Source organism: Trichosurus vulpecula, chromosome 3 (genome assembly GCF_011100635.1).
Source record: "Trichosurus vulpecula isolate mTriVul1 chromosome 3, mTriVul1.pri, whole genome shotgun sequence".
Classification (NCBI taxonomy): Eukaryota; Metazoa; Chordata; class Mammalia; order Diprotodontia; family Phalangeridae; genus Trichosurus; species Trichosurus vulpecula.
In genome coordinates, this window is record NC_050575.1 from 263,042,112 (window position 1) to 263,330,469 (window position 288,358).

The 288,358-nt window shown below is 38.0% G+C and overlaps 2 protein-coding genes across 2 annotated transcripts; both read right to left on the reverse strand.

Moving 5' to 3' along the window:
• Positions 1–369: 369 nt before the first annotated feature.
• HAO1 (hydroxyacid oxidase 1) lies at positions 370–72,657 on the reverse strand. The gene is made up of 8 exons (XM_036752933.1): positions 72,449–72,657; positions 57,912–58,063; positions 33,493–33,748; positions 24,493–24,668; positions 15,028–15,119; positions 9,424–9,582; positions 9,271–9,340; positions 370–3,774 (listed from the first exon to the last, which is right to left on the reverse strand). Exons 1-8 carry the CDS (start codon positions 72,583–72,585, stop codon positions 3,704–3,706), a joined length of 1,113 nt encoding a protein of 370 aa, XP_036608828.1. The 5' UTR covers positions 72,586–72,657; the 3' UTR covers positions 370–3,703.
• Positions 72,658–94,682: 22,025 nt separating this feature from the next.
• On the reverse strand, positions 94,683–217,994 carry TMX4 (thioredoxin related transmembrane protein 4). Its single transcript, XM_036750830.1, has 8 exons — positions 217,501–217,994; positions 187,302–187,417; positions 154,132–154,177; positions 152,729–152,857; positions 149,484–149,529; positions 138,008–138,109; positions 106,021–106,084; positions 94,683–99,075 (listed from the first exon to the last, which is right to left on the reverse strand). Exons 1-8 carry the CDS (start codon positions 217,992–217,994, stop codon positions 98,765–98,767), a joined length of 1,308 nt encoding a protein of 435 aa, XP_036606725.1. The 3' UTR covers positions 94,683–98,764.
• Positions 217,995–288,358: the final 70,364 nt, after the last annotated feature.

The following is a 288,358-nucleotide window of genomic DNA, read 5'->3' on the forward strand; positions in this document are numbered from 1 at the left end:
GTATGTATACATTAATGAATAAATTCATTATTTTATTAGAAAAGAATAACAGTTAATTAAGCAACAATAATCTTTCTTTTTCCCTAACCATGGACCATCAGAGCACAGAGGAAGGAAGGTGCCTATTGCTCAAGTAGGATTGGGATAAGGACAGGAAATCACATCTTTTAAACCATAGAAATAGTCCCCAACATGTAAACATGCGATATCATCCTTCTCTATCTTTTGAGTAACATTTATATTATCTAAAATAAACTATCATTCTGTTGTTGTTCCATAATTGACATGTGACACAGTCCACATTGTAGCAAATATAAGTTGAGTAAACAGAAAGCATTTGCTGTCTTTATGCTATGAGAAACATTAAGGTTTCCTTAAACAGACAAACTTTATTTTGTTGCTATGCAACTGTCATGCAACACAGTCCACCAGGCAGTAAATAAAGAAGGAATTTTACAATGAAGAGGAAAGTCTTTTTCTCTCTGCTTGAGATCAAGCCACAACTTCCTTTCATGTTATACTATCCCATCACTGAGCTCAAGGCTATTTCACAAACTTCAATGTTTTGGCAAGATAAACAAATGAATGAATAACACAGTGCTGACATGGATACAGTTTGAAAATTGCACGCGAGGAAACTTCAATACCATTTAGTTCAATTCTTCCATACAGTCCAGGGAATTCATGTTCTCCAAGCATAGAAGGGCAGGAAGGATTCCACTTCATAGACCCCTTCCCATATTCTCCCTGGGAGCTATGTTTATGTAAGACTCCAAGGAAGGATCAATCTCTCTCCCCTGCTAGTCTAGACAGCCATTCCCTAAAGTCTAGACAGTCAAGACTTTTAATGCATGGCTTTCACAGGCACTAAAAGGTGTCAAACAAAAACAACAGAACTGGGCCACAGAACTGGGAGGACAAAGTGCCCAGGGACCCTTACATACCAGTAATAATATGGGAAGAGAGAAGATGTACCTAGTGTTACTGAATTTTATACAGTGTAATGTCAGTAGAATGTAAGCCCCCGTGGGCAAGGATGGTTTTTATTTCTGTCTTTGTATCCCGAACACCTTTCACATAATAAGTGTTTAAGAAATGCTTGTTGGTTTGGATTGGTTGGGAAATAAAATGACAGAAAGAACGCTAGGCTAGGAAATGGGAAACAGAACATACGTTCTAGCCCAAATGCCAACATTACCTAGAAGTATGAGATTAGGGAAACCACTTTGACATAGAACAATGTTAGTCACATCATATGTAAAATGAGAGGTGTGATCCAGACAATCTTTTAAGGTCCCTTCTAGCTCCAAAAAGCTATGAATCTAGGTGCTACCTTGAGTTTGACTTAAGTTATTTTGCTCATTAACTTATTTTTAGACTGTGACATTGATTTTAAGGATCTTAAAATACTTCATTAGATTATAAAGACAGAAAATATAAATTTAGAGATTAAGTGGTTTGTCCAAGAAAGAACTATTTTTAGCAAGGGAAAGAGAGAGATAGAGAAATCATTGTGTTTTATTTTGCTTGTCCATATTCTTTATACCTGCTCAGGTCACTATATGATTTTTCATGAAAATGTTGCTTTAATAAATATAGAGGTGTGTTAGAACCAACTCAAATCGGCTTGAGAGAGCCAATTGTTAAATTTTCAGTGTGATCATTTATACCTTGAAAATTGGAAGATACTACAAATCAGACCTTGATTTATTGTTTAATTATCTACGCACAAGAAAGTGTTGTAGAAAATATTAATCACAAAAGATGGAACTGGAAAGTTTGCTGCGCACCCTTTTTTTTTCTTCCTTCTGAAGATTCAATTGTTAAACATTTACCAGCACAACCTGTGCCTAGATTCTCACGTTGAAAATTTCTGTGAAGATCCACACTGAAACAGAAGCATGAACCCTCATGGAAATGGAAGCATGGTTCTTTGGGCTAAACAAAACAAGAAAAACTCACATTTCCTGAGCTCTGCTCTTGTGTTGTCCGTTTACATAATTTTGAGGAGGTTCTCTGATCTTTCTGGACAAGTTCCCAATAAATAACTTACTCTTTGGTTAGATCTAGTCTACAGAAGGGAGGTAGTGGAGTAAAGCTCTAGTCTGGTAGTCAATTCATCTTGTTTCTAGTCATGGCTTTGCCACCAATAAGCTAGGAAACCTTGAACCGGTCACTTCGTCTCTATTTTCTCATTTACATAAAGAGTGCATTGAACTAGATAATCCCTAAGTTTTTAGGCATTAAAATTGTATGTATTATTTAGTAAAAAATTAAAACTTTGTCATATAGTAGGCACCACATTGCACAATTTTATATCCAGCATAGCTCTTAGTATATAGCAGGGACCTAACAAATACCTTTGGATGATTGATTTATTGATATTGATTGACTCCATAAGTCATTTTTTAAAAACGAATTGGGACAATACGAGCTCTGTCAATTCCTGTGTAGCCTTGGTAAGTTATATAACCTTCCCAGGCCTCAGTTTTCTCATATGTAAAATAAGGGGGTTGCTCTGTAAGGTCCCTCCCAGTTTAAAAAAAAGGAAAAATCTTGACTCAATTCTAACTCAAATAACTATAGTATTTGCTCTACACACTTGAAAACAAAATTCTCTAGTTGTAGTCACTTTAAAAAAATCAGGTAAAGTTAATTTTTATGCTAGGGAATTTTATAAGGCTAGATTAAGAAATGGGATCATCCCAGTTTGAAAAGTAGAGGAAAGATCTACAAAATGTGTAGTATTTTCAGATAGCGATTAATCCTCCCACATTTTCATCTTGCAAAGGATTTTATAACCGCTAGGGGACTACAGCTAAGGGATACCCTTTTCTCAGGAGAAAGAAATCCAGCTTCATAATTTTGAGAGGCAGTGAGTCTTTCTTTAGTACACTTTTCCAAACTGAACCTGGATGACCACTTGTCAAAAATATTGTAGAAGATATTCCTATCCTTGGACAACATGGACTGGATAGCTTCTAACATCCCTTCTAGCCTGGAGATTTTGGGGGCATCCCTAGGATTGTAATAGTAATAGATGAGTTGGAAAATAAGAAAATAACAGAGGTGGAGAAGTCATCAGAAAAGATCAAAAGAATTAGGGTAATACGGATCTTTATTACCCAGGAGGGACAAAAGAGAAGTAAGCCACGGACAAGAGAAGGCTTCAGTTGTGAAACAAGCAAACTCCTTATCATATGTCATTAAGTGACACAATCCCAAATAATGCAAAGTCTGCTTTTTATTCATCAAATCAGTTTCACAGCCCTGCCTCCAATCTATCCTTAAGCCCATGACCTCAGTCTTAAGAGACACAATTTTTAGGTTATCTCCACCAATTTGCTTGAGCAAACATCTCTGTTTGGTCATTTATTTGTCAGTAGTGGGTACCCCAAGTTTTGCCAAAATACATCTTTTACCTTTTAAAGAGAATTGAGTTGTTTAAATTCATTTTCAATGTTTTCTTTTTTAACGGTTAATATATTCCTAGGATGCAAGTGCATTTTTTAAATGATCCTGGGACACCCATTGAAAAGTCAATAGCAATGAACTAAAAGGGGTTTCTATTTTGTTGGGGAAGAACGACGCTCTTTGTATGGTGGCTCAAAATTACAGAGTACGGTCACCCTCTGCACAGTGTCTCTTTGTCAAGAAACACATGCTGAAAGAAAGAATACAGATGAGAAAATAGTGTGCACTGTCAGATCTTGGAAACAACCAATGGATTTGTCCTCACCAATGTCTTGTCAATGTCTTTTACATTCCGGCACCCTAAAAAAATAAAACATACATTTAATATAAAATAAATGCAATAATAATCAGTCGGGTAATGGTTTTCCCAAGGAATGTAAAACTTGACTAATGTAAAGTTTATGGTTCAAGGTAGGCCTGCCAACTCTTATGTGGCATGAGACCATTTTTATTACCTAAACAGTCCTTAACACGAAATGACTGGCACATATTTTTATTAACACAAAGAGTATATTCTTTCTGCCACATTTAATAGATCTTTGGGGACTGAAAGCTTTCCTTTAGGATCTGTCTCTGTAGCAAAGGAAAACTCAGGGTGATGATTCACAGGGTGTCATTCTTCCCTCAGAGACTGTCTACACAGGCAAAATGCAATGAAGAATCAAACAATCATGTCAAAAATTCAATCAATGTAGACAATCTGAGTCATAAAGACAAAATTTTTTTAAAATAACAATAAACCTTCCTTCTTCCTTAGTTACATGGTTTTGGAAATGGAATTATCAGGACAATTGCCTCAATAATTCATTTCATCTTCCTTGTACAGATGCACACTGAACCTGTTCTGAATCAGTAACTTCAGATGATTCCAGAATGAAAGAAGAAAAGTAATGGATGGCCTAATAGGGGACCACAGAAGAAGCCATATCCTGTTCCTACTCTAGCTTCTGATTATGGAAAAACTGATAATTCTTTCAGTATATTCAACAAGCATTTCATAAATTGTAATTGAATGTTTCATTATTTCCTTCACTTGGGGATCTATAGGAAACAGCCAACATACCACACCTTTGGATAACCCACATGTGAACATCAACTGCAAAGTGGAAACCATTTATTCTACGCCAGACATACTTTATTCAGGGATCTCATCAGCTCTCATGTATTTAAATACTTATTCCTATGTTGATGAGTCTCAAATCTACATGTCCTGCCCTAAACTCTCTGCTGACCTCCCATCTCACATCTCCAACTGCCTTTCAGATATCTCAAACTAGATGTCCAGTAGACATCTTACTCAATACATTCAAAACAGAACTCATTATCTTTCCCCCCTAATCCCTCCCTTCCTCTTACCTTCCCTATTACTGTAGAGGGCAGCACCATGCTTTCAGTCCCTCAGGCTCTCAACCTAGTAATCACTCGATCACTCACTATCTCTTATTCCGCCACCCCAACCCCATATCCAAAATGTTGCCAAAGTCTGACAATACCACGTTTGCAACATCACTTGAATGTGCCCCTCCTCTGACACTGTCACCGTTCTGGTACAGGCCCTTATCACCTCATGCCCTGGACTATTGCAATAACCTGCTGGTGAATCTGATGGCCTCAAGTCTCTCTCCATTCCGTTCCATCTTCCATTCAGCCACTAACATGATTTTGCTAAAGCACAAATCTGACCATGTCACCCACCCCCACTCAATACACTCCATTGGCTCCCTACTACCTCCAGGAACTTTAGTTTGGTGTTCAAAGTCATTCATAACCTAACCCCCTCCTAACTTTCCAGCCTTATATTATTTTACTCCCCAATACAAACTCTTCAGTCCAGTGACAGTGGCCTTCTGCTTGTTCAATGAACAAGACACTCCATGTCTCAGCTCCAGACATTTTCTCTGGTTGTCTTTCATGCCTGGAATGCTCTCTATCCTAGTTTTCATCTGCTGGCTTCCTTTAAATCCCAACTAAAATCCCATCTTCTACAGGAAGGCTTCCCTAACCCCTCTTAATTACTGTGCTTTCCCTTTCTTATTTATTTCCATTTATCTTGTAGACAGCTTATTCATATACATTTGTTTGCATGTTGTCTCCTCCACTAGACTGTAAGCTCCTTAAGGGTAATGACTGTCTTTTGCCTCTTTTTGTATCCCCAGCACTTAGCACAGTGCCTGGCACATAGTAGATGCTTCAAAAACATTTTTTTTGACTGACTGACCAAATAATGTACTTTGAATCTGTCTTTTTTCTTTTCATTCCTGCTTCTACCACTTTACTTCAGGTCTTTATCACCCTCTGCCACAGTAAACTTCATTTTAAAAAATCATCATCTCAACCATGTTCAGACACCTGAGTCAATTCCAACTTTCCAAATACTTTAGCTTCCAATTCTAGTCAACTCCCCCAATTAAATACCAACCAACCATTCCATTCTTAACAACTATACGTCAAACTAGATTGATCCGCATAATGACTGTGACACATGCTTTTTTTCTTCCTCATCTTTACACAAACATTTCTTTCACATAATATGATCCTCCTTTCTTCCTTCTCCTCTTCCTCTACTCCTCATCTTTGAAGACCAAACTCAAGAGCCATTTCCATTACAGAACTACCAAAAAGGTTCTGCCATCTCCTTTTTTATTGAATTATTAAAGCACATTTATTTTCTGCCCCATTCAATTGATATGTTTTACATTATCTTGCATTTTTTTAGTTATTGCTTTATTTTTATGTGTCATCTCCCCAACAGCAGCAAAAATTGATACATTTAGATCTAACTTTAGTGTTCATAAAGCATTTTACATATACGGGGTCTCCAAAAGGAAGACCATGTATTATTTCATTAAAGCCCTATAACAACTCTGAAGTAGGTAACATAGTTATCATTATCCTCATTTTCCAGAAAAGGAAACTGATCATAGGCAGTTATGTGGCATAATGGATGGAGCACCAAACTTAGATTAAGGAAGACTTGAGTTCAAAATTGGCCTCAGGAAATTACTAGCTATGTGATATTTAGCAATTCACTTAACTGCTATCTGCCTCAGTTTCCTCAACTGAAAAATGGGGATAATAATAGCATTGCCCTCACAGGGTTCTTGTGAGCATCAAATGACTTATCAAAGTTTACACAGCCAGTAAGTATTAAAGGCAAGATTTGAAACCATTTCTTCCTGACTTCAAAGTACAGTACATCCTGAAGCCTCTCCGAAAAGGCACATCCAGCCTCCCTCTTCCCCCTCCAAAAAAAGGGAAAAACTAGGTAGCTAAAATGAAATTAATGATAACTTCCCAAAAAGATTTTTAAAGAGAAAACAAAGCCCCGTTAAAAAAACTTTTACCCAAAGGGGAAGTATTCCTAGGAACCTATTATTCTTAAAGATTCTAGAAAAACCCCTACAGTCTGCTGGTTGGTCTCCTCACCTCAAGTGTCTCCCTATTCTAGTCCATGATCTACCCATCTGTCAAACTGATCCTCCTTAAGTGCAATTCTGAGGGCCAACTCCTTGGTGCAGTAGATGGAGTGCTAGGCTTGGAGTTAGGAAGACTCATCTTCCTGAGTTCAAATATAGCCTCAGACACTTCCTAGTTCTGTGACTTTGGCTAAGTCACTTAACCCTGTTTACTTCAGTTTCTTCCTCTGTCAAATGATCTGGAGAAGGAAATGGCTAACCACTCCAGTGTCTTTGCCAAGAAAATCCCAAACAGGGTCACACAGAGTTGGACATGACTGAAAACAACTGAAACAACAAAAGTGCAATTCTGACCACTTCTGCCCCCTATTTAATCAAATCCAGTAGGTCTTTATTAGCTCCATGATCCAATATAAAATCTCCTGTTTGACTTTTAAAGACTTTTTTATCCTGAATCCTTTCTATCTTTCAGGTCTTCTTATACCTTACTTGGACATGACACTCCATCTCTTAGCATTTTCATTGTCTGTTCTCCATGCCTGAGACTCTCCCTCCTCATCTCTGCCTCTTGGCTTCTCTGGCTTCTAATAAGTCTCAGCTTAAAGTCCCATCATCTGCATCTCTGTAATATTAGTGTCATCCCTCTGACCCAACCCTCAATTTTTCCTGTATATATCTTGTTTGTATATAATCATTTTCCTTTTGTTTCCCCCATTAGTCTGAAAGTTCCATGAGGGCAGAGACTGTTTGTCATCTTTCTTTGTATTCCTAGTGCTTCATACAGTGCCTGGCACTGTCTGTCTATTGATAAACTGATTGACTGAATACAGATGTAATCTATAGCCCAGAAACTCAAGCTATGGGTTCTCAAGAACTGGTTTCGATCTAGGAAGAATTCTTATAAATATCAAATTAGTTCATGCACCCTCTGACCTGAGGTTTCCCTGTGGAGATGCAGAATTTGGCTTGTTTTGTCCTCACCCAAGGTCTATTATAAACACATCAGAAGATCTATTTAAAAGGAATAGAAAGTTGCACATAACAGATTTGCAGTTTCATGTGAAACCATCTTTTTTAAATTATATTGTGTTATGGAAATGCTTGTGTTATTCCATAAACTTTAAAAAAAAACGTATATAGCTTGCATATGTGGGTCTAAAAATGTGGGTCAAAAGAGCCCTGAGTTCCAATACAAATGCAATATATTTATACAAATATATACACATATATATGTGTGTGTATATATATATATGTGTGTGTGTGTGTATGTATACACACACATGTAGATACACACGTGTATGGTGTGTATCTGGAGGGGGTGTAGATTAAGGACAACCTGTACGTGAAAGGCAGTGGGTTATAGTGGATAGAGCACACGACTTGGATTCATATCCCACGTAAGATACCTATTGGCTCTGTGACCCCAAGCAATTGATGTAATTTTTCTGGTGCTCATCTTTCTTTTCTATAAAACAAAGGAGTTGGACTAGATGACCTCTACAATCCTTTCCAGTTCTAAGTCTATGATCCTATAATCTTTATTTCAGCCCCAAGAAAGAATGTAAAACACACACACATACAGAGTGGAATCTCAGGAGCCTATAAACAGCCAAACCTTCCCTTGCCACCCACCTTTCCCCAAAAGCAAAATCATTATAGTGCTGCTCTGTGTTTGAGACTTCCCTTAAAGAGAAATGCACTGGGGGATGCTAGAGAGTCAGCTGTCTTCCCAATGGACCTGAATGGCCCAAATAACTCACAGTGGTTGTGAAGAAGAAAAAAAAACTTCCAGGTTGCTCCATTATTTTGTCATTCTCTCCTTCTCTCCAACTAAAATGCAAGCTCTTTATAAACAGAGAATATATCTTACACTTATATATCATTTTGGCACGTGTCTATCACAATACCTATATAGAGCAATCACTCAATTAATAAGTGGTCAATCCTTTTTAGTCATAAGAATATGTTTTATATTAAAAATACATTACAAGCCCCTAAGGGACAGAGACCATGTTCTTCCAAGATGCCTACTATAGGGAAAGGAAATGAGCATTGATGAAGTACATACGCGCCAGGCATAGTATGAAGTACATTACAAATATCACCTCGTTTGATCATCATATCAACTTGTAGAGGTAAGCATTATTGTTACTCCCGATTTATGGTTGCAGAAACAGAGGTAGACAGGGATTAAGTGACTTGCCCACAGTCACACAGCTAGTAAGTGTCTGTGGCTGGATTGAACTCAAGTCTTCCTGACTCCAGGCCCAATGCTCTATTCATTGTACCATAAAAGCAGCCTCACTGTAGCGTTCGAAATTCAGCAGAGGGCACACAATAAATGCTACTGATTGGTCTGATGAAAGACTTAAGAGCTCACCAGTAAGAGCCATGGCCAACCGGAATTCTTCTTTCAGCATTTCCAGAACCTCCTTCACTCCTTTCTCCCCCTAAATAAATGAAAGAGTGAGAAGTATTTGGCTTAGTCTGACTCATTCATACCAGACATTTGTTTATCTAATTATTCAATTACCTGATAAGCCAATCCCCAGATGATGGGTCTCCCCACAAATACAGCCTTGGCCCCAAGAGCAAGGGCTTTCAGCACATCCGTTCCTTTACGTACACCCCCATCCAAGAACACCTCCACCTTTCCCTCCACGGCCTCTACAATTTCAGGCAGGACATCAATCTGTGGAGGCAAGACAGAAAATGTTATGTCATCGGTCCATTTAAAGGGAATACCTATCAAGGCCACCCAAAGGCTGGTAATCTCATCAGACCAAGACTTTAGGTGATAGCAGCAGGCCACAGGAATGCAGGTTTAGGGTCAAGAGTAAAACAATTTCCTTTAAAAAAAAACAGAAGAGGAAGGGACTAGGAACTAAAAGAATCAACATTCCCTTCACATTCATATTTAGGGTTGGTGGGATAACCTCTGGGAGAGTTTCCTGTAAGGAGCTGAGGGCTGAATTTGGCCACAGATTTCCACCATGGAGTGAATACGGGTAGACTTTGGCCCATAGCCCTGAATGGTTTGGCATGTAATGTGAGTTTTTCTCCCTTCCCATTTGGTTTTTGCTGCCTTGCCAAACATACTTTGGATCAATTTACATATACACTGCTTTCTTCTTATATTCAGGCAAATTACATCAACATATAAGTGCTACAATTTCCAAACTATGATGCAAGCTGTAATTAAGCACATTTCCCCAATTTGTAAGGAAAAACAAGAAAAATATTAACCAGCTTGGGTTCAATGCACATTTTCAAAGCCTATCAAATAGTCTGTTTAGGTTTTTTCAAATACTGAATATGGCCTAAAAATGACCTAGGAAAGACATTTATGACATGAACCTTGTGCTACAAAATTGAGTCCAGATTGGTGTCATGTATCTATGGGATAGAGGGTTTCATCTGTGGCCTAGCATTTTCAACTGTAGAGATGGAGCTGGATGTTACTTTGCTGTGCTGTATAATTTTCAGTGAGACAGATTATAAATAAATTTAATGTCAGCCCCCTATTTTACACACCTATTCTATTTCTTACCTTGCAACACCCCATATATGTCAGGTATTGAGAAGCGATGGCAATGGTCTGTGGTTTCCTCAGGTTTTACTTCCCAAAGGTATGAGAGAAAACTTTTTTGAGTTTAGGTTTTACACTTGGCTATCTAAGAAAATGCTATAGGGAGAGATGTGGTACAGCAGATAAAGTGCTGGACCTGGAATCGGGAAATTTGAACCTGAGTTCAAATCCAGTCTCAGACACTTACTAGTTGCGTGACCCTGGGCAAGTTGCTTAAATTCTGTCTTCCTCAGTTTCCTCTTCTAAAAACTGGGGATGATTCTAACTCTCTCTTTGGGTTGTTGTGAGGATCAAACAAGATAATGTATATATAGCACCTTAAGACATTAAATAAATGCTCGCAATTATTACTGTAGAATTAAGAGACACTTGAACAGTATTCATATACCCAGGGACAGCTCAAGTCCTCCTTAATGAAATCTTTTCCCCTTCCTGACCTCCACAAAACTCATTGTCTATACGCTATGTATTGGTACTTCTCGATCCAAGTCAAGAAGCATTCATTCTTCACTTCCACTGAGGCTTCAAAAAAGAAACAGCCTCCATCCTAATTTTATCCTCTTTCTTAAATTTTAATGATGTCTTTCTCCCAACAAGATTGTAACCTTCAGAGCAGAGACTAAACTCACAAGAAGTATAGACAAATCTGAGAGTTCCAAGAGATGTCATTTCAGTCAACCTTGACTTAAACAAGATTCCTCTCTGTAATATCCCTGACAAGTGGCACAGTGGAGAAAGTGCTGGGCCTGCAGTCAATACAACCTGAGTTTAGATCCGGCCTTGCACACTTACTGGCTATGTTACCCTGGGCAAGTCACTTAACTTCTGTTTGCCTCAGTTTCCTCATCTGTATGATGCCTCCCAGAGTGGTTGTAAGGATCAAACAAGATAGTGATTGCAAAGCCATAACACAGTACCTGGCACGTAGTAAACATTATGTAGACAGTAGCTATCATCATCATTATTAATATTATTAGGGGGCCAACTCCAGCTGTCCTGATCTATATCTTGCTACTGGATCCAGGTGGCTCCAGAGGAGAAAGTGAGGCTGGTGACCTTGCATAGCCCTTCCTCACTTAAATCCAATTCATTTGCAAGTCGCGACATCATCTTCCTGATGTCATGGTCCTCTTCAAGAACGAAGGACGAACACAACAACATTCATTTTTATTATTCCTTGAAGAATTCCATTGAGGGAGAATGTATTACCTCCCATGGCAACTAGTTCCACCTATAACAAGCTATCATTGGTATGTTCCCTCCTCCCTTTATATCATGACTAAATTTGTCTCTTTGCAACTTTCACCCATCATTCCTAGTTCTGTGCTCTGAAGCCAAAAAAAATAAGTCTAAACATTCTTCTAGGTGTCAGCCATTCCAATCCTTGAAGACAGCTATCACACAGTAATAACTAGCACCTGTTTAGTACTTTACAAATATTTCATTTGATCGTCACAACAACCTTGAGAGGCAGGTGCTGTTACAATTCCCATTTTACAGTTGAGGAAACTGAAGCAGACTTGCCCAGGGTCAGACAGCTGGTAAGTATCTGAGGTCAAATTTGAACTCAGCTCTTCCTGACTCCAGAGAATCCACAGCTCCATCTGGTGACCACAACACCCTAAATCTTTTCCAAGTTAAATACTGCCAGGGGTTTCTTCTATCCTTCCTCGTATGACATAATTTTTGGTTGCCCTCTTCTTGCCACCCTCTAGGATATCAAGGTCCTTCCTAAAATGTATCTCCTGGAACTGATGCAGTTCTTCAGGATGTCACTGGGCCAGAACAGAGAGGACCAGCACCTCCCTGGTCCTAGATAGTTTATTTCTCTTAGCACAGCCTCACATGACATTAGCTTTTGTGGGCACCATACCACACTCGATAGCTATCAATAACTATTTATTAGAGTTGATATATGATGTGACATGATATGATAACTATTGATAGCTATTTGCAATCCATTAAAACACGGAGATCTTTTTGAGGTAGATTATTATTCTATCTTGCCATGCACTTACAAAGTTAATTTGTGGAACCCACACTTATTCCTATTCTATTTCATTTTATTAGGTTTTTCAATATATTTAACCTATAAAGATATATAGCTTATAACACAAGGGTTCCGCCAACTTGATTTTAAAAAATATTTTGATACTTATATTTCTATATGATTAGACTCATTTGTAATCCTCTGGATTTTATGTATTTAAAAGCATTACTCTGAAAAGGACTCCATATGTTTCACCAGACAGCCAAAGGAGTTCAGGACACAATGAAGGTTAAGACTTCCTGATTTGCTTATAAGATCTTTTGGGTTTCTATAGCAATCATTCTACATGCTCTGTTCCATATATGTCTTCATAATTTCCTACAGTACATAGCATTTGGCTGGACATAAAGTAGGCAGCAATCAATCAATCAACAGGCTTTTATTAAATATTTACAATGCCCCAGGCACTGTGCTAAGCTCTGGGCACTTTGCTAAATTCGAAGTACTCAAGAAGGCAGCTAGATGGCCTTGCTAGGTGGCTAGATAGCTAGAAGGAGCTCCAGACCTGGAGTCAAGAAGACTCCTCTTCCTGAGTTCAAATCTGTCCTCAGACACCTACTAACTGTATGACCTTGGACAAGTCAATTAACCCTGTTTGCCTCAGTTTCCTCCTCTGTAAAATGAGCTGAAGAAAAAAAATGGCAAACCACTCCACTTTCTGCCAAGAAAACCCCAATGAGGTCACAAAGAGTCAGATGCGACTGAAACAACTAAACAACAACAAAAGATTTCCTGGCACTGAGCCTCCATTTATAGATGATTCAGAGAGCTCACAGCCCAACCATTTCCTACCAGCTAAACTCCTGGATTCAGCTCCACCGTTTTCATGCTCCTCCACCTGGTACCTTCTCTTCCCTTCGTCCCTCCTTAAGCTCCCTTTTATGTCCTCTCCACCTCCATTAAAATCCAAGCTCTTTGAGGGCAGGGACTGTCTTTCTTTTTCTTATCTGTATCTCCAGCACTTAGCACAATGACTGGCACATAGTAGGTGTTTAATAAATGTTTACTGAATTAAATTGAATTCTGCTAGGTGGTAAAGGGAGAGAAAAAACAAAAAGAAAACAATTGGTGCCTTCAAAGAGTTTTTAATTCCAACTGGGGATCTTATATCCTATGATCTATACCAGAAGTGCCAAACCAGTTCAGTTCAGGCATTTTTCATCCTGACTTTTCATGACCCCATTTGGGGTTTTCTTGGCAAAGATACTGGAGTGGTTTGCCATTTCCCTCTCCAGATCATTTTACTTATGAGGAAACTGAGGCAAACTTGCCCATGGTCACACAGCTAGTAAGTGTCTGAGGCCAGGTTTGAATTCATGTAGATGAGTCTTCCTAATTCCAGGCCTGACACTCTATCCACTGCTCCACCTGACTGCCCCCAAGGGTCAAGCTTACAGTCTGTAAAGGATACCAACCAAACCAAATTAAAATATAATTGGGAAATAGTTAACAAAATGAATAACAATAAAACAAAACATAGGTAATGTTAATTTGTGGTTTTCTAAATCAATATGTGGCCTGAAGGGATCATTTCCTATTTGAGTTTGACACCACTGAATTCTACGGTATGTATCAGAGACCCAGTAGGTCTCTTCTTAGTGCTTAGGAGCTTATTACAAGGTCCTGGAGCAAACAAGAGCCTCAGTATCTACATCTCACTTATCTGGGCATGAAAAAATACTTGGGACCATGACTCTGACCACACAAACCACTGGGTGGACATTCCAACCAAATCAATGAGTCAATTTACTTGTAAGGAAGAGTGGGTGGTAGAAGAAGGTAGAATCCGATGCAAGTCACTTGATTACTTGTTAAAGTTAATTCACTAGCCAAAAGTCAAAACCATCAAATTACTAATCACAGGCAAAGAACAGTTTATATGTACTTAAAAAAGGATGAGAAGTGGATCATTATCTAGACCCAGAGACCTATTCAGATTACTTGAGTAAAAATAATTCAATTTAAGGTAAATTTGGCAAATATTTTCTATTTCACTTTGGCTATAGATCACAGAATTATAGAACTGAAAGGCACCTAAGAGATTAAGTAACTTTACCTCCCTCATTTTTATGGATGAGAATATTAAAGTAGAGAGAATTGGGCAATTTACCCAAGATCACATAATTAGTTAATGGTAGAATATAGGTCTCCTACCTCCCAGTTCAGTACTTGATTCACAAAGTACTTAGTTAATCATGGAGGACCTCAGAGTGAGAATGAACCTTAGAGATCAGCTAGCATGATTAAATGGTTCATTAAGAGTTGAGAATAGCCTAATGACATAATATTCTCACCATTAAGTGCTTGTTAAGTTTAAAACCCTTTGGCACATATGTTTACATATGAATCATTATTTGATGGCTGCATGTACACACAAATACAAAAAAGACAGACTAAGATCAAACCAGACAGATAGAAAAATGGCTAAAATTGAAAGCGCAGTGGAAATTTTTCAAGGAATACTTGCCATACATATTCCGCCTTTTATCAGTACTCACAGTGGCAGGCACTCCATCCAGTTGGCGAGCACCATGATTGGACACCAATATCCCATTGACACCGTATTCCACAGCTTCTCTGGCATCATCAGCTGGAAAAACATGATTCAGCAGTTCGGTAATTAAAGCTAAACTGAGGATACTGTTGCAAATTGCCTGTTTTCTATTTTAAAAAATCTAAATAGTATTTCTGAAGGGTAGATTTTATAATTCTTACCTCAAAATATAGATTTGAGGAATGTTTTAATGGATCGTATATCATTCCCCCCAGCAGAATAAAAGTTTTCTTGAAAGTAGGAACAGGCTTATTTTGTCTTTGTACCCCTAGTTCTGATCACAGTAGCTATTTCATAGTATTTTATAACTTATATTATTATATTAATATTAATTAATATTATATATTCTGTAAAGTATTTCATAGCCCATATCCATGGGATCTGATGTGTTGGATCTCATCAGTGTGACTGTTTCATCCAATAGTGAAGATTGTACACAAAACTCCTGTATAGAGGTAGCAGAACCACAGTAGGGACAATGTTCTTAACCAAGATAAAGTCAGAATTTGCATCATCTTAAATAAGGAATAACTGATGCTCCTTGTGGAATTTGCATGGACTTCAATTTTGCTGATAGTCAATATAGGATAATAAAATGTTCCAAATGAACAAATTCCAATATGTGAATTATAAGGGATTAAACAAAAGAACTTGGTTATATTCATGTCTATACCTACACATACATATCTAAATACATATGTGTGTGTATACTTGCAAAAATGATCCCCATGCTTGATGTAATTATTCAGTTATGTGGAAATAAATTGACAAGATTAAAAGTGTTAATAAAAATGAATGGAATTTAGGAGAACATAAAAGTTACCTTCAAGTACTTCAAAGGCAGTCAAATAGGAAGTGGGATTATACTTGTTTTGTTTGGCATTGGAGAATAGAACTGGTAGCAATGAGTGAAATTTAGAGAGAGGGAAATTTAGGCTTGATCTAAGGGTAAGATACAGCCCCCATTGTTATATGGAGATTTTGGTCGCTAATAAGGGCAGAAAAAAAAAATATTTGTGTAAAGAACACTGATGAAAACACCTTGAGAAGAAACATAGCTCCATTCCCCACACCCCACCATACAAATGCTTGAGGAGAGATATAGACTGTTCTGAAAACCAGAGAAAAAACCGTTTTGCAAATAAATGTATTGACTGAGAGGACCTGTTTGAAAGTTAGAGCACAGAATTATGTAATAATGGATGCAATACATTATCATATATTTTATTCATTGACTGTTTTCAGAGTTTTGAAAGTTATAACTGCAAAACTACAAATCCACTGTTTGGGAACTGTGGGAGGATGATATAAAATCTGCTTTGAGGCATTAAAAGACACAGGGGAAGAAGCTGAGAGAGGAATCAGATTAAATTAGAGATTAGAAGCCTGAGAAACTAGAAGACTCCTAAAAGCTGACAGACAGGTTCTTCAGATGTTTAAGAGTTTTGCTGATTGGCAGAGAGACATTGCTTTACTGAGAGTTGATTGTCCGGAGAAAAGAGGGCTTACTAAATGCGCTCTTGAGCTACTGAAAGCTCACTGTAGGAGAGCTGTATTCTGACACACTGAGAAGAGCTGTCTGGGCTAATTTTCCCCTCCTACCATACACAATTTGAGATCGGGGAAAACTCTCACTCTTTATTTCCCCCGTAGTTTAAGAGAGGGGGAAGGGATAGAAAGACAAGCTTTGTAGCTGCTTTTCTTGGAGCTACGCTGCTATATTTTGCTAAAAGATTATAACCCATTCTCAATACCCTGCCACAGAGAAGCAGTTTTGGCCAGGAAGTGATGCATGGTACAAATGGTTTTGTGTTATTTTTTTAAAGAGACCAAGGACTTCAAAGTTTACCATTCAGTGCCATGGTCATCTCAGGAACCTGATTTTCCCTAGTCATATGTCTCCTTGCTAGGTTTCAGTAAGTGTGGGCTCACTCTCCCCCACAGATACTGAATACACAGATGATTTACTGTGATCCAAGTTTTTTAGTGGATTGTTATATTTTTAAATTATCCCTGCTTTTGCCTTTTACTGAGTAAATGTTATAATTATTATTGTTTGTGCCTTACTATTTATTAAACATTTCATGTTTAAGATTCAATAGTGTCACTGTGACTGTAGAGAAATAGGGAGCACATGAGTGAGAACTAAAGAACTACAATGACAAACAGCAGAAGTGCATTCCCCTCACACCAAGGTTACACATAGTACCCTGTGTGTTTGAGTAGTAGCCACATGATCACTCCTGTGACCATCACCCTCCTCCCGGAAATCCTCCAGAACTACCGTTGTGAGTGCTGATTGGGAATGACTGAGTCAGCCTATAGAATACAGATGGTGTGGGTGCCATGTTACATGCCATACCAGAGCTACACAAGGAACAACTTCCTAACAATTAAAGCTATTCAAAAGTAAAAATAAGTGCCCTCAAGAGACAATGGCTTTTCCCTTGTTGAAGCTTTTTCAAGAAAAGGTTATGTTCACATCAAGAATGTAGTAATGGGGGTTCCTGGTCAAGTACAGGTTGGACTAGATGGCCTCTGAGATTGCTTTCAAATCAGACATTCTGTGACCATATGAATACTCCCCATGTTAAAACCTCTTTATATTACTCCCACCCTTTCTGCCTTTGCTTCAAGTTTTAATGAAGAGGTTTTCTTCTCCTTGCCTAGACTAATCCTTCTAGCTGTTCTCTTTTTCTTATCCCATCCTCTTTCCTTCAGGAACTTGCCCCATCCTTCATTCCTTTTCATTCCTTTTTCTTCAGTTTCTCCTTATCTACTCATTTCTTCCCTCCAGACTAAAAACATATACAAGTCTATCCTTTAAAACACTTACTATTCCCTCAGGATATCATTCAAAGTTTCTCTTTGCTTTCTCTATCAAGCCCTTAGAGAGGAATACTTAAAACTGTCTCTACTTCTTCACAATCACCTTACTTCTCAACCTGTCATAGAGGATTATAGGTGTAGAACAAGAAGGGTCATCAGAGGCCGTCTAGTTGAAGGCCTTCATTTTAAAGATAGAGAAACTAAGATCCAGAATTACATAGGTAGTAAGCACCAGAAGGAGGATTCAAATACAAGTATGTGTTCATAATAATAGTAATAACTAGCATTTATATAGTGCTTTAAGGTTTTTGCCGAGTACTTTCTAAAAGTTAACTCAATCAGTCCTCATAAGCCTGTGGGGCAGATGCTATCTATCTATTTGTCTGTCTGTCTGTATGTCTATCTATCTATCTTTCTATCTCTCTCTCTATCTATCTAGCTATGTTGTAGTCCCTAGTAGAATATAAGCTAGTTGAGGCAACAATTGTTTTGTTTTTATCATTTGAATACCCTGGCCCTAGGTCAGTGCATAGAACATAATACCTAATTTAAATGTGTGTTGAATCGAAAAGAATTGAAATTTTGTTTTCTTTCAGAATACCAGGAGCAACATTGCATGGACCTAGAGAGAATGATATATGGGGAAAAACAGTTCACAGAAAGAGATGTTTAGGGTAGAGAAGAGAAAATTTGAGGCTGTCACAGAGAAGATGGCCTAGACCTTTCCTGCTTGGTCCCTAAGGGCAAAAACAGGACAATGGGTAGAAATTGTTGTTGTTACGTTTGTCCTTCATTTTTGGAAGAGGACCATGGCATCAGGGAAAGAGGTAGATATCCATCTATTGCAAGGAAAATTTTCAAAGCAATTAGCACTTTGTAAATATAATGGTCTGATCAGGAGATAGTGGAGTCCCCTTCACTAGAGGTCTTAAAGCAAGGGTTAGATCAGGGGTGGGGAACCTGCCACCTGGAGGCTACATGTGGGCTTCTAGGTCTTTGAGTGCAGCCTTTTGATTGAATTCAAGTTTTGCGGAATAAATCCTTTTATTAAGGGGATGTGTTCTGTGAAGTTTGGATTCAGTAAAAGGGCCACACTTGAGGACCTAGAGGGCCACATGTGACCTTGAGATGGCAGGTACTTTGTTCCTGTGTGGGTCAGAGTAGTTGTGCTCAAAGATATCCTTTCCAACTCAAAAATTCTGTGATTCTGTCTATATGTATGTGTATACACACATATGCACACACCCATAAATTTAAAAATACATACACATTAGAATGCAGAGAAGATTAATGCTTTCAAGAAGTGAATTCAAGAACTAACCAAAAAGTGGAAAGCAGTTTGGCAAAAGCTAGGCATACACTAATATCTCACCACTATATAGCAAAATAATGATAAAAGGACTAATGATTGAGATATAAAGGGAGATTTCATAAGTAAACTTGGAAAGCATGGAAAAATGTTATCTGCCAGATCTACAGATATGGGAAGAGTTTATGACAAAAGAAGAAATAAAGAGGATCACAAGATGAAAAATGGATAATTTTGATTAAACAAAATTTAAAATTTTTTTGTCCAAACAAAACCAATGTAGCCAAATTTAGAACAAAAGCAGGAAACTGAGGGGCTGGGGTGGGGGGCAGGTACATCAAGTTTCACTAATAAAGACTTCATTTCTCAAATACATAGGGAACTGACTCACATTTGTAAAAAATAAAAGCCATTCTCTAATTGATAGATTGTCAAAGAATATAAATGGCAGTTTTCAGAAGAAGAAATCAAAGCTGTCAATAGTCATATGAAAAATGCTCTAAATCACTATTGATTAGAGAAACGTAAATTAAAACAACTCTTTCACATCAACATCACATCTATTAGATTAGCTAATGTGACAGAAAGGAAAAATTATAAATGCTGGAGGGAATGTAGCAAAATAGGGGCACAAATATACTATTGGTAGAGTTGTGAACTGATCCAACTATTCTGGAGAACAATTTGGAATTATGCCCAAAGAACTATAAAACTGTGCATACCCTTTGACCTGGTAATGCCACTATTAGATCTGATTCCAAAGAGATCAAAGAAAAGAGGAAAAGACCTATATGTGGTGGCAGCTAGGTGGCTCAATATATGGAGTACTGGGCTTAAAGTCAGGAGGACCCATTTTCATGAGTTCAAATCTAGCCTCAGACACTTACTAGCTATGTGACCTGAGGCAAATCCCTTAATCCTGTTTGCCTCAGTTCCTCATCTATAAAACGAACTGGAGAAGGAAAAGGCAAGCCACTCCAGTATCTTTGCCAGGAAAACGAAGAGTCGGACATAACTAAAACAATTAAACAACATCAGCCCTTTTGTGGTAGCAAAGAATTAGAAATTGAGGGGGTGCCTATCAATTGGAGATGGTTGAGGTATATGATTATAATGGAATCCTACTGTACTATAAGAAATAATGAGCAGAATGATTTCAGAAAAACCTGGGAAGACTTATAGGAACTGATACAAATTAAGGTGAGCAGAACCAGAACATTATACATCGTAAGAGCAATATTCTAATGATGATCAACTGTGAAAGACTTAACTACTCTGGTCAAGACAATGATCCAAGACAATTCCAAATGATCCAAGATGAAAAATGCTATCTACCTTCAGAGAGAGAACTCTTTTATATTTCTTGCTTTTTCTTGCTTTTGTTTTGTTTTTCACCATGGCTAATATGGAAATGTGTTTTTTTAAAAAAAGAATTGAATTCAAGACAAGTTCTTCAGAAAAGGAACTCCAGTGAAAGTTGTGGCTTATCGTTTGTTCTCAAAGAAGACTGTGGCATTAGGGAGCTGATAACATGACTTGCAGTTGACTTTGATTTGAGTTAGGGAGGGTTGTGCAAGGTCACCAGCCTCACTTTCTTCTCTGGAGCCATCTGGGTCCAGTGGTCAGGTATCAATCAGGATGACTGGAGATGGCCCAGGATGCAATGGGATACCTTGGCCCTTTCAAACTATGGTCTTTTCAGGTTCTCAATTTGAGTGAGACAACGTCCATTCAGTGAATAGACCTCTTTAAGAAGTGAGTCAAGGGATGTCCCCTTTAATAAAAAAAAATCAAGTTGGGGGGGAAGACCCTCAGGGTTGCTGACCAAAAGAGAAACAGTTACTACTTACATTCACTCTGAACCAGGAGGACCCAAAAAATAACCATTAAGTGGTGCTTTGGCAGGTCCAATCCATGAGCTCCAGAGTGAATTGGGTTTAAGGCTTGGTCTTAAGCTATGTAGCTTTCAGCCATCAAAATTTACTTCCTTGAGGCAGAACAACCTCAAGTAAGGGTAGAGGAAAGGAGGGAAGGTGAGAGCAGGGTAAGGGGGGGGGAAGGAAGATGAGCTGAGTTAACCAACGGCACCTGGCCAGCTGGGTCACCATTCAGGCAGCTTGTACTACTCACTGGTTGTGGTCTGGAAGGAAGGAAGGAAGGAAAGAAAGAAGAAAGGAAAGAAGGAAGGAAGGAAGGAAGGAAGGAAGGAAGGAAGGAAGGAAGGAAGGAAGGAAGGAAGGAAGGAAGGAAGGAAGGAAGGACGGAAGCAAGGAAGGAAAGAAGGAAGGAAGGAAAGAAGGAAGGACGGAAGGAAGGAATTTTTGCATTGACTACTGTTATGACTTTGCCCAAAGTATGGAATGTTTGTTAGCGTGTGAACTAATGAAGGCCAAATCCTGTCCTCAAGTGTATGTTTGGAGTTTGTTGAAGTTTTCAAAGAGCAGAATTTGACCATAGCAAGAGAGATTGTATCTTGCATTCCATGGTAATATAATGGTGGTAAAGAAAAGATGTGTTTCATCCAGAATTTCCCAGCTGTCATCCCATATTTCTACAAACATAACCCTCACCTTTATAGTTAAAAGTAAATTCAGAAAAGGATGAGCAACTTCTGGTCAATGTAAGTGAAAATATGGATGAGAAGGATTTAATGAGGCAAGAATAAATCCATGAAATGTGGATTATTGAATTTCCAAGAAAAGATTTCCTAAAGTCCAAAATTAGCATATGTGTTGTTTGATGCACTTGTTACTATAGAAATGCTTTTTGTTTATTAAATAAAGAAACTAATAGTTATACAAAGATGCTTCAGGGTAAATGGTATGTGTACAAATTGCATTTCCCTGGATTTCCTTAACATCACCCACTGTCTTTGAAATGTACTTCATAGCACCCAAACCAAAATTCCAAATGCTCTCTCTCTCTCTCTCTCTCTCTCTCTCTCTCTCTCTCTCTCTCTCTCTATCTCTCTCTCTCTCTCTCCTTCTCCTTCTCCCTCTCCCTCCCCCCCTCAACATACATGCAAATATATATGTGAGGCAATATGGCAGCCTGATATATACTGTCTGTGTAAATCTGGAAAGGTTACTTAACCTTTCAATGCCACAGGCAATTATCAAAGATCATAAATTGCATAGTGGCTATACATCTGCATTAATTTATTTGCATTATCTGCTGTTGTCAGCTATTTATCTGCATTAATAGAGGAAGTTTTGCTACCAGAAGAATTTGCCTGAACTAAAGAAATAATAGATCTAGTAGAGATCCATGTATCTGTATATCTATTCTGCTATCCAGGTATTTAGATAACTTTCTATATAATTTTATTTATTTAGAAGAGTTTTATCTTTGTTTTATTTTCACTAAAGAAAAGAGGATGAAAAGAAAAAAAGGGAGGAGATTAGGGAGAGGAAGGGGAAGTAGAAGGAAAAGCGGAGTAAGAGTGATGTGGTAGGGGAAAGGAGAACATAGAGTTGTATTGATGATGGTGGTGGCACAAAGGCCATCTAAAGAATGCAAAGGTCGAGAATACTAGGCTCTTCTTCAACCTCACATGATAGGAACATCTATTTCACTCTTTTTGACTCATAGCCCATGTCACGCAATGGGAAACTTTCTACAGCACAACATAAGATGGGAATCCTAAACATGGTCAGTACAAATGGAGATGACATTCTTCCCATGGAACTTCCTTCTTCTAATGAAGGCAAATATTAGGTTGCAACAAAGGCACTCTTTTCATTGTGATGATTAAGGGAAAGGTTCTACTCTGATGTAAACAACTTCCTGGGAGTAAATCAGGCCTTCTAGAATTTCACTGACTTTATCATTTGTTGATTTAGTTTGCAGATCAAATCAGACGAGGGATGAGATGAGTGAAGAGAATTTTGTAAAGTAAAGTTAGAATCCAAAAAGACCTTGGAGAAGGTATTAATAATCATACAGTACGACCACAAATATTTGTGGGTGTGGAGGATAACAATAATAATGTCAGTAATAGATAGTTGATAAATGTGGGGGTTAATATATTGATTGTGGGGGATAAATGTGGAGGATGAGTAACAAGAAAATTGATTTTTCTTAATGGAAATAAAAAGAAAAAATGATATTTTTAAAGAAAAGTTCTGCGAATGATCTTCTTTAAAGACATTGCAGTAAGTTAATGGGTTTTTCCTCATAGTGATGGATTCAAAATGTTTGCTAAAAATGTTTTGGGGAGTATGCACCTTTCATAGTGCCATCAACTTTGAACTCTTTTGAACTCACACACAAAATAGAAGTTAAGAAACCAGTACTGAGACACATTGCTATTGTAAAATTAATCAGTATTTCAATCCTTCAGCTCCAAAAAAGTTGTGAGACCTATGGGGGCAGCCAGGGCTACTTGAAGCTAATGATTGAATGCTTAAGCTACTTAAAGATCAAGTATTTTCTTTATATAGGCCACCAATCCTCATTCAAGAGAGAAAGAAAGAAAGAAAGAAAGAAAGAACGGAAGGAAGGAAGAAAAAGGAAAAAAAAGGTGTCATTGTGTTTTCCACACTTGCCAGTTGGTTCTAGCTATTAGCTGACAGAACAAGTTAGGGAGATTCTGGGCCAAAGGAGGAATGAAGTCTTGCATATGATGCGGTAGGGGAAGGAGGGAGAGAGCATCAGGGATGGCTTGCAGGAGGAAGACTGATAATCTGTCTCAACAGGAATAAATCTTCTGTTTTTAAAGAAACATAGATGTCTTTAACAATAATTTAGCGACTTTACCATTTGGAGGCAATTTTCCCCACCCCATACCCCATCCCCCACATACACACTTATTAAAAACTTCTTCCCAGTCATATAGACACCACCAATGTGAAGGGTTTTTTTTTGGTGGGGGGGGAGTCTAAAACTCCCTCTTTGTCTGAGCTGTCTTAACATTTAGTTCTAATATGCAGACTATCCTGATGAATGGATGCTATAGTCTTTTCTATGGTCTCTTGACTACCCCTATGATTTTATGACTTGGGGTTATGAAATAGTAATTTGCTAAATGAAATCATGTCCCAGTCGCTTGAAAATGTTCATGCCGTTTACAGGAGTACTCAACTAATTCTTATGATGCTGCTTCCCCACTGTGGGGGATCAGGATCATTATATATGCAAAGAACCTTTCATTAAATAGCAGAAAAGTCTCTTCCTGCTTTTCATCTTTATTTTTCTATGCACTAATCACCTCCTCAAAACTGCATAAAGTTATAAAGGATTGTATATTTTTAAGTGAAGAAATAAATGAACCTCGGAGGATGCCTTTGGCAACAATTGGGAGGGTTGTCAATTTCTTCAGCCAGGTAATATCCTTCCAGCTAATCGATGAATCAATTGCGTTAGCTGTGTATTCTGCAAGGCCACTGTTGTCTCCATAACCCTCCTCAGAAGAAAAGGCCAAATCATTGGTCTGAAAATTTTTCATCCTGAAATACAGACATAAATCAGTTGAAAGAATGGGTTTAAATTATTACAGAAATGAATCTCTCTGTATATAATGATTCTTTGAATGAAATAAAAATTAATCTTCCTATGGCATGGAGTTATTCATTTTTGTCTCCTGTGGTATGCTCTGCAAAAACCTGGGTCAGATCTAACCATTTGGACCTCTTTTTTTGGGTTCTGCCAAGCTCATACAGCCATCATATCTTAATCTATACACAATAACAGGAGCTGTTTTTGGAAAGGGAGAAGTGGGGACAAATACGTGGCATAGATGAATCAATCAAATTATCTTTAAAGTAATTGATTAACTTTATCCATGTTTTCTTTTTAAAGCTTGTTTGTCTATGTAGATACAACTTCTGCATCATTTTAAGGTGAAGCATATCTTCATTAATGAAAAACATACTGTAATGGCAGAGGAGCAACAAATCTAATCTCTCTCCCACCAACCTTCTCAACAACTTTAGAGGTTCTGTTAAAGCTAGAACTGTAGTAATGTGGTCCAGCACTACATAGCAATCTCCATTTACCAACCTACTTTGCACAACCTAGATATACTTCCCAGTAGTTATTATGGAAAGGTCTGACAGTAGCAGGTACATATTCTTCCCTCTCCTGGCCCCCTCCTCAAGATTTCCCATATCTCGGTTTCTGGTACTGAAATACCTAAGCTTCACATATTTTCTCTTTGTTGATGAACTTTCAAATACCATTATGTCCAGTTAAATTGTGCCTTATCAAGAAGATTCTTTATGTTATGAAAATTCAGTTCAGTTAACATAAAGTACTGCCTTTGTACCAAACAATATGCTAAGCACTGTAGGAGATACAAAGGCAAATGTATGGACTCTGAAGGACATGAAATTACTGTATTCCTAGAACAAATAACTCTAGCTAACTTTTGAGACAGTGTTAACAAAGTTTCCTTAGTAGAAACTTCCCATTCAGCATTGTAATTTTATGCGCTTATAAGGTCACTGAAAATCACAAAAGAATCCCACATCCATTTGTGCCAATGCAAAAAGTTATCACTTGATTCATCAGCTTCCAATAAAGCTTTTTAGCTGACATGCTTAAAATATTTGTTTTTACTAGAGCATTTATTGGTAGTATATATTATCATACAGCCACAAAACTCTGTGACCACATTACAATTCAATATGAGCCAGGAGTGCAACATGGCAGCCAAAAATTATAATGTGATAAAGCCACCTCAAGAGAGGTGTCCAGGACCAGTGGAGTATAGTCCTGCTGTAATCTGCCCTGGTCAGCCCACATCTGAAGTATTGTGTTCACTTCTGGGCATCACATTTTAGGAAGGACATTGATAAACTGGGAATCTTCCAGCGGAGGGCCACCAGGATCATCACATATGAGAACTGGTTGAAGGAGCTGAACATTTTGTTTAGAAAAGAGAAGCTGGGGGGAGACACAAGGGAAGGACATAATAGATCTCTTTAATCTCTTAAATCATTTGAAGGGTTGTTATATGAAATATTGATTATTTTCATTCTTCCTGGCCTTAGTAGGTAGAATGAAGTACAGTAGGTCAAACTTTCAGAGAGGCATTTTAGGGTTGATATAGGGAAAGCTTACTAATAAATGGAGCTATCTAAAAACAAGCTGAGATATCTCTGGAGGCAGTGAGTCCCCCACCTCTGATCTCTACTGGAAGTCTTCAAGCAAAATCTGGATGACTACTCATTAAGAATGTTGTAGAAAGAATTCTTGGTCAGGTACTGATAGACTGGGTAACCTTAGGGATATCTTTCAATTCTTAGATCTAATTAGCTGTGAATAAATGGATCTTTATTATTGCATCATACACTTGATTATTCCAAAATTATAATGGGGATGTGAAACATGTAAATAGCTCCTCATTCACAAGAGAAGAAGAAGAAGAAGAAGAAGAAGAAGAAGAAGAAGAAGAAGAAGAAGAAGAAAAAGAAGAAGAAGAAGAAGAAGAAGAAGAAGAAGCTCTTATCAATCTAGTTTCTGTCATGACCAAAAGAAAGCAAAAACATCTCTTTGTGTATTTCCCTCCCTTTACAAGTTCCAGGTTTTCAGCTGTAGCTTTGTGGGAGGGTTTGATGGGGAGGGGGTATTCAGGGAGAGGGGATGGATAGGAAAAACAGAAACATGGATAAAATTATATAAATAACTGTTGTTTTTCTTGGACTGTGAAATACAGATCAACACTTGAATGAATGTTGCCTTACAGAAATTTCTGTGCACAATGGGACCTTGTTGTTACTCTCAAACTTTGTTCAAAGTCTTAAGCCAAGAACAAGTTTTCAGATATCTTTTATAGAGACCCACGATGGAGCATTTTGCTGATGGTTCTGCAGAAAGTCTCCATGGATGCCATTTTATTTGAATTACGGTATACATGCAGAACAGAAAAATTGCTATTTTCAAATATTTCATTTCATTAAGAAGGAAAGGACAAATATTAAAATAAATGACATAGTTAGGAGAGATCAGATTGCTCAAGAAAAGTTAGAAGCCTCAGATCACACAGGTCCTGTTCAAAGACACATAATAAGGTCCTTTGGCAATATAATCCTCAGCTTTGCTAGGGCTACTCTGAAAAATTATTTCCTCCAAATCCAATGCTCACCCAATCCTTCCAAAGACATTGCCTTAATCCTAAATAAGCTAGTTAAAGAATATTTGCATGACAGCAGTAATCGTGATAACGGTAATTCTGGGTGTTTTGGTTTTTTTGCGTGGATTGGAGACATCAGGGTAAGATTCTCCTCATGGAGAAACTCCCTCCACCAATGTATATATGCACCTATTCTGCAATTTATAGCCTTGGAGAGTTGTTATGGGGCACTAAGAGTTAAATGTCTTGCCCAGAGACACATAGCCAATAAGCACCAAAGGCAGAATTTGAACCCACATCTCCCCAGCTCCAAGACCAGTTCTCTATCAGCTACGTTATGCTGCCTTTCAATAATTCATACTTATGATGAATGAATGAATGAATGAACAAATGAATGAAAAACATGCATGAAATACTTACTACTATGTGCCCAGCACTGTGCTAAGGACTAGGGATAAACATGCAAATGCAAACCATCCTAGCTCTCAAGGAGTTTACAGCCCAGTAAGGGAAGTCAACATCTAACAGGAAGTGGTAGCCAGGGCAGGATGTTTTGATTTTAGGAGTTTACAGGAACGGTAAGTGGGGTAAATTGACATGCCCTTTCCAGAAGTTGTAGTATAGATTCAATTACTATCTCCACAGCAAGAGGTGGGGAAACAGTTAGAGAAGGGTTGCATGTGACATAGGGAAGATGTCAAGGAGATGGCTGGGGTGAGTATTTGGGTGGGATAATTGATCATCTATCAAGTATTGACAAGCAGCATGGCATAATAGACATTTGGCCTTGAAACAATGAAAACCTTGGTTCAAGTCTTACCTCATATATACATACATACATACATACATACATACATACATACATACATAGTATATATATTAAATACACTGCCATGGGAAATTCACTTAACCTCTTGTTGCTCAAGGCAATTCTCTAAGACTAAATTAGAGATGTGTCCCGATCTTCATCGATGAAATGAATTTCAAATTGGGAAGCTGATGAAATCACAGATACAGACACCCCCACACCACCAAAAAAAAAAGAAAGAAAGGAAACGAGCTCTGATATCAATCCAAAGTACTTCTAAAAAAGATGACTATACAGAAAGAGATCAAGCAAGAATCATATAGGAGAGGTACATGTAGATACTAACCCCTAAATCTGTTGGTCAAAATACCTGTCACAATTTCACTTGTGGCAACTAGCCCTGGTTTGTCTCCACTTAATCTTTTCCAGGCTGGGTCACCATCAGAGTAAACTTAGAATCACTCTCCCAGAAAACATACATTTATGAAATAGTTGGCAAAATGTAAAGATATAATTTCAAGCCATATCATTTAGTATATCATTATTTGGTTGTTCAGTCACATCCAACTCTTTGTGACCCGGTTTGAGGTTTTCCTAGTAAAGATAGTGGTTTGCCACTTCCTTCTCCAGTTCATTTTTACAGATAAGGAACTGAGGCACAGTTAAGTGACTTGCCCAGGGTCAAACAGCTAGTAAGTGTCAGAGGCGGGATTTGAACTCAGGAAAGATGGAGTCTTCCTGACTCTAGGCCCAGCACTTTATCTTTTGCACCACCTGGTTACCACATATATCATTATAGGCTAATGTTAAAACTTAGATGTGTCATTTTTCTCTTTACCTTAGCCAACAGGAAAATGCGTCTGACTTTTCATCTTCTTTAACCTTTCTGATGTTGACCTAACAGCACAATCTCAACCCTAGATCTCTTAGATCTTGGACAATCTCCACAGGATGTAGAGAAAGAAAAGGGCCCGTGCCTAGGAGCCTGAGGAATCAATTGGTTGAGCTGACTTCATTCTCCTTTCTTCCAGAAGCAGTTAAAACCCCTACTCTTCATCCTCTTTGCCTCAGGAACACATTCCAATTCCAATTTCCACATGCGTATTGCATATGTATTCTACAGATCAGCATTAAAAAGAATTTCAAATGCTGTGAACCCTGCCACCCCACCCAGGTGCCAAGATGGGGCTTCTCTTCCTCTAACATGTGAGGTGGGGAGATGGGGAGGTGGGGAGGTGGGGAGAGGGGGAGGTGGGGAGGTGGGGAGGTGGGGAGAGGGGGAGGTGGGGAGGTGGGGAGGTGGGGAGAGGGGGAGGTGGGGAGGTGGGGAGAGGGGGAGGTGGGGAGGTGGGGTAGAATGTAAGCAGTAAAGCCTGGAAGAAACCAGCTTTTTACAGACTCTTTCGTTCTCTTCTGGATTTCCTGTCTCCCTTGCCTGCCAAACCTCACATTTGAAAAGCCAGGCTTCACCCCCTGTGAATAAGGTCAGTAGCAGAAATAAGACAGATTTCATATCAGGTTGTAACGAATGTGCTCTTTGGGTGTATGTAACTTCAACGGAAGCCTGTGCCTCCCATTAGCATAGTGAACTCTGCTGTGAGTGCTGGATGTGGTATGATGAGTAGCTAACCAGAAGGAGCTGGCCCTCCACGTCAGCCTGTAACAAACAGAGCTAGTGTTCCCTTCACGGGCCAGGGCGAAGGCGTCTACGGGGTGTTTCCTGTATTCCCTGTAACCTGGATGTGTTACTAATTATTCGGTCATCTTCAGATGGGAGATATGACAAGCTGTGGTGCCTTAGGTACTCCGGTAAAAACCTGAAAATAAAAGGGGGCTTTGTCTCTTAGCTCTTCACGTCATCTGGGCATGAGCCCAAGAACAAAGTGAGAGGACAGAGAACTAACCCTTCCAACTGCTCAGAGAGTGACCCTACGTAGATAAAAGGGAGAGTTACAGCCCAAACATTTGATAAATACATTGTACTCTCCATCTCTCCCTCTCTCTTTCTCTCTCTCTCTCTCTCTGTCTCTACCTCTCTCTGTCTCTCCCTGTCTGTCTCTCTGTCTCTCTCTGTGTCTGTCTCTGTCTCTCTGTATCTCTCTCCCCCTTCTTTCTCTCCCTCTTTCCCTCTCTTTCTCTCCCTCCCTCCTTCCCCCTCCCTTCCTTTATGTCTCTGTCTCTCTCTCTCTCCTTTTATCCCTACCTCTTTCCCTCTCTCTGTTTCTCTCCTTCCCTCTCTCTGTATCTGTTTTTATGCATGTTTCTATGTACACAAACATGTATCATGCATTTCTGTATGTACATATATAAAATTGTGCATACGTGTATACATTACAGGCAGCATGGCATAGATAGTGCACCAGCCTCAGCCAAGAAGACTCAGCTTGAAATCGATGATGATGATGACGATGATGACAATGATGACAGTGGTGGTGGTAATGATTATAGCTAACATTTATATAGTACTTACTGTGTGCTATATACTGTGCTAAGCATTTTTCAATTATTATCTCATTTGAACTTCACAACAACCCTGGGAGGTAGGGGCTGTTATTATCCCTATTATAAACAGGAGGAAACCGGCAAACAGAGATTCAGTGACTTACCCAGGGCCGCACAGCTAACTAATAAGTGTCTGAGGCTGGATGTGAACTCAGGTCCTCCTGACTCCAGGCCCAGTGCTCTATTAACTCTATTAAACTCAGGGCTTCTAACACATACTGTCTATGATGACCCTGGACAAGTCACTTGACTTCTCAATACTCTAGGCCAGGAATGGGGAACCTGCAGCCGCAAGGCCACATGTGGCCCTCTAGGTCCTCAAGTGGATTCAGTCAAAGGGCCCAACTTGAGAACCTAGAGGGCCACATGTGGCCTTGAGGCTTCAGGTTCCCCACTCTTGAAGTCCAGCAATCTCTAAAACTTGAAGTTGCAGAGAAGGTGCGGACCTACGTTGGTAGAAGTTTTCTCATCACTTTTCTTCATAAACCAATGAAATCACAGGTCCAGCCCCTATCCATGTATAAGATAGATAGATAGATAGATAGATAGATAGATAGATAGATAGATATAAAGGTATAGATACATATATGGCAGTGTGTATACACATATGGTATAGATCTGTGCTTCCATTGGTGTGGTGATGTCCTGATGAGGAAAGGCCTTTTAAGAATGCATATCTCCCACTTTTCTACAATTTCCTATCACAGATAGTTTGCTCAGGTACTGAGCAATTAAGATACTGAGTCCCAGACCCAATTCATGCCAGAGGCAGGACTCAAACTCAGGACTTCCTGCCAACAAGGCTATACTTTTATCCTCTATATTGTGCTGCCTCTCTGATCGTACATGTGTGTGAGTGTGAATGTGTATGTGTATACATATATGTATATGTGTCCAATTCTTCCTGACCCCATTTAGGGTTTTCTTGCCAAAGATACTGGAGTGGCTTGCCATTTCCTTCTCCAGCTCATTTGATAGACAAGGATTAAGTGACTTGCCCAGGGTCACACAGCAAGTGTCTGATGCCAGATTTAAACTTAGGTCTTCCTGACTGCAGGTCTAGCACTCGATCCATGGTGCCACCTAGCACTCCCTTGTACATATATGTAGATATATGCAAATATATACATACATACATACATATAACTATATGTATATGTAGAAGGCGTATTTTATATTAGATGGCATATTATGTTTGTGTAGTGGATAGAGTTCCAGGTTCATATTCAAGAAGACCTAGATTCCTAACCTATCTCTTATATTTAATTAGATGGGCAAGTGCCTTAACCTCTGTTTATCTTGGGCAGCTCCCTAGGTCTTACCTCTTATAGCAGGTCATAGAGGAGAGGAGAGAGCTCCCACACATGAAGTTCCAAGTTGAATCACAGATCCTTTGACTACACATCCTTCTAAAGTATGCATCTATCCACATACCCTTATGTTTATGCTAATGTGATATACATAGCAACAAAAAAAACTCTAAGCTGTAAAGCAATAAACATATATAAGGTATTATTACCACCAAGAGTAAAACACCTTTGTTCTAGTGTTATTGATTAAATCTATTGCCTAAGAGAGTGGATGAAGATGGAAATTCATGAGACAAAAAAAAATACCAACACGGAAAGTTATACATATTTACATAGTGCTTTATGGGTTTGCAAAGCACTATACATGTTACTATGTAGCATGATTTTAAATGTAACATAGACTTGAGTATCAAAAAGAAATGAAAAGAAATGAAAAAGAAATCTCCCACCATCTAGTGTACTCAAGGCCTAAGAATATCCTTACTCATTCCTTGTCCTGGTATAAAGATGGTAAGCCTTCATTGGTTTCCCTGCCTTAAGTCTCTCCCTTTACCAATCCCACCTCCACTGAGCTACCAAATCAATTTTGTCACAAACTTCCTCAATAAACTCTCGCAGTTCCTTATTGCCTCCTGGATCAAATATAAACTCCTCTGACATTTAAAGCTCTTCACAACATACCTGAACCTACCTTTCCATTTTTATTGACTGATGCCATCTTCCATGCAAAATGAGGTCCAGCCAAACTGACTTTCTTGCTGTTCCTCACCCATAGCATTCCAAGTGTTGCTCCCATGCATTTCTAGTGGCAATCCGTCATACCTTGAATGTACTCTCTTCTCACCTCCCTCTCTCAAAACTATTACTTTCCTTCCTGGTTGAGTTCAAATGCCACCTTCTGTGCAAAATGTTTTCAAATTTTTCTAGCTCCTAGTGCTGGATCCCCCAAATTACTTTGAATATATTTTGTCTATACCTAGAACAGGGATGTGCTACTAAATATTTAACAACTGGCTCTCCAAAAACTGCCCAATACACTTTTAGGGTTAATCTGAATTATTAGCATTTTCTCCATTATTTTCTAAAGTCTAAATAACCAACAAAAGAATAAATCAAGCCCCAGTTTGTAGCCTTAACAAATATCCAAGATGTAAATGCTCATAGAGAAATTTTAACAATAGGTTTTTATGAACCAGAAGGAGCTAGCTGGCTCCAGCACACTCAATATGAAAGGCTTTCACGGTTATAGAGGATAAAAAGCTATATCAGGAAGCCTATGGTTCAAGTCATGTCTCTGACACATAATGACTATGTAACCCTGTCCCTCTTTTGAAGGGAATTTGGAATTATTCTAGAAAGTGACTGTCTTCATACCTTTTGATCCAGACATACCGTTAGTAGACATTTATCCCAAGGAAGCCAAAAAGAAAAGAGGAAAAGTCCCTTATAAGCCATAATATTCATAGTAGTATTTTATTTTTGTCATACCAAAGAACTGGAAACAAAGTTAATGTCCTTTGACTACAGAATAATTAAACAAACTCTGAGACTTGAATATAATGAAGGGAAGGAGGTACCTGAGATGTGGTGGTAATTGGAACCTGTTGCGCACATCATCAAAGCGATGGCCCAGGTAAGGAGTGTCTACAGTCAGAAATATGCCCTTGTAGCCATTCCTCTCAGCCCTCTTCACAAGCTGTTTGGTGACTTCCCGGTCTTTGTAGATGTACAGCTGCATCCAGCGAGTGCCCTCAGGGGCAGCCTGGGCTACTTCTTCAATGGAGGAGGTCGCCCAGGTGCTTAGCATCATACCTGTTCCCACAGAATGGCATGCTGAGGAAGAAGATGAAAGGTCAAAGTGGCAATGATCTTAGGACCCATGTCTTGATGTTCCAGGTCAAAAGGTAAAAAAAAAATGTCATTCAGATTATAGACTAAGTGCTCTAATTTGAGAGTGAGGAAAGTTCCATTTTACTGATAGTGGCAGAGAACATTAAATACATCAGTTCATAAGCTTTCAACATTTCATCAAATGAAAGGTAAATAAAAATTAGGGTGAGATTGAATAGAGAATAAGTCAGAAGAGCTAGAAGATACATCAGAGGTCATCAAACCCAATCCCTTTATTTTGTGGATGAAGAAACTGAAGACCAGGGAAGTTAAATGGCACCAAGATCACACAAGGGTCAGGATATGAATCTTATTCTTTTGATTCTGACCCTACACCATGCAGCTTCTCAGTGCTTTGTTGGTATATGCTATACACAAAGCTCAGCTTTAGGTAATGCTCAAGTGCGTAGGGAGGTGTGATCTTGGGAAAATAATGACTTCATGGAGACTGATTTTCCATATTTATTGATCACTGCTTCCCCAAGTTTATGAAAGGAATCAAATGAAAGAATGAATGCATTTATACCTCTCTAATGCCCTTATCCAGGCAGCTAGGTGGTGCAGTGGATAGAGTGCTGGCCCTGGAGTCAAAAGGACCTGAGTTCAAATCCAGCCTCAGAAATATACTGGCTATATGACTCTGGGCAATTCACTTGCCTCAATTTCCTCATCTATAAATTGAGCTGGGAAAGGAAATGGCAAACCACTCCAGTATTTCTGCCAAGAAAAACCCAAACGGGGTCACTAAGAGTCAGACATGACTAAAGAAGAACAATGCTCTTATCATGTTCCATATATATGCTATTTGACAGTAAAATAAAAGTATATACCATTAGTAAAGTTCCATGAAGGAATTGTTTCTTACCTAAGCCATGTATATCTCCTAACAGACCAGTGCTCTGCACGCATTATGATTTTAATCATATTAATGAACTAAATTGACTTATAAGTGCTTTGAAATGCCCTATATAAATGCTAAGCAAGAAAAGCTATGTTGTGCACTGAAAAATGTGTTGACCTGCTATGTTGACCTTAGGATCATAAGGCCTGAGTTTGAATCCACCCAGATACTTCTTAGCTGTGTGACCCTCAGCACAGCAGATAATTCCTTTTTGGTCTTAGTGTCAACGATTTCTTAAACACTGCTGGCATTTCCCAATAACTTCGTCCAATAAAACTCTTCCTTTTAAGGAAAAGTACAGTTAATCCAAATATTAACACATGGACTATTGACCATATCTGACAGTAGAATTCCTCAATACCATGAGGAATGCTTCCCTCCTTTGTCTGCAACTGAACCTCCCCTCTTATTAAGAAAAAAGAGTTAGGCAAGACCATGTAATACAAGAACTATTTCTGTCTTTACTGGCTATTCTCCTCCCCCATAGTAACCCCACCTCATCACCAAGAGAAGAAAAGAGTGTTTGATGATCTGTCCTCTAGAATGAATATTGTTCATTTCATGTAACCCAAGTTCAGTTGCCTTTTTGTATTATTTTTACTTACTTTGCTGTATACTTGTATATGTTTTTTCCCATTTCCTCTTACCACACTCTGCCAGTTCATTTAAGTCTTTCCATATTCTTCTGAATTCCTTATATCAATTGTTTCTAATGGTACAACAATATTAAATTATGTTAATATGTCATGATTTATTTAGCCATTTCCCCTGATTAAATAGCACGCACTTCATTTGTAGTTTATTGGTACCACAAAGGGCTGCTATTAATATTTTGACAAATATGAGATTTTTTTTGAAATTTTGACTTTCCTAGAGTATGTGTTCAGTAGTAGGATTGTTGGATCAAAGGGTATGAACAATTTGATAAGTTTTTTCACATAATTTCAAACTATTTTCTAGAACGCCTGGACCAGTATTCCTGGTTGCTCCAACAGTGTCTTAGTGTGCCTGTTTTCTCACAGCCCCTCCAATGTTATTTCACTAATATCATCCTTGCCAATTTGACAGAAATAAAAGAAAACCTCAGAGTTATTTCAATGTTTATTCCCCTTATTGTTAGCGATTTGGAGAACTTCTCCATATGGCTGATGAGCTTTTATTTCTCTTTTTGAAAACTGCCCATATCATTTGAGTCACTTATCTACTGGGGATGTTGATTTCTATGTCTGTACCAGTTCCCTAGATAGCCTGGAAATTGGATTATGTTTGTTGCAAAGATTCTACTCCCCCCCCCCAGCCCCACTCTATCATTTTTCATTCTAGCTATATAATTTCATTCACCAAAGGCTTTTAAATGATATGTAATCAAAATTGTTTATATTGGTTTTTATGATTTCTTCTATATCTAGTTTATCCAAGAATTCTCTTCTAGCCATAGCTTTAAAGGTATCTCCTTTCATTCCCATTTTCAAATCACTTAATTGTTCTGTGTCTCAGCTTCCCCATCTATGAAGTAGAAATAATAACACCTTCAACTGCTATCTCCCAGGGTTGCTGTAAAGAAAACATTTTTGGAAACCTTAAATGTGAATTCTTAGCATTATCAAAATTATGTTTATTATTAACTAAAGCTTAAATAGTAATAAAAATGACTTTTTCTGTTCCAAAATATGTTATTCTCTTTTTCCTCTTAAATGCACTAATTTTTACTTATAAACCAAATGCTGGGTTCTTTAAAATATGCAAATCATAATTTTTCAAATGAAAAGGAATTTTGTAGATCATATGTTCCAGTCTTTCCATTCATATTCAGAAACTAAGACTGGGGAAAAAAACATTATTGCTCTTCTTTTCTCTGGCATGCTGCCCACCCCTTGGAATATCCATTCCTGGGTTCTGAGAGGGAACACATATACCTTTTCTTCATTATAATAATATCCAGCATTTAGCAGCTCAGAAGGATCATACTGTTAAACCATGTTTTAATTCCTTCTCATAATATAAGTATGGTCTCCTTTCAATAGTTACTAATACCATTTTAGAAGTTTTCTCATTCCTTTGCTCCTTAAATCTCTAAGAAAGTTTTACCAACAGGATGTAATATAAATCATTTTCCAAATCTGACCATCAGGTGGCACTCTCGAGCAAAGCATTCTAAACTGGCATTTTCCACCACCACTATTCTCCATGCCCCCCTCCCCTTGCCCCCCAACATCTCTCTCTCATACACACACCCCTGTCTTCATTTCAAGAACTCAACCCTCCCAGCTTTCCCCTTCCGGGACATAGCTTTCATTTCAAACACTTTGGGAATTTCTTTCCAGATTAAAGAAAATGACTGCCCACTCACCCAATGCGCATTAGCCTTATCTTGCCCAGAACTAGGACTCCATGTTACTTCCTGGCCATTTTCAAACCATGATAGATGGTTTGGATGCATACCCTCCCCTATTTTCAGCTCTCTTTTGCTTTTATTTGTATCTCCAGTACCTAGCCCAGTGTCTGGAACCTAGCAAATACTCTTTAAAAAATATTTTATCCATCTATCTATAGACAATGGGCAGCTACTGAAAACAATTTCCCAAAGCTTATAAAAATTAACCTAGCAATAGTGCAAAAGATAGAAAATAATTTTTAGAAATCCTGTATAGTATATAAAGGAATGTATCCTGTATGTAAAGGAATTATTATTATTCTTTATGACATTAGATGAGATCTCAATTCCCTTTCAAAAGAGAGAGAAGCAAACCCTCATAAAACTTTGGATTTATGTGAGTATAGATAGATACAAGAAAGAGAACGTCCTTCTCCTTCCTTTGGTAGAAGCCATTCTATAGCTCAGCCAACCACCGGTCTGTGTAACTCTATTCCATTTCAGCATAAGGAAGTGGAAGAGTTTGAGCAAGAAACTCTTTTACAAAAGTTCTATTAAACCATTGTGTTAATATTATGTACTGTATGTCTTCAGCTTCTCACTTGACTTTTTAAAAAATTATCAAAACTATATGTACATAGCTACAACAGTTCAAATGGAGGGGGGTAAGGGAGGAAGGGAGAGGGGAGAGAGAGAGAGAGAGGGAGGGAGAGAGAAAGAGAGGGAGAGAGAGAAAGAAGGAGGGAGGGAGGGAGGGAGGGAGAAAGAAATTGTGAGATTGTCATGGAAGAAGAGTCGAAAAAATACAACCACATTCCTTACAGAAGTTGATGACTATGGTATTGACCATTGTGTATACTATCAGACTCAATTGATTAGTCTTGAACTTTTTTTCTTTTTTCCTTCTATTTCTTTTATTTTTTGTAACAAAGGATGGCTCACTGCGTAGGGACTTAGGGGAATTATTTATTTAGTGATGAAATTGATGTGAAAGCAAAAGATATAAATAAAATTTTTAAAAAGTAATAAAAAATTTTTAAATATATACATGTAAAGAAAAATATCACTTAACAATAAGTATGAAAATAACAAAATGAGATCAACATTACTGACTACTTACTTCAGTACTGGAAGGACCTGTGATTTAATTTGTTGTACAGATCACAACCATATGCACACCTTAGTTAGTAAGTGGAATTTCTGACATGCTGCGGCTGAAAAAAAAAAGTATCACCTGCTGTCTAACCTTCTAAGAATGAGTCTATACCAACTTTGCTAAGCAGGTTCTTGGACCAGAGACATGGGATCCATCACCAGACCTTTACTCAAAGGTTTTCCATAACCATAGTGCCAAATCAAGTTTGTGCTCCAGTGGCATGGCCATTGTCACCACCATCTCCTGATTCCTGTCACACGACACATTAACAGAGGCAGAAAAATGTGGGCTATCTGCAAATATGCATGCAGTTTATCCTAGAATGATTTTTAGGGAGCAAAAATAAGGAAAAATGTGGTTCCTTCTAAGATATTCCCTCCCTAATGTGGATTTATACATAATGCCTGTCAAAATATATATTGTAAAAAACTTGATATAACATGGTTAGCTTGGAAGGTGAGTGTGAGCTCTGTCTCCCATCACTAATATCACAAAGGGGTTTTGCTTAATTATGAAAACCCTAAGAGAACACCAGGTTTTACATGTAAATTATGTTAGGCATTAATGCCTACCTCTATAGTGAAAAATCAAACACATAAGTTTCAGTGCATCGTGACTTAAAAAATCAAATGCACGCACATTTCTTTCCAAAATAAGCTGAGCTGGTAAATCCTCACAAATGGCTTAGACACATAATTGTGTTTCTGGAGTTTGGCAACAGTTTTCTTTACATCAAGCCTTGAGAAGAATGTTTATTTTCAATCCAGAGATATTGGATTAAGGAAAGTAGGAGGAAACCTAATGGGAGTTCAATTTTTAAGGGCCTCATCACCGAGTTTGCAAATCCGGATACAACTTCATTTATTTGTACTCATTTCTACTAGCATTTATCCCACTCCTACTCAGTACAAGGTGCCGTGCTAGGTGCTGGGGGATACAGAAACAACAACAAAAAAATCAGTTCCTGCTTTTAAGGAGCTTACATTCTATGGGGAAGAGGGGACTGAGAGAGGGGTGTGTATGTACACTAAATAAATACAGGCACATCCCCAAGAAAAATGCATTCTGGTTAGAAGTCAGTCAACAAGCAATTACATGTTTAGTACAAGCCAGATATTAAGGCCCGATGATACATAGAACGGCAAAGTCTCTGCTTTCAATGAGCTTACATTCTAATGGGAGAGACAACAAACAACTATGATTGTATGAGATATGTATAGTGTAAATGGAAGGTAATCTCAGAAAGTCACGTGGTATGTGTGCTGGGGTTGGGGAGTGGGGGAAAGATGTGCCAAGAAAGGCCTCTTGCAGAAGGTGGGATTGGAAAGTGGAGTTACATGGGCTCAAACCCTCAAAAACGGTAGGTAAGAGTTCCAAAGGATAATCTTACCAGCAAAGGAATGGTTCCCACAACCCATAACCTGCCTGAAGCAGGCAGCATAAGCCTGGAAAACATTGTCCTGGAATCCTCTGGGGCAAAAGTGCTGTAAATAGCACTTCTTAGTGCAATGCCTAAGGACTTCTGGGTGTCACCTCCCTGGGGGCTAGTCTGGGGCTGCCAGCAGGTGATGGGAGTCTAGACAAGATAAACCTCCCCCACCCAAAAAAATAAAAGAAAAAAAAGATGGAGGTAGAAAACAGTTTGTGGAAGGGGAAGAAGCCCCCTTGAGCTGTTTTATTACCATAGAAGTAACTGTGTCACTTTTAATGGAATTTGATATTGTTTTTAGCATGCTGTTGTTCAGTCATTTTCCAGTCATGTCTAACTCTTCATGAGTCCATTTGGGGTTTTCTTGGCAAAGAAACTAGAGCATTTGTCATTTCTTTCCCCATTTGTTAGCATGAATAAGTATTAATTTGGGGTTTGGGAACATATACGTATTTAACTATTGAAGTTATTCATAATAATTTTATATCATATTACACGTGTCATCTCTTTTGATCCCCACAACAACCCCATGAGGGAAGTACCATTATTAAACTCATTTTACCAGTGAGGGAACTGAGGCTGAGAGGGGATGAGTAACTTCCCTGAAGTCACTGGGCTGTATCTTAGGAAGGATCTGAACCCTTCACCTTGCAGCCTAGCTGCCTTTCATTCACATCTCTAATTTTTCCATCACACCACTATCAGCTGTATCTAAGTCTTAATGCACTGGTCTAATTCTATCACATTGTCCCCACCCACCATGGATTATGAAATACGTACACACACATACACACACACAACATGCATATGTATATATGTGGTTTTCTCATTGTCTCCCACATTAGAATGTAAGTTCCTTGAGAGCAGGGACTGTATTTTTGCATGCATACCTACATACTGATAAACATATATATAGAGATAGCTATAAAGATATTTATATACATATATTTTACATATACATACACATGTGTCCATATATGTACTCCTATATGTATACATATGTATGTATAAAATCTGTGGTAGATTATTAAAAAACTCAATATATATGTATGAATATCATCCCCTATGAGTGGAATAAATTCTCCCATATTTCCTACTGAAATCCTTTCCTTCTTTCAAGGATCAAATTAGGTTACCACAGGAAACTTTCCCAGATCTCCCTAAGCAGAAGTGAACCCTCTGCCCTTAAATTTCTCATGCCTTACTCTTTGACCTCTCCTATGCACTTATCATATTCAATTTATTTCATACTCTGGGAGTGGAAGGAGAAGGACACAGGAGAAAATGAGATAATATGAAAATAAAAGACATCAATAACCTAGTGGTTCTATTTTTTTTTAATTTTATCACAGTTATTTGTGTATGTGCCTCATCCCTCTACTAGATTTTATACTTCTTGAAGGCAGGAACTATGTTTCAGGCTCCTCTTTGTATACTCAGTGTTTAGCACAGCGCACTGCACCTAATATTGAAGGCATATTAAGTTGAACTTGGCTGTGGTTAACACTGCTTCCTTCCTGGGATCTGAATTATGCCTTTGTGTGGGTGGGTCACAAATGACTTCCAGGCTAGTGCTCAGTTAACCCAGCTTCATGTGGTGATACAACACTGCTCTGATTATTACAGAAGGGGAAAAGAGACTATGTTGATATTCTGTATACCCAATTGGCCTAAGTATTTTTTGTTCATCTATTAAGCTAGTGTCTAAACCAACATCTCCTGTCAGACTCCATTCACATACACCAAGGAAAACGGGCTCTGAGGAAAACTTAGGAGTCCAAAACACATGGAACAAGAATGAGGGCCAAAGAAAGATGTCTATTTTTGATTTGGACCAGGGTATTTTCATTATTGCAGTCCTGCCAATGATCTGGGCATAATGTGGTTCAGAAACAGGAATCTAGTGAAAGGGATACCACAAGGCACAAGTTAAGAACAGGAAGAATGGTTTAATCTGGGAAGGGACCTTGTTCTGGGTAGAAGAATGGGTGAACCAAAGTACGTAAAGAAACTCCTTATGATCCACAGAAAGATTGCATAGTCACCCAAAGGAAAGGAGCCTACATCCCACTCTAGAACCACTGGGCAGGAAAAGAAGCTTCAATTTGGGGGGCTCCCTATGGCAAGTAATTAGAAAACTGCCTTATACTAATGGAGCTATATTACATGGTAATAATTAGCTAGACATAGCTACCAGAAAGTTGGAAGGTCAAGAATTTCAAAGGAAACAAAGGGGAGAGGGAGAAAGGTAGTTTTGTCAATAAGCACATACAGCCTGAAAGCCAACTCATGCCAGCAAAAGAAGGAACTTTCTTATCCGAGAAGCAGAGTGGTACTGATTAGGTCTGATGAGTAGAAAAGCATTTATTTGGGGGGCATGGAAAATAGAAAGGGAGGATCTGTGCCAAGGCCTTGGGTTTCCCCTTTAGCTTTTCCTGTGCTTTACTGGGTAATTAAATAGAAGCCCTAAGTTGGGAGAGAGGAGTTGATCAAAGCCGACATGTGAAGGATTGACTATGAAGGAGGAAGCAACAGAAAGCCTACTGTAAAAATGCCAGGGGCTATTTGGTGAAGGGAACAAACAGTCCTCCACACTTCTGTATGACCCCAAGTTTACAAAGACAGGCCAAATTATGTGTGATAGGAAAAGTAGGGGGACTAGCCATTCAACAATCGGTCAGTCACCAAATATTTATTAAGTATACACTTATGTGCCAGACAATGTGCTTTGTATTTGGGATACAAATACAAAGAATGAAATAATGCCCATGCTCAAGGTGCTTAGAAGGGGAGCCAAAACATGAGTTGTACAGATGATGCATTGGTACCCACAGAAAGTCAAAAGACCTTGAGGAAAGGCTCCAGGGTATTAGATGGATCCTCTATGTAGGATTTTTGAGAAGTAGATAAGCTATAATTTGCCCACATTGACAAGATCATAGAGCTATTTAAATATTGAGGAATACTTTAAATAGACAAGGTAGGATATCTCAAAAGACTTAGTATAGTTTTAAGCTTTAGTAGCTTAATACTGCACTAATACTTTTGGGACATCCTGTATTTAAAAAAGGTTCCCTTCGAAAATAAATTACAATTTTTTGAGTCTTAGTGCTTAGAAGCATGAGTTTCTATGATGTGGAAAATTCACTTCTGTGAAACAACACCTCATGGTGATGCCAGGTAAATGAGGCAATACTGTATTTTGAGTTCACATGGTTTCTCTGGAAGGAGCCAACATTTATGGGAAAAGGGAGCCTCATTTCCAAAGTTGTGTTTTCTAGAGGGGGAGAAAAACAAACATGTTTGAAGTGCCTAAAGTTATTTTCTTGATGAAATGCATTTGATCAAAAAACTCCTGCAATGACTTACTCACCAAAACAGCTGTGCCGAAAATAATTTTGTTGAGAAAATGCATTTTGTCATCTGTGCAGGAAGTCATTATGTAATGGGAAAAATATGTAATGACAAAGTACAAAATGGTTGTGTTGATCTAAACTAAGGGTCTGTCATTCTGGCGTGTTTGTATAAATGTGCACCTTAAAGTCCATTGAGTGTGTCAGCCTTCTTTTTTCCCCTGCAGGAACTGTGATTATGAGGAGTAGCTAAAAACACAATTAACATTGTGTACTAAATGAATAAAATTGTGCTTGAGATTGCCCAGAAATAAAGTTCTGGAGTCAGTGACCTAATGGGAAGAACAAAACTTTCAGCTACAATCATGCTTGAAATACTCAGAAATGGTCAGACAAATCCCAGTTTGAAATTTGGGGAACTTAATCAATTTAAACACTGCCAAGAATGGCCAGGAAGCCCGACATAATCTTTCCAGTAGCTTTCTGATGGTCCATTGTCTAAGGGTACAACAGTACAATCTGAAGCTGCCAGTAAGGCTCTAGGCCTGGTTTCTTCCACTTGGGAAATATCCACATAGAAGAGCACACCCAAGTATAACTTGCTCCTCCCTTCTTTACCTTTATATGGCACATCATTAACCATGTAGGACTCATTATGCCCAGATCATTGGAAGAGCTACAGTGAGACATGCCCTGACACAAATCAACAACAGGCATCTTTCTTTGGCCCTTATTCTTTCTTCGTCTGTTTAAGGCCCCTAAATCATGCCCAGAACCCTTTTTTCTTGGATTGTGTATGTTGGATTGAGGGTGGGGAGGGAGTGTTGGCTTAGATACTAGCTTAATAAATCAACCAAAAAATTCTTAGGCCAAGATTATATAAATCAACACATTCTTTACATAATTATCAGCATATTCTTTCTCCTCTTCCTGTGGTAATCAGAGCAGTGTTGTAATGCAGCATGAGATTGGGTCAAGAGAGTGCTAAGTCGTCCTCCTGGGTTGATATCCTACAGAATTATCTTCACAATTTATAATTGTAAAGTTGTAAGGAACTTACATAACTTGTATGATCACATGGGAATCACACCACAGTGAAATGCCTTTTAATTACAGCTTTTAGATAGTATCGGGTTTATACACGACAACCACAACCAAACTCCCATAGTCTAAAACCTTTAATGTCTGGATTCTGATGGGAACTTCAGAATTTGCAGCATCATGCTATGTAATTAAGCACAAAGATCATTCAGGAGTAAAGCAATTTGATGACTTAGAAAAAGCTTTAACAAGGGCTAAAGACTAGAAGATACATACTAGAAAATGTGTTCTTTAAAGTTGGCCATTCACAATTCTTTTGATATTTAAGTATATCTACTTATCAAGTGGTTTAACCTCAATTTGTCACCCATTCCCCAGGAGAATGCTGAGAGATAGGCAACAAGGAAGACTATATCTCATGCTAGTTTTAAGAGGATATTTGACATTGACAACCATTTAGTAAGCTCTCGTCTTCTCCGAACATGAACAGGAATAAATATTTAAACACAAAAGTAAGATGTGCAAAGCTGACTCCCTCTTCTGCCTGCAATGAATCATACCTCCTCATTATCATCTAAAACATTTAGTAGCTATAGACAGAGCAATTCTGAGCAAAACCCTTTCTTGATCTTTCCCTGGCTTGTTTTTAATCCAAAAAAACAAACCTTTTTTCTGAAGAAAAGAGAAGAATAATCAAAAGTATCTCAGAGGCAAAACATTGACTTAATCCAGTCTAGGCAAAGTTAAAGCTCACTGGGGTGTTCTCAATGGAAATTTACACAGTGGGAGTAATGAAATGTATATCTACTTGGCCACATAGTGCAATAAATAAATAAAGATATATATGTAAAGCATTTGAAAATACATTTTTCTGGTCTGAAGCAAAGGAAATGACTTTTTCCCCCTTCATTTTTAGCAGTCTTTCACTTGATGTTAAGGCTGAGCATTTAATCATGGAAAATCCAGAAAATTCGACAGCTAAAGGATCTCACCTTCACCCTAACTCAGCACTTCAGTATCTGTATGCTTCTTTGTATTGCTTTACATACCCTCCCACCTGAGCCTTAATAGGTGGCCCACTCAATAGCTGTGTCTAGAGCTTTCACTTTGGAATGTCCTGGCCTTTTAGGTTTAAAAAGAAAGTGTTTGGATTTAATCATTTTATGGTCCATTCAATCCTGTGTGGTAATCTCTAATTGCATCCAGGGGCAAGAATTTCTTTAAAAATTTGACAGTTTAATAAGAATTTGCTAATGTCCTGAGGACTGCTGGAATGCATTATGTAGAATTCCCATTTTCCATTTGAAGTCCCAGAGCTCCCTCATGTGGGACATTTCTACGGAACAGCTCAAAAGTACAAGATAAATGAGGCTATCTTTGATTTTAAGCTTTCTATCCCTTTTCTTTACCTACCTTCTCTCTCTCCCTTATTTCCCTTCTCCTTTCTATTTTCTGCTTTAATCAAATTTACTTGAGGTTACTCTATCTCTAAACTGGTGAAGCAGTTTTCTATCAACTGACAAGTTTTCACAAATGGCCCCTTTCTAATAAAAGACTTTCGTGTCATTCAAAATAAATCTGTATTTCAGGATCCCGAGGTCCCTATTTACCCTCTTCTGAGAAAACAACAGCTTATAAACTAGGAAGAAATTAAAATTGAGCTAACCAGGTGGAATAACACAAGAAATGCTGTTTTACATATAAACCACCATTGATTACTATTGCTGTTCTTTGCTTTTAAAACAAATGGTTTTGTGTTCCTTCCCTGAAGCTTTCAATAAAAATAAACAAATTTTAAAATCCAATGCATAAATTAGTATATTTGAATATGCAATTAATGTAGTAATATAAATAGAGCTAGAAGGCCAGTCTTGGAGTCCGGAAGAACAGGGTTCAAGTACTATATCTGACCTAGCTCTTATAGTCTTCTCAGTCTTCTTTCTTTTTGACATCTATAGCATTCATCAGTTCTGACCAAGAGCTCTTCCTGGAAATTCTGTTTTCCTGGATTTTTCTACCTCTCTGCTCATTTGAGTTTTCTTTGCTGGTTCATCATCCATATAATGCCACTCACCTCTGGTTCTAATCCAAGCCCCTCACCCAGATCCTCATATCTTCTCTCTTATACTTTCAGTGACCTCATCGAGCCCTATGTGTTTAATCAGTATCTGTATGCTGATGATTCACAGATCTATGTATCCACCTCTGTTCTCTCTCTTCAGATCTGGTCCCATATCACTAGCTGTCTATTGGATATTTCAAACTAGATGATCAATAGGCATTTCAAACTCAACATGTCCCAAGCTGAATTCATTTTCTTTCATCAATAACTTACCCTTCTATCAAACTTACCTATTTCAGGCTCCCAGGTTTCTAAATTCAGTATTGACTCCTCACTCCGCCTTACCACAAACATACAATCAGGTGTCAAATATTGCTGTTTCTACTTCTATGACATCTCTCATATCCATTCTCTTCTGAACTGCCTATACAGACACCATCTTAATTTGGGTGCACTGGACTCCTTACTTAAGTCATTGCAATGGAGTGGCCTTACTTGCAGACTCTCCCATTCCATCCTCCACACGGATGATAAAGTGATTTTTCTTTAATGTAGATCTGACCATGTTACTCCTCTACTCAGTAATCTCTAGTGGCTTCTTAACTGTTTCAAGATAAAATATAAACTCCTCTGGCTTCACAAGGTGACCCCAATTTATCTTTATAATATATATTACTCTTCTTCCCACATTCTACAGTCCAGCCAAACTAGCCTTTCTATTCCTCACACAGGACAATTCATTACAACACCTTTGCAATGATGTTTCATGTGTACAATTCACTTCATCCTCATACTCATCTCATAGAATCCCTCACTTCCTTCAAGATGTAGCTTTGGAACCATCTTGTACATGAAGTCTTTCCTGATCCCAACCATGAGTGACATCTCTCCCTAACTACCTTGTTTTCATTTTGTACTTATTCTTCATATGTTTATTCTGAACACACACAGACATATACATACACATACATATAAATATATACACACATACATATAAGCATATGCATGCACACATACGTAGCTAAGATATAGCCAGGTAATAATAGTGGATAAAGTTCTGGGCCCAAAGTGAAGAAGAACCATGTTCAAATTCAGCCTCAAGCCCTTACTAGCTGTATGACCCTGGGAAAATCACTTAATCCCTCTCTGCCTCAGTTTCCTCAACCGTAAAATGAGAATTATAACAGTACTCACCACCTGGTGTTGTTGTAATAAAATGAGATAATATTTGTGAAGTGCTTTCTAAAGCTTAAATCATCTATGAATGCTAGTTATGATGATGATGACTTATCTTCCCTGAGAGAATATAAGATCCTTGAGACCAGAAATAGCTTTATTTTTGTCATTTGTATCCCCAGACTTAGCACAGTGCCTGGCACATAGTAGATGTTTGATGAAAAGCTGTTCAATGTTTGATGGTGTTGATCAAAACCATCACAAGATTCTTAATATAGATCACAAGGGGTTAAAAACTATAAAATGAGGGGCAGCTAAGTGGCACAGTGAGTAGAGCACCGGCCCTGGAGTCAGGAGGACCTGAGTTCAAATCCGGCCTCAGACACTTGACACACTTACTAGCTGTGTGACCTTGGGCAAGTCACTTAACCCCAATTGCCCTGCCTTACCCCCTTCAAAAAAAAGTTTAAAAAAAGTAAAAAAAAAAACTATAAAGTTAACAATATATACAGATACTAGGCGAGAGTGAGAGGCATAAATGGTACTTTTCCTCCACCCCTCCAATCTCCTCCATAGTTGTTGACAATAACAGACACAGGGTCTGGTCACAGGAAACCTGACCTTTGCACTGGAAGTGACAGAACAAAATTGGCTAAGGGAAGTAGATACCTAAGATAAGTATTCATAGAAATCATGGTATTCATTCCTGGTCACAGGAAACATGACAGGGAAACAGGCAAAGAAATAGGAGGCTGGAATTCATGAAAACAAACTTTAAAATATTGACTAGAGCCTATGCAAGGTAAAATACAGGGATCCCAGAAAGTCTTCCTTGCCCCAAAAACATTATTTGCCTGGTCTGCCCCAGAGGCTGCAATTTTTACTGTTGAAGTCACTCTTAATTTTAAAGCATTACTTCCATAAAATTCTCTTGCAAATAATCATTAACATCTTGGAAAAATGAATTTTTCAGACTAGTCTTCTGGTTAGGAGGGTGGGTGGCCCTCTTTTAGGCTCAATGAAAAGAACTGAATGCAAGCTCCCTAATCCTGTGCTGGGTTTGTGTGTTTTCCCGCAAATGAATATTTCTGGTCTCTGTTCAAATGTGATATTGATCTGGCTATATACCTTTGCTTGTGCCATAATCAGGAGTGAGATACTTCTGACACAGATACCAGTGAGTAATCTTGATCCAGAAGAAAAATAGGATGTATGCAAAATTTGTTCCATGCATGTTTCTGGCCCCTTTTTCAATGTTTTTCAAGCATCACCCTCCCAACACATTTCCAAGTGTTCAGTGTTCTCAGTTACTCAGGCCTGTTTAACTCTTCATGGCTCCACATTACAGACCTTCCTTAGCCCTCTCAAAACTTCTGCCTTGCCCTGCCCTATCTCTTTCCTTCAGGGTTCTCATACTTTCACTAATCTAAAAAATTAATTCTCCCAAGATGTTAATGATTATTGGGCTTAATAATTTTTCCCGCCTGGGTTAGAAGCTTTTTGGCACTAACACCTTAAATCAAAAGAAGAATCTCATTTCTTTCTCTTTTTTGCACATAATAGTATTTTTTTCCAATTACATGTAAAAATAGTTTTCAACATTCATTTTTGTAAGATGTTGAGTTCCAATTTTTTCTCCCTCCTTTCTTTCCCTTGTCCCTCTCCAAGACAGCAAGCAATCTGATACAAGTACAATCACATTAAACATATTTCTACATTAATCATGTTGTAAAAGAAGAATCAGAACAAAAAGGAAAGACCATGATAAATAAATAAAAAAAGTGAAAATAATATGCTTTGATCTGCATTCAGACTCCATAGTTCTTTTCTGGATGTGGATAGCATTTTCCATTGAGTCTTTTGGAATTGCCTCGGATTATTGTATTGCTGAGAAGGGCTAAATGTATCATAGTTGATCATCGCACAATGTTGCCGTTGTTGTGTACAATGTTCTCCTGGTTCTGCCTGCTGAGAATCACATTTAAATAGCAGAAAATTCAGACACTGGGGCAGACCATGCAAATGATGTTTTTGGTCCAAAGAAGAGTTTCTGGGATCCCTGCAATTCACACTGCTCAGCCAACCTTCCCCTCTTCTAGCTTTGCCTTTGGCCATTGTTGGTGAAACTCTATTCAGTCCAACTTTATGACCTTCTTTCTCTACTTTTTGTCTGTTCTCTATCACCCTTTTTTCTTCTTGCTTTCTCTTTTCCTGCTTTCCTATGTGTCATTTTTTCTTTCATTCTTTTGCTTTTTTCCCTATCTCTCCTTTCTAAGTTCATTATGGTATGACATTTATGTTCATTGGCCCTTGAGGATATCTAACAATCAGATTCTAGAGCTAGGATCAGCCAAACAACAAACATTTATTTAGTGTCTACTATATGCCAAGCACTATGTTAAGCAGTCAGGATACAAAAAAAAAAATTTAAAAAAATCCCTGCCCTCAACAGCTCATAATCTAACGACAGAGACAACAAACAAACAGATATGTACAAATAAGTTACATATAGGATAAATGGGGAATAATTAAAAGAGGGAAGGCACTAGAATTAATAAGGGGTTGGGAAAGGCTTCCTATAGAAGATGGAATTTTCTTTGGAACTTGAAGAAAGTCAATAGGCAGAGATGAGGAGGAAGAGCATTCCAGGTGTGGGGGACAGCCAGAGAAAATTCCTGGGGGCAAGAGATTGAGTGCCTTGTTTGTGGAACAGCCAGAAGACCAGTGTCACTTGATTGAGGATGTGGTAGGGAGTGAGATATAAGAAGACTAGAAAGATAGGAGAGGGCTAGGTTATGAAGAGCTTTGAATACCAAGCAAAAGATTTTATTTTTGATCCTGAAGGTAAGAGGGAGTCACTGGAGTTTGTTGAGTAGTGGAGATGACATGGTCAAACCAGCACTTTAGGAAAATCACTTTAGTGACTGAATGGAGGATGGATTGGAGTAGAGAGAGACTTGAGGCAGGCAGACCTACCAGAAGGCTTGTAATCAAGTTGGCAGTAATTGCAGAGTCTGTACCAGAGTGATGGCAGTGTCACAAAGAAGGAAGCATACTGGAGAGAGGTTGAAAGGATAAAATTGACAGGCCTTGGCAACAGGTTGGATATGGGCAGGGCGTGAGGGTAACAGGATGACTCCTGGGTTGTGAGCCTGATGGACTGGGAGGTTAGTGGTGCCCTCTACAGTAATAGAGAACTTGGGAGTAGAAGAGGGTTTAAGGGGAAGATAATGACTTTGGTTTTGGACATGTTAAGTTTAAGATGTCTACCGGACATCCAGCTTGAGCTGTTTCAAAGACAATTGGAGATGCAAGACTGAGGGTCAGCAGAGAGATTTGAGAATCATCAGCATAGAGGTCCTTTGAATCCATGGAAGCTGATGAGTTTACCAAGTAAAGTAGTATAGAGGGAGAAGAGAAAAGGGCCCAGAACACAGACTAGAGGGCTTGATCTGGATAACTATCCAGCAAAGAATGAGAAAGAGTGGTCAAATGGTTAGGAAGAGAACCAGGAGAGAATGGTGTCCTGAAAGCCTAGAGAGAAGGAAGAAGGAAAAGAGAGTAATGAAGAGTGTCAAAGGTTGTAGAGACATCAGGGAGAATTAAGAAAAGGCCTTTGGATATGGCAACTAAGAGATCATTAGTATATTTGGAGAGAACAGTTTTGGTGGAATGATGAGATCAAAATATAGATTGTAAAGGTTAAAGAGAGACTGATAGGAAAGAAAGTGGAGGCACCTATCATTGATGGCCTTTTCAAAGAGTTTAGCCCACAATGGGAAGAAAAGATATAGGATGATAACTAGCATGCATGGAAGGATCAAGTGAGAGGTTTTTGAGGTTGGGGTAAACATGGGCATATTTGTAGGCAATAGAGAATGAGTCGGTAGATAAGGAGAAATTGAAAATAAATGATAGAGTGGGCATTATAGAGGGAGAAATCTGTTGGAGGAGATGGGAACTTTGTACAAATTATTTAATTTCTCTGAACTTCAGTGTCCTAACCTATAAAGTGAGATCGAAAAAGCACCCACACTTTAACCTACCTTGAAGGGTAATTGTGAGCACCAAATGAGAAAAAAGTACATAAAGTGCTTTGTAAACCAGAAAGCAGCATATAAATGTTAACTATTTTTGTTTTTGTTGTTATTATCTCTGAGCTCCTGTGGCATGAATTTTGATGATGTCGGCAAATCAACCTACACTTAGAAAGAATGGGAAGGAAAGTCCCCACCCGTTTTGATTCTCAGAATTAAGGCATTTTAAAATAGAGTCTGGTTCCTGCTCCTTTGGCCTTTATTTCCTGCCCTTTGGCATCAGTATGTGTCAAAAGTACAAAATGCAAGTTCACAGATCCTTAATTTCAAAATAGGCAGGAACCTCCATAGTCATCTAATCCAATGTATATCTGAAGGAAATCAATCAATCACAATGAAATACCCAAGTGATTATCCTGAGCCTGCTTATAGAATTCCAGCAAAGACAAAGAAATCAACCATCTCTCTAGAAAGACTGTTCTAGTTTTGGAGTGTCCTGTTAAGACTTTCCTGACATCAAGATTAAATTCGTCTCTGAAATTTTTACACACTTCTCCTGATTATGAACCCTGTGGCCAAACAAAATGCTCCTCATTCAGCTTACACAGGACAGACATTCAAAAACTTGAAGGCAATGCATCAAGCCATCACCACCACCCTCTCCCCGTCCCAGTCTTCTCCTCTCTAGGCTAAACATGCCCAGTCCTTCAACTAATCCTGAGATCACATAGATTCATGGTCCTTCATGATTCCAGTTGTCCTGCCCTGGATTCTCTCCGACTTATCAGCCCAGAATTAAACACAGTACTCCAAATGTAACGTATTAGAGTATAAAGGGATTATCATTTTACTATTCCTGGAAGATATACCTTTCCACAAAGCCCAAAATTGAATTAGTTTTTATTGGTTGCCACATCACACTGTCAACTCATATGTATTTTTAAAGGTTTATTGTGGTGTTTTGTGTTTATATTGCATACATTTACCAATTTTAATCACTTCATGAGAAGAACTTATTGGAAAGTGACTGCAACATTTTACATCCACAGCAGCCATCTTTACCTTTCTATTTTTTAAATGGACAGAAATCTATTTTCTCCCTCTGTCATCCTCCACTCCATTGGGGAAAAAAGGAAAAATTTCTTGTGACAAATATTCATAATCTAACCAAACAAATTCCCTCCATGGCTGTATAATAAATATGCATTTGTGTGTGTGTGTGAAATATATGCACATATAAATGAAACTTAATATGCATTACAAAATCACGACAAACCTAAGATACAGAAAGAGTTACAAATACATATATGTTCCATATACGTATGTACATTGTATTTGTATATATAGATATATTATACATGACATATATGCTTATAAAATATATTTATAATAATGTGTATACCCTATGTTAAACAATAAAGATGCATATAAGTCTCATTCTACATCCTAAATCTGTCATGTCTTTATAATATATATTACGTTTCATCATCTGTATTCTGGAATCACAAATGAGCATTGTTTTTCCAATTTTCAAAACCATTTGTTTTTGTAGTATTGTTGCTACTGTATTAAAAAATCTACTAATTCTGCTCATTGGGCTTGCAGTCCTCACAAATCTTTAGCTCTTTTTCTTTAGATGCAATAAAATTTAACTGACTCCCAATCTTACACCTGGGAATCTGATTCTTTTGAACTCAAGATTTTACATTAATCCCTACTGAATTTCATCTTTTCTCCAATACTCTTGCCTGACAGTATCTTTTTGGACCTTCTGTCATCCAGTGTGTTAGAATATACCATCTATGTCTTTATCCAAATTATTGATAGAAATGTTAAATGGCATAAGAGCAAGTACAGATCCCTGCCAGACTCCACTGGAGACCTCTTGCCAGGCTGACATTGAACCACTAACCATAACTTTTTTAGTCTGATTATTCAACTTGTTCCAAATCCATATAATTGCATTATTATTGAGTCTACATCTTGCCATCTTTTCCACAAGATTAGCATGAGAATCTTTGTTGAATACTTTATTAACATCTAGGCAAAAAATGTCTATATTCCCCTGGTGTACTAGTTTTATAACCCTGTCAGAAAATGAAATAAGATTAGTCTGCCATGACCCACTCTTGATGAAGCAATGTTGGCTCTTTATAGTTGCCATTTCCTTTCTTAATTGTTGCAGGGAAATTTGTGTGAGGGTATTCTTCCCCACCCCCACCTTTCCCCGTAGGTGATGCATTGTAGGAGTTCATTTGGAATCTCTGTCTTGAATGCTTTTTATTATGGGAACTCACTAGAGAAATTTTGTTCACCCTCTACAATTGCATTGCTAGGGAAATTTTTATCTGGACTTCCATTTGGAATGCCCTGTGGTTTTACAGAGAGAAGTTTGTGGTTTGTCTATGGGCTAAAAGGACCTATTTTCATCCAGGATAGTTTGTTTTCTCACCTGAAGATACAAATGATATCCAGTTGATTACAGGTCTTCAGTTCCTTTTGGGAGAGTCCCATGTGCTCTAAGAGCTCATTTGGGACCCAAGGTTCATTCTTTTATTCTTCTTTGGGCTCTGCTCCTAACTGTTGGATTATTCCTCCACCATGTCCCAGCAGCCTCCTCGCCCTGTATCCCTTCTGATCTGATTGTTCAGTTCCTCCTTGAAATCTCCATTTTAAAGAAAGTGCCCAGGCCAATGATGTTCACTTCTTTATTCTGGTCTGGATTTCACTTTTGACTCCACAAACTTCTTTCTCCACCATACCCAGTGTGGGTACCTTCTTTTCCCTCCCCAGCTTTTTAGCTCTCTTTTGTGTGTTTTTCACCCATTAGAATGCAAGCTCCTTTAGGACAAAGACTGTCTTTCTTTTCCCTTATATTTTTAATCCCAGTGCTTATCACAGTGCCTGGCACATAGTAAGTGCTTAATAAATGCTTATTGACTTATGTTACTTCTTCTGAAAGAGGAAGATTATTTCCCTCTGGCATTTATTTACATTTACTTTGATTATTTTCCTTTCTAATTTCCTTGGCACTTTTACATGCACCAAGAAAAGTGGCAACCCATGGGAATACTGTAAAGTTTTGCTTGCTTGTTAAAATTATATAACCATGTTTTGAGGGTCTCTGGACCCAGCAGCTGTAGTAGATGTAGAGCAGGGATTCTAGTCACCAGCTATAGTAAGTCTAGACCAGGTTTGTATCATGGACTTCTTTGGCAGTCTCATGAAATCTATGAGCCTTTTAAGAATAATATTTTAAATGAATGAAATAAAATGCATAGGATTACAAAGGAAACTGATTGTATTGAAATTAAGATTATTTTTTTCCCATTTAACTTCACGGACCCCCTGAAATCTATTCTGCGGACTCCAAGGAAGAACTCCTGGTCGACGCTCTCACAAAAGACTATTGGTATTAACATTACCTAAAATTCATGATATATGAACTTTGCTGATACCCTTTGTGAAAGGTAGGAGAGGTGTTTAACTGGATAATGCTTGAGCCTCTTCAAGTCACCAGAGAGAAATAAAGAATTGAATACATTAATAAATGTGGCTAAAATACTTTATTTGAGTTGCTAGGGTCAAAAAATATTGAATTGACGAGCTGGTGTAGTAGGGCATTGATGAAGGGACTCCTGATTGAGTCTCCAAATGTACTGGAGGAAGTTATTATGTGAAACTAGAGTAGCCAAGTTTGCCTATGAGAGGGTAAGGAAACTGTTAAAGATTGTCAAAGACTAATGCATTTGCCCCTGGCTGTGTATTACCTAGGTTTAACTATGTATTACCACTCATTAATATGGTTGTATCCTGCTTTCTATAAGCACTGACAGTGCTCACTGACAGTGGCCCACAAAGGGCATCTATCAAGTCTTTCAGTGTTCTAGGATGTAGTTCATGTGGAGCTAGGGGACTTGAATCAATCAAGAAACACTATGCACTCTTTTACTATTTTCTTACTTATCTTGCATATTGACATTTCTTAACTAATTTTGTTCTGTCGTTTCCATTTTAGTCCCAACTAAAACCCCACCTTCTCCTGGAAGCCTTCCCTAATTCCTCTTAATTCCAGTGCTTTCTCTCTGTTGATTAGTTCCTATTTATCCTGTATATATATCTTGTTTTGTTTATATTTGTTTGCAAGCTGTCTCCCCCATTAAATTGTAACTTCCTTGATGCCAGGAACTGTCTTTTGTATCCCCAGTTCTTAGCACAGTACCTGGCACATATTAGACACTTAATAAATGCTCACTGATTAATTGGAAGAGGAAATATAAGCAAAATAAGTATTGAGCCATTCTGCTTTCTATCATTCACTTCCCTTTTGGATATCCTTCCTTTTTCTAATAAAGCTAAAAAAAATAGACGACCCCCCCCCAAATCAACAATACATTGTGGAGTGGTGGACAGAGTGCTGGGCTTAGAATCAGAAAAAAACTCGAGTTGAAATTCTACTTTGGACACTTAACAGCTTTGTGAGAACCTAGGCAAGTCACTTAACCTGTCTGCCTCAGTTTCCTCATATGAAAATGGATATAATAATAGCACTTACTTCCTAGAGTTGGGAGAATAAAATGAGATATCTGTAAAACACTTTGTAAACCTTAAAGCACTATATGAATCCTTGCTATTATTATTGTATTGTACTTACAACTTTTTCTCATTCTTAGCTGTAGGATTCCTGATATTTTTTATAGGATTATACCATATTTTCATATCCATCATCTTTTAACTGCCTTTCCTTCCATGTTCTACATGTTATTATTTTTATTACTTTTTTAAATCTCAGGTAGATGAGAGAGTTCCTTGTGTATCTATTACTGGTCCCTTCTCTTCAGATTCCTCCTAGGTCTGCAGTTGTTACAGTTATATTTGTTTCAAAAGAGGAAGTCTGCAAAACTTCTGTTGGGTGCATGTCTCCCAGCCTGACACCATGAATATAATTGTTAGAAGTGTAGGAAGCGGACTTCCGGGGGTAGAGCCAAGATGGAGGCTGGAAATCAGGGACTTGGGTGAGCTCCCCACCACATCCCTCCAAAAACCTATAAAAAATGGCTCTGAACAAATTTTAGAACTACAGAACCCACAAAATAGCAGAGGGAAGCAGGGATCCAGCCCAGGACAGCCTGGATGGTCGCCGGATGAGGTCTATCACGCACGGAGCAGAGGGGAGCAGAGCTCAGTGTGGGAGGCAGCAGGACCAACCAGACCAGGAGCCGGGCAGGACAGGCCCTAGCACCCTGAATCAGTGAGCTGTGGCAGTTGCCAGACTTCTCAACCCACAAACACCAAAGACAACAGAGAAGGTTAGTGGGACAAGCTGCGAGGGACAGAGTTTGGGGTTCGGCCACCGCCCCAGGGGCCATGGGGGAGGTGCAGCTACAGAACTACAGATGCAGTTACTTCCGGCCCCAGGCCCACCTGGTGGGAGGAATTAAGTGGCAGATCAGAGCAGGAGTGCCGAGCCTGCTGAAGATCTGTGTCAGGTCCGGGTTGGTGGTTCTTGAGGAAGGAGGAGTGCTGGTGTGGCAGAGTTGGCTGTATAGAAATAGCTCTGAAATCAACAGTGCATCCCCTCAAACTTGGAACAAAGTGCTCTTTGCTCTACAAGCAGTCATACCCCTCTGAAAAACTCAAGGGTCAAGTAAGTTGGCTGGGAACATAGCCAGGCAGCGAAAACACACCCAGATTCAGTCTCAGACTTTGGAATCCTTCTTTGGTGACAAAGAAGACCAAAACATATGGCCTGAAGAAGTCAACAAAGTGCAAGAGCCTACACCAAAAGCCTCCAAGAAAAACATGAACTGGTCTCAGGCCATGGAAGAGCTCAAAAAGGAGTTGGAAAAGCAAGTTAGAGAAGTAGAGGAAAAATTGGGATGAGATATGAGAATGATGCAAGAAAACCATGAAAAACAAGTCAATGACTTGCTAAAGGAGATCCAAAGAAATACTGAAAAAAATATTGAAGAAAACAACACTTTAAAAAATAGACTAACTTAAATGTCAAAAGAGCTCCAAAAAGCCAATGAGGAGAAGAATGCCTTGAAAGGCAGAATTAGCCAAATGGAAAAGGAGGTCCAAAAGACCACTGAAGAAAATACTACCTTAAAAATGAGATTGGAGCAAGTGGAAGCTAGTGACTTTATGAGAAACCAAGATATTATAAAACAGAACCAAAGGAATTAAAAAATGGAAGACAGCGTCAAATATCTCATTGGAAAAACCACTGACCTAGAAAATACATCCAGGAGAGATAATTTAAAAATTATTGGACTACCTGAAAGCCATGATCAAAAAAAGAGCCTAGATACCATCTTTCAAGAAATTATCAAGGAGAATAGAAGTGTAGGAAGCAAAACTAGAGAAATTACTATATCAGCCCTTAATAAGAAATGCTTTATGTAATGGATTGAATTTCTCATCATTACTGCCCAAGTAAACAGTTCTGATATGAGTAAAACTTATCTGTACGTAAGAAGGAATCATGGGCAGAAAGTAGAGTAGACAGTCATGAACCGCATAGCCAAAATTATGACATTTATCTCTTTGCTTCCCCATAAGAAGCTCTGTTTACCTCTCACAGTAGCAATCTCCCCATCCACATGAGCCATGCGTTGCATGGCTGTGGGTGCAACACATATAGGCATGCTGATACTCTGTCCCAAAACAGAGGTGGTCAGGTCTACATCAGCAACATTCCGGAGCATCCGAGGATATAATTTCAATCTGGAAGAAATAAAACACAAAACAACAGTGAGTTTATGTAAAAAAAAATAATAAAAGACAGGGGGGCAGCTTTAAATTACTTTAAAGTTTATAATCAAGTTGTTGTTGGTGTTGTCACTGTTATCTTTCCATTGGTGCATTGAAAGCTGCAGAAAAGAAAGTTGCTATTGATGTTTGTAAAGATGAGATATGGAAATCTGAATTATTAACTCCAATGGTTCCCTACTACCTCTAGGAACAAATATAAAATCTTAGATTTGGCATTTAAAATCCTTCATAACCAGCCTTTTTCTACCTTTCTAATCTTCTTACACTTTGTTTCCCTCCACAAGCTTTAAGATCCAGTTACACTGGCCCAGTCTATGCATTAAGGGAACGCTCTCCCTCCTCACCCTGATCCTTAGCTTTTTTGCACTCCTTCAAGACTCAGAGCAAATCCCATCTTTTATAGAAAGTCTTTCCCAGCTTGCTGTCACCGCAAGCAGCACAGACTACATTACCCAGTGTCCCCCGCGCGGACCCGGAATCTTCATGGAGAGCCGGGGCTGGAGGCCCAGGAAGACAAGCAGCTTCGACGCACTGAAGAATTCCGATCAGTGCAATGACCAGTCATGACTCTAGACGACTTTATGATGAAGCGTGCTTCTTAGCGGAGGTGATGGACCAGAGGTACATTTAGAGGTGATATCAGCATGGCGGAGCTACTGGCCTCCCAAGTGGGCCCTCTAGAGGAATCTTTACCTGCCTTGCAGAAGCTTCCCTGCTCTTCTTCCAACATAGCCCAGGATTTCCTGGAGGGAGAATTAAGACTGAATGCTGAGCTGGACAAGCTGCAGTTCTCAGAGCCTGTGGGCTTTATTTATAACCCCTTGAAATATGCCTTGGAGCTTCACCGAAACTATGTCACCAGATACTGCCAAGGTCCCCAGGAAGTGCTGTTTTTGGGGCATGAACCCAGGAATCTTCGGCATGGCTCAAACTGGGGTTCCATTTGGGGAAGTGTCTGTGGTCCAGGACTGGCTGGTACGTTTTATCTCTTCCTCCTCATTGGCAGTCTGACCAGTGGAGATGGCATTGGCGCCTGTAGGGGATTAACGTGCTATTCTCAGAGAAAGGTCCCAACCAGAAGCCATGACTATTTGTAGGAAGCTTTGGTCTTGCCCTTTTAGGACATGGGTGTGAGAAATGGGCATTGTTGCAAAGGAGGGATCAAGGTTAGACTTGGAGAGGACATCCTGACCCTTGAGGGTTGGAGGCACTGAAATACACTACCAAGAGGGGGGACATCTCTGTCCTTGAAGATCATACCTTCGTATTCACACTTTGTGGTAAAGAACTGCTCTGCTCAGGTGGACCTGATGACCTCTAGAAAACCCTTTTCAGCCTGAAAACTTATTTCTGGATGCATTAAATCCCTAACCCCTCAAAAAAAAAGTCTTTCCCAGGAGCGTTCCTTTCCTAAGGGATTAATTTCCAACTCACTTGTATGGCATGGCATCATCACCTCCCTGATGTCATGGTCCTCTTAAAGAACAAAGGACAAACAACAACAATTTCCATACACAGAACATGTATATGTCATGTATGGACATTGTGGATTTTATGTTGTTTTCCCCATTAGAATATGAGCTCCTCGAGAAGAGGGACCACAATGTTCCCTTTCTTTGCATCCCTAACACTCAGCATAATGCCTCACGTGTAGCAAATACTTAATATAATTCTTCTTGACCAACTAACTTTCCTCAAGCCACTGTGAGCTGATGGTCTCCAGGACACAGAGAAGATTGAAAAAGACTTTGCCTGAGCATAATATATACATATAAGTACATACATATCTTAACTTTGAATCTTTTCTCTGCCTGGTTTCAATTTCACAGAACAAGATGCCCCAACCAGGTGAAGCTCATCACTTCTAAACTTGCCACCATGCTGCTAACTCAAGCCTTGATTGATACGACTTCCTTCATTCTCCTCTTCCTTCTGCTCAGAGGGCTGGAGGGTGGAACACCAAACTTCTCCCAAGGCCTTCCTTTATAGAGAGCAGAAACTGGATGTAGGTCACTCCACTCTGCATCTCTTGCTTTGCCTGGTTTTAACTCCATGGAACAAGATGCCCCGGCAGCATTTCCACTGGTGTCCCCCACACCCTATCTCCACTTTCTTACCTCCTTTTATGTGTTGTCTCCCCCCATTGGACTGTAAGCTCCTTGAGAGCAGGGGCTGTATTTCTCTCTATTAATTGTATCTCTAGCACTTGGCACATAGTAACAGTAAGTGCCTGGCACTTAATAAATATTTATTGGATTGGTTTGGATATACATTCTCAATCCTACCTTTTGTATTACTCCATTAGTGCCATGCTGTTTCCTGCACGTTTTAATCATTTTTATTTCAACATTTCATTTGACCTTTGGCTTATCACATGAATTTGTCTGAGATTGTAATGTTCTAAGTTTCATAATGATATAGCATCACCAGGAGAATATTGGTGCTTAAGAGGTGGGCTTTTGCAGTAATAAGTGGTTTGGGATCACCTAAATCCTGATGGATTTTCCTAAAAGAAATCCAGTTCAGTCTTCCCCAATATAATTCTGACCCCAGCTAATTAACCATTTATAAAACTTATCTCAGGTATGCCAACAAAAAATCTAATTTGACTATCCAGCTCCCTGTCATAATCTGGGTAGTATACACTTTTCGTCCATTTAGTTTCTTCAGTGTGGATGGTTATTCTAGTGCCTTTCACATCATTGTGGTTCTCTGAGGAATCTTTTTAGTGTTGTGAAGCTCAATGAAATTTATATGGGGTGTGTTTCCTTTACCAGCAACTATTTTTAAAAAATAAAATATATAATCTGCTTGTTTCTAAGACCATTTAAAAATTGTGCTATAACATACACATTATTAGAGGGAGTTTACTTACAATGAGCTTCTTATGGCAATGGAATAAGAGATCTGGTCAAAAAATGTGGAAGGCACCATGCTAGGTACTGAGTGCTATACAAAAATAAATATAACATTATTACATTTTCAGGAAATTTATAATGTAAGGCAGGGGAAAGCATAGCCACAAATAAGCAAGACATTAGGTAGGGATAAGTATAAGGGAACAGTTCTGACAATGGGCTTTAAGAAATCTGAGGCATGAAATATTACTTCCACATACGTAAAAATGAAAGGTTTTAGATTAGATTGCCTCTAGTGTCACTTTCAGCTCTTAATCAAAGATGTGGTCATCATAAGGAACATTCTGTGTTCACTGCCCATATTCTTCTTCCTGTAGCAATGCTTCTTTTTATTTAAAAAATGCATGTATATACATATGTATATATATATATATATATATATATATATATATATATAATATAGTAGTGTATATTAGCTGTTCTTAATTCTTTTTGAATTATAATATTCTTTTTGCTCTTTAGAATTTGACCTACAAATCAAAAGTATGGGAAAATGTATACATTTTCAGATTTTTCAATTGATTCATTTTTTACCAATTTTCCCCTCTACTTCTTACTCATTGTCTTTTTTAATAGTTTCTTTGTTAATTAGTATGGTGCTCTGGAAGGGAGAGGAGGAATACGGAGAAGAATTTTATCAATATAAAAACAAAACATAAGTAAACAGTTTTTTTTTTAAAGAAAGGAATAGGGACAAGAGCAAAAAAATAAATAAAATAGGGGAAAAGGAGGAAAAGAATTTGATAAAGAAATCATCACCTATATAAACACATTCATATGTAAATATATGTGTGTATAAATATGTATATATGTACACTAGTGGGTATGCAAGGAAATTATTTTCAAACTCTTTTAACTTCATCCACAGATGATTATTAGGATGTGTGTGCCAAAAAAAAAAAAAAAACAATCTTCTGGACAGAAGAAAGCACATAAACCAGGAGCAAAAAAGACAGAGAAAATAAGGTGAACATGAGACTGTTTAGGGAACTACATGCACCAAGGGGCCAGCACCAGATGGAAATAATAAACTAGTGACAGAGACCTGATGGGGATAATAACAAACCTATAGAACTTGTCCTTTTTACTAATAAACAGATCAGCACAGCAGGAAGCCTCGCGCACCAAGAAACGATCCAGACCTATCAATTCACTAGTACTATACTGTGAAATAAAAGGACTGTGTAAATTGAGAGTGGAAGGTGGAATCTCTAGCAACCTTGAATCACATTATATAGTATTTGAAGCCAGAATGATTCTGTAGGGTTCTGTGTAAGTAGGAAGAAGGGAATTGAAGGGCTCAGGTACGATCCTGTTGTGTGGTTAGGTTTGTTTTTTGGGGGGGAGGGGTTGGTCAGATTAAATAAATCCTGTCCTATATTTGTTGTCTTTTTATCCTAAATAACCAAAAGGGAGTCCTTTCTTGAACAAAACAAGCCAGATATTGTCTTTTCTGTGGTAGAGGGAAAAAATTTTGTAAGAGGTCCTCCAAAATTATACCTCGATCCATCATTTGAGGAATTGGAGTACGATTAGAGAATATGCTGCTTATAGGTTTTTACCCACAAGTTCATCTTCACTACTAAAACTTAACCATAAAGAAGCAGCTGCATTTGCAGTGTGTAGAAAGAGCACTGGGCTTGGAGTCAGGAAGATCGGAATTCTTCCCACATCAGATACTTGCCAACTGCGGATCCTGGACATGTCCCTTGAACTTCTATTTGTGTCATTTTCCTTAACTGTAAAACAGGGATGATAATAAGGGCCCCTACCTCTCTGGGCTGTTCTGAAGATCAAATGAGATGATATCTGTAAAATGCTTATTCTGTAAGTGCTTATTCCCTTTCCACATTTCTCCAATAATAACAGTAATCATAACGTTTGTATTTGTATTGCCGTATCCACCATGGATTGGTTTTGTTTTTTGATTGGGGGTGGGTGTGGTAGTTAAAGAAGATTCCAGATCTCCAATTTAATCAGTGTAGGGACCTCCCCTTTAATCTCCCTCCACTAAAGTGCATCAGCAACTCATCTGTTAACTTGGAGAATTAAAGAGGTGTCTGAGCAACTTGCCCATGGTCACACATCTAGAATGTGTCAGAAGCAGGACTAGAACTCAAGAACCTAGGTCTTCCTGACCCTTAAGGCCAGATCTCTAACTACTATGCAATGCTACCTTTTGGGTGACTTAACAGGTCTTTGCCTCAAATCCTCCCTGCTCTTCCAAATGTACTCCTTTCTATCCATCCTTCCAAACTTACCTGTTTCCATCCACCTTTCCAGTTGCCTAGTTTTGTAATCTAGGCATTATTCTCAACTTCTCATTCTCTCTCACTGCATATCTAATTAGTTGCCAAATCTTGCAGTTTCTATTTTCATAATCTCTGTTTTATCTGACCTTTTCTCAATACTCACACAGCTACCACCTTAGCTCAGACCTGGAGCCAGAAAAACATAAGTTCAAATCTGGCCTCTGATACTAGCTGTGTGACCCTGAACAAGTCACTTAACCTTGTTTGCCTCAGTTTCCTCATCAGTAAAATGAGCTGGAGAAGGAAATGGCAAACACTCCAGTATCTTTGCCAAGAAAACTCTCCAAAATGGGGTCACAAACAGTCAGACATGACTCAACAACAAATCATATTGGCCTCCCTGTGTCAAATCTCTTAACACTTTCTAGCTCATCCCACGTAGTACCGCCAAAGTAATTTTCCTTTAGCACAGATGAGACAACTCCTATACTCAATCCACTATAATGGTTTCCTATTATCCCTAGAATAAAATATAAATTCTTTGGTTTAGCTTATAAAGCCTTAAATAAGTTGGTCTCAATCTATCTTTCTAGGCTCATTAAAAATTATTTCCTCTCTGGCACTCTATGATCCAGCCAAACTCTCCTCTATTTCTTACCAAGACACTCCATCTCCCATTTCAGTACTTTTGCACTGGCAGTCTTTTATACCCAGAATGTATTTCTTCCTCACTTCTTTCTTATAGAATCAATTGCCTCCTTTAAAATGCAGCCCTAGTACCATCTTTTTTTTTTTTGAGGGAGGAAGGCAGGGCAATTGGGGTTAAGTGACTTGCCCAAGGTCATGAAGCTAGTTAGTGTGTCAAGTGTCTGAGACCAGTTTTGAACTCAGGTCCTCCTGACTCCAGGGCTAGTGCTCTACTCACTGCACCACCTAGCTGCCCCCCAGTACCATCTTCTGTATGAAGCCTTCCCTGATCCCCTCCCAACTGTTGGTACCTTCCTTCCCAAATGAGCTGTCACTTAACTACTTTGTATATATTCCTATATATTCAGTTTACATTTATGATGTGGACATTCATAAAGAGACATGACATCACTCCTATTTGATTGTAAGTTCCTTATATGGAAGGATTGTTTCATTCTTTCTACAAGTATCCCCAACATCTAGCCAAGTACCTAGCACATAGTAGGCAATTAATAAATACTTATAGATTGAATCTGAATTTGGTGATTTTTCTTTGTTTTTGAAACGCAGCAGGATGTACTAGAAAGAATGTTGGACTTGGGATCAAAAGTTGGAAGCCTGAGTTTAAATCAGGCTTCCAAGACTCACTAGGCACATGACTATGAGCTGCTTGGGATCTCCAATCCTCAGTTTCTTCATTTGCAAAGTGCTCTCACTAAAATCACTCGCTGAACACCTGGCGAGGTTGTTTTGACAAAAGTGTTTTGCAAACTGTAAAGTGTTATAAGGAAGTAAGCTGCTATTGATAATAAATATTTGTTAGATTTAATAAACAATAACTAGCATTTCCAAAGCTCTTTAAGATTTACAAAGCACTTTAGATTTGCTCTCTCATTTGATCCTCACAATAACCCCATGATTAGGTGATATTATTATTTTACAGGTGAGGAAACTCAAGTCAAGTGACTTGCCCAGGGTCACACAGCTACTAAGAGTCCAAAGAAGGATTTGAACTCAGGTCAAATAGCATACACCTGCAGTGCCTGGCCCATAATAGCTGCTTAATAAATGTTTATTCATCGATTGTTTATTGATTGATTTGATTCTCAAAACAACCCTGTGAGATAGTCAATATAGTTATTCATATTCCCATTTTACAGAAAACAGACTTACAGAGGTTGCAACTTATCCAAAGTCCCCCAACCAGTAAATGACTGAGCTTAAAAACTAAAGTCCATGTATTCTGACACTGAATTCAGTGCTCTTTCAACTATACCATGGCGCAGAAGGTCAAGATACTTAATTTCATGAAAAAATAGCTTGGTGGCTTCTTATAAAGGACAGCATCTAGAAAAACCATGGGAACTGGAAGGGGAAGGTGGAATGATGAGGAGAAAAAGAAGGAAAAGAATTGATGCTAACACGATCTTCTTAAATTGAGGATAAGGGCCCCTTTGAAATCTAATTCTTTCTCACCTATAATGTAAACTATTTGGCCTTTGAAAAGCATAATAAAGACACTTTCTTCCTATTTTTCCTTCTGCAATTTTTAGAGTATTCAATTTTCTATTTTTTCTTGTCACCCTGAATGTTCTATCTATGAGAGTTTTCCCCCTTGAGTGGCCTCCACAGCAAAGCTATTTGGTATGTGTTTTAGAGGGGCAGAGGGAAAAAGGAATGAACAGAGTTTTGTTTTTTAATGCAGATCATCTCTGGCTTCATTATCAGAATAACCAAAAAAGCATCACAGCAGCTGAGACATGCCAAGCTCTGGAACATACTTAGTATTTGCATATGGAACCATGGAACAATGAAAGCCTTTGTACGAATCTGCAGAAAAGTGGCTATATGTTTGTTGGTGTGTGTATACTTGAATGTGAACATAGGAGAATAGCTTTTTGGAAAGAGGGAAAGGAAAAAAAAAAACTACAACTCTACTACAAGAATAGCATAGTTTAGTGGAAAGTATCCTGGACCAGAGGTCAGTAGATTTGGGTTCTATTTGCAGCTCTGCCCTAAATAACTGAGTGATCTTGTCCAAATCACTTCTTCATCTCTCTGATCCCTAGTTTTCTCATCTATAAAATGAGGTGACTGAGCTCAACATTCTCTAGTCCTTGCCAGTCCCAACATTCCACAGTTCTCAGATACAGTAATGTCTTTTTGCATCAGGCTTAATGAAGCCCTTGGCCACTGGGTGGGACTGTTCCACTAATAACCATGTGAGCAGCTACTCTTCACAAACACTTCATTTCGCTTCCTGAGCATGATGCAACATCAATGAATATACTCGATAGTTTCAGATAAATTAACAGAACACAAAAAGGAAAAATAAACGTCCCTTTTGTTTTTTGGACTGTAATTTTAACACTATAAGGAGCACCCAGTGAGAAAACCCCCTCTGCCAGTTCAGACTGGCCCCCTGTTCTGCAACTCATAGTCTTTTGGAGAAAGGGATTATAAGTTAGATGGTCTAAAAGTCAAGATGTGGGCTCAAGTCCCATCTCTGACACACATTGGCCACATGAATCTGGACAGATTGTTTAACCTCTCAATGTTCAGTACAATTTTCTAAGACTATATATGCTTTAATGACTGTTAATATGCTCCACAATATTTTGAGTGTTGAATAAAAAACAGAAACTGTAGATATTCACACATGCAGCAGACAATTATAAGGGTCTTCTTAAATACTTCTTCCTAGGTCAGTTGTGGGATTTTGTTTACTCTCATAAATGATGCAAAGGGTGAGTTGTTTATCATATTTGAGTATGAGGTCCAACCCTGCCTGAAATAATTATGGCTCCCACTCTTTGAGTAGAATAGGGAAGCATGGCTAGTACCAGCTATATTTTACCTCATTCTCCAACAGCTTAAAGGATACTCAGTCAGAGGACTGAAGCATAATTTCTTACCTTTTAATCTTATTCTCTGTCTCTCTATTTCTCTGTCTCTCTGTCTCTGTCTCTTTCTCTCTCTGTCAAACAAACACACACATATACACACATACACAAACATATGATCCATAAAATATTTGCATATATCTCCATACCACACAGATATAGTCAGTGGATAGGTCAGTGGACTTGAGGTCAGAAGGACCTGGGTTCAAATCGCACTCAGTCACTGACAAACTGTGTGACCCTAGGCAAATCACTTGACTTCTCTTTGCTTAGGTTTCCGCATCTAAAATATGGGACAAGGGGTGAACAGAATGACCTCTAATGTTCCTTCCCTTCTAAATCTATGAGGCTATAACTTTTTTATTGGTTTATTATTTCTGATCTAATTCTGCTTAGCCAGAGTCCTTCTTGCATATTTCTAATTGAACTCTTGGCCGACTAATGGACAAGACTTACTCTCTTGCCTCCTCTGACTTCTGGATGTTTTGATATAGAGGACCATATGCTATATCATCCCTAGCATTGACCTTCTGGTACTGGTGTCACCTACTTATTTCCCTCGTATCTGAGATAGATACATTCGTTCCACCATTTCTCCATGATAGAACACAGTCGGGGTTTTGCTGATACCCACCCTTTTCCTGATATCTCACCCAAATGGAATCGGGGGAAAAGGGCAGGTGATAGTACTTCTAATAAGTTTACTGACTCCATTTTGAATTACGTTGTCTAGTTTCATGAAGCGAATTAAGAGGTGGACGAAACCTTAGAAAACATTTAAATCAAACATTTTCAGATAAGGAAACTGAGTCCCAGAGAAGTTAAATAACTTGTTCAATATCACTCAACTAAATAAGCCAAAATTAGAACCCATGTCTACCGATTACAGTCCAATGATCTTTTAGGGAACCATGTTTCAAAAAGAATATGCTGCACTGCAAAGTAACCAATGATAATCAAAGGAATTTAAAGGGTAAACAATAAGACCTATAAAGAAAAGTGCATGGAATTGGAATTTTTTTAAACCTGTGGAAAGAATGCTCATATTGCATCAGTAAGATATTTAACAGAACCCTATTGTTCTAGAAGAGTTATTTCAGCTTTCTAAATGTGTTGGCACCACCCATATAGAACCTAAATATGTCTTAACTTTGGAAAGAATATACAGATGGAGATCGTAAAATATCTTTCCATTTGAATTTTTTCAGTAGAAGACAGGCCACTGTCTTTGCTGGTATAAAGCTAGAATGCAAGGGGTTCAACTCCAGGGATCATCTAGTTACACATTTCTATGGTATATAAGTGAGAAAAAATGTTGAAAATGTCACTGCATAAGTTCAAATCACCTTCTGAATAATAACTTAAGAGAGTTTTGTTTCTACTCACCTGTTATTTAAAAAAAAAATGAGAAAACCATATTTGCTGCAAAAGGCCCCAGGTAATGTGGTAGGAAAGAGAGTTTCATAATTCTTTATAACCATAGGTTGTATTCTTAAATGTCTACCCTCTAGAATTACCTTCCATCAATGACCCTTCAGTTCTGAGAAAGCCACAAAAGACTCAAGAGAGTGATGATTGAAAAGGGCACTTTGTCTGCATCAACGTGCCATAGCAATAAATTACCATTAGTCCTAAATGTAGCACAGAGAAGGGAATGTGATGCAAATCCTAACAACCTGATATTTGCCCTCTGTGGAGCTCAGGCTTTCAGTAGACCACGTTCCTGTGAGCTTGTAGATGAAAAACAAACACCCTTATCCATATTGGCTTTGGTCTCTACTAAAACTGCACTAGAAGAGTGTCCCAATCATTAACAGGGAATGACCTGTGGCTGGAGAACCATGAGGATGACCTGAATGTTTCTTTCTGACTGTATAAACAAGAGCCGTGACAGTTGGAAGCCTCTCAGAACCACTAAGAGAAATTTTCTTCTTTTCGAATGCCTTTGCAGTGTTGAGGGTGGAGATACTCACCTTAGATTATCTAAGATTTAATTTTATTTTCCAATCTTCATTTGAAATTCAGAATGAGGAAACTGCATATTGATTGCCTAGAAGCCATCAACCTAAAGCCACCTGACGTTGATGGAAAATTCATTCTTAATGCTTTGTGGTCAGTTATTTTAAAATATGTAGTGAGAAAAAGAAGGGTCATCAGATATTTTATAAGGTTAAAAAAAGGCCTAAAAAAAACAAGCCTCAAACAAGGCCCACACATAACATGGGCCGTATCCCCTGATTATTAACATTCCCTAAAACGTCAATAGAAAGAAAAATCTCTATCCAAATAAACTGTTTGTCTTCAATGGGGAGAGTTTGCCTTTTTTTTCCTCAGTGAACAAAAAATTCATCTAAAGCTAGAAAACAGATGTGTGAATGAATGAATGAAAAAAATAACATACTAAGCAATTACTTTGTGTATCACACTGTGTTAAGTACTAGGGATGCGAATTGATGGTCCTCTCAAACACTGCATGCCAACATTGCTAAGTAACCAATGACAACCAAAGGAATTGAAAAGGTAGATAATAAGACCTTTAAAAACATACATGGAATTGCAGTTTTTTAAACCTCTCAAACATCTCGAGGATCACAGCTGCAAGTCAGATGGAAAGGCCCTGTAGTTAGTAGGGCTCATTGGCAAAGCATATGGTAGTAGCGCAATCAAAATCATGATCTTCAATGCTGAGTTCACTTCTATCCAATTCCTGAGACATATTCTAAGATTTTCCCAGTGTCCATAACAGTGAGTAGGACACAAGGGTTCCACTAAGTGCACTGTGGTAGGCTGGCCCAAAGTCAAGAATTCTGAAATGTTCCACTTGAAAAGCCATGAGTCAACACTCCTCCCCAGTCACCACCACCAATAGTATCCTATGCTCTGAAGCCTCAAAAAGAGATACTTGTTTGGGGGTGGGAGAAGGAAAGAACGCTACTGTGCATAACAAGTTACTTTACTGGTTTGATTATAGCCAATTTGAATTCCCTTATCTGCCCCCATTCCCTATCATGTTAATTTCTTTATGTCACCTTTGCAGTGACTAAAGCAACCTGTGCTACTGTTGAGACAACATGTCACTTCTCCTGTTAAGGCTACACATAGTCAGAATAAGTGATTATTTCCATGGCATGATCTAAGAGACCCTTAAAGATTTCTTGACCTCCCTCAAATGCTCTTGAAGTCCTCGATACCAAAAAGTCTCATTTTTAGAATTTCTTATTCAAGTTAGGGAATTGTTTTCAGGATGCCTCTAGGAAAATGCAAATGTTACCTAAAATTTGTAAAGTATCAGCTCTTAAATAATCACTGTAACCAATCAATCCACAAATTTTCTAGAGGAAAATCAGACCCTGAAAAATCAGAGAAAGTGGATCTGAGTTTTCCTGGAGGCAGAACGTTGGGGAAAGTCCATAGCATACTGCCTGCATACTGACAAGCTTTCTATTTAGTACAATAAAAAAGCCAGCCCCATTTCTCCTTTATATAGGATTATACTGAGATGACCAAGAAGTTGTACACAGGGACACAGAATCACAGACCCAGAGCTAGAAGGGACTTCAAAAGCCATTTGATCCAACTCCTTTATTTTACAGAAGAGAAAATTGAGCCTCAGGGAACCTGAGTGACTTCCTCAAGGTTACACTGAGAGTAAGCAAGAGGCAGGATTAGAGCTCACTGACATAATACACTAATGGAGTGGGGAAAGCTCTGTCACAGGAGGCAACACAAAACTTGGGGGCTAGTCCTGATGTTGCTACCATTACTCCCAGCGATCTTAGACAAATCACACCCAACCTCTCTCTCTCTCATTCTAATAACAGCTATTTTGGCTACTTCACAATGATGTTTGTGAAGATCAGATAAAATAATGTTGATGATTTTACTCTATAAATAATAAATGTAAATTTGTAATGAAATGAATTTTGATGAATGAAATTAAATTTGTAATGAACTATAAATGAAAACTGCAAATTTACCTTGTAAATGATAAAAGTGTTTGAAAAGTAAGTTATGATAATAATAATTATGAAGTTCATCAAAACAAATACTTTATTATTATCCCCCTAAAAATGGATCCTTTGGGTAAGAATAATATATTTATCATTTTACAAATAGAAAAATTTAGAAATTCTGTCCCAGGTTTTCAGAATAAATCAATAAGGAAGTTCTTATTTCTTAAACTATCATTTCTCCCTTTTGTCTCCAAGTACCTGGCACAGAGGGGCAGTTAGGTGGCGCAGTGGATAGGACACTAGGCTTGAAGTCAGGAAGATTCCTCTTCCTGAGGTCAAATCCGACTTCAGACACTTGATAGTGTCCCTTCAGACTTCAGACACTTACTAGCTGTGTGACCTTGAGCAGGTCACTTACCCCTGTTTGCCTCAGTTTTCTCATCTGTAAAATGAACTGAAGAAGGAAATGGAGAACCACTCCAATATCTTTGTAAAGAAAACCCCAAATGGGGTCATAAAGAGTTGGACAGACTAAAAAATGATTGAACATCCAACCTGTCACATAATACCTAATAAGCACTTATTTGTTTAGTCATTCATTTATCATCATCAAGGACACAATGGCATACTGTGACACATGGTGGACGGAATGCACATACTATTCCCCTACATAGGACAATATCATTGTTGATGGTAACGTACATAATGTAGACCACTCAATTCTCTATTCTCTCATTTCTAAAACTCAATGACAGTGATTGAATGGCAAGAGGAAAAGTATCTATCAATTCCATGTAATTACACTGGTTATGAGGACTCATTTCTCTGTTCTTCAATATTTATCTTTATGATGACAAGATGCAAGTTATCCTGCCAGCTATCTTTGAAATAGTAAAATATTAAGGAAATCAGCTCTTTTAGAAAGAAAGAGGAAACATTTGGGAGGAAGGATGAATTGTCTCAAAGATTTGAGCCTACCTAGATAAATTGAAATCTGAAGTGTAGAAATGCTTAGACAGCAGGAAAAATGAATGATATTCGAATGCTAGCAGAATGAGGATGTGATCTCCAGAGGCTTCTCCAAATAAGATTGCTATCTTGTACTCAAGGTAGATGTTTAGAAAAGCATGGTTAAGGGCAAAGAGCACTGTCATAAGTGAGAGGAAATGAGAAAAGGTTTATCTGAATTTGTTGCTATGTTCACATAGAGTCAAATGTAAAGTTTTGACCCTTCTATGTGAGGCAAATACTACCACCTGGACAGGAAATAGGCACATTAAGCAAAACAGGGATAGTTTGGGGATATGGCAGTTTAAATCCCCCGATTCTGAAGATTTAAAAATATAGAGTACAGAAATGTTTAGAAATCCAATGTTTTTAAACATTTAGCAAGAGGCATATAGGATGGGCAACATGGATGGGTTATAATATACATTACTGGAGGGGGCACCCACATAAACAAGATAACAGATTTATTAAAGTAGGATTTTTAAGGTCCACTTCAGGATATTTTTATACATAGCCCAATCTCCTGACAAAAAAATACAGAGACATACCTCAACACATTTACACATAATGAGAAAGTATATTTAGAATCTGTCAGCTGCATAATTAATTGCCTTACCTTGAAAATGCTGCAGTATTATCAGCTAAAGTTTCTTCATCATTAGCACCAGATCGATAGTAATCATAGACGGACTTTTGAAGAACTGTTTTTGCATATTTTTCAAAATCATCAATACAAACTGGCCTGGGGAACATTTTGCAGGTTCTTGAGACCCCACTGCTTTCTTGCTTTGCTCCTTAAAAACTGATGATCCCTTTATTTGTAAATCATTAATGTGACAAATTTCCAAAGTTCAGTTCAGGAATATGTTACAAAAAAGTATGCAAACAAGTGACCAAAAGGCCACTTAGACTTTGACATCCCATGAGGACACAGTCTACAAAAAAAATCTATGCCCAGTTCACATATGTTTTGCAAGAATCTCTCATGAGAAACTAGAGGCCTCTTCCTTGTAGTCAGCCAAAAATATATATATTGGCTGCCACCACCTACCTGTCACTTCAGGTGACACATGTGCAATTAAAGTAATTCTTTGGATCTTATTACTACAGAGTCCAGGTAAAATGTGCATGTGTTACAACAGAAGGAAAGGAAGAGTACAACAGCGTGATAAAGTTAAAGGAAGAGCTGACTCTGAAGTCAGAGAACTCAGGTTTAGATCTCACTTCTAATACGTATTACCAAGGTAGCCTAAGCAAGGTGGCCTTTTAACTATGCTGGGCCTCAGTTTTTCTTTCTGTAAAGTGAGGGAGTTGGCCTAGATGAAAGGGGTGGGGTGGGGTGGGAAGGAACAGATTGATCAAGTGCCTGTGATTTACTGGGCACTGTACAGAGTGCGCTGAAAAATGGTATTTCATTCGATCCTTACCACAACCTTGGGAGGTAGGTGCTATTATTATCCCCACTTTACAATTGAGGAAACTGAAGTAGAAGTGACTTGCCCAGGATGCCACAGCTACTAAATGTCTGGGCTGCCTCTTCTCAGACTGGCCTCTAAGGTCCCTTCCAACTCTAGGTGACCTATTCATTTATTTGCATTAATAATAAGAAACATGACCTTGAAAAGAAGAAAGCACAGCACCTAAAAAATAAGCTAAGGTAGGAAGTAGTTGTAGAAGGGAAAAGGACATTAAAGGATTAGAGATCACACCCTATTTGAACCCTAATTTCTTAATTTATTAAACTAGAATAGATGATCTATAAGAGTCTTTCAGATTTAGAATTAGAGGCAGTGTTGTTTAGTTTATAGATTGGGCCACTTGGGTCAGCAAGAATTGAGTTCAGATCCTAACCCCATGATTTATTATGTGAACATGGGCAGATAATTGCACCTCTTTGCACCTTTTTGTTGCTGTTGTTGCTTAGCTGTTTTCAGTCATGTCTAACTCTTCATAACCCCTTTTGGTGTTTTCTTGGCGAAGATACCAGAGGAGCTTGCCATTTCCTTCTCCAGCTCATTTTACAGATGAGGAAACTGAGGCAAACAAGCTTAAGCGACTTGTCCAGGGTCACTCAGCTAGCATCTGAAGCCAGGTTTGAAATGAGGTCTTCCTAACTCTAGGCTCCAAATTCTATCCACTGTGCCACCTAGCTGCCCTCCTTGCACCTAAGTTTCTTCATCTTTTAAATGGAAATAATAATAACTGGAGATAAAACATACCTTATACTGGTGTTGTGAGGGCCAAATGAGATCATCTCTATGAACAGCTTTGTCAATGTTAAAGCAATAAATGTCTCTTATATATGAATAAAGTATGGAATCAGGTTGCTGGGACAGTCAGGCCATACTTTATACAGGCCAATAGTTATTACAAGAATTATGACTATGAGTGTAAACAAGAAGGACAGGTCCATGTGGGCACTGCAATGTGATTTCTGTAGCAGCTAACAGCAATACAAGGGTGTAAAGGGTTAGGAAATTGGAAGGAAGGGTAGCTTGGGAAATCCAAGGACACATCTGTACTTCAATAGAAAGAGATGCAGAAGAGAAAAGTAGATGTTTACATTTAGTTAGATAGAGTCTTACTGGTGAGGCCTCTTTTGGGAGTAGAAAAACTTGGGTGAAGCACTGACTTTTTACTTCAAAAAAGGAGGAGACTTAAGAGCTGAATTAACAGGAAGAAGGGATGCTACAGGAGAAGAAGAAGAAGAAGAAGAAGAAGAAGAAGAAGAAGAAGAAGAAGAAGAAGAAGAAGAAGAAGAAGAAGAAGAAGAAGAAGAAGAAGAAGAAGAAGAAGAAGAATTCAGAGTTAAGGGCAATATTAACATATTTTTGGAGGGCCAGCTCACAACCAACCACAATTCTCATTTTCACAATTCTCACCACAACCTAACATGGCCAAGTTACCCAGCTCAGACTCTATCAAACTGCTATTAGGCTGTAAAGCTACCAGAAGCCATGGACAGGAAGCTAGCCAGGAGGTAGCAATGCAAAGACATTGTGCCCAATGTGAAGAGCAGGAGCTGGGGACTGCTACTGCTTTCCTAGAGTGCAGAGGCCCCAGAGGGCACTATTGCCAAGGCCAAGACTAGGACTTGGGGTGCCCACAGGAGAGGCTTTGGTGTGGACTCCTCCATTGGCTCCAGCCCTGACGCAGCCAGCAACCACAACCTGGTTCCTTTCAAGATTTCCATTCTCCCAGATACAGCTGAGCTGCTGCAGACTTGATATATGGCTACAAGGTGCCATCCATTGCAGTCTTGCCATGTCTCCTTCTAGCCTCAGCTCTGATGCTTTTTGGCTCCTGCCTCTGCTGGTCCTTAAGAGTCAGCTTTTAGATTTTTTTGTTTTGTTTTATAGGGTGGTAAAAAAAACTGACTTTGAATTACCTCAATCACTCTTGCTGAGTGTCAATGGGAAACCCACTAAACTTCTCTGGGCCCTAGTTTCCTGTGGTAAAATGAAAGGGAAATGAATTTTGTGAGTGAAACCATTAAAATGGTATTTGATGTTGTTACAGTTAGTTGGATTTGGAACTATACAAAGAAATGGAACCAAAGATTAATCATAGAATGATGTTGACTTCAAGAAAGTTGTCTAGTAGAATGCCCCATATCTCCTTCCTTGGCCCATTGATGTTCATTCAACATTTTCATCAATGACTTGGATGAAAGTATGACTGTTGCATACTTATAGAATTTTTAGATGGTAATACATTGGATAATAAAAGCAGGAAAAAAACCCAACACCTCACCTGGCTAGAACACTGGTCGAAATATAATATGAAAAAAAATGTAATAGGAATGTATATATATATAAGGTCCTAGGCTTGGAATAAAAAAAAAAAACTTCACAAGTAAAAGATCGGGAGAGCATGTCTGAAAAAAGATCTGGAGTGTTTAGTAGACTACATACCCATTAGGGAAACAGGGTGGAATAATCGATAGAGAGCTGGTCTAAGAGCCAGGAAGACCTGTGCTGCTGAATCCTACTGGTTGTATCACTCTGGGACAGTCACTTAACCTCTTAGTATCCTGAGACAATAGTCTGAGACTATAAGTTGAACAGCAATTGCTGTTTATCAGGAGTTTCCTATATCAATGCAGGAATGTATCGATCAATGCAGTTTCCTAAATAGGTCCAGATGAAAAAAAAGTCCACTAGAGTCAATGGTGTGAAAAGGAAGCAACAAAAGCTAATATAATTGTAAGCCACCTTGAAAAGAGCATAATAGAAGGTGGTGACAAGATGGTAGAGAAAAGGCAGGGACTCACCTAAGCTCTCCCAAATTCCCCTCCAAACAACCTTAATAACACCTGGAGTGGCAGAACCCATAAAAAGATGGGGTGAAACAAATTTCTAGCCTGAGACAATTTAGAAGGTTGGCAGGAAAAGCCTCTTATACTGGGGTGAGATTGGAGCATAGGCTACACCATAGCCACAGGAAACCAAGAGCAGGCCTTGGGGGCGACTGAATCAGTAAACTCAAAATTTTAAAAAATGAATGTTAAAAATTATTTTAGAGGTAATTGGAGAAAAATATTAAATAATCTTTAAAGTAGCATAATAAGCAGAATAGAGACAGTGATAATCCTCTTGTATCCTTGGTCTGTATAATATCTGGGCTATTGGGTTCCTCTAATTGCCACATTTATCTAATTTTTCTAAAATGTATTTATTTATTTTACAAGTAATTTATTATCTTTCCCTCCCACTGTTCTCCACAACTGAATAATAAAAAGAGGTGTAAAAAACCTACTTGGTAAAAATGCATGGTCCAACAAAATAAATTTCCACATTGGTAATGTTTAAAAATAAATTTCTCATCCTGCATTTTAAGTCCATGATCTCTCTCTCTCAGTAGGTGAGAAGCGAGTTTTATTTTCAGGTCTTTGGACTTTGTGGTTTATCACTGTATTGGTCAGAGTTCTAAAGTCTTTTTAAGCTGTTTTTCTTTGCAATGTTGTTGCCATTATGTAGATTTCCCCTAATTCTACTTACTTTACTCTGCAGAGACCTTTCTGGTATCTTCTGAAACTGTCCGTTTTGTCATTTTTGTGGCACAATAATATTCTATCACATTCATGCACCACAATGTGGTTATATATTCCCCAAATGGTAGTTATCCTCTTAGTTTTCAGTTTAGTGTTATCATAAAATGGCTGCTATATTTCTGTACATATATATTCTTTTACTCTTTCTTTGATCTTTTTTGGTGTATAGTGGGTTCCATATATATAAAGGATGTTGACAAGATGGAGAGAATCCAAACTGGATGGTGAGGATACTGGAGACCATAAGGATCAGTTGAGGAGAAGACTTAAAGAGGAGATGGTTGCTATATCCAAGTATTTGGAGGGCTAACATGTGGGAGAAAGACTGGATTTCTTCTACTTGCTTCCAAGGATGGGGGTGGAAGGAAGCTTCCAATTCTTAAATTCTGTCGTTCTGAAGGATTCCAGAGGAGGAAGAGTTGAAGACAAAGCTTACATAGTTCATAGTACTGCCCAAGGCTGACCCCGCTTTCTTCTCCATGCTTCTCTTGTTTAGATCATATGTGTGTTTTGTAAAAATGGTTCTTATTTATAATTCCAAAGAATGGTGAAATATAGTAAAAGACAAGTTTCCTACCAAACAAGTATGGGCTATTCTCATTTATTGGCTTAATGAGCAGCAGGGATATCATGGAAAGATAAGATCTACATATGAATGAAAAAAAATTTACTGTGTTCAATAGTTTTTTCTTTCCTTTCTCTGGGAATAGTACTCCAGATGGTTTATTTCCAGAATGACTTTGTGGACTAGAAGAATCAGATAATCACATCAGTTTTGGAATTGCTAGGGAAAGGTTAGTGGTATCTTTGCTAGCAATTTCCTATGAGCAGTATTTCTTTCCCATTAAATCATCTATGTCTTATTTAATTATATCTGCATTAGGACTAATAATAACACTTGCTACCAGTATATCTCTAAATTAAATCAGATAATTAGAAAAAATCTGAGTCATTTTGAGCATCATCCTACAATATAAACTTATAAAATAGCTCCATGTTATAAAAATTTGGGTATACAATTCTACGTTCTTCTCCAACAACATCCATATTGCAAAAGCAAAATGAAATATAACTAGGCTATAAAACATGCTAATTCTACTCCCTAAACCAATATTGTAGCATAATTTTCCCTGGAAAATTATACAGAGATGCCTAATGACATATACATTTTCAGATATGGCCAAAGTATTCGTTTTGGTTATACTTATTTGTTACAAAAGAAGGCTTCTATTTGAGAAGGATGTGATTTATTTGGTAGCGATAAAGTTGATAGAGAGACAGAGATAAATTCAGAGAAGAAAGGAAAGAAGAAAGGGAGGAAGGAAGGAAGGAAGGAAGGAAGGAAGGAAGGAAGGAAGGAAGGAAGGGAGGGAGGGAGGAGGGGATGGAGGAAGCGAGGGAGGGAGGAAGGAAGGAAGGAAGGAAGGAAAGAAAGAAGAAGGAAGGAAGGAAGGAAAGAAGGAAGGAAGGAGGGAAGGACAGAATAGAGGAAGGGAAGAATAGAGGAAGGGAAGAATAGAGGGAGGATCAGTAAAACACTAGAAAAATAATTCAAAGAAAACAAGAATGTTCAGAAGAGGGACAAAAATGGCAATTTTGTTACTATTATATTTGATATACATTTAAAAGACTTCATAACAAAAGTTCATTCTTTCATATACAAGCTTATTTTTTTCTCTGTATACTGAAATGTTTGCGTTTATGGATAAAAAGTTCAAAATGAAGAAGAATTTTTAAAGTTGTTGAGGCTAAATTCCTAGCAACATTAAACTTTAATAGATAAGACAATGGGTAATTTTTTTGTCATAGAGGAGTCTGTTTCCCACATTAAAGCACTAAAACTGAAACATGTATATTTAACTGAGTAATTTTTCACCTGTTTTAGTAATGGCTTCTGTGGGGTTTCTGTTGTTTTTCCCTCAGTTCAGTTAATTCTGTCTCCTCTGCCATATCCACTTTTGACTATTTTCAGATGCTATAACAAGGAAGACTCTATTTTCCTATAGTCATCTTTACTCTTTTACTAATTATGTCTACTATTTGAATGCAAACCTTTTTCTTAGTATGTCACTAGGCTTAAATCTCAATGCAAATGTAGGTTGATCATAGAATCTAGAATCTTAGAATGTACAAGTACATAATAAATTCAGTTTGTTTTGGTTTGCTTGCTGAAGGAAGGAGTATCTGGTCCTATGGTTATGATCACAGTGTAGGGAATTCCATACCTTCATGCAACAGGGCAACTAAACTGTAGCTTATAGCCTCAGAGAATTGCCTATATGCACTAAGAAGTTACATGACTTGCTCCTGGTCAGACATCTAGTATCTGTCATAGACAGGCATCAAAACCCACTTCTTCCTGATTTTCAACACAGCACTGTGCACAAACTACCTCTCAAATGTAGTGTGGAGAAGGGAAAAACTGAAATGCAGAGAAAGAATTGAGCCTGCCTTTGGGTGTTGTTCTCTGCCATGGTCACAGACTACACCCCTAATTTGCCAGCCATCTGGCAAACGCATCATACAGCTGATCACAAAGGGGTCCAACAAGAAAAGTGTGGATGGATCAGCAAAATCCATCTCCACTAATGGAAAAACAACAAATGCTAGTTTAATAGCATCACCTCCATACATAAGAACAGTATATTGTAACTGAGAATCAAACTAAAATTATAATATGCTATCAGACCATGTTGACTAAAGCCTTCCACAGGAATAATAGTAGACAGAGGAATGGTAGAAAGTATTTCTTTTTTAATACAATGAGAAATAGTTATAATGTAGCCATACTTAAATTGATCTGTGATCTTGTCACATAGATCTTCTCTTCATTGGTAAAGATCATAACCTAAATGTGCCTTCTCATTCTGTGCCATTTATATCCTTCCCATAAATGTTTTACGGTTGCCCACCCACCATGTTAGAGACCCCTTCTCTAGGTCTTTTCTTTAACATGGTATGAATAGCAGCACAGCTCTTTTCCAAGAGGAATTCTATCTGCTTTGTTATGCTGCTTCCCAAGAAGACCTGTCTTTAAGGCTAATCACCATGTTGAAACATAATCCTGCATTTCAAAGGATCTGTGTTTTCATCGATGTATGTACTTCCTCCAAAGATGCTATTAGTAACCTGTTCAGACCTACCCTCTGACACAGCGGGGTGAGGCAGGGGTCCATACAACATTCTGGGAGCCTTCCTTTCAATCTTTTGGCATTAGGTGAATTGATATTGAGTAACCCATGAAAGTAAACCCATGATATTGTGAAACAGGTTTAACAACAAAAGGAAAAGGTTGCAAAGCTTTAGAAGTGTTACAAACTAATATTGGTCTTCCACTCCTGTACAAGTGTAGTGATAGCTAGGCCTCCATCTTTCTCAACTCCTTTTACATGCAAGAATTGGTGAAAGGAACTGAAAATAGCCTAGAGAAAAGATGACTTTGAGTGAAAGGTGAGAGGAGCCCCAGCTTTAAATACTTGGAAGGCTGTCCTGAGGAAGAGAGATTAGATCTGTTCTGCTTGATTCTAGAGGACTGATCTATAAGCAATAGGTAGAGATTGTAAAGAGCTTCAGCATTCATTACTATTTTTCTAGGACTACTAAAAGATTTCAGGAATAAAAATACAGCCCGGAAAACACATTTAACAAGGTTTAACACTAGTGGATGTTTATGTAGAGGCCAGAATTGGCCTAACAATATTTGATCCTTTCTATTCCCTCCTCCATGCTGGATAGGAATAAAGCTCAATCCTTTCCTACCATTTTTCCATCTCTTCCCTGGGAAATGGTTTAAAGTGCAATCTCTTATTTTGTCACCACCCTCACTACTGTATCTGTTTGATCTCTAGAGACTTATCAGTCACACCTTGACACAATTTTTGCTTTTCAGCATTGAGGTAACAATATAATGAACCTGTGAGGAATTTGACCCATTTCTCTATTTTATGATGTTTATAATAAATAAAAAGCTATTAGTATAATCACAATAGCTCAGAGCCCCCAATTAGAAAAATTCCTAAAATTCAGACAGATTTGGCTTTCTGCTCTAATCTAAGTTTCTGTTTATCTCTAACTAGTTCCTGAACTCTTCATATTTGAGGAAAAATGAGGAAACAGGAAACATTGAAATAAAAGTAACAATTAGACTATATTAGAGTGTCTGCCACTGGACAAACAAGGAGGGAAATCAGAAAATAGAAGTCTTTTTTGTGAATATCTCTTAGTCCTTGAAGAGATGAGTATAAATGATAGCTTCAGTTTTAGTCTTCTGTTCTGAGATGCCTACCTTGATCCCTCTCTCATTTGTCACAACTCCACCTTCCTGTCATTTCCCCCTTTTTATTTAGCCTATTTCATCTATATCCCCAATTCTTTCTATCTTGCTTTATTAAGTGTCAGGTAGGGCTAGAGAGTTTCCCCCTAGCAACTCCTGCTGCTTCCTCATTTTTGTGTGTTTCCCTTTAAGAACTTCTAGGCATGACTCAAGTCCACCTTCTAGCCTATGGATTTTGATCACCCAAATTGCATGGAGAGAGAATGCTGAACAACAAATCTCAGTCAGTTTTCAAATTCCTATTATGTTCCTGTCTGTTGTTGTTATTCAGTCCTTCATTCGTGTTCAACTCTCCTTGACCCTATGGACTTTTGTTCACGGTATTTTCTTGGCAAAGATCTTTGAGTGGTTTACCATTTCCTTCTCCAGTGTGTTCTCATTTTACAGATGAGTAACTGAGGCAAGTAGGGGTTAAGTGACTTGCATAGGGTCACATAGTCAGTAAGTGTCTAAGACTGGATTTGAACTCAGATCTTCCTAACTCCAAGCCCAGTAGTGCTCTATTTACTGTTCAGTACTTTGCAAAATCATGGATAAAAATTATTATATGCATGGGCAAACATTATTATATGAGTTTTATTACTATTTATAAAAGATCATTAATAACAATTACGACCTTGGCAGTTTCAGTGAGGCAAATAGGAGTTCTAAAACTACATAAGGACAATCAGAGTAATTAGATCTTAGTGGCAGCAAAAGGCTATTTGGTAAAGAGATTCCTAAAAAGGAGTAGATAGGAAAAAAAGTGAAGATGTGCTCTCCAAATTTTTTGCTTGGGACTTTGCCTTTTAAAATGCTTATTCTGTACGAATGGGATACAACAGACAGATAAGGAAAAGGATTATTTTACTCTGGTGGATAACCTCTCATGTTGGTTCCCATGCCCGTTAGTCAGGCATAGGGGATGACATTAAGACAAGGGATAGTATATAGTATTACTTGTTATTATTTACGATTTTTATCCTTTTAAATATTATATTTCTTCACAAGACAAATTTATTTTATAAAATGCTCATTGTACCAATGCAGCATATACAAAGCATCACAAAAGCCTTAGTGTAGTTTTAAGCATTAATAGCTTGAAAATGGTTAATACTCTTAGACTATATCTTATTATACATAAATCAAATGATTTTTAAAATCCTGTGCTTTAGATATAACCCTCATTTTAAAAATACTTTTAGAACAGCATTTCCTACTCTGGGAAAAATAAGAGTTGACATTTATGCAACACCTTAAGGTTTGTAGAATACTTTACGTGCATTATCTCAATTGATCCCCTCAGCAATACTGTGGGGAAAACACTACAGTTATTAGATCGATGTTTTACAGAAGATGAAACCAAGTCTCAGAAAAGTTAAATGATTTGCCCATTGTCACAGAGTGGGTAGGTGTAGGTGGTATATCTCAAACTCAGGTTTCCTCTGCCATCTAGTCTATTAATCTTTGCAATACACCACACTGACCATTTTATATTGGCATAGGAAGTTACTTACATGAAACCTATTATCAATATCCCTTAATGCTCATAAGGGAGTGTACAAAATAAAGAAAAGATATAGTCTTTGCTCTGAATAAGTTCATAGCTTTAAATGATAGATGTGCCTTCAATTCTCAAGATATAACGGACAGGAATAAAGTTAATGCTCAAATGTTATTATTTCCAGTGTTTCAGATATGAGGATAGGTTATTGGAGAAAGTGTTTGTTGTTTAGTCATTCAGTTGTGTCTGACTCTTCATGACCCCATGGACCATACTGTCCATGGGATTTTCTTGACGAAGATACTGGAGTGGTTTGTCACTTCCTTCTCCAGTGGATTAAGGAAAACAAAATTAAATGACCTGCCCAGGATCACACAGCTAGTAGAGTGCCTGAGACTAGACTTGAGCTCAGGTCTTTCTGACTCCAAGCCCAGCAGTCTACCCACTGAGCCACCTAGCTGCCTGCTGAAAAAGGTAAGTAAAGTAGTGTCTTTAGGGATCTAAGACCCTAATGAACGACTCCCTGGGGTTTAATTTTTTAAAAAAAAATCTTTAAGTAGATATCTTTAAAATTGGAGCAGGAAGAAAAGTTCTAAGTAAAAGAGGTAGATATTCAAACAAAACCACAGCATTTAGAGACACATTGTTCTCTAATTGCTTTTACATCTGAGGGCTGGCTTAGTTTGAGAGGTTAGAGAGAGAAAGAGAAGGGTTTACTTTTCACTTGGGTATTCAACCATACATCTTCACAGAAGGAATTAGTCTCATAACATATATGTTGTCCCTGTAAATTAGGCTTGATTGCTAAATGCAGAAGATTATATATCCTTGCCCATGTTGAGTAAAAATTGTTTCAATATATTTGGAAATACAGATAATTTTTCAGTATCTATGGAGCCCACATCTTTTGGAAATCTCTAATGGATAACAGTGTATGTACTTGGCGCAAATTCAGAAAGCATACCAATTTCTTAGAAGCAAATAAGCAAATGGACTTGGAAAAGAAACAAAACAACCCTAAATTAAGGTAATGTTTGCAACTCCATTCTTTTCACGTTGCTGCCAATAATCACATTAACATAGAAAATTAGCCAAAGAATTGAAGAACTTGCATAGTTATTTACTCATTTTCTAATAGTTCTCTGGGGTAGTGAAGGCATTTTTTTGGCAGCCAAAGATTTTGCTCACCCTTAGTGTACTGAGCAGAAGAGAAAGTGGAATTATTTCAACTCCTTAATTCTATTTGTCAAGAGTATTGCTCCTCTAGAGAATGTAATTTGACGTAGTAACTCATTCTACCACTTCTGCTCCAACTTTGTGTAGTCTCACTCATTCCACCACTTCTGCTCCAAATTTATTCACTCTGCCTGGCAGTCAAGACTCTAGGGATAGAATGTCACAAGATTACATGGTCAGTCACTTGCAATTAGGGGAATACATATTTGAAGTGAAGATGACTCCTTCATATGGCTTGGGGTCTTTAGTATATAGATACTTCTTTATAGATAATTATTCTAGTTAGTCTTTTTTCCCCCAGCAGTGGTTTCATTTCCTATTGGCAGTCTAGAAATACCCTGGAAAAATATGGGATGAGTAACATAGAATTCTTTAAAATTCTTAAAATAATTCTGTGCCTAAATTATCGTTCTCCCCCTCTTTTATCTCATTTTCAAGTCATTCATATATCTTGTTGCCTCTTGCTTTCTGTATCCCTTTTAATCTTCACAGATTATACTGTTAGCTGTACCCTCTGATGAGATCACCATTCTCGTTTTATGGCTTCTCAGATTTTCTCCATCTTCTTTTTGTTTTTGTTCAGTCATTTTTAAGTCATGTCTGACTCTTCGTGACCTCATTTGGGGTTTTGTTGGCAAAGAAAATGGAATGGTTTGTCATTTTTTTCTCCATCTCCTGCCTGTTATCTGCTATCATTATATAAGGTTATATGTTCACTCCTTAAAATTCTGAAATGTTCTTAAAAATTAAGATGGAGGAGAAAAGAATATCGGCATCCATTTGTTCAGCATTTTATGGTTAACATGCATTATTAGGGAAGTGAAAGGGCACTCACTCTGGAATCAGAGCTCTTGGGTTCCCATACTACTTCTGCTGTTTATTAGTTGGGTGACCTTAGTCAAACTGCCCCTGCTACTATTACTACTCCTTTTACTGCTACTGCTACTACTATTACTATCACTACTACTGCCTAGCATCTACTTAGCATTTTAAGGTTGGAAAGTGCTTTACAGATATGATTTCATTTGATATACACAATAACCCTGGGAGGTAGGTGCTATCATAATCTCCATTTTATAGATGAAGAAACTGAAGCAGACAAGGTTAAGTGACTTGCCTAGAGTCACATAGCTAGTAAGTTTCTGAGGATGGATTTGAACTCAATTTTCCTTACTCCAGGTTCAAGACTTATACATTGTACTACCTGACTTCCACATTTCAAAGATGTATGGCACAAACAAATGATAATCAGAAAAATGGCATTAAACTGTTAAAAATGTGCCTAAAATGTAACTTCTTATATTAGGAAGGTTTGGGGTTCCCAAATGTTTATCTCAAGGTCCTTTGTAAGACACTGCTTAACAGCTTATATGTGTGTCAAAGAACTAGAAGACTTTGGAATTTCTTACAATAGAAACACTTAAAATATCTAATCATTCTGTAGGTCAAATCACTTAGCCTCTTACAATCTCATGGGAAACTTTTCAGCTTTTTGCAGAAGGGAGTGAGAGTCAGATGTGGTATTCTGACCCTAACCTCTAGCATATCAGACTTATCATTAACCCCTATCTCTGAAACAGTCCCATTTGATGCGGAGTAGCTCTAATGTAATTCTGTCCTGAGTAATTGGCCTCTTTTCTACTGAAGCTATCCAGAAGCTGTCCAGCTGGATGAAAGACTCTTTAAATCTACTTAATGAGACATTAGCTGTCTCAGCTTTAACCTTAGCAACTGACAATGGCAGTATGTGTTCTCAAATCTCTATGGGTTACTTTACAATTTATTTAGTGGCAACAGTCTCATTATAATCCCTAAAGTAATGGTTGCTTTCCAGATTCTCTGCAGCACCTGAGCAAAATCTGCCAGCCCATGTTTCATGCAGGAAATTCCTTAGTAACCAATAATCTTCCCTGTTCTGCTTGCTGCCTTTGGGGGATGGATGCTAACTGTAAGGTGCTCCATGGGCACAAAGATAAGCAAGTTTTCCAAGGCCAGTTTCCTTTTCAATCCAGAAGGACACAATGTCATGATAAAACCACACTGAGAAACAATGAGGCTTTTTGCTATGCAATGTATAGTACTAAAGCAACTTTATTGTGTATTGATTTTGTTTTGTATTGTTTCTGTTGACATACAAATAATAAAGGTGAGAATTAAGTCAGGAGGGTGGAAGACAATGCCCATACCTCTTTTTCTTAGTATTTGTGCTTGATTTTTTTCATTTGCATGCCAACCTAGAGATGATTTGAGAATGGAAATGGGCTTCTGTAGCCGAGCTCCCACATAGCTTTTGTGGTTTTCTTTGGCAAAACCCCTTGAAAAGGTTTCCTGATGACAAATAAGGAATTAAATAAGAGTGACAAGGAATTTCTAACCCCAGATCAGATCATATTCTAAATCAGCGGGCTTCAGTTCAACCCCAGGCAAAGTAAGTTAAAAGAAGAGTTTAATCTTGGATCACCCTCCTTGGACAAAATTCAGCAGCCCTTAGCTAGTGGATAGCTCATAAGCTGTGCCTTTGATGAAAGAGTTGTCAGCTTGCCCTTTTCATGGAGATGATTGTTAGCCATGGTATTCTAGCAGGCAATAGCCAAATGGTCAGCAAGTGACCCTAAAGTTATGAATCCTAGACTGAGTACCTTGACTATCAAAGATCAGTGTGATGCCATCACCAGAGGATTTTTTCAGCCCTACAGCATCAGAGATATGAACTACACAGTGTGTCATCACCACACGTGTCCCTACATATGAGTGCCACAGGGGTTCATGTATGTACCTCTTCATATATGTTCCCTGGCCACATCTACTTCCTACAGATGTGCCATTTTTGTATGGGCCTAGTTGGAATGCCCTCTACCACAGCTATGCCTTCACATACCTGTGGTAGGGAGTATTTCATGTGCATGGATGGGAGGGAATCTTATTACTTTCTTTTGTTATACTAGTTGACTCAATTTTTTTTGCTTGAATTAATGTGTCTCCTGTCTGGCTGGTAAAATCAAACATGTCAATGGGGACTTGTGAGCTCTGTTTTTGCATGAGAATACTGATTTGCAGAGTATTTTAATTTTGGGTTAAAGGATTTTAGATATAAAGCTAGAAGAGACTTTAGAGTCATATAGACCAACTCATACATTTTACAAAATGAGAAAACTGAGGCCTAGAGATGTTAAGTGATTTCCTAAGATCATACAGGTTGTAAGTGGTACAGTTGGAACTTGGAACTCAGGTCCTATGACTCCACATTTAGCATTTTTTCTACTATGTCATTTCTGGGGACCACATGTGATACTAGGTGGCCTAAGGAACACACATGCAACACTATCATTTTTCCCTTCTAAGACCTCCAATCGTTGCTGAATAAATCCCAATAATCAAACACACACACACACACACACACACATGTTTAAGCATCATATCCTACTTTGAGTTTGAAAGGAGCTCACAAAAATATGATAAAGATGACATGTAAAAAGAGTAATGTGTGTGTATATAATTAGAGAGAGAAACTAAAACTAAAACAAAAATGAGAAAATTGAAACTGAAAAGAAAAAAATGTAAAAGACACATAATAGTATTGTGTAGTAAATTTCAGAATTATTGCTATTATCAACCAGATCCATGTCACTTCTTGAAATAAAAATATAAACGACTGCAACTATTACCAATAGCCCCAAATAAATGAAACTAATGGTAGCTAACCAAAGCATTGTAGGTTTGGTTTCTTGATCAGTTCCCAGATCTTAACAATCAGAAAAGAATACCAGGAAAAGGTCCAAGGGATTACCAGCATCCTACATCCCAACGCTTTTCTGTGGCCAAGGCCGAACAACTATTCGGAATTATACAGCTCTGGTTTTCACAACTCCTTTGGAACTTTTCTCCAGTTGGCCTGACATCCAGTGTAAGAAATGCTTGTTTGAAGGAAACCAAACCAAAAGAGCATTGCCCAACTTAGTTACATATATTTCCCTCTTAGAAATTTTAGTTTCTCATAAAGCATGTTCTTCATTTATCTTTTCTCATTAGCTTCTCTTATTCACTCTAATGTTTTTCCACTGCCCAGATGCATATTAATATAAAGGCAAAAGTGGCAGTTGGCCCAGGCACCCCAGATTTAAGTTGCCCAAAGCTAAATTTTGCATTACAAATTACATTTAAAGTATTACTATTGCTTAGAGACATACTAGGAACTCTATGGATCTGTGGCCCCAGCTCTTCTTTGCCTCCCCTTCAAATTCATATCCACACCCTTTGGTTTATGCAGAAAACACTGGGAACAAGGCCAAACCAACAATTCTTATCCAGCCCTTTTATTTTTAGTAGGGTTTCTGAAGTTTATCTGGATATGGAACACACAAATTTCTCTGCATCCCCAGTTCTTTACAACAGGAAAGGGTATGTTAATGAGATTTCAGTGTTGATGGTCAACAAAGTTTTCCAGAAATTAGACCCGGTTACTCTCTTTTTACAGCAAAAGATTTCTTTAAAGGCAAGATGAGAAGGCAGGTGGTATATAGTAAAATTCCCCCCAAAATCATTTGGGATAAACTAAAATAATATCGTTATAGTTGTATTACATAACTATCCATCATTTTATTTATTCTTAGCCCATGTTTTTAGGTAAAAATAAGTAAAAGGTGTTTCTGATATGTACATGTACTCTTCCAAGCTATAGCTATATCAAAGGCATATATATGTACATATGTATGCATGTATGTATGTATGATGTATATGTAAAAATATTCTTTCTTGAGGGAGAAGCCTCAGAAACAAGCGCTACCCAAAAGGAAAGGAAAAATAAGACAACTGGAAAGAGTATGAAAGGACTCCAGAAACTATCTAGTCCAATCTATATTTGAACAAGAATTCTTTCCAAAACATACCTGAAATGTGATGATTTAGCCTTTGGCTTGAAGGCCTTCACTGAAGAACCCAAGATTTCCCAATGAAATCTATTACTCCAATGGCTAGAAAGTTTTTCTTTATATAAAACTTAAAGTTTCTTCTTTTCAACTTCCATCTGTTCCCCCTAGATCTGCCTTAGGAAGGGAAGCAGAACAAGTCTAATCCTTCTCATCTATGGAACCCTCTCACATATTTGAAAATAATTGTCAAGTCCATGCTATGTCTTCTTCAGGATAAATATCCCTGGTTCCTTCAAGAAATGACCACATGGCATTTTAGAGTCCCATCACCATCTTGGTTCCCTTCTTCTACATGTCTGTAGCTTATTAATATTATTCAGAATCCAGACCTGAATCCAATTCACCAGATGTGGTCACACGAGGGCAGAGTACACTAAGACACCAGGAGATCACCTCCTCATTTAGGCAGCTGGGTAACATGGGATAGTGCTGGGCCTCAAGTCTGAGTTCAAATCCTGCCTTAGATATTTACCAAGCTATAGAAAAATAAGGCAAATAGAGAAGCAAGGCAGTCCCTGCTCTCAAGGCACTCACATTCTAATGGGTAGACAATACATATATATGGAAGGTTTCAACAGCAAGTCAGATGGAGAGATAACATGGACTTCAGGATACAGCAGCAAAATAGAGTTTAATTCTGTTAATGAAGGACAAAGTTCAATGTCGGAACTTTTACTCTCTGGGCCTAGTTGTTGAGTTCACTGCCCCTGTTCCATGATGGTTCAGCTACTATTAGAAGCAGTCAGGAAACAAGAGACTGGGGAAAGCACTGGTTTTCATAATTTCCAGTTCATCTAGATCCTGTTTCACATCCTAAAAAACCCATATCCAAAGTTCCTGAACCCTTTATTTAGTGATCAAACCTTCTGGATGCTTGAGTTGAACATCATTTGGGGATACAGACCATGCTCTTGGCTAGCAGCCCCAGGAAAACCACTTCCTACCTCCTTATTAGACTTCCATACTGGCCCAAGGTCATGGCATGATATGGCTAGGGGCTGCTCTCAGTTGATGAAGAGGGGTTGAGGACAGTTGAAGACTGTGCCCACTCTTGGAAGATCAATACTGAACCTTCCTTCTTCAGACCCTCACTGTTTCTGTGCCTGGATTCACTCCCCAGTGGTTAGCATACTTCCATTTCTTTCTCCGGCCCAGCTACCTGATCTATTATTCTCATTCCTACCCTAACCATAGCCAACCAATATCCTACTTTAAATCTGCCACCCTTTCCACTGTGCCCTTTTGAATGTTCACTCCATAACTAACAAACTTCCTCTCATCTTATATCACTTTCTTTCTTGCTTATTCCATTCTCTGATATTCACTGAGACCTAGTTCTCCCGTGTCCTCGGCTACCCTTTCCAGTACTTTCATTCATACTTCTGATTCTGGTCACCGGTGTCTGATTCCTCCTTGCTTCCCAATACCACTTTCATGTTCTCCCTCTACCACCACTAATCGATAACCTTGTCATTAAATCCAAATTTATCTCCCAGATTCTGGTAGCTATTATTTACTGAGGCTATCATTCTCAAAGGGTTTAGTGCCTGGCTCATAGTCTTCCTCTTTATGCTAACATTTCCCCAAATATCTTAACTTTCCAGTTCCTCAATCTATCATACACTTATTTCTTACTCCTTTACTGCACCTCAGCTACCAAAAGGAATGGTCCTACCAGTGACCTTGCCACCACCCACCAGCTCCACTTTCATTCAGTTTAATTTAGTAACCATTTATTAAGTGCCTACTATGTTGCCAGGCACTATGCTAAGTACTGGGGATACAAAAAGAGGCAAAAGACAGTTCCTGTCTTCAAGGAGCTTACAATCTAAAGGGAGAGACAACATGTAAAACAATATACACAAAGCAAGCTATATACAAGATAAATAGGAAATAATGAAGAGGGAGAGCCCTGGTATTAAGCAGGGTTAGAGAAAGTTTCCTGTAGAAGGTAGGATTGTTAGTTGAGACTTAAAGGAAGCCAGGGAGGTCAGTAGTCAGAGTGGGGAAGGGAGGGTGTTCCAGGTGTGGGGGATGGCCACAGAAAATGCCAGGACCTAAGTGATGTTTAAGAATACTGAATTTCCTTTATCTGGTCCTAATTTTTTCCCTTTCCATCTCTTCCTATGTCTTAGGACCCATAACCTGCTTCACTTTACCCTAACTGGAGCTCTTATCCCAGCACATATCCCAAGCCATCACTTACATGAAAGTATACTTTATCAAACTCACTTCTTAGCAGAGACAGATTTTGGCTGAATATAAGAAAAAAAGATGTCCCAACAAATGTTTTATAAAAAGTGTTGAACACTTCATTCACTTACAGATCCCTCTGTCACAAGAGGACTTCAGGCAGATGATGGATGACTATTTGTTAGCTATGTAGGAGGTTTTAGCTCAGGTACAGTGACCCTCTGAAGTTCCTATCAACTCTGAGATTGCTTTATTCTTTCTCAATAATCCTCTGCCATTAATATAGAATCAGGAAATTTGTCACATAAGTTCCCATCAATAGGAAATATTCCCAGGTGAGTAGGAAATTAAGCTTAGTGTGGGAGAATCAGATATGCAACTTTTAGTGATGGTAAGGTGCCCTGCAAATTCAGTCTAAGTGCACTTCTTTGATATACTTTGGGTGCAAGATTCTAGAATTGCATCCTGGGGCAATACAGGCATACCACAGATGAACTGCTGCCTCCCCCCAAGGCCAATATTATATGAAACAAAAAGGTAAACAGGAAGAAAAATCTAGAACCTCAAAGTTGAGCAAGTTTACTGGTGCATTACATAGCTACTCAATCCTTTCTGCTGTCATTGACTTCCCAAAGGATGGGTGATTTGACAAACGTAAGCCAACACTGAATGCTATGCAAACTTAAATACCTTTTCTTGCTGAAGATAGGTACAGATGAAGCCTTTGAAGTTTATCATCATGCTTGTCCTTATCTAAACTCCTTTCCCATCGCACTCATTACTAATAGAAACCAGATATAGTAGCATTCATTTTGTGAGAATTTCCCCCAAAAAATCCGTTTAATAGAATATATAATAGAATTTATATAGTGCTTTGTGATTTGCAGAGTTTTAGAAACATTTTCATAAACTATGAAGTTTGATCCTTACAACAACCCTTGGAGGGAGGTGATATCTCTATCCACATTTGATAGATGAGGGAACTGAGGTCTTAAGTGCCTCGTCCAGAGTTACACAGCTATTGAGAGAGGCTGGATTTGAACTTATTATTTGATGACTCCAGGCCCAACACTTTATCTACTGTACCACCTAGCTGCTTTTTAGAACATCTCTTAGGCATTAATTTTCAATCCTGAAAAAAATACTTTCAATTCCATCAGAAAGGGCTTGGGAAATAGTTTTGAGAGTTTTAAAGTTGCCTTTTTTAACCACCTGTATAATACATAAATTAATTTTTTGTTACAACTACAAATTTATAAATCAAAAACTACTAAGAAATGTTTTATTCTATTTTTATAGCCACCTCAGATACACACACAAAAACGCAGAACTTTAAAGTTTTGAAGAATTAAAAAATTTTTGAAGAACTAAAAACAATTTCACAACTGGTAATATAGATTGAAAAGTGCTTCACTTCTTTATTTTAAGGTCTTTCTTCTTTGACTAAGGAGATTGCAAAGAGCACCTCAGAAACAGCAAAAACGAAATCCTGGTCTTCTGGCATTAACCAAAATATGAAAAGAATACTTTGTTCCCAAGATTTTTCATTCGCTAGAAAAGAATGACATACAGAAAAAAATGCCAGCTATAATGTCTTTATATATTTCCAATGAGTATAGTTTTAATCTTTCATTGGTCTTACCCACCTTCCTTAAAAAAAGAAAAATAAATATTTCTTTTGACACAAATATCAGGGGAATAGTATTTTATATAAAACTAAATTATGTAAGGATAGTATTTTTTTTGAATGAGACAGGTGATTTGGCTATTCCAGTTCCTTTCTGCAGGTCCAACCTTATGGCAGATGGTAATGTTGAGTGTGTTCTTGAATCAGGAAGTGAGGCTAGGAAGGTCATGAGGAGAATCAGTGTCAAGAGTAGCTCAGAACGCTAGACAGGCCCTGGGATTATAAAGGCAGCTAGAAGGCAGATAATAATACATTTCTTCTAAAGAGCACAACATAATTTCATACATTCTCTCATTTATCTCTTCCATGAGAGTCCTACCCTACCCAGGGTTCTTGAAAGTTGAGGTAGTGAAGCCCAAGCTTTGGCAAGTTGAGCTGCCAAGAGTCTAGATGTAAGCCTGATGTTGAACCAGATCTGTCATTTGAGGACCAGCCTGGATCAATTTTCAGAAGCCAATTGAAAGAGTAGCTACAGAGGAATTAAATTTGGGGTCCACAGCAGTTCTTTAAAGTCATATATTAAATCCTGGAAGAGTTATGAGCTAGACGTTTCAAGACTGATAAAACTGTAGGTACTTGAAATCCTTAAGTATTTCATGTATTCAATGGGAAATACTAAAAAAAAGAAATAAAGGCAAAAGGAAAAGGTTTAAGATGAAAGTAAGTTTGTAAATTCTTAATCAGGCATTCCAGAGAACACAATCCACTGAGAGCATCCACATTTTATAGATGGGGAAGGCAAGGCTTATAGAGAATCAATGTCTTTCCCAAAGCCAGACAGTGAATCAATGAAAGCTGAACAAAACATTTAGATCTCCTCTCACAGCTTGGTGTCCTAGCTAATTTCCAATCTATACTGTTTCCATCTTTCCACATCAATAAAACGCTAAGTTGCATGTCTATTTGGTGATTTTCACTTTTGTTCTCTCCAACCTAGTTTTTCAGACAAAGCAAGGAACCAAATACTTACATGCATCTTTGCATCATCATGTTGTTTGCCAGGGATGTTTACCTTCCCTTTATGTTTTCTGCATGCTACGCTGACTAGAGTGGTGAGGTGCTTTACCATCAGAACGTAAGAAAGTGTGAAGGGCAGTTGTCTGTCTCTAGCTCATTGGCTCCTATTCCCATGCTCTTAAGATTCAGTCAGGATTAGACCTTGACTAAGGTACCTATAGCAGGCTAAAAAGCCTGGAATTGTTCCAGATGTCTGCATTAACTCCTTTGTCAGAGGAAGTATCACCATTCTTTGTCTCAATCTTAGTTAATCTCCAAAGTTAGGACAACAGGCTGGGTTTAGGCTAGTCAGAAGTCTTGAGCAATGAGGCGACATTCTGTATCGCTGAGGTTTGCTAGAATTTTAGGTATATCTTTGGTCAGGCTCAGACCATCCAGAGCCACAGCAGAAAAGATGGGGGAGGGGAAAGAGAGGAGAAGAGAGAGAATAGGGAGGCAGGGAGAGGGAGAGGGTAGAAGGAAAAAAAGCCAACCTTGTAAAAATTACAAGGAAGAGAGGGTGAGGAGAAAGACATAGGAAAGGGAGAAGACAGGGAGAGAGGCAGAAATAGCAGAGAGAGGGAGGGAAATAAAGGACAAGGAAGGAAAGTGGGTAGGGTGGGGGAGAGTAATCAGTTATCACTGAATGGTAAAAGTCAATTTTAACTAAGCCAGTATGCTATCGTTCGTTTCCAAAAGGGTGAATGTCATGTGGAATCTTTCATGCAAAAGTAATATATTTTGAGTACAGTCTTTGAGATAACTATTAAGTTTTGATGTATTGATGTTCAAATTGTGCCTTGCTTTCTTATTTTAGCTTTTTACCCTCATTTGAAACTGTAAAAAAGAGTGATATCATAAATTCATAAGATTTACACAAAACACCATGAGGAAAACCAAACATTAAATATCACTATATTAAAGAATCAAAAGTAGCCACAAAGAGTTTAAATACTAAATTTATAAGGTATTGCAATACAAATATGCAATAGCATGTCTGCTGAACTTTAGTATAAAAAGATTGCATTTCAATGAAAAAAAGCTATGTAACATAAATATCATTCAACATTTATAGCCAATACAAAAATGTCAAAGCTGCATGATTCACATACATTAGTTACCTTCTACTTCAAACTTTATAGTAAGTAAGCCAATTAGGAGAAAAGTTTATAGTTTATATATTTCACATGCTGGTAATTAGCTTAATGATGTTAACAGAGATGTGCTTTTCCCAAAGATCTCCTATTGCTAATTCCCAATGAATCATGTAATAATACTATATTAAATAAGTTAATTCTACATTTCAACTTTTCAAAATAAGTTGTGGTTTTCTCAAGTGAATCAACACACATGAATGAGGTAAACAGAATGTAACAATAAAATAATTTTACTGTTGGCACAGAAGATAGAGGCAAATATTTTTGAAAACCTTGGCAATGCGGCAGATTGGATAAACTATTCATCTATAATACTGATAGAAATAACACTTCAATATTGTATTGAGATGAAAGACACCCAAGAGAAACAAAATATCCATTTTAGAACAAAGCACCAACCTACTACGTCTTTTCCCTCTCTACCCTGATTTGTCTTCTTATGACATAATCATCCATCCAACAAACAAATCATGTATTTAACTTATCTTGCCCAGTCTTTACTATCTCCTACCCCTTTCAGTAATCCCTTCCCCCATCACTTAAAACAGTTTGTTTACTACTCAAAGACTGACTCATAAAATGTCAGATATTTAACACAAAACAACCCCACCCCCACCCCGTGCAATTAAGTGGTGGGCTGGAGCATAAGCAATTTCACAGAACACACACAGAAATACTATAAAAATCAACAAGGTTTCTTTGCTAGCAAATAATTCAGAATTGTTCTTTGAAAGTCAACCAACCCTTTTGAAACTACAATTTCAACATAATATAACATTTATTTTTCATTTCTTTACATAATTTAGGTGACCTATAAGTAAATGGTGATCAAATGAACTGGAAATAAGCAAAGATTGCACTGCAAGACTTCCATGCTAGAATGATGCTCACCCTCCGATCTTTCTTTAAAGCTTGAGGTGAGGGTAGGGGAAGTCCTATTTCACTTTCAAATAGAGATACAAGGGGAGGAGTGGTTTATCCATAAACCCAGGTTTAAACTATGAAAATCTGAAATAATACAGTAGAAAGATGACTTGGGGATCTCCAAAGAACTATTTGTTTTATCCAGTCACCACTTTAAAGGACTATATTCCCCCACTCCAAAAACACAATTACTCTATCACTTAGCTATCATATCAAAATGCATTTTATATCATCACAAAGAGTCAGACACAACTAAAATGACTAAACAACAATCACAACACAAGTACTTTAGAAACTATAGGATTACAGATATAGAGTGAAAACGGTCCTGGATAATTTACTCTGGATATTATCTACTCCATCCACTCTTTCATTTTATAAATGAGGACTATATGGCCCATATAGATGACGTAATTTGCTAAAGGGCACTGGGGTAGCTTGTAGAAAATCCAGAATTCAATCCCAAATCTAGGGCTCTTTCTATGGGCCAAATTTATTTTAATTAATTAGAAAGGCTATTGGTATTGGGTAGACACAGTAACTGGGAAAATGTTATCTCCTTTAAGGAGAGATGAATAGTAGTTCTGCCAGAAAAAAAAAAAAAAAAACAGGAGATGGATGGAGTGAAGGTCCAACAGCTTTGAGATTTCTGAAAGCTCCTAAGACTATATAGCTCTCAAGAACAAAAGGGCTAAAGTACCAAATTTTACCTTTCCCTAGATTTTAAATCATTGGGGAGTAAGGATCAAGTCTCTTTTCTGGGATATATCAAGTACCTAGTACAACATTAATATTAAATAGATGCAACTGATGATCAAAATCACGTAAGATGAATCAAGTGCCTGCTGGGTACATGATACTTTCTGGGCCATTGAAATAAGTAGAAGGAATATATGAAAATTCCATAAAAGAAGTAAACCTGTGATCCATGTACTCTGACCCTCAGCAAATGCTCACTACCTAGGATACAAATGTTTAGTCACACATAAACATGGATATATAACATTTAACTGCCTTAATTCCTCTTTAAAATGTATGGAAGCCACTAAAATGTGTTTCCTATTCCCTTGAAAGAGTTTGTTTCTATATCTACCCTGCAACAGCAAAACCATAAAATAAACACCCTAAAAACCATGGGGCTGTAGGAGCTTAAAATAAACCCTACAAATTCTTCGAATAAATCCTTTCTTTTTAATCATTATCTTTCTTCTACCCCCACTTCCCCCTCTGCCACCCCATACTCTGTCCCCCAGGTAGGGAGGAAGGGGAGATTACAAACAACAACAAAACCTGACTAACTTTAAAAGATGTAAACTAATCCCAGCTTCAGATTTTATTTATTTTTTAACAATAAAAACTAGTTTTGTGCAAGTCCTGTAATACTTCATTCAACCATAAGAGGGCAGAGATTCTCACAATCCCACACTAATTTCTTTGTTCTCAGCTCACCTAATGAGTGCAATCTGAATAGCCAAATGTGTATCTAATTCATTTTTAAAGATGACAAAATAATTAATGGATTTTATAAAATTCTGCTCCTTTCCTTATGCACTCTAGTGCATCTAAAAAAAAGGGGTTTGGGGGTGGGGATAGGTCCTACTTTGAGAATCTATGTACAACTTGGTTCTGATTTTTTCTATTTCTAAAAAATAAATCAAGTAAAAAGACTTCTTTTTTAAAGAAACTAAACCCCTGGGCAGTTTTAATAAGTCAAGTATTGAGAAATTTACAAAGATGCATTTCTTTGTAGGATTAAAGAGAGTTGGGGGGTAGGTGGGAAGAGAAGAAACCCATTTCTCTCATTTCCTGCTCTAGATTTTCACTCATTCTTTCACCAGTCGGTCAGTTTACTAAAAAGGAAACCATAAGTGGCTTTTTAGTTGTTATGATTACTAAAGTAGCTCAGATGGAGCCAGGGAGCTGCTCTAGAATCATACTGCAGTTCTCTGCACACGACTTGCTTGTATTGGCAGGACTAAGAGGATTTACTGGCTTCAAAAAGAAGACTTCTCAATGAAATATTTGAAAGGGGGTGGGCAGGAAGATTGGCTTTCGGGCCAAAAAAAAAAAAAAAGTTCTCCTCCTGCTAAATGACCACTTCCTTCTGAATCTCTGAAGGTTACAAGTCATTTTCAGCGTTTGCTCGTCAATATTTCATTGCCTGTGGTTTCTGATGATCTAAGCCCCCTGAAGTCATAATAAGCTGGGCTGATGTCACATTAACTTGGATGCTGCTCCTCTGCATAGCTGGTGTGGCATGTAGCAAGCCCAGTCTTTGGCCCGTCCCTGTTGTCACAGTGCACTCAGTATATTTTCAAAAGAAACATTGAGAAGGAAAAATAAGAAGTAGAAAATGGAGCATAATGAAGGAGCTTCAGTGAGCAGTGATGAGAGTTAAACCGCCATACCCACAGTTCCTTTACTAGGATAACATTCAGGGGCCTCTCAGTTTCCATCTCAATGAATACCTATTGACTGACTGCATTGCCTGTTGTTTTCCATACGGTTCGACAAAAATACTCAAGACCAAATAAGGAAGTGAGACTTCTGCTACAATTCTTAGGGCACATTTTGTTATTGCTGATGTGTGAAGTCAAGTATGCTTTCATCTCACGTGGCTTAGAGCAATATTTCTAGAGGATATTAAAAAGAAGTGATGGCCACCTATTAAACCAGAATTTCCTAACCCCACAGACTTTCATATCACAAATCTCCAAGCAGAATAATAGGTCATATTTTTGATTTTGATTGTCATGCCTAAAAGATTCTCATTACTACATGATGGTTACTGTCTTTTAGGACTAAATGTTTGTTATGTATAAGCTTTTAAGAGAGAAGCTGGCTCATGCAAGACAGATTAAGAATTTGGCTTCCACTGTAGACCAGAAGGGCAATTGATACATTTCTTTGGTCCAGTTTGCTGGAAATACCTTCACAAAAAATTACTGCTCCCCATCAGCAACATGACTTTTGCGCTGCCTCACTGAGCTTTCAGCCTCCGTATCAGTCAACTGTTGGTCTGGGACGTTCCCTGCATCTTCAGTTGCTGATCCTTCATCCACTGCAGAGTCCTCTTCAGAGGTCTCATCGTTTGAATTGGTTCTTTCCTCTTCTCGTTCTGAAAGGTCTTCTTTGTCTTCTTCTGCCTCTGAAAGGTCATCTTTCTCTTCCTCTTCATCTGAAAGGTCTTTCTTTCCTTCTGAAATTCCTAGATCTTCAACTATAAGAGCTTCCTTCTCCTTTTCAATCAACTCTGTAAAGAAAAATAGAAATAAAAATAGCTTGCACTGAATACCAAATCAGCATCCAGTCAGCAACCAATCAAAACTGTTCAATACTTTAAAAAAAGCAGATTTCAACAATTCTACAATATATTCCAGTTTATATATTAATCAGGTGTTTTGTTTGTCCTTGTCTCTAATCTTTCCTGATTTTTATTTATTTCAGAGACTTCTAACTGCTATCAAAGACTTGTTATATTTTCTTATGACATTACTCACTCCTATTCTAATCTTAAATATTACAAAAGTCATATTTCTATTCTATTCCTAACATAATTTAAATTCTACAGGACACTCTTATTCTGCCTTAATGAAAATAATTAAGAGCCAACACAGAACCATAGACTTAAAGATGGAAAGCATCTCAAAAGTCATCTAATTCCAACCCCTTCACTTTACAGATACAGAAACTGACGACCAGAAACCTTAAGTGACTTGTTCAAAGTTATGTTAGGTAGCAGCGAAGATGGCAGAAAGTGTGAGATGTTTTCAACAGCCTGAGGCAATGTATGAGACATAGTAGGTGACTGAAGAGTCAAAGATGACTTTCAAGCTTCAAGCTTGGGTGACTAGGATAATGGTTATGTTTCTAAAAGACAGGGAAATTGAGAGTGGGAGGCAGGAGAAGTTATTGAGTAGAATTTTGAGTATATTAGTTTGAGGTGCTGGCAAGACAAGTAGGTGAAGATTTCTGGCAGTCAATTAGGGATAAGTGACTGGACTTCTGTCTGCATTTAGAGAAAGAACTGATCAATAGAAGTATGTATAGAATGATTTTACACATATATACACATATTTATGTCTAATGATAGCCATTTATAGGGTGAGGGGAGGAGTGAGAGAAGAATAAAAAGAAAAACAGATAGATGATAATTTTAATATATATTTAAAAGGAAGAGCAAGTTGAACACAAGAGATCTGTAGTTTCATGTGCAATCATCTTTTCTTTCTATCCTACTATGGTATGGAAATACTTGTTTTATTTCTTAAGTTCAGAACAAAATAAATAAATGGGAACAGTAAATAAATAAATAAGTACAAATAAATAAATAAATAAATAGATGACTAGATAGCTAGATAGATGAATGGAGGATCAGGCAGGATATAGGTATCATATGGGATAACTAGGTAGGACAATGGATAGACTACTGAACTTGGAATCTGGAGGACCTGAGTTCAACTCTGACCTCAGATACTTATTAGCTGTATGACCTGGGCAAGTCACTTAACTTCTGTTTCCCTCTTTTTTCTCCTCTATAAAATGAGGATAATAGCACCCATCTCCCACCAGGATTGTTGTTGAGACTCAAATGAGATATTATTTGTAAAGTGCTTTGTACAGTGCCTAGGACATAGCAGACTATGCACCATAATGTTAGCTATTAATATTACCTATATGGAGGTGATAACTAAACCCATGAGAACAAACAAAGCTACTAAGGAAAAGAGTGTAATGAGAGAAGATAAGGGGTCCCAGGATATTTGTCTTGATTAACACCCATACCTAGAAGGCAAAAGAAGGATGCACTAGTACAGGAATGGTCAGATAGGCAGAAGGAGGACCAGGATCTCAAGCAGTGTCAAAGAAGCTAAAGGAGGAGAAAGCATACAGGAGGAGGGCTGGGCAATGTTTCTGAATGATGCCCAAAGGTTAAGAATGATGAAGATTGAGAAAAAAGCCTTTGGATTTATCAATTAAAAGGTCATTGGTTAATTATTGAAAAACCAGTTCCAATAGAATCATGGGTTCCAAGCTGGAACGCAAATGTTAAAGAGCATTAGGAATAAGTGAGTGGTGATAAGGTATACTCTTATTAGGCACTTAGCAGGAAGGGGGATATAGGATGATGGCTCCAGGGATGGGCAAGTGTAAAAGGCAATCAGTGAATGGGAAGATCTTCCCCGCCCATTTGAGTGGGCTTTGGGGGTGGGGCTCTTAGGGTCCTGGGGGGAGTGGCTAGGACTGGAGCCAATGGAAGCCTGTGGTGGGAGGAGCTTGCTGAACAGTTGGAGCAGAGCTAAGAGGCAGTTGGTGAGGCAGTTGGTGAGAGCAGTTAAGAGCTGAAGGAGAGAGGAAGCAGTCAGCTAGCTGGAACACAGCTTGAAAATTGCAGTGGAAGCAGCAGCGATGGTGGCAGGCGCTACAAAAAAGCAGGACTGACCCTTGTGGAGACTGGAGAGTGCTGAGCAGGGGCTTGAGGCTAGTGGGTGGTCTTCTTGCTGGAGGGCCCTGGCATTGTGGGGGGGAGCATCAGTATGGCTTGGCTTGCTGCCATAATGTTTTTCTGTGGCCTCCTGGTCACTACTGTGAGATGGGCATACTGGTTTTGGAAGGTTCTTGCCAGGATGTTGAATTGGAGAATTGTGGGTCTGCTACTTTTGAGTTTCAATAAATGCTTTAGCTCCTCTGCCTTCTACTTAGAGAATTCCTCATATCCTTTGATTCTGGACCATTCAGGCATATTCATGGTTATCTTTGAAGTCATGAATTCTGCCTTAATGATATAGCAAATCAAAGGATTTTTTTTGTTTTAATGGATAGGATAAACTTGAGCACATTTATAGACAATGGGGGAGGAACCAGTGAATGAAGGGAGAATGAAGATCAGAGGGATAGAGGGAATTCTAAAGTAGGCAAGCTTCTAAAGGAGACTAGAGTAGATGAGAGTACAAGGGAGGGTGTCAGCCTTGGCAAAAAGATCCTCCTCCTCTTCGGACACTGGAGCACAAGGAGAGGATGAGTGAAGATAGAGATATTTTAGAGTGTGGAGGACTGGATGGAGATCCAAAAAGGATGTTTTTAATATTTTTAGGAAAGATAGGGGAGAAGTTTTCTGCTGAGCCATGGGAGAGGTGGGAGAAGAGTTAGAGGCTTGAGGAGATAGGAAAATTAAGATAAAAAGGAGAGTGAGAAGTTTAAAGGAAAGATCTAGGCAGTGACATTAGACATAAGAAATCATGATGGGAGTGGGGTAAAGGAAGGAGATGAAAGAAGAATCACAGATGGCTCCATGGAAGAGTTGGCACATCAGCTGGGACTTGAAGGAAGGGAGAGATTTCAATCAATGGACATTAGACAGGAAGAAGGTCTATTCCAGGTTTAGAGAATAGTGTGAGATGGAGAAATAGGAAAGCATAGAATGAAAACAAGGGATGGAAAGCATTCAACTTTGGCTGGAATACAGAGTAGAAGCGGAAAAGTTTGACATAAAACTGGAAAGGTAGTTTGCAACTAGACTCTGGAGGGCCTTCAAAGCTAGGCTAAGGAGTTTAAATTTTTTATTCAGCCAGCAGCAAGGGAGCACTGAAAGTTTTTGGGTAGTCATAATTATCAAAGAAACAAAATCAAATGTAGATGTTCTTAGACGTATATATCAAGCTTTATCTGAAGTGTTAAGAATATGATTTAGACAGCATCAGAATTAGGAAGACCTGGGTTTAAGTCCTGCCTTGGAACATATAACTCATATGAACCATGAGCAAGTAATTTAATCCTTTTGGGTGCTGGGAAAGAATATCAATTACAAAAAGTTTCTAATCAGCACCAATAGATGGAGGTTTTACAACTGCTAGTTTCTGACATGAATATAACCACAGGTCTAGAAAAAAGAGATTAATATACATTTTTCCTTCTAGTTTCTGAAATTTTTCAGAAGTCAGTTCCATTCTAATTGAAAGGTTTTCTTCTCTGTCCTCACAAAAACAGGAATATGCAAACAAAACATAAAATTTGTTCATCAACTTATGCTTACCATTATGATAAGAATAATGGAAAATCATCTAGAATGGAATAGCTTTTAAAATTTGGGGAGCTATAGAGAAAATGTCTTCCAATATTGTTAAATCTAAAATCAGGAGAAAATATACCCAGAAGATGGCGGCTGGAAATCAGGGACTTACGTGAGCTCCCTACCACGTCCCTCCAAAAACCTATAAAAATGGCTCAGAACAAATTCGAGAACTGCAGAACACACAAAATAGCAGAGGGAAGCAGGGACCCAGCCCAGGACAGCCTGGATGGTCGATGAATGAGATCTATCATGCACGGAGCAGAGGGGAGCAGAGCTCAGTGTGGGAGGCAGCAGGACCAACCAGACCAGGAGCCAGGCAGGACAGGCCCTAGAACCCTGAATCAGTGAGCTGTGGCAGTTGCCAGACCTCTCAACCCACAAACACCAAAGACAACAGAGAAGGTTAGTGGGAAAAACTGCCGGGGACAGAGTTCGAGGTTCGGCCACTGCCCCAGGGGTAGCAGGGGAGATGTAGCTACAGAACTACAGCTGCAGTTACTTCCGGCCCTAGGTCCACGTGGTGGGAGGAATTAAGTGGCGGATCAGAGCAGGAGTGCAGAGCCTGCTGAAGATTTGCATCAGGTGCGGACTGGTGGTTCTTGGGGAAGGAGGAGTGCTGGTGTGGCAGAGCTGGCTGTATAGAAATAGCTCTGTAATCAATGGCGCATCCCCTCAAGCTTGGAACAAAGTACTCTTTGCTCCACAAGCAGCCACACCCCAACGAAAAACTCAAGGGTCAAGTAAGTTGTCTGGGATCATGGCCAGGCAGTGAAAACACACCCAGATTCAGTCTCAGACTTTGGAATCCTTCTTTGGTGAAAAAGAAGACCAAAACATACAGCCTAAAGAAGTCAACAAAGTGCAAGAGCCTACACCAAAAGCCTCCAAGAAAAACATGAACTGGTCTCAGGCCATGGAAGAGCTCAAAAAGGAGTTGGAAAAGCAAGTTAGAGAAGTAGAGGAAAAATTGGGAAGAGAAATGAGAAGGATGCAAGAAAACTATGAAAAACAAGCCAATGACTTGCTAAGGGAGATCCAAAAAAATACTGAAAAAAATATTGAAGAAAACAACACTTTAAAAAATAGACTAACTCAAATGTCAAAAGAGCTCCCAAAAGCCAATGAGGAGAAGAATGCCTTGAAAGGCAGAATTAGCCAAATGGAAAAGGAGGTCCAAAAGACCACTGAAGAAAATACTACCTTAAAAATGAGATTGGAGCAAGTAGAAGCTAGTGACTATGAGAAATCAAGATACTATAAAACAGAACCAAAAGAATGAAAAAAATGGAAGACAACGTGAAATATGTCATTGGAAAAACCACTGACCTGGAAAATAGATCCAGGAGAGATAATTTAAAAATTATTGGACTACCTGAAAGCCATGATCAAAAAAGAGCCTAGATATCATCTTTCAAGAAATTATCAAGGAGAATTGCCCTGATATTCTAGAGCCAGAGGGTAAAATAGAAATTGAAAGAATTCACAGATCACCTCCTCAAATAGAACCCAAAAAGAAAACTCCTAGGAACATTGTTGCCAAATTCCAGAGCTCCCAGGTCAAGGAGAAAATACTGCAAGCAGCCAGAAAGAAACAATTTGAATATTGTGGAAAAACAATCAGGATAACACAGGATCCGGCAGCTTCCACATTAAGGGACCGAAGGGCTTAGGATATGATATTCCGGAGGTCAATGGAGCTAGGATTAAAGCCAAGAATCACCTACCCAGCAAAACTGAGTACCATGCTCCAAGGCAAAATATGGATTTTCAATAAAATAGAGGACTTTCAAGATTTTCTCAGTGAAAAGACCAGAGCTGAATAGAAAATTTGACTTCCAACACAAGAATCAAGAGAAGCATGAAAAGGTAAACAAGAAAGAGAAATCATAAGGGACTTACTAAAGTTGAACTGTTTTGTTTACATTCCTACATAGAAAGATGATGTGTATGAGTCATGAGACCTCAATATCATAGTAGCTGAAAGGAATATGCATATATATATGTGTATGTGTGTGTGTGTGTGTGTGTAAACATATATATATATACATATGTGTGTCTATGTGTGTATATATGTAGGTATATATACATATATATGTCTATATATATATATATATATACACACACACAAAGGGCACAGGGTGAGTTGAATATGAAGGGATGATATCTAAAAAAGTCAATTTAAGGGATAAGAGAGGAATATATTGAGAAAGCGAGAAAGGGAGAGATAGAATGGGGTAAATTATCTCGCATAAAAGTGGCAAGAAAAAGTGGTTCTGTAGGAAGAGAAGAGGGGGCAGGTGAGGGGGAATGAGTAAATCTTGCTCTCATTGGATTTGACCTGAGGAGGGAATACCATACATACGCAATTGGGTATCTTACCCCACAGGAAAGGAGGAGGAAGAAGATAAAAAGGGGGGACGATAGAAGGGAGGGCAGACAGGGGAAGGAGGTAATCAAAAACAAACATTTTCGAAAAGGGACAGGGTCAAGGGAGAAAATTCAATAAAGGGGGATAGGTTAGGAAGGAGCAAGATATAGTTAATCTTTCACAACTTGAGTATTGTGGAAGGGTTTTACAGAATGATACGCATGTGGCCTATGTTGAATTGCTTGCCTTCTTAGGGAGGGTGGGTGGGGAGGGAAGAGGGGAGAGAATTTGGAACTCAAAGTTTTAAAAACAGACGTTCAGAAACAACAACTACAAAAAAAGTTTTTGCATGCAACTAGGACATAAGATACACAGGCAATGGGGCACAGAAATTTATCTTGCCCTACAAGAGAAGAAGGGAAAGGGGGATGGGAGGGGAGTAGGGTGACAGGTTGGAGGGCTGACTGGGGAATGGGGCAACCAGAATATACGCCATCTTGGAGTGGGGGGAGGGTAGAAATGGGGGAAAAATTTGTAATTCAAGCTTTTGTGAAAATCAATGCTGAAAACTAAATATATTAAATAAATTTTTAAAAAAAGGAAAAAAAAGAAATATACCCAGTATACAAGTAAACAGATTGCTTAATGGTGAAAGGCTCAATTACATTTAAGAAACCAAACAGAAGAAACTTCATAATGATATAAATGGGCACCACATCATTCCAAAGACATGGTATACATTAGCTCATAATGCTTACCAGACTGATCTGTTCCATCTCTTGGTTTAGGTGGACAAAAGCAGTCTGCAAGTAAAACCAGTATCTGCAGGAAGGAATAGAAAGGATGTGATTCAAGTTATAAAATAGTATTAATACCCAAATTACTCAAATTATATATTGCTCCCAAAATACAGGTATTTATTTCTAAATAAATGATCAACAGTGAGCAATGGTAAAAGAATATTTAAATATTTTAACAGCCCCTCAGCTTCCCAGACTCCAATTTCTACCTTCTCCAATAAATACACTCTATGCATGACTGCTGTGGTAATCTTTCTAAGCCACTGCTTAGATCATTAATTTTCCTGCTTAAATCTATTCAGTGGCTCCCTCCTCATCTATAAAATAAAGTATGAATTTCTTATCCTAGCATGGAAGGCTCTCCATAACCTGATTCCAACCTAGCATTTCAGGCATATTTCACATGCAACATTCACTTGTTCTGTTTCCTAGCCGAATTGCTCCCATCCCCCTTTCTTGTCCTGCACTCTTTTTCATTTATGCCTTTACTCCAGTCATTACGAATTTTTAGAACAGACTCCTCCACATCTTTAGCTGTTGAACTCTTTCTTCAAGGCCCAATTCAATTGCAGTCTCTTGCTGGAAAACTTTCCTAATCTCCTTTACTGTGAAATGACCTATCCCTCCTCAAACATCTTCTAGCATTTGGTTTGGATTTTTCCTTTGCATTTAGCACATCTGACCTTGTGTTATAGTTAGGTAAATATATCTAATCTCCATGGTTCCCTATTGCCCACCAGAAAAAATCTAAACTTCTTTATCTGATAATCAAGAACTTCCATTTGGTACCACTCTACTTAGCTGATTGAGCTGGTGGTGCAATAAATAGAGTACTGAGCCTGGAGCGAGGAAGACCTAAGTCCAAATCTGGCCTCAGACATTTACTAGCTGGGTGACCCTACACAAGTTTCTAAATCTTTCTGCTTCAGTTTCCTAACCTGTAAAATTGGCATAATAATAGCACCTGCCCTCCAGGGTTTGTTGTGGCGATCAAATTAATCAATATTTATAAAATGCCTGGCTAAACTTAAAGAGCTAAATAAATGGTACCTACCATTATCATCCTCGCTGTTACCTTTTTATCCTCATCTAATACTTCATCTCTCCACATATTCTATGCACCATTCAAACTGGAATGCTTGTTATCTCTTATCTTGCCCCCTTCACTCACTTTCCTGCCTCTGTTCCTTTTATCATGTGGTCCTCTATGTTGGTAATTATCTCTCCATCCCTGAGTTTGTTACTTATCTTTTAGAGCCCAATTCAATGTCCCTTCCTCTGAGAAGTATTCCTGAATTCCCCAACTGCAATGATCCAAGAATTTCAATTCTCCAAATTCATAACCATCAGAATTTCCCCCTGAAACTTTTTTCAGAAATCCTGTAATTAAGAATTAAAACATAATTTGAAACAAATGGGGAAAGATAGGTAATGCTGCAAACTGAATAGCCTTAATAAATTATATCTTCTCTCTATGATAATAACATTGCAAATAAACTTGTAATTCTTGGTTCCAGTTTTTTTTAACTCTGTTTTGTTACTTGGGGTTCTGTGTATTCTTTTGTCATTTCATCATTACCACAATTCAAACAGTAATACCATTTCTTTTTAGTCCTTTGTTCATAAGAAACTAGATAGTAGCTTTAGGGCAGGGGCCCAAAGCTAGGACTATGACACTGAAAGTGGGGTCTTGGCACACCCCCTAACTTTCTGTGGGTCTTTATCTGTAAAATAAAGGGAATTGTGATGATCCTGGATTCTTGAAGGCTATGTCAGTGGAGCATGAACACTGGAAGACTGTACCATACTAGATTAGTTTCAAATAAAGTCCCAGTCACTGATCATTTCTTCTTTACAAAAGCTAGTCTTTTGAAGTATCTCAAAGCATATCACAACACGATAAATTCTTTGGCCACGGCAAATGGTGAAACAAAACAAAAAACAAAAATACAAACTAGTCCTCAGACCTGCACTCTCGTCCCCCTCTACTTTTGCAGTGATGTTAGCAGAGTGACGGTAAAGAGGGCAGAAGGTCTTAAGGATCACACAACTTTTACTGCGCATAAGCATTAACTATTCTAAATTCTAAATGTGAGATATTTGCCCAACATCCAAAGATCTGACATTCTTCAGGAAGGACTGAATTAGATCAGTCAACATTCTTCCTGTGATTAGAACAAGACTCAATGAACAAAGATTTATCAAGTCTCTACTAAGTGCCCAACTCCATGTAAGTTCGGGAAATACAAATACAAAAGTAAGGTCATAATTAGCAGAGTTGGTTTTATCATGTTAGGATACTTGATCATCTTGCACCGCAATGCTCATGATAAACATTTAGAAGAAACATCCACAAAGACCATTATAGCCTAGTATCATGTGTTTCAGAGAATAAGCAGGGCCAGAAATTCTAAAACATGTATGTTAGTACTCAGTGACTTCAACACAAAGGATGTGAAAAATGTGGAAGGATGGCGAAAAATGTGTTGGAAAATATGGTTCAAGAAAAAGAAAAAAGAGGTCAAAGGTTTACACGTTATACAAAAGCATCCAGTCCACCTATCCTGAATGTAAGTGGGTTGAATGTGGTGAGCCTTCAATAATGTCACCAAAAGCAAAATTGATTATATAAAAATAAGAAATGCCCGGTTACTGATCTGGAAGTATTTCCTGAATCAGCTGTGTGTAATCAGACCATTGATAAACAGGAGATCAAAATCAATAACAAACAAGAATAAAAATGAGAGGCTATAGAATGCAATCTATGCACTTTCAAAATGACCTATTCAAATGACATTTGGACAACAAGAAATATGAAACAGGAAAAAAAGTCACAGGTTATCATCATTTTTCTATGGAAGAATTATGAAATGTAAACTGACTATTCGAATGAGAAAATAATGATTAAGAAACTGCTGCAAACAGCAGACTTTTCAACTCTTGGCCAAATGGAGACACATGGCAGCACTACTTTGGAATATAAACTCTTTTGTACAATGGTGGAAGACTCAAAGTTTTAACTTTATAAAACAGTGAGAAGTAGTGGAATGACAAAAAAATTTACAGAAAGCTCAGAGAGACTTGATCTTGAGTGCATTTATGGGTAAAACTGGGAGACACAACAAAAAAGCAGATGAAAAACTGAGAAGCTATAAAGATTCCCCCTCCACCCTGATAAATGACAGTGGAGCTATTTGGACTCTAATATCACACTTTTTGATGAGGGGGTCAATTATAGCCCTAAAGAAAACACAAATGGGAAGGGTGGTAGGTTAGTCCAAGTATGGAATGAGTCTGTGCCAGTAGGCAAAATCTGTAGGACAATTAAGGATTAATTTTCAAGATTTCTGGGAGACAGGATACGAAAATGCTTGGGGAAAAAACACAAATCTTATTATTACAGAAAAAAGGTGAATGAGATAAAGATCAACAAGTATAATTCATATGCCTACTTCCCTACCTCTAGAAAAACTTTATGAGAATAACCTAGGTATACAGATAGCATCTTTGGAGAAGGTAAGAGAAGAGGACAAGAAGCCCAAATGATGGTCTACAGCAGACTACATTTTTATGCTCCCCCAGCTGACTAAAAAGTGAAGAAAATAAATGTTTCCATGGTGTTTATCGTTTGATGATCATATGGTTAAAAAAATCTGATTCAACATAGCAAAGTGTTATCTTAAGGCAAGAGTTTTGAATATGGAGTGTGTGAACTTGTTTTCAAAAATATTTTGAGAATTATATTTTAATATAATTAGTTCCTTTATAGTCCTATATATTTTATAAATTTTAAAAAATTATTCTGAGGAACCCATAGGCTTTAGTATATTGGCAAAGGGGTCCATTAAACACAAAAGGTTATTAATACTTTGGAATATTTGTAAAGAATTTGGACTCTTCACCAGCACCAAGGCTAACGAGCAAAGGAGTATATCTCATATGCCTATGTTCAAATCACACACGATTCATTTAAAGATGTAACCACAGAAATAACTTTGTTCCATTATTCTTTAATTATTAACATCAAACAGGCATTAAACAGGAGACATATGTTCTCTAAAGGTGTTTGCCACTGAAATGAAGAATGTCAAGCACAGAATCCAAATGGGAAAGGGATTCCCTAAAGATAATAAAATCCTCCAAATGTTCCCATTTGAGGATGATATTGACCTGATTTCCTCAACCCTTGTAATACTGCAGAAACTTTTGAAAAGAATCAATCCATAGACACTCAAAAGAATCTGGCCTAACTTTTTACATAAGTGCATGCATGCGCGCGCACACACACACACACACACACACACACACACACACTCTTTTCTCCCTCTCTCTCAGTAGATGGAGAATGTCTATTGTGCAAATGATGATATCCAGTAAGAAACACAGCCTAGAAAGCTAGTTCATCAAGACGTAATTCACGAAAGCACACTATAGAAAACATTAGACTTGGCCCAGAGTTGAATTTGAGAAGAAAAGGTTCGGTTGCATGAGAGAAACCATGCTGCATTTGTGAAGATCTTGTGCTTCACACTGAAGTAAAATGCCATCTTTTAAACAGAGTGGTGCTTTATGAGCAAAAGTAATACAAAACCTCAATATCTGAAGAATTAAAGTTGTGGATTACCTAAGAGGCAAAAGAGAAGTAGATGGTGTTTGAGTAGCTTGGAACATACAACCAATGAAATATTGTGCAGGAGAAGCAGCATAAAGGATATCATCTGAGGAAAAGGTCATGGGAAGACCCCACATATTCCACTGGTATCCACACAATAATGTCAAGAGAGGTGGAAGAAAACAACCTGCCACCCTGACCAGACTCATTTGGAGGATTTATGGGAGGATATAAATAGGAGTTATAAAGATGAATGCTAATGCTAATGGCAAGCATTTATATAGCACTTTAAGGATATTTACAAAGTGCTTTGCCAATATCCTTATTTTATTCTCACGACAGCTCTGGGATACTAGCGTTATAATTATCTCCATTTTACGAATGGGAAACTGAGGCAGAGGGATGTAAATTGATTTGTCCAGAATCACAAGGCTAACAAATGTGTCTGAAGATGAATTTGAACTTAAGTCTTCCTGATCCCAGGTCCAGTGATCTATCCACTATTCATCCCAGCTGCTTCTCTTGGAAGGAGTACCCACATCACTGAGATCAAAGATCCACGAAAATGTCAAAATAAAATGAAGGAGTCAACAGTGCAAAACTTTTAAAGTAAGATGGCATTTAAAAAGCATATTTGTGACTATAAAAATGATCAATTTCATAAAAAAAAATTTTCCCCTTAACCTGCAAATAAACCAGTATAAAAGTGAAACTGTGTTAGCAGGAGAGATAAGGTTTTCTCTTCTTTGTTAGGATCGAAGAAATAGGATTACTGGTATTTCTGATGAAGATGGCCTTTTAAGATGGTGAGGAGTCCACATTCTCTACAAATATCTCAATAAAGCAGTATAAATATGTCAGGAAGTAAAATGATAAACAACCAAAAAAAAAAAAAGAGAAACAGCCATGAATTCCTCTATGCAGTCCAAGATTACACCAGATGACTGCCAGAAACCTGCAGTGGTTCTGAGTGGAGGCAAGCCAGGGTAGATGGGAGGCATAGCAAACATGCAGCCCAGAACTACAGCAGGAGGTAATCAGCCAGACTGGCACCTAGGAAGCTCCACCCAGGCCATGGTGAGAGAGAGGATCAGACTATCAAAGAATCAAATTCCCACAGGAAACAGATAAAGCATAACTTATCCAGCAAAATAAAATATAATCCCTTGTTTGGAGGGCAGGGAGAAGGAGGGGGAAAAGGACCTTTAACAGTATTGAGGGGAGTTGGAAGCCACAAGCAGTCTGAGTGGGGCAAATTTCTGAGCCGGGAAAGTCTGAAAGGCTGCAGGCACGAATGTGTAGGCTTGGAGAGTGCACGGCGTGTGGAGCTGCTCCAGACCAAAGCGAAAGTGGCGGCCGGGAAACCCACGTGGGAGACAGGCTGGGAGAAAGCTGGGCACCCGAAAGCCGCGGAGATCCCCAGGCCTCCCAACACAGGACGGCAGTCTATGGAAGTGAGGAGAGGCAGCACAATGCCACCAGCCATGAAAAGCCAGCTCCTTAGCCTTGCAGCCCAAAGCTATGAAATGCAGCTTCTTGAACTTCCGGGAGACATAATGGCCAGGTAAACAGCTCTAATCCCTCCCCTCCCCACCCAGAGAATTCCTCGGGAAAAAAAAGAATGCTGGAACAGAGGAGAAAAAAGTGGGGCTTCAGTGGTCAAATAGTAGTTCATTAGTCCCAGAGGGGCAGAGCCGGCAGGGGTCAACACCAGGAGCCCAGACGTAATCTTGCTCCCCCAGCGGAAGTGCCAGACATCAGCTCAAACAACAAACAGCTGAGACCATTGCTGAAGAGCAACAGTGCTGGAGAGCACCCCTAAGGAAAGAGACATCAGGGAACCAGACCCTTCCCCCACACCTCAGGAAACTGAAGGGTATAATTCTAGACTCACAATGCCCAGAATTAGAAAGCTGGGACAGAGAGCCCTGAGCCCCAAAGGCAGATATTTGTTGTAAAGCCAGGAAAAGGCAAACCAACATGAAGAAGAACACAAAAAAACCGAGGACCATTGATTCTTTTTATGGAGACAGGCAGGATCAAAATACCAATTTGGAAGACGATAGCAATGACACTATAGATACATCTGATACCTCAAAAGGTAATGTGAACTGGTCTCCAGCCCAAAAAGCATTGCTGGAAGAGCTAAAGGAGGATTTTAAAAACCAAATTAGGGAGCTAAAAGAAAATATGGAAAAAAATCCACTGATGAAATCAAGTCCCTAAAGAATAAGATTGGCAAAATGGCTACGGAGATTCAGAATCTATATAGAGAAAATGACACCCTGAGAGGCAAAATCAACCAATTGGAAAAGGAGACTCAAAAGCAAAATGAAAACACTAACTCATTAAAAATTAGGGTTGAGCAAGTGGAAGCTAATGAATCTATGAGGCACCAAGAAGTAGTAAAACAAAATGTACAGAATGAAAAAATAGAAAAAAAAATGTGAAATATCTGATTGGGAAAACAACTGACCTGGAAAACAGATCCAGGAGAGACAATTTAAGAATTATTGGTCTACGGGAAATCCATGATGAAAAAAAGAGCATTGACAGTATCTTCGAAGAAATTATCAAAGATAACTGCCCAGAGGTCCTAGAACCAGAGGGCAAAATAGTCATTGAAAGAATTCACGGATCACCCCCTGAAAGAGATCCCAAACTGAAAACACCAAAAAATATGATAGCCAAATTTCAGAACTACAAAGTCAAGGAGAAAATACTGCAAGCAGCCAAAAGCAAACAATTCAAATATGGTGGAACTACAGTCAGGATCACGCAGAATCTCTCAGCTTCCACATTAAAAGACAGGAGAAATTGGAATATGATATTCCAAAGGGCAAAGGAGCTGGGACTACAACCAAGGATCAACTACCCAGCAAAACTAAGCATAACTTTTCAGGCAAGGTGATGGACATTCAATGAAATAAGGGAATTCCAGACCTTCCTGATGAAAAGGCCAGAACTCAATGGAAAATTTGATCTCCAAATACAAAACTCAAGAGAGACATAAAAAGGTAACCAGGGGGAAAAAACCCCACATATCTTATTAATCAATAAGGGGAAATTACTTGCATCTTTGTATAGGATTATATCATCTTATGTATGTTTTATATATAGACATATATATGTCAGTCTTGAGAATGGTACAGCTATTATGATGATTGAAAGGGATACACATAGATTGTGAATGCCTGTATAAAATAATTGATATAAGGATGAAAGCATAAGTGAGAGATGTAAAAGGAGAACTATGAGAGAAGAGGTAAGGAGGTAGTAGAAAAGGGTAAATTACACCCAATGAAGAGGCACAAAAACATAGTAGAGGGAAAGAAGAGAGGAAGAAGAGCAGTATTTGAGCTTCACTGGCATCTAATCTGGTTCAAGAAGGGAATAACATACCCTGATAAGTATAGAAATCTAACTTGTCCTACAGGAAGTAGGAGGGGAAGGGGGGAAAAAAAGGAGGGTGGTGGTCAGAAGAGAGGGGAGAAGTAGCAAGTGGTAAATGATAAGATAAGGGAGGAGAATAAAGAGGGAGGATAAACTGAGGAAGGCAGCGGACAAAAGCAAAACTTTGTTGAGGAGGGGAAGGGGAAAGGGAGAAATAAAAGCATAAACAGGGGGAAACAGGATGGAAAAAAAGACACAGATAGAAATCATAACTGTGAATGTAAATGGGATGAACTCCCCCATAAAACGGAAGCAGATAATAGAATGGATTAAAACCCATAATCCTACAATATGCTGTTTACAAGAAACACATTTGAAACAGGAGGATACACACAGGGTAAAGGTAAAAGGCTGGAGTAAAATATATTGCTCCTCAGCTAAAGTAAAAAAGCAGGTGTAGCAATCCTAATCTCAGACAAAGCAAAAGTAAAGACACATTTAATTAAAAGAGATAAGGAAGGACATTACATCCTGCTAAAAGGCACCATAAACAATGAAGCAATATCATTGTTTAACATATATGTACCAAATGGTATGGCATACAAATTTTTAGAGGAGAGGTTAAGGGAGTTACAGGAAGAAATAGACAGCAAAACTATAATATTGGGAGACCTCAACCTCCCCCTTTCTGAACTTGATAAATCTAAGCTCAAAATAAATAAGAAAGAAGTTAAGGAGGTAAACAGAATTTTAGAAAAGGCAGATATGATAGACCTCTGGAGAAAACTGAATGGGGATAAGAAGGAATATACTTTCTTCTCAGCGGTACATGGCACATACTCAAAAATTGACCATGTACTAGGGCATAAAAACCTCACAATCCAGTGCAGAAAGGCAGAAGTAGTCAAAGCACACTTTTCAGATCATGATGCAATAAGAATTATTTGTAACAAAGAACCATGGAAAAATAAGCTAAAAATTAATTGGAAGCTAAACAATCTAATTCTAAAGAATGAGTGGGCCAAAGAACAAATCAGAGAAACAATTAGTAACTTCATTCAAGAGAATGACAATATTGAAACAACATACCAAAACTTATGGGATGCAGCAAAAGCAGTTCTTAGGGGGAGTTTTATATCCCTAAATGCTTACATGAATAAAATAAGGAAAAAGGAGATCAATGATCTGGGCATACAGCTGAAAAAGCTAGAAAAAGAGCAAATTGAAAATCCCCAATTAAATACCAAATTAGAAATACGGAAAATCAAAGGAGAGATTAATAAAATTGAAACCAAGAAAACTATTGAATTAATAAATAAAACCAAGAGCTGGTTTTTTTTGAAAAAAACAATAAAATTGATAAACCTTTGGTCATTTTGATTGAAAAAAAACAAAGAAGAAAATTAAATTACCAGTATCAAAAATGAAAAGGGTGAGTTCACCTCTAATGAAGAGGAAATCAAAACAATAATTAGGAATTATTTTGCCCAATTGTATGCCCATAAATTTGACAACCTTAGAGATATGGATGAATATCTACAAAAACATAAACTGCCCAGGTTAACAAAAAAGGAATTAAAATTTCTAAATAACCCCATCTCAGAAAAGGAAATTGAGCATGCCATCAATGAACTCCCTAGGAAAAAATCTCCAGGGCCAGATAGTTTTACATGTGAATTCTATCAAACATTTAAAGAACAACTAATTCCTATACTTTGTAGACTATTTGGGAAAATAGGTGAAGAAGGACTCCTACCAAATTCGTTTTATGACACAAATACAGTACTAATACCCAAACCAGGTAAAGTCAAAACAGAGAAAGAAAATTATAGACCAATTTCCTTAATGAATATTGATGCAAAAATTTTAAATAAAATATTAGCAAAAAGATTGCAGCAACTTATCACGAGAAACTTAGAGAAAAAGCTAATCGAATTATAGAGAGAAATAGTGAAATTTTAATAGTGGAGGAACCCCAACCTAGATCTTTCAAACTGAGACAAATCTAACAAAAAGATAAGCAAGAAAAAAAGATCTGAATAGAAGTTTCGCAAAATTACCTATTCTAGATCTCTGGAGACTAATGAGTGCAAACAGAAGAGAGTATATCTACTTCTCAGTGAACAATCATAAACATAATATTCACCATTCACTTTTGAAAAATGGAAAAAATAATGTATATCTACTTAACAAAAACAAAATTATATTCAAGAAGAGGATGTTGAAGAAAAGACTAAAATTAATTGCTGATTGTTGTCCTTCATGCTCGAAAAGGACCAAAACTATATCAGTACATTGAGGTCAAGGTACATTGTGTCTGACTGTATCAGATCAGATCAACATGAGCTTGGAAGGTTTACCCAAAGGTCAGGCACAAATAGTTCACATGAAATTTGCAGTGGAGGTGTCTCTAAATTTTTGCATCTCATGTTCCTTTTGAGCTACAATTCTGATTTGCTCATAAAACTCAGTGCCTTCTTTGATGAGGACATGCCATGCTGGGTGGTCCTATGCCAGTATCTCCCATACCTCATAACTGATTCCAAAGTTCTTCAGAGAGACCTTGAGAATGTCCTTGTATGCCTTCTTCTGACCTCCATATGAGAGCTTGCCTTCTGTTAAGTTCTCCATAAAACAGTCTTTTAGACAAACATATGCTTGGCATAACATTGCCAGCTCATCAGTCACACTCTGCAATAGAGTTTGAATGTTTGGCAGTTAAGCTTGAAAAAGGACTCAGTGTCTGGTACCTTATCTTGCCAGGTGATCTTCAGAATCTTCCTAAGACAATTCAAATGGAAGTGACCGAGGTTCCTGGTGTGGACTGGTATACTGTTCAGATTTCACAAGCATACAACGAGGTCAGCTCAACAGTTCAAAAGAACTTCAGTTTGACGGGCAGCCTAATACCTCTTCTCTCCCACATTTTCCTTTGGAGCCTCTCAAATGCAGAGCTAGCTCTAGCAATGCAAGCATCAACCTCATCATCTATGTGTACATCCCTGGAAAGTACACTGCCAAAGTAAGTGAACTTACCTATAACTTTCAAAATTTCTCTGTTTGCTGTAATCAATGGTTCCACATATAAAGGTGCTGTGCCGGCTGGTGAGAATCTCTTGGTGTTAACTGTGAGGACAAAATTTGTACAGGAGGCAGAGAATCAAGCCATACTCTGTTACATCTCAGCATCAGTGACTACAATGAGTGCACAATCATCCAAAAAAATCACACACCAATTCTCCCCTCCACTTCAGTGTTGGCTTGTAGCTTCTTCAAGTTAAATAATTTACCATTAGCAACAAACTGTTCACACATGGAGAAGCACTCTTATCTGTTGACATTACATCTTCTGGTAGTTGTCCTGCCTTGGGGGTCACCTCACCTGTTGAATACAAATGTTTAGCTTAGAGAGGATGTCTATTATCAGTCCAGAACTCTGTGCCACAAATGACCTTCATTATTTTCACATCCTATCTGTCTTTTCCTTACAATGACATAGTCTATTAAATGCCAATGTTCACTGTGAAGGTGCATCCAAGATGTTTTATTGCATTTAGGTAAATGGAAAATGTTACTGATCATGTGATCAAGAGATGCACAAGTCTTCAGTAGTAAGTGACCACTGCTCTTGCTCTTTCCAATTCCATTCCTCCAAAGGACTCCTTGCCATGTCTTGTAGTTGATGCCTACTCTTGCACGAAAGTCACCCAGAATTGCAAGCTTGTCCTCTTTCAGCACACTGATGATGAGGGTTTCCAGGTCTTCATAAAACTTTTCTTTGACCTCATCAGGGTTTGTCATAGTGGGAAATATGCAATGAAGATGGTGGTATGGAGCCTTCCTGTAAGTAGCAATTGTGTTCTCATGAATGTGCCATTCATTCCTGTTGGTAGGCATACAGGCTTGTTGACTAGATTAATTTTGATTGAAAAACTTATGCCAGCTTCACAGCAGTCCCCATCACTGAGGCCATTCCAGAAAAATGTGTATCCAGATCCAATTTTGGTAAGCTGGCCTTCATTTGCCCACCTTGTTTCACTCAGGGCTACTCTTTGGATGTGATACCTTCTGAGTTCTCTCACAACAAAAACTGTTTGTCTTTCAAGTCTACTGAATATCATGTTGTCCATAAGTGTGCACACATTCTGTACTGATGGTGAATAGAATCACCTTTGCAAAAGTTTAAGTATATTTTTTTTGCATTTTGATCACAGGTTGGGATCCCTGCCTGCTGCGGTAAACAGGCCAAGGTTGGGTAAAGCAGACAATTTTTGGAGTACCTTTTCTAGCCCCTTCTTCATGCCAGACAGTGAGCAGTTTGGTACTTGAAAAAGGCTGCTCAGACACCTAGGGGGCTACCAAATCCCACTGCTGCTTTAGTGCACTGAGAAGATATCCTACGGACTTGGACGCCTGTGTGCAGGGCTCTGACTACTGTTTCCAGAGTATCTGCACGTGCTGCTTTGTCACTTGACTGTTGCCACAGGACTTTGATGGGGGTAAAAATGGTAAAATGGGATGGGTGATGTTACTGACTTGCACATAAATTGGATTTAAGTGAGGCATAGTTATGTGAAGTCATCAGCCTCACACTCTCTTCCAGTCATCAGAGTCCAGTGGCAAGACAAAAGTCAAGATGAGTGGTGACAGCTTGGGATGCAATGGATGATGCTGGCATCACTGATGTCGAACCAAGTTCTAAGTGCTCTATAGTCCCCTTCATGGGCATTGGAACAATGAAGTGAAATGGAAGACAATGTGAAATATCTCATTGGAAAAACCACTGACTTGGAAAATAGACCCTGGAGAAATAATTTAAAAATTATTGGACTACCTGAAAGCCAAGATCAAAAAAAGAGCCTAGATATCATCTTTCAAGAAATTATTAAGGAAAACTGCCCTGATATTCTAGAACTAGAGGGTAAAATAGAAATTGAAAGAATCCATCGATCGCCTCTTGAAAAAGATCCCAAAAAGGAAACTCCTAGGAATATTGTCGCCAAATTCCAGAGTTCCCAGATCAAGGAGAAAATACCGCAAGCAGACAGAAAGAAACAATTTGAGTGTCGTGGAAACACAATCAGGATAACACATGATCTAGCAGCTTCTACATTAAGGGACTGAAGGGCTTGGAATGTGATATTCCGAAGGTCAAAGGAGCTAGGATTAAAACCAAGAATCACCCACCCAGCAAACTGAGTATAATGCTCCAAGGAAAAACATGGATTTTCAATAAAACAGAGGACTTTCAAGCTTTCTCAGTGAAAAGACCGGAGCTAAATAGAAAGTTTGACTTTCAAACACAAGAATCAAGAGAAGCATGAAAAGGTAAAAAAGAAAGAGAAATCATAAGGGACTTACTAAAGTTGAATTGTTTTGGTAAAATGAATAAAATAAAATTAAGGGGTGGGAGAGGAATATATTGAGAGTGTGAGAAAGGGAGAGATAGAATGGGGTAAATTATCTCCCATAAAAGTGTCAAGAAAAAGCAGTTCTGTTAGAAGGGAAGAGGGACCAGGTGAGGGGGAATGAGTGAATCTTGCTCTCATCGTATTTGACTTGGGGAAGGACTAACATACACACTGAATTGGGTATCTTACCCCACAGGAAAGTAGGGGGAAGGAGATAAAAAAGGGAGGGCAGATGGGGGAGGAGGTAATCAAAAGCAAACACTTTTGAAAAGGGACAGGGGCAAGGGAGAAAACTGAATAAAGGGAGACAAGATAAGATGGAGGGAAATAGTTAGTCTTTCACAACATGACTGTTATGGAAGTGTTTTGCATAATGATACATATGTGGCCTATGTTGAACTGCTTGCCTTCTTATGGAGGGTGAGTGGGAAGGGAAGAGGGGAGAAAATTTGAAACTCCAAGTTTTAAAAGCAGATGCTCAAAAATAAAGTTGTTTTGCACACAAGTGGGAAATAAGATATATAGTGAATAGGGCATAGAAATCTAGACATAGTATGGTTTTATATATATTTATAAATCTGTATCAAATGGTGGCCTTCACTAGTACAGGGTGGGGAGGGAGAGAGGAAGACAGGTAGGAACTCAAAATGTAGCAACAACAAAAAAAATTAAATAAAAAAAGAAAAGAAAATCAGAGAAGAGATCAACAAAACTGAAAGCAATAAAGTCCATTCAATCTATATGTAAATCTGGGGCGGGGGGCAGTCCATTGTCGTTTTTAGGGAGGGAAAAGATAGTGAAGGGGAATTAATGATATAAGGAATTGAGATTATTGTAGGATCACACATTATATCTGAAAGGAATTCCAGAGGTCATCTAGTCCAACTACAACTTTTAAAGATGAGAAAATCAGAGGACAGAGATCTTTAGTGACTTATCTAAGAACACAAATGTAGTAAGTAGCAGAGCAGGGATTTGAACTCAGGTCTTCTGACTCCAAATCCAAGATTCTTTCTATTGTATTAGACTGACTCTTTATTACAGAATAGGAGGCACCAGGGTATACTGGGTAGAGGGCCAGTCTTGAATTTTAGAATCGGAGAGGATCTATCCTATAATTCATATTTTTAAGAATCTCTAAGTTTCTTTCAAAGCTTGGCTTAATCACAACCTCCTAAGAGTCCTTTCCTGATCACCTCAACTTCTAATGTTACCTCCTCCACATTCACCTTTTATTTACTCTGTATATATCTTGCATTTATTTATATGTGTATAGGCTGTTTCCTTTACAGAATATAAGGTCTTCAAGGTCAAGGAATGTTTCATTTTTTTTATCTCCAGTGTAGTGTTTAGCACATGTCAGGGCTTAATGAAAGATTTCTGACTGACTGAATACAAATCATGTTATACAGTCTCCTCATTTTATGGAAAAGTTAAGTCCACAAAAGTTAGAGGAATTGTCCAGGGTCACACAAAGGCAGCTAGTACCTGGGCCAATGCTGGAATTCAAGTTGTCTTGGTTCTTTCCCCTAAACTATGCTCTCTCTGTAGATAAATATATAGATATAGGTATCTCTATATTTACACACACAGACACACACACACACATACACACACACACAAACACACACACACGCCCCTCTCCTGATATAAGGACCTGTTCTTTCATAAGCTCTGCATTGAATGTCAATGTTCTCTATCATTGAAATGCCTGTTATTTCTTCCATCTACATAATAATTTCAGAATTCTTCTCACAGTATTGCTAAAGAGGGAAAACACAAAAATATACTTGCCTTTTCCAAACAGAGAGTATTCCCAGGAAATCAATTAGTCACAGAAAACAGAATGGCTCAATAGCAACTGATGAACAGTTGACTGGAAAGTTTAAATATGTTAGCATCAGTATTTTTTCTGATGAAAATATTTTCATTTTGTCTATGTAAATCTTTTCACAGTTCTGATACTATCATTCTACTTTCTCAAAAATCTGCAATCATCATATCATATTATATAATATTATGTAATAATATATTATATTATTATTATTTATTATATTATATATTATTATAAAAAATCTCTATTATTTGCCAAATAAAGTTCCAAGTCCTTACTTTGGTATCTAAGAGCCTCTACAATGATTCCAATTTACATTCCCCATATTCCCTCCATATACCTTATACTCAGTATACTACGAATATGCTTTCCTGTATTTTCCTACAACTGTGCCTTTATTCATGGTACTCCCATATTATGCCCTTCTCCCAATTTCTATCTTTTAAAAGGCTCAGATAAAAAGGACTCTTCTTCCATGAAGGTTTCTGTGATTGCCTTTCCGTCGCTGCTCTAGCCCTCATCTCAAAATTGAAAGTAATTTCTTTATCCTCTGACCTTTAAAAAACAATCAGTGACTTCCTTTGAGGTTTGAATCAGATGCCACCTTCTCTAGGAAGCCTTCATTGATGTCTCCCCCCACTCTCCATTTAGCATGCTTTCCCTCAGTTTACCTTGAAGTACACTCATGTCTATCTTCCACAGTACTAACCCTCGTGCCTTGCATTGAAAAGCTATACAAGGCAATGTGGTATAGAAGGGCATTCCTTTTTCTAATCTATTCATAATTTGGTTCTCTGTATTAATGTTTCCAGTAATATCAGCCAATAACCAAACAATTACTGAGTATCAACTATGCATTAGCATTACAGAATGATGCAAAACAAAGAGAAGAAAGGAAGGAGATTTTTTTATTAACCTATGTAGATGTTTTATGCTATTAATTTTTGATATTAAAGTCTTAAACTGCTATGATCTGTATCTATTTAACCTGCCAAGCACAAGAAGACACTTTAGAAATATTTTCTTGGATTGAGGAGGATTAACAAATGTTTCTGAAGCGTGTTTTTCCCCTTTGGAAGCAATGTTCCTATGATTATCTAGGGACATCCCAAAACACTGGAGTGTCAGTTCCATTTAGTTCTAACAGATGGCAGTGTCACAGATGTTTGACTCTGATGTCATTAAGTGGTTTTAAATGAGGGCGTAAAGCATACATATAAGAATAAAATTATCAAAGGTAAAATAACAATCAAAATGGACATCTAAAGTACTGATGAACAAAATTGTGTAAATTTCATATGTAGTTATTGTTCTCCATCTTTTCATGGTTTAGATTTACTCACCAAAGGATGAGAACAAAAATATTAAAATGTTATTAATCTTGTGACTCACTAGATGGATTTATGTCGTGTCAAGAAAAATACAATCTGATGTTAGATATTGTCTAAATATGCAAAGTGAAGTGAAGGACTGATATGTTTGCCAGGCTATAACAAGCAAAATAAATCTGAAACATTTTACCCTTTGCCTGGCGATCTCACATGAAAAATTTTTGACTTTAATATAACCTAAATTAATTTACAGATTTTAGTGCCATATTAATCAAATTAACAAGTGGATACTTTTTAAGAGCCAGATGAAATAATAACATTCATTTGGAAGAACAAAAGATATAGAATCTTAAAGGAAATAATGAGGCAGAAATTATGAATACCTAGGGCAGAAGATTACTAGACTTCAAACTGTACTAAAAAGCAGTGGGCATCAAAACTATTTGTTACTGAGTAAAATACCACAGAAGCAAGAAACAGGAGCCCTAAAAACAGAAAGCAATCGTCTAGCACTAATAAACCTAATAAGATAAGTTAATGGAAAGATACCCCTTTTTGACAAGAACTACTAGAAAGCCTGCGAAGCTGTGTGACTGAAATTAGTTTAAGACCAACACTATATATGTGTGTGTACGTATAATATATATAATATAATAAGTACAAAATGGATCCATGACCCGTAAACAGTTGTGCCATAAGATACAAATTTTAAAAACAGACAAAACAAGGATCAGGTAGCTTTTATAACTGTGGCTTAATCTGACATGGAATAGAAAACAATATAAAAGATGAAACAGACAACTTTGACTATACAAAATTAAATGTTAAAGTTCTTGTATGAATAAAAAAAATTAAGACAGAACTAAAAGAGAAATTTTAGAAAAAGAAAATATTTGCATCAAATATGCAAAACATCGTTTAAGGAACTGACACAAATATGTAACACTGAGAGCTAACTGATAAGTGGTAAATGAATATGAACAATTTTCTTTTCTTTTTTTTCCCTTTTCTTTTATTTAATTTATTTAATATATTTAGTTTTCAGCATTAATTTTCACAAGAGTTTGAATTACAAATTTTCTCCCCATTTCTACCCTCCCACCCACTCCAAGGTGGCGTATATTCTGGTTGCCCTGTTCCCCAGTCAGCCCTCCCTTTTGTTACCCCACTCCCCTCCCATCCCCCTTTCCCTTCTTGTCTTGTAGGGCAAGATAAATTTCTGTGCCCCATTGCCTGTGTATCTTATTTCCTAGTTGCATGCAAAAATTTTTTTTGTTTGTTTTTGAAAGTCTGTTTTTAAAACTTTGAGTTCCAAATTCTCTCCCCTCTTCCTTCCCCGCCCACCCTCCCTAAGAAGGCAAGCAATGCAACATAGGCCACATGCATATCATTATGTAAAACCCTTCCACAATACTCATGTTGTGAAAGATTAACTATGTTTTGCTCCTTCCTAACCTATCCCCCTTTACTGAATTTTCTCCCTTGACCCTATCCTTTTTTGAAAGTGTTTGCTTTTGATTACCTCCTCCCCCTGTCTGCCCTCCCTTCTATTGTCCCCCCTCTTTTATCTTCTTCCTCCTTCTTTCCTGTGGGGTAAGATACCCAACTGAGTGTGTATGGTATTCCCTCCTCAGGTCAAATCCAATGAGAGCAAGATTTACTCATTCCTCCTCACCTGCCCCCTCTTCCCTTCCTACAGAACCACTTTTTCTTGCTACTTTTATGCAAGATAATTTACCCCATTCTATCTCTCCCTTTCTCCCTCTCTCAATATATTCCTCTCATCCCTTAATTTGATTTTAATTTTTTAGATATCATCCCTTCATATTCAACTCACCCTGTACCCTCTATGTGTATATATATATATATATATATATATATATATATATATATATATATACACACACACATACGTATACACCGACATATATACATACATAGACACACACATATGTATATACACACATACACATATTATGTACGCATATTCCTTTCAGCTACTATGATACTGAGGTTTCATGAATCATACACATCATCTTTCCATGTAGGAATGTAAACAAAACAGTTCAACTTTAGTAAGTCCCTTATGATTTCTCTTTCTTGTTTACCTTTTCATGCTTCTCTTAATTCTTGTGTTTGAAAGTCAAATTTTCTATTGAGTTCTGATCTTTTCACTGAGAAAGCTTGAAAGTCCTCTATTTTATTGAAAGTCCATATTTTGCCTTGGAGCACGATACTCAGTTTTGCTGGGTAGGTGATTCTTGGTTTTAATCCTAGCTCCACTGACCTCCGGAATATCATATTCCAAGCCCTTCGGTCCCTTAATGGGGAAGCTGCTAGATCCTGTATTATCCTAATTGTTTTTCCACAATACTCAAATTGTTTCTTTCTGGCTGCTTATAGTATTTTCTCCTTGACCTGGGAGCTCTGGAATTTGGCAACAATATTCCTAGAAGTTTTCTTTTTGGGATCTATTTGAGGAGGCAATCGATGGATTCTTTCAATTTCTATTTTTCCCTGTGGCTCCAGAATATCAGGGCAATTCTCCTTGATAATTTCTTGAAAGATGATATCTAGGCTCTTTTTTTGATCATGGCTTTCAGGTAGTCCAGTAATTTTTAAATTATCTCTCCTGGATCTATTTTCCAGGTCAGTGGTTTTTCCAATGAGATATTTCACATTGTCTTCCATTTTTTCATTCCTTTGGTTCTGTTTTATAATATCTTTTTTTTTTGTTAATACATTTTTTATTTATTTTGTTAAATATTCCAAATTACAGATAAAATATTTAACATTAATTTTTTTAAATGCAATTTATTTATTTAACATATTTGGTTTTCAGCATCGATTTTCACAACATTTTGAATTACAAATTTTCTCCCCATTTCTACCCTCCCCCCCACTCCAAGATGGTTTATATTCTGGTTGCCCTGTTCCCCAGTCAGCCCTCCCCTCTATCACACCCCTCCCCTCTCATCCCCTTTTCCCTTCCTTTCTTGTAGGGCAAGATAAATTTCTACGCCCCATTGCCTGTGTATCTTATTTTTTAGTTGCATACAAAAACTTTTTTTGTTTTTGAACATCTGATTTTTTTTTTTATCTAGTTTTTTTTTTTAAAGGTGTTTTATTTATTTTTAGTTTACCACACCCGGTTCTACATAGTTTTGAGTTCCAGTTTTTCTCCCCTCCCTCCCCCCTCCCTTCCCAAGATGGCATGAAGTCTCATATAACTGTCATGTATAACTTCGCATTGAATTAATTTATGCTCTAGTCAAGTCGTGGAGAAGAATTTTGACCAATGGAATGAATCATGTGAAAGAAGAAACAGAACCAAAAAAAAAAAAACAAAACAAACAAAAAAAAAACCCAAAAACAAAAACAAAAGAGAAGCAGAAAAGGCGAGCATGTAGTGTGCCTCAGTCTATATTCAAACTTCGCAGTTCTTTCTCTGAATGAAGATAGCATTCTCCATCGTGAGTCCCCTGGAGTTGTCCTTGCCCCTTTAGGTTGCTGAAAGAAGCGCAGTATGTCAGGGTTGGTCCTCACGGAATCCACATATCTGTGGCTGTGCACAACGTTCTCCTGGCTCTGCTCCGCTCACTCAGCATTATGTCATGTAGGTTTTTCCAGGTTGTTATGAAGTCTGCATCATCCCCATTTCTTATGGCACAATAGTATTCTATCACCTTCATATACCACAGCTTGTTCAGCCATTCCCCGATTGATGGGCATCCCTTTGCTTTCCAATTCTTGGCTACCACAAAGAGAGCTGCTATAAATATTCTTGTACATATGGGTCCTTTTCCCGCTTGCATGATTTCTTTGGGATACAACCCTAGAAGTGGTATTACTGGGTCAAAGGGTATGAACATTTCTATAGCCCTTTGGGCATAGTTCCACACCGCCCTCCAAAATGGCTGGATCAGCTCACAACTCCACCAGCAATGCAACAATGTTCCAATTTCCCCACATCCTTTCCAGCATTTATCATTCTCCTGATTTGTTATTTTAGCCAATCTGACAGGAGAGATGTGGTATCTAAGAGTTGTTTTGATTTGCATTTCTCTAATCAGCAGCGATCCAGAGCATTTTTTCATATGCCTGTAGATAGCTTTAATTTCTTCCTCTGAAAACTGCCTGTTCATATCCTTTGACCATTTCTCAATTGGGGAATGGCTTGTATTCCTATATATTTGGCTTAGCTCCCTGTATATTTTAGAGATGAGGCCTTTATCAGAGATACTAGTTGCAAAGATTTTCTCCCAATTTTCTGCTTCCCTCCTAATTCTTGTTGCATTGGCTTTTTTTGTACAAAAACATTTCAATTTGACATAATCAAAATTATCCATTTTGCATTTTGTAATGCTCTCTATCTCTTGTTGGGTCATGAATTCTTTACTTTTCCACAAATCTGATAAGTAAACTATTCCTTGCTTTCCCAGATTATTTAGAGTATCAACTTTTACGCCTAAATCATGAACCCATTTTGACTTTATTTTGGTATATGGTGTAAGATATTGGTCTATGCCCAGTTTTTTCCCTACCATTTTCCAATTTTCCCAACAGTTTTTGTGAAATAGTGAATTATTAGCCCAGAAACTGGCTTCTTTGGGTTTGTCAAAGAGTAGATTGCTGTAGTTGTTGACTTCTCCATCTTGTGTACCTATCCTATTCCACTGATCCACACCCCTGTTTCTTAACCAGTACCAGGCAGTTTTGATGACTGCTGCTGTGTAGTACAGTTTAATATCTGGTGTGGCTAAACCACCATATCTAGCATGTCTTTTCATTAATATCCTAGATACTCTAGACCTCTTGTTTTTCCAAATGAATTTTGTTATTATTTTGTCCAGCTCGGTAAAAAAATTTTTTGGTAGTTCGATTGGTATGGCACTGAATAGATAGATTAATTTAGGTAGAATTGTCATTTTTATTATATTAGCTCGGCCTAACCATGAGCAAGTGATATTTCTCCATTTATTTAGATCTGATTTTATTCGCGTGAAAAGTGTTTCATAGTTATGTTCATATAGGCCCTGGGTTTGTCTTGGCAAAGAGACTCCCAAATATTTTATAGTGCCTTCAGTAACTTTGAATGGAATTTCTCTTTCTATCTCTTGCTGTTGGGCTTTGTCAGTAATGTATAGGAATGCTGAGGATTTATGTGGTTTTATTTTATATCCTGCAACTTTGCTAAAGTTGTTTATTATTTCAAGTAGTTTTTTACTTGATTCTCTAGGATTCTCTAGATAAATCATCATATCATCTGCAAACAGTGATAATTTAGTTTCTTCTTTTCCTATTCTAATTCCTTCAATTTCTTTTTCTTCTCTTATTGCTACAGCTAATGTTTCTAGAACCAAATTGAATAATAGGGGTGATAATGGACATCCTTGTTTCACCCCTGATCTTATTGGGAATACATCTAGTTTATCCCCATTACAAATAATGCTTGTTGATGGTTTTAGGTAGATGCTATTTATAATTTTGAGGAAGGTTCCCCTTATTCCTATGCTTTCTAGTGTTTTTAATAGGAATGGGTGTTGTACTTTGTCAAAGGCTTTTTCTGCGTCTATTGAGATGATCATATGGTTTCTGCTAGTTTTATTGTTGATATGGTCAATTATGCTAATAGTTTTCCTAATATTGAACCAGCCTTGCATTCCTGGAATAAATCCTACCTGGTCATGGTGTATTATTCTCGTAATGAGTTGCTGCAATCTTTTTGCTAATATTTTATTTAAAATTTTTGCATCAATATTCATTAGAGAAATTGGTCTATAATTTTCTTTCTCTGTTTTAACTCTACCTGGTTTGGGTATTAGTACCATATTTGTGTCATAAAAAGAATTTGGTAGGACTCCTTCTTCACCTATTTTCCCAAATAGTCTACAAAGTAATGGAATTAGTTGTTCTTTAAATGTTTGATAGAATTCACATGTAAAACCATCTGGCCCTGGAGATTTTTTCCTAGGGAGTTCGTTGATGGCCTGCTCAATTTCTTTTTCTGATATGGGGTGTTTTATAATATCTTGATTTCTCATAAAGTCACTAGCTTCCACTTGCTCCAATCTCATTTTTAAGGTAGTATTTTCTTCAGTGGTCTTTTGGACCTCCTTTTCCATTTGGCTAATTCTGCCTTTCAAGGCATTCTTCTCCTCATTGGCTTTTTGGAACTCTTCTGCCATTTGAGTTAGTCTATTTTTTAAGGTGTTTTCTTCAATATTTTTTTCAGTATTTCTTTGGATCTCCCTTAGCAAGTCATTGACTTGTTTTTCATAGTTTTCTTGCATCCTTCTCATTTCTCTTCCCAACTTTTCCTCTACTTCTCTAACTTGCTTTTCCAAATCCTTTTTGAGCTCTTCCATGGCCTGAGACAAGTTCATGTATTTCTTGGAGGCTTTTGATGTAGGCTCTTTGACTTTGTTGACTTCTTCAGGCTGTATGTTTTGGTCTTCTTTGTCACCAAAGAAAGATTCCAGAGTATGCGACTGAATCTGAGTCTGTTTTCACTGCCTGGCCATGTTCCCAGCCAACTTACTTGACCCTTGAGTTTTTCAGAGGGGTATGACTGCTTGTAAAGAGTACTTTGTTCCAAGCTTGAGGGCACCCGCCGTTGATTTCAGAGCTATTTCTATACAGCCAGCTCTGCCACACTAGCACTCCTCCTTCCCCAAGAACCGCCAACCTGGACCTGACACAAATCTTAAGCATGCTCTGCACTCCTGCTCTGATCTGCCACTTAATTCCTCCAGGTGGGCCTGGGGCTGGAAGCAACTACAGCTATAGTCCTGTAGCTGCACCACCTCTGCTGTCCCCAGGGCGGTGGCTTAACCAGGACTCTTTTCACTCTGTCCCAGCAGCTTTTCCCACTAACCTGCTCTGTTGTCTTTGGTGTTTGTGGGTTGAGAAGTCTGGTAACTGCCACAGCTCTCTGATTCAGGGCGCTAGGGCCTGTTCTGCCCAGCTCCTGGTCTGGTTGATCCTGCTGCCACCCATGCTGGGCTCCGCTCCCCTCCGCTCTGTGCACGATAGACCTTATCCAGCGATCATCCAGGCTGTCCTGGGCTGGATCCCTGCTTCCCTCTGCTATTTTGTGGGTTCTGCAGTTCTAGAATTTGTTCAGAGCCATTTTTATATGGTTTTTGGGGGGACCTGGCAGGGAGCTCACAGAAGTCCCTGCTTTGCAGCTGCCATCTTGGCTCCGCCCCCCTAATATGAACAATTTTCAAAAGACGAACTGCACATTATAAATGATTACATGAAAACAGAGAAGGAAGAAGAGAGGGAGGGTTTGGGTGAAAGATAGCAAGTTCCATTTTGGAAATTTAAGAAGTGTACTGGACATTTAGCTGTCTGAAAGGCAATTATAGATTATGACTGAAGGTCAATAGAGAGATTGGGATAGGAAAGGTAGATTTGAGAATCAACTGCATATCATCAAATACTAAGAGGCTGATGAGATCACTAAATGAAATAGTATAGACTGGGGAGAAGACCCAGGACAGAACCTGAGGGACACCTAAAATTAGAGGCTGTGATCTGGAGGAAAATCCAACAAAGGCCACTGAGGAGGGGTCAGACAGGTAGGAGGAAAACCAGGAGAGAGTGGTGTCTTGAAAACCTACAGAAAAGAGTGTATTAAAGAGGAGAGAGCGATCCAACAATGTCAAAAGTTGCAAAGACATAAAGCTGAATGAGGATTGAGGAAAGGGCAATGGACTTGGCAACTAAAAGATCATTAGTAACTTTAGAAATAGCAGTTTTGATGGAATGATAAGGCTGGAAGTCAGACTGTAAGGGGTTAAAAAGAGAGTGAGGAGAGAAAAGAGGATGCACAGATTGCAGATGACCTTTTTGAGAAGTTTAGCTACAAAAAGGTAGAAGAGATATAGGATAACAGTTAGGAGGTATGGAGGATGAGATCAAGAGAGAGTTTTTCAGGGTTAGGGAAACATGACCATGTTTGTAGGTAGTAGGAAATGAGCTAGGGAAAGACTGAAAATAAGTGAAAGAGTGGGGAACCTGTTGGAGGAGACAGGATGGAATGGGATTGTATGAACAAGCAGGGGGGTTACTCTTGGTAAGAAGAAAGGCCACTTCATCATGTGAAACAGGGGTGAGGGAGGAGAGTGGCAGAGGTACCTAGGTAATAGAGCATAAAGAATGGGGGAGAAAGAGTTCATAGCAAATGGCAACAGCCTCAATTTTTCTGAAAAATATGAGATAAGGTTCTCTGCTGAGAAAGTGGGGGGACAGGAAGCCATGGGAGTTCTAAGAAGGGATTGTATGATTTGGAAGACCTGCTGTGAAGAATGGGACACTGAGCTGATAATGGAAATATAGTACTAGTGAGGGCTCAGTTGAGGTTAGTAGCGTAATCTATAGTGGACCCATTCAGAATGGTTGCATGATTTTCTACACCTTTGTTCAACAGTTATAATAATAAGGGGCCTAGAGATTCAGGAAAGGATAGTGTAGCATTAAATTGGTTCATTGGGTCAAGGTGAGGAGAAGAGAAGAGAGTGGCTAGTGCAAGTAAGATGGCTGGGGAGAGAATTGAGGGGTCAAGGGATTGGAGGACAGAATGCATATGAAGAGTAGGGTTATGTAAAGGTAACTAGAGGGATAAGTGAAAAGCCAATAGATTAGGGTCAATTTCCACTTCCATTGTGAAAGTTATCTTCACTGATCCAGAGAGGCAAACTTATACTATAATTTATAACCCATGTTTCATTATAATTCATTTCCTTTGTAATTCTATGTATTTTATTCATGCATTTAAAAACCTTCTGAGAAGGAGTCCAGAAGATTCACCAGAATGTCAACAGGATTAGCAGGGTAAGTGATCTGTTCATGGCAAAACCACTAATATGTTTCTGATGCAAGATGTAGCCCCCAGGTGTTACTGACTCCAAAGCTGCTCTTCCTTCCTTATGCCATGCTACTTCTGATGCTGCACACAATAGGCAGAAACTTAATATGTGTTTGTTTAACTTATTTAATTTCTGAATGACTACAAATCAATTAAAGAATAAAGTATACCTGAAGATACAACTGTGTGACATCAGACAAATTCTTTTATTTCTCTGGGCCTCAGTTTTTTTATCTGAGTAAAGACAGCAGGTGTTACGCTGATCCTTGAGGCCCTTCCTGGTGTTATAATTTTATGAAACCAGAGGATTTCAGGTCCCTCTATAATAATAATGCCTGAAGCTAATAAAAATGTCATTATGGAATAACTGACATATTGGGAATGAAAATGATCACTAAAACCAAGGTGGTTCACAGCTCTAAAATTGTTTTATAACCGAACAGCTGACAAGACAGAAGCAACCAATGCTTGCTGAAGGCACAATCGCAGCTGGAGAAAGGCAAAGCGTATATATGCATTACACCTCACAGGCATTGAAGCACAGCACATAATATGCACTGTACTATTTGTATATCATTATATTTCAAAATCACAACAGAGAGCAAGAAAGAATAATCAGAGGTTGTATTCTCTTGAAACTCTTCAACCTTCTGTAACAGTAAGGCAGTAATAACAATGTAGATGATAACTGTCAAAATGCCTATGTACTTCTGTATTGCAAAGTATACAAGACTCTCCATAAAGAAGATAAAAGACGTAAATCACTTATTCAGACACCAGAGAACCATATCCCATAACCAAATGCTCAGCTCCCACAGCCAGTCAGTGCACTTCATCATAACAGCAAGGAACCCAAAACATTCCACACACAATATCACAACCTGGAGCCTTGCCATCCCAAAACCTCTCCAACTGCCTGCTGGGGTCTTCCCCAAAACAAACTCACAGTACAGCTAAGTCACAGCCTGTTCAGTTCTAACTATCACGAGGGTGGCCATTAGCAGCCATAACTGCTCTCTCTCTCAGCATTTCCTGTGATATAACTTCCTTTTCTTGTCAGGAAGCTCCTCCCACTACATGTGACTTAGACTTCCTGTGACGTAAACAGGTCACATGGCCTATTAATGGGTAGGAAAGATCTTCAACTCTAAATTGCTACTCCACCTCCTCAAGTCCATCAACTTGTCTCTGCCCTACACACCAACAGGGTCACAAGGGGCACAGTGGATGGGGCCTGAGGTCAGGGAGACCTGAGTTCAAATCTAGCCTCATATATTAACTAGCTGTGTGACCCTAGGCTAGTTGATTAACCCAGTTTGCCTCAGTTTACTCATCTGTAAAATGAGCCAGAGAAGGAAATGCAAACCCCTCCAGAGTCTTTGCCAAGAAAACCCCAAATGGGATCATGAAGAGTCAGACTCAACTGAAAATGACTGAATGACAGCAACAACGTGGTCAGTTAGAAGTCACCTCTTAAAAAAATTCTACTACCTTTAGGACAAGGAATTCCACTGTCATATCATAATTTCTTATTCATTCATTCACACTGTAAACTTTTCAACTGACTTTCTTGTGAAGCTGGGGCCCTCGCTGTCATCCCCAGTCTACCTGCTCCACTCTGGCTTCACTTGCCAAGATACCCACTATATGTTTCACTAGCCACCATTTTTGCCCTTTGAAATCTCACTATTCCCATCCTGCAGATTCTCACGGCTAGGTAACTTATAGCAGCTGACTCCTCTTCTCCTATTTGATGATGATGATAACAAGAGATACCATTTTTACAGCTCTTTAAGGTTTGCAAAATGTATTACAACTATTTCATTTTATCCACATAACTTCAGAAGCACATGCTACTATCCCATTTTGCACATGCGGAAACTGAGGCATAGAGAGGTTAAGAGACTTGCCCAGGGTCACAGTCAATAAATGTTTGAGACCATATTTGAACTCAGGTCTTCCTGAGTTCAGTTCTAGTACTCTGTTCATGGCACCACCTGACTGCCTCCTCTGAGCTTGAGAATTTGCTTATTGTTTCAGGAGAAATTAATGACACTGAGTTGACTTTACCTATAATCCCTTTTTTCCCTATAGGCTCCCTTGACAATCACATTCATTCCCATTGATTACAGAATCATAGATTTACTGCTGAAAGGGACCTTAGAGGCCTGTGAGTCCAACCCCCTCATTTTACAGATGAGGAACCAGAGTGCTAAAGACTCTAAATGATTTGCCCTAAAACACAGAGGTAAGTGGCAGAGACAGTATCTGAACCTATGTGCTCTCACTTCATAGTAGGTACTCTATGGTTTTCACTACTATATCCATGCAGATTACTCCCCAAATCTATATAGTCATTTCCAAGTTCTCTTTGAAGCTCTCGACCTACATTTACAAATGTTTTCAGAACTTCTTCTCTTGGATGTCCCACTGGAATTTTAAACTCAAAATATCCTGAACTAGGTTTATCATCCTCTCCCCACCCCAGAACTGCTTCTCCTGATATTACTATTATCATCCATAAAACCACCATTCACCTGAACTCACATCACTGGCAAGCAGGTGCATGATAGATAGAGCTCTTGGCCTAGGGTTAGGAAAATCTGATTTCAAATTGAGCCTCAGGTATTTGCTAGCTGCATAATGGGGATAATAACAACATAATAATAGTATAATAATCCCAGGGATGTTGTGAGAATTAAATGAGTGTAAATATTTGCAAGCACTTAATATAGTGCCTGGCATATAGTAGTAAATGCTTGTTTCCCATTCCTTCCTATTTGCAAATTTAGGGTGATTTTCTCCTTCCCCTCCAATCCATCCATCACAATGTAGCCAGAACAATATTATTTTGTGGTTCCCCAGTGCCTACTGAGTAAAGTAAAAAAAAATAAAATCTTTGGCCTTCAAGGCCCTACATAATTTGGCACTGCTTTACCTTATCACTTATCATATCCTTTCAGAGTCTCTATGTTCCAGGCAAACAGAACAACCATTTTCCCCCACGCCATCCCCCAACATGCCTTATGTTCTTTCTCTTAGCCTGAAATACTTTACTTTCCTCTCTGCCTGGTAAACTGCAAGAGGAAGCTGTCTGTCTTATCTAAACTATTTATCTCCCATAATACCCACCACAATGTCCTCCACATAGTTAAGAGCTTAGTAAATGTTTATTGTTTCTTTGCAATTGTTTTTGATTACTGATTAAACAAGAGGATCACATTTTCTTCCCTTTAAAACTCTCTCTAAAGCATATCATGTCCTATATCACTTTTACCTCTGGACAACAAACAAGTTGTCTCTGTTCTTTCTTAAGGCAGCTGGGTGGTGCAGTGGAAAGAACAATGGACTTGGAGTCAGAGAAGCCCTAAGTTCAAATCTAGCCTCAGATATCCCTTATCCCGGTGGTAATGAGCAAGTTGTTTAAGGTCCCAATGCCTGAGTTTTCTTATCTGTAAACTAGGGATAATAAAAGTATCTACTTCCCAAGGCTTCTGTAAGGATAAAATGAAATAATATTTATAAAGCACTTTGCAAAACTTAAAGTGCTATATAAATGCTTGGGATGATGGTGAGGAAGAGAATGGCCACATCTAAAGAACATTCTTTTACTACAGTTTTATTTTTAAAAAAACAGCAAACATTTATTAAGTGCTTACTATTGCCAGGCACTGTGGTAACTGCTGGAGATACAAAGACAAAAGCAAAACAGTCTCTGCCTCCAAGGAGTCTGCATTTGGTAGTGAGGGCTATATAGAAAATACCTGGGGGAGGGCTTACCTAAATTTTAAAGAATGAGTTTTCAGAAAAGGTCTACTTTAGTGAGTAAATAAACATTCATTAAATTCCTTCAGAAACAGAGTTCATAATGAGAGGATAATTCTCATTATTTCATCAGGTAAACTGGCTTCACCTACACTTAGTAATGTCCTCATCTTTAGGACACTTGAGTTAATCTAATTCCCCAAGTTAATAAGCACAGAAACACTATTCCAGCAAATCCAGTCATGGTCTTGCACTAATAGAGCCAATCCCTATGAAAACTTGCCAAAAATAAATAAAACAAAAAAGGAGAAGCAGAGTACATTTTATTTCTTTTAGGTAAACTAGCTAGTTTCCTTTAAGCCTTAACACTAGGCATATGCTAATTAGCAACAAAAAAATAATCCAGTATCTGTCACAGAACTAATAAAGGAGTACCTTATAGAAAAATAGGAAAAAAATCTAACTGTGAAAATAAAAATAACTTTCAAAGTTGAATAATAGGATGCCTTAAAAGGGTATGTGTATCTTAAAATATCCCAGTTCCCTTGAATTATGTGCTGTTTTGGATTAAACGCTGGGCCGCTAGATTTGTTTTAAGGGTACACTTTAAAGGTTTTTGTTTAAAACACATACACATACAAAAGCAGCTGGACATTCTAAATGATCACCAGCAACAAAAAGTGTTAAATGTAAAAATAAAATTATTTAATGTCAAGGGGAAGAGGAGTCAGGGTACAAGCATTCAAATACACATATAGCACAGACATGGACTAGACTAGATGGTTCTCAGACCACTTCTAATGCTGAAAATTCTGTGATGGTGGGAAAGATTTTTGTTTTTTCTCCATCACTAAGTCATCAAGTATTTTTAATACATTGTACTCAGAAACTGCAATTAGCATACAACTTAATTGTAGTTAGTGAAATTCCACAGAGCTTAATAGGAGTTTAAGACACAATAGACAACCTGCAGTTGTCTAAGTAAGGAGAAGGGGGTGTTTAAATGACTCACTATTCTCAAGATGAAATTAGCTAATGCACCTGTAACTGACAAATAGGATTTTTTTTTACTGTATTCATAAGCAATTATAATAGCATGTTTGCTATTTAAATCTCTCCCTAAAACATATACAGGTGGAAAAATTTCACAGGCAGTTCTAACATTGCCTTTCATATATAAAGAGGATGCTACTGACCCATCATCAACAGGACATATGCTATTAACTGCTGCTGCTGCTTGTCAATAGTCAATGAACATTTATTAAGTGCCTATCATGTGCCAGGCAGAGTCCTAAGTACTGGGGACACAAATAGAAAAAGAAAGACAGTCCCTGCTCTCAAGAAGCTTACAATCTAATGGGGGGAAGTCAATATGCAAAAGGACTCTGAAAAGGGGAAGAGGAGCAAGTGTGAGGAGAACCACCAGGGTCCTCAAACTATGGGGGTGGAAGGGAGAGTGTTATTGTTGCTGGAGTCTAAATCAAGTAGAACAGCATGTGGAAAATGAAGAGTTGCTTGCTTTTACAAATAGGAGAAATTTTAGAATTGCTCCCCTTTTGAACAACTATATAAATTTATGAGACAAATGACCAGGGTAAAGAGCATAATCTTTGGTCATAAAATTGAGTAATACTTAACGGCCCACACTGAAATGAAGCAGTACCAGGAGCAATGGGTATATGTCAAAAGGTAAAAATTTAGGTTTGATGTCAGGGAAAACTTTCTAACATTTACAACTACCCAAAAGTGAAACAGCCTGCCTTGAGAAAAAATAAGAAAAATTATGATAGCTGATTTAATTATCATTATATGCTCTATTACAGAATATAATGCATACCCTATGTTATAATTATCATAGCAAAGCCTGATGACCTCTTATCAGGTATGTTCTTGCAGGGATGCTCTGTAGGGTATGAGTTGAATTGGATGCCTTTCTAGCTTAAGATCCTATGATCTACGACTATGAATCTATGTGCCAAATCCATGACTTTGTTCTCATTAGCACAGTGCTAACCTGATAAGTGATATTTGTATATATAGCTGACTCATTTGTCAATGAACCGTTCTTACAGTTTGAGTGCTAAGCAGTCCCCTTCCTTTTCCTTTTCTCACTGTTGCCTTTTGGGACATTTCTTGGACAATATGCAATTTCATCAGTGGAGAGAGAGAGCCAGAAAAAAAAAAACAAAAAACAAAATCTAGACAACTTATTTTGGAGAATGTTAAAGATAGAGTGAAGGAGATAGTTGAAACAAATAGATAATATGAGTTTTTGATGGCATGGTAGTTTAATTACCCTGCATTACCAGTAACAGTTAAGATGGAGTGGTATCTTATAAGAAAATTAATTTAACAAGAAATCCTAAGTCATGTAAAAAAACCTATAAAAGAAAAATTGCATATTTATTTGTTTTATATTCTACTTTCAACAACGCACAAAATGAACTATTTGCTTTAAAGAAGGGGTTCTTAACCTTTCTGAGTGTGTATTAACATCTATGATAGTCTGATGAAGTCTATGGACTTCTCAAGAGTGACTTTTTATAGTAATTAAAAGAAATACTAAATTTCAGATATGTTAGTGAAAATAGTCATGTTATTTTTTTCCCATCCAAGTTCAAAGGCCTCATGAAATTTATACAGGTCCCCCAAAAGAGCCCGTGGACTCCCAATTAAGAACCCCTAGTTAATAGTGTGAAAATGAGGAAAAAAATAGTCTCTTACCAGACCAAGGATGAGGCCAATCATTAGTGTGGCTACAACAAAGATGAAATATGAACCCCAAACTGGAATTCCAAGAGTCCCTGTGAAATAGTTGTGAAGTTGCTGAAATAGAAAGAAAAAAAGACTAAGTTAATTCCCATTGAGAATAAGAAAGGGTATGATTATTTCTGTCCTGTAGTCACTCAGAACTATGAACTAACTTTATTATGTGAATTATAATCAAACATCCAACGTTTCAGCACCTGAAGTGCTCCCCCTAACAGTCATATTTTTCTTTATAAAATTATAGATCTAGAATGAAGAAATACATTCAAATATAGTAAGGCTTAAGAGATGCCTGAAGTGAATAGCCTGATCTCTGCTGGCACTCATGGAATTCACTGGTCCATTTATCCATCATGCTGGAGTTCTTCCATATTTCCTTCATGATGTCCTGTGCTAGGTTTCATCTTGTCCTGATGAAATGCTCAAAGCCATAGGGCATCTATAAACCCCAGATATTTGTGTGTCTTTTCCTACCATTTTAATTAGATTGAAATCTTTTATTTAAAGAATAAATTGTTCTCTCTCCTCATTTCTTCTTCCAATTACTTAGTTGTCATAAACTACACAAAAGTTTAAAGAAATGTGAAGAACTGCACTAATTCAATGTTTTTACTAAAACACAGGCTTGGCATTATGTTACTTCAGGTCCCACCAGGTAATTATTAAAGAAACCATATAGATAGGAGATTCAGTCTTTTTTAATCAATTAACTACCAATGTGAATTTATCAGTCATTCAGGAAAACAAATATCTTTCAGTGGTTATTATTACCACACAAATATTCTTTCTGATTCTGATGGTATCACATAGGAATACAAAACACACAGGAATCTCACGATCTCAACCAGAAAGAAATCTGCATGTGATTCCTGGGAAAAGTCACAATCTTCATGACCTCAGATTTTACATTTGTAACATTAAGGTGATAGACTCGATGACCTTTGAGGTCCCTTGCAACTCTTGATAAAGGGATCCTAAGTAAAAGATACTGAGATAATAACTACTGGGGGGTGTGATTGCTTCTCTATGGACACATGTGTCGCTTGCTTCGGAAACTAATCCTATTTCCATAGTCAATAAATATCACGCTTGTTCATTCAACTGTTCATTAAACATTTGTCTAAGTTGTGCTTAGTACTGGGAGCCATAAAGGTTCTTTTGATCCTGCAAACCATAGGAGACATACACATTTTCTAAAGGAGTTTAAAACCTAGGAAAATGGGTTCCTAGTATATATATATATACATGTATATATGTATGTGTATGTATACATATATATGTACTATATATATACTATATATATACTATATATATACTAGTATAGCCAATGCAATCTTAATGCATCTTAATCTTTTTTTAAACTACCAGTTATCTTTAATTGCCACAAGAATAATCTGAGATTCTGCCCGTCTACTTGCCTATCTATTGAAAGACAGACAGCTCAACCAATATTTTATTTGCTGTGACCCTGAATCAAAACATTGTTTTACTACATTTCAAAACAAAAGTATAAACAGAACCCTATTTGTGAATTTCCATCACTTCTTACCAAGTGAGTGTTCAATTTTTAGCCATAACCTGGTACTGACAATATATGTGCATAAGGGAGCATGAATATGTGACTGCTTCTGGGATCTGCCTTTATGGAGACAGCTAACCTTTGTAATTTTTGTCTCTTATTTATACAATGGTTGCTCCAGTCTTGGACCACTCAGAGACTGGGTTTTAAGATCTCTTCCCCCTGGAGACCTTTTTGCCCTGAAGTCTACTGCTCATCATTCCTGATTAAATGTTAAGAAAGCCACAACTTTTTGTGACCACTAAGCCAGGAATAAAGGTAAAGTTGCCATTGTTTGACTAATGAAAATGGTTACTCCAGCCTTAATTCCACACAAAGGCCCTTTCTCCTCTCTAATCAACTTATTGTTCTAGACTCTACTGCTACTCTTTCCTAAGTCTCTATAATAATACTTCATTATTCCTAAGCACCCAGGCAGGTGGGGCTAACTAATGATGGGGAGCTACTAATAATGATCCAGCCCCAGCACCAGTCTCTCCCTGGCGTCTCCATCACGGGATCTTGAAGGGTAGGGCTCGAGTTTTAACAATACTGAAGAAGTAGGTTTGGAGCCCTTCTTGCCCCTAGAATTTACTGCTCTGGGGCTACCTCCTTTCTGAGGTGTGTCAACACAACAATGTCAAAGCCCTCCATTTCTGACCAAGTGCACTAGGTATTAACATTAAGGCTTCTGGGGCAGCTGCTATCCCACTCTTTCCTATGATTGGAAAATGAGGGTCTCTTGGCAAGGAATCCTGAAGTTTCCTCACTCTAACTAAACTATAGTTAAACTATAATTTAATTTGCAAAGAGCAATTATAGATGTAAAATGGGGCAATCAATATTACAATGAAATAGAACTGATATTTAACTTTTCTGTGGTGACAAATGAGAAGAAATGCCTGGAAGCTACTTTTCACTTCTTCTGTAACTAATCCCTCCAATCCTCAGTACTTTCTCAGGCCATAATCCCTTCTCTGTTTTTATTTTCCTCCCTCCTCAGTATTGATGCTATAGTTAAATAGCTCAACTCCACACTGCCCACTACTCTTGAATCTCTTGTCCCTCTGGTTTAATGTTTCTCATGCCTTATCAAATCCCAACCCTCAGATACTCCCATCATCTTTCACCGCTATTACCATGCTGCTGGCTGGAGGAAATTGTACAACCAAGTGGACTGGATCCACCGCAAATTCATGTTCACTATGGGGGCTTTACTGAAGCATTTATTTCTCCCTAAACAATTCCCTATTCCATTCCCTACAGAGGGTGTTCCAAATTTTTCTGTCCTCAAAGTTACCCTCTCCACACTCTCTTATAAGAACCTATTCTCAAACTTGACTAAGAAAATAAAGTTAAGTCATTGGCCGTGAGCTCCTTCTCTTCCCCATCTCTTCATCTCCAAACTCCCAAGTCATTCCTCATTTTCTCCTCTTTTACTCCAATCTCCAATTATTAAGAGGCCCTTCTCCTCACGAATGACAACTCCTCTACATGTGCCCTTAATCCTCTTCCTTTCACTTAGCTAAATTTTTATAACTGTGTCAGATTAATTAAAAGAGCTGGATTTCTGGGTGTTTGGTATTGATGTTTTAAAGCTCACGCGCGCGCGCGCACACACACACACACACACACACACACACACACCTCATTCTACAAGTTGAAGCTAATTGGAATACTAGTATTTATTAAATGCCAGGCACTATGTTAAGTACTGGTGATACGAAAAAAGGCAAAAAGAAGTCCCTGTTTTCAAGAAGCTCACAGTCTAAGGGGACTCCATATTGTTTTCATTAAAAAATTCCAATAAAAGTTAAATGTTTTTCTTAAGAGAAGCACTGTGTCTCACTCATTTTGTTATTTAGCAACAGACTAAATTGCGTAATTTCAGGATAATACTTGGACCTTTCCACACCAATTCAACTGGACTACCCTGAAAGCCCACAAGATGGCAACCTTTCCTTATATGTTTAACTGTCTTAGTTTGCAGTCATCTGCTACTGTTAATTTCTTCTTGCTTTTGGCAATAACTGCAGTTGTCTTAAAGCTACTACCTGGGCATTGATAAATTTCATTAAGAATCCCATTTCTAACCTTTTTTCAGGTTGTATTAAATTAATTAAATAATACAGTTTTTCTATTTATTTATATAATTTAGGTATTTATCAGAGAAAATCAAGAAGGCATCTCTAACAAAACATACAAATCACTCTACTATGTGAGAGTGATATTTAGCTTTAATAAAGCTAAGCCAAAATTGTCAAAATTCCTTTGACAAAAACTTTTGGGAGGAGAACATGAAAAGATTAATATACTGCATATTCTTTAAAAACAAAGGCAACATGATTTTACTATATTTATCTTAAGGCCTCCATGAGTTAAACTATAATTTAATTTGCAAAGAGTAATTATAGATGTAAAACGGGGCAATCAATATTACAATGAAATAGAACTGATATTTAACTTTTCTGTAGTGACAAATGAGAAGAAATGCCTGGAGCCTAGTAATAGCTGACATATACATGTATGATGTTTACAATTTGTATAGCACTTTACTTCCTCTCTCATTTTTTTCAGTCTTATGTTTCATTCTATTGCTCATTTTATAGAATAGGTGCCTAATAAATGGTTTCCGTTATATATTGCAGTAGTCACTGGGCAATGTATTATCAGTTCTGCTTACTTTATTTTGCATCAGTTCAAATAAGTCTTCCTACATGTTTCTTAATTCTTCATATTCATTATTTCTTATAATGGAGTAAAATTCCATTAAACTCACATACTGCAATTTGTTTAGTCAATCCTCAACAATGGGCATCTACTTTATTTTCAAACTTTTTTTCATTACTACAGAAAGCGCTACAACTAGCATTTTGATATATATGAGAATGGACATTTTAGTCACTTTTCAACAAAATCATAATTCTAAATTCCTTCCCAGATTAGTTGCACCAATTCACAGTTCATCAGCAGCAGTGTATCTGTCTTCCCATTTACCCCTCCATTCGCTGACTATTGCTATCTTTTAACGTCTTTGCCAATTTGCTATGTGTGAGGTAAAACCTCAAAGTTATTTTGACTTCCATTTCTCTTAGACTGAACTGGAGAAACGTTTCAAATATTTGCTAATCAATACTTTTGAGAAATGTTTGTTCCTAACCTTTAACAACTTAACCATTGGGAAATGACTCGTTATAATTTAGTGGGGCCATATCTCTTCCAGTCTCCCACAATGAAGCAAGGTCAAGTGCTTTTGGGCCTGTTTTCAGTCATGTGGTGGCCAAGAGCTAAAAGGAATTTTTATTATATGGGGTACACGCTGTGCTTTTTTATTGTCTCCTTGCCGGGTAACAGGAGAGGGGCTTTGTCAGCTAATGGGACAAATAGCTCCAGGTCACTCTCTTGGCTGAGATTCTTCCTTATGCAGCAAGTAGTGCATTCTTTGCTTTGGCTCTCCCATGTAGAGAGACAGTATGGAAGGATGATCAGTAGCCCTTTCTTACTTATTATTCTCCTCACAAGGAGCCTCGGACTTAACAAAAACTTTAGCCTTGGATCCTACTGGCCCTTTTAACTTTGCATTTCTTTTCCTGAGAAACAACAGAACAACTTTCTGCATTGCAGAGGAAGACAAAAGGATTGGCCCAAGCCAGGCTGATTTGCCAGAAAACAAATAGTAGAATTGTGTAGTACAGAGCCAAGGAAAAAGTAAGTGCTTAATTAGTAGTTCTGCAAATAGCCTTATGCTCTGTTGAAGATAAGTACCAGTCTCCCAACAAATTTTAACAGTAGTTATATGTGAAAGTCACTGAATCCTGTTCTGTTTGTGAAACTTTGTGAGTCTTTTAATTTGGCTTTTCTTGTGCTGTAAGAATAAATTAGCTGTCCTATGCCAGATTCATATTGTGCTCTGAGTACCTTTTTACTACTTCTTTTTGGGGGAGTCCCTAGATATAAGTAATTTATTTCTGCTTCTTCATTATCTAGTTTGTTCTACTTATATACTTTTCTACCTTTTGGTTGGATTTCTGGGTGTTTTGATGATTACTATTTAAATACATAATTTCAAGTCTAGAAATGCTTTTCTTCTCTCCTTCCTCTCCACCCCCATTAGTTCTACTTGTTTTCATTATGTCCTTTGAGATTTCTGGACGTTCTGTTTCTCCAAATTAATTTTGTTATTAATGTATCTAACTCTAGTTTGAACTGGTGTTTAATTTACTTAAATCAGTAAATTATTTTAGTTACTATTATTATCTTAAACATATTGGCTTGGACCAACCCTGAACCATGGCTATTCCTCCAAATATTTATGTTGCTCTTTATTTCTTTAAAGCATTTTATAATTGTATTAATGTATATTGAATGTGTCTTGGGAAATTAACTCCAATATATGTTTTCCATTTTAATTATGTTGAATGGAATTTCCATTTTTAATACTTCCTCCTGGATTTTACCAATATTATATAGAAACACTGTTGATATTCTTGTATTTACTTTACAACTTGTTCTTTTACTGGAGCAACTGCCTCAATTAATTTGTGTATTGTTTTTGCTGATTTTCTAATTAAATCATCATGTTGTCTGCACATAGGCATAATTTTATCTCTTTGCCAATGTTTATGCCCTTAATTTTGTTTCTTTTGACTTATTTCTATTACTAGTATTTCTTGAATAATGTCAAGTCATACTATTTTTGCTTTATCCTTGTAATTAGTAGGACAGCTTCTAGTGTTTCCTTACTGAAAATGCTGTCACTTTTTGGTTTTAAATAAATGTGTTTAAAAAAATCATATTAAAATGGCTCTCCTGTACCCATTCGTTTTAAGATTTTTAGCACAAATGAACACTGTGCATTTCTCTTTTTCTTATTGTATTTATTTTCTGAATTTAAGAATTAAAACAAGCATTCCATAACACAGCAGAATAAAAAAGGCGAATGCACATGAAATGGCAAATCTATTATGTACAACTTGCTATTCCTTTTAAACATGTAAGAAAGTTAATGCGTAACTTTCTCTGTTTTCTTTCCTTTTTTATCCTCTCCTCCCCCACCCTAGAGATGGCTACCATTAGACAAAAGTATGTGTGTGTATATACATATATATGTATGTAAAATCATTCTATACCCAGAATTCTTCTATTTATCAGTTCTTTCTCTGGATGCAGATGTGTCTTCCTTCATAGGACCTTTGTAATTAGTTTAGTTATGGAGATGGAAATGAGACATCAAAGAGGTTAGATGACTTAGGTTACACAGCCAGCATATAAAATTGGGATTCAAACCCAGGTCTTCCAATTCTAAGTTCAGTACTCCTTCCACAATAGCAGTTAATTAATCAGTCAACAAGTTTTTATTTAGTGATTCTCACATGTCAGATATTGTCCTAAGTAGTAGGGGACAGGGAGAAAGATAAAAGTACGGTCCCTTCCCTCAAGGAATTTGTTCCAATGGGGGAGACACCATGTAAACAACTATGAAAATTCAAGATATCTAGACAGAATGTTATCTTAGAGGGAAGGCACTAGCAACAGAGGGAGAGCATCAGGGCAGCAGAAGGTGGGATTGTAGCGCCCTGCCTTACATCCTTACAGACTCCGCAGTCGTAGCAGGTTCAAACTTCATCAGGTCTAAAGGAATCTAATTCTACTTCACAGCTTTTCCAGGAGTTTCTACTTTAAGCATGGTAATAAAAATTTCTCAGTGTGTGCTGATGGATCCACAGCTATACACTGACATGGCTAGGCTAGGTAATCTACAAGGGACCTTTTATTTCTAGAGGAAAGTTGGTTTCAAAACTTACCCTGGGGTTCTGCTCTACTTTATGGACTTAGGGGACAATCCAGACTGAATTCTTGCCCTTATTTCTATCGAAAACAGAATGGAAGTCCCAAGTATTCATGACTTTCTCAGAATAAAAATCAGCAGTGGAAAAACAATTCCCAGTGTGATTGTAGGTCTACTTATGTTCCACCCCTGTAATCTTTACCCAATGAACAAAAAATGGTGCTTAGAGGTTCTGGGACTCTGAAGCCACACTCCAGTTCCAGTCATGTGGACTTATACCTTCTGACCTCCTAAACCTTCCAGTTTAGTGATGGATTATGAAGTTTCTTGTGGCATCATTGTAATATGGTCTATCAAAGGGATGGGGAAAACCTGCAGCCTCAAGGCCACATGTGGCTTTCTAGGTACTTGGGTGTGGCCTTTTGACAGAGTCCAAGTTCTACAGAAGAAATTTTTATTATTAAGGGGATTTGTTCTGTGAAGTTTGGATTCAATCAAAGCCCTTGAGGACCTAGAGGGCCACATATGGCCTTGAGGCTGCAGGTTCCCCACCTCTGATCCATAATGTAGATAGAAGTGGAAGTTTGGTAACCCACTAAAAACACACACACACACACACACACACATTTTGATGACCTATTTTCCTACATCCTATACAAGTAAAAGCTTTAATTTTTACCATGAAAAAGTTTTATGGCAGCAAGTCTCCCTTCATTTTAGTCAAAAGGGAAGCCAGTACCCATAAAATATATTTTTCCATGGATATGATATATCTGTATGGCTAAGATTTAATATGTGATGGCACCCATTCAAAGACAATACTATTGTTTAAGTGAAATGAGACAGTCCTACTGGGTTACAAACAATACATATACCCAAAACATAATACAATTATTCTCAAAAACATTCACTAATACTAATCTGAGTCAACAAAGCAGACGTTTTCCAACTGCTGTACAACTCCTGTTCAATCTTTTAACTGAAAAAAAAAATCTTTAGGAGAAAACATTCCACATTGTCTAACCATCAGGAAAAGATAAAGATTTTTAATAAGTATCTAAGAAATGATAATGTCTATCTGTAGAATCATAGACTACTAGTAAAGAAGATGGAATAATAGAAAAAATGGTAAGTCATATGCAGAACAGAATGAAAATTCAAGACAAATAACTCTGGGCAAATAGCTTCCTGAAGCTTCAGTCTCCAAGGAGGCTATCTATAGCAATAGATATATAAATTAATATTAAACATAAGTACATACATGGATGGAGTCATCCCGGCAGAGTGGAGAGTGTCAGGCTTAGGGAAAGCTTGGGCTCTACTCCTACTTCTAGCTATGAGACTATGACTTCTATGGGCCTCAGGTAACTTCCTAGGATTTAGTGGGTAAGTCATGGGCAGTTGCTTGATGTTGGTGGAAGAAGTTCCCACCCTGGAATTTTCCTACACTGATGCAAATTCATAATTTTCCAGGATGTAATCCATATCAGATAATTAGGTTCTATGGCAAGACAAGCCAGGAACACTGGTTTGGAGAAAGAGTAGGTAGAGAAGGTGGCTTATAGAATCTGACAACATTTTGGGACTAATTAAGAGGTTGTATCAAGGAGTCTAATGTCACCATGATTTAAAGGAGGGGTGGGCAACAGTCCAGAAGTTCAAAATCACTACAGTATAAGACCACAACAGGTGGCCAGCTAAGTGGACATACCAGAAAGTTCAAGGTGAAGATGAATGATTATGACAACTGGGCAAGAGGCAAGGCCAGGCAGGCCAGAGTCAAGTATAATCAGAGCAACGGGGCAAACTCAGGCTGGAGGAAAACCCTAACCAAGATAACAATAATAACAACCACCACCATGATAATAACAATTTGTTGTTCAATTGTTTCAGTCATGTCTGACTCTCCATGATCTCATTTCAGATTTTCTTGGCAGAGATACTGTAGTGGTTTGACATTTCCATCTCCTGCTCGTTTTACAAAGAAACTGAAGCAAATAGGGTTAAGTGACTTGTCGAGGGTCACACAGCCAGTAAGTGTCTCAGGTTAGGTTTGGGAAAAAAAAACAATTATATAGCACATTAAGACTTGAAAAGCACTGTATGCATATTATCTCACTTGATCCTTACAACTTTTTGAGGTAGGTGCTACTATTACTCCCCTTTTACATATGGGGAAACAGGACCAGAGAGGTTAAAAGACCTGCCCAGGGTCACACAGCTAGTAAGTGTCTAGTCAATCCTTCCTGTCTCCAGGCTCAGTGCTCTATCTACTGCACCACATAGGTGATACTGCGTCAGAGATGTCTAGCTTTCCAAGTTCTACATCCTCAGGCAGGCAGATTCTCTAAAGGCTAGAACCTTCAGGGCTTTCAAGAGGCCTCAGCCTATAAAGAGATGCTCTGGCCTCTCTGAGGCAAAGATTCACCTCCATCTGATCAAGAGCCACCCTTTTTGAAGTTAAGGTGATATGCTCCCACCAGACTGGGAGCTCCTCTTGAGGGTCTGTATACTTGAGAGGAAGGGAATCCCTCTGCTCTAGATGCTGGAGGATGGCAGTTCAAGTCCTCCACTTGAGGTCCTGACCTCGCCATTAGAGGTCCATTCTAAGCAGAGTTGAGGCAGGAGAATCAATAGAGTCCCTTGGGTGAGAAGGAGACAATGTCAGAAGGGGTAAAGGGAAAATTTCCTGGGATTATACTATACCTTGTTACCTTTTCTTAAAAAATGGCATTTCTTTTTAATGTTTGAAGTTTTTCATGGAATCTCAATCTGTCATCCAAGAACTTCCCAACATAAAGAAGTAAATTAAATTAAACAGGATCAAAAAGCTGCCTTATAAGAAAAAATAAACAACCCTACCTTGTCAATCATTTACCACATATACAGGAAGACAATGAGAAAAAAAGGGGAAAAAGGAATTAACTTGGCAGGGAAGAAAGGAGAATCCATAAATTATTCATATTTATAAACAGATAAAAATATATTTTTAAATATTTAAAAATCAAAATGCTAAAGGATGGAGATTTGTAGTTAGAGTAGAATTATTGTCCAAAAAATAACTTACAGATGAGCCCTGGAAAATACCGTAATACCTGTTCTACAGAAGATATTAAAAACAGCAGTCCGGTTTTATCAAGTTAGATAGCAAATCTTGCTATGAGTAAAGCATACTATATTTCCTTGATTACATATATGCATATGTACAGGATATAAAGAATGCACAGAAAAGAGGACAGATATTTGAAAATACATAAGGGCTAAGACTAATTTGACTAACTTATTATCCCTATCATTTTATAAGGAAGCTGAGCATTTAGGCAGAAAACTTTGTAGCAACACTATCCCCATTGATACAGATGAGAAATCTCCATAGACTTTCCGCATGGATGCCTGACAAAGGTCTGAAAATGATGAGGAATGAGATGCAGAATAAAACATAAACTGAGATAATATTCCAAATGTTGCATTAAGATAAAGTCAAACAACCTATTACATGCTGAGACTCTTATTATAAAAATATCTTTCTTCAGAAGACATTGAAGTGTTTTTCAGAGATTTACCCAATTACACAGCAGTCCTGCCAAATCATTTATATTTGATCTCCCTAATTTGATAATGAAGAAACCAAGACACTGAGGAGTTAAGTCACTTTGTAGAGATTACACAGTAAATCAATAGCCAAACCTGGATAACCACCTCTGAAACTACTCAATAAAATCCATTTTGAATTGCTTCCAGGCCCTGACACTCTGATCAGCAGGGGGATTAGAATTGAAGAATAATAAAACAGAATTAAAACAACATAAAACCCCTTTGCTTTGATTAGCAGCTTATCATCTACCTTACAGAAAAGTGATTTTGACAAACTACCTACTGGTCCTGCTCAATTTTTGCCTTTACTATACAAGGACACAAACTTCTACCAAGGGCACGGAATCAATTGTGATAAGAGAAAACTTGAATCAAGTACACATTTGTCAAATGTTTATTTTCACACTGCTAGCGCATTGACTTTTCACCCCTTTCTTTGAAATAAACGTTAAGTAAGCACTCTTGCAATGGAATTATTAAAGGCTACTCACCCGTATCCAGCCCGATAAGCTGAAAAGCCCAGCCATTCCAGACATTCTAAAAATTAAAATTAAAGGGAAGAAATTAGTAGTTATATGAAATGATAAAAAGACACAAAAATTTATGAATGCTATAGTCAGTTAAAAAATGATTCTCATATCCTTTTTCCTCTATCCTCTAAACAAGGTGACTGTGTATAGTGTGTCAGGGTCCAAACAAATATTACTGCTGGGTCCTAATACAAGGCTATCTCTCACTTACATAGTGGAAGTATCTCATGATATTTTATACGTCACATGAAAAACTACCTTCCTATCATCTCACTACCTATCTTTTTTCTCATTGGGAAGGGCTAGAAAGGAGACAGCTTGAGTGAAAGCTGCAATAATAATGACATTTTCAAATACATTGTCTCATTTGGGACTTAAAACAACTCTGTGAGGTATATGCTGTTACATTTTGTAGATGAAGAAATTGAGGCTAAGAGAGATGAAATGACTTGCCCAGAGCCACTTGGCTAGTAAGTGTCCAAGGCAAGACTCAAATTCAAGCCTTCCCAACCCAGAGTCTGGAGCCCTATCCACTATGCCACCTCACTGCCAACTTTACGCTGGTAATGTCAACTTGAAAAGGTATCCCTCAACCTTGCCTTGGAGATGTAAAAGTATTTCAATTTTCAAACTTATGCCAATTTCCAATTTAAATTGTTATTTTTACTTTTTTCTGCAAATAATGTTATAACTTAGCTGAGAACTGGTGTGGAATCAGCATTTATGTGGCACCTATGTGCTGGGCAGATATTCTTTAAGGAAGACTATATTATAAAGTTGAAAAATAAAGCCTTAGTTAGCTCAAACATCAAAGGCCTTTTATAAAGTACTTCCATATTTAATGAACTTAATTAGCCCATGAGTCAAAGTAAATCACATGTTTGTAACTCTTAGCATAAAATAAAGAGTCTATGAAATGAATATCAGAAAGGATGGTTGAAGTAGATAAAAAGCTATCCTGAGAAGCAGGAAGGTTTGCATTCAAGGCTTGTCACGGACCTACTCTAGTTTTAACTAGTCTAGTTACATGACCAGGGGAACGTCACTTAACTTCTGAACTCCCTAGTTAACTCTCTATGTCCAAACATTACAGATTGAGTTGCCAAGCTGTATCAGGCAAGAGAGTTCTCAAACCAATGAGATCACAGGTCAGAACAAAAAACAACAAACATGAGTGAGTTTCAGTTTTGAAATGGATTTTTGCTTTCTCCTCCCCAGACCCCACAAAACTAAGTATAGTCTAATTGTGTAATCTTGGTCTAGCCACTTCTGTTGTCTGAGCCTTAATGTTAACACCGTCTCTTCTAACATTAGGCAAACTGCTAAAGTTAGAACAGACGGTGTTAACACCAGTAAAGCAGGTATACTCAAGAACAAATGAGACAACTGATGCTAAATATTTTGCAAATAAAATTGTTAAATGTGTAAAATGATATTACTTATATGGTATACCATTAGTGAAGTGAGTTACAAAACTCTTTATGTAATTTTTCTCTAGCCACAAAGAAGAAAGTTTGTAGCATAACTAAAGAAAAACATAAACATTGGTCTTTCCTACACTATGATTAACATGTTGTTCAGTCATGTCCCACTTGTTGTGACCCCAATAATTGCCATAGATTAGCTCTATTCAAAGAAATTAAAATGTATCATGTACACATGTACACAAAATATCAAAAGCTATCTACTGGATAATTTATTCAGGGCTTATTTCAATTTTAGTAAGGAAATATTCAGCATTGGTATACCCTGTCACAGCCAAAAGTGATTCCTTATACTTGAATATTCTCTATGGCTTGAATACTCCTTTCACCAAACGAGTGTGGTGGAAGACTTGGAGTCAAAGAATCTGAATTTGAATGCCAAATGCTCCATTTCCTTTCCTTACAATGTTAGTCAAGTAATTTGATTTCTCTGGGCCTCAATTACTTCAAGTGCAAAATGCATGGGGTAAACTAGATAACCTTTCAGATCCTTTCTAGCACTAAATCCATGAGTTATGAACTTAATAGGTAGAGTTGCTATGATTGAATACTGCATCACCCTGTGGCCACTTTGCTGATGAGGCTTTTAAGACTTGGGCTGATACACATACAACAGACAGAATGGGACCATTTTTTAAGACTTTTGAGTTCTCTGAGGACCGGTCATAGTTTGTGCTCCCTCACAAAGTCCTTGCAGAGGCAGGGTCACCTCCACATCACATTAAGGGATCAGAGGCCTTGAGCAGAATAATTTTGCGAAGACCGCTAAAATTTACTACAAAGCTCTTTTCTCACTCTTAATGCCAGGAAACATACAAACCTCGCTGATTGTTATGTGGCCTTGGTTGAGGCATGAAGCTATTGACAATCACTGCTTGAACCTCTGGTAGCCCTGAAAGATGCTACTAATTTTATTTTTTCCTCTTGTACCTTGAAATCAGGAAGAGAAGGAGGGGTAGCAGCAGTAGTAGTAAAAGTAATAAAAAAAAGTAGAAAAAGAAATAAGTGTGATAATGATGGTAATAATAAAATGAGCGTGGTGAGAAGAATAAGAATTTATATGGCATTTAGTTTGCAAAACACTTTACATATAGAATCTCATGATCATCCTCATTTTACATATGAGGAAACTGAGACTGGGAAAATCTAAGCAGTTTGCCCAGATTCACAGAGCTAATAAGAATCTAAAGCAGGATTTGAACTCAGGTCTTCCTGATTCCAAGTCTAACACTCCGTTTCCTGTCTCATTAGATGTCTTAAACTCCTTATCAACTCCTTTAAAGACTACGTATAGAACAAGAAAGATACATATTTTAATTGATTTCAAGCTTCTAAATAATTCAAAGGCAAAAGAAACTGAAAATGTCACACAAATCCATGTTTTATATGAAAGAGGTACTGTTAGTACAAACTTACTGCAAGATTTATAAATTCCGTGTTACATTAAATCAGCACAGTCACTGTCTAAAATATGCATAAACATTTGTTATTCCTCAAAGTGTCTCCACAGGGAGGCCAAATAGGAATTTGAAAGGTAGCTACAATATACGTACACTGGTTTCAGAACCAGCATGGTGCATGTTTGCTGTCTGTGCTCTGCCTGTGCTGTATAAATAGGAAATTTTGAATTTTGGAGCCTAAAAAGTTGTTAATTTGGTTCCCAATATATCTCTTGTGGGAATTTATAATCATCTCTTTCAGCGAAAGCAAGCCATAGTTTACGTTATAGAAGATGGGGATTTCCATCCAGCCACAGGCTCAACTGCTTTCCACTTCTTCTGTAAGATGTAATCCTGAAGGTCTTTGGAGATCCCTGGGCCACGGTATCGGCGAAATATTCCATCCTTCGCACTACAAGTGTGACAGAAAATAAGCATCCATTAACAGTACAAGTAGTGGATATCATAAAACCAAAATGAATTTTGCTTTCATTTCAATTCTATTAAATAAAATTTTATTTAGTCCTGACTATACCTGAGGCACTAAGGTTACAGTTGGAGATTCAAAGATTTAACACATTTGTATATCTATTTACACATATACATTCTTAAGTATGTATGTATATTATATGTGTATGTACACACATAGACAGTTCTGACCCTAAAGGAATTTGATTTAGTAGACATGTCTATGAACTATAAAATAATAAGAAAAAATGTTCAAAGAGATAATTATCATACTCAAAATGATAAACTTAAAACTACCTATGATCTTATGTAGCAAAAATGAAAGTTCCCAGATTTTGACATAAGGAAAACTTATGCTAGAATTTTTGTTAGCTAATCATTATTTTATCTAATTAAATCTATTACCAATTATTTAAAATTATTTCAAGGTGTTTACACACACACACACACACACACACACACATATTTAATTGTGCTGACTGATGGTATTTATATCCTCAATTTTCACATTTCCAAAATTATATTTTTTACCACCTGACACACATTTCAGAGTTATTACCAAAAGGCAGTTATGTTCTCACCTAAATAATGTATCTGAAAATGAACAATAAAAGGATTTGTGAGCTACACTAACTTCAAGTGTTTTTAAAGTCCACATAACAAATCCTGCATCACTCGTCATTATTAAATGGAGTGATGAATTGCTGCTTCAGAATCTGCCCACAGCAATGATCACTAGAATGAGCTAATATAGTCTTGTGAATTCTTATTTTCCTGAAGAGGAGGAAACAGGGAGAAACTAATGTCTCTGTGCTTTTCAGTATATTTAATATGATGGCAGGAAAATAAATTAGGAGGACCTTCTACAGCCAATAAGCCTATGATTTACTACATGAAACATAGTGGAGTCTCATCATTTTGCAGTAAGGTGCACTGGTCAAATATCTCATATAAAGTCCTGAGAAATCATATTAAAAGTCTAAGTTCGTGATCTAAAATGGGGATTAGAAAGCTGTGAACTCTTGGATTAACCTTCATATGGAATAAAACAATGAAGAAATTGTCAAATTGTATAAAATTCAGAGCAGGACAGCACAACGCTCAACAAAAGGTGATTAAAGGAGACATACTGGGATTTGTGGTTGACATTTTATTGAGTGATTTCTACTTATGCTGGGAAATGAATAATTTTGTTCCTCACTTGATACAAAAACTTACTGGAAAATAGTTGGAAGTGTAGTGACAAAGAATCGGCCACTCAAACCTAAGGAAAATAAAAAAAACAACATGAAAAGTCATACATAGTAGGATGGTATCTGAATCACTTAGTTTTCAGCTCTAAAAATGAACAGTAAGAATTAAGCATCTTTTCAAAATTGTATCTACACCAAAATCATGACAGTCTTTTCATGTCCATTAACATTATAGTGCTAAGACACATGATTCAATTCGACATGTGGCCATTTACTCGTCACTTTTTTTTCCTACTACTATTACACACTACTATTAAAATGTCTTATGTTTGTAATTTGGCACATATTTAACTGCAGATCACTAGTGATCCCAGGACTAGTCAGATACTGTGTAAATGATACTATTGATTCAAAATTCTTATACTAATAGCTGCTATTTATGGTTTACAAAATACTTTATGTTATTTCATTTGAACCTCACAATAACTTTGTGATTTAGGTAATGTTATAGATTATGTAAGTCTCCAAACCCAATGTTCCTTATGCTTTCTACAGAGACTAAACAAGGGCACTTTTCAACAAAACTGTTGTAAATGCTACAATGGAAACATCATTATTTTTCTCTATTCTGCTGTACTCTCCCATTGATCCATATCTCCTACATAAGAAGAAACACACTAGATAAGGAGATAACACAATCTAGATCACTGATCATATCTCCTTTATAACAAACATAGAGCACAAGTAATGGAGATACAAAAACATGGGGAAGTTTGAACGAAGAAGATATTTGCTCTAGTGATACCACTAAAAATCCCCAAAATATACTGTTACTAGCGATGAACTGAGTGAAAGAGCAATTTTAACTTTATTCATTCAACATAGATTTATTCAATGCCTATAATGAATAATAAATTACTATATAAAATACATATAGCTGTATAAACACAATCCCTAACTTCAATAAAGTTACGATCTAATAGTGGAGATAAAAACAGGCAAGTGCTGGGGTATGGGAGACAGGGACAATAGAAGACAATAAGTATGTGATAAACACGATAGTGTTATCACTGTTTTTGAATAGAAGAATGACAAGGTAAAAGCAGTGTAATATTAATCAGGTAGCAATAGAAAGGAAAAAATGAAATGGAGAAAAACACTGTCTGGGAAGCCAGAAAGAAGGCTGGAAGACTAATTGGAGAATGAACTATTGCAGTCTTCAAGTAGGAGATCATGAAGTCACATCACGCAACCTGTACAATGTTGACAGGTTGGGCTGGAGTGAATCTTCTTAAGGCAAAGGCCTTACAAAACTTGCAAATAACACAAATATGAGAGGAAAGGCTAACCTATTTGATGATAGAGAGAGGATCCAAAAATCTTAACTGGGCGGAATACAGGGCTGCTTCTATAAGACAAACTGCATATGGATAAATGAGAAGTCGGATACCTGGTTTTAAAGAATCAATGATAAAAGACAACACAGAGACGCCATGGCTAGAAAGTAGCTCATCTGAAAAAAAAAATCTGCGTATTTTAATGGACCACGAAATCAAGGTAAGTCAGTAGTACTATATGGCAGCCAAAAACAATAAGGTGATCTTAGGTTACATTAAGAATGACAGTGTACCTAGAATAAAAGAGGTAAAGCACTGCTGTACTCAACCCTGATCTGACTATGATCAGTTCCAGGTATTACATGTTAATAAAGACATCAATTAATAAGCACAAGTGCATCCACAGGAGGAAGACCAGTACAGGGAAGGGCCTTGAAGATCACGCTATATAGGGAATTGTTGAAGAACTAGGGATATTTAATCTAGAGAAGACTTAGGGATAGGGGGACAGAAAGTGGTAAGTGTCTTCAAGTATTTGGTGTGCTGCCATACAGAAAATTTAACAGACCTGTTTGGCCTCAAAAAGTACAACTAGGAACAGTAGGTGGAAGTTACAAAAAAGCAAATTTTGACTTGATGTAAGGAAAGCCTTCTTAACAATTAAGAGTTATCCATAAATGAATAACTGAATTTAGCATTTGGCAAGAATAGTTCATTAAAAGAGAAACATCTCAGTAGCATCTCTGTATTCCATCGGTGGCAAACTCCTTCAGCAGCACATGGAACAATATTAAATGGTATGTGGTGCTAGTATCATTAACTGTGGGCCAAAACTTTTGAACTTACAATAGAATTTGGGAGAGGTGGCTAATCTCAAAAGTTTAACTTATACCTCATTTACCTTCAAATTGCTTTCTCTCATGGTACCAAGGATCTCTTAAAGGCTGTTCTGTCATAACCTCGGTGATCCTCGATTCTCCCCCTCTCTTCCATAGTTCCCTCCAACCTACCCTGTCAGTTACTGAATGTCTTGTTGACTCTATGCAACATTTTTTCAAAGCTCTACAGACTTCTGAATCTGACACCTCTACACTAACACAGCTATGAGACTTCTTCACCCCTTGCCTGTATTACACAATAGTCTTCTAATTGATCTCCCTCCCTCTTTTCATAAGTCTCTCTCGTCTCTAATGTATCCTTCACATGCCTGCCTAAATAATTATCCTAACCTTCAGGGGCTCCACTGGCATTTAAGGGCTTCCACAATTAAGCTCTATCTTTCTAACTTTATTTCATGCAACAATTCCTCATGATTTTAAACTGCAGCCCAACTGTTCTACTTGCTGAATACTCCATCTCTCCACCTTGATGCATCTGTACAAAGTGGTCCCCAGCCTGGATCACATTCCTTCCTTGTCCTTCCCTTTGAGAAACCTGCAAGGCTCAGCTCAGGTGTCGGCCAGTCTGTAATGGATGCCTTTTCTAATCTCCCAATTATTGATACTCCATCCTAAATTTTCTTTCTAATATATTCACTTGAATCCCTGCTCAAAAAGAGTAGAATAGAAACTGCTTCAGGCCAAGGAGTATTTTTTTTTTCTAAATTTTTATACCCCTCCAATCGAGATAGGTGTTTGGCACATGGTAGTTTCTCAATATATGTTTGCTAGACTTAATTAACTATGCCCCCTCCCTTCTCAGTACTTCACAAACATATAACAAACCTATTTTATTTTTCCCCAACAGAATCACTTTCTGTCTCTGTGGCTACTGGAGTAACTTACCTGCCTTAAGCAACTAGAGCAGCCCACAAGTTTTCTCTGCTTAGGAATATAGATTGGATATTCCAGTGACTGACTAGAGAAGATAGGAGGGTAAACACATAAAATGGTTTTTAATTCCTCTTATCTTTTCCTCTTTACTGTCTAATAATTAGGTCTTCTGCTCGCCTGCAGCTGAAATCAAGACATTTAAAACCATTTACTTCAGAGTAGAGGACCTTCTGGACAACTGCATCTTGAAATGAGGTTTTACTTTCTAACAATGAGATTCCAGCTGTTCTCATTTAATTTAAAAGCTGAATTATTGCCCAAGGCAAATATCTGTAGTTGACTTCACAAAGAAGCAAAAGACAATCAGCATTCATTAAATTGAAAAAATGTATATACAAAAAAAAAGTATTTTTTCAACTGAAAATTTTTATTCTGAAACACCTTTAGTGGATTTAAAAGTGTATATACATATATATATATATATATATATATATACACACATACATATATATATGTATATATAGTAGGTATGTAATTTTGCATTGTAATAAAGGCATCGTATGCAATTTTGTATATTCACAATTCATTTCCTAAACTGCATTAAGAAAAATGTGTTATTATACCAGTTATTTAAAACACTAATATTTGTCTCAAGAGGTGGCATGTTAACCTATCCCTACAAATACCTCCACACAGCTTAAAAGATTACCTTTAGAATATAGTTTTTATGAATGCCTTGGCTAAAGGTAAGGATACAAATGTTGACTATAAAGTTTCATAAGATAAATACAAGTCCTAGCAATTGTGGCAATTGAAAAAAATTAAAAACACCTATTCTATTAGAAGATTTGACTGTGACTTGTAGGAGAAGACGGAACTTAATGTCAAATACATGAATATAAATCTAAGGAGATACAATTCAGTTCTTTGGAGAAATCTGTGGCAGAGTTGAAAAGATCAAAGGGAACAGTCAAGGTAGAAGAATTACACTCAAATATGAATGTGATAGAACTAATATTTACTAGCATTTTCCTAGAAAAGCTTTTTTCACACCATGCCCAACATGCAGTAGGCAAAGGCTCCTCTTCTTCTGCTCCTCAGGCAGTGATTAGTTTCCCTAAAATGAAACCAAGCCACCCTGGAGTTCTCCCCTGCTTCCCTGACCCAGCTACCCAGACAAGTAAAGGCATAAAAAGCCCCAGTAAAGTAGAATCTAGATCCCTTGAACTTGGTGGATTTCTGAAGGCCACACAAGTTACCACGTGCATTACCACATCCTGCCCTGATGACCAGATGCCTTTTCAGATGGACATGAGGGATTCTGGGTCCAAAGAATCTGAATGTCACCATATCCTTGTTGCATAGTCTTGCTGTGTTAAGGCAAAGTAAACCCACTTTTTGATAAATTTTCGGTGACTTGATAGTGCTCCATTTTATCCCTGCATCAGACCTGAATTAAGAGAGTGCTAGCATTAGCGCCTCCTCTAACAAGAAACATGAAGAAACTGAATGTATGGAAATTGTCACCTCACCAGAGTGATAGGCAATAATGTTTGGATGCCATGGAAATAAAAAAATTAGTAAAATTTTTAATTCTTCTCATAATTTAAATAGTTCCTTTGGGGGGGGGGAATACTCAACAACATTTTCTGTTACAGAAGTACAAACTTTACGACATTTTCCTCCTTTATTATTCTTAATTTACCATTATATATTTATGTGTTTTTTAAAACATGATTTTAAAAAATTATATAGTTATAGTTCATCTAAATTCTGAAAATACTTCCTAAAAGTAAACTTTAGGACTTGGAAAAAAGAGAAGTGAGAGCAGACCATACAAAACTGGGGAATTTCATTGTTGGAAAGGAAGCCAGATGCACCATAGTCTAACTCAGGGGTGGGGAACCTGTGGCCTCAAGGTCCTTGGGTGTGGCCTTTTGACTGAGTTCAATTTTTATAGAACAAATCCTTTTATTAAGGGGATTTGTTCTGTGAAGTTTGGATTCAGGCCAAGGGCTGCACTTGAGGACCTAGAGGGCCACAGGTTCCCCACCTGTGGTCTAACCTTTAACTGAACATGAACCTTTATAACAGGTCTAAGGCATTATTCATGCATTCACTGAAGATTTATAAAGAAAGGCTCTGAGGATGCAAAGTCAAAATTAAAATAGTCCCCAGCCTAAGAAGACCTATAAGAGGGGGCACTCATAACCTAATGAAGCTATTCATTTCAATTTCGGATGAGCTAAAATCTGCCTCTCTGCCCTCTGGCATTAAGGAGAACAGAACAAGTCCTATTCTACTGCAACTGCAGCTCTTCAAATGTTTGAAGGTAGCTGTCAGATCTCTCCTCTTCCCTCAAGGTCTTCTCTTCTCCATTCCTTGTAGTCCGTGGTTTTGAGTTCCCTCATTATCCTGGTAGTACTTCTCTGGTACACTCAACTTTGTCAATATCCTTCCTATTATATGGTGTCTCAAGATAAACACAATTCTCAGATTTGGTCGGACCAAGACAAATTACAATATGGGGAGTTTACTATAACCTCTCCTATTCTGAACACAGTGCTTTTCTAAGATTACTGCAGGAGATGTCATTTTACATTCATAATTCATGCTCTGCTTGGGGATCACTGAAATAAGCACTCTTTTTCACATGAGTTATTTAGCCATACCTCCCTATCCCTGTACCTGAGCAGCTGACTTTAAGGTATGAGACTTGACTCAATTATCCCTATCCAGTATGTTAGCTATCCCTCTCAGCTTTGCGTCATTCAAAAATTTGATAGATATGCTATCTAGGCCTTTAATCAATTCACTTATCATAATAATGAATATAGTGCCAAGAATATAGCCCTTCACTGGGATCTCACCCTAGACTGATAATGATCCACTAATTGCCATTTTTCAAGCCTAGTCATTCAATAATTTCTGAAATCTACCCAAATTTACCTACCATCATCCAGACTATATCTGTCCAGAAGGACATCAACAGTTATGACTCATCTCCACAGGACTTTGTCAACCATGCTACTGAAACCTCTTCTGCTAATAAACTCACTCTACCCTGAATGACTTCTCACTTTATAAGTACCCTCTGTCCCTAGAGCCTCACCTTCTAATTGTCTATGTCCTCCTAAAACTTCAAATTTAAGAAAGAGGTCCAGGCCAACCAAGCCTTTATTTCTCTCCAGGATGCATAGCTGACTAGCTGACCGGACAATTAAGTCCCAGAGTGGGCTAACTCCCCTCCTCTCTCCCCATTCCTATTCAGCTCCCTTTTATGTGTTATCTTCTCTATTAGAATGTAAAATCCTTGAGGTCAGGGAGTATTTGTATTTTGCTAGTATTTGTATTGCTAGTGCCTAGACCTTAATAAATTCTTGTTAAGGGAATGAGCAAATGTTTTGTCAAATCCAGGTATACTATATCTATGATAGTCTTTTGCTCTCCAATCTAGTGCCCTTATAAAAAAAAATAGGAAATTAGGTTACTCTGGGATGTTTTTGTTTTTGATGAATATATGCTGGCTCATGGTGATATTCTGTATTTTAAGGACTCACAAATCACAAATCAAATAATGTGTTCTAGAATTTTCCCCTTAATCATGGTCAGGTCAATAGCTTCTAGTTTGCAGACCTCCCCTTCTCTTCTTTGAAAATCAAAAAACCATTGGTTATATACAGTCCAGCAGCACCTCTCTTATTCTCCACAGTCTTACAAAAGTCATTGACACTGGCTTAGTAATCACTTTTGCCAATTCTTTCAGTCCCATGATATGTATTTCACTTGGGGTCTGGTGACCTCAACTGATTGGCTTTTATCATACCCTATACAACTCAGGTTTCAATTCTTTGTTAAATATTTTTGTTCTACTTTCCTAAATTCTAAGATCACTATCCTTGACAAAGAAATAAAAACAAAGTGCCAAGTACTTCTGTGTCTCTGCCATCCATTATCACCACCCTATTCAACTCCAAGGAATAGTTCTATCCCTTTCTTTGCTAGCCTTTAATATAGCTTTAAAAAATATCTCTTCATGTCTTTGGCATTCATCACTAACCTAAGGTCATTCTAGGTTTTAGCACTCCAGAGACTATTTACATAAGACCCTGCCAATCTTCTGTATTCATTTTCCATTTCCTCCTGTTTCCATTTTTTAATTTGTCTTCCTTATATCAAAATTGATTCATAAGTTCCATGAGTTTGAACATTAATCTCTTTGGATAGCCCATTCATGTTCGTGGCATCTGAATTTCTTTTGAGAGATTATTCCATTCTTCTTAAATTAAGGTCTACTGGATTTTAGACTACTGTTTGGCACTACCCATTCTCTCTGAATAACTTAAAATCTGTTCTACCCAAAATTTAAAGCACATTTTAGACAAGGCATACTTCAGACAACTATCAGCTTTCTATTTATTATTTACAACATATTTTAAGATGACAACTATCATCTCCAAAGATTCTTTCATTTCTAGTAGATTTTAACAGTTCTTCCTTTTTAGTCAAGATCAGATCAGATTAATGGGGTTTTTTCCATCCTTTTTGTTTATTTTTGAAAAAATAAAAATTATCAGCAAAAGCAAGGCAAGATTTTATCAGTTTCTCCACTTTTGCAGAGAGAACTCAAGCAGATGCTCAGATGGACAGTTGGCATCCTCAATCACTGCTATAAAACATCTTAATGCCACTTTTGTGATGTTTCCAGAAACCATCATCTATTTCATCCTTCAGACCAGGCAGTTAGCATCATATACTCCCACTATAATATTGCTTTTATTTTTCCCTCAACTGAGCCTCATCTTAATGCTTTCATTTAAGTACCTTCCAATTCAAAAAATCTATTATTTCTATATTTCCATTTATATTCTTGTATGTCTACCAGAATCTTAACCTGAACAAACTGTAGAATGAACTTCTTATCTTGTCCCATACACTAATTTCCTTTCATAAATTTCACACTTTTGTTAATAACACTGCTTCTCTCTCAATGAGGCATAAAAACTTCAAGACACCTTTGATAGCTCCCTCTTCTTTATTCCCTGTATCTTTTCTCTAAATTGTGTCAGTTGTATTTTTCAGTCAGTGGTATCCTTTTTACTCCATTCCTAATAACACCACCGTAATCCTGGTCCTTATGACATTTTGTTTGTCATTGCACTAGCCTTCTCACCTAGCCAGGAATTAGCTTGTAGCAATGTGAGTGGATATTTACAAAATTCAAATTGCATGCTGAATCAATTAATTGTATTGCTTTCCAAGTTAACTTCTGATATAATCTCATTTCTTCAATTAGATGGCAAATTCCTTAAGGGCAAAAACCATAGAATATACTCCTTTTACATTCCTTCATAATACATGACAGAATATGGGATTCACAGTACATGTTCAATAAATGGTTAGTTTGATTTATAAGCATTCCTAACAATTTTTATAAGACTATATAGTTCTATTGTGATTTGATGACCCTAGGGATCCTTTTACCGATGCAGATAAGCAATGCAACTTACACAGCCTTACTGAGTTTGGGGAGTACAGACTTGTGCAGATACATAAACAATAAATATTAGAAGTGAAACTTGAACCCAGGTCTTTCTGGCTCTAAGGCTGGATCTCCATCAACTAAGTCATGTTGTTTAGATCTGTTATAGGAACATAATATAATCTGTGCCCTTATAGTGTTGTATGTGGATTATATGTGAATCTTCCCTCAATGGACTCAGGATGGCATGGAAGTTACTCTAGATTCTAAAAGAGTATACAAGTGGAGCACAAGTTGGAATGGTTTTCTAGTTCCAGAATGGTGATAAATAGAATGTTTCTTTTCTGAGGACTCATAATCATGTTAGGCACAAGGTTATTTTTGGGTCATAGCAACTCTTTAAAACTATTTTGGAGGTGATTAGAGGTACTATCATTTAGGTCACTGAAGGAAAGACTCTGATGAAATCCAGTTCTTTGAAGTATTTAAGCATTTCCTATCATCACATTCAAAGCCTTAACAGACACTATGAATCGGAAGGAACCTTGGCAACCACACAATCTAGAGCACATAACCAAGAATTTCTTGTACCATATCCATGATAAATGGTTAATTTGGCCATTGCTCACCCACTAATGAGAGGAAACTCACTACCTCCCTGGAAGGAGCCTGGCCAATTGCTGGGTATCTCTAATTGTTAATAAATTTTTCCTTATATGTACTCCGAATCTACTTCTCTAAAATTGCTATCCATTGTTCCTAGCTCTATCTTCTTGGTTCAAGCAGAGCAGGTTTATTAATCCTCTCTGGGTTTACTTAATCTGTAAAATAAGCAGTTGACCCAAATGATCTTTTCTAGTTCCATAATCTTATGATCCTATAATCCAGAGATGTGCTGGTATATGCTTAACAACCAGCTTAAGGTTAATCTACATTTTCCCATGACTTTTTTATGTCTGCTCTAGACAATCATCATCTATGTTTAGCAGTCACAGAATATATGTAGATCTGGTGAAGGGAAATATAAAGAGGGGCAGTCAGATATGTATAAGTACCAAGAAGAGAGCAGGGTCACAAAAACCTACTAGAGAAAAGGCAGTATCGAAGAGAAGAGAGTGTTTAATAATGTCAACAGCTGCATGCAGAGAGATCAAGGAGGAAGACTGAGAACAAGCCACTAGATTGGGAATAGAGGTCACTAGTAACTTTGGAGACAGTAGTTTCAGTTGAATGATGAGGCTGGAAGCTAGACTGCACAGAGTTAAGACAAAAATGAGTAATGGAAGTGGGGGTATCAATTTGAGATAGTTTTCTCAAGGAGTTTAGGCACAAAAGGGAGGAGAGATATAATATGATGGGATAATCAGATTAAAATCAGTAAGAGCTGTTTTCAGGATAAGAGAGACACACGTGTTTGTAGCTAGCAGATAAATAGCCAGCAGAGACTGAATGACTAAATATTAATTAAAGAGTAGATGATAGAGGGCAATCTGATGATGAAGGTGGCATGGAATGAAATCACATGTGTATGCAGAGGGATCTACCTGGGCAAGAAGAGCCAACTCGTTGTGTGAGACATGAGTGATTGAAGAGATAGTGTCAGAAGGCACGTAAATGATATGAGATGAGGAAGAAGGGAAAAGAGGAAGCTCTCTGCAAATGGCCTCAATTTTTTTTTCTTGAATTATGAGACAATGCTCTCAGATAAGAGGTTGGGAAAAGAGTAGTGAGGGGAGGTTTCAGGAGGGATAAAAAGATTTGGAAAAGTGGCTGTGGTGAGTGAATCGATTAGGGAGGCATAAAAGCGTTGTCTCACATAAATAAAGGGCCAGTTAAGAGTAAATAACATAAATCTGTAGTAGACCACAACAGTAGAGTTTCATAATTTTCTCCAGTTCATTTAGCAGATTGTAAATAGGATAGAAAGCAGGGAATGGTGGAAGAAATTAATCCAAGGGTAGAGCTTAGGAGGGAATGATCAGTGGGCTAAGGGGGCAAGTGGTAGTAGAGAGCTGAAGTGTGGTTCACCATGGGGTCAAAATTGGGAAGAGAAGAGAGTGAAGCCAGTGCAGGGTGATGGACTGAAAAAGAACTGAGGGGGCAAGTAACTGGAGGTGATGGTCAAGATGAAGAAAACAGGGGTTATAAAGAAGAGGGAAGATAGAATGATGAAAGATTATGATTAGATTAAGGAATTTCAGAGTCTAGGAATATGTAAGTAGAATATTTGTGGGTGACAGTAAGATCCAGGGTATGGTTATCTCTATGAGTATATGGGGTACGGTTGAAGTATAGGTCATGGGAAATGAATAAATATAGGGATTGAGAAGGTAGGGTGTTTGAGGGAGTATCAGCATGTATACTGAAGTCCCTTGTACAAGGGCAGGGCTTGGGGAGGGGAAAGAGAATACGAGCCAGGCAGCCACTGAACTTGCTGAGGAAGAAAGAAGAGTGTCCTGGGGGATTGGTAGGTAACAGCTACCAGAATTTCAACTGAGTGATAAATATGGATTTAATGAACTTCAAAGGTTGTAATAGTAATGTAAATGGAAAGATCTTCTCCATCCATTAACAGCACCACGTGGCCTGACTGGGTCATATGGAAGCCTGAGTGACTTGAGCTTGGGAGGAGGTGGGAGGAGCTTGCTGAATGGATGGAGGAGGTTGTTGCGGCTTGGGGAGAGAAAAAGGAGTCAGAGAAAGCAGCAGCATGCATGGGTGGGGGGGGGGGCATTGAGGCCCTAGCAGGGGGAAGCCAGGGAAGCTGTCAGGTAGACATGCGGGGTGGAAAGAACACTCTAGGCACACAGCCTGCACAGGCAGTTAAAATGCCAAGAGTTGGGAGATGGAGTCTCTTATGCAAGAAATAGCAAAGAGGCCAGTGTCCCTGGACTTAAGAATACACAAAGCAGCAGCTGGGGAAAAGGTGTAAGAAGACTGGAAAGTGTTAAAAAAGATTTATGTGCAATTGAAAAAAAATTAAATGTAAAAAAAAAAAAAGACCGTAAAGGCAGATGGGGGTTAGATTATGAAAAGCCTTTGAATGTCAGACAGAGAATTTTACATTTAATCCTGGAAGTTAGAGGGAATCATTGCTGTTTACTGATAGGGTGGTAACACGGTTGGACCTTAGAAAAATCACTTTGGTGGCTGAGTGGAGGATGGATTGGACCAGGAAGAAACTTGTGGCAGGCAGACCAACCACCAGGCTACTGCAATAGTACAAGAGTGAGGAGAGTACATGAGGGTCTACACCAGGATGGTGGCAGTATCATGGGACAGATGAGGGCTCATTTGAGAGATGTTATAAAGGTAAAATTGACAAGCCTTGGCAGCAGATTGGATATGGAGAGTGAGAGACAGGAATAGAGGATGACAGCTAGGTTGTAAGCCTGGGGGACCACAAAGATGGTGGTGCTCTTGACAGTAACAAGGAAGTATGGAAGGAGGGAGGTTTTAGAAGAAAAAATGATGAGTTTAGTTTTGGACAGGCTGATCAGTGTAGAGTTGATAATGGAATCCATGAGAACTGATGAGATCACCAAGTGAAGGAGAATAGAGGAAGACAAGAAGAAGGCCTTGCAACTGAGCCCTGTGGGACACCTACAGCTAGAAGGTGTGACCTGCAGTGGTCAGATAAGCAGAATAAGAAGAATCAGAAGAGAGAGATATCCCCAAAACCTAAAGAGAAGCGGATATCAAGGAGAAGAAAGTGAACAAATGTAAAAGCCTACAGAGGTAAAGAAGGATGAGGACTGAGAAAACGCCATTAGATTTGGCAATTAAGAGATCACTAGTAACTTTGGAGACAGCAGCTTCAGTTGAATGATGAGGTTGGAAACCTGACCATAGAGAATCAAGAAAATGAGAGGAAAGTTAAGAAGTGAGAAGAGTGAAGAAGAAAGTGGAGGCACCTATTATAGAGGCCCTATGCAAGAAATTTAGTCATAAGAGGCAGAAGAGATACGGGATGATAGTGGGGCAAAAGAATCAAATCTGGGGTTTCTGAGGGTGGAGCATGTTTGAAGGCAGTAGGAAAGCAGCTAGCAGATAAGAAGAGATGAAAGAATAGTGACAGAGTGGAGGAGGCAATCTGCTGGAGGAGACAGGATGTGATGGGATCACTGTGCAGGTGGAGGGGTTTGCCTACTCTTCTATATATTTTTAAAAATAAGGGGAAAATTACAAGTCAACAATTCTTAGAAAGTCAAAGCACTGGGCCTACAAAATTTCAAAGTAATAGTAACATTCTCAGTAACTCCAGATTTTATATTTAAAATCAGCTTGCTAACAGGTAAGAGCTCAGAATCATGCTGAAGCATACTACTGGTATTAAGTAAATACTAAAGCAAATCAATAAGGCTCTTAAGACCAGCTCAAGCAATCCTTTGGGTTATTATATACTAGTAAGTCCATTTAAGAACTGATATTGGAAATGTAAGTCAGGACAAATGTCAATCATGAGGGAGGGAAAGGTAATGCCAGGCACATTGTATTTGCCTAATCAGTTCTAATAATGTATTCTATCTATACCCTTTAATATTTGGCTCCCCAAGATGTCAAGGGAGCCATCATACTCTTTGAGAATTTAAAGTGCTAACCACTCTAAAAAGAGAAAGGTACTATCTGAAATTGTAGCTTTAGGGTTTTAAAAAGAATTATATGAGGCATGCATGAGTAGAGATAATTAGTTACCTTTTTTAAAAAAAAGACCTTAATACGTGTTTTTATACAGAAAGATTACACACATACATACACTTAGGTCATTCCAAGATTTATAGAGAAGCCCACTCAGAAATTTTAAAGGAAAGTCTCCCATCCCTTATTTCCTAATGAGTTAAAAGGCAGATGACAAAAGAGGCGGCGGGGTGGAAGAAAAGAGAGGAATGGGGAGTGAAGAGAGGGAGACCGGAACAGAAAAATTATAAAGAAAGAAGAGGAAAGCAGAGTTGAAAAGCAAATTAGAAAGGAGGCTTAAAAAGCAAATTAGAAAGGAGGCATTTGTAGAGTCATTTGCAAAGTCACTGCACCAAGTGGCTTGATTTATCACAAAAGAAATACCTAAGTGCTACGATATACATGTACAATGTGCCTACTTTACCTCCCTTTGGGAAAAAACAAAACAGTAACAACTTAAAAGAAAAAAGATTTGTGGTACAGAACATGATGAGAAGGACAGGAAAATACAGAAGTTATTATTTAACATCAACATCCACAAAATATAGATAGCAAATAGTATTTACTTTACCTTTAAGAATGTAGACAGATACCAAGCAAAAAAGGAAAATTGAAATCAAGGTTAAGCTTGGACTCAGGTGGTGCAGTGGATAAAGTGATGGAGCTGGACGTCAGGAAGATGAGTCTTTCTGAGTTCAAATTTGGCTTCAGACATTAGCTGTGTGACCCTGGGCCTGTCACTTAACCCCCGTTTATCTGTTTCTTCCTTAGTAAAATGAGCTGAAGAAGGAAATGGCAAAGCGTTCCAGTATCTTTGCCAAGAAAACCCCAAATGGGGTCACAAAGACTTGGACATTACTGAAAAACAACTCAACAACAAGAAGCTTAGAAACAAATGCAGCCAGGAAAAACAGCAGGAGGGAGAAAGAGGGAGAGGAAGAATGGGAGGAGGAGGGGGAGGGAGAAAGACTGGTTGATGTGTGAAATACAGCCATCAGACTCCTAGGAACCTACTCATCTTTAACTCTTGCACCTCCCTTACCTCTTACAATACATCAGTCACTAAATTCTTTTGATTCAAATTACACATCAGGGGGCGGAGCCAAGATGGTGGCTGGTAAGCAGGGACTAGCGTGAGCTCCCCACTGAGTCCCTCCAAAAACCTATAAAAAATGGCTCTGAACCAATTCTAGAATGGCAGAACCCACAAAACAGCAGAGAGAAGCAGGGCTCCAGCCCAGGACAGCCTGGATGGTCTCCAGGTAAGGTCTATCCCACACGGAGCTGGGAGCTGGGAACAAAGTGGAGCAGAGCCCAGCCTGAGCGACGTGGACCAAAGAGACCAGGACCGGGGCGGAGGGGGCCCTAGCGCCCTGAATCAGTGAGCTGCGGCAGTTACCGGGCTTCACAACCCACAAACACCACTGAGGAGAAGGTTAGTGGGAAAAGCTGCGGGAGTAGAAGGAGTTCCAGGTTCGGCTTCCAGCCCCCAGGTAGCAGAGGTGGGGCAGCTACAGCTGTTGTTGCTTCCAGCCCCAGCCCCACCTTGTGGGAGGAATTAAGTGGCGGATCAGAGCAGGAGTGCACAGCCTGCTGAAGATCTAAGCCCAGTCCGGGTTGGGGGTTCTTGGGGAAGGAGCAGTGCTGGTGTGGCAGAGCCAGCAACTCCCCCCCAAACGCGGAACACAGAACTCTCTAGTCTATAAGCAGTCATATCCCACTGAAAAACTCAAGGGTCAAGTTGGTTGGTTGGGAATATGGCCAGACAGCGAAAACGCACCGATATTTAGTCTCAGACTTTGCATTCTTTCTTTGGTGACAAAGAAGACCAAAACATACAGCCTAAAGAAGTCTAACAAAGTGCAAGAGCCTACACCAAAAGCCTCCAAGAAAAACATGAACTGCTCCCAGGCCACGGAAGAGCTCAAAAAGGAGTTGGAAAAGCAAGTTAGAGAAGTAGAGGAAAAATTGGGAAGAGAAATGAGAAGGATGTGAGAAAACCGTGAAAAACAAGTCAATGACTTGCTAAAGGAGACCCAAAAAAATACTGAAAAATACACTGAAGAAGGAGTGCTGGTGTGGCAGAGCTGGCTGTATAGAAATAGCTCTGAAATCAACGGCGCATCCCCTCAAGCTTGGAACAAAGTGCTCTTTGCTCTACAAGCAGTCGTACCCCAACGAAAAACTCAAGGGTCAAGTAAGTTGGCTGGAAACATGGCCAGGCAGCGAAAACACACCCAGATTCAGTCTCAGACTTTGGAATCCTTCTTTGGTGACAAAGAAGACCAAAACATACAGCCTGAAGAAGTCAACAAAGTGCAAGAGCCTACACCAAAAGCCTCCAAGAAAAACATGAACTGATCTCAGGCCATGGAAGAGCTCAAAAAGGAGTTGGAAAAGCAAGTTAGAGAAGTAGAGGAAAAATTGGGAAGAGAAATGAGAATGATGCAAAAAAACCATGAAAAACAAGTCAATGACTTGCTAAAGGAGACCCAAAGAAATACTGAAAAAAATATTGAAGAAAACAACACTTTAAAAAATAGACTAACTCAAATGTCAAAAGAGCTCGAAAAAGCCAATGAGGATAAGAATGCCTTGAAAGGCAGAATTAGCCAAATGGAAAAGGAGGTCCAAAAGACCACTGAAGAAAATACTACCTTAAAAATGAGACTGGAGCAAGTGGAAGCTAGTGACTTTATGAGAAATCAAGATATTATAAAACAGAACCAAAGGAATGAAAAAAATGGAAGACAATGTGAAATATCTCCTTGGAAAAACCACTGACCTGGAAAATAGATCCAGGAGAGATAATTTAAAAATTATTGGACTACCTGAAAGCCATGATCAAAAAAAGAGCCTAGATATCATCTTTCAAGAAATTATGAAGGAGAACTGCCCTGATATTCTAGAGCCACAGGGCAAAATAGAAATTGAAAGAATCCATCGATCGCCTCCTCAAATAGATCCCAAAAAGAAATCTCCTAGAAATATTGTTGCCAAATTCCAGAGCTCCCAGATCAAGGAGAAAATACTGCAAGCAGCCAGAAAGAAACAATTTGAGTATTGTGGAAACCCAATCAGAATAACCCAAGATCTGGCAGCCTCTACATTAAGAGATTGAAGGGCTTGGAATACAATATTCTGGAGGTCAATGGAGCTAGGATTAAAACCTAGAATCACCTACCCAGCAAAACTGAGTATCATGCTCCAAGGCAAAATATGGACTTTCAATAAAATAGAGGACTTTCAAGCTTTCTCAGTGAAAAGACCAGAACTGAATAGAAAATTTGACTTTCAAACACAAGAATCAATAGAAGCATGAAAAGGTAATCAAGAAAAAGAACAAGAAAAAGAAATTGCAAGGGACTTACTAAAGGTGAACTGTTCTGTTGACATTCCTACATGGAAAGATGACAAGTATGATTCATGAGACCTCAGTATTAGGGTAGCTGAAGGGAATATGCATACATATATGTTTATGTATATATATATATGGGTGAATGTGTATGTATGTATATATCTATGTGTGTATATATACGTATATGTATAGAGAGAGAGAGAGAGGGAGAGAGAGGGGGACAGAGAGAGAGAGAGAGAGAGAGAGAGAAAGAGAGAGAGAGAGGACACAGGGTGAGTTGAAGATGAAGGGAAGATATCTAAAAGAAATAAAATCAAATTAAGGGATGAGAGAGGAACATACTGAGAGAGGGAGATAAGGAGAGATAGAATGGGGTAGATTATCTCGCATAAAGGTGGCAAGAGGAAGCAGTTCTGTGGGAGGAGGGGAGAGGGCGGGTGAGGGAGGAATGAGTGAATCTTGCTCTCATCAGATTTGGCCTAAGGAGGGAATACCATACATACCCAATTGGGAATCTTACCCCACAGGAAAGAAGAGGGAAGAAGATTAAAAAAGGGGGGGATGATGGAGGGGAGGGCTGATGGGGGTAGAGGTAGTCAAAAACAAATACTTTCAAAAGGGGACAGCGTCAAGGGAGAAAATTCAATAAAGGGGGATGGGTTGGGAAGGAGCAAAATATAGTTAGTCTTTCACAACATGAGTATTGTGGAAGAATTATACATAATGATACACATGTGGCCTATGCTGAATTGCTTGACTTCTTAGGGAGGGTGGGTGGGAAGGGAAGAGGGGAGAGAATTTGGAACTCAAAGTTTTAAAAACAGATGTTCAAAAACAAAAAAAAAAGTTTTTGCAAGCAACTAGAAAATAAGATACACAGGCAATGGGGTGTAGAAATTTATCTTGCCCTACAAGAAAGGAAGGGAAACGGAGATGGGAGGGGAGTGGGGTGACAGAGGGGAGGGCTGACTGGGGAACAGGGCAACCAGAATATACACCATCTTGGAGTGGGGGGGAGGGTAGAAATGGGGAGAAAATTTGTAATTCAAACTCTTGTGAAAATCAATGCTGAAAACTAAATATGTTAAATAAATAAATTTAAAAAAATTTTTTTTTAGAAATTCCACATCATCTCTAGCTCAGAATTCTTATCTTCATTCCAGATTCAGCTCAGGTACCACCTCCTCTATGAAGCCTTCCATAATTCAAGGAAACTAGTGATTCTAAAAAACAGAAGTGAGGGAGGAACACTGAGGTACTACCTTTAGAATGGCAGAGTTTTATGACGAACAGCTAGTAGGCCAACTGGACTAGAAAGGAGGAAATGTCCATCTGTTATAGATCCTCCATAGATGATTCCCCCCCGCCAATATCTGGAGGTCTTCCTTTAGTTCTCTTTACATGTTATGAGTGCCACAGCTTGTTGAATTACAGTAGCTGATTCAGATCTTATATCAAGTTCTTTACACTTGCTTTTGCTCTTATAATAGCATTTAGTATGAACACCCCTGAGAGAAATCATTATTTCTCTCTTGTATTAATAACTAATTATTGAATTAGGACCAATGTTCCCTCCCTTTTTTAATTCCTCATTCATAAATCAGCCCCCGCTGGTTATTCAGGCAGCCTTTGAAGTTCAGGGCTGACACTGAAAGGGAAAACTCTTATCTGTTCGAAAGGTGAAGAAATTTTAGTTTAGGTGAATTGATGGATTCTGGCCCACTGTTTCACTCAGACAGTCTGGGAAAATGTGATTTCTCCCCCTTTGTCAGATGGGTGATATGGCGTATTGGGAATCAAGATGGGTTCTTAGCACTTATTCGACCGAGTGCCCTTGAAGAGTTTGGCCTTTGTTTCCTTGATTAAATTAGGAGTCCTTGATGACCTCCTTGCCTCAAGGGAAAGCCTAGTTTACATGGGTTTGAGTGATATGTTTGTGACATCAGAGGCTTTTAGACCATGTGGGTTTAAGTCACATTTTTGTGACGATTTTAGGTCACGTGGATGAGTCTCATGTGTGATTCACCTTTGACCCTGAACAAGACATATAAACCCAGAGGTTGGCTTTCTCTTTTGGAGCTCTGAACCATGGCAGGAGTGGTGTGTGACTTAGGCAAGCCATTGTTATGAACTCCTGGCTTTGAAGAAAACCCAAATGCTGATGCTTCTCTTTTAACTGTATATTGTGATTTCATCAGACAGAAATCTATCCGTTGATTTGTGTTTATTTGCTCTGTTTGTATTTGCTCTGAAGTTCAGGGTGCTGGCTTTTCCCCCTGAGCTGAGTGAATGATATTTGTATGTTGGATTAAAGTAAGATTGTGAACCCCTTAATGTTGCTTTCCTTAGTAAAGCAGATCCAAAGAACCTGTGCTTGCAGCATTCTTGTTGTTGGGTTTGTGTTGGGTTTTCACCCCCACAGCAGCTGCTAGCCAGATTGTCACAACATATGGGCACAGATAAGTCTCTTTGACCAAGAGTGAGTTATCAGAGTCACACTCCAGACCCTCAACAGAAAAGGTCCACCTCATTTTATAACATCATTCTCTCATTAATTGTTAACCAATGAGAGCTGATGGCCACCTTCAGAATCATCCACTCTTCCAAGGGCATATAAATGTTGAGTGAGATTCTACGAGGGGCATCTTTGGCATTTGAGAGTGTCACTGACCCCTTTTATTAATTGTTCCTATCACGACTGATAAAATGATTAATTGCCCAGAAATTATGCCTCTCAAACTTTTTAAAAATCATACTTATATAGCTTCTGCAACTATCAGGTTCTTGAACTAGCTGACAACCACACCAAAACCCACCCTCCTGTTACTACTGCCTCACATTCTTATGAGTTCTCTATTCTAAGGGAATCAAAAAGTATGCTCTGTTATTTCTTCATAAATTAAGAGAAATGCACAATATATTTCATGAATTAATAAATTAGCTTTGAGTCCTACAAATAAATCAGAAAAGCCTGTTTTTCCATATTCTCTTCTTCTCTTCTCCCCAAACGCAAGACTTAAATAAATACCAATGCTATTGGCTATGTAATATATTAACAGTTCAACAACCACTACAAAGACAAATTATTTAAATATTTCAATAACATACTAGCTGCGAGAAAGCTTTTCACCTCTATCAATGCCATCTAACTGACTTCTCCACAGACACTGGAACTACTGTCTCATTGTTAAGACAGAAAATACACAGGAGGCACTGGACTCCAGCCTCTAACAGGTTCGCTCTTGATATGGTCAGACAGGAAAGAGTGCTTCCAAGGGGTTAATAATAAGCTTTATTCTAGCCTAGTTTTCTCTAACACAGTATTGCTGATAACAGAAGCACTACAAATTCCTACAGTATTCCCTAATCACCCTTCTCGCAGGGGCCAGTGAGAAGAGAGGTGGGGCAACTACCCCTACTTTCGTTGGGGCCAATCAAGACAGGCACAACTTGTGCATTCAACCCTAAAGGGTTCCCCTAAATCCCCTCAAGCCTCAATGGGGGCCAGTTGAAGCAAACACAGATTCCCCCCTCCCAAGTTTTGATGTGGGCTGTTCAAGGTGCACAGTATCCGAGCTTGTGCATTCAACCATAAAGGTTCCCCAACTCACTGACCACTGACTACCTGTTTTATAGGGCATCAGACAAAGAAAGCATATCGCCAGCAATAACCTCACAAGTTTACATCATCTCATCCCTATATCTCACTGCGCAGTCGTAGTGGATGTTTACAGTTTCAGCACATGCTTATATTATTTATCCTTACATAATGCTGCACAAGCATGGTGGAGATGTTTTGAACCATGAGCTTGGGAAACAGAGATTGTTATGACCACGGATCTTGGGAAACTGAGGTTGTTATGGCCATAAGATCCTGGGAAACTGAACTCTAAGAAATAATAACAAAAATCCACTTTGCACACACTAAAATCTACCTTAACTACACTAAATTCACCTTACTTATGCTCATCATTCACCTCAGAATGGTGATGTAAGTAGTTTATGATTTTTCTTTTGTGTTTGCCTTTTTAAAGTTTCTCAACACCAGGTCTGGAACTTGAAAGTTTCTACATAGCTCTTGTCTGTTAATCAAGAATGCTTTGAAGTCCTCTGTTTCATTAAAGGTCAATTTTCACCCATAGGATTATATTTAGTTTTGTTGAGTAAATTATTCTTCATCTTAAGTCTATATCCTTTGTTTTCTGGAATATCAGGTTCCAAATTCTCAGCTCCTTTAGAGTGGTGGCTACCAAATTAACTTTTCTGAAGCCCTGCATTGAATGGGCAACAGTCATGGAACCATAATGTATGCCCCTAAAGTCTTCTTGCCTAAGACTTGATATTCTTTAGTAGTGCTTTCCAGGTTCCTTCTGACAGTAACATTGTGCCCACGTGAATCACCAAAAATAGGTAGTAGTTATCATATTTGATAAGATCTTGGGGGGGGGTCTCTGTCACATTGTGGATGCACACAGCCCTCTCTGCTATCATTGTTAAATCAACAAATAACTTTCTCATTATCCCTAATTAAGGGTTCTCCAACCACAAGTACTAATTTCTTGTTGATCTTACTCTTACAGTGGAATCTTTACCACTTGTGAAATAGTCGTTTTGAAAAATGATTTTGAGGTTGTAGTGGATTGTTAGCTTAATGAGAGTCAGCAGTGCAATGTTGCAGCCACAAAGGCTAACACAATATTGGGCTATTTTAACAAGAGCATAGCTCCTGAGAATAGGGAGGAAATAATCCCAACTTTTTTTTGCCCTGCTACTACTTGGAGTATTTTTTGCAATTCTGGGCACCAGAGTTTATATTGACAATATGGAAAGTGTCCAGAAGAGGTCTCACAAAGGGCTGAGACTGTATCACATGATTTGTTGAAGGAACTGGGGATGTTTAGCACAGAATAGAGAAAGCTTAAGTGGAACAGGATGGCTAGTCTCAAGTACCATATTTCCCCGCGTATAAGATGCACCTTTTTCCAAAAAATTTGGGGTCAAAAAACTGGGAGCGTCTTACATAGTGGTTGTAGATTTTTTTACTTGCATTTCCTGCTTTTTCACACTTGTTGTCTTTGCGCTCATCGTTTTGCATTTGTTACTGGTATATTAGGTTACGTTTTGCCATGTTCTGCCCAGAAATGGCTCAGAAAAGATTTTTGTACAGTGCTGAATTCAAATTAAAAGTGATCCAGTTTGCAAAAGTGAATGGAAATCGTGCTGCTAAATGTAAGTTTGGTCCTCCTCCAACTGAGAAAATGATCCAAGACTGGCCATGGGAAGAAGAAACCCTACTGAAAACGTCACGGCAGAAGAAGGCCATGAGAGGCAAGCAAAATGGCCTGATTTAGAGAGGGAATTGAAGACATAGATTGAAGAGCAAAGGGGCAATTGGAACTCCTGTGTCCACAAAGATGGTTCAGCATGAGGCAAGAAGAATTGCTGATGAAAAAGAAATTACTGATTTCAAAGGAGGACACAATTGGTGCTTCAGGTTCATGAAACGGAATGGACTAAGCATGCGTACACACACCAGACTTGCCCAAAAAATGCCTGAAAGCTATGAGCAGATGAATAAAACTTTGAGTTCAATAACTATGTAATACATTTATTTTCAAATTTCAGGCCACAAAATTAAAGTGCATCTTATACATAGGGAAATATATGAAGAGGTGACACAAGGAGAAACTACTAGATTTTGGTGCTTTTTGGCCCCAGAAGGAAGAACCAGTAACAGAGAATGGAAGGTGCACAAAGGCCAACTTAGGCTTAATGTCAGCAACAAACTTCCTAACAAATAGTACAGTCCAAAAGAGGAACGAGCCATCTCAACAAGAGGCGGATTCCATCTTTTTGAACATCTTAAGTGAAAGCTGGCTGACCACATCTTAGATACATTAGAGAGCCAACTTCTTGTTTTACAGAGATTGGATTAGATGATCACTGATATGACTTCAAACTCTGAAACTGTGTTATTGTTCATTATTGACAAGCAGCTGATCCTTTCTAAAAGTATCCAATCCCTGACTCTTTGGGAAAAGCTTCTTATCTGTTGCTCAGCCCCAAGTGCTCAATGGTCCTCCTTCCCTTTCTCTGTGTCATATTCTTCTACCCTCCAAACTCCTGATACAGTCCAGGTTTCATTTCTGCCTCTTCTTTGCTTTTCTTCTTTGTTTTCATTAAACCTCTTCATTTATTATCACTTTTAAATGAAACAATGGGTTAGTTTTTTTCTCCTCAGTTTCTCTTATAATCCGTCAGGTAGAGGGCTCCTTTAGAGTCTGTGATGGATCCATTTCCCACAAAATTGTAAAGTGATTTTCCTCAAGTGAGGGTCTATCACTTATTAAACTCCAGTTGCTCCCTTTTGCCTTCAGGATCACATATAAACTCTTCTGTTTGGCATTTAGAGCCCTTCATACCTGACTTCTTTCTACCTTTCTAGTTTTCTCACACATTACTTTTTTCTTACACTTGTTGGTCCAGGCATGCTGGCCTGCTGTGCCTTACACGTAAGGCTCCATTTCTTGCAAAGGCCCCATGCCTGGAATGCTCTTCCTTTTTGCCTTTGCCTCTTGGAATCCCTGGTTTCCTTAAAGATTCACTTCCATTTACTCCTGGCTGCTAGTACTTTCTCATCCAAAGTTATCTTGTCTGCTTTGTATACACCTTCTGTATATAATCTATATGTATATGCTGTCTCCCTGATAAGCTCCTTTATCTGGGGGGCAGGAGAGGTTTAGCCCATGGTGTTTCAAGCTTGTTTCTCCAAATGTTGCTTCTCTTATTTAAGTTCTGCTTTTATGTTCATTCTCAGTATATTTTTTTTTGAAAGAAATCTCTTAACTGATCTTTCCACAGTTATTTTGTTGTCATTGTTTTACACCCCATAGGTATTTTTTTCCCTAGTTTTGTGTTAAGGGAGAACTAACACCTCTGGTGCGAGGGCTTGCTGAGCCTCTTTGAGGGCTGCTCATCCACCTTTGGTGTCCGCTTTTCACCAACTCTGACCTGTGGCTCCAAGAAGCTGTAGCATGAGCAGTGGCCACAGCCCGATAAAACCATCTTGGCAGATGGGCTAAACCAGATTGAGAGTAACCAACAAGCCACAAATCCATCATTTAGTTAGGGAGATGTCTACCCCAAAAATGTGAAGAATTCCCGATGGAATGGGTAGATAACAATTTGTTCCAACAGCCATGAAGGTGGCTGAAGCAGGCCCTGTGGAGCACTTAGACCGTGGTCACACATATATGCCGCCAAGGTCATCCACTGCATCCTAGGCCATTGTCAGTTGCCTTGACTCTTCTCTTGCTACTGTACTTTGATGACTAGAAGAGAGAGTGAGGCTGATGACTCTGCATGACTCTGCCTCATTTAATTCTAATTCATGCAGAAATCAAGACATCACATTGTGATGTCATTAGTCCTCTTCGAAAATGAAGGGCAAACAACAACATTCTCCTCCTCGGGCTTTTTTTTTTTTTTGCTTGAATCATAGTATCATAGGGTCATAGATTTAGAGCTGGAAGGGATCTTAGAGGTCACAGATTCCAGCCCCATTATTAAAGAGATAAGCATACAGAGGGGTATAGCTCTTTTTTTTTCTTAACCCTTCTCCTTGAGTATTCGTCAATCTGCTCTTTTGGGTCCAGACCTTGTCTTCCTCCCCCTTGGGTCCTTCTCCTTTCTCCTCTTTCATATTCTCCATGTCTTTCCAAATTTCCCTTACCAATATCCAATCTCTGGCCTTCTTCATAACTTCAACACCCAGCAAGTGGTCACTATTCTTTCTTCTTCCAATACTTATTAGGTGTTTAATTATACAGAAATCACTCACCCATTCTAAACTGTGGGCAAGTCTTTGAGACTCTAAGTCATACTTGAGTTATTTGTGTTGATGCCAGGAATTCCTAATCACCATAACAATACCAACTTACATTTGAGAAGTACTGTTACCTCTTTGAAAACATTTTTAAAAAATACCTAGTTTCATTTGGTCCTCATAATGGCACGGTGAGTCAGGGAAGGCATGTGTTATTATCCTTAATTGGCAGAAAAAGAAATTGAAGCAGAGAGATTAAGCAACTTACCCAAGACATTTGCTAGCTAATGACAAAATAGGGAGTGGATGTTCAGTCTTCTGACCCCTACCCCTCAATTCTGTGTTCCTTCTACCATGTCACGTTGTCATAAGCCTTGCCTGCCCGAAGATTTTGCTAGGAAAGAACTTTAAGGATGTTCTGAAAATTTCAGTGTAAAGGACCAAACTCTCTTTCCTTAGGTAACTGTTAAACACAAATGCTCAACCATGACTTTGGCAAGATTGTGATTTAACCTCTAACTTCTGAGATGAGTGAGAAATGTACGCTGCCCTTATAGAACAGCTGGTATTCTTCGTCCTTGGGAGTCAAGTTCATATGCATAAAACAGAAAATTCACATCTGTTCTCATTAAAATTAATTGCAAGAAATAAGCTTAATTGAAACATCATCTGTTATGCACAGTATTTGCTACATAAAAGAAATGTACCCAGATCTACAGTTCAATGGAGTAAAAGCATTCCCTTATGGCTGAGTTGTGTTGTCACTGGACCTTGTTCTTATCCTGAGATTATATATTGCAGCTGTTTTTGCAATGTGTTTTCCCTTTTGAAATCTTTTATTTTTTTAGTTTGAAGTTCCACTGTTTTCTGTTCTAAAATATCTTAAAAGATTTTTTGTATTAAATTAGAAAAGTTATGACAGGAATGTTTAAATTGTAGACCCAATTCAGTCATAACCACCATCAAAAGTCTGTTTCTCCCTTTATAAACTTCATTTACACGAAAAAGTAATGTCCTTCCTTAAAAGCAATGAAAGCATTGCTATAGCTAGACAACTATAATAAAGCAGACAAATTAATGGAGACAATTAACTGAACAGAAATTTTTCATAAGGTACCCTCCTGGAAAACTTTTAAATATAAGAAATTCTATTGTTATTTTAATAATTTTCCACTGCTCATTTTAGGTCCTAGAAGTACCTAACCATCAAATAACTCCTTGAACTTTAACATCAAAACTACAACCTAAGCCTGGCATTTAATTTGAAAATTGGGAATTGAATTTTAATTATTTATAAAACTTTGAATTGAGTCCATTTGTCCTTAATATCCCTTATGTCTAAAATGGTAGCTAATATGATGACCATTTAGCATCAACTCAATAACATCCACACTAAAGGAAGGTCAGTATTCTCATTTATTCAATTGTCATTCATTTTTAAAAAATCATTTTTAAACTCACTGAATACACAGCATATTTAACTTCCAATATATGTATTCTTCCACCAAAATCATACTATACGATATGATGCCTCACAATAATGTGGAAGTAACACTAAAATCTCAAAGTCTATGGCATTAAGGGACCAGCTCTGAGAAATTTTAAGTTGAAAAGGCTTGGAATGTAGGCTCAGTAACAGACTGTGTGTCTGTTTTGTGAGGAAAAGCTCAGTGAATTCAGACAGGCTCATCACCAGAGTTGGTAATCAATTGGCAAATAGTTTTGGGCCACAACCACATGAAATGGGGGTTCCTAAGTGGTATACTGGATATATTGTTAATTGTGTCTGGAAGGCCCAAGTTTGAACCCTGGCTCAGACAGTTCATGTCCACGGGTCCCTGGATGAATCACTGAAACTCCCTGGTTCTCAATTTCCTTATCTGAAAAATTAACATAATAACATCATCTGCATCTCACTGGGTCAACTAGATTGTGCACATATACATATACATACACACATGCCTGTGTAGCTTTGCAAATCAAAAGGTTTTATATAGCTGGAGGCAGTTAGGTGGTACAACAGATAGAGTGCTAGGCCTGGAGTTAAGAAGATTTGAGTTCAATTCCAGCCTCAAATATTTAATAGCTGGGGAACCCTGAATAAGTTACTTCACCTCTGTTTGCTTCAGTTTCCTCATCTGTAAAGTGGGGATAGTAATAGCACCTACCTCCCAGGGTTTTTGGGAGGAATATTTCAACATGTTTAGCAAAGTGCCTGGTTATATAGCAGGTTACATATAAATGTAAGCTATTATTATAAATGCTAGTTATTATTTAAGTATTATGAAATCACTATGAAAAAAGCACAAGGTGCATCTATGGAGGATACTGACAGATGCATTTGTAGATTCTTTAAGCATGTTTTGTATTATTTAGCCAATATTAAAAATCAGTTCTTATTCCCAAATCACTGGAAGGAACAAGGAAGAAAAAAAAGCCTCCATGTCACAAGAAAGGGAATAATCTGAGTGGCTGAGGAAAGGTAGCTAGGGATTAAAAATTTGCAGTAACCAATTCAAAAAATGGATAATGAGTAATCAAAATTAAGAAACAATGAATTTTTTCTGGTCTACAGGTTTGTAAACTTGGCATTACCTTTGACTCCCCGTCCTCACTCATTCATGTAACTGAAAAGCTGCCAAATATTGCAGCCTCTACCCCCATAACATCTTTCAAGTAGGAGCCATTCAGCCTCCTCATACAACCAGCCCCCTACGTCAGACACTTACCTCTTCCCACTTCCTATACTGCCATGTGCTTCTGAGGAGCTTCTCTGCCTCAAGTCTCTCCATGCTCCAATCCAACCTCCACAAATCTGCCTAAGTAATGTTCTTCAAGCACAGGTATGACCATTTCGTTCCTACTCACGAGCTACAGTGGCTTGCCTTTAAGGATCAAATATAAATTTCTCCTTCTCAAGCTGGTCACTACTTTCTGCCCTTGTTCTACCTTAGTGCCCTTTCCTCATCCTACTGTTCAGTCAAACCAGCCTTCTTTGTTTCTCACACACAGCACTCCATCGTCATGTGTGCCTTTGCCCTGACCCTCCTCTATCCAGCAAAGCACCGCCTGCTCACCTAGACCTAACAGAAGCTTTCACTTCCTTCAAGATGCAGCTTAAGGACAACTTTCCATATGAAGCCTTTCCTTCCATATTTATTTACATACAGGAATTGAACCAGACCCATAATTTCATTTATTTAGGGTACTCGTTGGGAAGGAAACTTCTTGTACTAATGCAGATTAATATTTTCCCTGCAATTTATTACCTTAAGGAAATTGCCTAGAGCACTGAGAGATTGAAAAATTGCCTAGGGCGACCCAGATAGCATATGTCAGAGGTGACAGTGGAACCCAGGTCTTCTAGGCTCAGAGGATAGTTCTCTAATCATTTTGTCATACTCATATGTGTACATGTTCTGTCATGCAAACTTCCTGAAAGACAGGATTATTTAATTTGTGGTCTTTTGATCACCAATACCTAGCTCAGTATGTACTTAAGAGACTGCTACTAGATGGCTCAGCACACAGAGTGCTTGGTCTGGAGTCAGGAACACCTGAGTTCAAATATGGCCTCAGACATACAGATAAACTGTGTGACAGTGAACAAGTCACTTAACCTCTGTTTGTCCTAATCTGCTGCAGAGTCCACATGACTTAATCCACATTTAGGAACGACTGAATGACAACATAGCTTGGCCTGGCAAGTAGTAGGCATTTAATAAATATGTACTGATTGCACACATTTAATATAACTTAAATGCAAAGATGATAATATTATGTAGAAATAAATATGCATTGATTCCCATAATATATTCCCATCTGTTATAACTATGTTATACATTACAATGTGCACATTTATTCTTATATCACAAATTATATTCATATAATATAGTATCTGTATTCATGATATAGAATAATCAGCTTTGCATTTAAATATATATTTAAATTTAAATATAAATGTTTATTCACATACTAAAGTATATAACAGAGATGTCAAACATGTGGCCTATAACACTACCAAGTGCTGCCTGAACCAGATTAAAATGTAACTGGAAAATATTTTAATAAAATACATAGAAATATACTAGAACATAGATAATGTTAAGATATAGTTTTCTAAGTCAATATGAAGCCCATATATGAATATGAAGCCTTATATATGGCTTAGTGGTCCCCATTTCTATTTTAGCTTGATACAACTGGTGTATATGTATACTACATATTATACTACATACTATATATAGTAGATAGCATATATATAATATGCACACAAACATATGAATACTATACTAAAACGGGTAGTTAAATTCTATAAAGAATTAAGAATGATTTCTTTTGTCTTTTCAGTCATGTTTGACTCTTTGTGACCCCAATGGGGGTTTTCTTGGTGAAGATACTAGAATGGTTGGCTATTTCTTCCTCCAGCTCCTTTTATAGATGAGGAAACTGACGGCTAGTAAGTGTCTGGGGCCAGATTTTATCCACCTGTGCCATCTAGTTGCCCTCAGCAAAACTATTCAAACTAAATCAATTAATAATCTAGGATTTAAATGAAAAGATGAGTATGGTGAGTATAACAAAAACCATGTAGGAGAACAAGGTTCAAGAGAAATAAATGAGAGAGAACAGAGGCTGATAAACCTATAGAGAAACCTCATGCTTACTTTCTTCAAAAAAAGAGTTAGGAACATGGTGAACAATGAATAACATCACAAAATTTAAAACTGACCACATCTTGGACTGCAAATGAGTGAAGGATGAAGGAGTCATATCTGCACTAAGTGCCTGTGTATAATCAGAGTTGTTAGAACAAAGATTAAAATCCATGTCCAATTAAAGGACAAAAAGAAAGAAAGATACAGCACGTAGTCAAAGTAACTCTAGCCTAACCTATTTAAACAAGCTATTAACGTGGGAAAATGGGAAACAGGTAAGAGATGGACCTCAGCACAGAATGTCACCATTTTTAAGGAAGCTTAACCAAGGTAAATTAACCCCAGTGATGTCATACAAATATTGCCTCAATCTATAATCACTTGATTTCCTTGCCAAATAGTTGTTTCTCCTCACACTGGTGGGGAAAATAAATTTTCAGAAACTTACAGCCCTAATTAAGCCAGAACATTTCCAAAAGTAATTAAGAATGAAACTAGATGAATAATGTGAATGAAAAAGATCTGTCAACCTTTCTATAATGAACCATTTTCTCTCTTACTTAGTGTTCCATTTTCCTCTTTTTGACACCAAATAAAATAAGTATAATTTTTCTTGTACAAAAAAATCTTTTAAGTCCTTGAAGATGGCTATCATATCCTTCTTGACCCTTCTCTTCTCCAGGCTAAAAGATTCCTAGTTCCTTCAACTAATCCTCACACGGCAGGAGCTGGATGGCAACCATTTCGGCTGCCCTTCTCTGCATGGTCTTCAGCTTATTAATGTCCTCACCTGTACTGTCCAGAATTAAACACTGTATCCAAGATATAGCACAACCAGAGCAGAAAATACAATAGAACAATCACCTTCTGATTCCTAGAAGCTAGGCATCTCTTAAAGTAGCCTGAGGTTGAATCAGCTCTTTGGAATACCATAACACACTGCTGCCTCACACTGATTTTTGTAGTACACTAAAATCCCCAGATCTTTTTTCAGACAAACTGCTGTCTAGTTATGTTTCTAGTCTCCTTGTACTTAGGTAGTTTTCTTGAACCTACATTTAAGACTTAAAATGTGTTCCTATTAAAGTCCATCTCATTAAGATTTAAACCAGTTTTCTGGCTTATCAAGATCTTGGACCCCAATACTATAATCCAGCATGTTAGCTCTCTCACCCAGCCTTATGTCATCTAAACATTTGATAAGAATGTAATCTATGCCTTTATCCAAGGCACTGATAATATGCTAAACAGCATAGGCCAAACACAGGCACTTTAATGCCAAAGGTACCAGTCACTACTGTCTTATCCCATGTAACTCTTGCATAGCATATCTTTCTGAAAATTCTCCAGATATAGGGAAGTTTCTACTTTGCTAGAGGTCTTCCTCTAGACATTGCGATATTGTGTGCATACCAAAAGAGCTGTGGAACATGAGGTTTGTCCATCAACTACTCACTCTCACTGCATGATTTGCTCTTCCTTTCTCTGATGTTATATATACATATGCATATACACATACATATATATACAATATATACAACATATATACACAAATGCCTTTGTACATGTCCACATGTGCAATATGCATATGTATATATCTACGATACATGCGCAGCTAGGTGGCATAGTGAATTAGAGCACTGAACCTGTAGTCAGGATGACTCATCTTCCTGAATTCAAAGCCAGCCTCAGACACTTACTAGTTGAGTGACCCTAGGCAAGTTACTTAATCCTATTTGTCTTAGTTTCCTCATCTGTAAAACGAGCTGGAGAAGGAAACTGCAACATACCTCTGCCAAAAACTGGATCACAGAGAGCTGGACATGACTGAAACAAGTGAGTAGCAACAACAAAATATATACAATATACACCTATGTGTATACAGTTACACATATCCTACACACAAACAGATATAAATAAAAACATAGCAATGTATAGTATTAGAATTTTCCAGGCTGAGTCGTCTTAGGGGAATTGTATTGCCTTTCTGCAGAATCAAATGTCTGAACAAGATAATAGATTTTCTCCTTCAGGCAAAAGAGGGGTAAAGTTCAATAATTAATTAGGAATTAGTAGGGCTAAAGCAAGGAGCATAGTTCAATCACTAATTAATCTCCAGGGGCTCTGAAACTCAAGCGTGTTCACAGTGAAGCCATCAACTGCATTCATGGCCCATTCAGATGGCTGTTTTAAACACATAACTAAATGTTAAAAATTGGAATATAGATTTTAAAAGCTATTAAGATGATTATTAATATCTTAGTAAGTCAGCCTGTCAATGTGATTAACCTAAAACAAAAAAAAACCAGGGAATAACTTAAGTGCTTAAAGTCTCTTTCTGATCTAGCCATGAGAAAGCAAACAGGAAAGACTCTGTCTTATTATAAAAGCAATTTGTTAATTCTAATCCTAATTCATAGGCTTGTTTATAGCAATATATTTCTATTTAAAGGTAATATAAGAACCAATTTTAAAAAACAACACGATGAATCATTAATTAGAAGCAGAAAATTCTAACAGTTCATCCAAATATTCTGACATTCTTGAAATGTTAACTTCTTAATTCAAGGTTAGGTTTTAAAATATTTCAAAACAATGAGGAATTTAACGCTTCTTACTTTTGAAAGTTGTCACTATCTGCAATCTGTTCTGAAGGGCAAACTCAATTTGTTTTATTCTAAAATTATTTGCTTCTTTGCTATTTTTAGTTTGTGTAATATACTATAAAAGTAAGTTTTTGTCAATTCCTTCATTTAATTTTTTCAAACATTTGTCAATTGTCTTTTTCTGTTAGCACAATTATATTAAGCTTGTAGTACTGAATGAAAACATACAAGCATTTCCACATTTAATGTTTTCAACGTTGCTTCAGTTAATTTACTTTATTTATTTATTTTGGTTTTGGGTTTTTTTTTTTTTTTTTGGAGGGAGGAAGGCAAGGAAATAGGGGTTAAGTGACTTGCCCAATGTCACACAGCTAGTTAAGTGTCAAGAGTCTAAGGCTGAATTTCAACTGAGGTCCTCCTGACTCCAGGGCAGATGCCCCATTCACTGCACCACCTAACTGCCCCTGTTAATTTACTTTATTAACAAAAGTCATCTTACTGTGCACGCTGTGAAAATTCTGGCTGTAATTCTAAATTCTGGATGGAAACAGTAGATTCAATTAAATTTTAAAGCTATGATGGTTTCCATTATGAATTCTTCAATTTATTGGTCCTATCATGATGTGAACTCATGTAGAATATTCATTCAAATGACTGAAATTTAAACAAACCAGCTGAATTTCCAAGTACTTTGTTGCATATAGGATGTTCTGGCTGCCCATTAACTGATGACACCTAATTTCACTGGGCTGAAAATGATAAACATGTTAAGTACAAATTTCTCAGCAAAAGTATAATTAAGAATGACTTCCAAACTGAGATGCTCATCAATACTTAATGATACCATGGATCTCCATCTATAAATACCCAAATCATACATAATCAACTACCCCACTACATATACCAAAGCAACTATAATTTTCCCCTCCTTTTAAAAAGCAGAGCAGCAGAAACAATTACAATTCAAAGGCCTCTCTAAAAGGGACAAAGAGGTTGGCCCACTGAGGATGGTTTTTAATGAATATATCCTTCCTTAGATCTATATTATACATTTCAGGCCTAAGTTGCACTACTCTTCTTTTATTGCCAACTGAATTAAGGATTAGGATTTTTAAGTGAAGATCTTCCAAAATCTGATCCTTTAGTTTATTATAGTTTCAACAGGAAGTCCATATCTATTCTTCCTTTTTTCAAAAGATCCCAACAGGTCAAAACAGAACTTAGAAATAAAATTAATAAGTAAAAAAATTATTCAAAGGTAAAAATAAAGGTTTTTTTTGGAGACTTTGAAATTATCCACCTTTTAGAGTTAATATAAATTACATAAAAATACAGTTTTATTTCTTAAATTACAGGATGATATTCTTATTTTACAATGAGTGAATAGTTAACTTTGGGCAACTTGCCAACATTTAAAAGCCTGCTCATTGAGAGTTCTCTCTTTAAAAATATGCCATTCTAAGTTCATCATCCATAGTACCTGGTTCTTGAGTGACATCCACCTTTCCCACACTGACATCAAGTATTTCACCATTTTTGGCAAAAGTCTCCCATTCTGATTCAGTCTGCAGGCAGGCTGGACACCATGGAGCATAGCTAGAGAGGGAAGAGTATTTCATCAATACACGATAAAAATGTGTCTGTGAGAAAAATAAAGACATGTAAGGCAATTTATATTTATTAAAAATGCATACAAAAGGGAAATATAAAAACAAACCTTTAAGAGACAGAAAAATAGGAATACAGATTTGTCAGTCTATGCCCCAGTATAATCACATAGAATATGTACTTATGACAAGGTTTTTAGGAAAAGAAGAACCTTACCATGTTTTCTTTGGTGAACCTAGACTTTGTCAAAGTGAAAACATGGTACATAAGTAATCAGATTTATCTGGTATGACTCCATAGTCAGAGGAACTGTGTTTAAATCCTAAATGATAGTAATATACTACCTTTGTGATCTCAGGGATGTCCTTTCTCCTCTTTAAAATGAAGAGCCTGAAGCCCAGCAGTAAGAGATAGAGTAATTCCATTTAAAATAACTGTAGACAACATAAAAATATTTGGGAATCTACTTGCCAAGACAAACCTAAGAACTATATGAATACAACTACAAAACACATTTCACAGAAATAAAGTCAGATTTAAACAACTGGAAAATAGCAATTGCTCATGGGTAGGCCCAGCTAATACAATAAAAATGGCAATTCTACCTAAGTTAATTTACTTATTCAGTGCCATACCAGAGATAGAAAAAAATAATAACAAAATTCATCTGAAAGAACAAAAGGTTAAGAATATCAAGGACTGGGGTGGGGAACCTCCAGCCTCAAGGCCATATGTGGCCTTCTGGGTCCTTGGGTGCAGCCTTCTGACTGAGTCCAAGTTTTACAGAACAAATCGTTTTATTAAGGGGATTTGTTCTATGAAGTTTGGATTCAGTCAAAGGACCGCACTTGAGGACCTAGAGGGCCACATGTGGCCTTGAGGCTGCAGGTTCCCCACCCCGAAAGGAAATTAATGAAAAAAAAAATGAAAAGGAAGGTGGCCTAGCTCTACCAGATCTAAAACTTTATTATAAAGCAGCAATCATCAAAATTATTTGGTACTGGCTAAGAAATAGAGTGGCAGATCAGTGGAATAGGTTAGCTACATAAGACACAGTAGTAAACGACCATGGTAACATAGTGTTTGATAAACCCAAAGACTCCCACCTCTGAGATAAGAACTCACTATCTGACAAAAACTGTTGGTAAAACTGGAAAATAGTATGGCAGAAACTAGGCACAGACCAACATCTCATACTGTACAACAAGATAAAGTCAAAATGGGTACATGATTTAGACATAAAGGGTGATACTATAAGCAAATTTGTAGAATAAGTAATAGTTCACCTGTCAGATCTATGAAGAATATCTATGGACCAAACATGAGGTAGAAAACATTATGAAATGCAAAATGGATAATTTTGATTACATTTGATTACATTAAGAGCAATTTGGAACTATGCACAAAAGGCAATCAAACTATACATACCCTTTGATTCAGAAATATCACTAGCAGGTCTCTATCCCAAAGAGATCATAAAAAAGGGGAAAGGACCTACATACAAAAATATGGTGAAGAACTGGAAATTCAGGGGTTGCCCATCAACTGGGGAATGGCTGAACAAGTTCTGGTATATGAATGTAATGGAATACTATTGTGCTATAAAAAATGAAGAGCAGGTGGATTTCAGAAAAACCTGGAAAGACTTAGATGAACTGATGCTGAGTGAAGCAACCAGAACCAGTAGAATACTGTATACAGTAACAGCAACACTGTATGATAATCAACTATGACTAACTTAGCTCTTCTCAGCAATACAATAATCCAAGATAATTCCAAAAGACTCATGATAGAAAATGCTATATACATCCTGAGAAAGAACTATGAAGTCTGAATGCTGATCGAAGCATACCATTTTCATTTGTTTTTGTAGCTTTTCCCTTTTCTTCTGTTTATTCTTTCACAGCAAGTCTATGGTGAAAATATGTTTAACATAACTAGACATGTATAACCTATATCAGATTGCTTGCCTTCATGTGGAGTGGGGGTTAAGAGAAAGGGAGAAAAATTTGGAACTCAAAATCTCACAAAAAATGAATGATGGAAACTACCTTAACATGTAATTGGAAAAAAATAAATGCTCCAAAAAAAAAAAAAAAAAAAAAGGAGCCTGGCCTAGAGAGGCTCTGACATCCCTCCTGGTTTTATGATCCCATAAGAATCAAATGGTATTATTTTAGTCACTTCACAGGAGAAGATAAAAGAACCTGGCAATTTTCAGGGTGGCCCATATCCCTGACTCACTTATCCCGAACTAAGGGAGGTTAGTTCAGTTGCAAAATTACTGTTCCTGCAAGTGTAGGCCTGTGTAGATCAAAGGGACACAGCACAGGTTTGCCTGAGAATGCGACTTAGATTTCTGGACTATGCTAGGACTCTGGTCAAAGATGGTACATCCCTAACAAGAACTGGTTTTTAAAAATGTACTTGCTTAGAATCTTATAAATCTAATCAAAAAAGTTTTAAAGTAAAAAGGGAGGAGGGAGAAAACTACCTATTGTATAATAATCAAGCTAGACACCTTAGAGAGTAGTAGCCACAAGGAATTTAAGAATAGAAGCATGCACCTCAGATATGGATGCTGATATACAAATGCACAAAGGCTGGATAACAAGCAGGGAGAACTAGATACTGTTACACAAGGAGGAAAGTTTGACCTCACTAAGATTTTGTGGAATGAGACCCATGACTGCAAAATGGCATGAAAGGGTATGCCTTATCCCAAAGGAATGGGATATTGCAAAGGGTTGGAAGGGGATGGGAGCGGGGTTAAGCACTGTATTTTAAACAGATAGAGGTATGTCAGGAAATAAAGGAACCAGAGAAGATAAGCATAGTGAAGAACATTTGCGTAAAGAAAAAGCAGCATTATTTCTGTTAGTGTATACTATAGATAACCCCTAGACAGATCATAAGAGGAAAAAGAGGAGTAGTTGAGGAAACATCAAAGTCCCAGCAAGAAGACATGAAAATAAAGTGACAGGGAACTTCACTTAAACAGTTATCTGCTGGAGAAGACTCTATGCCCAAATCAGAGTAGCTAATATTATTTTTTAAGTTGATTTAATGATAATTTCATCTTTCAAAAGGTGGACAATTGTGTAGTGTACAGGGGGGTAGCTTTAACTCTCAATGCTCCCAGACAATTCTCTAAAACTCTAAGTTATATAGCTGCCCATCCACATAAGTGAAAGGAGTGTGCAAGCCAGGTGTTATCTATGCTGATGAAATCACATGTCTAGACTAGACCAAACAAGAAGAAACTGATTGTTGGGGGGGCAGTGTCCATCTTAGAACAGAGTAAAGAAAGTCATTATCAAATCTGATAGGAAGCATGGATTTTTTTTTTTAGTTTCAAAGATTTCCTAAAAGGATCCCAAGAACTAAAGTTCTATAGAGAAGGTCAGTCCAAAAGAACTGGGAAAAATCTCAAAAATGAAAATCTGAAGATACAGAAGAGAAAAAATTATGAGGAACGAGGAGGGGGATTGTTTAAAGAGATGAATGTAAATACACAGTGAGTAGCGCACCAGCCCTGGAGTCAGTATGACCTGAGTTCAAATCCAACCTCAGACACTTGACACACTATAGTGCTGGGTGACCTTGGGCAAGTCACTTAACCCCAATTGCCCTGCCTTCCCCCCTCCAAAAAAAGAAAGAATATTATCTGGAGTACAAAAACACTGAAGGAATTAAAGTTGGCAAAGGTAGAGATTTTTATTATCACTTCTTTTTAGTTACAATGAGGGAAAAATAAAGATAAAATTAAGGAAAGGGTGCATCTAGGGGTATAAGGCATGATGAAAATGAGTGAAGAGAAGGAAGAACTATTCAACCCTTACTTTGCTTCTTTTTTTTTCTCCCAGAGATAGTAATATTTAGGATGGAAAGGACAGGGGGAAAAAAAAGAATTGAATACAGGGATTTAAAACTCAAAGTAATTAGGAAGATACTAAGAGAGCACCCAGGTGCCCTTGATGAATTCAAGTACCCAGCCCTGATGGAATACATCCTAGAGTTTTGAAAAAACTGAAAGGGATGATGGCTGAACTACTAACAATAATCTGTGAAGTATCATGGAGAATTGAAGAGCTATCACAACATTATAGGATAAATATCTTGCTTTTCAAAAAAGGTTAAGTAAACAAGCATTTATTAAGCCATGTCTCATTCTTCTCTAAGCCACATTCTGGACCTTCCTCTACCATGCTACCCAATGGCATTTTTGTTCCCCCTCCCACTCTCTTCTCTGATTTCAGCTTCCTTTTGTGTTTAACTTCCTCCATAAGAATGTCAATTCCTTGAAGGTCAAGGACTATCTTTATTTCCATTTGAATTTGTATTCCTAGTACTTAGCACAGGGCCTCACACACAGTAAGAGCTTAATAAATGTTTATTGACTGAGGGTCTACTTTGTGTCAGGCACTCTGCCAAGTGTAGAAGATTCAAAGAAAGGCAAAAATGGTCTTTAACTATAAGGAGCTTACAATCCATTGGGAAAGACAACATGCAAACAACTATGTACAAACCAGATAAACAAGATATATACAGGATAAACTGGAAATAATCCAAGAGAGAAGGAACTAACATTAAGGAGATAGGAGAATGGAATTTTCAAACAACAGGCTGAAAACCTTGACTGATTTCAGGTAAAATTCTATAATATATTACTAAAGAGATAGTATGTGAACATCTAAAAAAGTTGTGGCTACAAAGAGCCAGGCATTGCTTCATGAAAAACAGAGCTTGCCAGACCGACTTCATTTCTATTTTTGACAGACTTATCAGTCCGGTAGATAAGAGAGATGTTGTAGATAAAATTTATGTAGATTTTGGTGAAGACTTTCAAAGTCTCTCTTACTGTTTGTTCTTAAGAAAAAAAAATAGAGAAAAATGATTCGATGTCAACTTGGGAGAAAGCCTTTAGTGGAGAATTGTAGAGATTTGTGCTTGGCCCAATGCTGTCTGACATTTTTGTCAGTGACCTAGAAAAGGCATAGATGGCATATATGTATCATACTTAAGAGAAGAAACAGATGGAAAGGATAGCTGACATGTTAGAGGAGAGAGAATAGATCTCAAAAGATCTGGACCATATAGAACTTAATTGTGCTAATGAAAAAGATGACCATCCACAAATATTTTAAAAGTGCATTAAGAGACGAAAACTACTCCTTTACAGTGAGCTATAAAAAATATAATAGCAAAGAAGAGAACATCTTAGAAAAAGAATTGAGATAGCCTTTCAGGAAAGCTTGATGACAGCAAAAACTTTAAAAAGTGAGAAGTATCAAATTCTTCAGTGTTTTGGAATAATTAAAACTTAACCTTCAAATAATTGAACATTTCAAGAATGTCTAGATGACATTAGAATTTTCTACTTCTAATTAATGATTATGTTGTCTTCTTTTTAATGGTTCATGTATTAAATTTGAATAACAAATATAAAGTACCAGAAATAAGTGTAAATTTTTATGCTAGTTATTAAAAAGATCAACTTCCCATACATAATAAGATGGGGGACATGTCACAGCTCATCAAGTGAAAGGTAGGATATACCAACTCCTAAAACTGTAGTTTCACATCAACCTCCAAGATAGATTACAAAACTTGGGGAATTCAATGAAACTGCAAGTGGTAGAGACTGAAGCTTCTATTGAAAGGAAGATACAACTCAGAAACAACCCCTACATTATTTCCTCCCTTAAGAACCACTAGATGATTCTGGGAAGATGGCGGCACTGGTCAGAAAATTCCAAACTCTCCAGATTTCCCCCACAAATAGCACCTCAGGGCAACCTCAGCCTCAGCCGCAGGAACTTTTATTCCCTGGGGACACTGAAGGGAGTTGGGCATCTGAGCTGGGGAAGATCGAGGGAACCTCGGCTGAAAAGTTACACCAGACCCAGATGTGCTTTGGAGATGCAGTGGGGGCGAGAGGGAACCATCACACTCCCAGTGGGGCAGGGACAATGCTGGCTGTGGGCACTTAGAGGAGGCTGGAGGTCGAGGTTTGTGTTCCCGGCCAGGGGGGAGAACTGAAGGAGGATCTGAGGCACCATTCCCCATGCCCCAGGACTAGAGGTGATTACAAAAAGCAATGTGCTACAAATAAAATTTAAAAAATGAACAGGCAAAGGACAAAGAATCCAACCATAAAGAGTTACTATGGGAATAGAGATGGGGTCCATCTTTAGAGAATAGTGAAGCAAAGAAACCCTCTTCTATCCCAAAGAGTAATGTCAAATGGTCACCTGCTTAAAAAGAATTCATAGAAGAAACTTAAAAAAGACTTTAAAAATGAAATGAAAGAGATTGAGGAAAAATTTTAAAAAATAAAATAAAAACAAGACAAATAAGAGTATGAAAAGAAAGTCAACCAATTAGAAAAGGAGATCCAGAATCTTAAGGAAGAAAATGACTCTTTGAAAATAGGAACTGGGCAAGGGGAAGCCAGTGAAGTTATAAGAGATCAAAAAATAATAAAATAAAATATAATAAAGAACGAAAAAAGATAGAAGAGAATCTGAAATATCTCATAAGAAAAACAACTGATCTGGAGAAAAGATCAAGAAGAAAAAACATAAGAACAATCAGACTACCTGAAAGCTAAGATTAAAAAAAAAAGAATCTTGATACAACAATACAAGAAATAATTAAAGAAAATTGTCCTGAAGCATTAGAACAAGAAAGTAGAAATAGAAAAAATCCACCCATCACCATCTGAAAGAAATCCTTACCAAGGATAAAGCTTACCAACACTTACAAAAGAGAAAATATTATGAGCAACAAGAAAAAAAATTTAAATATGACAGTGCCACAATCAGAATCACAGGAGACCTAGCAGCAGTGACACTGAAGATTGTAGGTCTTGGAACACTGTATATCAAAGAGCAAAATAACTGGGGTTCTGACTGAAAGTATCATACCCAGCAAAACTAAGCTAATCCTGAGGAATTTTTTTTTTGAAAAAGGACACTTAATGGGGCAGCTGGGTGGCACAGTAGATAGAGCCCCGGCCCTGTAGAGAGGAGGACTGGAGTCAAACTTGGTCTTAGAACCTTGACACTCAGTAGCCATGTGACTTTGGGTAAGTCACTTAATCCTCACTGCCTCACAAAGAAAAAAAAATGTCTTTCTTGAAATGGAAATTTATTACTATATATTTTGAATCCTCTCTCATGTTCTGCTGTGTACATGGCAATGCTTTCTTTTTCTTTTCTTATTTTGTATTATTTTAGCTTTAGTATTGAAGTTTGCTTTTCTTTTCTTTTTTATTTAAAATTAAAATTTTTAAAAATTACAAAAAAAGGTTGGATATACACATGAGAATCTGCTTCCTGGCCTTCTGCCAAAACTCCCATCCCAGGGCTGTAAAGAAAGTTGGGGCAAATGCTCTCCAATCCTGCTTATGACAAGAAGTCAAACCCATCAGAGCTGGAGATCCTGCCAAATCAGCAAGGAGAGTGGCTCTCGCATGGGACAAGAGGTGTTATACCGGCTGTATGACAAGGTACGCAAGCAATATATCTTAGTGTTGTCCAGGGCTTTCAGAAGCAGATTGCCATTGTATTTAGAATGGCCCATTTAGACTTACCAAACTCAACACGTCCAAACTGTACTCATTACCTCTTCCGAGAAACATAATCCTATTCCTCAATTCTGTCAAGGTAACTGGAGTCTTTCCAATTAGCCAGAATCATAACCTCACATTCATTCTCCTTCTCCCTCACACTCCCTATATCCAGTCAGTTGCCATGGCCTCTCAACTTGACCTCTACAACATCTCTCAAATGGGACTCCTTCTACTCATATGACGACTATGATAGTTCAGGTCCTTATTACTTCTCCCCTTTACTATTTCAATATTCTCCTTATTTAATTCCTTACCTCTAGTCTCTTCTTCAATCTCTTTATGGAGCTGATAAGAGTTATATCCCCAAAAGCACAGGTTTGATCATATGATTTCTCTAATCAAGAAGCTTGGGTGGCTTTCTGTCCCCTTTAGGATAACATATAAGACCTCTGGCATTTAAAGCTATTCACTATGCAGCTCCAACCTTTCTTTTCAGACTGATGTCAAACTACTTCTCTCATATACTCTTTTCCATCCAAGCTAACATACCTGATGCTCACCGCATGCAACATTACCTCCAGTCTCTGAGCCTTTGCCCAGGCTTTCTCTACACTTGCAATGCTCTTCCTACCTCTGTTTCTTGGAACCTGTAGCTCCCTTCTACTCAGCAGAAATGTCACCTTCTTCAAGGAATTTTTTTCATACCCTTAGGTATTAGTACTTCCCACTGCCCAAAATGTATTTATATTTATTTTGTATATATTTTTATTGGCACATCTGAAGATGTATTGTTCCCTTCCAGCCTTCTCCTATAACATAAACTCCTTGAGAGCAAAGAATCTTTCATTCTTGTCACTGTAGTCATAGTTCCTATCTCTACGCCGGGTACACAGTAGGAGATTAACAAATATTTGATGAAACAAGTATGTTGAAGGCACTGTCACATTCTGGGGGGTGCAAAGTCAAAAGGAAAAATGATCCCTCTCTTTAAGAAGTCTACTTGCTACCAGAGTACACAATACATAAACAGATAAGTATATATACGGTTACTTGATGAAGAATGTTGCACTAAAAACTAGGAAAACTGAGTGGCTTCCCATAGGTTACACATAAGCTAAACCATGAAGGAAGCTAAAGATTTCCCCCAAAGACTCAACTTTAAACAATATTTTCTTGTTAATTCGAAGTGATAAACACTGGAGTGTCACAAATAATTCCAAAGTAGCTAAATGTGACAACCCCTGGCATATGGTGAGAAGTTTAACTTGATGGTTGTCTTCTTCCTCAAAATATATTTCTGAACATAATCTCATCATATTAGAGTAACAGCTTTATCCAGGTGGCAACATCAGGAAAGGACATATTATTACACTTAATTGAATTTTCCAGAGAGCAAAACCTTAACCTTTTACTACATCAACTTAATTTTTAAAAAATCATTCCCCTAAATTGTTGCTTTTTAAAATATCCTTTAATTTCTTCTGAAGTATAATATTTATTTATAATGTCTAGGACAATGTCATTAACTACTTAAACACAACAAAGAAAAATAATTTGGTTAAAACAATGACCTTTCTGCTTCTCTCTAGCATCTGGAAATTCATTTTCCTTTTTACATGACTGTTTCAGTGGACTTACTATGCCAAATGGGAAGAGTCCTGATGTTATTTATTGACACCAGAAGGAAATGTATATAGAATTGTTTCTCACTGTATCTTAGATAATTGGAAAAGCCTCAATTTAAAAAAGTTGTGAATTTATTAAGCACTGCCATAGGTATGAGACCTGTTTAAGTGTTGATATACAACATGTATGTTAAATATTTTGCCATGTTAAAAAGGGTTAACAATGAAAGGATAATAGTGTCAGAACAATATTTCCTCAAAGAAAACTGCAAATTTTGCCATAATAATCCCAGCAAATTAGGTGAACAGTATAAAAAGAAAGGCTCCCAAAGTGTTAAAGAATCTAATTCCTTGAAGGAAGAAAAAAACACAACTAGAGGTACTTTCAAAATGCTGAGAGCTGTCAAGAAATAAGAGGAAAAAAACACAATTGGTTAAATAAATGAAGATAAAGGGGATTACAAGGAAAGTCAAAGTAAAGAGCAGAGAGCAGAACTAAGGGAGAAAATGTATTATGACTAGCGACAATAAATGAAAGACAAAAAGACAGGTGATCAAAATCTGTAACAGTATCTACGGTCAAATACTGCTGTCAGGTCATTATCTACAAATAGTATTAAAATCTGCGGTCTGTGCAGTCTGGTAAACAAGTGCCATGCAAATGTCAAAATAAAATACTTTGTATTATATGACTACATAAACTAGCTCCATGCAGGCTAACTCAAAGTATTTTAATTTGACAGGTTTTTCATTCTCCCTATGTAAAGGGAAAGGAAAAAGAAAGTCAAGAATTTATTACTAGTTATTTTCAGAAATAACAACTGCTTAGGAATGGAAGAAAAAAAAGATCTGGGTTCAAGTCCCATCTCTGACACAAACTGGCTGTTTCCCTGAAAAAGTCAGTCAACAAGGATTTATTAAGGGCTTACTCTGGCCAAGCTGTGGCACTGAGACTAAGAAGGAAGAGTTGGACATATAGGAGAAGCAGAAGAGAGTGGTGTCACAAAGCCTAGAGAGGACAGTGTATTTACAAGGGGTCACATGCTACAGAAAGTCAAGCAGAATCAGATTTGAGAAAAGGACATTCAATCTGGCAATTAAGAAAGCATTGCGGGGCAGCTAGGTGGCGCAGTGAGTAGAGCACCGGCCCTGGAGTCAGGAGGACCTGAGTTCAAATCCGGCCTCAGACACTTGACACTTGTACTAGCTATGTGACCTTGGGCAAGTCACTTAACCCCAACTGCCCTGCCAAAAAGCAAAAAAAAAAAGAAAAAAAAAAGCATTGCTAACTTTGGATAGAGTAGTTTCAGTTAAATGATGTCAGAAGCCAGATTGAAAAGGATTTAAAAGAGAATGAAAGGAAAGGAAGTAGAGGCACTGATGTTGATAGTTTCTTTAAAAAAAGTTTAATCCCGAAGGGAAGTGCTAGCAAGAGGGTAGGATCAAGTAGAGGTTATTTTAAAGATAGGAGAGACATGAATCTGTTCTTAAGAAGCCAAGATGGAGTCAGTGGATAGGGAGACAATGAAGATAAGAAGAGTGGAAGTTATAGTGGAGGCAATTTGCTGGAGAGACTAGGAAGGAAAGGAATCAAAGGAGGTTTTGTCTTAAAAAATAGAAGGGCCACCTCTTTATCTGAGACTGGAGGAAAATATAAGAATAACTGAGATTAGAAGGGGAGATGAAAGAGAAAAGGTATCATTTTTTTCTGTTTAATGAGATAAAGTAAGGGCGTGAGAGGAGGGAGTGGTGTGTAGGAGGCCTGAGAAAAGAAAATTTTTTGAAAAACTGACATGAAGAGGTTATCAATTATGGGGAAGTGATAAGATCACACTGCTGTAGTGAGTCTAGTTGAGATCATATGACCTAAATTTGTGGTGGAAGCACTCGGCAGGTTTGTGATTTTCTCCAGCTCTGTTCCATAGCACATCAGTAGGAGCAAAAGAGGCAGATAACAGAAATAATCCAGCATGAAAGCACAAGGGAACAAGAGATTCAACATTCCTCTCTACAAACAAATGCAATCAAGGGTGGAAGTTGGTGCAGACTTAAGTTGGTTTACCAAGGAATCTAAATAGAAAAGAAAGAAAAATGTAGTCAGTGAATGGAGTGACGGCCTGGAAAAGCGCTGAGGGATCAACGGAACCAAGGCCAAGATGAGGATGAAGAGAAGGGTTACGGGTGATAAGGCACAGCAAAAGATGGAATGATGAAAGAGTTCCTGAACGTGAAAGTAGACTGCTTTCACTGGTGGCAAGGTCTAAGGTGTAATCTGTGTGTAGCTGAGGCGATGTGGAGGAGGAGGTCATGAAACTGACTAGATTAAGGAATTGTCATGTCAGAGTATTTGAAGGGATATTAATGCATATGTTAGAGAGTCCTAATATGAGGGCAAGAAATGGAAAGGAGAGAAAAATTATGAGCTAGACCATGCATTCGTTGAGAAAGGAAGGAAAGTGACCTTGGTGATTTACCCTTGGAAGTCTACAGATGTCCGTTTGGATAGCTTGAATCTCATAGGGAAGTTGTTTAAATGAAAGGAGTTGAGAGAGGATCTGCAAGTAGCAATGGGGAGAAGTTATCCTCTCAGAGCTCCAAGGCCCCCCTTAAAGACTATAAATTGCAGAGGGACTGCCAATTTTAACAGCAAAATAAGTTTTCTCACCAATGAAATCAATATGAAATATTAAATCTAGACCCGGGGGGGGGGGAAATACACACACACACACACACACACACACACACGTATACATAATAGATTACCAATCTCATTAATGTGATGCAAAGATGTGTGCAAAGATGCAAACATCTTATTTGAAATGTCTAATAGTTGGTGATGTGGGAGAGTCTTGGGGAAAGCAGAATGGATTTATACATTTGGACATCATCTGCATAAAGATGATAACTGAACCCATGGAAGCTGATGAGGTCAAAGAGAAAGCACAGGAAAAAAAGAGAAGGCCTAACTTTGGAGTATACCTACAGTTATGAAGTGAAATATGGCAGATAATCCAGCAAAACACACTTGAGAAGGAGGATTAAGACAGGGAGGAGAACAAAGAAAGATCAGTATCATGAAAGCGAAGAGAATAAAGTATCAAGAAAAAAACTGCTGGTCAGTAGTGTCAGATGCTGTAGGGACGCTAAATAAACAAATAATAAATTAAACATTATTAAACATGTTTATTAATAATATAGTCTATTAATTATATATTTGTGGGTTATTTGTTTTATATTTATTGTTTTAATATGAATATATAATGTAAATAGTATGTTTCTATATTTATTATACTTATTTATTAAATATATATTGGAGAAAATGCAATCAAAGTTGGCAATTAAAAGATTGCTAGTGACTTTGGAGAGTGTAGTTTCAAGCAGAAAGATTGCTAGTGACTTTGGAGAGAGTAGTTTCAAGCAGAAAGGGGATAAGCATTAATGTAGTGCCTATGTGCCAGACACTGTGCTAAACACTTTACAAATATCTGATCCTCACAACAACCTTGTGAGAAGATTAAATTGATTCTGTATCATTTTTTATTGATCCTATTTACAGTTAATTGATTTTTGTGCTATAACCATCTAAGTCATGGTTCCTTATTTCTGAACTTAGTTCAGAAATTCAGCTGGTCTATGAGTTAAGTTTAGAAATCCAGTTCTCTTGCTAATCACTGTTCTATTTTTGTCTTAAGAAAATGTGCTCTCCTTGGAGAATGCGGCTGAACACCAGAGAGTCTGGTGTAGTATCTTTATACTACCAAGCTATCCAACAAGGATGTCTGGGTTACTATCCTAATGAAGTCTGTCCCACTATCTCTGACCTTGCAGATAGATTCAAGCAATGAACATTTCTTAGTCACTGGAGGGAAGAAGAGAGTTGTAGCTATTCCCTCATTCCCAAATTCTAACCACTGATACTGTTTTCCACACCAATCACGTTGTCCTCAACCCCATATCACCAATCCTATAAACAAGTGTATTATTTCCTTACCTACCCTGTTCTGTTCTTTATTCTAAACTTATAAAAATGAGTTGTCTTCATCTTGGGGTCTTTTGGCTCATTGAGGCAGTCATTAGACCCATTCTATTGGCAGATAGCACTCCTGTTAATAAAATGTTGCCTTGCTTGGAGAAAATATGCCTCAATCTAACTTTGTCAAAATTTCACTTGTGATACCTGCAAGGTAAATACTATTATTATCCCCATTTTATAATAGGAGAAACTGAGGCAGACAGAGATTAAGTGACTTGCCAAGGGTAACAAATCTAGAAAGTGTCTGAAAGCTGGATTTGAACCCAGGTCTTCCTGACTCCAAGCCCAGTGCTCTACCCACTGGGCCACCTAGCTGAAGTAAGCAGAGACAAGAAAGCAATATACAGCATGACTACAATAATGTAAATGAAAAAAGACCAGCAACCCTGAAACAATGTATAACGAATTATGCAAAATTACAAGAACACTCTTGGCCCTAATGATGATCTATGAGAAGACAACTCCTCCCACTCCTTTGCAGAGGTGAGGGGGGTTCACAGGTGTGGAGCACTTAATATAGCAATTGATTTTTTAAATGTATTTATCAGTTTTATTGATTTTTTTCTCTTCCTTTTTCTTTTAAAAATTCTTTGTTTTAAGAGTATTTTTTTCTAATAGCAATACTTTTCTACAATCAATCGACAAGTATTTATTAAGGGACTATTATGTGCCAGACACTGTCTTACATATCAGGGATACAGAGCCTTTTTGCCCTAAAAAAGCTTACTTTCTCTCTCAGGAAAACAACCACAACCCACAACCCCTCCCCCCCACCACACACACACACACACACACAAGAGACTAAGAGACTTGGGGCCAAGATAGCCATCTGAGCAGGAGAGGGCCGCCTAATTCTCAGATACCCACTCCAATGAGACCATCAAATTTGCATAAATAATGATTAAGAACTCAAAAGAGAAACTACAGTATTAGTTCTACCCAGGAACTTCACAAAAGTCAGCCAGCAGCTCAGAGTAGGAGTGAAGAACCCCTCTATCCAAAACCCCATTAAAGCTAGTGCCAGGGTCTCTCAGCCGGACTGGGATACCTATAAGGTCTTGTATCTGAAAGCAGCAAGAGTGAAGGGCTCCTACTAGAAAGTCTCAGGGTAGAGTCTGTGGAAAGCCAGGAACAGGCACTGGTCAAAGCAGTGCCAACCAGGATAGTGCCACCCAATGTGGTACTAGAACACTCAAACCAGGATAACACAGGCCCAGGAGCTCTGAGATCCTCAATAATGTCTTCTGATATGCCAGAAGATCCTGAAGGTTCAGTACCCTGAAACTCAAAGATGGGTGAGGTTCAGGGCAAAAGGGTCAACCACTCCAACCCTAAAGCTGAACAAGTGGAAGGTCATGGCCCTGACACAAAGCTCCAATTCAGCAAATTAAACCAGGACAGATGAGTAATCAAAGAACATACCTATAAGGATCAAAAATTGTCAGTCTTAACACCATTAACAAATGTAAGCAGATACCCAAGGAGAAAAAAAAAAGGGCTCTTCATAAGGACTACATGACCACCTAAAAAACATTGTCAAGAGTTAAAAAAAAATTCTTTTAAATAAATGCTCTTGAGGAAAGCTTTGGAGGAAAATAAGGGAAAATTAGGGAAAAAAGCAGCAAACTTTACCCAAGAAGTGAAGTCCCCAAAACCAGAACAGCCCAAAAAAGAAATCAAAGATTCCTTAAGATAGAAAAAAAATTGAACGAAGTCAAAAAACTAATATAAACGGAAGAAAATGTCAGCAACAACATACTTGAAAAACATGTCAGGAAGATATAATTTAGAAATCACTGAACTCCCTGAAACCCATGATTTTCAAAAGGTCTTTATGTTATATTTCTTGAGACAATAAGTGAAAACTGATCATATCGATTAAAAACAGAAAGCAAAATAAAGCATAAAGAATCACCTCCTGAAAGATCAAAATAAAAAATTCCAGAAATGTCATAGCCAAAATCCAACATTCTAATGTCAAAGAAAAAATACTGCAAGCAAAGAATAGCAGTTCAAGCACCAGGCACTACAGCTGAATTACACAAGACTGGCAGCATATACTAAAAACCCAAGGAGTTCCTGGAATACAATATGCCAAAAAGCTTATAAACACGAATAAGTTAACCTGAAAAGCTTAATCTTTCAAGGAGGAAAATGGACTTTTAGTGAAATAGAGAACTTTCAAACATTTTTATGAAGGGACGAGATCTGAGTAAGGACTTTGAAAACAAACCCAAGAAACCTAGAAGGGTTAAATTTATTGAGCAAATGGCAGGAGGAACCAAATGTAAGTTTTAAGTGTTAAAAGTTTTAAGTGTTAACATTCTAATAGGAAGAGAAGAAACAAGGTTGATATCTTCAAAGAACATTGAGAGTTAGATAAGAAGCAGGAAGTTCTTGGGGAAAGATGGCTAGATTGGATGCATTTTTCAAGTTTTGAGAGAAAAGAGAAAGGAAGATAAAAAGAGGAATACACTAGTATAGAAAGGAGGAAGAAGGGGTTAGAGCAACTTGCTAATTCTCATAATTAATGTGTAGGAGGATATACAAACATGGATAGACACACATGGCTGTATGCGTGTGTATGGGGGAAGAGTTCTTATCAGATGAATCTTACTCGTTTAAAATGAATAAAGGTTGAACACACACGTGCACATGGAAAAACTCAACAGGGAAATAAGTGGGGTTGGTGCGGGGTGAGGGGGGGTGGGGGCGGGGGGTGATTAAGAGAAAGGATAATGCCAGGGAAGGAATAACGACAAGCAAAACAAATCTCCTGATCCTAAAAGTGGGAATCTAAAAGGAAGAAAGAGAACCAAAGAACTAGAATCTACATATGTCTTAGATTGATTTTCGGACATTTGGGAAGTGGCTAAGCAAATTATGGCATATGAATATAATGCAATATATTGTGCCATAAGCCATGATCACAGACAATTTCACTGACTCCTGGGTGGTATGAATTTATACAGAATGAAATGAGAGGAGCTAGGAGAACAATTTATAGGACAACAATATTGTAAAGAAAAACAACTTTGAAAGACTTAATAGCTATGATCAAAGAGTCTTCAGTCCTCTGTAGGCAGCACTCATAACTCCTCTGGGTCTTTCTCTACAACACCCTAGAAACCTCTTCATCCTGGAAGCCCACACAGTCCTTTGGACTTTTACCCCTGGACTTTATACACTGAAATTATGCTCTGATTCCTCACAGAACCTACTAAGGAGAAGACTTGGGCTGGCCATGTCTTCATTCCTCTCCAGGCTGAAGTCCTGACTCCCTCAGACTTTCTCTACAATGTGTCCAACTGGGTACCTTCATCTCTTCTCTATTACCCCCTCCTTTTTTAGAATGTAAGCTCCTTGAGGGTAGGGGCAGTACTTCTTTGTGCTTGTATTTGTATTCCCTTTGCTTAGCACAACTCCTGGTGCATAGTAACAGTTTGTTAAATGCTGGATAATTTGATCAACATGACAAACCATGTCTTCAGAAGGTCTCTGATAGAGCATGTTACTCACTTCCTGATGGTTGTGTTTGTCCTTCGTTTTCAAAGAGGACCATGACATCAGGGAAATGATGACATGTGTGTCAGTTGACTTTGATTTGAGTGAGAAAGGGCTGTGCAAGGTCACCAACCTCACTTTCTCCTCCAGAGCCATCTGGGTCCAGTGAACAAATCTTCATCAGGATGACTGGAGATGACCCATGATGCAATGGGAGACCCTGGTCCTTTTAGGCTAAGGCTTTTTCATGGACTCACTTAGAGTGAGATAATGCCCATTCTCAGTGAATAGGCCTCTTTAAGAAGTGAGTCAAGGGATGGCCCCTTTAATTAGAAAAAAGGAAAAAAAAATCAAGCTGGGAGAGTAAGACCCTCAGGATTCATGTTCCAAAGAGAAACAATACATTCACACTAAGTCAGACTTACTGGCTAGACTTCTTTCTTTCCTTTCTTCCTTCCTGAAAACCTTAAACCCAGTTCATTCTGAGGCTCACAGATTGGACCACAATAGGCCCCTGCCCAAGTTCACTTCCTGGTAGAACAGTGATGGATACCAAGTACAGGGACACATTTTCGGCTGCTGTGTGGGTTTCCTTGACAGTGCTTACTTGTTACAAGTTGTATCTTGTTTTTGTTTTTCCCTTTTCTCAGTTAATTGAGAGGAGGGGGGTGAATTAGCAATAGTGATGACAAAAAGGGGGCCATTTTAACATTTTAAAAATGCACAAAAGAGAACTGAGTGAAGTTCACATAGAAAGGAGGACAGACGAGTGGGGCAGTTCTCAAAGCAAAGGGCAGAATTTATTATATACTTTTTTCCCATAAAGCAGTCTGAAACAAAGATTCATGGTTTCATAAAGACTCCTCTTTTATGTTCTACTGCATATGGAATGCTCCTTTTTTAATGTTTAAGTTCAGAATACAAAATATTTAAAAAATACAAGTTAGTTGAAAGAAATGAAAGGAAAGCATCATTTGTGGCTGGGAGAATTGGAAAACATCTCATGTAGGAGGCAGAAATCTGTGACCTCCTCATAGGTTATGCTGATAGTCTCTTGATCTTTTGCACATATTTATGTCTTTGTCTAATACCCTATTTTATTTTGCAAAACTCACATGAAGAACCAGCATTCAGTAGTCAGGATAATTGTCATACTAGTACCTTTTCTTGAATTCTTGGCATAACTATTGCCATAAAAATAGCAAACTTCAGAAACTCTGCTGAAATATACCCTATAAAATGTTAAGGGCTGTTAAGGATCCTCTGAATATGTCTTTTTGAGTTGCCATATTTTCCAGAAATACTGGACCCAGGGAATGCAGGAGGCCCTGAGTGTGTCAAGGACAAAGCTCTCCCTGAGCTGACCTAACTTGCTGTAGCACCCCCAGCTGGACTCCCTATGTGTTCCTGGAAGGCACACCAGGCCAATCACCAGCCAGTCTTGTGCCAGGTTGGGACAATGCTTGTGCAGCTAGCTGGGGCTCTTTGCAGATAAGCAGACCCTCCTATCTTCATAGTCTAGCTAACAGTTTCCAAGGGAAAAGAATGACACTTTTGCCTGCACCCTGCTGCTCTCTGTGGGGAATTGTCCTGTTTTTTTCCCCCACTTTTACTGTACCATTCCCCTCCCATGTGATACCCCTTCCTGGTATCCCCACTTTCCTTTGTCCTGCTATTATAAAAAATATATACTTCTGTACAGACTGGGAACCCTTTGGGCTCCACATGCATGTTCATTTCTCTTGTAATAAACCCGGTTTTTACAGAAGTCTCATGCCATTGTGATTGCTGACAAAAGTTTAAAATAAAAGAATTTTCCAAAGACTATGCAAATTACTTAATTCAATATTAACCTTCAAAATCACAAAGAGGCTAATGACAATCAGTAAATTATTTAATATTTTGATCAAATTATATCATAGTGAAATTTTAGGTAACCAGAAGGCTTAGGAAATAAAATATTTTGATTAACAGAACTTTAAAACCCTATATAAATCAAAGGTAAATCAAATGCTTATAAAATGTACTCCACTTCTTTTTCTTAGTAGATAAAATAAACATTAGTGAACACTTCAGACTCTAGAAGAGCTTTAGTATCTTTATTAAGAACATTAATTTTTATATATAGTACATGTTGATAGTCAAAAGGTGTAGGAAATTGGGCTGAATTTGTACTTAAATTTAAAATGTCAGCTTGCTTTTTGAGATTTCTGCTAGAAGAGTAAGCAAGTTCAATCTACTGTGGGTCCCAGTTAGTTGGGTTCTAAGTTTTTATGGCCTAATTTTTATCACTAAAGTAAATTCTACAATCATCTTTACAACCTGTTTTTGTACATTCAGTCTAAAACTATATGACATGCATATAAAATATACTTGGTGATACTTAAAATTTTGATTGAAATGTAACTTATACATTGATTCATTAAATATTTTATTTTTAGCAGTTTTGAAGAAATGAAATAAATTACTTAAATCTAGATTAGTATATTTCCCCGAGAAAGTACAAATCAAATGCTTCTATTCCATAATAGATTTGTCTTGTCCTATCTTAGTACGAACTTGACTGATCTTTTCGAATACATTTTTGCCTTTCCTCTCTCTCATCATTTTTAAAAAGCTGATGAAAGATATCTAAGGCAACCAATTTTCCCTTAGATTTTAGTTTGATCATATCATTCAGAATCATTTACTGCAACAATTTTGAGAAATGCTCAATTTTTCTATGATTCACCAAACAAAACGAAATCCACAGTCATTAAACAAGCCCTGCTAAAGCTGCAGGGCAATTCTTCCTTTTTCTAAACAAGGCCTTTTTGATGGAACATTTGTATCAAAAAGAGATGTAAACTATGAGATAGGATTTGTTATTTTACAATAGGACAGGGTTATCAGTAAATGCCACCAGAGAATTGTAACTGGCAATGCTGAAAACTCATGATAAAAATGGTGGCAGGGCTAAAAAAAATTCAGCTTTGAAATGGAATGTCTGAAGGATGGGGAGTGGTGATGCTGAGCAGCTTTATAAAACACAAGGGTGTTCTTGAGACATGCTCCTGAAGGTAATAACTGAATGATTACACATGCCTCTGTCAACAAAGGGGGTGAATTTTAATGACACATTTCATTGTAAGAAATTTCATCACAAGAGATAAAATTCAGGAGAGAATTAAATGAATTCTAGGATATATATTTCCTCTTAGATACACATGGGGACTGAACACTCCTCTTCACTTTCACTGCCAAGGGAAATAGGTTCCACAGCTTTTCTAGTTGGGAGTGGGGCACATTCACCTTTCTCTAAACAATTACCTGCTGAGATTGCACAGGGTCACAGAGTAGACCCTAGACTTTCCCATTTGCACTTATCAGGTGATTTGAGTATTGGAACTACAGCTCATTCTTCAGCTAGATTTAGAATCTCACTGACAGGCTTCTACAACGCCAGTATCAACTTAGAAGTGAGTAGAGAGAACTTGTCTCACTCCCCTCAAGCACCCAGGCTATCATCTGTTAAAGGGACATTGTATTCCATGTTTGACTATTGTCCACCAACACCTAAACTTATTAATAGCAAATAATAGCTTTACAATCAGGTTATTTGTGCTATTTAGGTTCCTAAGAAAAGGAAAGTGAATCAATCAACACAGAGTCCTTAAATGTAAGCAACTGAAAGTTTCCTATAAGGACTTACTTAAAGCTATGAGACTAAACAGGTACTGTCAAGATATTGTTCATTGTCAGAAAAATAGTCAAAGAATAGCAATGAAAGAAAAAGAAGATAATGAGAAGAGGTAGAGGTTTCATTCCACCATCTGATTTTTCACATTAGCTACTAACAATATTATGGGCAAAAGAGATGATGCTTTAAAATCTTTGTGTTCTGCAAAGTGGTTAGTATAATTTAACCTGAATAGATAACCTGTTCATTTTGATTCCTTTTTAGAAAATGGAGGCATGCAGAAATTAAGCTACTTATGCACTGACTTGATTTTTCCCCCTGGGAAAGAAACAAAAAAGTACACAAACTTTGTATCCCATTGCACATTTTTCTGATTCAGAAGAAACAAAGTTGTCTTTCTAGGGCTTCTGTCAACCACTGGTATCATTTGTGATTTAAAAAATAAAAATAAAATCAAAGCAGGTTTCTAAAAGTCAAAAGTTATTAAACAACTGAATGAGGAAAGGTGATGGGAAACAATAAGGATGACGCACTCATGTGCATGCCCACACAGCTCCACAACAAAAACACTGATAATATTTTTGAGAATACGCATTTTGCACTGAGGTGAAAGACAGAACAACACAATGGCAATATTTCACATTAGAAGGTAACTTAAGGCAACAGTTTTACAAAAGCTGAAATGGGAGGACTGGGAAGAAAAAAATGAATGGATAGGAGGATATAAAAGGATCCAAAATATTGAAAAAAAATTATTTGAAACAGGAATATGGTACCAAAATAAAAGAAATGACGGTGAAAACACATGTGTAGAATCTTCTAAGAAAATAAAAGCTGCAGAACACAGTAGTGAATGATAGATATATTTTGAATATATTGCTTTTCTACTGACTTTTCTCTTTAACAATTTTTACAAACATTTCTCTGTAGGAAATTCAAATAAGATGGTTAAAAGCATTGATTGACGATTAGCTAGAAAAATACAGAAAGAAAAATTAGATGTGTTTTTTTCAGAAACTACCCCTACATTATATCAAGAGTTGCTAATTATGCTGAATTTCCCAAGAACCAATTAACTAACTAATGGTGACAATCACCAATTGCATTTGGCATTTTTTAATGAAAAAGAATATTTAAGGAGGAGGCAGGGGCTATTATTTTTTTTCTTTCTATTCACAAACACATTTTATTAAACAATTGCATGTGCCTAAAATGTAAACCTACAGGCTGCAATATTGTTTTATAGCCCACTGACAGACCTGTTTTTGTCATCTATAGTTTTCTTCCATAAAGGAGGAAACATAGGCCAAGGCAAACTTAACCAAGAAACACCAGGCTCATCTCTAATCAAGTCAAGGCATGTTAGAGCAGAAAAGAAGATTTTCATATAATTATCAAAATGCAATAGCTCTTAAGTACATTTGAAAGAAAAACTGTTCAAGTTTCAAATATAATTAAGAATTTTATCTTGTCTGTCATGATTGAAATCATAATCTTAATGTTAACTGTCCCAAATTTTCAGTTTGCTTTTTTTTGGCATTAAAGAATATTTCCCCTGGAAACATAAAGATGTTGACCATAATTGAAAATAATGATCCCTTCTTGCCTTTTCTTTCATCACAGGATACAAAATAAAATTCCACAATGACTTCATTGTGGAAGCACTGAATAAAAAAACTGGTACTTGATAGAATGCTTCACTTCTAGAAAACAATTACTGTTTAAGTTTATGTCAGTCCCTGGCATGAGGCTTCAACCTGGCTTAATGAAATTTTAAACCTCTAAATTTCCTAAGTGAGAAGTGACCTCTATAGCTGCAACCTACTGAGTAGTCAATGAACCTCAAAAATATTGAATATTCAAAAGAAATTATCTCCTCTTTTGTAGGCAGAAAAAAAAAACACAAGTCTGAAGGTGGACATAAATTAGTACCTTTGAACAATACAATCTGCTAAAATACCCATCTCTCCAGGGACATAATACTGGACAGTTTTGCTATTTTAGCCAAAGTGAATTTTATGTTTTTCCTGTCAATCCACATTCTTAACTTCTAAAAGCAAAGGTCAAACCAAGGTCCTAATAGTTTCAACCAGTGTGCCAGTTCCTCGTCTTCACTAGAACTGTACAGTAGGTGATGTACCTATGGCACTTTGGCAACTTGTATTTGCTTATGACACCTTAATCCCATGCTGATAGCCAGCTGGGGTTCAATGAATATTTGTTATGTGATTCACTGTATAATAAAGCTAGGTGCTTCAATATTTCAAAAGAATTATGACTCTACTGGGGTAGGTATTCCCTACATGGGCATAGATCTCACTCACTATCCTCCCAGACCTTGGTGGTCAGCTTTCTAGGGATGACCCTCTCTGAAACTAGCTAAATTTCAGATACAGGTCTGAAGTCACATACAATTTGTTGTTGAGCCTGTACCTGAAGCCTCTTTGGCTTCATAGGCCCCACCAAAGTCTAGATTTGTCTTTGAGAACCCATGGTCACATCAATACCACCATAAGATAAAGAACTGGGACTTTAGTGGACATCTAAAGTACTTTTTTTACAAAATAAGAATTTTTGGCTTACTATGCTTTTCAAACTTGAAAAAAGTGTACCTTTCCACTATATTATTTTTATCAGTGACTATAGTTAGGATGTGTTCTGCTCTAATAAGTTTTGCCATTGTGATATCACTGTGAACCCTGACAGTAGCTTCATACTGAAATTAATTCTGAGGATTTAAAATGACGGCATACTGGGGATTCTGTAACATAGCCCCAACTTTTTCAGAATGTGTATGTATGTATATGTATATATGTATGTATATATATATATATATATATATATATATATATATATATATATATATATATATATATAGTTTTTTCCTCTTTACTGATAAGCACTGATTGATTCTTGACATACTGAATGACAAGATTACTGATATGGAGATCCACAATCCTGAAATCTAATGATTTTTTTTCTCCATCATGCATTTCAGCATTCCTATTAAAACGTTTGTTCTATCTTCTGGCTTTATCGTACATACCTCTTTGCCTCATTTCTTCTTCTTTAGCTCAATTCGGACTCTTTCATTCTGGATTTAAACCCCATGATCCCTATCCATCAACTGAAATCAAGCTCTCTGATATTACCAATCATCACTTATTTGCTAAATTGGTTGCCCTTTTCTTAGTCTTTACCCTTTTAACCACTCTGAAGAGCTGCTTGACTCTGGATGGACACTTTTCCTGAAGATTTTCATGACATTGCTCTGGTTTGATTTTCATACCTATCTGGCCACTCCTTCTGGACCATTACTAAATCACCACCCTTCTCCTACTTCTAAATGAAGGTGTCATTTGAGGCTGTGGCCTAGGTCCTCTTCTCTTCTATCTCTACATTGTCTCTTCTTGATAACCTCATTTACTCTATGTGGCATAGTAGATAGCACAGCTGAGAGTCAGGAAAACTTGGCAGCAACTTGACATCAGGATGATTTGGGTTCAAATCCTATCTGCTTAATATACTTATTAGCAAATCACTTAACCTGTTTCTCAATTTTCTCATCTGTAAAGTGGGGATAATAGGAGCACCCAGGGTTGCTGGGAAGATCATTTAAAATACTCTATGTAAAGCTTTCTGCAAACTCACACTCTACTAAAATGCTATTATTGTTATTACTAACCATCTTTATGCAGATGATTCTCAGATCCATAGGTCTAGCTGAACTTGAATCCAAGATCACTAACTGCCTAGTGGATATCTCTTTCTGGATGTCCTATTGGCCTCCTGCACTCAATATATCCTAAATATATTAAAATAAAAATCCCTTTTTCCTAACTTCCTTATATCAGTATAGGGTACTTGCCATTTTTTTCAGCCAATCAGGTTTATAACCTTGGCGTAAGTTAACCTGCACTTTTCAGTCTGTCACTCCTACATCCAATTAGTTGCCAAGTCTCGTCAGTGTTACTTCCACATAAGTTCTCACATTCATCCCTTTCTATCTCTTCCAATGACCATCTCTCTAAATTAGGTTCTCATTATCTCTTACCCATACTATAACAATGGCTTCATAATTGGTCTCCTTACATTCAGTCTCATTCCTTTCCAATTCATCCTCCACATAACTTCCAACTTAATATTCCTAAAGCACAGGTCTGGCCCTGGTATTCCTAGCCCAAGAAGCAGAAGTGCATCCCTAATGGCCTTTTGGTTAAAATATAAAATCCTAAATCTGGTATTTAAAGGCCTCTATGATATAGCTCCAACCTATTTTTCTAGTCTTAATGCTTCTCTCTTTGCATTATGCTCCAATCAAATTAGCCCATTAACTCGTCTCCATATTATGACATTCTGTCTCTCACTTCCATGACTTTGCATAGGTTCCTCATATCTGGAGTGTTCTTTGCCCTCAACTCTGCCTCTTCCTTACTTCAGAACATGGTCTGTGCACCATCTCCAGCAAGAGGCCTTGCCTGACTCCCCTTAGGTGTTGGTACTCTCTTCCTCTTGAGATCACTCAGTGTAACTTTGTGTTTACTTCAGTCAATCCACAAACTTTATTCAGTGCCTATTCTACATCATCTGCCACTATTTGTAAGTATTAAGCTTTGGTTTTCACAGAAATCATGTTAATACATAATTTATGAAACCTAAGGAGTCATACATGTCACAAAATCTCTCACTTATTGGTTACTTATGTATAATGCAAGAGATAAATTGATTGTAGAAGAAAGCAGTGGGGGGGTGTTGATTAAGCATACCCCAGAGCAGACTTCCCTTCTTTTTTCTCTGAGAATACCTTTTTTCTGGGTCAAAAAACTGCAAGGCCAGGTAAAATCCATTAAGGAGGAGGCCCATTAAACCAAGACACCATGTTAAATACTGGAACTTTTCTTACGGATATCCTGGATTGTATTTCCAACTTACACTTTGGCCAACTCTCTTAGCAATTGAGAAAATTCCTTTCTCAAGCTATGGAGATCACAAATCTGAGTGATGCAGTGATGCCAACATCCTGAGTTTGGAATACTCTACAACAGGGCTGTCCAAAATATGGGCCACATGGGGCCTGCAGTGCGATTTTATGTGGCCCACCTGTAGATTTTAATTTTCACAAGGGAAAAAATAAAATAATTTGCATGGAATGCTTATTAGATTTTCTAATTCCATCACTAATAAGTAATCCCATTGATGTTAATTTTCTTTGGTGTTTTTAAGCAGTATTACAGATGAAACATATCACAGGGAATTTTCAATCGATCTGTGGGACTAGTCAGTATGCACCTACCTTTATACTGCTGTACTATTGCTTTGTTGTGTTTGCTTACACGCTTAGCACCATCGCCTGTCATACTGATGATGCACATTCTCCCACTTTCTATTAGTGTACTGTATTTTTTATTCTGGGTGTGGCCCTCAAATTATTATTTTAATATGGCCCTAAGATAACCTAAGGTTGGACAGCCCTGCTCTAAAACATAAAATACAGCATCAAAATGGGGGGAAATGGGAAATGTAAATGGGCAGAGACTCACCTGGGGTTGGGTCTTTGGCATTCTGGAATAGGTTGTAAATTCTGCAGTACCCAGCCAATGGGGAGCCAGGGGAGGGATATGCATTCCGGATAGGGAATAAAAGATTGTATTTTCACATTGCAGGGGGGGCCCTACTTTTTTGGACACCCAGATCTTGCAAGACCGTAAATAAAACTCTTTTTTCCTAGCTTCAGTAGTTTGTCTGCAGAGTTCTTGGTAAAATCTTGATTTCTTACATATTCTAGGCCCTCAACATAAAAAGAAAAAAGTGAAAGTTGTGTCCTCCAGGAATTCAAAAATCTATTGGGGGAGGTAACATGTACATAGAAAATAGAATGTTCCTAAAGTCCTAGCACAGTCTGAAGCTATTAAATTGCACTAAGACTTTGGGGAATACCCTAAATAAACAAAATAAATGTGTAATTTTTACTTATAATTCATATTCCTCCTGTAGAATGTAAGTGTGCACCCCCTAGAGTACAAAGGCTACATATGTGGTTATTTCGTCTCTTCAGCACAGTACAAAAAAGTATGAAAGATCATGTTGCTACTCTTAACAAAAAAAAATAAGCCAAAAAAAGCAACTCTCAAACTATATGCTTACTTTCTCTCCATAAAATTATTATGAAGGTAGTCTCTACACACACTTAAGAATTGCAGATGCCTTTGGAAAGTTGCTTAATAGCTTCCGATAATCCCTAACTACTTGCTACATGTGAAAACCTGTATCTTTAACCCCAGTATTCTCAAAGGTAACATGAGCTGAGCCTTGAAAATAAGTAAGGGCTCCAACAGAGGTGATAGGATTATAATATAGCTCTGGAATATCATGGGTCCTTAGAAATCTTCATATCCAACCATTTTACAGATGAGGAAAATGAGGCATAGGAAGTTTAAGTCACTTGTTCATGGTTTCACGACTAGTAAATGTGAGGCAACATTTGAACTCAGGTTTTTCTTACTCTAAATCCAACGCACTAGTCACAACACTACGCTGCCCTCCTTGAAGAGAAAGAAAACATCCCATGCCCCATGCATGCCGGAAACTTGTAGAAAAAGCAGATCTGTTATATGAAGAAATATCAAATAGGTCATTCAGGTTGGAATGTAAATAGGAAAAAGATGTAGTCGGCCAGGAAAGTCAGGCTAGAGCTTAGTTTCAACACCCTAAGATACTTCCTAGTGATCCCTTCCCCCCTTCCCTGGCCTGTAGGTGTTTTCCCCCTTTAAATTGTAAGCTCTTCTGGGGAAGGAACTGTCTTTTTCTTATTTGTTACCTTCAGCCCTCAGTATAGTACCTGGCTGTAGTAGGCACTTAATAAATATTTTGTTGAATTGAATGGATTGTAAAGGGTTTTAAAAAATGCCAGACAGAGACAATAAGTAGCTACTAAGAGGAGCCTCATAGTTAGACATGAGCAAAGAGAAGGATCATGGAGGCTATTAGGGTGATGGAAGCCTGAATTATAGTGCTCTCACCATATGAGAGGAAGAAAAGGGTGGTTATAACAGATTAGTATTTTTCACATCCCTAAAATGCTAAAATAGAAAAAGTTAAGTCTAGTAAGTAGGATAGATCCTTTACAAAAGATTTACGGGAAAAATGTATACAAGTATTAAATATGAAGAGGAAATAGTTGGGCTATAATATTTACTGATCAGGGTAGTACACAGCAGTGAAAACATGGATACATTTGAATGTCTATAAACATTAAAGTCCTTCAGTACCAAATACTGAGGTTATTGGTGCTTCATTTACTTCATTATTAAAAATGCTATAAAGTGTTTTTTATTATGGGTAATTTCACCCTAATGGTCAAGGGTGGGGAACCTGCGGCCTCGAGGCCCCATGTGGCCCTCTAGGTCCTCAAATGCCACCCTAGAGGGCTGCAAGTTTCCCACTCCTGCCTTAACCCCTATTTTCCAATTCTTTTTCTTTGGTTTCAGGACTAGAAAGATCTACAATTACTGTTCAAAAGTATTTTAAGAAGCGTATAGCTAACACCAAATCATATGGAATTGGACTAAAAATTTGTTCTTAAATAACCAAAAGATAAGCATTGAAAAAGTGGCATTAGCATGCATGGTAACCTCAACAGCTTTCACTCAATCAGAGTGAAAGGAGGTATCAGAACTATTATAGTGCTGAAGATGGATTGATTGCTACTGTGGAATCCTGTACCTTCCAGAAAAATAAGAGCACATCTTTATCTTCAAATCAGTTATCAAATATGAACAGGACATGTTACGCTCAACCCTTCATTAGTCTGCCTCCTCTGGCATTATTTCTCATAGCTTCCTGGATGATGCTTTTGTTCCCTTTGGCCAATGAGACCAGCAGTTTCATGAAGCTTTTCATACACCTATGGACATCCAGCTCTGTGCTGTCAGGTCATTTACTACCTCAACTAGGAACATCCTCTCCCTTCAAATTACATACATTACCTGCCTTCCTCAAGACAGAAACAATAAAAAAAAAAAACCTTTTCAAATCCCATCTTCAGGAAATATTCTGATTAAAAAAACTTATCATCATTTCAACTCCATGTTCAAAGATTCATCAAGGTCCTCTTTTCCACCCTGTACAGTCAGCATTAAGCACCTACTATTTGCCAAGCACTAGAATTAAATTCATCTTAAACACTATTATGCATTGCTTAGTGTCTTATCATCATATAGATGAATCTATAACAGAAACATTTGACAACATTGTTCAATCTGACATATTTACACCCGTATATTAGTTACCCTGTGGTGTGTTTCTCTTTTCTCTTCTTAAGGGAAGTTCTTCAAAGACTGAGGTAGTCTTTGGTACAACCTATTTTCACATTTAGGCCCAAGCTCTCAAATAGCCTTTATAGATCAACTAATCTAGCTCCATTTTAGAAAGGAGCAAATGGAGTCCAAAAAACTCAGGCAACGTGCCCAAGGTCTTATAAATGAGAGGAGCTACAAAAGGTTACATTAATTTTGAGTCTGTACGGTTTGCAAAGCACTTTTGTAACAACACTTACGAGATATGAGATAAAAAATTTAACAGATGAAGAAACTAAGGTCTTCTCACTCCAAAATCAACATTTTATCCCTTACACCACGGGAACCTAAACAGAGAGTACACACAAAAGAACCCCTTTCCCAATTGCTCCAGCTTTGCGTTCCCCTTCCTGAACTCCTTTCCCGGGAGAGTGATACAGGTCCCAGATCCAAGGATCAGAATACTGATTCAGTGCTGTAAGAGACCTCAGAAGGAATCTGGTCCATTTTAAGCAAAAAATAAAAAACGAATCCCTGAGAGATCACGACTTAATGGTAGCAAATGATTCAAACCCAGCTCCTCTAACTCCCAATTAAAAAAAAGAAAAGCTCTTTCCACGTTACTGCGCTGGTTTTGCAGGAGAATGTGCAAGTCTGCGGAGTCATGCCCTTAAACCCCTGCAACCGGAGGACCTTCTCTTAGCTGGGCTACGAACTCTAACTTTGGTGCCTCTCCCCACTTCTTCCTTGCTCTGAGAAGTGAAAGAACGTTTGACAGGCTATTCAAACAGACCCTTCCTTCCATGTCCCCCAAGAAAAGCACTCCCCGACCCCCAAACCCTTTTATTTGGCCATCTAAAAGGATCAAAACCTTTTCAAACTTCATGGCTTACTCCCCGCTTTATCAAAACCTAAAGCTCCATTTCTCCTTTTTCCAGAAATCTCATCTTCCTCTAAGCCCATTCTAAAGCACACAGGACTCCTCTCTCTCCCCCAGCCCCTAGACAACCTCTTTTCCCAGAAACCCTCATTCTCCTCTTTTGTGCACGTAATACCTTCCTCTTTCCCTCTAAAAAGGGAGCTCAGCAGGGGGAACTACACACTTCCTCCCGAGGGGGAGGGAGTAGGGGGCTCGTCCGGCGCGAGCTCTCAAAAGGCGCATGCGCCCCCACTCAGCTCTCAGAGCTGGAGCGCGGGCGCCGCAAGTCGGGCGCATTGCGGGTTTGGGGGCTAGCAACCTAGAGAGGGAGGGGGGAGTCTGCAGCCCGGGGCCGGGGATTTTAGGGGACCCCCTCGTCCATACCGGCTGGGGGTGGGGGCAACGGCAGCCTGGGCAAGAGACAAGGAGGGGGTGACTTACAATTTCAGCATCCACTCCCCCTCCAGCACCAGGGTCCAGTTGGAGGAGGTCATAGCTCGGACCCGGCTCTGCTCCTCCTGCCCTGCTGCCGCCGCAGCCGCCTGAGAGGGCCCGGTCAGCGCCATGGCCATGGCCACGGCCACGGCAACGGCCACGAAGCTTGGGGCCCCAGGCCCCCGGGCCTCCCTGGCGCTTGGGCCGGCCATGTTGAAAGGCAGGAGGGAAGACAAGCTTTGAAAGTCAGGAAGTGAAGCGGAGGCTGGCTCTGCGGCGGGGAGGGGGGCGGGCTCCAGTTTTTTTTCCCACCCCCCGCTCACCACCTCAGGCCCCCACCCGTTTCTCCCTTTCTTTTTTAAGGTGGTCCGGAGAGATTCCCCAATTCCCTGGCTTCTTAACCTGAGCGGAGGGTACCCCAGGTTGGGTCTTTGGCTAGACCAAACAGGGAGGAAAAGCCGAAAAGCCCCGGCCAACCTCCCCCTCCCCCCAGTCTCCATCCTCTCAGCCTCCTGGTCTTTTCCACGCCTTCTTTCCCTTTTCCCTTGCTTTTGGCTTGGGGTTGGTTACCATAGCAACCAGCGCCCTTTCCTCCCCTCCTTTTGATGGTTGCCACAGCCTAAAATAAACCGATGAGCCAACGTGCTTTTATTAAAAGGGAAGCTTTGGTGGTGGCTCCGCAGTGGAAGAAGGGTGTGGGGATTTTTTTTGTTGCGGCTCGTGTTGGGCCCTTGGAGAGAAAGGGAAAAGGCAAACAAAAACAGGAACAGCTACCTGTGGTAGATTTTCATGTTGTTTCTGAGAGAAATATTAGGCATTCGGTGCTGGAGGGAAAATGAAGGTAGTTTTTGACTTGGTATTTTAAAACCTAGCCAGCATGATTCAGAAGGTTTAAGATAAGTATTCGTGAAAAAAATTAAGATAGGCTATTTTAAAAGAATTGCAGTTGTATTTATGTGAAATTGATTTTTGATACGACACTTTTATTTATGGACTTCGATATAGGTATATATTAAGCTAAGGATTTATGAAGTACTTGCCTAGCATGACTCTAGCTACTTTTCTTTAATAATTACCAATGATACGTCTGACCTGAAAATTTACGAAGAAGCATTTTGCCCAAAGCATCACCATTTTGCAGATGAAGAGACCACTTGAAAAAGATTAGAAGACTTAAAGAGTTGGGATTTTAATCAGATTCCTTTAGTGGTACAAAGTGAGAAGTTAATGGGTTCTACGGTTATCAAGAAAGGAGTTAGAGAAACTAGTAGAATGTGTATTGAACTTTAAATAAGGCATTTCAGGAATGAAATAGGCAATTAAGTGAAAGCAGCAATTGTGAAAGATTTAAGACTAGATTTGAGATCATTTAGTACAACTACCTGCTCTTTTCTTGGAAATCCATTTTATGACAGCAATCTGATCCATTCTCTCCTTGAATATAACCAAGGAAAAGGATGTGTTCCCTATTTCGTATTGTACAATCCTGATATATGTGCTTCCTTATAACTTCCACTTTAGTTTTGCCCTCTAAAGTAGGAACAAATTTACAGGCAACCACAAGTTTGCTTTACAAATATTTGAAGCCAGTTACATTTTACAATTCATTAAAAACATTTTTAAATGTGCTGTGTATAGAACACTGGCAAAAGCTAGGAGTACAAAAATAAAAATGGTTCCTTCTCTGAAGGAGCCTACATTTTAATATGAGTTCACATCTTCACAGATTTGTAGTTGGTAATTTCTGAAGAAAGCACCAACAAAATGGGGGATCAGGAAGATGGATCAGGAAGAAAGAGCAATTGAACTGACCCTTAATGGAAGCTAGCATTATAACGAAGTGAAGGTAAAGAAGCAGAGCATTCTTAGGCAAAGGCATAGAGATGGGAGAATTTTTCATTAGAGGATAATTAATAGTGCACTTCAAAATGTGGTATATACTGGAGAGGGCTCTTATCAAAGGTAATAGAAAAAGGGAGAGCATTCCTTGTCCCAGAAAAATTACTTAAAGAATAGAGGCACTCTTGGCCATAGTGGTGGTGGGAGTCATAGTTCAGAAGAGTAAATTAAAGCTCTTACAAAATTAAAGTAGAATTAAGTAACTGGAGGGACATCCACTATTTGTGAATGAGTCTGATAAGATAAAGATACTACAAATTAAATTTTAAGGTAAAGCGAAAATGCCAGTGACCTTTATGGAATTAGTTAAAATCATATTAAAATTTATATGAAAAAGTAGTATGCAACTATCTAAAGTAGGAGTACTCTGAAGAGTCAAAGGTACTCTTGTACTCCTAGATTTTTAAGATATAAAGCAGTTTTCAAAGCTATCTGGTTCAGGAAACAATGGAAAAATTAGATCAGTAAACTTAAAGGTACACCAAATTTGGCAAAAAAAAAAAAAATTGTTCATGAAAGATTAGTATTTGATAAGCCTGTAGAAAGTTTAAAAAAATCTGAAGAATTCATTTACCAAGTGTAATTAGGAAAAATAATAACCACGTAGGAAAGGGATTTAGAGCTACATTTTATATGTTGTGTAACTCCAATGAATTTCAGCTGGATGAGACTCTTAAACATTAAAAAGGAGTAAAGCATGTATTTCAATCACACAGTGAAAATTGAGTGCTTTTATTCAACAAAAAGGTAACTCTCAGGGAAAATACTTCTGTACTTGACTGAAAATTCATGTAAGGCATTTGGAACTAAGATGGAAAAATATTGCAAATGACATTAAAAATGTGACAAAATGGAAGTCCTGGTAGTGTTGGTAGTAATTCCATATATGTTGCAATGGAAGCTTTTTGGAAGGATATAACTATTAAAATTGGTAATTTGAAATACACAGCCTCACTAATAACCAGAGATACACAAATTAAAACTTTAAGGGATTGCTTCATATGCAGCAAATGGGCAAAAGTAATTTAAAGAAATGAATCACAGAATTTAAAGGACATAAGGAGCTTGTATCAAGTGCAATCTATAAAAAAGAATCCCATGCTGGTAAATGGTAAACTAGCCTTTGAAGGCCTTACCAGGTAAAACTGGTGAGGTTGTGGGAAAAAAGTACACTGACTTACTGTACTGCAAGTTGAATCATAACAGAGTAGAAGCCTTTTAGAGAGCAATCTGGCATTGTATAATAAAATTACATATTATTACAAAAATAATTATACTCTTTGACCTGATTTAATTATTGTTGGCAATATAACTTGGAAGTATTACTGAAAACCAAAACAAGCTAAACCAGGACTGGAATTCAGGAGAGAGATTGATATGGAAAAGTCTAGTTCTGGTAGTGGTCTGCTTGCTGAACTTAGGAAGGTAATGAGATCACCAGTGGTTTCTGTTAAGGAAAGAAGAGAGTGTAGGACAGGGTTCAGGAGTACCAAAGGCATATAGCTTAGGAGAAAGACCAGTAGAGAAGACTGAAGGACATCAGCCAGAGAGAAATGCCATGGAAACTCCAAGTGTTTAGCAGTGTATAATCATCAGATGTTGCAAAGGTAATAAAGATAATAGCCTAGAAAAAGGTCAATAGTTTGACAGTTCCTGAAGGTTCAACTCCTGACAGTTGATAAACATTAAATATCAGTTATTTGAGGCATGGTGCTAAACTCTGGGAATACCAAGGCAAAAGACTCTCTGCATTCAAGGGAGGAGCTCATCATCTGATGGGAGAGACAACATGCATGCAAGTAAGCACAATTAAGACAGTATACAGGATGAATCTTAAATGATAACAGGGAAGGCACTGGAATTTAGAGGGATAGGAAGTGTTGGGATTTTATCTGGGACCTCAAAGAAACTAGGTGGTAGGATGAGGCAGAGAGAGCATTCTGTACACAGGGAACAGACTAGAAATGCCCAAAGTTGGGACTTAGAGTACTGTGTATCTTGTTCAAGGAGCAGCAAGGAGACCTAGTCAGAATTCTTGGCACATAGAGCTTAATAAATGATAGTTGACTGACTGTGGTGGGAGTAGAGTTAAGTTAGGGATGACTCAAGAGGACAGCTTTTTCTGCTAGCTGCTTTTGCTTGCTTACTGTCCTGCCAATGTCTTATCATTTGCTCTGTGTGGCTTGCTCATCTGCTAAACTGTATGAAGTTATCAATCTTTCCTTCTTAGTTGATAATATATTGAGTAGTCTTGGGCATTCCTAAACATGGAGACCTGAGATTCTTTCACTCCCTATTCCTCTTTATCCTTTTCATTCACCACCTCTTTGAATGTCTGCCCCACCTCATCATTTGTAATTTTTACCTTATTTGGCATAAATGTCTTTTTAGCTATTGGTTGTTCTGACCATACAGAAAAACAGTGGATGAGACCAGTGCGTGGCAGAGTTGACAGCTGATCATCTATGCATTAACTGGAATCTTCTTAACCATTTTCAGTTATTCCTCATAAACTAAGCCAAGGTGATCTTTTTGTCCCACTCATCTGCCATATGAGATGGGAGACACATTAACTCCTACTTCTGACAGCGTTAAGTTCCTGAACAGATATGTCTGAGTCAAGTCGAACTATATTTCTAACATCATATCAAAAGCATGTTGAAATCATGTTTCATGACCTGATATGTTAAGCCCCATTTCTATCATGAGTCTTCTTGCCAATATCTAGTTGATGTTAGGCACCAGACTTTAAACAGTTAGATTCCCCTGTTGACTAAGTCCTGTTGACATCCAGTTAATTTTTCTGCTGTATGTCAATCCTATCTTTGACCAAATCTGCAACAATTAGCCTCGTCTTCTGATTTGCGTGAGCCACAAAGATAACCAGTTAATAGTCACTCTGTTAAACTTCTGTCACATTGTTGCTTAGTTTTCAATAGTACTAATATCCTACTATGATATATGTGAGCATGTTGACATCTAGTTCATTAGTAATAATGTCTTAGTCTGTTGGAGGTAGGTTAGTGTAATTGTGCATCTAAGCTAAGTTGACATCTAGTTCAGCAGGAGTCACCACTTGCTCTGCTACTCAGTCATGTTGACACCCATTTGCAATACTACTTCTCCTGCTGAACCATGGTGAAAGTATGCTTGTTAGTCTGTTCCTCTTATTTTTGAGTTGTGCTGTCATTTCTGATACTAATAGTCTCCTGAGCTGGTATGTCATGAGGCATGTTGTAACACAATTTTTGCACTATAAGTCTCCTACTGTGCTAAGGGTACTATTAGACCATGTCATAAAAAATGAGTTTCTTGATATTCTTGGTATTTCTTATTCAAGTTGGAGTGCAGTTCTTATATGATTAATTTTCTACTTTGCATTTGTGAAACATCTGTAATCTAGTTCAGAAGGACTAATCACTTCCTGTGGAATCTGGAATATCGGTACCCAGTTCACCACTACAAATATCCTCCTCTTACTCATCTGTGCCATTTTCACATCAAGTTCACAGGAATACTCATTTACTTTTAAATGTGGGCTTTGTGGGTACTCAGTGTTACCACTGCTGATACCTTTTTTTATCTATTTGAACCACAAAATCTTCAGTTGTTTACTATTGAACTCCTCATCTGGGCAGTGTTTTCATCCTCTTCAGCAGTAGTAATCACCTTTTCAGAAGTCTGTTTTGTATGAAGCCTGTGACACTCATTTCAATTTGTCATTTCAATCCATGTTGGAGCCAAATTTCTTCATCTCATGCTTTGGTGTGTATAAGCTATGTTAGCCACCAGTTCTGAAACTGTTATTACCCTGAGGACTTGTGACTAAATCAAGAGGTACACACTGCCCTTATCACTATTTGTCCATCTTGAGTGATGCTTGAGTGACATTACCCACAAGTTCTACTAGTCTTGAACTTGTTTCATTACCTGTTTTCTCTGATATGCAATATCCATATGGACATCCAGTTCAGCAGTAGCAATTCCCTTTACTGGTTACCTGTTATATCTGAATCTTATTGACATCATTTCCAGCAGTATTGTTTTTTGAGTTCCCATTATTTTTGTCCTCTTCTAATATCTGAGCCATGTTAACATCTCTTTCAAAAGTACTTCTCATTATGACATGGTGATCATGGCAGCCATTCCTTGTCTCTTCCTCTGATCTCTTTGACCCATGTGAACATCAAGATCAGAAGCAGCAATCACTTGGTGTATTACACTAGTAGGAGGTAAATGGAGAGTGTAAAAAGGAGAAGAGGGTGATTATCACTGTCAGAGGTTCAGAGAGGTCAAGAAGAATGAGGATTAAGAAAAGGTCATTGAATTTGGCAATTAAAAGAGCAGGCCATTGATAACTTTGAAAAGAGAGCAATTTTGGTGGAATGACAAGGTCAGAAGCTGTGTTGTGAGGGGTTAAGAAAAGAGAGGAGAAAAAGTAGAGGCATCTATTGTGAATGCCTCCAGAATTTTAGCTACAAAGGTGTTATAACAATCAGTATTTGACTATCTAGTTCTGCTCTTTTGGGATACTAAGACTATCAAGTCTCCTGTTTGTTTGAATTGGTGGGAAACCTTTTGCTGTCTTTGTCTTGGAATATTTCTCAGCTGTTTCTCAGCATTAAGACAGTCAGCAGTTATTGACCTGTATATGATGTGATTCTGGGGATGGGGAACTTTCACACACCCAGCCTGGGTGAGGTTAGAGTCCTCAAGGCTTCGAAAATTGAGGGGAGCTTGGTGTTTGACTTTTGGAGCACACTCATGGAAGGAGTGTTGAGACTTTGGGCAAGCTGTAACTGCCCCCTGGCTTTGTAACCCAGATATTGGTGCTTCTCTGGTAACTATGAATTGTGATTTGAATCAGACAAAATCTGTCTGTTGATGTTTGTTTGCCTTGAAGTTCAGGGGGCTGATCTTTTCTCCCTGAACTAAGTGAATGATATTTTTATGTTGGATTAAAGTAAGATTTGTTAATCCTTTAATGTTGCTTTCCTTAGTAAAGCAGATCAAAGAACTCATGTTGGCTGCTTTCTATGTGCTTATTGTTTGTGGGTCTTACACCCCTACAGTAGCTGCTAGCCACATTGTTGATACAAAATGGCATTGTCATGCAGGATCTGCAGATTAAAAGGAGAGTATGGAGTTTGGGGGTACTGAGATAGTGGTTGGATGTATCCCAGTTATGGGGTTGCTCTTTGTAGTTGTGGCTGTGGTTCTGTGGAGCCCCAGGGGCCTGAGGGAAAACAGGCTGGTGGTAGTGACAGGAGTGGTTTCCCAGGACCCCACAGCAGGGGCCCTGGGAGATAACCTGACCTTTCCTCTCCCTACTCCACTAGCGTTCCATAGGAGACAGGCCAGAGCAAGGGCTGTGGGAGGAGAACAAGCAGAGGCTTGGGGGAGTGGTGGATGGCCAGAGGGAGGGCTTGAGTTGATAAGCCTGGCTCAGGACTGTGCTAAAAGGGTGAATATCTTGAGATTGTATCGTATATGGAGTTGTGAAACAAGAATGGAGAAAGGCCTTCATGCAGATTTGGCAGGAGTGGCTGGTGAGGAGAAAGAAGAAGCTGACGGGGCTGCTGACATACTGACCCAGACAGAGCAGAAGACAGCCTGCATGAGTACTTTGGAAAGGTGAGAGCGGTGAGTTGCCTTCTAGCTGATTTTGGCGAGGTGAGCACCAAGGTGGGGATCCACCTAGATCCGCCTACGTCGGGATTCTGGCAGAAGCCAGGAACGGCCAACCAGAGCTGGACAACCAGGAACCCAGGAGCTTGGAGTTAAGCCGTGGGGCAAGATGAAAATTTTGCAGCAAGGTGCTGAGTGTGCTTTTTTGCTGCCTCCTCCTGGCCTGTTTGGGAACCAGGAGGGAGGGGTGGAGAGGTCTAAGGTAGGTGGGGGGGGCAGGGTGAAGTGCCTTGGACCCCTCCCCCAAGGACCCCACCGTGTTGGCTTTGTTGCCCAGCTGCCCCTCAGGACTTGGAAGCAGCATGCTGGAGTAGTGTGGGGAGAAGGACACATCCCCAAGAGAACTTTATTTCATAGACTTTTTTGTTTGGGACTTTGCTGCTTAGAGCATGGAGGTACCTGAGGGTGCCAGGAGGAATCCTGCAAGGGCTGTGTGAGGAGAAGGACGCATCCTCAAGAAAGACTTTACTTGGTCACTCTGTACGGACTAAAAAAAATGACTTGCTTTGACCTAGAGGTAGATGATGTATTGTAAACAAGTATTTTGGGGATGATACTGAGTGATGTGCTTTATTATATATCCCTAAATGTGGTTACAATTTATAATGATTCTATTTTGTGCCAGGATCCATGGCCATTTAATTTAGATATTGTCAGGCCTAAGATCCTAGAAAGGGGTGGAAATGTTACGGTAATAAGACTCTTCCCAGTTCTTCCCTTTTGGAATGCTAAGACTATCAAGTCACCCCTTTGAAGTGGTGGGAAACCTTTTGCTGTCTTTGTCTTGAACTGTTTCTCAGCGTTGACTTGTATGTGATGTGATACTGGGGATGGGGAACTTTCACACTTTTCCCTCAGGGCTCTGAACAGGATACAGTTGAGGGGTACTTCGTGTTCGACTTTTGGGGCACACTCATGGAAGGAGTGTAGAGACTTTGGGCAGGCTGTAACTGCCCCCTGGCTTTGTAACCCAGGTACTAGAGCTTCTCTGGTAACTGTGAATTGTGATGTGAATCAGACAAAGTCTGTCTGTTGATGTTTGTAATGTGTTCAGGGGGCTGATCTTTTCCCTCTGAACTAAGTGAATGATATTAATGTTGCTTTCCTTAGTGAAGCAGATCAAAGAACTTGTGTTGGCTGCTTTCTGTGTGCTCATTGTGGGTCTTACACCCATACAGCAGCTGCTAGCCACATTGTTGATACAAAAGGACAAGAGGTAGTGGAGATGGGGATGATCAAGAGATTGCTTTTTGAGGATGAGAGAGACAGTTTAAACCCTAGGAATATAGCCAGTAGATAAGGAAAGATTGGAGATAAATGAAAGTGAGGATAATAGAGGGGCAATCTGCTGGAAGAGATGGAATGGAATGGGATCATTTGTGTAGGTAGAGCTGTAGCCTTGATAAAAAGTAAGGCTACTTAATGTGACAGTGTGAAGGAAAAAATAGTGGCAAAGGCATCTAAGTGATACAAGAAGGAGCTCAGAGTAAATAGCTTCATTTTTTCTTCTGCTAAACATCAGGCAAGATTCGCAGCCAAGAGAATGGGAGGGGCAGGGAAAGGGAGCCATTGGAGGTTTGAAGGAGTATGAAAAGGTCTGGAAAAGCTACTGTGGAAAGTGAAGTTGTGAGATGATAAAAGTAGTATGTGTAAAACGATTCCCTAGTGTCTGTGAGGGCCCGGTTGAGACTCTGTTGACATAAATTTATAGTGGGCCTAATCAGAATGATTGCTTAACTTTCTCCAGCTTTGTTGAGTAACTCTTGTGTGTGAATGAAGGTGTCAGATGGTGGGAGTGATACAAGGCTGAGCCTTAAAGGCAGGGGAAGATCAGTAATGATGTAGGAGCCAAGAAGTTAAGGACAGGGTAGAGTTGATCTGGTGGACCAAGGAATCAAGATGAAGAAAAAAGAAGGGAATAGGTAGTGTGAGAACAATGGCCAGAGAGAGAATGGAGGGCTTGAGAAATTGGAGGTCATGGTTTGGACCAAGAACAGGGTTTGATAAGGGAAGGCAGAGACAGAAGTAGAGAGTCAATAGATTATGGTCAGATAACGGGATTTTAGGATTCTTGAATATACAGGTAGTACATTTTTGAGTACAGCAGAGTGACCTGGAGGTCTGAAGACAACAGTTACTAAGATTTTAATTGTCTAGTAGTTAGTGGATTTTATGAATCTCAAAGGAACTTTCTCAGTCTCTCTATGGTTCTTAAAGATCACACCCTCCAATCATCATTATCTCACAGGTCACTGTACCGGACAATATTCTCATCTCACTGTATAAAGGAAGTATGTGTAAAAGGATAGCCTAGTGGCTGTGAGGGCCCAATTGAGATGGTGTAACACAAGTTTATAATGGGCCTAATCAGAACGGTTGCATGATTTTCTCCATCTTTGAGCAACGAGTGTGTATGAGTGAACACGATCACTTGGTAATCTCATTAGCTCCCATGGGCTTATCTGTATATGGGTGATTCTCACATCCGCCTGTCCTGTCCTAACCTCTTTGCTGACTTTGTTTTGCTTTTCCAACTTCCTTTCAAACATCATAGACTGAATGTTTAGACAACATCTTAAAACTCCACATGTCCAAAAATGAACTCAGGATCTTTGCCCCCAAACCCTCCTCCATTCCAAACTTACATATTACTGTCAAAAGAAGACATAACTTTCAAAAGGAGCATTATCTGTCCCCAAAACTAGGTATCGTCCTTGACTTACCACTCTTGCTCATCCTTCTATCCAATCTGTTGCCAAGGGCTGTCAGCTTCACTTTTGTAACCTCTCAAATATGCCCATTTCCTCCAATACTTCAATCTCCATGATGCAAGTCCTCATCACCTCACATCTAGACTATTACAGTAGCTTGCTGGTGGGTCTGCCTTCCTCAAGACTCTTCCCCATTACAGTCATCCTGCATTCAATTGCCATAGTGATATTCTTGTCCCAACCAAAACTCCATATTTAGTAGTAAAGCCCTCCTCAACAACTTTTAATTCTAGTGCTTTTCCTCTGCTAATTCTGTAATTACCCTGTCAGTAGGCTGTTTATTGTCTTCCTCATTAGATTTTGGGCTCTTTGAGGGCGGAGACTCTTTTGTTTCTTTTTTGTATTCCTAACCTGTAGTGTAATATGTGGCACTTTAAGTAGGCCCTTCAGAAATGTTAATTGACTTGACTAGTTGACCAGAATCTTTGTCATATTGAAATCCATTACCAATATTTTTTATCATTTTGAGCCATTTTCTTCATTCTCATATTGTGGTATGTCTGAGCTATCTGAATGTTTTAATACAGCAGTAGTAATCACTTTCTCTGGTACTCTGCTATCTCTAGGTGATATGAGTACTGATTGTTCTACTTAACCTTCTAGGCCAAAGTGAAATTATACTGGTAAATTTTCTCCACTGAAATGCCTGAGGCATGTGGACGTATAGTTCAGCACTAGTGATCCCTTCATGTGGAACCCTGATTGGAAACCTGTTGAAATCATTTCTAACACCATTTCCCTGCTGGGGCTGGACCATTAATCTCCCTGGGTTATTATGTCTGAGTAATGGAGAAATCCATTTCAGGAATAGTTTTTATTCACTGACATCCCTGATTTATGTTGGGGACCATGGATTCCACTCTTTGTATTCTCTGATGTGTCTGAGATACATGAACATCCAGTTTAGAAATAGTACTTGGCATCCATTACTAATCTATCATTCTGAGTAAGATGAAATCATATTTTTAGTAGTTTAATTGGATAAGTCTAAGCAGTGATATCCACTGGTTCTTATGTGATTGCTTTTGTATGTCAATGTGTCTGAGTCAGGTGGACACATCTGTTTTTTCATGTAAGCTGTGTTGGAAGTCCAGTTTCAAACTCTTTCTTGTACTTGTATGTCGGAGCCATGCAAGCCTCTAGTTCTGAGACTGTAAGTATCCCTAGATGGCATATTTGAGTACCTTGACATGTACTTATAACACAATATGTGTGATCCATGTTCATGACCATTGTCTCAATTCTTTTTGTCCTTTCATGATGTATCTGAGCTATGTGAGCATGTAGATCCTCAGTAATTATGTGATACTGAGTAACAATTCTCATTGTCCTTCAAAGCAAAACTGAAGCCATATTTATTAGGTTTTTGCTCTAATAGGCCTAAGCAAAGGGGAATCTAGCACTGGTAGTTAGCACTAGTAATCACTTCTCTGGAACTGAGATGGTTCTAAATACCAATGCCAAGATTTCTCTTCTAATTTTTTTGACACCTGATAATTTGTCTCCCCATTTCTTTATGTCTAAGTCGTATTGACATCTGTTTCAAGAGTAGATACCACTTAATGTGTCATGTCCAGGCCATGTTGATGATCATGGACTCCATATTTTTCTTTATCCCAGGTGTGTCTGAGACATGCAGAAATCCGGTTCAGAAGTAACAGTCACTTAGACTGGTACACTGATATCTCTAATTCACATTGAAACCCATAATTAATTTTATTCATCTTTGCCAAGATGAATCAATTTTTCTTAGTCTCTTACTCTGATAGAACTGAGATGTTAGTCTCTTCCTCTAATAGAACTGTTAGCAACCAATCATGTCAATCTGCATTTTTTAGTTAACCAAGTCAAGTGGACATATGCAATCCACACTGACAATCAAGACATTTGAATTACAAGACGACTATTGGTTTCCTTCTCTAAAATGTATGAGCTATGCAAACTCACATTTCTGGCACTAAATTTCCTTAGAAGGTAATTAGTGGTCATGTTGACACATACATCTAACACTGTATTATTTACTGAGTCAGGATTACTATTTGTTTCCTCATCTAGTATGGTTGTCACATGTTAGACGTTCCACAACTGAGGTTAACCTTAAAATAGATCCTGTCCTTTGTTTACCGTCATATCATTTTGATTAGCTTATCTCAAACCATGATGAAAGCTTGTTCTTTTAGTATAATTTTTGTCCTGTGTATCATTTATATGCCTGCCAACTTCTGCTGTTATTATTTCATCCTATTGAACTCTCTGAGCCATATTGTGATCCTTTCCAGCACTAGTAATCGACTCTCTCCTAACATCTGAGTCAGTGGCCATGCTCTTAACCTTTTTTCTCATCCATTGGTATGTTTTGACACTTAGGAACATACAGTTCAGCAAGAGTAAGCACTTTTATCTTGTGCGTGGGCATCTGTTAAGTCATGTTCATATTGACTGCAAATCACTTGATTATTCTGGGACAGGATGAAACTGTACTTCTTAGTCTCCTTCTGTACTATCCCTGACCCTTGTTATCATCCATTTCAAAAGTTGGTATTATTTTCTCAGCTACACGTATCTGTATCTGAAATTCATATTGAAGTACATAACCAACTCTCTTCAAAGCTTACCTGTCATGATACTACTGGTTTCCTTGGATGCTAAGTCTTTTGTGCCAACAAAACTAAATATTTCTGTGTGATCCAGAGTAAAAGTGTAACTATTCTTTGTTTCTCCCTCTCGTGTATTTCTGGCATATGTTAACAAAATTTATAATGTATACCACCACTATGTCATGTTTAACCTGTCCTTTGTTCGACACTTTTTTTTCTTATCTCATTTGTCTTAGCCATGGCGAATTCTAGCTTTATAGACCAAATCAGTGAGCTAACTGTCATTTATTTGCCTAATTAATGTGCCACTGATATTTTAACTATGGATTATCATTGAGATATTGAGAAACTTTTCAGCGGTAGTAATCCATTCTAATGGAACGTCTGAGTCTTCTTAGTGACCTTGCGCACATTTTTTTCTTTTTCTCTAATATGTCTGCATCGTGTGAATGTCTATCGTATCTTTGTCTGCTACTCTGATATCTCAAGTCATGTTACTACTATATAAACTTTCCTACTCCTCCTTGAGAACCAAAATGAAACATTTCTTAGTCACCTCCTAGAATAGGTCTGAGCCACATTATTTGACAATCTTTAACTTTCTTTGCCTCACGTACTATTGTTGAATCAAATGGACACTTACTATCAATATTCACTTTCTTCTGAAGCCATGATGAACAGATTTATGGTGTTCATCAGGTGATATCTGAGCCACGCATCTACCAGATCTGACATTTATTAGTGTCACAGATACTATCTGTGAACCATGTTGAAACAGTTACTGTACATTGTATTTCTATCAGAGCAATAAGAAATTGCCATTGCATTATTTGTTGTCTTCCTTTAAAATCCAGTTGAGCAATAGTGACCTGTTGAATCTGGTAGGTCTGAATAAATTTCATAACTAGTTCCAATACTTTTTGTTTTTCTGAATCTTCATCATTTGTTTTTGTTGTTGAGTCTTCTTAATCATGTCCCACTCTTTGTGACCCCATTTGGTCTTTTCTTGGCAAAGATACTGGAATGTGGTTTGCCATTTCCTTCTCTATCTCTTTTTATAGATGAGAAACTGAGGCAAACGGTTAAATGGCTTGCCCAGAGTCATGTGGGTAGTGAGCATCTGAGGCCAGATTTGAACTCACAAAGATGAGTCTTTCTGATTTCAGGCCCAGCACTCCACCAAGCCACCTGGCTGCTCCCCCACTCCCGCCTTCCCGTTTATGTTTGATTTTAATTATGGCTGAGGCATATTGACATCACTTTTCAGGAGGAATTACTACTTATTCTGTAAAGTCTGTCATATTGGTGGTCTTGGACTCCATATTATGTCTCATTTTCATCTCTTAAGTCTCATTGATAGTCCTGCTTACTGTTCTGAGACAAGGAAACCATATTTCTTTATCTGTCTCCTTTTCTGATATGTCTGAGCCATGCTAAGTTATTAATAATGTTAAGTTCACTTCTCTGCTTCTCTGACATTTCAAAGTTATGTTCATTTCTTACCAATTTTCTCTATCATTCTGACCCCAGATGAAAACCATCTTTCATAATTTTCTCCTCTGGTATGTCTAAATCAGATAAACATCCAGTTCAAGAATGTTAGTTTCTCTGGAACTCTAGGTATCACTGAGTCATATTGGAACCCAAAACCAACTACTTTTCTCATTCTTAACTGGATTAAAACATTTTTGGTTGTCTCCCTTAGTATGTCTGAAACTTATAAACATTCTTTTGGTTAATGTCAATTGCTTTCTCTGGAACTCTTGTTATTTTTAAGTCATGGTGATAAAAATTGCAAATCCTATTTATCATTCTAAGTTAAGATGAAACCATATTTTTTAGCCTTCTCTTTTGGTATGTCCAAGCTATAAGAATGTCCAGCTTTCTTTGGTACACTGGTATCACTATCATGTGTTGATATTGACTACCAATACTCTTTTTATCATTCCATATCAGGATGAAAATATTTCTTAGTCACTATTGGTATATCTTGTCCATGTGAACATCAAGTTTAAAAATAGCAAGCACTTTCTCTGGTATTTGCTCTTACTCCTCTCAGCCAGGGCAAAATCCATTTCTATAGTACAAAATAATTTGTTGTTCTATGTATCTATGCCTGGCCAATTCCACCACTAACATTTTCTCCCAGAAATAGCACTGAGCACTCTGATACTTTTTTTTATAATAAAGATTTTTTATTTTTAGTTTACAACGCTCAGTTCCACATTATTTTGAGTTCAAGATTTTCGTCCCCCCTCCCCCCCAAGACAGTATGGAATCCGATATATCTTCTACATATAACTTCGCATTGAACTTATAACACAATAGGTTGTAAAGAAGAATTATGACCAATGGAATGAATCAGGAGAAAGAAGAAACAAAACCAAAAAAAAAAAAAAACAAATGAGGAAAAGAAAAAGAAAAAGGGGAAAAAAAGAGCAAACAGTGTGCCTCAATCTGCATTCATACTTAATAGTTCTTTCTCTGGATGTAGATAGCTCTCTCCATCAAGAGTCCTTTGGAGTTGTCTTTGCACCTTGTATTGCTGAGAAGAGCCAAGTCTATTAAGGTTAGTCATCACAGAATCCTTATATCTAGCATGTCTGGATAAGATTAGTGATCATGATTCCTTGTTTGAGTCATCCTCTGATAGATGGAAATCATGGTGATAATGGATTGCAAATCTTTATCATGCTGAGTCGATTAGAAACCATTTTTCTTATTCTCCTCTGTTCCATCTGAGCCATTTGAATATCCAGTTCAAGTGTTGATAATTTTGTCTGCTACTCTGGTATTGCCAAATCAGATTGAAACCCACAGCCAACCATCATTCTCATTATGAGCTAGGATGAAAAAAAAATTTTGTCTCTTACTAGTGTATGTCAGAGCCATGTGAACATAAGAGGAGAAATCAGTTTCTCTGACTTTTCTGTCATGTTTATATGGATAACCAACCCACTTATTCATTCTAAGCCAGGATGAAACCCTATATCTCTTATCTCCTCCCCTAGTATGTCTGAGCCATATAGATATCCAGTTCAAAAGTAACCAACACTCTGATGATCTGGAATTTCTAAGTCACTTGTATAATTATTTTTGTCCTTCTGAGGCAGGATGAAACTATAATCCTTAGTCTCTACCTGTGGTATGTCTGAGTTATGTGAATATAGAATATAGACTTCAAAAGGAGAAATCTCTTACTCTAGTATGTTGATATCTCTAAGTTATTTTGATACTGGCTGCCAATTCTCTTTGTCATCCCAAGTCAGTGAGGAACCCAATTTCTCCTCCTCTGGTATCTCTGAGCTATGGGAACATCCACTTCAAAAGCAGCAAACATTCTCTCTAGTATTCTGGTTGGTATCACTAAGTCAGTTTGACCTAGATTGGAAATCTTTTATCATTTTAAGTCAGGATGAAACCATATTTCTTAGTCTGTTCCTCTGGCATCCCAAGTCATGTGAGCATCCAGTTCAAGAGTGTTAATCACTTTGTTTGGTATTTCCAAGTCATGTGGATAATTATTGCATATTCTCTTTGTCGTTCAGGGCAAAGATGAATAGTATTCTTTAGTCTCAGATTCTAAGATAGTGCCATGCAAATACCCATTTCAAAAGTCACAGTTACCTTCTTCAGTACTGGCAATAAACTTTCCTTGAATGCGTTATGCCTACGATTGTTGCTACTTATTTTCATACATTTTTCCATTATGAGAGATGATGAAAATTTATTTATTATTCTCATTTTTAGGTATAACTAAGCAATGTGAATACCCAGTTCAAAAGTAAAAATCAATATGATAAAACCATCTTATGAGTCTCATTCCAAGCTAGGATGAAACCATTTCATTAGTCTTAAATTTTCTAATAAATCCCAAAGCAGTATCAGAGCAGAAATAATACACAGTTTACAAATAGATAACAGATCCATAATACACAAAACTCATAAAACAAACAAAATATAATAGACTGAATAACAAAATTCAATATAACTGTACCTTTACGGGAGTAACTAACCCTTAATATATTCAATGAGGAATCATGCCAAAGGGAATAGTCAGATTGTTCAGCCAGGTGGATGAATTTGCTTTCATCATGTAACATTTTTATAAACTGTTGACTGCTTTCTGCAATTTTGATTAGGGATTGTAATAGAATTTGTTTATGGCATTCATGAATGATTTCCAAAGAATGCCCAAATCCACAGAATAATTATCATGGTGATAATTAAAAATCATTCTTTTTCTGGCCAGCATAGTCCAGTATATTTCTTCAGGTTGTTCATCTATTAAGTTACAGTCTCGTAGACTCTTGGAGGTTTTCAAGAAAGCTGAAATTGTACCATCCTCCCAAATGACATTGAAGGACGATAGGCTTTCCATCTACCATCATCCATGATTAAAGTATGGTTATAGTGAATCTTCCTTAAGGCACCAGCACCATGATCTACAATCAAGGCACAGGTTTCTAGATGAATCAAATGCCCAGGATGAATCCATCCTTTTGGCTATTTTTTCCCATCTCTCAGTATCAATGGAATGACAACTAACTCACCAGATAGGACCCGGGACCCATCCATAATGTTTGACATGGATAGAAATAAGAAAATTTTACAGACCTATGCCCTATGCAGAATCAGTAATTTTAGACGTATTATCAGTCTTCATCTTCATGGTCCAGGTGTCACTGGACTGGTTTAGGAGTAAGATACCTTAATGGCTCCACCCTGGAGGTCCATGAAAATTAAGGGCTAAACTTTGATTTAAATAAGGGTAATCAGTAATCTCTGAGCTGACCTGGAAGACCTACAAATGTCTGATAATTATCTGCTGTTCTGTCATGCAGGTAAGGGCAAAACTCTGTCTCCAACTTCCTGGAAAGTCTCAAGAAGGTTCCTTAACAGATAATCCCAGTGTTCTTATCCAATTATAGCATATTTTTCCTGGGGACTACCATATCTCTTATGTCATGATCCCAGTTTTTTCATAATTGTATAACATAGTTTTGAAGCTGCCCCAGGGTACTGAGTTTGTTAGTAATTGTTTCAAATTGAAGGAGTTAGTATTTGCTGCTTTTGTATCTATGCCTCCCAATGTGGTATCTATTAAGTCATGTCTTTTTGTACCTTGGTGCCATGTACATATTCCAAAAGGAAGTGCCCAAGGCTGACAACTAACTTTATCTCTGCAGTTGTTAGCCTGAGTGATTAGCTGATCTATCCACTTAGTAATGGCTGGTTAGTAGGATCAGTATGAGAGTTTTCTATGCTATCGAAGTAGTTGGTGAGGTAGCATTATTTAAGACCTTGGAAAAACCATCCCCACCATTTGAGCCTAGTAATTTTGTGTGTCATGACTACTATCAGCAAAATCATCAGACACTAACAGCTACGTAAGTCAAGTAACAGTCATCGTATTAGGGAATACAGTATGACAACTGTTAAAGGTGGTATGATTAAGGTTTTTTCCTAGCAGTATTTCTTTCCATTCAGAATAGTGTCTAACAATGAGTGTGGATGTTTAGAATAGAACCCCATATTTGGTTAGTAATAGTGATGTTAACTTTAGGAAAAACTTGAAATTTTTTCTGTTCTTTGAATTAGAAGCATTCTAACTCAGGAGAGGCGATGAGTAATTTTAAAAAACTATAATTGATTGTCGGGGTAGTAGTTAAGCAATTGGTAGTAGAGCAGAAGTTACAGTTAACACCCTAGTCCAACCTTTTGAGAAAACATGAGAGTACCTACCATCGGTATTGCATTTGTAGTGATTATCCCACTATCATCTCTAATTTTAGCTTTTGGGGAACTGATTCATCACACTTTCATTCCAGCCCCCAGCTTCACAAGAGGAGCATAAATCCAGGATGATTTCGTTTCAACCTCAATGACAATGAGTCGCAAGTGGCACGTAATAAGGACCTTCCCACCAAAGAGACAACACATCATTGCCTCTTTATACTTTTACATCAACCCAGTCATCTGATCTGCATGGATGCAGAAAAGAAATACTTAAGGAGCATTCATGAAATTTATCAAGACTTTGTCTCTGTTGTTGTAGTGTCTGAATTAGGTCTTTTAAATAACTTTTTTGCATTGAACTTATTTCAAGGATATCAGGAAATTGCAGCAAGAGTAGACCCATCAGCATAGGTGTTCCAAACATTAATTCATAAGGAGCAAATTCCAGTTATACTACATGGTGTTAGCCTGATCTTCAAAATAAAAGTGATTTTAATTGACTGGCAGATTTTATTAACACTACTTCGGAGTTCCATTTATTCTTTCCATCTTTCGTAGGAATTGTGGATAAAGATAAAATAATGAATAGGAATTACCAAATTTTTACAGATGTCTTGGAAGAATTTAGTGACAAAATGAGTTGCATAGTCTGACTCTATCTTTTGGGATCCCATGGGAATTCTCATGTTTATCAAAGCCTTTACTACAGAGGTATCAACCATTCTAGTGACAAATACTTGTGGCCCTCCAGACATTATACACACATAACTAGACTGTTTCTTACCTTGGCTTGGAGGTAGTCCTATCAAATTTTATTTGCCACCAAGATCTCAGGGTTATAGGCTTTGATGCAATGCCTGGGCTTACCTTAGGAATGTTCTTCAAGGAGTTCTTATTACAAATTTAACAGAACCCTATTATGTGATTGATTATGTCATTCCTTTTTAGAATGAAAGTAGACTTAAAGATATTTCTTGTATCTTGCCATTCCAAGTGATTCATCCTGTGACGTTATCATCCAGCAACCTAGGCAACAACATTCTTCTGTCAGGGAGGAACCATATCCCATGATTTCTCTGCCTCCTCTCTTTATCCACTTTAGAATTTCATCTGCTCTTAAAAATCTTAATAATCAGGGGCACCTCAGTGTCATTTTTCTGAGCTTACATGAGTTTCTTATTTTATGTTGCTTACTTGGTTGCCAAATCTGCCCTCTCATTTCCCTTAAAAACAGGAGCATCATAAATGTTGGAGAAGATGTGGGAAAATTGGGACACTAATGCATTGTTGGTGGAGTTGTGAACTGGTTCAGCTATTCTGGAGAGCAATTTGGAACTATACCCAAGGGGTAATCAAACTGTGCTTCCCCTTTGATCCAGAAATACCACTACAAGGTCTGTATCCCAAAGAGATCATAAAAATGTGAAAAGGACCTACATGTACAAAAATATTTATAGCAGCTCTTTTTGTGGTGTCCAAGAACTGAAAATTGAGGGGATGCCCATCAATTGGGGAATGGCTGAACAAGTTGTGGCCTATGAATGTAATGGGATACTATTGTGCTGTAAAAAATGATGTGCAGACAGATGTCAGAAAAACCTAGAAAGAATTACATGAACTGATGCTGAGTAAAGTGAGTACATAGTAACAGCAATATTGTGTGATGATAAACTTTGATTCACTTAACTTTTCTCAGCAATACAATAATCTGAGACAATTCCAAAAGACTCCTGATGGAAAATGCTGTATACATCCAGAGAAAGAACTATGGAGTCTGAATGCAGATCGAACCATACTATTTTAACTTGTTTTGTTTTTTGCAAATTTTCCCTCTTGTTCTGATTTTTCTTTAACAACATGATTAATGTGGAAATATGTTTACGTGACTGCACGTGTATAACCTATATCAGATTGCTGTCTTGGGGCAGGAAGAGGGAAAGGAGGAAGGAAAGGGAAAAATTTGAAACTCAAAATCTTTATGAAAAGTGAATGTTGAAAACTATCTTTACATGTAATTGGAAAAAATACTATTTACAAAAAAAGTAGCATCGTCTTTTGGGGAAACTAAGAATAGCCCCCAGGAGGTGGGCAGTCACCTGCCCTTGTACCACTGGGGTCCCATTTGAGGTCATAAATTCTGTTTCAACAGTTGCCCAACAGTATGACATATCTCTAAAGCATAATTAGAGTCAGTATAAATATTAACTCATTGCTATTTCTGCTACCCTAATTAAGGTCATAAAGTCAGCTTGCCTGAGTTGCTTTTTGTGCTATAGGTCTAATTTCTGCCATCTTAAAATACTTGCCTATGCAGCTTTAAGGCCTTCCAGAAGTCTCTGATGCAACCGATCCACATACAAATTCATATCTGAATTTTCAAAAGGTCTATCTCGGAGGACAGGCCTAGGCCTAGTATCAGCATCTATAACATGCGAATAGTGGTGCTGTAGCTCTGCTGCATCTGCATAAGGTAACAGAGTGGCTGGATTAAGGGTGTTGCATCTTTTGTTTACTAATTGTGCATTATTTAACAAAGCCCGTTCATTAGCGGTTTCATGTTTTACAAATAAATGCTTTAGTTTTACAGGCTTGCAAAATTGCTTCAACTGTACAGGGAGCTCTCAAAACATTTCTTGTCCCCGCTCTCCAACAGAAGACACCCACATGCACGTGATAGTCTCCTAAACCAGGTAGCCAAGATGTGACAAATCATGTTACCCATAGTATGGATTGTCTTACAACATGTAGAGATGTCACTGTTTTTTCCCAGTCCTGAGGGTACCTTTTTTGCAGCAAATGTCATGGAAAATTAGGTTATTCAACTAGAACATGGGCTATTATATTGAGGCTGGCGCATCCAGATTTAGCAGCTTGATTAAATATAATTCTTAATCATATTGCTGGCACTGGTATGTGTTCCAGCCAGCTGAGTATCACTGAGGTGATACGATCGTCAAGCAAGTGATTGAAATTACTCCACGTGAGTGTGATGTATGTACACGGTAGTTATTGCTCAGCAATGTTTGATATCAAATCTTTGGCCTCAGACATGATCCCTCTGAGAGAAAATGCAAACAAAAGATAATGGGGTATAAATGCTCATCCTCATGCATGATCAGGTAGATTATGCACAATCAGGTCCAAAATGTCTAATTTCTGAGTCAGAGTAACAGCTGTCCATGATCCTTGATCCTGATTCCATCAATTGAGGGTTTGAAGTCGATCAGCTTAATTTGCTGCCCTGACTGTACCCAATGTTTCAGTGACCCATAGCTGATCGCATGTCATGTTGGTGTCATTATTTTCAAGTATTTCTTGAGTTTATGGTTCTGGCAGTGCTTGTTCTTCTGGAAAGAAAGATGTCACCCTTTCTGCATTTAGCTGTTGTTGCTGGGTCTCTTGAAATTGCAGCCATCCATCTTAAAAGGAGCCATATTGGTAGTTCTCAGTATCACTGGAAGTATACTGCTTCCAGTACCAGCAAGACCTCCAAACATTATAGGGTTGTCTATAGGGGCACATTCTAATTTATTTAATATATTTAGTTTTCAGCATTGATTTTCATGACAGTTTGAATTACAAATTTTCTCCCCATTTCTACCCTCCTGCCCACTACAAGATGGTGTATATTCTGGTTGCCCCATTCCCTAGTCAGCCCTCCCTTCTGTCACCCCACGCCCCTCCCATCCCCTTTACCCTTCCTTTCTTGTAGGGCAAGATAAAACTTCTATGTCCCATTGCCTGTGTATCTTACTTCCCAGTTGCATGCAAAAGCTTTTTTTTTTGTTTTTGAACATCTGTTTTTAAAACTTTGAGTTGCAAATTCGCTCCGCTCTTCCCTCCCCACTCACCCTCCCTAAGAAGGCAAGCAATTCAACATAGGCCACCTGTGTATCATTATGTAAAACCCTTCCACAATCCCCATGCTGTGAAAGATTAACTATGTTTTGCTCCTTCCTAACCTATCCTCTTTTATTGAATTTTCTCCCTTGACCCTGTCCCTTTTCAAAAGTGTTTGTTTTTTATTACCTCCTCCCCCTGTCTGCCCTCCCTTCTATCATCCCCCCTTTTTTATCTTCTTCCTCCTTCTTTCCTGTGGGGTAAGATACCCAATTGAGTGTGTACGGTATTACCTCCTCAGGTCAAATCTGATGAGAGCAAGATTCACTCATTCCGCCTCACCTGCCCCCTCTTCCCTTCCTACAAAACTGCTTTTTCTTGCCACTTTTATGCAAGATAATTTACCCCATTCTATCTCTCCTTTTCTCCCTCTCTCAATATATTCCTCTCTCATCCCTTAATTTCATTTTGTTTTTTTAGATATCCCTTCATATTCAACTCACCCTGTGCCCTCTGTCTGTGTATATATATATATATATATATATACACACATATATATATGTTTGTATATATATGTGTGTGTGTGTGTATATACACACACACATATACATATAAATATATACATATATATACACACACATATATACGTATATATACCTGTTTATACGTGTATATATACATATACATACATATATATGTATATATGCATATATATATATACACACACATACATATATGCATACACACACACACACACACACACATATATGCGTATTCCCTTCAGCTACCCTAATACTGAGGTCTCATGAATCATACACATCATCTTTCCATATTGGAATGTAAACAAAACAGTTCAACTTTAGTAAGTCTCCTGTGATTTCTCTTTCTTGTTTACCTTTTCATTCTTCTCTTGATTGTTGTGTTGAAAGTCAACTTTTCTATTCAGCTCTGATATTTTCACTAAGAAACCTTGAAAGTCCTCTGTTTTATTGAAAGTTCATATTTTGCCTTGGAGCATGATACTCAGTTTTGCTGGGTAGGTGATTCTTGGCTTTAATCCTAGCACCATTGACCTCCAGAATATCATATTCCAAGCCCTGCGATCCCTTAATGTAGAAGCTACTAGATCTTGTATTATTCTGATTGTGTTCCCACAATCCTCAAATTGTTTCTTTCTAGCTGCTTGCAGTATTTTCTCCTTGATCTGAGAGTTCTGGAATTTGGCAACAATATTCCTAGGAGTTTTCTTTTGGAGATCTTTTTGAGGAGGCGTTCTGTGGATTCTTTCAATTTCTATTTTACCCTCTGGCTCTAGAATATCAGGGCAGTTCTCCTTGATAATTTCTTGAAAGATGATCTCTAGGATCTTTTTTGATCATGGCTTTCAGGTAGTCCAGTAATTTTTAAATTATTTCTCTTGGATCAATTTTCCAGATCAGTGGTTTTTCCAATGAGATATTTCACATTGTCTTCCACTTTTTCATTCCTTTGGTTCTGTTTTATAATATCTTGATTTCTCATCAAGTCACTAGCTTCCACTTGCTCCAGTCTAATTTTTAAGGTAGTATTTTCTTCAGTGGTCCTTTGGACCTCCTTTTCCATTTGGCTAATTCTGCCTTTCAAGGCATTCTTTTCCTCATTGGCTTTTTGGAGCTCTTTTGCCATTTGAGTTAGTCTATTTTTTAAGGTGTTGTTTTCTTCAATATTTTTTCAGTATTTTCTTGGGTCTCCCTTGACTTGTTTTTCTTAGTTTTCTCGCATCATTCTCATTTCTCTTCCCAGTTTTTCCTCTACTTTTCTAACTTGCTTTTCCAAATCCTTTTTAAGCTCTTCCATGGCCTGAGACCAGTTCATATTTTTGTTGGAGGCTTTTGATGTAGGCTATTTGACTTTGTTGACTACTCCTGGCTGTACGTTTTGGTCTTATTTGTCACCAAAGAAAGATTCCAAAGACTGAGACTGAATCTGAGTCTGTTTTTGCGGGCTGGCCATGTTCCCAGCCAACTTACTTGACCCTTGAGTTTTTCGTTGGGCTACGACTGCTTGGAGAGTAAAGAGTACTTTGTTCTAAGCTTGAGGGGATGTGCTATTGTTTCCAGAGCTATTTCTACACAGCCATCTCTGCCACACCAGCACTCCTCCTCCCCCAAGAATCAACAACCTGGACCTGACTCAGATCTTAAGCAGGCTCTGCACTCCTCCTTCCACTTAATTCCTCCCACCAGGTGGGCCTGAGGCCGGAAGGAACTGCAGCTGTAGTTCTGTAGCTGCACCACCCCCACTGTATAGGGTCACATTCTATAATACCTTTCTCAGTGCTGAACCTGGTGGCTGTTCAATATCAGGTTTACACTAAGGGGAATGCATATTACCTACTGCAGCTATATTCAGTGCTTCCATTTGTTTGCTGTATAATTCCTAAAAGAATTCAGAAATAGTTCTCTCTCCAGGCATGGGGACTTCTTTGCGTCAACATTCTCTGTGCTCAGAAAAAAAGGATGTCCTAGTTAGACAATACAAATGATTGGTTTGTCTCCCTGCCTTCAGTCTTTCTGAGCATCAGAATCTTTTCCATTGAGGGCTCTTTCTCATTATGAGGCCAAATTATTTAAGCTTAAGTATTTGGCCTTCCAATGAAGAGATAGTTAATTTCTTTATGAACTGACTGATTTGATCTTCCTGTCCAAGGGGTCTCAGAAGTCTTCTCTAGCACCATAATGCCAAAGCATTTATTCTGTGACACTCAACTTTACTTAATAGTCCCAAATCTCACAGCCATATGTTAACTAGTGGAAAAACCACAGCTGTGACTATATGGACCTTTGTCAGAAAGGTAATGTCTTTGCTTTTTAGTGGGTAGTCCAGATTTGCCTTAGCTTTCCTTCCAAGGAGCAAGCATCTTTTAGTTTCATAGCTGCAGTCACCATCTACAACATACCTGAATAATTTCAAAACTTGCTCAGGCCACAGATAGATTAGACGATACAGACTGATGATGGTTGGTTGTTGTGGGTCACGTGACAAACAGAAGAGTATGTGGTGGTAACCCTACATTTTCTGTGGGCCATCTGAAATCCTTTGGTGGGCCACAAGCAGCCCACAGGCTGTATCTTGGGCATGCCTGATCTACAGTGATCTTTGAGCCCAAGAAAATAAAATCTAACACTACTTCCATTTCTTCTCTATTTGCCAGGAATTGCTGGGACCAGATGCCATGATCTGAGCTTTTTTAAAAAATGTTTTTACACTCCTTTCTCACCCTCATTAAGAGGCTTCTTAATTCTTCCATTTCTGACATCATAGTGGTGTCATCTGCATATCTGAGAGTGTTAATAGTTCTCCTGGCAACCTTAATTCCAGACTTTGATATATCCAGCCTGGCACTTAGCGTGACGTAATCTTGCATTTAAGTTAATTAAATAAGGTGACAACATACAGCCTTGTTGTACTTTTTTCCTAATCTTGAACCAACTAGTTGTTCCATGTTCAGTTCTAACTGTTCCTTCTTGACTTGCATACAGGTTCTTCAGGATACAAGTAAGATGATCTGGTACTCCCATCTCTTTGATGATTTAACACAGTTTGTTGTGATCCACACAGTCAAAGGTTTTAGTGTAGTCAATGAAGAAAAAGTAGATGTTTTTCTGGAATTCCCTTGCTTTCTCCATAATCCCAGTGAATGCTGGCAATTTGGTCTCTATTTCCTCTGTCTCTTCAAGACCAGCCTAGTCTTCTGGTAATTCTCGGATTACATATCGCTGAAACCTAGCTTGCAAAATCTTAAGCATAACTTGGCTGGCATGTGAAATATATGCAATTGTTTGATATTTGAACATTGTTTGGCATTGCCCTTCCTTAGGATTGGAATATAAACTGACCTTTTCCAATTAAGTGACCCCTGTTAAGTTTTCCAGATTGGCTGGCATATTAAGTACAACACCTTAACAGCATCATCTTTTAGGATTTTAAACAATTCAACTAGAATTTTCTCACTTCCAGTAGCCTTATTGCTAGCACTGTTTTCTATGGCCCACTTGACTTAACCCTTCAGAATGTATGACTACATCTACCATCATAGTTATCAGTGTGATGTTGGGATTGTTTTTCTGTAGTTCTATATATTCTTGCTGCTCTTCTTAATCTTTTCTAAGTTCTGGTAAGTTCCTACCATTTTTTGTCTTTCATCGTGCGCATTTTCGCATGAAACTTTCCCTTGATATCTCCAATTTTTCTGAAGAGATGTCTTGTCTTTCCCATTCTATTTCTTTGCATGGTTCATTCAAGAAAAGCTGCTTATCCTTGCTATTCTTTGGAACTTTGTATTCAGTTTGAATATATCTTTTCCTTTCTCTTTTGCCTTTAACTTTCTCTCTTCAGTTATTCGTAAAGCCTCATCAGATTGCCATTTTTCTTTCTTGCTCTTCTTTTTTGGGGTGTTTTTTTTTGCTGCCTCCCTTACAATATTGAGTCTTCCTTAGCATTTCAGGCACTTCATCTGCCAGATCTAATCTCTTAAATTTTTTCATCACCTCTATTACATATACATAAGGGATATTGTTTATGTCATTCCTGTGTGGTCTGATGGTTTTCCCTGCTGTCTCACATTTAAGTCTAATTTTTACAATAAGAAGCTTATGATCTGAGCCACAGTCACCTCCAGATCTTGTTCTGACTGTACAGAGTTCCTCTACCTCTGACTGCAAAGTACAACAGAGTTGAGTATTGTCTATCTGGTGATGTCCATGTGTAGAGTCAACTTTTGGGTTGTTGAAAAAGAGCATTTGTTATGACCAGTTAGTTATCTTGATAAAACTCTATTAGCTTCTGCCCTGCTTTGTTTTGTACTCCATGGTTAAATTTCACTGTTATTCCAATTATGTTTTGATTGTGTAATTTAATATTCCAATTCCCTGTCACGAATGTGACATCTTTTTTTGATATTATTTCTAGAAGGTGGTGTAGGTCTTTGCAAAACTGAGCAACTTTGTCCTCAGGCATCAGTGGCATAGACTTGCAATACTGTGATGTTGAATGGTTTGCCTTAGATTTGAACAGATATAATTCTGGAATTTTTGAGATAGTACCAGAACATTGCTTCTCTTGCCCTTTTTTTGACTGTGAGGATTACTCCATTTTTTCTAAGGGATTCTTGCCCACAATAGTATATGTGATGATCACCTGACTTAAATTCACCCATTCTAATTCACTCAAGTTCATTGATGCCCAAGATGATGATGTTAAGTCTTTTTATCTCCTGTATGACCACAGCCAGATTACCTTGGTTCATAGATCTTACTTCCAGGTTCTTATGCATTATTTATCTTTAGAACATCAAACTTTTCTTTCATAACCAGAAACATCTATATCTGAGCTTCCTTTTGGTTTAAGCACAGTTGCTTCTCTCTTTCTGAATCAACTTACAGTTGCCCTACATTCTTCCCCAGTAATGTGTTGGACAATTTACAACTTGAGGGGCTTGTCTTCTGATTTCATATCTTTTACATTTTAATGTTGTCTATGGACTTTTCTTGGCAAAGATATGGAGTGGTTTGCCATTTCTTTCTCCAGTGGATCACTGTCAGAATTCTCCACTATTGTCTGTCTTTCTTAGGCAGCCCTGCATGGCATAGCTCATTGTTTCATTGAGCAATACAAGCTCTTTGTCATAGCAAGGTGGTCCGTTTTCTAGGAGACCTATTGCCTACTTTACCCATATAATTTCAACACTGACCTTTGTTCCTGCTTTGTCTGGTTGCTTAATATTCCCTAAAGTTTGCATCTGGTTGATAAGATGCATCAGCCCTTATGAGAAACTAAATGTCCCACATATTGGATTTCTTGCTGGCAAAACTACAACTTTCTTAATGACACCTTCTGTCTGTTACCTGTTAAAAAGATTAAAAAGGCTGCAGTAGCCTCCTTGTTAGTTTCCTGGATCTCTGACCCAATAAAAATATCATTTATATACTGTAGACAGTTGACCCACATGATGGTGTGAATAAGTCTAAATTGGTGCTTTAAAAGTTGAAAAGATTGTGAGAGATTCTCAAAGCTCCTGAGGAATTCTTTGCCACAAATACTGTTCTTGCTTATAAGTAAAAGCGAACAAAAACTTGGATTTCTCAGCCATGGGGATAGAAAAGAAAACAGAACATAAATCAATCACAGAAAGCCAAGCAATAGAGCTGGGGATAGAAATAACTATTGTAGGGGGCTTAGGGACCTCAACAGTTACAGGAAAAGCAAACTTTTTAACAGCACAAATCTTGTGCAAATTGATACACAGTTGACCTGGGGAATCAAATTTCTCTTACCTGGCGATATTAGAGTGTTGGTGGGAGAAGACCCTTTGACTGTTACTCTTGTACTTCTATTTACTCCATGACAGGTTTTGTTCCTTCACTTTGGTTTCTTGAATGTTGGTACTGCTTTACATTTGGTCATAGCTTATTCTCTTCATATTTAATAACAACCAGTTCAACAACTTTTAATTATCCTATTTGATTAGAAGTTTTAGCCCATAATTTAGTTGTAACCTTTTTTAATTCTAGATAAGTGTCCAGTAATGAATCTTTACTTGTGGGTTGTTTATTGCTTCTGAAATAGCAAATAATGCAGGAACCTGATCTTCAAGGATGTCCACATAAACTTCCTTGAGTATCCAGAATATGGTTGCACAGAGCTTGCTTGATAGGACTTGTCCCAGTAAGTTTATAGGTTCCCTTGGATAACAGAAAAGCACAATGTTTTATAAGAGGTCCTATCTGGATTCCCACCAGTTGGGATACGCTATGTGTTTGCACTGACCATGAAATCTTCATCACTTGCTTGGTGCCCCTCCTGTCTTGGAAAGGGATGGGTTCTAATATGGTAGAATAGGTGGTTCCTATGTATTCAGGGCAGGAAAGTTTAAAGAAAAGAAGAGGTTTCTCTGGTCCTTGTTCTGAATCTCTCCATCTTGTCATGCCTCTTGGGCATGCTTCCTGAGAATGCGGTCCTAAATTTTACTCCTTGACCTTCACCATTTCCCAGCTTCTTCTATTGCTTTCTATGTTCCACTTTCCATTGTCCAAGCTTCTTTCAGTAATGACAGTTACCTGGCTTCCAAACTTTATCCTCCTTCCTTTCTCTAGTCTTCTCCTTTGTCTCTCCCTTTTGTGCTGTTAATTGAACAGCCCTGAGGGCTCCTTTTAGTTTCTTTTTCTGCCCTCTTTGCTTTATTTTCCTAAAACTGGATTGCAGTGGCTAGGACTTGTGTGATCCCTCATCTTTGCCATTCCACTACTTTGTTGCTGATTTGTTTTTGAAGAAGCATTTTTAGACAGAAACAAAACTAGTCACCAACAGGGGATGATATTTTTCACTGATCGAAGTCGATAGGTGATTCATCTGTTTTCTGGCAACAGTTTCTTAATTTATCCCACAAAATCTTTTGAAAGAATGCCTTGGCATAGTGCTGTCAGAGGACATTGTCTTGTTCCAGAGCTCGTTGTCTGTTTCACTGTAGTCAGCTGACAAGGATATTGTCCCTCCGGTGGCCAGACGTTCTGGATATGTGGGGGTTTTGCTTGGATATCTTGTCTAGACTGTTACTGTAGTTTAGGAGAATGTATAGGAGAGAGGATACAATGTAGCAACCAATGAACATGGATGTGCATAGGATTTTGCATAGAGAAGATTCTTGCTAAAATTTGTTCAGATTTTCCCAGATCCCTGTAAATTAGAGGAAATGACTTCAGGTTTTATTAAATCTGCGACTGTGAAAGGTATGTGTACCTGTGCAACACTGCCAGTTGGTTCAGGATAGTCTCTTCTTAGATAGTTGGCCTCCTTGGTAGGGTGTAGATTCAGGAGATGTAGGAAGAATGAAATAGGAAGCTGTATAGCAGACCTCTGCCTCTTTTCCAGATCCCTGGTTTTACAGTTTTACTTTAACTCATTTAATTGAGGAATATGTTATAAGTTCAACAGTGTTCCACACCACTTCTATATACCATCTAAGCCCAGCTACTGTAATCTCCTTACTAGTATTTTATTTAAAATTATTGCATCAATATTCATTAGGAAAATTATTTTTTTTCACTTTTCTTGGTTTAGGTATCAGCACCATATTTGCGTTGTAGAAATAATTTGGTAGGATTCCTTCTTCACCTATTTTTCCAAATAGTTTATACTTTGGGGATGAATTGTTCTTTAAATGTTTTGTAGAGTTCACTTGTGAATCCATCTGCCCTGGAGATTTTTTTTCTTGGGAAGATCATCGATGGCTTGTTCAATTTCCTTTTCTAAAATTTAAGTATACTATAGCCTCTTCTGTTAATCTAAGCAATTTATATTTTTCTAAATACTCACCCATTTCCTTTACATTGTCAGATTTATTGGCATATAATTAGGCAAAATAACTCCCAATAATTGCTTAAATTTTCTTTTCATTGGTGCTGAATTGACCTCTTTCATTTTTGATACTGGTAATTTGGATTTCTTTCATTTTATAAATCAGTCAATGGTTTATCTATTTCATTGGGTTTTATTTTCCCATGAAACTAACTCATGCTTTTATTTATTAGTTCGATGGTGTTCTTACTTTAAATTTTATTAATCTTTTCTTCGATTTTCAGAATTTTTATTTGGTGTTTAATTGAAGATTATTTTTAGTTGCATTCCCTATTCACTTATCTCCTCATTATTTTATTGATGTAAGCATTTTGAGATAAAATTTTCCCTAAGAACTACTTTGGCTATATCCCATAAATTTTGGTATGCTGTTTAATTGTTGTCATCCTCTTTAATGTAATGATTATTTGCTTCTATGATTTGTTCTTTGAACCACTTATTCTTTAGAATTAGATTATTTAGTTTCTAATATTTAATCTATCTTACCATTGCCCTTTACTGAATCTAATTTTTATTGCATTATGACATGAAAAGAATGCATTTAATATTTCTATCTGCATTTCATTGTGAGGTTTTTATGCTCTAATACATGATCATTTTTTGTGTATGTGTCATGTACCGCAGAGAAAAAGGTATATTCATTTCCTTTACTATTCAGTTTTCTCCAAAAGTCTGTCGTATTTATGTTTCCTAAAATTCTGTTCATCTCCTTAACTCCTTAATGAGAGGGGAAAGTTGAGGTTCTTTACCAGTAGAATCATACTGTCTCTTTCTTCCTGTAACTCATTTAACTTTAGAAACTTAGATACTATAGTATTTGGTGCACATATGTTTAGTATTTTTATTATTACATTGTCTATGATACCTCTTTTAGCAAGATATAGTTTCCTTATTTATTTTAATTAGAACTATTTTTTGCTTATGATTACTACTTTTTTCTGACTTCCGGTGAAACATAATAGATTGTACTCCAGCCCCCTTCCCTTTATTCTGTGTTTGTCTCCGTCCTTGAAATATGTTTCTCAAAGGATTATAGTTTTTAATCCATTTTGCTATCTGCTTCCATTTTTTGGGTGAGTTCATCCCATTCACATTTACAGTCATTATAACTGTATTTTGCTCAATCCTACTTTTCTTCTGCTTATCCTTTTCTCTTTCTAACCTTTCACCCTGTCTCTTCTCACAAGTGTTTTAATTCTGACCACCTTTAGCCCCAATCTACTCTCTCTCTTATCAGTCCCTTTTTCTTATCCCCATTGCTTTCTACTTTTCTATAGGGGAAAATAGATTTTTATATCCAACTGACTGTGTATGATATTCCCTCTGAGTCAGTTTTGATGTAAGGTTCAAGAACTGCCTACCACCCCATCGTTTCCTTCATTGTAATAGCTTTTTGTGCCTCTTTTATTTGAAATACTTTATCCCATTCTCTCTCTCCCTTCCCTCTTCTCCTAGTGCAATCGTATTTCTCACACCTTAATTGTGTTTTTTTTATATCATCCCATCATAGTAAACTCACACCTGCACCCTCTATCTATGAATGTGCCTTCTAATTGCCATAATACTGATAAAGTTAAGAGTTACGAGAATCATCTTCCCATATAAGAAAGTTAACAGTTTAACCTTAGTTGAATCTCTTATGCTTTCTCTTTCCTGTTTACCTTTTTATGCTTATCTTGAATCTTGTATTTGTAAATCAAATATTCTGTTCAGTCCTGGCCTTAGTAGGAATACTTTTTTAAATCATTATTTATTTATTTAATATTTTTAGTTTTCAGCATTAATTTTCACAAGAGATTGAATTACATATTTTCTCCCTATTTCTACCCTTTCCCCCACTCCAAGATGGCATATATTCTTATTGCCCCATTCCCCAGGCAACCCTCCCTTCTGTCACTCCACTCCCCTCCCATCCCCTTTTCCCTTACTTTCATGTAGAGCAAGATAGATTTTTATGCCCCATTGCCTGTATATCTTACTTCCTAGTTGCATGCAAAAACATTTTTTTTGGAACATCTGCTTTTAAAACTTCGAGTTCCAAATTTTCTCCCCTCTTACCTCCCCCCCACCCTCCCTAAGAAGGAAAGCAATTCAACATAGGCCACACATGTATCATTATGCAAATCCTTCCACAACACTCATGTTGTGAAAGACTAACTATATTTTGCTCCTTCCTATCCTATCCCCCTTTATCCAATTTTCTCCCTTAACTCTGTCCCTTTTCAAAAGTATTTCTTTTTGATTACCTCCTCCCCTATCTGCCCTCCCTTCTGTCATCCCCCCCATTTTTATCTCCTTTCTTCTTTCCTGTGGGGTAAGATACCCAATTGAGTGTGTATATTATTCCCTCCTCAGGACAAATCCAATGAGAGCAAGATTCGCTCATTCCCCCTCACCTGCCCCCTGTTCCCTCTCAACAGAACTGCTTTTTCTTGCCACTTTTATGTGAGATAATTTACACCATTTTATCTCTCCCTTTCTCCCTCTCTCAGTATATTCCTCTCTCATTGCTTACTTTGATTTTATGTTTTTTAGATATCATCCCTTCATATTCAACTCACCCTGTGCCCTCTGTCTGACTAGATAGATAGATATATTCCCTTCAGCCACCCTAATACTGAGGTCTCATGAATTATACATATCATCTTTCCATGTAGGAATGTAAACAAAACAGTTCAACTTTAGTAAGTCCCTTGTGATTTTTCTTTCTTGATTACCTTCCCATGCTTCTCTTGATTCTTGTGTTTGAAAGTCACATTTTCTATTCAGCTCTGGTCTTTTCACTGAGAAAGCTTGAAAGTCCTCTATTGTATTGAAAATCCATATTTTGCCTTGGAGCATGATACTCCGTTTTGCTGGGTAGGTGATTCCAAGCCCTGCAGCCCCTTAATGTAGAAGCTGCTAGATCTTGTGTTATCCTGATTGTGTTTCTGCAGTACTCAAATTGTTTCTTTCTGGCTGCTTGAAGTATTTTCTCCTTGATCTGAGAGCTCTGGAATTTGGAGACAATATTCCTAGAAGTTTTCTTTTGGGGATCTTTTTGAGGAGGCAATCTGTGGATTCTTTCAATTTTCTATTTTATCCTCTGGCTCTAGAATATCAGGGCAGTTCTCCTTGATAATTTCTTGAAAGATAATATCTAGGCTCTTTTTTTGATCACGGCTTTCAGGTAGTCCAATAATTTTTAAATTATCTCTCCTGGACCTATTTTCCAGGTCAGTGGTATTTCCAATGAGATATTTCACATTGTCTTCCACTTTTCATTCCTTTGGTTCTGTTTTATAATATCTTCATTTCTCATAAAGTCACTAGCTTCCACTTGATCCAATCTCATTTTTAAGGTAGTATTTTCCTCAGTGGTCTTTTGGACCTCCTTTTCCATTTGGCTAATTCTGCCTTTCAAGGCATTCTTCTCCTCATTTGCTTTGTGGAGCTCTTTGGCCATTTGAGTTAGTCTGTTTTTTTAAGTTTTTTTTATTTTTATATTTGTTTTTATTTAGGTTTCAGCATCGATTTTCACAAGAGTTTGAATTACAAATTTTCTCCCCATTTCTACCCTCCCCCACTCCAAGATGGCGTATATTCTGGTTGCCGTGTACCCCAGTCAGGCCTCCATTCTGTCACCCCACTCCCCTCTCATCCCCTTTTCCCTTCCTTTCTTGTAGGGCAAGATAAATTTCTACGCCCTATTGCCTGTGTATCTTATATTCTAGTTGCAATGAAAACCCCCCCTTTTTTTGTTTTTGAACATCTGTTTTTAAGACTTTGAGTTCCAAATTCTCTCCCCTCTTCCCTTCCCACCCACCCTCCCTAAGAAGTCAAGCAATTCAACATAGGCCACATGCGTATCATTATGTATAACCCAAGTTAGTCTATTTTTTAAGGTCTTGTTTTCTTCAGTATTTTTTTGGGTCTCCTTTAGCAAGTCATTGACTTATTTTTCATGGTTTTCTCACATCATTTTCATTTCTCTTCCCAATTTTTCCTCTACTTCTCTAACTTGCTTTTCCAAATCCTTTTTGACCTCTTCCCTGGCCTGAGGCCAGTTCATGTTTTTCTTGGAAACTTTTGATGTAGGCTCTTTGACTTTGTTGACTTCTTCTGGCTGTATGTTTTTGTCTTCTTTGTCACCAAAGAAAGATTCCAAAGTCTGAGACTGAATCTGGGTGCGTTTTCGCTTCCTGGCCATGTTCCCAGCCTTGAGTTTTTCAGCGGGGTATGACTGCTTGTAGAGTAAAGAGTACTTTGTTCCAGGCTTGAGGGGATGTGCTGTTGTTTTCAGAGCTATTTCTATACAGCCAGCTCTGCCACACCAGCACTCCTCCTTCCCCAAGAACCACCAACCTGGACCTGACTGGGATCTTAAGCAGGCTCTGACACTCCTGCTCTGATCCGCCACTTAATTCCTCCCACGAGGTGGGCCTGGGGCCAGAAGCAACTGCAGCTGTAGCTCTGTCCTCAGTGCTGCACCACCTCTGCTGCCCCTGGGGAGGTGGCTGAACCTTGAACTCCTTTCACTCTGTCCCTCGCAGCTTTTCCCACTAACCTTCTCTGTTGTCTTTGGTGTTTGTGGGTTAAGAAGTCTGGTAACTGACACAGCTCACTGATTCAGGGCGGTAGGGCCTGTTCTGCCCAGCTCCCAGTCTGGTTGGTCTGGGTGCAGCCCATGCTGTGCTCTGTTCTGCTCCCAGCTCCATGGGATAGACCTTACCTAGCTACCATCCAGGGTGTCCTGGGCTGGAGCCCTACTTCCCTTTGCTATTCCGTGGGTTCTGCAACTCTAGAATTTGTTCAGAGCCATTTTAGGTTTTTGGCGGGACCTGTGGGGGAGCTCACGCAAGTCCCTGCTTTCCAGCCGCCATCTTTGCACCGCCCCCCTTATTAGGAATACTTGAAAGTTGTCTATTTCGTTGAAAAGACACTTTTTTCTCCTGAAGGATTATATTCAATTTTGCTGGGTGTGGGTGATTGTTACTTATAATCCTTGTGCCTGTTTTCTAGAATATCATATTCCAAGCTCTCAGGTTCTTTAATAAAGAAGCTGCTAAATCTTGTGTAATCCCGACCATTGCTCCACAATATTTGAATTGTTTCTTTCTGGCTGCTTGCAGTATTTTCTCCTTGACTTGTGAGCTCTGGAATTTGCCTCTATTATTCCTGGGAGTTTTCAGTTTGGTATCTCTTTTAGACTATGACCAGTAGAATCGTTGAATTTCCATTTTACTCTTTGATTCTGGAATGTCAGGGCAATTTTCCTTGATAATTTTTGACAGACTATATCCAGGTTCTTTTTCTGATTATGGCTTTCAGGTAGCCCAATAATTCATAACTTATGTATCTCTCTTCATTCTATTTTCCAGGTCAGTTGTTTTTCTAGTCAGACATTTTACATTTTCTTTTTTTAAAATTCTTTTGATTTTTCATTTATTGTGTTTTGATGCTCCGTGGAGTCATTAGCTTCTACTTGTCCAATTCTAGTTTATAAGAAATGGTATATTCAATGAGCTTTTGTATCTCCTTTTTCATTTGGACAATTGTACTTTTTAAGACATTGTATTTCAATGATTTATTTTTTACATTTTTCCCCCATTTTTGTGCTGCTTTTACTTTGGTAAAGGATTGTTGGATCATTTTTTTATGATTCTCCTCCATTACTCCTATTTCTTTAGGCAATTTTTCTCCTATCTCCCTTATTTAATTTTGAAAATCCTTATTGAGCTCTTCCAGGAGCTATTTTTTGTGCCTGAAACCATTTCATATTTTTCTGCAAGGATTTGTGTAGAGCCATTTTGACATTGAGCTTCCCTGTCACCATGTTAACTTCCTATTGTCAAGTTCTCTTTTTTTGTTTGTTTTCTGCTTATTTTCCCCACTTATTTTATAATGTTTAACTTTGTGTTGAAGTTGGATTCTGATCCTTAGTTAGAGGGGACACTGTTCCAAACCTCTTGCCTGCACCAGGAGTGTGGGGTTTTGATGATGGCCTCTCCCAGGGCTCAGGATCTTGCTGTGGCAATGCCTGCTGCTGGCTTTCCTGGATGATACCTGTACTGGACTGCACTTCCCTTTTATTCCAGTGAGAGTGATCTCTCCTGACATCCTAAGTTGTCTTGGGCTAGAAAATTGTTTTCACTGCATCCTTTTGTTGGTTCGGCTCCAGAATTTGTTTGAAGACATTATTTTATATTTTTTGGAAGTGAATTTGGGATACTTTCTTACTCCTACAATCTTGGCTCTATCCCCCTCACAGCTGGTAAGTCTGAATCATGGAAACATCCAATTCTCTGTTACTTTCTCTAAAAAATGATTTTTCATTTTTTCCAAAGTTCTTGCCTATTTATAGAGAGGCTTAAACTATCTCTGTTTTCTCTTCTCATGACAGACACATAGGAACATGCATTTTGAAACTAGAAATTAATTTTTCTAGAACTCTGTCTTCTATCTGTGTGCATGTGTGTCCCATGGTCATAATTGTGAGCAAGGAAGAAAACACATTTCTTACTCTCCTCTGATATGTCTGAGCCATGGAAACATCCAGTTCAAAAGTAAGTTTTTTCTGAGATTCTAGTTAGGCTTTAATGTTTTCTTGATTTTATTTAAAAAATTCTTTATCCTTCTAAGTAATAAAAATCGCATTACACATTATTCTCCTCAGTGGTATATGAATCATGACAACATTCAGCTTAAAAGTTGAAATCAGTTTCTCTGATTCCCTGGAACTGTAATATGATCATATGATAACTAATCTACTTCCTCATTCTGAACAAGGAAAAAAACATTTTAAGTCTCCTTCTTTGATATGGCCGAACCATGCAAAAATCCAGTTTGAAAGCAGAAAGTGCTGTTTCCGTTGCTCTTCTTGGTATCTTTATGTCATGTGGATTTTCTTGTCTCCTCCTCTGATATGTCTGAGCTGCACAAATGTTTGGTTCAAAAGCAACAAATATTTTCTCTTGTCATCTGGTGGTTTCTACAAGTCTTTGCTGGGACAAAACCTTTTTACTTAGCCTGAACCTTTCTGCCTATGTAAGTCATATGAATATATGGTTTGAGTGGTCAAGCATTTTCTTGGTACCTGGGAACCACTTAGTAATGTTAAAAGCTAAGATCAGCCATATTTCTCATTCTGAGCTAAGATGAAACCATATCTTCTAGTCTCTTCATTTGGTATGCCTGAGCCATGTGAACATCCACTGTAAAAGTTGAAATCACTTTGTCTGGTACTTGGCATCTCTCTCATGTTCCTATGAAGACAAATCCATTTTACCATTTTAAACAAGGAAGCAAGCCCTTTTAAATCACCTCTGATACATTCAAGCGTAGCAAATACTTTGTTTTCGAACCTCTAAAGGTTTTCTTCGGTATTCTGATATGTTTATGTCTTCATAATTTCTGAGCCAAGATGTTACAGTTTTTTCTGTTCTCATGTTTGGTATGTCTAGAGTACGTAGACATCTACCTCAAAAGTAGAAATCAATTTCTCTTGTTACCTCGTTTCTCTATGTCATGATCACCTGATGACCTATCCACCTCTTCTTTCTGAGCCAGGTTGAAAGCATATTTCTTAGTGCCCTCTACTGTTATGTCTGAGTCATTTGTATATCAGGTTTGAGTGTTCATCCCTTTCTCTAATTCTCTGGTATCACTAAAATAATCTGGAAACCCCAGATTAACCATTTTTTTATTCTGGCATGGAATGAAATTATATTTCTCAGTCTCCTTGTCTGGTAAGTGAGCCATGGAAATGTCCAGTTCATAAATACCAATACTTTCCCTGCTACTCTACTATCTCTAAATAATAATGGTACTTTTTCCAAGGTTTTCCCTGTTTGGAATGAGGATCAAACCATATTTCTTAGTTTACTCACCTGATATGACTGAGGTATAGGAACATCAAGTTCAAAAATAGAAATCACTGTTTCTGGAACTGTAGCATCTCTATATCATGTTCATGAGGATGATAAATCCACTTTACCTTTGTGAGCAAGGAAGAAACCACATTTCTAAGTCTCTTCTTCTCATATGTCTGAGCCATGTAAACATTCAGTTCACAAGCAATAAAAGTTTTTTCTGATGTTTTAGTGGTTTATCTCTATTACTTTATCAAGATTTCAAATCCTCTTTATTATTCTACATGAGAACAAAACCATCCTACTTATTCTTATCTGCTGATATGTCTTGAGTCATAAATATCCAGTTTGAGTTTAAAGCATTTATTCTGGTGTTCTAGTAATCACTCAGAAATGTTGAAAGTCATGATGAAATAATATTTCAGATGTTATATGAAGATCTATTTGAAAAAAAGCAAACATTTTCTCTGGTACTCTGGTATCTCTATGTCTTATTTGATTACCAATTCTGTTCGTCATTCTGAGAGAGTATGTGATTTTTTTTCTGTCTCCTCCTCTGGTATGTCTGAGCCATGCAAACATCTACTTCCAAAGCAGTAAACCTTTTATTATGGTACTCTAGTTGGTACTTCTGTTACTTGGTCTGCTCCTATGTTATGTCTGAGTCATATGAACATCTGATTTTATGTCAGTGCCTGGTAATCTGGTAATCAATAAGTAATGCTGAAAATCACAAACAGCCCTCTTTCTCCATCTGAGTTAGTGTAATGGCGAGGAATGTGGGACTTTTTGCTGTTTTTTCTTTTGGAGTGCTTATCAGCACTAAGGCAGTCAAGTGCCTTTGATTGATTCTTGCCTTTGTTTCAATCAAGAATCTTTGATCAAGTCAGTAGTTTGTGATGACCTGCTTAAGTCATAAGAACGCCTAAGTCACATGAGTTTTAAATCACATGGTTGTGATGCCCAGTGACCCTGTAGAAGTGTATATATACTCTGAGGATAGCATTTTGCTTTGGGGGGCTCACTCATTGGAAGAGTAGTCCTGTGACTTGGCCAGAGGAGACTCTGGGTACCCATTAGAGAGCCCCCCGCACCCCAGCTTTGAAAACCCAGATGTTGGTATTTTTCTCTCTGGTAACTATGTATGTATTGCTATGGATGGACAGTTAGAAGCACTGTCTGCTTGATTTGTGTTATTTGCTCTGTTTATATAATTTCTGCTTGTAATTTCTGTTTGTGTTTTCTCTGAATTTCAGAGTTCTGTCTTTTTCCCCTGAATTAAGTGAATGATATGTATGTTTAATTAAAGTGAGATTATAAACCCCTTAAAACTGCTTTCCTTAGAAAAGGAGATCAAAGAACCTGTGCTAGCAGCCCTTCTGTGTGCTGGTATTAGTGGCCTTACACCTTTACAGCAGCTGCTAGTAACATTGTTACAGCTGGGTTGAAATTGTATATCTTATTCCCTTTATGTGTGTGCCTAAGCCATGTGAACATCCATTTCAAAAGTAGAAATCACTTTGGTACTTGGCATCTCCATATCATGATCATATGATAAATCCATTCTCTCATTCTGAGCAAAGAAGAAACAGTATTCCTTAGTCTATTCCTTTTGTATGTCTGATACATGCAATCATCCAGTTCAAAAGCAGCACTTCCTTTGGTATTCTAGTGTCTCTGTCTTCAAATTAATAATCAAGTGTTTTCATCATTCTGATCCAGGATGAAAAGATACTTTGTAATCTACTCCTCTAGTACATCTGAGCCGTGTCAACTTCTAGTTGAAAAATAGAAATCAATTTCTCTACTTCCTTAGTGTGACTGTGTCGTGGTCATATGATGACCAGTATGTGTTTTCGTTCTGAGACAGGATGAAATAATATTTCTTATTCCCCTCCTCTAGAGTGTATGAGCTATGTGAACATCGATTTCAAAGGTAGAAGTCTCTTATTCTGGTGCTCTGGTATTTCTATATCTTGTTCTTACTAATGCCTGATCCGCTTTATCATTCGGAGCAAAGAAAAAACCATGTTTCTTAGTCTCTTTGTTATGTTCTGAGCCATGCAAACATCCAGTATCAAAATAACAAACATTCTCTCTGGTACTCTCTTTTGTCATGTTGCTCTGAATTGCAGATATTTTTTATCATTGCAAGTCAGGATGAAACTATATCCTTAGTCTGCTCCTGTGCTACGTCTGAGTTAGTGAATATCCAGTTTGCATGTCAGTCACTTTTTCTGGTACTCTGGTAATAAATAACGTTAAAAGCCATAAACAACCATCTTTCTCATTCTGAATTAGGATGAAACCATATTTCTTACTTTTTCATTGGGGATGTCTAGCCATGTGAATATCCATTTCAAAACTAAAAATTACTTTCTCTGGTACTCTGAGTTTTGTTTGTCTTGTTCATATGACGGTCAATGCTTTAATCTTTCTGAGCAGGACAAAATCATTCTTAGTCTAATCTGGTAAGTATGATCCTTTTAACTATTCATTTCAAGTGTCAATCAGTTTCTCAGATATTCTAATATCATTATACATGTTGAAACCCAGGATCAACCATCTTTCTCTTCCTGAGCCAACATGAAACTCTGTTCCATAGTCTGCTCTTAATGTATCCAAACCATATGAACATTTTGTTCAGTAGTAGAAATCACTTTTTCTAGTTCTTTAGCAACTCTACATCATGTTAGAGGGGTGACCAATCCAATTTATTTATTCCGAGTCTGGATAAAATCGTCTTAGTCCTCTAATGTGTCTCAACCATGCAAGCTTCCAGTTCAAAAGTAACAAATGCTTTCTTTGGTCCTCTGGCCACTCCACAACTTGTTCATATTAATTTCCACAATTTTCATTCTAAGGTAGGATGAAAACGTTTTTCTTCCTCCTACTGTAGTCTATACGAACCATGTAAACATGCAGTTCAAAATAATTTCTCTAGTTCTATGGCATTGCTGTCATACTAACTTTTATTATTATCTTATGTAATTTTTATTTTATTACCATTATACTATATTATCCTAAGTCTGGGGGGAAACATCTCTTTTAGTCACCTCCTCTGGTATGTCTGAGCCACGTGAACATTCAGTTCTCATATCAATTACTTTCTCTAGTACTCTTAAGTCATGTTGAAAGCTTTAATTCAGGGCTGTCCGAAATACAGCTGGTGGGCCACATGTGGCCCACAGTGTGATTTTATGCGGTCTACCTGTGAGTTTTAATTTTCAAGAGCAAAAGAATGAAATAATAATTTGCATGGAATGTGTATTAGATTTTTCAATTCCATTACTAATAAACAATCTCATTAATGTTAATTTTCTTTGGTGTTTTTAAGCAGTATTATGGACGGAACATATCGCATGGAATTTTCAGTCTATCTATGGGATGTGTTCCATCTGTACAACACAGACTAGTCAGTATGCACCTACCTTTATACTGTTGTGTTGTTGCTTTGTTGTTTTGTGTTTGCTTTCACACTTCGCACCTTGCCTGTCATATTGATGACACATGTTCCCCCACTTTCTATTAGTGTACTGTATTTTTTATTCTGGGCACAGCCCTCGAATAATTATTTTATTTTAACACGGCCCTAAGATAAAAGGTTGCATAGCCCTGCTTTAATTGACTAACCTTTGTCTTCATAGCCAGGATGAAACCTTATTTCTTAGCCTCTTCCTCTGGCATTCTGAGTCACAGGAGTGTTTTTTAAACTATCATTCACTTTTTCTGATACTTTCTACATCATGTTCATACTGATGACCAATTCACTTTATCATTCCAAGACACAGTAAAACCATATTTCTTAGTTCCCTCCTTTGTTGCATTTGAGCCATGTGACCATCCAGTTCAAAATGGAAATCAGTTTCTGTTCCCTAGTATCTCTAAGCCATTTTGATACTGACTTTCAATTTGATTTATCACTCTGAGTAACCAAGAAAACATATTTTTTAAGTTTCCTGCTCTGCTATGTCTGAAGCATGCATACATATAGTTCAAAAGTATCAAACACTTTCTCTAGTATCATTGAGTTATGTTGAAACCCATATTGAACCCATATTAAAGCTTGCCAGCCACCAGTTTGGATGCTACTATTGTCCACATGCTATCTGTGAATCATGTTGATATTCATATCTAACATAATATTTCTCTCTAAGCCAGGATGAATTTCTCTCTCAGGACTGTTCTTCTGGTATGTCTGTCACATGGTAAATCCCTCTTTCAAAATACAGGATGTATACCTTTGTTATTTTCAATTTAATTTGTTCTCTTTTCATTACCATTTTTTCTACTCTTACTCATCTCAGCCATGGTGCAATCCAGGTCTTTACTATAAACAATTTGGTGTTCTGTGTCTTTTTTATGCCTGACCAATTTGCCTTAATATTTTCTCCCAGACTATCACTGATATTTTTAGATCCTTTTCAGCAGTAGGAAACAATTCTAATGGAACATCTGAGTCATCTTGGTGACCCTTCTGTGCTCACTTTCATCCCCTCCTCAATATGTATGTGCCATATATACATTGAATTCTGCAGAGATTACTCTGCCACTTTGGTAGTTCTAAGCCATGTTAATACCCGTTACCATTCATATTCATCCTGCAGAGCCAAAGTGAAAGCATTTTTCTTAAGTCTCCTTCTCGAATAAGTCTAAGCCATGTTATTCAGCAGTTTGACAGTTTTTCCTCAGGTGCTATATTTGAGTTTTATCAATACTCTCTTCTCAAACCATGATAAGGGACAGATTCACTGCTGTCTCCTAAGCTAGTGTGTCTGAGCCATGGAAGCTACCAGATTTGAAACTATTAGGTGTCTCAGATGAAATCTTTGAGTCATATTGAAATACTCTCCTAACACAGTATTTCTATCTGAGCCATGAGGAATTCATGTTTCACTGTTTTCTTTTGTCTTCCTCTAAAACCCCTGAGCCATGTGGACGTCCAGTTCAGGACCAGAAATTCTGTTCTCTAGAACCCTATGAGGTCTGAATCCATTTCTTTTACTCTTTCTGAGATCTTAGCATTTATATCTAGTTTTAATTATATCTGAGCCAGGTTGACATCGACTTCAAGAGTAATTATCACTTACTGTGTGGCATATCTGGGTCATGTTCATCACCATAGACTCTATTCTTTGTCTAATCTGATACTTCTAAGTCTTGATATGGATTACAAATCCTTTTTACCCATTCCAAGTGAGCAGTGAGGGGCTATCTAAACCCTTTCTCTAATCCCTACATCCTCTTAGAGCTTTCCAAAAGCAATTGTCTGCCAAAGATAAAGTAACTTCAGCTGTCTCCGTAGTATAGGACACCCAGAATACAAAAGAAAGTTTAAAAAAACCACACAAACCCAAGAACTGTTACTAACTAACCTTGAGCTCACTCAGCACCCCTAACCCAACTCCCATGCTATGGTCGGTGTGGTTATACTAACTGACCCAGGGATACAATACAAGCTTACATTAAAAACCTACTCCACCCCACCCCACAGGTGGAGATGCAATTAAGTTGCATTAAAACACACAACCACCTCAGTGGCATCAATTGCTTTCTCTCGTACTATGGGATCATTTACTCAGGTTGAAACACACAATGAACCATCTTTCTCATGCTGAGCTAGGATGAAACCACATGTCTTGGTCTCTTCATCTGGTATGCCTGAGATAAATGAACATCCAGTTTAAAAGTAGAAATCACGTACTCTGGTACTCTGGCATCTCTACATCTTGTTCATATTGATGACTGATCCACTTTATCATTCTGAGTGAGAATGATACGATTTTCTTAATCTCCTTGAGTATATCTTACCCATGCAAACATCCAGTTCAAGAGTGCCAATCATTTTTTTTCTGGTACTCTGGTGTTTCTAAGACAGACCTGCACAATTTGGCAGTAGGTGGGGCCAAATAATAGGATAAACTTTGAATCACAGATAAGTTAGACTAGAGTCAGACTGATTGATGATGGTTGGTTGCCAAAGATCATGTGACAAACAGCAGAGTGTGCAGTGGCAATCCTATACTTTTCACGGGCTGCCTGAAATCCTTTGGTGGGCCACATGTTGTACAGGACTACTCTAAGGCATTGCATACTCATCAGAAACCATTTTTGTCATTCTGAGCCAAGATGAACTCATTTTTCTTAGTCTCCTCTTTAGTATTATTGAGCCACGAAAGCATCTAAGTCAAAGCAATCACTTTATCCAGTATTCTAGCATCTCAAAGACATGTTTATGTCAATTACTAAGCCTCTCTATTATTTCAAGTCACTATGAAACCATCTTTCTTAGTCTTCTCCTCTGTTATATTTGAGCCATATAAAAACCTAGTTTAAAAGTATAAATAACTTTCTGTGGTACTCATGTCTTGAAATCATGTTCATATTGATTACCAATCCTGTTCATCATTCTGAGCCAAGATAAAACTGTATTTTTAGTATTTTCCTCTGGTACGACTGAGCCATGTGACCATCCAGTTTAGTAGTGTCAATCACTTTCTCTGGAACTCTGGTTATTAACAAGTCATGTTGGAACCCATAACTAACCATCTTTCTCATTCTGACTTAGGATAAAAACAATTATTAGTCTCTTCTGGTATGTCTGAGTAATATGGCCATGTGAACATCCAGTTAAAAAGTGTAAATCTTTTTCTCTGACAGTCTTGCATCATTATTTCAAAACTATAGCCAACCATCTTTCTCTTTTGAAATCAAATTGAAACAATATTTTTTACTCTGTTACTCTGATATGTCTAAGCCATGTGAACATTTAGTTCAAAAGTGGCTATCAGATTCTCTATTACTCCAGTGTTTCTAACTCGTGATCATTCCTGTCTTATTTTATTGCTCTGAGCCAGGATGAAACCATATTTCTTAGTTTCCTCTTCTTGTGTATCTGAGCCATGTGATCATCCAGTTCATAGATAGTATGCCATCCACATTAAGGGAAAGCCATAATACCCAGTAAGAAGTGAAAAGCCATTAACTCAAACTCTGTGAAAGGTAGAAGCCAAGACATGGTGACCTGTTAAAAACATCATAAGTTAGATACCAGTATGTGACCAGTACCCAACCTTGAGTGCCTGGGCATTTACCCAACAGTGCTCAGTAAACACCTGGATGTCTGGGAACTGGATTAAATAGTAAGTATAAACTAAAATATTAGTGAAAATGTTAACTAAGCAGAAAATCTCAAAATAATCCACCATTCCACAGGGAAGCCCCCTGTAGCTCCTCCTATCTGATTTCTATAATTACCACAGGGGTTTTTGGGGGTCTTTGTGCTGCTAATTCAAGCCTTAACTAATGTCACCTCTCTCAGCCTCCTCTCCTCTCTAATTGGAGATGTCAACCTGAAAATTTGGTTAAAAGAGGCAAACAGGCTAGGTTATATAATATTAATTATAATATGTGTATACTACAATATACTAAATTATATAATAGTATTATTTATTCCCTTAAAGCTAGCGAATACATACATGTATGGAGTCAGATAAACTCTGCTGCCTGACAAAAGGAATGAGAAGCCTTAAACACATTTTAGAACCATCCCAATTCAGGGTGGCTGGGCAATTCAAATTTATGATCTCCATATATGTTTAACTATGGTATGAGAAAGGAATTTTCTTAGTTGCATAGGTGGTAAATACAATAAGATGAGAGAGTTGACAAAGCGTCAATTGAAATTACAACCTAGGACATTGTGTTTGCTTTTTTTTTTTTACCATTAACATGCCATAACATAGTATATGGCCATAAAATATTAGGATAAGAAAAAGTCCCATTATAGGCGCCCTGTCCTTGGAAGTCATTAAGGAAAGAATGCCCTGGTCAGCTCCCTCTGGCCTCATTGACACAAGAAGAAGTATTCTCTGAGTTTACTCAGAGAAGGAAATACTTTTTAGCCTTAAGGGCTTCTGATTCATTAGTTCAGATTATCATTTCCTCTTTTGGTCAAAGGCAAGCCAAAAGTGAGGTGCTGCGTGTAGACCAAGGAAGGTATGGAAAAAACTCACTCTTCCTTAGTGGGTGGGAAGAGAAGCTCTAAAGATCCTTATCTAAGTGGATTTGGGTTTTTCTCACTGCCTCCTAAAATAGGGGATACTAAAGATAAGGTCAAATTCTTTGTTAGACCAAATCGGCCTCATGGGGTGAGTGGGGAGATTTGAGGAGTTGCTCTTTCCCTGTGGTTGAACATCCCTAGAGATGGGCAGACAGTGCAGGGCACAAGCAAGAGGAACAAGCTGCAAGGGCGATCAAGATAGGGAGTATAATGGGAGTATAGAGCAACTAAATAAAAATAAGCTAAAGCTACCAAAGATAATAGGTAATCAGTCTTGTGTATATAAAGGGCTCAGGTGGGGAGGAAGCTGTTCTTCGTGAAGATCTGGTCTGGACTCTTGGGAAAGCTGGCTCCATCTGGTCTTTTTCAGGCCCCTTTGATATTGGAGGGCAAGGTCTCCTGAGGGCTCAGATGTCCACTCAGGAGCAGGGGCAATCTTTAGATGTGACAGATGGATCCAAGAGTCCAAATCCACAAGTTGGCAGCTATGGGAGTAGTCAGACAGACCTGACAGGGTTTCTAGAAGATATATAATTTGGTAATTGAGAAGAGACAGCACAACAAAGGCCCTTGGCTAAAGGCACATAGAAATGGTTCCATTTCCCAGCCACACAGGGCTAGGTTCAAACAATAGAATAAAGTTTCTCTCACAGTTCACAAAATTGCATAATTACATTAAGTCAGGTACAGATTAAACTACTGAGAGGGCTCACAATAGACTAGTTTTGAGAATGGAGATTTACACATTACCAAGATAAACAAGAAAACTTAAACATGACCCATACAAATCAACGCAATCATTATTACCAATGTTAGCTAACAAAGTTCCTTGTATCCCAGTTACCTATTACCGATGTCCATTTATGCGGGACTTTTTAAATCCCAGATGCCTCATGTAGTTATCTGGTCCTTAGATATCTCTACTTTGACAATAGGTCTTATTCTTAGGACAGTTCTAAAAGGGAGTTCTGCTTCTATGGGTCAGATCTAGAAGTTTCCAGATAATTCTGACACTATAAATGACTACAATAACTTAAATTTGGTTTTCCATTTTTGAAACTTCAGAGAATTTGTTTATGTATCATCTGTGGCTTCTGTCCTTACCTAAATCTTGTACCTGTTATAAGAATCTTTTAAAATGTGAAAGGTCTTACCATAAAATGAGCTCATCTGCCTTTTAAATTTATCATACAGATATATTAATAAAGGAGAAATAATTTTCACTTGGGCAAAAATCCAAATTTAAGATCTTATTACCAAAACATGCTTAAAGCTTGAATTTTCATCATAGATAAATTTTGGAAACCAATCATATACATCTATGTATAATTCTTAGAGTAATCAGTTTGATCCTGTTGCTTTTCTCAAAATTTGCTATCCTTTCTAGTTAGATATCTATCACATTATATCTTTGTCTTATTATTTGGTCTAATTATTTCCTCCTTTTTGAGGATATTATCTTTATATTACATTTACTTGGCCATGAATATAGGTTAAAATTGTAAGCTATTCTTGCATCCTATTATAATAACTCAGAGACTTTCTAATTTACATCTATTATTTAATAGATTTAGTATTGTGCTTATATAACTTCTTGATCACAGAAATTTGCTATAAAAGAAAAGGAAGGACAAGGTCATATACCTTAACAGAAGGAAAGAACTTCCTTAGCTCCATTTGATTTCAGGTATGAGTCATATCTGATAGGCAATCATGTAGTCACTAGATGCTAAAAGCTGGACTCAGGATTAATCAGATGGGGAATTTTTCTTTTTCAGAAAGGAAATAGCACAATTGGGAAATAGAGTCAGGAAGATCCTTCCTAGGCCATGTCCAAGGTTGTCCTCAAAACTCTTCCCAGGTGCAGACATCCACCTGTAACAGTTCTCAGCCTGCAGTGCATGCTATTCTACAGTTGGCTTTATGACAGCTATTCCTGTAATCATAGCTCAAAACCATAGTAAATTGCAGTCCCATAAAATCTTGAATTACAAGTAAATATGGGCTGATATCCTTCAGATAGGCCATCCCAAATTTGATTGAGCTATTAATTGTCAAATCAATTACATAATTTGTCTGTCTTCTTAAAATACTTCCTCATACTCTCTCAACATACTTAAACCATCTGAAACTGGCACAAAGGTATCCATGATGAGATGCTTGGGTGCTTGTGCTTGGACCCTAATTCTAACATCACATTTCTCCTTAGACTCTGCTTGGGTCCCTATGCCTGGACCCCAATTCAAAAACCACATCCAGTTCTAAAATCACATCTCTCCGTAGCCTCAAAATACTGTCTTAGGCAGTTCCTCTCCAGTTCAAGGGCAGCATGCCCTAGCAAAACACTTATCTCTCCTCCTGATACTGTGGCCAGCTGTACCTATAGAATTTATTAGTTTGGACTCCCTGTGTACGTGCTGCATTGTCTGTGTACTGGGTCATAGAGATATTCACTACTCATTGGCCTGTCATGTGAAAATGTGTATACTCCCTTATGTTTATCTTGTCTAACAAGACATTGATGGAAGCAGCCTGGATATTTCCAGTAAGCCCTGACCATTGGTTGACTTAATGAGATTTCAGACCAAAAACCACACCTCCAGGTAGCCCCTCCTTGGACTACTTCCCAATGAACTCTTGGTAAGATACTTGGACAGTAGATACAAAAATTGCATGTTCCTTTAATAACTGACCACCCCTTAACCACTCCTTAATCCCACCCAAAACACCTAATTGACATGTTTTACCCCAAAATATCCTATATAAACATTAACTGAACCCCTGTAAGTTTGCAGGTTCGCTAAGAACTCTTGCCCGCTGAAAAGCATAATAAATCTTTGCCACCTTGACTTAAGGAATGCTTGGGTCTGTGAATTCATTCCAGACAGCCCCAACCCTCTCCAGTACTCAGGTCCTTGAAGGGTACTTCCCCTCAACTACTCTGTCTGGGAACTCCAGTCTTGGGTTTCCTGGACCTCATCTCCCCCAACTCTCAACATCCAGAGCAACTGTCTAGAAACAAGAGGGTCTTAGTTAACCCCCATTTGTCCCCAAACAGTCTTATCTGCCTTTCATATTTCCAATCAAACCTTTACTTATCTTTCCAAATCTCTCAAACCCATTCAGATTATTCAGCTTTCCTTTACATTTCAACTATAAGACAAGATAGCTCATAAGTTATTACTCTTTACTAATATAACTACTGGAATTCTATTCCTTAAACAAAATAAGAGGTTCCTAACTTCAACCTGACAGACTGATGGATTTATGTCCTTGTTTCACAAGCTTGTTTATTCTTCTCTAATTATACTCAGTCTAGAAAAATGAGACACTTCAGGAATTAAATTTTTTACATATGATAAATTCAAACACTAAATTTAACTCTTGCTTAGGCCATGGGATGACTACAAATTCAGATCAAAACAGCAAGATCTCTTCTGCTTTACAGCTCCTTACATTAATGTAGCAATAAATTATCTTGCAAGTGAAAATTTAGTAGGCCTTCTAAAAATCACATGAGATTTTTCAAATATTCCTTCTAGAAATATTTCCCATTATTTAAAAAACAGTTTAAAATTTGTCCAGATGTTAGAGGAATCATCACTAAACTTTTATGAAGAAAATTAGTTGAAAACCTTTAAAATAATAGATATATCTCTCTTTCTCCTTAAAGCAAAAATAAACCTTAAACACTGGAATTCATTAAAACTAAGTTGGCATAAAATGTCCTTAAGTAACATAAATTCCCAAACTATTATAACAAACTAAATTCCTAGTTATTACAGAATTCCTAGATATCACAAAGGTGTTTGTAATGGAAAGGAGACTTAATTTCTTTAAGTCAAGAAGAATGAATGTGATAGTGATAAACCTAACATACATAAATACATCCTTAGATGAAACAGGCCTGAAAAATCACACCCCAACTTTTTTTTTTAACCCAATTCTTATGCAACACAATCCAGATTAAAATTTCATTAACACCATTTCTACTTCACAATGGTCTCTCAAATTTGTACAGTCTAAGAGAACTTTAGAAATACAATACAATTTTAGAAATGTACAAACAATAAACTTCAGATGACATCAATTTCATTTCAAGATTATCACATATAGAAATTATTGAGAAAGAAAAAAAAATCACTTCAGAGTTTTCAGGTATGGAACAATTCTATTAAATTAGAGAGGTAATAATAATGCTGTGTCTAACATATGCCAGTCATTGTGTTAAACATTTTACAATCATTATATCATTTTGAACCCATAACAAAAACCGTTATTATTTTCCTTTTACAAATCAGGAAACAGGGCAGGGCAGAGATAAAATAGCTTGCCAAAAGTGAATACATTTTGCAACTGGAACAGAGAAGTATGGAGTTTACCAAGAGAAGAAGCTTCTCAGTGGTGATAATTTTTGGAGGCAGTGCTTAGGGAATGCTTGCCACAGGAGGGATGCATCCACCTCTCCCTTCCCCCATAGCTGCAGAATTTACTGAGCCTGGGGCACTTTGCAGCTGCTGGAGCAGGGTGGGCAAAAAATATAGGACCTGGGTGACATTTCCAAGCTTTGCCTATAAGGGTGGGCTACAAGGTGCTCAAGGGCACAGGGCTGTTAGGGCTAGTCTGTGATCACTGCCCTCCCCTCTTTTTGCCAGGTGGGGAAGGGTGATTTAAGTTTTCCCTATAATTCTCCTGCATTCTCTTCTCTTAATCTGACATGGGGAGGGTGTGAGCAATAAGGATTGGAAGGAGGTGTTTTAGCATTGGTGAGTTCCTGAAGAGTTACCTCTCCCCATCTCAGGAGTTTTCTCCAGCAATTCTGAAATAATCAGTTTTCAAACTTCTTAATGATTAAACTCAAAACCTCCAGAATCAGCTAAGATGTTTTTACCTATATCTAACTTTTTCACTGTAGCTTCAGGTTGGCCAGATCAGGAACAACAAAGAAAAGAATCTTTTTTTTGAGGGGTGAAGGCAGGGCAATTGGGGTTAAGTGACTTGCCCAAGGTCACACAGCTAATAAATGTCAAGTGTCTGAGTGCAGATTTGAACTCAGTTCCTCCTGACTCCAGGGCCAGTGCTCTACTTACTTCTCCACCTAGCTGCCCCCAAAGAAAAGAATCTTGCAGATTTGTTTGTTTGCTTTTCTAGCTGCAGCCCTTAGAAGTCTCTGGCTGCCTGCATTTTAAATCTTACAAGGTAATAGACTCATTCACAGCACACATGACATAGACACAGAGACCCACAAAATTCACAATCAATGACAGGACAAATACAAACAGAGCTCACAATTAACGATAGCGAGAGGGAGAATTAGAGAATTGTTAGAATTACAGCCATCACAAATTGGGTATTACTATTCTAAGGAAAGGGCGTTAGGGAATTTGCAAGGATTCAAGACCTGACAGAGATGGGGATCAGATCTTGGGGGGAGCCTTGGTGTCCTCTATGTTTCTGACTTTCCATAACCTTGATTCAGATATCCAATGCCCTGGTTTCTTGCAATAATGACAAATACCAGATTTTCAGTCTCTTACCACATAAGGGGTGGGGTGTGGTTTTGGAATGGGAGCTATTCAAAGCTCCTTTTTTGCTTTAAGGTCCTCCTCAGCCTGTGTTGCTAGTGTTTGGGCAAGCTGGGAGGCAAGCTCAGCTATAATCTGTGGGAAATCCTTAAGGGAAAGGGGGGAGGGTAGAAGCAAAGAATAAGGTAGAGGAGGAGCAGAGGTCGGAAGAGAAAGAATGGCTGGGGTTGCTGGGAAAGAGGGCAGAGTGGGGTGGAGGGAATTATCCAGTACTGGGGGTGAGTGCTGAAGGAGCTTTGTGAGACTTAAAGGAAGAGACTTCTGCATTTTGTTCTTGCTCCGCCATCTTAGCAAACCAATGACAGAAACATTCCCACTCCTGGATAGATATTTTGTTGGCCTTTAAACTTAATTGAGTTTTAAGATAAAATAACCTTGACTGGTCAAAAGAGCCCTATCATGGCCAACATAATTCGGGCTATTTTTAGTTAAGTGACACTGGCACTGGCAATACTTGAGCTAATTTTCCTAGATAGATCCTTGAAGGGACCTAATTCATACAGAATGATTTAAATGTGACTTGGTCCCCACCCCAGAACTAAAGGGAATTTTGGACTTCAACTAAGCTAGTGGGAGTCCTTTGGAAGCTGGGAATAGGGAACTTACCCAACTGGGTCAAGGTCAAGACTCGAGGAAAAATGAATCCTGAGATATTTGAGTCATTAGCATTCTTGGGGTGGAGTGCTGTTCTGTCTTTGGCCAATTCTGTCAGTTCCATCTGAATCACGGCACCATAGCTGTCTACCTGAAAGTTTGGTTAAAAGAGGCAAACAGGCTAAGTGATATATATTTACATTATTTGTTCCCTTAAAGCTAGCAGAATTACATACATGTATGGAGCCAGATAAAATCTGACTGCCTGACAAAAGGAGTGAGAAGGCTTAAACACATTTTAGAATCATCCCGATTCAGGGTGGCTGTGCCACTCAAATTTATGATCTCCATATATGTTTAACTATGGTATGAGAAAGGAATTTTCTTAATTGAGTAGGTGGTAAATACAATAAGAGTGTTCACCAAGTGTCATTTGAAATTACTACCCAGGACATCTGTATTTTCTTTAACATGCCATGATGTAGTATAGGACCATAAAATAGTAAGATAAGAAAAAGTCCCATTATAGGCAACCTGTCCTTGGTAATCATTAACAGAAGAGTGTTCTGCAGCTCCCTCTGGCCAGTTCCCTCTGGCCTTATTGACACAAGAAGGGGCATTCTCTGGAACGAAATATTTGTTAGCCTTAGGGGCTTCTGATTGATAAAGATTACCAGAGAGATGGAGGGTAGAGTACAAAATTTCTCCCAATGTCTTCCTTTACAGAGGGTAGAAATTGGATGTACTTGCTGTTCTGCCTGGTTTCATTTTCATGGAACAAGATGTCCTCACTTCCTTCTTGTTCCCCCTCTCCATTTTCCTGCTTCCTTTTGTGTTGTCTCCTTCCCTCTCCCATCCCCACCCTAAATAGATTGTAAGCTCCTTGGGGGCAGGGAATATTTTTCTTCTTATTAACTATATTTAGGGCTTGGCAAAGTGCCTGGTATATAGCAGACAATAAATTTTTACTGGATTGGATTGAATTGTTTCTAACAGCTTTCAAAGTTGTCAATACAGAATTGTTATTTTATAAATTCTTCTCCTGGTTCAGCTCATTTCATTCTTTATCAGTTCTTAAAAGTCTTCAAAATTCATTCGTTTAATATTTGATGCCATAGTACAAATTGTTCTAGTTCTGCTCACTTCACTATCAATTCATAAGTATTTCCATGTCTTTTTAAAATCGTTTCTTCTTTTTGTACAGCACAATAGTACTCTTGTCCCATTCATTTCCACAACTCAGTTAGCCATTCTTTACTTGTATATCCTCTTAGTTTACAGATTCTGTCATCATAAAAAGAGATGCTGTAAATATTTTTGTTCCTACAGTATCTTTTCCTCTTTCTTTAGACTCTTGACTATAGGCTTATGAGTAGTATATCTGGGTCAAAGGGTATGCACTATTAATAACTTCTACCTGTTGCTATTATGATATCTTTAAGATTCCTTAAACTAAAGTTTACATCATAAATTTCCTTATTCTAAAGTGAATCCGATATTAGGATTCATGATATTTAATCATGATACAAAGTTGAGTAATTGTTTATGTATCATTTATCTTTGTAACCATCCTGAAAATGTCCTGTTGAACCCATAATAAAATATTTTAAAATTATGAAAATCACTCTAAATGAAAATGTTTCTGTTTTAAAAAATTTATAATCTAGAGCTTTCATATGAAGAATAACTAGTCAACAATACTGTTTTAAATTGAGAATAATTATCAAATCTGTCAGCAATTCAGCAAGGATGAGAAATTACCACAATAATCAGTTTCATAAACCTGTGCCTCCTTTTTTTCCCTGAAGGAAATAACAGTTTGGTTATGAGGTATTGGTCTTCATAGCATAAGATATCTAAAATTATAATGAAGAAAGAGTCTTAAGAAGGACATTCCAAAAGCAAACAATGCATGTGTGAGAAGAAAGTTGAAGTAATAAATGTTATAGTTGAAAAATAGTATTACTCAAGAGATTCATCATATGGAATAAACTAACCCCATGTAAGGGGAGGAGGACAAGGGGACTAGATAATGAAAGCCCAGTCCTTAGGAGCTCATGCATTATACATTACCTGGTATCCACCCCTATGGGGAGCCTAATTCAAGAAATGTGTGCTACTGCCCAATGGAGAGGCCCTGCCCCTAATTCAAAGCATAGGCAGATACCCTGATTTTCCTTCCAGCTTATCTTGGAGTGAATTGGCTGACCAGTTGCTACAGTAACACTCCTCGGTGGGTTCAAATGTAATTAAAATGCAATTGGGAAATATTAATAAAATAAATAAAACTACAGTACATCATAGATAATGTTAATATGTGGTTTTCCAATCATTATGCAGCCCAATACAGTTTAGTGGCCCTGTTCCTATTTGAGTGTTACACCACTGCTCTAAACTTCTCTGAATCTATTTCATCTTTAAAAGGAAGATAGCACTTATCTTATAAGGTTGCTGTAAAGTTCACCTGAGATAGATGTATTAATAAAAATATACATTTATACATGTGTACATATATAGATGAAATATAAAAATAATCTAATGTAAAGCATTTGCAAACCTTGATTTTCTATATAAATGATTACTATAACTACTAACAGTAATAAATGTTTTCTGTTCATTATTTACCAGCTATTGATTTATTTACTTTTCATTCTTTTTTTAGAAAAAAATCTATTCAATACTTCTCCATATCAGTGAATTACTTTATATTCTTTGTCTTCATAACAAAATGTTACACCTCCAGAAATAGTTGAAACCACCTTGACTCAAGTTGGGCTTGAGTCACGGACAGTCTGAGAAAACAAAGGAATAGGAACTTTTAAGAGATGAACAGCATCAGCAGCATCATTGTAGAGACAATATCCTCAGTCCTACCAAAGAACTAACAGGGTGAACCAAAGAGAATGCAGAGAAAAAAAGGAGGGAAAAAAAGACGAGCATAAAGTGTGAGCCAAATATATAGGAATACAAGTCATTCCCCAATTGAGAAATGGTCAAAGGATGTGAACAGGCAGCTTTCAGAGGAAGAAATTAAAGGTATCTATAGGCATGTGAAAAAATGTTCAAAATCGCTATTGATTAGAGAAATGCAAATCAAAACAACTCTTAGGTACCACATTCAGATTGGCTAAAATGACAAAACAGGAAAATGATAAATGCTGGAGAGGGTGTGGGAAAATTGGAACATTGTTACATTGCTGGTGGAGTTGTGAACTGATCCAGCCATTCTGGAGAGCATCCTCTCTTTTTAGTAATGTACTTAGCTTTCTTATCTATGTGCATATATTTTAGGACATCTTTGTGCAAATGCATCTCTTAAAGCTACCTAGGGTTGATGTTGTACCAGAAGCGAGCGAGACACACCACAGAGTATAAGTTTTAAGTGGAGAATTTATTAGCCGGCGGCCATCGGGGTACGGCACCACAAATCAATGGCAAATGTGTTGGGGTGATGGCTTGGCTTATATAGGATATGGGGGTACAGAGTAGGGGGGAAGAGGAACAAAGGTCCTGGCTGATCAAAAGATTCAGTCAGGTTATCGTACTAGTGGGATAATCTCATTTACATTCCTTGGTGGAGTCACAGAGTCCCAGGGATATCTCCCAGGAAGGGTCTATCAAGTTATCTCTCAGTGGGATGGTCCTATCTATTGACATTCCAGGAAGGAACCAAGGAGTCTCAGGGATATCTGCTAGACAGGATCTGCCAGGTTATCTCTCAGGGGGGATGGTCCTATCTATTGACATTCCAGGAAGGAGTCACCGGATCCTAGGGGGCTCGTCAGTTACTCAGGGTTACTCAGGGGTTCCTAATTTTCCTTGTATTACATTCCCCACTTTTTTTTTCTTCATGGGAATTTCAAATCCTTGAAAAAAGGAACGACCTGATGGGGCATAGCAATAAAATTAGGAGGCCAACCAAAAACGCAAAGCAGGGGTGACAATAAAAGGAACGCTAGGTCGTTGGCCCCAGGGAAAGGCCAGACCTAATTGGAAGACTCAAGGAGAGTCCAAGGAGCCTCCCCAGGTACTGCACTCCAGAAATTTTTAAAAAATGGTATAAAACATCCAACATTTCCCAAAACATCCCACATTTCCCCCTTTTTGGTCAAAGGCAAACTGAAAGTTTCGCCTAAAGACCAATTAAAGGTATGGAAAAAAAAACTCTATTTTCCACAAGGTGAAGTTTTAAAATCCCTATCTAGGTGGAGTCAGGTTTTCCCTTTTCTGTATTTGAACATCCCCAGGGATGGGCAGAAATTGTAAACTAATTGTAAGTAAGCAGAGGGAGCATAATAAAAGTTCAGGAAAAACAGTCTTGGGAACACAAGGACGCAGAAGGGAAAAAAGCAGGTCTTTGCTCAGGTTCTGGTTCCGGATCCCATGAGGAAGCCGTCCGCGTCTGGTGCTGTCCCTCTCAGGCGCTTGGAACCGCAGGGCGAGGTCTTCTATAGGCCCAGATGTCCACTCCTCACAATGTTCATTTAAAGCAGTATTTTAAAATCCCAGATGCCTGATTGTAGTTATCTGGTCCCTTGATAGTAAAAGAGAGTTCTGCTTCTCTGGTTCAGATCTAGAAATTCTCAGACAATTTTAACTTACTATAACTTACAGATACTTTACAAAGGGAATATATTTTCACCTGTACCACTATCTTATACAGTTTTCTTGTATTAGCATCCAAATTTAAGATCTTATTACCAAAACACACTTAACAGCTCGAATTTGCAGAATTGATAAATTTTTAGAGCCAATCATACACATCTGTACATAATTCTTAGGGGAATCAATCAATTGCCTTTTTTCAAAATTCGCTATCCCTTCCTTTTATTAGACATCTATCACATTACATCTTTGCCTTATTTGCTTTGCCTAATCATTTTCCCCTTTTGGAGGATGTTATCCCTATATTATTTCAATGTTTTATTTGGTCATGAACATAAGTCAAAATTGTAAGCTATTCATACCTGTATCCTTATTATAATAACTCAGAGATATTTCAATATTCATCTATCTATTACCTAACAGATTTAGCATAGTGCTTACAAAACTTCTTGTTAATATAAATTTGCTATGAAAGAAACGAGGGACTATGTCATATATCTTAACAGAAGGAAAGAACTTACTTCCTTAGCTCTGTTTGATTCCAGGCACAAGTCATATCTGATAGCCAATCTTATAGTCACCAGGTGCTGAAAGCAGGGCTTAGGTGTAACCAGGTGGGGACTTTCCTTTTCAGAAAGGAAATAGCAGAGTTGGGAAATAAAGTCAGGAAGATCCTACCTAGGCTGTGTCCAAGGTCGTCTTCACGACTGCTCCCAGGCAGACCCACCTAAAAAAATTCTCAGCTTGTAACGCCTGCCGTGCCATTACTGGCTTCATGTGACCTAGTCCTGTAATCAGAGCTTAAGACAATATTAAATTGTAGTCCCAAAAATCTTAAATAGCAAATAAATATCCTTCAGATAAGATTGCCCAAATTTTATTGAGCTAACAATTATCAAATCAAGCTACATAACTTTTCCATCTTCTAAATACTTCCTCACACTCATCTCCAACTTACTTTGACCATCTGAAACTATCATTCTCGGGACAGGAGAGGCTTAGCTAACTCCCATTTGTCCCCAAACTTTCTTATCTGCCTTTCCTATTTTCCCTCAACCTTAATTCACCTTTCCAAATCTTTCAAACCTAGTACTAAGTCTTCTTTACATTTCAACCATAAGACAAAACAACTCATAAGTTAGTACTTTCATTGTCATAACTGTGTATACTGGAATCCCATTCCAGCTCCTTAAACCACAAAGATACAAAAAAAGGGGATTTGTTTTTCGTGATAACTCATTCTAAAAGAAGGAACACTTATTAAAAAGATCTGCCATCTCATCTCCCCCTGAAGGTGGGTTCTTCTCCATCAGTTGGCAGACTTCACTAATTAAACTACCAGGCCAAACCCATCTCAAGTCTTAAGTCTAATCTTATCAGTTTTTTTAAAAAGAAGCCAGGTTGGAGGCTTCTAGGCCCCTAACGTCCTCTTAATGCTACCCCTCTCCTTTCCTTCCCTTCTGACAGGTGGGCTAAGGTGAAATTCTTTTCTTCTTATCTAAACTAAGGGCTGGGAGGAGTAAGGAATTCAGACTGTCGTTTGGAACCTCCTTACTCAAAAAAAAACTTGAATAAGACATTGAATGGGTGTTCAACCTCCCTCTCAAGGCTTCTATAGATAAGCATTAATTCTAATAATTCTAATAACTTTCACAAATTAGTCCATAAGCCTTCAGATTAACATACATAAATACATCTTTAGATGATACAGGCTTAAAAATCATACCCCTATATTTTTCAAGGTATTAGCAACTCAATTCTTTGTTATTACAGAATTTCTAGATATCACAAAATCCTTTAGTCAAAAAAAGATTTTGTAATGGACCCAATTAAATTAGCTTTTATTACAATGACAAAGTTTACCAGGACTTTTAAGAGCTTTGTCTATAGGAATCCCTCTACCCTGAAAACTTTCACAAGATGGATAAGAATTCATGCTTAGATGGTTTCAAAAGTTCTTGTTTCAGTTAATAACCTCAATTTCTTAATTAACTACGATTCTTTAACAACATCCAGATTATAAGAGAAATTATTCTATAACAGCACAGGTAATGCGATGTTAACCAATTTGTATATAATAACTAATTTAGAAATAAGTACACCACAAGCAATTATCATGTACTTAAAACTTGAAACAGATTCCAATTAATTACCAATCTAGTGATCATAACTGAGTTGGATAAGCAAATCAAATCTGATTCTTAACCACTAGTGGTAACATTTTAATTTCTAAGGCCCAATACTCTCTGCATTGTAAAAGATTACCACATTTTTCAATATTGCTGATACATCTGTTTGTCACATTACACAATTTAGAAATGTACCAGTGCCCTAAACATAATTATGCATTTTAAAACTTGAAACAACCCTTTTATCAATTTAGGTGATCACATTTCTAAATCTCCTTGCACGGAGAATCTTTCATATCATTATTTGAAACTATAACTTTAAATCACCAGATATATTCTCATAATAGAAAACTTTTTCACACAAAAAGTCTGTTCTCATGGTTAAATATTAGTATTATTAATTATTTACTTGTTATAACCACCTATAACAGTTCCAAATTTTATCCCATCCCTTTAAAAACCCAATTCACATATATCAAAATCAGATTAAAATTGCTATAATATCATTTCTTACCACACAATGGTCTTCTCAAATTTCACAATCTAAGAGAATTTTTTGGGAACACAATGCAAGTTTAGAAATACAGAAACAATAATTTTCAGATGACATCTATTGCATTTCCAGATACAATATAGGAACTGTTGGTCTTATTACTTTTGGTATTATATATTAATGTATTAATATATAAATACATGTATCACATATATTAATACATTAACATCCCAAATACACTTTATTTAGCTGTATATTCTTCAGCACCACTACCTCTGGCCCAGGTATAGGAACTTTTGCCTGGCCATGAATGAACTTATGAAAGAAAGAGAAACTTAATTTTGCACCCACTTTTTCCAAGCTTCATCTTATACAAAAATGCCTAAAAGGATTTTTTTTGGACTCCCAAGGGAGATAAGAGCAGGAAAAAATCCCTTTTAGTTTTCTAAAGGGCTCCTCCCTAGGTGGGGCCTGGCAGCCCCTTGAGGGCAAGGAGCCTACCCTTCCAAGCACTAACTGACCAACCCTATTTCTTTACAAGTTTCCTTTTAGCTTCAGCTCTGATAACCTTTCAATGTGGAGGGTGGGGGAAGGGTGAGGCCAGGAGCAGCACATGGCAGCCAAGAGTAGAACATGGACTCCTGACTAGACAGGTAATCTCAAGCTGCTATTCTACAACCCCCTAAATTCCTTATACAGGTTTTCTATCTCTCTCTTTCACAAATTCACCTTTTAAACTTTACCACAAGGACGGGCTACAAAGGTACTCAGGGGCACAGGACTGACTGTCAGTCTGTGAATTTCTGTCCCTCTCCTCATTGCCCGGTGGGGAGGGCGATTTAAGTTTTTCCTACAGTTCTCCTGCATTCTCTTCTAATCTGATCCGGGACGAGAGGAGTTTGATTTAACTGCTCTAACTTTTACTGCAGCCCTAGTGAAAAGATCTCAATGATTGTAACTCAAGTAAAACTTCACCCCTTGCTCACTCCCAAAAACCTCTTTTGTACTTGAATCTAAGGGAATCCGGGACCAAGACAAATGCAAGAGTCCCGCTGAAGACTTTAACTGAGGTTTTAGCCAGAAGGCATTCATTGGGAGGAGATGTTTCCAGCAAGAGTGAGCTCCTGGAATGGATTTACAATTTCAGGAGTTCTTTCTTCCCAAATTCAACTAACCAATTTCCAAACTTTTTAACAATTTAAAACCCAGAATTTGCCAAATTTTAACCTATTCCCCGTAGTTCCACGCTGGCCAAACGGGAGCCACAAGGAAGGGAGTCTGTTTCCCTATTGACAGCCTGATATCTCTGGCTGCCTATGTTTCAGATTTTTTTCTTTTTTTTTTTCAACAAAACATAGACATTTCACAATTAACACAGACACGCGAACAGAGACGAACTCAAAACACAACAAAGTTCACGGTGTGGATCGAATTGAAGGCTAAGCAGGTCCCCTCAGGGGAAAGATTTCCTCCTCAAAGATACGACCCCCAATCTTTCTCACACCTCAACACAAAACAGAGAACCACACAGTGTGGGTGAAATCGAAGGCTAAACAAGTCCTCTCAGAGGAAAGATCTCCTCCTTAAGGATACGACCCCCAATCTCTCTCACACTCCAACACAAAACAGAGAACCACACAGTGTGGGTGAAATCGAAGGCTAAACAAGTCCTCTCAGAGGAAAGATTTCCTCCTCAAGGATACGACCCCCAATCTCTCTCACACTGCAACACAAAACAGAGAACCACACAGTGTGGGTGAAATCGAAGGCTAAACAAGTCCTCTCAGAGGAAAGATCTCCTCCTCAAGGATACGACCCCCAATCTCCCCACACCCAAAACACAAAACAGAAAACCAAATGGCATGAGCTGATTGAAGGCTAAACAAGTCCTCTCAGGGGAAAGATTTCCTCCTCAAGGATACGACCCCCAATCTTCCCACACCCCAGTAGGAAGGGTGGCGTCCCAGCTTCCTAGCTCTGTACCACAGCCTCGTCAGGGTTTAGCATGGTATCAGAGATCCAAATGGCTAGCCCCAAACCAGAAAATCCTTACCTCTAGAGGTCTACAAAACCAGAATTCTCCGTAGGCCGAAAAGGGACAGGTCAACAAAGAGTCCATTCTCCGAGACCATCACTCCACATCAGAGTCCTAGGAAAAGAAATCCCCAGGAGCCGGCCCTCTGAAGTGAGAGAAGGTGGATCGGGGGCAGAGACTCCCTGTTGAGGTCTGGAATTCTGTGTGTGTCTCCAGGGCGGTAACACGAAATACCGCCTCATCTCGCTGGGGCCTCCAAAATGTTGTACCAGAAGCGAGCGAGACACACCACAGAGTATAAGTTTTAAGTGGAGAATTTATTAGCCGGCGGCCATCGGGGTACGGCACCACAAATCAATGGCAAATGTGTTGGGGTGATGGCTTGGCTTATATAGGATATGGGGGTACAGAGTAGGGGGGAAGAGGAACAAAGGTCCTGGCTGATCAAAAGATTCAGTCAGGTTATCGTACTAGTGGGATAATCTCATTTACATTCCTTGGTGGAGTCACAGAGTCCCAGGGATATCTCCCAGGAAGGGTCTATCAAGTTATCTCTCAGTGGGATGGTCCTATCTATTGACATTCCAGGAAGGAACCAAGGAGTCTCAGGGATATCTGCTAGACAGGATCTGCCAGGTTATCTCTCAGTGGGGATGGTCCTATCTATTGACATTTCAGGAAGGAGCCAAGGAGTCTCAGGGATATCTGCTAGACAGGATCTGCCAGGTTATCTCTCAGGGGGGATGGTCCTATCTATTGACATTCCAGGAAGGAGTCACCGGATCCTAGGGGGCTCGTCAGTTACTCAGGGTTACTCAGGGGTTCCTAATTTTCCTTGTATTACATTGAAGATTTGGGTGATAGAACTGTCTTAAGTTATTTCATTTCAATTTTATATTAAAAAAACATTCAGAAACAAAGATGGTAGAAATATGACTTGCCCCTCAAATCATACTGAAATCCTCACAGCAAGAATGTTTCAAGGAAGGCTCCAGTTGTGTTGAATGGAAATAACTTGAAAAAAGGAGTCATTATGGATAGAAACTCTGATGAGAGGATTCTGATTTTGTAATGCAACATGGTAATGGTCTTTTAATTTCCTAATATATAACTTTTTGACACTTAGAATCAAGGACTATTATGTCTTAACTGCAAAATCCTTTTAACAGTTTCAGTATGCTGGTGCTAGTGATGATAGTGCTCTCTCCTGGTTTCAGTTTGGTGTAATACTTCCCATAATATTAAACCTAAGTGTATTACAGATCTCTAGGCCATAACATCATTGCCCTCTAGAGTCCAGTAGTGTTAGAGCTCTTTGGAGCCCCTTGAAGGACCAAGTATTAATGCGTACTGCAGGAAAATGTGAGTATTTCTTGATTAATTCTCAGCCTTAAAATTGCTAACTAATGTCATTTATAAGATACCTAGGTGGAGTGGTCAATACAGTACTGGCCTCATTGTTAAGAAGAATTTTGTTAAAATCCTGCTACATACACTTTACTGGCTTTGTGACTCCTGGCAAGTCACTCTATCCATGTTGGCGTCAGTTTTCTTATATGTAAAAAGGAGTATAAGAATAGCACTTACCTCCTGTGGTTTTGAGGATAAAAGTGATTTGTAGATCTCAACATGATAAAAATACCAGCTATTGCTACTCTGTAAGATTTTTATAATATCACCTATAAAAGTGGACGGCTGGACAGAATATAGTGACAGGAAAGAACAGTAAGAAATGGAGAATACAATCTTTTGATTAATAAGAATCTTTTTACATTATTTGTGGTTTTGGACCTCTTTATACCAGTAAATTAGTCAACAAGCATTTATTAAGTGCCTATTATATGCCTGGCATTGTTCTAGGGCTTAGGGATACAAATGAAAGGAATGAATGAATCCCACCTCCAAAGGAACTCAATTTCTAATGGGGGAAACATGGGGTTTGAGAATTGACTGGCATCCTGGGATTTGTAGAAGAACAAGCATTCTCCCTTATCCTCAAACACTACTTGGGATTATTGTCATCTTTGAGCCAGAAGATGGACTTGAGTCACAGAAGTTCTAAATGAACACATGGAGTCCATAAAACACAGAATGAGAGGAAAGAACAAGGACTTCACAAGATTAGTAGCACCATTGTGGACACAGCATCCTTCATCCTACCCAAGACTTAACAGGGTGAACCAGAGAGAATCTGCAGGATGGGCAACAAATAATAGACTGAAAGGAGGAGGGCTGTTGCAGAAGAGAAAAGAGAAATCAAGGGATGCCACTGAGCCCCTAGAAACATTTCAGAGAACCTGAGCTGAAGGTATGACTTATACAAAGACTGAGGCAAGTTATAAAGAAAAAAAAGCAGTTCTGCTCCTTTCTCAATTTCCTTTCCCCATGTATGTACAGTAACAGACATACTGTAGTATAATGTTTATTTCTTACACCTAGACATTTCTAGTACTCCTATTTTTGCTTTCAGAAATAAAGAGTCTGGGGTTAGCTAGAGATAAGTCAATATTTAGATGAAGTCAGAAAGCCAAAAAGTTCTCTTTGAATACTAGAATTTTCCTACCTGGGGGCTCTGATTTATTGTGATCTAGTACCTTTTGTTTGATAGGCACTATATGAATCAGTAGGGGAGGGAACCACAGGGATCTGACTCATTATATTGCTTCGTGGTTGAAAATGGAGCTAGAGTGTTATGGCAGAGTATGGCTGATTAAATCTCAAGACAGGAGGGGAGTTCCCAAACAAAAGATCACACTCTTAAACCACCTCCTAAGAAAGTTAGGAAAGGTCTGGGGATTGCTCAGGAATGAATAGAAAGGATTAAGTGCCGTCTGGCTAACTCTGTACTCCACAGCAACACCTATGGGTTCTGTAATAGCAACAACAACAATAACTTATGAAGTGCCTACTATGTGCTAGGCACTGTGATAAGCATTGTACAGTTTTTATGTCATTTGATCCTCCTGTGTGGGTCAGAAGACCACCAACTCAAGTAAAAAAAAAAAGGTTTCTCAAGTTAGGAAAAACAGAAGCTTTATTTGATCAAATCTCTCAAGAGTTGGGCATCTCTCTCACTACCAGGGCAGACTAGCAGTGATGAGGGAGGTGGGGGGGAGGGGTGGGGGGAGAAGGCAAGCAGGGAGATATACACCATTTTTGTACAAACAATTCTAAGAAATCCCACCCCCAGAGGCTGGACCCCCCCATCCCCATTGGCAGGAGACAAGTGGCCTCACAATCTAACCAGAAATAAAGAAATAAGTTTTTACCTAATACAAGCACAGAAACTACAGAATTACCTTGTGGGGGAAATAGGTGAGGGGAGGGGGAGAGGGGAATATCATCTGATTTCCCCCAAATCATATGATTTATAGGAAAATGAAACTTAGGCCTGGTGAGGTTCACATCCTAATTAAATTTTTAAGTACTACCTCTATTTTGAATATTACCTTGCCTGAGTTATTTATAGGGAAGCTTTCACAATCTTGTATTCCACTCACAGCTGAGGTGACATCTATAAATCTAAAGAAGGAGGGTGAGAAAGACATAATCAGATTCCCACAGACTCAAATTTATCCCATTTCCCTTTTCTCTAAATATTGATTCTCAAATACTGTAGATATAAATTTATATATATATATATATATATGTATATATATATATATATTATTTATATGTATATATAGTCCCTGTGAATTCTTCACACTTTATTCTCTCGCTACCTCACACAATTCTCCCTCTTCTTGACACTATTTCGAAGACTTCACACACAATTGCAATCTTTGTAGTATCCCTGGGAATGAATTCCACCACCATCCCCTTATTGAACAGTAAACTACAGTAAATAGAATTTCTTGGGGCTATATAGTTAATAAATTTCTCAATGCCAAATAACAGTATGCACCTTTTTAATTATTCAAATAAGCATTTCTAAGTTCCATTCACATTTTTCTTGGGAAAGTTTTACAAAGTCTTGAATCACCTATTATAACCAGGTGAGTTTAAAATGTGCTGGGCCAGTATTCTAACTACTTCTTTTGGCCCAGGAAAAAAAGGAAGCCTAAGAAATTTGAATCATTGCTAACAAGGTATAGTCAGTTTCCCCTCCAGGCAGAGGGGTTTGATAATTAATTGAACAGGAATAATAATAACTCACAATAATCAATATCTTTACCCTAATCAATATCCATATAAGATTTAATAGAACCCACCCACAAATCTAGCCTGAAAGGTGGGTATAATTTCTTTCATCTGCCCAGAACTTTATTGGTTTTTAACATTAAAACAGTAATCCCAAATAATTTAGTTAACAATCTTACAAGTTTCATGAGTGCTGGCCAAATTGTTTTAGCTATAACCTTCTATTAACTACAGGTAAATGTAGAAAATACCTGGTTTTCTAAATGGCAATTATTTTGAAAAGGAGCCAACTCTCTATTGTATATTCACAGCTGAATCACTTTTTAAACTTTCCAAGTAGCAAACTTAGGAAAATCACAGCAAGCTAGAAATATATGTGTGTGTGTATATGTATATATATATATATATATATATATATATATATGTATATATATATATATATGTATATATATATATATATATGTATATATATATATATATATACACAAACACACACATATGACACAGAGAGAGAGAGAGAGAGAGAGAGAGAGAGAGAGAGAGAGATAATTCCTATTCCAGGAAATATTTTTGTTTCCCAGGAATGTAGTAAGTAACAGTCTTTTGGGTAAAAATACGTTCAGATTGGCTCTCATTCTCTGCTTATATTTCTCTATTTTGTAAGCTTTAAGCCACTTTTTTTTTCAAACTCAAATAGGAATGACGGTCACTAAATTGCACATAAGGATCTCTGTAGTTGCATATGAAACATACTTATTAACTCTATAGATTTTTTAAAACCTTTATGTTATTAAATATTTTTCCAGTTCTATTTATAGGATCATTACTTAAAGTTCTTAATTCTGAAAATCGGGAAACCATAATTACAATGCATTGTAGGACGTATTCTAGATTTTTTAAAGTCCTTTCTCTTTGTACTGGGGAACTCAGTGTCACTTTTTCAGATCTATGCATTTTCTGAATTTGCCTTAGTGCCAAATATCATAATAAATTCTGACTTATCTTAAGCATCAAATTTAGGAGTAACACATTTCACTTAAATTTAAGGGAAAAGTTTCCCGCTTTCTTTCTTATCTCTCTTCACATTCCAAAATTGGCCAGAATTGGAATGGAGGGAGAAAGAAAGAACCTTTTTCCAACAACTTCCCAAAAGTTTCCAAACCTTTTTACTCTCAAATCCTCTTTTCACATTGTTTGTGCAAAATAGATTATGCCTTCCTTAAACCTCCTTCACATGCCTCTTCCCTACATGCTTAAACTTTCTTGCCTTTCCTTTCTAGTGGATTTTGATTAAAGCCCCTTTAAAACTGCGCATACCTTATTTCTTTCTTGTTCTGACCTGACACTCCTCCTCAACTTGCCTTTTCCATCACGTAACTTAAACAAGAAAACACTTTTCTCTCTCATTCTCTCTCAACTGCCATCTCGCTCCTCCGAAGAGACTGGAGTCAGGGAGGGAGTGAAAGACAAATAATGGACATTACAGGGTGTCAGATTACACACTCACACAGAAGCACAGATACAGACAGACACACACAAAGATACAGAAATCCAAAAGCTTTTTCACTTTCCCTGGGAGAGCTTTCCTCAAAGCACCAGGAAAATCCATTCTTCCCACCTAGATCAAATATTTTAAGAGCTCTTGTCTATGGCCATTTTCCTTTCTGTTTTGCTCCAAAGTAATGGGTTTTAATTGCCCTTTCCCTTTATGCTTTTGTTGTTCATTCCAATTTTGCAATCGATTGCTTAAGGGACTATCTACAGGTACCTTACACCTGTGCTCTAACTGGGCAGACTTTGACTTTCCTTTCCGAATAATTTACGAGTGCCGTCACTGCACCCTCCAAGTTCAGAAGAACTTAGCCAAATTGGGAGGGTCGTCCAATTCCCCCAGAGTCCCCCGTGAAGCCTCCTCATGAGCATCCTTTCCCTTGGGGTTTCTATCCCACCCTAATTTGGTTGGGAGCCATCACCGCACTCCCTGAGTCTTAGACTCAACAGATAACCCCCAGACATCTGAGTGCTTACCTCCAGAGACTACGTGTACTTATTTATGACTCTTCCACACCTGCTGGCCAGGCTTTTTTTTCCACTTTAGAATGTCGGAGGCCTAGCACAGCTTTTGTTCCTCCAAGTCCCTCTCTTCGGGATTTTCCCTCAACCGGGCAGAGTCCACACCGGGACCAGGAGTTCACCAATAAATTTTGGGTGCACACTGGATCCTGCTCCCTGGTGAGAAGACTCCCCCCTTCAATTAAGGGGAATCCTGGGATAAGCCTCCAAATCTGTGTGGGTCAGAAGACCACCAACTCAAGTAAAAAAAAAGAGGTTTCTCAAGTTAGGAAAAACAGAAGCTTTATTTGATCAAATCTCGCAAGAGTTGGGCATCTCTCTTACTACCAGGGCAGACTAGCAGTGATGAGGGAGGAGGGGGGAAGGGGTGGGGGGAGAAGGCAAGCAGGGAGATATACACCATTTTTGTACAAACAATTCCAAGAAATCCCACCCCCAGAGGCTGGACCCCCCCATCCCCATTGGCAGGAGACAAGTGGCCTCACAATCTAACCAGGAATAAAGAAATAAGTTTTTACCTAATACAAGCATAGAAACTACAGAATTACCTTATGGGGGAAATAGGTGAGGGGAAGGGGAGAGGGGAATACCATCTGATTTCCCCCAAATCATATGATTTATAGGAAAATGAAACTTAGGCCTGGTGAGGTTCACATCCTAATCAAATTTTTAAGTACTATCTCTATTTTGAATATTACCTTGCCTGAGTTATTCATAGGGAAGCTTTCACAATCTTGTATTCCACTCACAGCTGAGGTGACATCTATCAATCTAAAGAAGGAGGGCGAGAAAGACATTCCTAAAGGCTCAATAGTCAGATTCCCACAGACTCAAATTTATCCCATTTCTCTGTTCTCTAAATATTGATTCTCAAACATTTTAGATATAAATACATACATATATATATATATATATATATACATATACATACACACACACACACACACACACACACATTCCCTGCGAAGCCTGAACACTTCATTCTCTCACTACCTCACACACTCCCAACAATCCTTGAAGGTAGGTAGGTGCTATTATTATGCCCATTTTATGGATGAGGAAACTGAGGCAAACAGACTGTGTGACTTGCTCAGGGTCACAAAGCTAATGTTTGAGGCTTGATTTTAACTCCGGTCTTACTGACTCCAGCACATCTAGGTGGCACAGTGAATAGCATTCCAGGCCTAAAGTTAGAAAGACTTATCTTTGTGAGTTCAAATTTGGCCTCAGCCACTTAGTAGCTTGTTACCCTGGGCAAGTCACAACTCTGCCTCAGTTTCTTTATCTGTAAAATGAACTGGAGAAGGAAATGACAAACCACTCCAGTATCTTTGCCAAGAAAACCCCAAATGGGGTCATGAAGAGTCAGACACTACTGAAAATGACTGAAGAAGAACAACCACTTCCTGACTCAGAGCCTGGTTCTTTTTCCACTGTGCATATGCAAATAAATATGAAGAGAACAAATATAAATGCACGAAAAGTAGTTAAATACAAAGTTGTTAGGAAGGGCAGGTGCAAGCAATTAGGGGGATCAGGAAAGGCTTCAAGTAGGAAAGACCTGTGGAACACAGCATTGGAGTGAAGCCTTGAACAAGGCCAGGAATTGTAAGAAGCAGAGTTGGGAAGGGAGAGCATAGCACTCATGAGGGACAACCGATGCAAAGACAAAGACTTGCGAGATGGAACACTGTGCGTGAGAAACAGCAGGTGGATTCTTAGAGTGAGAGTGGAGGGGGAATAATGTGTAATAAGACTGGAAAGGTAGGAAGGTGCCAGGTCTCCAACTGCAGCTTTGCTTGCTTTCAAGTCCACTGAGCAAGCAAGCTACTCCCCGGTATTCCTCCCCTTCCCACTCTTCCAGCTTCCTTTTGTGTGATGCCTTCCTTCCTTCCTTAGACTGTAAGCTCCTTGAGGGCAGGGACTGCCTTTTTTTATTTGTATTCCCAGTGCCTGGCATATAGTAGGTCTTAATAAATGTTGATTGAATTGAAATTGTAGAGAGCTTTACATGCAAAGTAGAGGAGGTGATAAGAAACCACCACAGAATTTCTAAAAAAAAAAAAAAGGGCAGAAGGGCTGAAGAGCTCAGATATTGATTTAGGAAAATCACTTTGACATTTATGTGGATAGTGGATTGGAGTGCTGTCAAAAACTTAGGATGAAGAGAGCATTTAGGAAGCTACTGCTGTAATCCAGGTGAAGTAATAGTGTGAACTAGGGTGGTAACTTTGTGAATGGAGAGATGTATGTGTGTGTATGCGTGTATATGTATGTATATATGTACATACATGTTAGAAACATACTTACATTGTCTAGGAATAAACAATACTCGTTGGGAAGCCAGGAACTTTTAAATTATATTTTACA

Coding starts and splice junctions, on each gene's coding strand:
- HAO1 (XM_036752933.1), bottom strand. CDS start 72,585: ATGTTCCCCAGGCCAGTTTGTATTGATGATTTTGAAAAATATGCAAAA. Junction 58,064..72,448: donor AATACTGCAGCATTTTCAAG/GTAAGGCAATTA, acceptor TATTTCTTCCAG/ATTGAAATTATATCCTCGGA. Junction 3,775..9,270: donor GTTGGCCATGGCTCTTACTG/GTGAGCTCTTAA, acceptor TTATTTTTTTAG/GGTGCCGGAATGTAAAAGAC.
- TMX4 (XM_036750830.1), bottom strand. CDS start 217,994: ATGGAGACTGGGGGGAGGGGGAGGTTGGCCGGGGCTTTTCGGCTTTTC. Junction 187,418..217,500: donor GGGGAGTGGATGCTGAAATT/GTAAGTCACCCC, acceptor TTCCCTCTCTAG/CTATGCTCCATGGTGTCCAG. Junction 99,076..106,020: donor AGATGGAACAGATCAGTCTG/GTAAGCATTATG, acceptor TTTTCTTTACAG/AGTTGATTGAAAAGGAGAAG.